The following is a 249,968-nucleotide window of genomic DNA, read 5'->3' as shown; positions in this document are numbered from 1 at the left end:
AACATCCAGTATCTTACCACTCACCTCATTATCATGAATTACTGTACTCAAAAGTAGCTGTCAACAGAATCTACATGCATTGGTAATGTAGTGGCAGTTCATCTGCTTAGCACGCAGAAGGCCTAAGTTGGATCCCTAGCACTAGAGTTAAAAACCACCTTAGTAGGAAAAACAGTGGGCTAGTGATAGCTTGAGCAGCTGGGGACTGTCATAGGAGCAGTCCTCTCACAATAGCTGTGGGAGGACCTGAGCTACATCTAGACCCGAACTGTTGACTAGAGTGTTGACATTTTACAGATGGCGGCTTCTCTCCTATTGGACCTCTCACAGCGTTTTGGCTGATTCTGAGAGTGGACATACCAAAATGGGAAGAAACTGCACTCAGAAGCTGTGCAGCACTACTTATTTTTTTGGTTCTAAATGAGTCACTAAATCTATATCGGATAGGTGGATACACATTGAGGAATGTTTACATAAGGTCTACATTTGTAACTGTAAAATGAGTTTGTCCTGTGTCACATTGTCTTGTAGAATGCATGCCTTCACCAGGCCCAAATATGAATGTCTTGTAGAAATAGTAATACAGTGCAATGAGCATGCGCTGGGCCCTGCTGCTAGTCACTGTCAGCCTGAGTTGTAACAACAAAACAAATATTGATCTTAATCAAGCAATCAGGTTATCAACTCCGACTGAGTCTTAGCTAGTAGGCAAAAACATAACAATATCTTAGTAGGCTGGGTTTGTCACGTGATGGAGAATGTATACTTTGGGAGGACCATAGAGTTTATCTGCAAGAGGTTGCTAAAGTTTAAAATCAGACAGTCTTTTGGTAATTCTGTAAGTATTCCACTGAATCTTACCTGCAAGGAGGACAGATGAGTGTAGTTTTTTTTTTTTTTTTCCCATATTAAAAAGAAAAGGTTTTGTCATTTAATGAGAGGAGGGTGTTTGTTAGGTAAAATCCTGTTGACGGCTGAAAGTCAGCTCACACAAAAGTCAATTTCCTAACAGGTCCTGAGAGCAGACACACAGAGCTAGCTGCAAACTTACAGAACATGTTTTTAATCCAAAGTCTTAGAGCAGCTCTAAGATTCCATTGTGGTACTTACCTTGTGGAACCACTGATGTCTTACCAGCAGCTCTGCCCAGGCATTGCTTTTGTTCATCTGTTACTGGGTCAAACTCTGCTTCTTACATAGCTTCAGAAACAACATCTCCCCAGAACTGGTTCCCCTTCCCTTAGGACGTCCTCAGAGTCTTCCATCAGGAACTCAAAGTTTAGTAAAGATGCCACTCATTCCCTTTCGGGGGATAGATACCCTTCCTCTCTTGCCAACTAACAGGCTTGAGCCTGGTGGTCTTTGACTAGACTTTAGCAGATGGAAATAATTTAAGCTTGTGTATGCTGTTGCCCTGTTGTGTTGATTTAGCAAAACTGAACCCTATGAATGCAGCACAGCTGCATCTGTGTGGCCGGAAGTCTTAGGTTTGGTTCTGGTAGATGCATGCTATTGTACATTCAGAATCCGCGCTGCCGCTTAGGCTGTCTGTACTGCTGGTGATCATCGTGCTCCCTCTGTCCATTTTTAATTGGTTCTTACCTCCTTTAATCTTTTCATTACCTCATTTGTTTTAAGGGAAAGACATTAGAAGTCAAATGAACACAAATGCATCTATCTATTTACTTTATCTTCTCTACAGGAAGCATCCTGAGTAGATTTTCCTGCCTCCTCTTTCATAAATTGTTGGGGTCCACGTTAGGGCGGCCAAAAACGTCGCAGCCCAGGCAAAATGTTGAGGCCCGGGCTAACCCACGTTTGGGTGGCCACTGTATCCCGGCCCAAGCTGCCGCTCCTGTCTGCGGGTCTGGGTTCAGCAAGAGCGAGGGTGAGGGCAGACTCTACCTAATGTCTGATGTGTCTGATTCGTCTATATAGTCTGATTCTGATCTGTTCTGTCTCTGCCTTTTATATGTCTTACTTCTAAGCCACGCCTCTAAGTTACACCTTTAATCATGCCCTTAGGTCTTGTCTCTAACTCTGATCTCTATACTTCTAAGTCATACTCTTAAGTCACACACCTTTAATCTCAAGGTATCTAAACACATCGGAGTGTGCTCAGCTGTTGTAGGCTATTGTAATCCAAGTCTCATGTCAGGGTATATGGCTCAAGATGGCTGCAAAGCTATAGCCTCTTTCTGCTAAAAGTTGGCCCCCAACAATAAATTCCATTATTTAAGGCTTGCTGGAGTTTCTTTTTGTTGTTTGTCTAATCTGGCTGGGTTTTTTTGTTTTTGTTTTGTTTTGTTTTGTTTTGTTTTTTCACGAGCTGTTTCCCGTGCCATTCTTACCAGATAAAAATCTGGCTTTCTAATTTTCTTTGTTCCAGAGTCCTATGGTCAGCCATTGCAAATAGCCCATACTTATCCATTTCCTTGTCTCTTAATTGGTCTTCAGAGTCATTGTTTTTTCCCCACTATATGCAGTCTCACTAAAGTGGCCCTGGCCCCTGCCTCACTAAAGCTAATAAATCTGTTATCAGCTTGCCTTCTTTATACTGACATCAAATTTTTAAAAGCATCTAGGCATCTAAGACAATAATTTGCTTTCTCTTTATGCTCTTCTGCAAATGCTTTTCTGGACATCTCTTCCTTTACCTGCTTCTTTTATTTTTTTTTTAATTGTTTTATTATGTGTGGGCATTTTGCCTATATGTGTGTCTGCACCAGTGTGTGCCTGGTACTCAGGGAGGCCAGATTAGAGTGTCCTCCCCCCTGGAGAAACAGAAGGTATTGAGCTGCTATGTGGGTGCTGGAAATTGAACTCAGGTTCTCCGGAAGAGCAGCCAGTGTTCTTAGCCACTCCGTCTCTCCAGCCCTTCTTAATGTTCTAATGTCACATTTCTTTGTTCATTCTTTTAAATCTTCAATTAGCACATAATGGCCATTGATCTCCAGATGGGCATCTCCTAATTTCAACCAAATCTTACTTAACAGTTTTCACTAAATGAGCTTAGAAGATTTAAATCTAGCTCAAACTTTTCCTAAATTTATTTTTTATAACCTCTTCCACCTTTCCCTTTGCCCAAACCAGAAAATTGGGTTGTTTTAGTCTTACTTTCTCATAAGTCCCAAGTCCAGTAATTCCCAAGAATATAATTAAATCTCCTGCTGGAGCTATTGTCTTCTTAGTGCTGAGAACCTACATTCTAGGAGTTCTCTCCTGTTATTTTTCCTTGCTGCCCACAATCCATTCCCCATCAGCAGTTCCAGTAACCTTTCAAAACATGAAATCCCGAGTCACAGAAATTCCATTCGGGTTCCCAAACATTAGAGGGGAAAGGGAGAAGATAGAAAACAACTATGCAATGTACAGTGCGTGCTGTCACACGTCATTAAGAAATAAGACTGTTGTCTGTCCAAAGATGTCTTTTGTTTTACTTAAGATTGAGATCAGTCTGTATATCGGTATTTTTTTCAAATGGTTAATTGAAGAGTTAGACATCTGTTTTCCAGTCCCTCAATGCTGCTAGCTTTACTCTTTTTTTGTTTTGTTTTTTGTTTGTTTGGTTTTTTTTTTTTTTTTTTTTTTTTTTTTTTTTTTTTTTTTTTTTTTTGGCCTGGAATCGCCTTTAATAATGCCATGCTTCCCCAGTTCCTTTCAGAACTCATGGAACAGGAATGGAGAAGTTATCACGACCTGCAAGCAAGGTGGACCCCTTAAAGATGGAAGACAGAACTTCACATCAGGCCCCCAACTCTCCCTGAGCCATATTGTGCTTCAAGTTCTCCTTTCTGGGAAGTGTTGCCTCTGGCAGACCCTACCTAGGAGCTAGAGAGAGCTTGCCAGCCCTCACTGTGGCCTTTCACGGGGGTAGGGACCCTCAGAGCATGACATCCATGTCTCCCAGCACTGCCAGTTATATCTTGCTGCTAGCTTTACTTAAAGTTCTAGTACTTAAACAAGTATTCCCAATAAAGCTTTTTTTTTTTTTTTTTTTTTTTTTTTATAAAAGGTTGCCTGGAGATTTTTAAATTTAGAATCAGAAAGTTTCTTCAAGTCTGGCTCCATCCATAATGACCTGGCCATACTACCTCAGGCCTCCTTCCTCCCTGGTCATGCTTCATCCTTCCCTTGGACTGCTTGGAGTTGTAACACAGAGCCTTGACCTTTGCTTGTACTTAGCAAGTACCTATTTAAAACTCCAGATTTGGAGCTATGGTCATAGGATAATATCCTTGTGGAGAGATGTGCCCACCCCTGCTCTGAGCTCATGGTCATACTGAGAGCAATATGGCAGCACAAGGAGGGATGCTTTACTACCAAGAGTGTCTTGTGGACACTGTCTATATTCTGGACGCCGTATTATTTTTGTTGGCAGTAAATGAGAAGTGGCTTACTGTTGGGCTCTGAGCCGGGCAAAGCCAGGAAGGTGGTGGAACATGTCTTTAATCCCAGCACTAGGGAAGTAGAGGCAGGCAGATCTCTGAGTTTGAGGCCAGCCTGGTCTACAGAGCTCCAGGACAGCCAGGTTTACACAGACCGTTTCCAAAACAAAAACCCCAAAACTGTAAATCTTCAGATTTTAGTGGAAATATTTTCTCAGACTATATTCTCTCATAGGTCGCTGTAATTTTAGCTTAGGAACACCCATAACTAATCGAATGATTATTTTGTCTTTCCAGTCATTTTCCAATCTCCATCCTGACCCCCCCGCCCCCCCATGAATCGGGCTAATCCGCAGAGTACATTGCTGACGTAGTAAGCATGTCTAACGACAATAAATTAAGAATTAGAAGACGTTTTCTGTCTTCGATTACTTTTAAAGAATTTAACTAACTAATTTAACTAACACCTATCCTTGTGTTAGTGTTGCCTGGTAGGGCAGAGGGCTGGCCTACAATCCTAATTCCCACCGAATCTCCGCGCTTCCGCACGGAGACTGAACACCCAATAGGTGGAGATCGCCCGGAAACCCCATCTTTTTCCGGTACTGCTCTTCGTAAAAGGCGGGACTTCCGGCTTCACTTTTCCGGAGCCAGCCCCTTCCTCTTGGTGCGGGAGGTTCAAACTGTTGCCTGGCTTTGTTGTTTTGCTTGTTTTGTTTTGGTTCTCCGGTCGCCGATGCTCCCCCAGAGGATTGGACTGGTGTTTCAATCGAAACACTTCTTGCGTCCATGTTTTTCCGTAGATATGATTCTTTTTCTTCATCAAGAAATATCTCTCGGTAGTTAATACATTACTGAGGGAACCGTGGAGAAGCAGTCGCCACCAGCACAGTTCCTGCCACTTGAGCAGAATAGAGATCGGTCAGAGGCCGTGGTTACCCTCCTTTCGAGGTGGAAAACAACTTGGCAGCCCGCAACGGCCAGCCGGTGAGTGTCAGAAGTTTGGCGGTGGTCTTATACAGTTTGTTTTGAAAACAGAGCCTTCAACATGCAGAACAGGTGAGGTTTTTCGTTACTCCCCCAGACCTAATGTATTGAATGGTGAGAGTGTAAACATGAAACAATGCAAAGCACCAGTTTGCTCTTAAAATACCAGGTAGAGCTATGCGTGTGTGCACATACATCTCTCCCTCTGTTAACGTGGTATTTGCTTATTGACATTGCAAGGATGTAAACAAAGCAGTTACTGTGGTCTTACTTGTGGGAAGTTACCTGTGACAGCAGTATAGAGATGCACTGAAGAGAGAAGAGATGGGAGAAAGATTAGCTTAGGACTGGCAAAGGGCCAAATTCAAGCGAGATTTAAAAAAAAAAAAAAAAAGCTAGTTACAGGAAGAGAGCGTCATGATGACAGGTGTCATTAACACATATTGTAAACCCAAGGGGAAGAATTTAAACATTTATTCTTCACATATTTGATGAAAGTGTATTTGCCTAACAGCTTTCTTCGCCTAATTCTATTTTAGGTTCCAGTGATTCATTTGTAAATAAGACAGGAGAGGTCCATTTTGTCTGAGTTTCTATCCTGGTGGGAGTTATTGATAGATATTGATAATGTCTATGAGGACAAAGGGTACGCTAGGCTAAGAATTATAGAGTAGCCGGGCAGTGGTGGTGCACGCCTTTAATCCCAGCACTTGGGAGGCAGAGGCAGGCAGATTTCTGAGTTCGAGGACAGCCTGGTCTACAGAGTGAGTGCCAGGACAGCCAGGACTGTACAGAGAAACCCTTGTCTCGAAAAACAAAACAAAACAAGACAAAACAAACAAACAAAAAAAAAGAATTATGGAGTAGTTTAATGTAGGTGATAAAGTTGTGCCTTTGTGAAAGCAGTTTTTGTGTTGAGACGTGAGTTCTGACAGAGTTTGTGGTATGATAAGCTAGACAGAGGGACCAGTTCGAAGATTCTGAGATGGAAAACACCTTCTTTCAAGAACAGTTTTTTTCCAGGACAGCCAAGGCTATACAGAGAAACTCTGTCTCAAAAAACCAACCCCCCCCCCCCCAAAAAAAAAAGAACAGTTTTTACAAAGCCAGTGTGATTAAAGTGATCTGAACAAGGGAATTAGGAATTTGGAGAGAGTGGCAGGCTAGCCTGTGTGGTCTCTGCAGGCGTGAGTGTGGGATTATTGATAGCATTCTATGTGCAAATGGCTACGGTTGATGGCTTCCAGCTAAAGAATGGATTTAGGGGATGCTGCAGAAGTCTGCTTTTGTTGGGAGTGCTTTTGTTGTAGTTTAATCAAATTACATCTCTCTATGGAACAAAGATGTAGAAGTCTATGCTGTTATCAGTAGCCTGAATTGTGGGTACCTTAGTTTGCATTTAAAAACCAAAAAAGGTGAGGATGAAGGTAACCATGTTTATTAAGGTAAGGTCTTGGAGAATCTGAAGACGTTAAGTGCACAACGACATTGATGTCCGTTGTGAATGGATGCCAGTGAATGGCAGAGGAGAAAGCCAGGTCGTAGCAGGATGAAGATTAGTAAGAGATGCTAGCAAGGAGGGGTTTACTGTGCTTTATGGATAGGAAATTGACATGAAGTTGAGAACAGTGTTTCGCTGTTGCTTTGGACAGATAAGACTGACTGGAAGGAGGGGATAATATAGAAGGAGATAGGGTTTGTGTTAGGAAAAATGTATTAACATTTCACAAGATTGACTGGGACCTTACGAGGTGGCTTTCAAAGTGCCTGCCACTGCCATGGGTATCTTCTCACTTAAACCTACGGCAGTCCTGTAACTTGCTCATTTTACAGACATCCCTAGGCATCTGCCTAGCAAATAGTGGAGTATTTGAAACTGTTACGCTTAAGGGAAAAGACCATGAAAAAATACAAATGCCAGAATACATCACTCCCCAGTCTGGCACTAAGGAAGTAGTTAATCCAGTCTCTTCAATTTATTCTCACTTCTTCAATTCAGTTTCTTACCCCCAAAACAACTGCTTTTACTATGCTTCCCATACCTACGTTTTGTGTGTATTAAAACTGATTTGCTATGTTTTTATTTATTTTATTTTTATTTATTATTATTATTGTATGTCTGTATGTATAATGTTTGAGTGCAGGCATGCACATGCTTTCTACAACTTTGTTCTCTTTTCCACAGTGAATCCCAGGGATACAATTCAGTTCATCAGGCCTGTATAGCAAGCATCTTCATGCGCTGAACCACCATGCCTGCCCAAATTGCTATGTTTTTCTTACCAAGTAATATTGGTTTATCTGCAATGAGATGCCGAGCATATCAGATACAAAATTAAACTTGAGGAACAGTAAACCACAAAACGTTTGTGATTTTGTGAACTGCCTGCGCCTTCCAGCTTATGTTTTGACTGTGTTTGAGTAAAGACCTAGAAGTTACTCAAGGCAATTTGTTAAGGAAGTTTATTTTAGATTCCAGAGATAAGAGGATCCACAGTTGCCTGTGTGTGTTGCCCTGTGTTCTTAGAAAATACATGTGTTTAGCTTGACGGAAACTCCTGGGCCTTAAGGAAGCTGCCTGTGCTGCTATGTCCCCATTTCCTGCAGTCCGTGCTGTGACTTGGGGTACACCCAGGCGTGGGAATGGCAGCTGAGGTGCGAATGGTACTCTATGAGGATGATTCGGTCCAAGTGAACTACGCTGATGGTTCCACACTGCAGCTCTCTCCTTGTGGCTCTGAATTTCTCTTTGAAAAGGCACCTCCTCCCTCAACACATCCTTTAGAACAACCGGAGAGAATTCGCCAACGAACACACTTTGTTATTAGCAATTATCGAGTAAGTAATATCACAAAAGTACACTTTTGTCTGTATCTATCTATCTGTCTATTTATTTCGAGACACAGTTTTTCTGTGTACCCCTGGTTGTTCTGGAACTCACTCTGTAGACCAGGCTGGCCTGGAACTCACAGAGATCCACCTGCCTCTGCCTCCCAAGTGCTTCAACTAAAGGCGTGCGCCCCCACCACCCGGCTAAAAGTGTTCTTTTTAATACTGAGCAGTGGCTGGAGCTGCTCGGATGTGAAGGGAGCTAAGGCACTGGACTTTTGTCATTCTGAACTGATTTTCAAATATTCTACATTTCTTTTTGTAGGAGCAACTACAGCGAGCCCTCGATTTTCGAAACTCTTCAGCTACGTGCCCTTTTTTATCTGAAAGCATCATACCTTCTGAAAGGAAAAAGGTGATTTTTGTCTAAAACCACATTTTTATGAGTAATGTTTGAGTACAGGTTAATTAAACAGATGGTTTAGCACTTAGAAATAAGCACATGCAATAGGGTGTACAGGCCTCTGTGTTCACCAGACTAAGGAGTGTAGACGTTACATGTTTCAGCTCCTCGATATTTATAGTCAAGGATTATAGCATTTCAGATTTGTGACTTTTTTTATCCTCATGTCTCAATACAAGCATCATACAAACTTTAGTAAACTGTGTGCTTGCTATGTGTAATAAGATATGACCCTAGTGTGCTGGTGCTGGTGCTGGTGCTGAGAACTCGTGAGTGCATTAGTCCTTTGTGGACCTTAGTGTCTTCGTGATCCAATTTCCTCTCAGCAGCGCCACCAGCTGAAGGCCACACCCTTAACACTACACCTTTGTGGAGGACCCCTCATATCCACACCTTAGCAGGCAGAGGAGCCATAAGATATTCGAAGCTATCACGTACTCCACAGGGCTTTTTCCCAGTGTCTCTTGAAGAACTTCATTCATTGAAATGGTGTGATTTGCCACTGATGCTGTAGTGTGGCCACGGGACTGTGACTCGAGTTTCCCTGACTCTCCTTACACAGGTTAACCATTAGTCACTGCCCCTAAGATGAGTAATCTGACATGGATGGATCTGTAAAGAGGCTCTCTTGACAACAGCTTTAGTAAAGTTAAAGTTAATAAAAATAGGAGTTGTAGTATTGAACTATATACAATAATTGATCACAATACTGTGGTGTACACTAAGGTTGATTTCTTGTATGAAAAAGCATATAGAGACAGTTAACTATTTTAAGTGTGCTGTAAGGTCAGCTTACTTTTGAGTATTTGAATTGTTTGAAATGACTTTTAAAGCCACCTAGAATGTATTTTAGGTCACGGTATGCTGGCTGCCTTCTAGGGCAGGTGCTTCATGTGACTTTTTAGTTCATCTGGTAATTCTAAAGCCACTCTCAGCAATAATTCTCACCTTTCTCTGATCTCTCATGACAGTTTAAAAATGCTGCATTTATTTTGGTGTTCTCTGTGTTGTCGTCTCCGTGACTTTGACAATAGTTTCATAGCGTGTACGTTCCAACTGCTTTTATATAACAGCCCAGGCTCTCCTTCACCCCCTCAGGGCTGCTCTTTTCCAGATTAGGTTTTTGTGATGAGTAGTCTGCAAATCCATCTCTCCTTAACTCATTGAACATTTTAAATCAAAGTAAGTTTAGCACTAATCTTCTTTCCGCACGCGCTCGTGAGTGTGTGTGTGTTTCTAAAAGAAATACTGTTAGCATCCAATATTGTCTGTGAAACCATACATTGACTCCAGTCCTCATTTTCTAGGTAGTAAACACACAAGTATGAAAACTCTTCCTTACTCTCTTACATAATACTTTTAATATCAAAAGTATGGAAAAATTTGAACATTGACAGAAAATATTATAGTTTTTTTTTCTTCTCAATTCAGCATATCTTCATTGATTTCTCGGAAGTAGAATGGCCCAGCTTTGACAGAGATGACTGCACCACGTCCTCAGAGAGTGGCGTAGTAAAGATATCATCCGTGGATGGACGCGCATACCTTTGCCTGCCCAGATCTCAGCATGAATTTACAGTCCATTTTTTGTGTAAAGTGAGCCAGAGGCCAGATTTATCTGGAATACTACCCGAAACAAAGAATCACGTCCCAAAAGATAAACTAGTTGGAAAGACCAGCAGAGTCTACAGGTGTGGAAGTTTATCAGGACAAAGATTGAGGAATAAAGAAAACGAACCTCATTACCAGATCTTGAAATCTAAAAATGTTTCGACAAACATAGGTCTTGTGAATGAAACTGAGGAGGGGGAGGAGCTGCCTTCCCCGGGCACAAAGCACCGATGTGTACACGCGTGGGTAAAGCAGGCTTGGTCTGTTGCCTCCTGTCCAGAGCAGTGGAGGTACCCTCTGTCTTTAGCACTTCGATTTTATAACAAAGTTCCTGTTGCATCTAAAGTTGACGCAGACTTTCCTGTGAGTAGCACTGTGACTTCTGACAATCCTGAAGAAAGAGGACAAGAGGTTTCTGTCCTTCCCAGGGCCCTGTCACTCAGCTGCCCTGCCCCGCACACGCACAGGTAAAACAAGAATGGTTTGCTACAGAGAGCGAGGCTTAGGAGAACTTGTCTTTACCCTAAGCATCATTTGGCTTTGGTTTTGATTTTGGTTTTCTGAGACAAGGTCTCACTAAGTAACCTTGACCGCTAATTCAGAGACCCTCCTGCCTCTGCCTCCCAGAAAGTGCTGGGGTAAAGGCGTGCGCCACCACACCCAGCCACGTCCGCTGCTCTTCTTACGCTCGTTTACTTAACTGAAATCTTTAATTGTAAAGGATATTAAATCATTTCTCTAGCAAAGATGCTGACATTTTCTACTCTCTGTGTGGGAGAAGTGTTTGGGGAAGGTTAACTTCATCAAGTGCGATACAGGGCAAACCAAACCTGAATCGCTCCTTAGTGTGGAGTAGCTCATGAAGGTCACTGTCCCTAGAAGGCTCATTGAAGTATGGAGGAGCAGGAGCCTGCTCAGAGCCCTCTGGGAGAAAGCCAAGACGGGGGTCTATGTCTGGTCACTGGAGCCCACGACCCCGGCTAGAGCATGCACCTACAGAGGTTTGATTATGGCTTCTTCCTTTGATATCCGCCCCAAGGCTATCCATTTTTTAGTTAACTGACTAAAGGTTTGTCTTTTTTCAAAAGGGTTCAGTATATAGAGACCTCTTCATGGCTAGGTCAAGAACTTACTTTCATTCAACGATGAATGATCTAATACTTAAAAATTTGCAACATGAACTTCATATAAATAATTCAGTAACTTTTTTTGTAAAGTAGCTTACTGTGAGATACTGGTGTGCTTATATATTGGGTGTAGGAACCCTGTTAAAAAAATTACTGTGATCTTTTGTAGAGGAACTTGAGATCCAGAAATGATAAAGAATTCAAGCAACTCACATCACTAGCACTTGTAGAATTGAAATTTGATCCTAGGTTGTCTCTGTGTACACAGTTTTACTTAAAATATTGGACTAGTTTTTGAGTTTGCCATAAATATGTAGTTAAAACTGGAAATTCCAGGATTATAAATATGTGACAGAAGAGATTTTATGCTCCTAAATTATGTGTTTCTTTGACTGGATTTAGGTTGAAGTCCATGTTCCTTAACGGTTCATCAGGTTTTCCATGATGTGGTTGCCTCCTTCTCAATAGTTCTCATCCCTGCTATCTTTCCTGTCTTCGACTTCCCCTGTGCTTACTGGACTTGTGCTCTCTCGAGCTCTCCTTCCCTTCTGCTCGCCCTTGTTCTTTGCTACATTGGGAGCATCACACACACACACACACACACACACACACACACACATTGTAATTATTATTTAAAAATGGCCACCGATCAAGCCGACTGTCTAGGCTGCAGTGTCTCTGCCTAGATCAGAAGCCATGTTCCGAGGCCATGAGGCCACGTGCACGCTGCAGCTAGAAATGGCCAGCCACAAACACCAGCCCTGCCACCCACGAGATGCCAGCATGGGAGATTGGCAGAGCCATCCCCCACGCTGTCTCTACAAGGCTGGGTTGGGCATTGCCCAGACCATCCTGCCACATCCATGCTGGCCCAGTAGGAAGATGAGACTCTAATGCTTAAATTATCCAAAGGCTTTATATATTTGTTAATGATCAATAACAAGATGCCCATACAATCAGAGGTGTAACCCAATACCCAACCTAGATATACCAACTACCTTTGACTGCTACAGACAAGGGAACATCAGCCTCCATGTCACCCTCTCTCGTTCTCCTCTCCTCCCAGCTCCGCTTCTTCTCCTCCTTTACTCCTCCCACCTTAGCTCCTCCCACCTTAGCTCCTCCCACCTTAGCTCCTCCTACACACACACTCTCCTTCCCTTGTCTCAGTTTAAGCCTTCCTCTATGGGGTGCTCGGCTCACTGACTGTTGATAAGTTAGGTCTCATTCATGTCCCTGGCACTCACTGGCTCCCTCTCTTTAGACTTGGTGATTACTGTTTTACTACACTGTCACATGGAAGTCTCCAGTGGGGACAGAAAACATACCTGCTTTGGGGGAAATTAACTTCTCAGTGTATAGAGCATAATGCTGGTGTACTGTAGATATCTCAGTGGGGATTTGTTGTTTGAATTTGGGTTCAGTTTTAAAGATTAGGAAAAATTTAATTGTATAGCGTGCAGAGATCCATTAATTAGATTACCGAGAACTACTGTAAAGATACGTGGCGAAGCAGGACTTGCTCTGAAGTGTCTCTAGCGTTCATTGCATTGTGTGTTCTTTGGTCTGGTGAGTGAGGCAGGGAGCGGCACCATGACGGCACTGTTTTGTTGACTTTTAGCGGCAGTTATTTTGAACAAGCAGAGTTAGTTCTCATAGTTTACTTTTCACAGGTGGAACTTCTGTGACTCACTTTTACAGAGACAGTCTGATGCAGAAGAGTATTCCTATCCTGAGCTTGTGAAGGTGGTGTGGCACAGGGGTGTTACATACAGGTAAAGCTCCTCCCCATGTTACACCAGGAGGTTTGTTTGTTTCTTTTTTTTTTTTTTTTAGTTTTACGATTAATTTATGTATATGAGTACACAGTAGCTGTCTTCAGAAACACCAGAAGAGGGCATCAGATCCCATTACAGCATTACAGATGATTGTGAGCCATGTGGTTGTTGGGAATTGAACTCAGGACCTCTGGAAGAGCAGTCAGAGCTCTTAACCGCTGAGCCATCTCTCCAGCCCATTTGTTTCTTAACTCACAGTGGGAATGGGACTATCCTTGCAAACCGACTCTTATAAACAGATAATTTTGCTGGGTCAACTGGACCGCTGTGTTTGTCTTTACTTTTATAGGTCACAAAACTAATTTTATTAGTATGCACAGAGGTCTTATGGGCTAGTGTTAGCCAACTTTACAAGACTACATGGCAGCTACAAAGCCACTGAGATTCAGTCTCGCTATGAATGGAATGTACCAGAGGCTTAGGGTATCCTCTGGACCTGAGAAGGTCTAGTTGTGTTACCTAGTGAGCATCTTATCAGCCTAAGGGTGATTCGTTCAAAGAAAGTCATTCCTTTCCTGGCTGTTCAGGGGCCTGCTCTACTCCACTGCATTCTCCCTTCCCCACAGCAGAGTTACTGTCCAGTGTCAGGATAGTGTTGGCCAGATATAGTCTTCTTCCCATGACTAATGCTGAAAAGCATACCTGATGGGTTTTGGTTGCCAGAGGCTTTCTCCTGTCTTGTATGAAGGCCCACACGCTCTGACAGCATGTTTTCCTAAGCTGCATTTATTTTTTATTGGGGGTGGCAACACATGGTGCTATAGCATGCATGTGGAGGTCAGAGGACAACCTCTCCTTCCACTCTGTGGGTCCCAGGGATTGAACCAGGTCCTCAGGCTTGCCAGCAAGTGCTTTTAACTGCTGAGCCATCTCAACAGCCCCGACAGGATATGAAAGACATATCTTGTATATCTGTTCCAATAAAAGTAATTTCCAATAAAAAATAATTCTCAGTAATTATATAAGGAATGCTTTGTTTATACCTGGCTGCCACATGTGTCACGTCTTACGTGGAGAGTTAATCTCATCCATCAGGTACTAATTACACCAGTTATATTTATTGAAGAATAATCTTATTTTCAGAACTTAGAAGTGTGGTATTTAACTTCTATGTATCAACATTGCTTTGGTGACTCTTTATGTACTAGTCGCTCTGGTTGGCACTGGGATATAAAGACAAGATTTTGAATTCTAGAAGCTCTGAGCTTAGTTGTTGATATAAACACGTAAGGCACTTCGTTTGTTCTGTTTCTCTTTGGTTCAGAGTTACCCATATCTCTGGTTTTGTTTGATTTGTTTGGGGTTTTATTGTCTTAATGGTTGCTTTCTTGTATGCATTAGTCTTAATTAGAACAACAAAACAATTATTTCTCTACCTTAGGCTTACCCATAAAAATGTAAACTCAATAGAGATTTTTCCTGGAGATGGATCAGTTTTAAAGTCAGAAGGGGCTCATTTTGGTAACTATTTTACTTATTATCCAAGTCAAGAAGACTCAGAAAAGGTAAGCTAACTATGGAAATTCAAGGTTTTTGATACAAAGCTCTTCTTATAGTCTGGGAAATTTGCTGTCTATATAACTTACTCCCCCCTGCTCCAGGGAGTAGGCGGCAGGGAACTGGACAAAAGGCAGTGCTTACATAGGACTTCTTGAGGGGTGGAGCTTTTGAGGGCAGACATTTGCAATTTGAGGATTGGTAGGATTTTAAGTCCTGAGCATGTGGAACTCAGGGATTGGTGGAGCTTTCTGCTCAGAGATTGTTGGTTTTTTTTTTTTTTTTTTTTTTTTTTTTTTTTTTTTTTTTTTTTTCCAACCCTTTTTCCCTGCATCTGGCCCATGGATTATGGTAGGAAGTCCTTCCTGACTACAGCCTGGTTTTGCTGAGGCACTATCTCTGTGGGGCTGCTGGGAGCTGAGGGGATGGGGCTGGAGGTGCTGCCACTTTGGGACAGCCCCTGCAGTGGTGTTTCATGATGGCAGTGGGCTGAGGCAGAAAAGGTGTCACCACCTTGGACAGCTTGTAAGGGCAGCTCCTACTGAGGCAGGAAATGAGATGGACCACAATAGACAGCACCTGCAGTGAAGGCCGAAGGCTGAGGAGATGTTGTGCTGTATTTACCACATCCTATGACAGCTGTGGGCTAGGGCAGGAAGAAGGGGCCAGCCTCAGCTTCTGCAGCCACTTAGGGACTACAGTCCTTACTGGGAGATAGGAGCAGGACAGGAGAGTCGGTCCCTCACCTGGCATCCTTAAAGTCACATCTCTGTCTGCCCTGCTCAGCCATTGGCTGCCGGCAACTTTATTGTCCAATCAGAAGCAACTGGGGGCAGGGTCCCTCAGTGTCAGAATCTTATGTAAACAATTTTGGGGACCCAAATTGACATAATACAAACAGCCATGGTATATATATGCATACCTCAAGGAAAACATAGTTAAGTAATAAGGGTCAGATTTATTGAGCTTTTCTGTTTGTTTGTTTGCTTGTTTTAAACTTTCAGAGAGAAGAGAAAACTTATTCCGTAAATAACCTTCCTCCAGACAGACCAGGAAATCTCTTCTCTGTACGGTCTCTGATTAAACAGGCTACCAGGTGAGTTATGACATTCATCTGACCAAAAAAATCATACATCTGGATACCTCGATGTGTTTCCTCTGGTTAAGGGTAAGATTCAGACTCTGTGGTACAATGGAAATATGTGTCGTCGCTACAAATCTGACAAGTTTTCTGGTCTCATCATTTAAAAACAATGATCTATGCATTTCTGGCTTTGAAATTTAAGTATGGAGAAACTTCCATATAGGAAGTAAGCAGGTCCTGAGAAGGACTGGAATGTGTTCTCTGGGTCAGTAGAGTGTCCCTTATGGTCGCTACAATCAAGGTGAAGATTTGAAGATACATTTGAAATTTTGCTGCTTTCTTATTTCAGAGTAATGAAGCTTTATGAGAGTGTGCTACAGATAAAGAGTGGGTTGGTTCTTTATCTCACCTCTTTTTAAATCCTTTTGATTAAGAAAGCACAATAATGAATTCAATAATTTGTTTTTATGAAGTTATCTGTAAACAATTTCCAAATCGATTAGCAGGCTCAGAAATGACTGTTTCATTTCCTACATATGGTTGACCACTTCATTTGCCATCTTTAGACTACACTAAGTCTTCAGGCATGTGACTGTCACCTCATTAGAACATCTGAGAAGCAAGAAGGCTCGGCTGTGGAAGGCACTTGTTGTGTAAGCCGAGTAGTCTGAGTTTGACCTGTTAAAGCCACATGAAGGTGGAAAGAGAATGAAATCCACAGTTTCCTCGGACCTTTACACACACGCCATGATACACGTGCCTGCGCACTCACACACGGCAGTGCACACACACACAACTAACTAACTAATGTAAACAATTTTCCTATAGAGTTTCTTTGTTGCTAAAAGGCTAAGGAGTAGCCTTAGCTGGCTATGTTTAGGGCAGAAGGCAGTGATGGTGAGTTCCTATTCAGGAACTTAATACTTTCTGGGAAAGTGAGATACCGTAGTCATCTAAACTGTAACAAGGCATTCAGGATGTTGCTAAAACATTGTACCACAGAACCGGGTGTTTGGAAATACTGGAAAATGTCAATACAAACATTTAGGGAATATTTTTTCATGTTCACAGAATTCTTCAACATTGTGCCAAGATAAGACTTTCACTAAGCCACAACTACCGTGTATGCTGCTGGGAAACGGTATGTTAAAAGCAAGACTGTTAGTTGTTTTCTTGTTTAGATTAATACTCGCACATTCAAACTGCTTTCATGTAAGTCATGTGAGAAATTCTTTGTAAATTTGTTTTTTCAAGAAAATACCTACCTTGAGCCAGGTAGAGTGGTGCACACCTTTTGTTCCTATACTTGGAAAACAGAGGAAGACAGATCTCTTGAGTTCAAGGCCAGCCTGGTCTACAAATGAGTTCCAGGATAGCCTGGGCTACACAGAGGAACCCTGGCTTAGTTGGGGTTTCTATTGCTTCGATGAAACACAATGACCAAACACAACCTGGGAAGGACAGGGTTTATTCCATTCACAGTTCCATATAACATTCATCATCAAAGGCAGTGAGGACAGGAACTCAAGCAGGGCAGGGAGCAGAAGGCCATGGAAAAGCCCTGCTTACTGGATTGCTCATCATGGTTTGCCCAGCCTGCTTTCTTATAGAACCCAGGGCTGCCTGCCCAGGGATGGCCTCACCCACAGTGGGCTGGGCCCTCCCACATCTTTCACTAATTAAGAAAAAGTACATTTTCTCCATTGAGGTTCCCTTCTCTCCGATCAGTCTAGCTTGTGTCAAGTTAACATAAAACCAGCTAGCATAAACCCTCTCAGAAAACTTAGAAACAAAGAAAGAAGAAAGGGAAGGGGGTAGAGAGGGAGGGAAGGAAGAATACCTACCTCGTAGACAGATTGAGAAATCCGGCTTCTACTGTGTGCATTTTTCAAGTCCCAGGCATGGCAGATGTAGGCCAATACTCTCACTCAGGCACACCCTTTGCCCCTGTGCTGTCCTTTCAGTGTCATAGATACTTTATCTACATAAGCTCTCACCCCCACCATGTAGGGATTTGAACCTGGCTTAGAACACGACAGTCATACACTCTTATCACAGAGCTGTACGAGCTCCTCCCACTCCTCCCTCTTTGGCTTTTTTGATACAGAATATTGATATGTAGCCCTGGCTGGCCTTGAGCTCACTACATAGCCCAGGCTGGCTTCAAACTTTAAGATCCTCCTGCCTTAGCCTGCCAAGTGCTGGGATTACAGTTGTACGCCACCGTGCTCATCTGATTGCTTCTTTGTTTTCATGAGGAGGGAGAGATGGGAATTGATTGAATTTGAGTTTGTGTAAAAGCATTGTCAGTTCAAACCATAATAGTATATTTTACGTTTTTATAAATGTAGAAGTAAATTCATTAATCCTGCCTTAGAGGAAATGATTCTCAGACATTGATTTCTAAATCCATACTAATTTGATTATACACCTTTATGCTATTATAGTTCATAATTTTTGCCTGTGTAAAGTTCATAGCAGAATGGTAGCTTACAGAGATATAAGAACTTAATCTTATTAGGTAGACAGTTTGGATGTGCAATTGTTGAAAAAATAAAATATGGGTAAGAGTTTTGTAGTACTCAACTTCTGAATAAGACTCTTGAGTTGCTTCAGAGTTCATTAATAATTGCCGAAAACCTTTTCATGGAAAACTCTGTCTTATGCTACCTTTGTTGACTTGGTTTTAGGCACCTGGAGTAAACGTTAGCAATATCCTGCCTGTGCTTCTGAAGGAATCGCTCATCCCAAGCGTGGGGAGATTCCTTGCCTACTCTGATGACAAAGTTCATGCTGTCTTTTTGGATGGTGTCACACTAACACTGAATTGGGATCTCAGCTCCCTTGCTGGAAAGAGACAACAAGTGAGTCTGCCTGGATCCCCAGCCTTCCTAACACTGCGGTCCTTTAGTGCAGTTCCTCACGGTGTGCGGACCCCTAACCATAACATTACTTTTGTTGCTGCTTCATAACTATAATTATGAATTATTCATATAAGCTCTGACTCGAATCATAATGTAGATACCTGATATGCAGGATGTCTGATAGGCGACCCCTGTCACAACGCACAGGTGGAGAACTGTCGCCTAAGACTGAAATCCAGTTGTTTCACTCAGCAAAATTTGTTATACAGCATTTGCAATTGTCACCTATAAGACACCATGTTGGTATTAAATAATTGCATGCATTATATATCATTAATATCAAGATAAGCATCTCCTCATATTATTTCTTTGTTACAAAAACACACAAGAGCCTATAGTCTAGATTTTTTTCGAGCATAATGCATTATTCTTAGCTATGGTGTATCATTTACAGCCTAAGTATATCGTGATTGGTGACTTATCTACAGTCAACAGAACACAAACAGTACTACATTGTCTCAAATTATCATATCTTTAGTTCTTTTCTGTGTATTTATGTGTACCTGTGTGAGTTTATGTGCAGTGTGCATGGGTGAGCGCTTGGGCTCAAAAGAGGGGATGGAATCACTAGAACTGGGGCACAGGCAAGCGTGAGCCACTGTTTGAGTGCTAGGGGGTCAAACTTTTTAAATTTAAAATCTTGCCAAAATGTTTTAGGAAGCTCAGTGAATTCCCTAGCAAAAACTAGACAAGTATAACAAATAAAAAATATGACAAATTTTGTGTCTGTGTCTGTGTATACACATTGTAACAAGAAAGATCGGCATTCTTATTTTCTGATAACTATCTGCGTGGGTGATGACTTAAACATACCACAAGCCATTTAAAGTACAGTCTTTAAATTCTCAAAATAAAATTTGAATGATTCATCTACTCCTTTATTTTTTAATAGGTTACTAATGCTTTAGTTTTTACTTTTAGAATGATAAAACTTGCCTCTTCTTTTTGCTTCTTAAGGGGGATCAAGGTCTCAGCTTAGGTTGGTGCAGATTAACTTTTCCAGACGGAGAGGATCAATTACTTCAAACTGAGCATCCTGGAGTGTATGAGAGGTATGGAAGAGCAGTTTTATCTTCATGTTTTAACTATTGGAGTGTAAATAAAATTTAAATCTTATATGCAGTTTTAGTTTTTCTAGATTTCATAGTGTTCAGGTATACTGAAATTTAACATAATGAAGTAAATCAAATCAGCTTTAAACATTTGTTTGCACGCAAGTGATTTTTTCAAAATAGTATGTGTCTAACATGACTTGCCATGGAGAGTAGAATGTGATCAGTTGTGTTGGCCAGTTATTCTAAGTCCTTAACGAAACTGAAAGAAAGGTAGTTTACAAATGACCACAAGTGAAGTTGCATCTTTTCTGTGATGGTTAAAAACTAGCTGATGGTTATTCTTGAATGAGATGAAGCTTAAACTGAGTTTTTAGGAATATAACCCTTCAGTTAACGTAGCTCACGGTTAGTCGCAGGGCCTGTATCTGTAGGAGTCCTGACATGACAGCAGCCTGACCTGTCAGTGCCCACACACTGCTTGTTTAACATCTTGAATTTGTTTTTCTGTTGGATGGCCTTATTTGGTCCAAATCTTCCAGCATTTAGTTGCTGTTTTAAACAATTTCTCTCAAGAAGATAGCATGTCTAGCAAATGTTTTAATGATTGTTCTGTTCTGTCACTTGAGATCATTCCATTTTTAAACTTGTTTCATTAAGTTACATTTCATCATATGCGTGTGTGTGTGTGTGTGTGTGTGTGTGTGTGTGTGTGTGTGTAGATATGTGTGTACTTGTATATACGTCTATATGCTCTAATGGGCATTTCCAAGTTTAAATTTAGTAAGCAAATCCTTCTATAGACTATGTAAATATATTTTCATAATAAGCTTAAGGAATTTCACTTTACTTTGAAAAACTAAAAGGAAAAAGTTAAGACGTTTGCTTACATTTGAGTTTTAAATGAAGTGCAATTATTCCTTTTGTGTTTTAATTTAGAGGTTTTCTTTATAATATAAATAATAAGTAAAATTATTTTGCTCTTTATGAATAATGTAAAAAAGATTGCCTCATCTGAGTCTAGTGAATACAATTAAAGAAATTTTACTGCCTCATTTAAAACTTTTATCTTTTTTTTCCTAAACTGTCGTATTGATTTCTTCATTCCTTATGTACTCGTAGAGAATATACAACTTTAGGCTAGGAGTTTAGCTGGATAGTTAGGAGTTTAGATAGAGCATTTCCTCAGCATAGACCAGATCTGGTTCCATCCCCAGCATACACGGTTGGAGAAAAATTAATAATAAAAACAATTAAAACCAGGTGTGGTGACACACCCTGTAATTCCAACACATGTCATTCAACACAGAAGTTTAAGGTCATTTTTGACTACGTAGTAAGTTAGAACCCAAGTATTGTTTTATGATAATTCATTTTTATTACCATACATATTAATTATATAAATTAACAGGCTTTCCTATCAAATGTTTGTAATATGTTCTTTCCAGATATGTGGCATCAGTAATATCGTGGTGCAGAAGACTAACGCAAACTCGTCCAAGACAGGGGTCCACACATGTCTCACCTGCTCTCAAAGAAAACTGGTATTTATATTTCCTGTGAACTTCACCTGTGAATTCGAGCCAATACTTAAAAATTAGCATGGTCGTTTGAATAAGAAATGCCCACATAGGTTCATATATTGACTGCTCAGTTACCAGGGAGTAGCACTGTTTGAAAGGATCAGAAGGATTGACGTGTGGCCTTGTTGGAGGAAGTGTGTCACTAGGGCATAGATGTTGAGGTTTCAATCTGTCTATGGATCAGTGTCATGTTCCCTGCCATGATGACAATGGATTGAGCCTCTGAAACTATAAGGAAGCCCCCAGTTAAATGCTTTGTTTCTTGAGACTTCCCTTGGCCATGGTGTCTCTTCACAGCAACAGAACAGTGACCAAGACACAAGGGCTGCAAAGATGGTTCAGTAGGTAAAGGTTTGCTGCTTAGGCTCAGGGCCCAAGTTCAGTCCTTAGAACCCCGTGTAAAGCCAGAGTTATCCTCTGACTACACATGCACGCTGGCATGCACGGGCGCATACACAGTGAGTAAATGTAAAAACAGTATTTTTAAAGTAGCAAATGGGAAAACCTGGAGCTTTTTTTTAACCCAAAAAGCCTTGTGGCTTTAAACATATTCAACTCGTAAAATGTTTGTAGTAATAGAAGCTTGACAATAACTTGCTTCTAAAAAATGGTTTTTTATCTGATGTACACACCTTTAGTCCCAGCACTTGGAAGGCAGAGGCAGACAAGTCTCTATGAGTTTGAGGCTAGCCTGGTCTATATAAAGGGTTCCAGGTCAGCCTCAGTAAGACCTGTCTCAAACAAAAGTGGCAGTGCAGCTGATGACAGCAACCAGGTGAAGGTTGTGAGGGACAGCTTCACCCCCAGGCTTCTCCCCCATCCTCTGTCTCATCCAAGAGCTCCCATTGAGTGTGCTTTGAAGGGAAAAGTGAGATCACACAGAAAGTAGCTCTCTAAATTGTATTTCAGTATTTTTTCTACCTTACCATCATTAGCCCATTGATACAACGTCTTAGTAACTTAAATAATGAATTGTTTTTAGACAATGCCCTTACTAATTTTTCAGAGGTAGCCAAGTTGTGGTATTTGTATAGTGTTCTGACTTGGGGAAGACAAGGTATGACATTCACATTAGGGGCTCTGCTGCAGGTTTCTCTTCAGTCCTCTTGCCTGTTGATCTGCTGCCTCTTTCTGCATCTGTGGTAAGAGCTTATATTCCCTTGTCGTCCTTTACGTTCCATAGGTCTGTTGCTTCTGAGCTTGAGAAAATACAGAAATTTAACTGTATCCTTTTACAACAGTGTATTATCCTTCAGAAATATCCCGATCCGGTCAGGGCTGAGTAAGGACTGAGCTCTGTGACTGTGGTCCATACGTATGTGTTGCTGAGTTCATTGTCAGATGATATCTAAGATATGTTCTTGTCAGGTTAACATTTATACTTTTATGTTTGAATTGGGTAAGGATTGGTGAGCTAGGGTTAAAGTCTCTTTTGGAGACATTTTCTCTTCTATGTAATTATAATTTAAATTATAGCTGTTGGAAATATATCTGTAACTTTATTATGAACCCTTTCATCTGAATTTATTTTGTCATTTTATTTTCTGTAATTTCACTGTTGTGTGACTTTTCCTGGGGAGATATTATCCTACATTTATTCACCCCATATAGAGGACCAACAATAGACCAAAGAGACAATTCTGCCCAAGTCGAGCATAGTGAACTAATGAATTTCCTAGGATTACTTAAAGGAGTATGGTTGAGGGGATCTTTACAGAAGCATGATGACTCAATGGCAGCTATCCCCTAAAAGCTGAGGATATCTGACACCTCATAAAACTACATCTCAGGAGTTCTCTGAACAACCTACAAGTAGTTCACCTACTCAAAGTCATCTCTCGCCACCAACTGTTAGTGTTTATATGGCCTTGGCAAGGGACCTTATAAATTTTGTAACTTTTAGGAGCTTACTGAGCCTTGTAAGATTCATATACTTCCTGGGCAGTGTGTGTTTTACCTACTTCTGAGTCTTGTAAGTACCCTCTTCCCCTCTAGGAAGGACTGTTTCAATTGGGGAAAAATAGTTATATAACCTTACCCAAATAATAAATTAGCTCTGTAAGAAAAGTCAAATTTTCTTTTATTCTAGATCTTTAATTTAAAAATGCATTACATTCATTGTTTATAACTCTATCATCCCCTTTCCCTTTTTATTTTCTTAACAAACGTAGGTTAAGAAATATTACCGAGGTTTTCTTTCCTTTCCTACTAAACTGCCATCCAGACACACATAGTTTCCCACTTTGCCTGCACTATGACTGGTTTCCTCATCTGTAAGGGTTAGACTCCATAAACTCTGAAATCCCAATGCTATCATGAATTCAATAGATATCTTTTGCAACTGAGAAATATTATTTTCATACCAAAGCCAAGCTTTCTAAAACTCAAATCATGTAATGAAAAATGTGGGGGAAAGCACCTTAACTAAGTCATTCAGGGCTGCTGGAAAACAGTGGTGTCCTTGACCCGACGTCTAGCAAGAAGAGTGAACAGTGTTCTTCTGATCACTATAAATCAGGATCTTCAGAAACCTTGCTAGAAGCAACTAATGAAGAGAGTGTATCAGTAGCATTGAAAAGAACTTCTGAAATCCTTCAAGATATTGACTATCTTCTGTCACTCTCTAGAAAGTGAAAAATGGAAGTATTACAAAGTCTTAAGGATGTTTCAAATTACTAATATGGAATTGCTACAAACCGAAGAAATTGCAAATGTTACTTGTACAGAACTGATTTCACTTTGATTATATCTTGCTCAGATTGTAAATTTTAGTGTTTCTGTGTCTATATATTTTTAAAATAAAGAACAGTTTTGAAATTTTGACTAGTCCATTTCTTACATCAAATGTATAAGAAGAAAGTTATATGTTTTTTTATCTTGTGAAGTTAATTTCCAGTTTTCTCTATTAATGTGCAGAATTGTCCCTTGGGCCATTTACTATTTAATCTCTCCAGTAGAGCTAGCATAGCAGACTTTCTTCCTTCTCTTCCCAGCTCTGGTCTCACCACTGTCAAGAACGGAGTGCATAGACAATGGGGATGGTGATTCAAACAAAGAGTCAATTCCAGGGAGAGTTATAAAAGTAACTTTTATTCACTTGGAAGGCTCAGTGCTGAGTATGCTCACCCTTTCTAGTTCTTTCTGAACTCTGGCTGGCTGGTTCAACTCAGCGTTCTGGCTCAAACTCCTCTCTAAGCTGACTGACTCAATCTGGCTTTTCTCTCAGCCTCTTACTGAATTGCTCTGCTTGGCCTCAAACTAATCTGTTCTAATCTTCTGGCTCCTCATTCTCTAGCTCATTCTGTCTTCACCTGTGTCTAGCTTGTTCTCTCTGCAACCTGTCCTAGTAAAGACTGCCTCTGAAGTCTACGAAAACGGAACTCCACTGCACTCACTACCTCTCAGCAACTCACTGACTCAATCCAACTGACAGACTGGAACGCAGAGATCTGCACACCTCTCTCTCCTGAATACTGGGATTAAAGGTATGTGCCACTGTGCCAGGACCTAAGCTTTCCTTTACCTGAAACTTGCTCTATTCCAGCCTGGCCTTGAAATGTTTGCCTCGGTCTCCTGGGACTAAAGGTGTGTCTGTATTTCAGCTGGATCACACAGACCTGGGATGTAGTCTTTGGATGTGAGCCCTTCCCATTCCTCTACAAAGAGTAACAGTTCAGATTTAATAGTGAAAGCTCTCAGCAGCCACAGGCAGCCATGAAGAGCAGATGAGGGCTGAGGGCGAGCCTGCTGAGGTAGAGCAGAAGCGAGTTTGCAGAGTGGGGAAATGGCCAACAAAAAGGTAGGTGACCCAGGAATTTGCTTGAAACTGAAGATTCCAATTATGAATCCTGCTGGCTTTGTTTTCCATGATACTTGTTTTGAGGACATAAGAAGGGTATAGAATGTCCCTCTTGGACATCTTTGGGCTGTTTCACACCAGATGTTTCCTTGTACTAAGATAGCAGCTGCCTCACCAAGGCAGTAAGGCATATATATAGCCAGTTTCAGAATTGTGATCCGAGTCCAGTTAGTATTGCTCTTTTGTTCCCAACATGATTAGTATGTAGTCTTGATCTTGCTATGCCCTTGATGTCCTAAGACCAGCCGCCGCCCAACCACCGCGGCGCCCCCGCTGGTGTGTAGCAAAGACTTGAGAAATCCCCAAGGGGGCGGTGAAGCACTACGGTGTGTCAGGTCTGACAAGTCGCGCAATCCCGCATCGCCTGCTCTGTGGCATCCCCAGACCTGTGGCATCCACTGAAGGAAGTTAGAAACTTCTGAGCCATCCAGCCCCAGACCCACGGTGTGCCCTGCAACCGGTGAGGGAACTTCTCTATCCTGGCTTCCTGCCCTCACATGGGTGCATCGTGGAGAGGTGGGTGATTCGATATGCACTAAGCAAAGAAACCGACGGGACGTTTTCAACTTTTCTGTCCGGCTTTGGAGACGTGTAGAACTCACGGCAGTCATCGACTCATCTTGTGAGCGACCAGCGCCGCTCCGATAGGAGCCGGCGTCCCAGCCTCCGCGGGGACCCGGAGGACTCGGCCGCTCTGGCTGTCCGGCGCACGCCTCTCTATGGTGCGGCCGAGGGGCGGAGCGCTGTTGGCTCGCCCTCCGACCGCGAAGCGTGCTGGGTAGGGCTGAGCTGCGGCTTACCGGTCATGGAGGGACTGATGGGCCGCGCTGCGTCTAGAGGGAGGCTGGAGCAGGGCGCGCCAAAGGACCAAGTCCCGGGTCGGGGCTGCGGGCTCCGGGGTAGACAGGCTCACGGTCGACCAGAAGCCTCCCAGAGCCGCACACCTACCTACCCCCTCCTCCCTCTCTCGTCTTCCGGACCCCGTAGACGCTGCTCTCCCAGGCTCCGCGCTTTTCCCAACCCGAGCAGGGAGCTGGTGGGTGTGTGTGTGTGTGAGCAGAAGAACCCGTTGCCACCCTTACTTGAGAAGAGCCCTAAGCGCCCCGAGTTAGCTAAGTACTAAGACTTCCTGTCCAGTTTGACGGTCTAAAAAGAAATCTTAAATTTATTTTTTTCTAGACTCTAAAACTTAACTAGATCACACGGACCTCAGAAAAGCATGATTTGAGGACTTTGCTTAGATTAGAAACATGTTGATATGCTTAATTGTATATTTTATTTGTAGTAGTCACAAGTGCCGAATATTTTACATGCGGAGAGAGATCTGATGGCCTTAGAGATATGGTGAAATGAACAAGATCTGTGTTTATTCCTTTTATTAGTTACCAGCATTAGATCTGGTATCAGCTTTTGATATTTTGGCACCCTACTTAAATGTGTTAACAGGCACAGCAACTATAGGACTGGTTTGTAAAGCCCAATAAAGGCAGTTTGGGGCAGGGGATGTTTTTGCTTGTTTGTTGAGTTAATGTTTGACATGGTCTCTCTGTGCTCTTCATGTTGATCTGAGAATGTCTGTCGGAGCTCATGATTTTTCAGCTTCTGCCTCCTGAGTGCTGGGACAATAGACCTACATCCAGCCAGCACTTTGTACTCTCCAGTGCCCCACACATACAATCAACCACTGACCTGCACTAGAGTCTTCTTTAAAACGTTTCTAAGTGAAAATGTCAAACATATAGAAAAGTAGAGAATAATGTGAAGGACTGTAGTCTATTTGTCCATACAAGGGACTGGCTGCTCTTGTGGGGACCCGGGTTTAGTTTTAAGCACCTACACGGCAGCTCACAAATCTGTGACTCCAGTGCCAAGGGATCCCATCCCCTCTCCTGACCTCTGCAAGCACTACAAGATGCAAGCAAATATCCAACAAATAAAATAAAAATGTTAAAACTCAGACGTGGCATAGCACTGAAACGTTTGACAAATGGACAGATTACTTCAGTAGGCTGTGACAGGTTAGAACTCCGCACAGAATTATGCTTGCCTTTAAAAAGAAAAAAAAAAAAAAAAAAAAAGGATTTATTTTATGTATATGAGTGCTCTATTTGTATGTATACTTGCCTGCCAGAAGAGGGCATCAGATCCCATTACAGATGGTTGTGAGCCACCATGTGGTTGCTGGGCATTGAACTTAGGACCTCTGGAAGAGCAGTCAGTGCTCTTAACTGCTGAGCCATCTCTCCAGCCCCCTTGCCTTTTCATATAAGCTTAAGTTTCAGGGTTTGTTGTTCTGGGCAATAGACAAAGGGGGTGTTTGTTGGGGAGATATAGAGTAGCTCTTAGAAGTGAAGGGTGAACTATAGAAACTAGGCCATGCTTGAAAACCTTGGACACTGGAGCCAAGGTTTGATGTCTCCATTATTAGCTTTTTGTCTTTGTATTGCTTTGAGATATTTTTTAAGACAGGGCCTCTCTAGACCCAGAACTCAAAGGGATCCACCTGCCCCTTGCCTGCAAAATGCTGGAATTAAGAACTTCTCTAGGGCTTTCTTGTCCCCAGCTGTTTTGTATCTTGAAGCCTGTGGCCTCCAAGGGAAGATGGACCATTCCACATAAGGTTTACTTAGGAAAAGGAGGCTGGCAGGCTTAGCTTGGGTGACCCTTATCACTACAGTAGACACTGCTGCTAGGAGGGCAGGCACTGGAGTTTAGGTATTGGGACAAGCACTTTTCCCAAAAAGAAGAGACTTTTTTTTTTTTAGGCATAGGTATTTATTTGTATATGTATATGCAGCATGTGTGTGCAGTTGTCCATAGAAGCCGGAAGAAAGTATCAGGTCCCGTAGAGCAGAAATTACAGGCAGTTGTGAGCAGTCCATTGTAGGTGTTTCAGGTCCTCTGAAAGAGCAGCAAAGGTGTCTTAGCACAGTGTTTAGCACTGTGGCATCTCTCCAGACTTAAAAGGAGACATTTGTTTTTCAAAACTATGGAAGCAGTTGTTGGGTGCACTGCCCCTTCTTGGGGGGCCTTCCCTGGTCTAGGGTCTTAGGGTCTTTGCTGACAGGGCGGCCTGGAGAGGAGATGAGGAGTAGGTGAGGGAAGAGAGGGAATCAGTTGATGGTCGGGGATTTCACAGCTCTGACTGGCTAGCAATCAGGCTGCCTCTGTGGCTCTGACTTACTAGGAATCAGGCCATTTCTGCTGCTCTGACTGACTGGCAACCAGGTGCTTCTTTAGTTATACAAGTTTCACAGAACAAAGTCAAACTAATGGTTATCCAAGTGGAACAGATTATGTGTTTGACTTTTCATTACCTGTCCAGGGTTACAAGTTCAGTCACAATTAGAAAATACAAACAGAACATATCAGCCCTATAGCTCCAATTTAAAGAATCTAAAGAGTATCTCCCCCAAATCAAACACGTTTATTATATAACAGCCTTCTTTTAGGCTGGCAGTGTTGTAACCACTCCAGACAAACAGAAAATATCTAAACTGGTCTTTTTATGAATAGCAAACACTAATACCTAACTTCTTTTACTATATGTTTCATTATCTACACTATAAAGTAAGAAACCTTTATTTTAGTCAATCTATCTTGCTGAGTTTGATTCCTCCAGGGATGTAGACCCCCCTATCTTTAAACTACATTTCCAGAGAGCTCTACACCTATAATAAAAAGTGGCCTTGAATCTGTGACCTTTTCTCCTGGCCAGTCAGGGTTTGTCAATTGTCTCTGTCTACCCTGCACCAATTGTAGTGTTAGAGTTTGCTCAGGGCAGGTACCCCAAGAAGATTCCTGGAGTAATGGTCTCATCTAGCTATGTGTGTATCTGTGCTTAATGACCTCCAGGGCATAAGGAAGACTTCCAAATAGTGGCCAGACAAAGTTAACTTAAGGATTTTCCTAAGAAGACCAAGATAAAATTTTTTACCTCAGGAGAAGACATAAAATGTATCATAGCACAGATACAACAGTGTGATCCTGCAACACACAGAGACCAAAACCCAAAAGTGAGAGATAGAAGGACAGCGATTGCAGCAAGCCTCCTGGCTTTGCTGGAGCTGAGTCAAGCAACTGTGTCAAGCAACTGTGCTGGTATCATGACTCTCCCCATTTCTAGTGGTTATGGCTGTACCAGTGCACAGATACAACTGATGCCCACGGTCACATCGTATACATCCTGATGGAGTTCTTCAAATGCCTAGCAGGAATAAATCACATTCAATGGGCTTTCTGAAATTCTACATGCAAAGTTGAAATTTTCCTGCAAAACTGACTTACTTTTGACCAAATAACATATTGCATGCCATACAAGGGACGCTATTTTTCTCTGCTGATATTGGTTGTTTAAATACTATGTTGTGATCCGTAACTTTCACTCATATTTTTCTTTGGTTTCTATTTTAGGATACAGGGGGGGATGAAAACAAGAATTACCTGTTAGTTCCTGATGGCTTTTACTGTACTGACACAGTTGGTGATGGCTTCCAAAGTTGAGAAGACTCGTGCTTTACTTCCATGCTGTAGCATAGAATCCCTCATTTGCAGCGTTGGTCTGGGGATCTTCTGCCTAGTAGCCGACAGACTTCTTCGGTTCTCCATAATTCAGCAAAATAACTGGCTCCGTGCCCTCTCGGATAACATAGTACATGGAGTGATTGGCTTGTGGTCGTGGGCGGTAGTCATTGGAATCAGGAAGAAGTCTGACTTCGGAGAAGTTCTTTTAGCTGGATTTTTAGCATCTGTTATCGATATCGACCATTTTGTTCAAGCTAGATCCCTATCCTTACAGGTAAGACAGACATCGATGTAGTTAACTTGTCTGGCTTTAATGTCTTTGATACTGCCATGCTGATCTTTATAGCCATCATAAACTAGAGAGAGTGTGTTACTTTAAATAGGAAAGCTAACTTTTTTGGGGTGTCTAAACGTCCCTAAAGATGCACAGAGATACATTGCTAGTCAAATTTGCTGTCACAAAGGCCCGTGTAGACATAAGTAAGAGCTGTTAACTGTGCTGAGAGGTCCAGTGCTAGCTCATCGAGCAACTGGTGAACGTGAGTGGCTGTCGTTCCTCGTCTTCCCGGGTCAGTGTTCTGTCTTCACGACCACAATTACACTCTCCTCTTACTCTTTATGTCTTCCAGTTAGTGCGCGTCTCCTATGTGTGCCATTAATGAATAGTTTTATGATTATTCTCATTCCTGGGGAATGACTTAAGTGTTAAACTTCTCCAGTCTCACTTGAGGCCAAAAATATGCATTTCAACAGACTGGCTACCACCGGAGTCTCTGGTGGAGAAATCGAAAATCATATTGAGGCCTTCAAGTGTTTAGTTTTATAATGACAAGCCTTGCAAAGTGAAACTGAACTTAAAATGGTATCTCGGTTAATATTTTCTACGTATTATATTTTCTAAATATCAAAAGATTTTCCTGCCTTTTACATGTATATGATTTACAAACATTTCAGAAAAGAAATGTAGATTCAAAGCAAAGATTTTTGCCTTGTTAGCCACTGGCCTGATCCACCTAGTAGGTGTTTAGTAAATATCTGCTGGTTGGTGGATAAAGTATAACTTCTTTGTTTTTTCGGATACAAAGTATGTATCAGAGTTGTTGATCCTGAAGCCCAGTCAGGAAGGAGGAATAATTGCTGAGAGTGGAAAGAGGAGCCATTGATTTGGAAACCATGAGTTAGGCCTGTCCGCGGTGTTGTGTTTTTCTTGCACTGTAGTTGATGCTGGGTATGTTAAAATACTAAGAGACAGCAGCGAGATTTGACAAAGAAGGAAATGATACTAGCAGCTCCTTCTCCCCTCAGGCAGCTTTGACTCTTCCGAGAAGACCTTTCCTTCACTGTTCCACTGTGATACCCATCACGGTTGTGAGTGTGAAGCTCGCCATGCACTTGTTCAAGCTCAGGGACTCATGGCGCTTTCTTCCGTGGATGATATTCATTTCCTGGACCTCACACCATATCCGCGATGGAATCCGTCACGGCCTGTGGATATGCCCATTTGGAAAAACTCCTCCTTTGCCCTTCTGGTTTTACGTAATAAGCACATTGTCCCTGCCACACATGTGTTCATTCCTTATGTATTTAACAGGGACCAGACAAACAATGTCTTCAAAACATGGAATGCGTATTGATGTCTGAGATGGCTCTAAAGGAAGGAACTAGCTCAGGTGATGGTAAATGAAAGAGAGCTAATCTTCAAGTAAAATTTACAAAACATAGACACTTTATTTACTTTTTATAGTTCATGCGCCCTCTTCTCCGGGAGCATGGTCAGTACTTATGCTTCCCTCTTACATGTGTATCTAGTGCAGTATTGGATTTGCCCTAATTTCATGCTGGGTCCAGTGTTGCTGTTGTTTTGTCTGACATTACTGGTTTTGTCTCATTAATATTTAATGCATTGTCTAGACATCTGTCTTTATAACCAGTCCATCTCCTGATCAAAAAGCTCAAAATTCTGGATCACTAACTTATTTGGACTCATATTTTCCTGAGACACCACAACAGTAAAGAGGACACAATAAATAAGATGATGACTAAACGTAAATCGAGGGCTAGCAGTTAGTTCATATGTGTTGTTGGCCCTGACTGAAGAAATGATGATAAAATGTTTCGTGGATAGTAATTATTGGCAATATCTAAAATAACAGCATTAAATCTAAGTTACGATTTCAGAAGTCCATTTAGGAAGTGATTATTATCACATTATCTATAATTACATTCATTGAAATTCATGGGGGATGCTTAATGTCTTTGCCCAAGAATCTCATACTTTTCACTGATTTGGAAAACATTACTGGATGTTGAAAAATATTTGTTGACAGAGCATTAGTAAAATAACTGGATCATCACTGAACGCAAACACTAAAGCAGTAATGAACAATGGTGTCATTTCAGATGCAGACTGTTGACGGCCACTAAAACTGTGGTAGTGCTGAGATTCATGTTACATACTAGCCTGAAAAATGTATGAAATTATTTTTTTAAATCATCTCTGTACTGAGGACTAAAAGACTTCAAAATAAACTTGGTTTTGGAAATTTTTGTTGTTTCTTTCATTCTTTCAGATTAGAGTGTAAAACTATAACTGGCCTTTCCTACAGAAGAAAGTGCATTATAAAGTAATTTATAATTTGTAAGTTTGACTTTCCATATGAATATCATATTAATATCTTGTCCCAGAGATCCTGCCTTTCTTTGCGGCGTATATGATTCCCATTTTCTTAGGATTCTCACCCCCAACCCCCCCACCCCGATTTTTTTAACTTATAATTTGTAAGGCTAGGAGTTGTGTGCCTTGTTCTCCAAGGAAAAGTTGAAAACTCAGAACATGATGTCATAGCCAGGTCAGGCTTCCAGCTTTACAAAGAGTTCTGTATATTGTTGGAAAGGTTCGTGATCTTTAGAGCGTTTTTTCTTATTGTTTAATTAAATAGGTTGCAATCTGTGATTTTATTCAGCCTGTTAGATCTTATAACCTATTATCTTTCAAAGGCAACTTTCAATTTGGGTGGTATGATAGTAAGTACATAAAGAATAAATTTAATTAGATTTACTTTTAAACAGATGGTTTAGCAGGGCTACGGTGGCACACTCCTTTAATCCCAGTACCCAGGAGGCAGAGGCAGGTGGATCTCCAAGTTTAAGGCCAACTTGATCTACAGAGCAAGTTCCAGGACAGCAGGGCTATGCAGAGAGAAACCTTTTTGAAAAACCCTGTGCTAGAGGGGAAAACATCTGGCTTAACTCCATGAAAATAAAGTCTATATCTTACGTGAATTTTTCTGAGTTGTAAAACCCTATGTTCTCTCTGTCTCTGTCTCTGTCTCTGTGTCTGTCTCTCTCTGTCTCTCTCTTTTTTCTCTCTCTCCATATAAAGCATAAGAACATCATTAAGATAGAAGCCTTTAGTACAGCCTGGACTACATAGACAGACCTTGTCTCAAAACAACAAAAACAGAGACCTTGCTTAAGAATGTCACCTTGGCACTTTGGTCACTTATCTTTCCTTAGAGTGAAAATTTATGCAGACCTTCGTCCTCCCTTAAATAATGACTAAAGTTTTGGGGTGGTTTATCATAGTTGCTACCCTCACCCTCATAAATGTCCCTTCTTTACATGAATGTTGTGGCGTGACCCTCCAGGACACCAACAACAGCAGCCACCTTTCCATGCAACCATTCTGTTCTTGGTCCCACCAACAAAAGAGATGTATCGACTCACCATTGCATTTGAAGGTTGAATCCCATCTTGTTGGCCTGTGTGTCTTCTCCATCCTCTTCATATGGTCCTTTCTCATCACTGATCCATTCTCCCAGGCTGCTCTGGGGCTCCTTAAGAGTGCTATTCACACAGCTTATTCCTGCTGGCTTCAGGCTGTCCTCTCAACCCCTCATTGTGCCAACTAGTACCAGGTTAGTTTTCAGAGAGTACCTAGTGAAATCTCTGACCCACAACATGACTAGAGAAGAAAGCAGGTGGCACAGGACACAGAGATGCTCAAATGTTAATGATTTGTATTCTCTGGTTCCAAAAGCTCACAGCATTTTTATCTAGGACCATATGCATTTGTGAGAGGATATATTAAACACACAGAGAGACATACACACAGAGACACACACACACACACACACACACCTACCTCAAAGATAGGATCTCTATGAGCCCAGCCCAGACTGGACTTTAATAGCAATTACTCCTACTTTGGCCTCTGAGTACTGGAATAATAGGCAAACCCATGCCTGGCTTAGATATATTTTTTATACTAGAAGATTCAGTTTGCGGACTTTGTCTCCTAAAGCTACAAAACAATGACTGAGGTCATTCAGTCCTGTGCCCTCCCTTCAAATCAGACAAGCCCAGTGATGGTTGATCACACTTTTATACAAGTTTAAAGGATAATCTTAGTACTCTATGCTTTTTAAACCCTATTATAAATAAAATAATATTTTATTTCATATTATTCATATATATAAAGTCTGAATATACAAAGTCTCATTTATGATATAACAGAGCTATAAGATTCAGTGGCACCTTGCACAGTTTTATGGCAACTAGGCAAACAGTGGGATGATAAGTGGGTGATACTCAAACCTCTGGGTATGCAGTTCTGTAAAAGCCTTTAGATACGACTATGTTGTACTTGAGTGTGCTGGTCTTGTACGTGTAAATAGTGATGTATGTCATGGTGCATAGTAAATTCCCCCTCAAAGGTGAATTTGTCAGCCTACCCACATTTAATATAATGACAGCTATAATAAGATGATAAAATGCAAATACTATAAGAAGTCTGTTCACCAATTAGAAATCAGCAGCATCTTCCAACTTGATGCTCTCACTGATGACTGGTTTAAGGACCTTGCTGTGGGATCAGCAAGCAAACACTTGAGAACTGTGCTGGTTTCTTCCCTGTGGGTCTCGCTGGAAAAGTACAGAACCAAAAGCCACTGTGTGTGCTCCGTTGGCAGGCAGTGACCATTGCTTTGTATGTTTTGTGGCTTTTATAGATGTCAAGGTACGGGAATGGAGGGCAGACAGAATTTGTTAACTAGTACTTCCCTGTGTGTGATGTGTTTCATAACTAAACGCACGCTGAACTTAATTCTGACGGAGTCTACAAACGTGGGAAGAGGTGGGTATGAATGTAGTTTTGAAGTAAATTTAGAAACACTGTATGACTGCGACACTTTTTACTTCTCATTTAAACCAAGAATTGTCAAATATTACATTATGTTACAGACATAATCATTTAAAGGGAAATCCCAAGTGATTCGATTTAGTTAGTTAAAAATACAAAATTAAAAGGTAGTTTTTGAATCCTTCCTAGCAGGCTTCTAAGAGATTAGTGATTCTCACTATTGGTGAGAGGTTTGTAGAGACCTCCATGCCATTGCCAAAGGAAACCTGCTACCGTATTTAAAAGTACAAGCCACTTTACCCAGAAATTCCAATTCTAGGAAGTTACTGTAAAGAGCTAACCACGTAAGCACAGAGGAAAGGGATGGTAGCTGGTGACTTGAGAAGGCAAAACCCAAACAGGAACTCACCAGTTGTTGACTAAATGAGCACTAACAAATTAGTGTGCAAACCTTGAGATGAATGTCTAAAGATTTAAATAGGTAACCTGATCCATATGAGGTATGCAAAAATGTCCCGTCTTAAGTGTGTAAAAATTAAAACAATCATTAGAACAGTATGATATCATTTTTTTTGCAGAGGTGGTATGTGTGTGTGTGTGTCTGTGTGTGTCTGTGTGTGTCTGTGTGTGTCTGTGTGTGTGTAGAGTAGAAAATTATTACTGAACAAATGAAGTAAATGATGGTGGTCCTCTCTAGTGTTGGAAAGCCGTCGGGTCATGAGGAATGTCTACCTATATCATGTGTTACAATCAGCAAGGATGCTGTATATTCAGTATATTCAGAGAGGGCATTTTCTACTATAAGTAAAATTTTAGGCTATGAAAGTTGGGCCTGACACCCCAAACTCAGACGCTAGTACTATTTGTCTTAGTGGGCAGAAATCATTGATCAGCTGTTGCTTCCCCATTGCATTTAATGCCTCAGTTGTGCACAGACAACTATGTTGAATAGCTATCTCTGTTATCCAACATACAATCAGACATTTATCAGACCCTAGCAATATACAAGGTATCCCAAGTCAGAAAGTCCATGTCAATTTCATTAACCTGAGACGTTCTTTAATTATTTTGATTTATTTTCATATACAAAAAAATGAACCTTGAAGACCGGGCATGGTAGCATGTGTCTTTAACCCTAGCTCTTGGTAGACAGAGATAGTGAGTTCAAGGCCAGCTTCATCTACATAGGTCCCAGCCAAATTTCAAGATAAAACTTGAAATAGTTAGTTTTTCATTCTATTCTGTTGGAGGCATGGCTTTTTCTTCACACAAAAGGAAAAACTGCACATGGATTTATTTGAGGCCCCAGCAGAGTTCGGGCAACAGAACCCCAGCTTAGCAGATCTAATTTCAAACTTGATACCTGTTTCTAAGATCACCACTGAAAAAAGGAGCAAAGGCCCACTGTAAGTGAGCAGACTGTGACAGTGGTCTTCTAAAAGAGAAATTCCTCTTAATGAGAAAATTAACTCTTAATGAGAGTTAATTTGTACTTTGAATAATTCCAAGATATTGTCATCATTATCTCCTGGTCTGTCTGTCTGTCTGTCTGTCTGTCTGTCTGTCTGTCTTTTTGTCTGTCTTCCTTTCTTCCTTCTTCTTTTTCCCCCAAGACAGGGTTTCTCTGTCTATTCTGACTGCTGTGGAACTCCCTCTATAGACCAGTCTGGCCTCGGATTCACAGAGATCCACCTGCTTCTGCCTCCCAAGTGCTAAGACTTTACAGGGTGTGTCACTGCCATCTGTTTTCCCTGGTGTGTCTTTACTCCTCAGGAGTAATGATGATGACGGAAAGGACTAGGAAGCATCCTACGCTTCACTTTGCAAGACACTAAATTATATGCCTCGTAGCACTGTTGACGCTGGCAGCACAGCCTTTACAACCCCAGAGTTGCCTGACCAGGAGGAGGATGTCAGATGGAGCCCTGCACCACCATAAAGTGGCCCTCCTTGGATCTCTGCAGAAGCATTTAAAGAAGGCCCTCCTCTGAGGTCACAAAACTTTATTCATATTCATTGAGTTGATCTGAGGCCTGCTTGTGTTCCAGAGTCAAAAATGGTGACATCATGGACAGAAAGGAAAGAAAGTCCACTTGGTTGATGCTAAATGAAGCCTAAAGAGTTGAATAATTGCTATATAACAAACTCTGTGTGTGTGTGTGTGTGTGTGTGTGTGTGTGTGTGTGTGTGTGTGTGTGCATGTGTATGTCCCTCCAAAACAGTGGGAAAGTACTTACTCTTCACTTTAAAAAAGATACATTTTACTCTTGTGAGACTGTAAAAGGCCTCCGGCCTTCTCCCTCACCCGCCCCCCCCCCCCCCATTCCCGTTTGTGCAGAGGTTCTGTTTGTGCTGACTCCTCTGTAAACACTACGGTTCACAGCTAATTTGACAGGGTTTTGGTTTGGGTTTTGGTTTGTTTTTCTCACAATTGTCTCAGTGTTGAGCCTGGTTCCCCTTCAAACAGCAGGCTCTGGTGTTTCCTTAACTTCTAACCTGACAGGCATAGGCTGCCTTCACAGAAGGGGGTTGAGGTGCAGGCCACCTCTTCTGAAAAGAGTCCTGCCCTGCCTAGGTTGTGACATTCAGAATAAGTCACTGGGCAAGCTCCCAGCTTCCTTCTTACCATGTCCGTTCTAGCGAGCCTGAGTAGATTTAACCCTGAGATCCTTGAAAGGATCAAATGACAACAGGGGAAGGAGAAACCATGTCTCCTTGGTCTTCTGGAGTTATAGGGCTGTGACATATTTGTGCTGCCTGTGTTACTTTCTCTTGGCTTCTATAATAATGACACATGAAGATGAGCATGCCTGTAATTCCACTACTCAAGAAACTGAGGCAGGAAGATTACTACAAGCATGAGGCCAGCGTGGGCTACATAATCTTTGTCTCTAAATAATTGTTGGCTTGACTGGTGGTTCTTAAAAAGACAGATATATTATTCTATAGTTCTACCACCATTCTCACTGGACTAAAATCAGCAGGAATAGTCTTCTATCTGGATGCCCTAGGATAGAGGGGTGTGTGTGTGAGTGATTGCATGTATACGTATGTGTGTATAATATATATGTATATGATTGTGTATGTATATGTATGTATGTGTAGGTCTGTGTCTGTGTATGTCTGTGACTGTGTGTCTGTGACTCTGTCTGTGTCTGTGTGTGTTCTCAAGGATTATAAGCACTCACCACTATGCTTGGCTCAAAAGTATTCATAAGGACTGGAGAGATGGCTCAGTGGTTAAGAGCACTGACTATTCTTAAGGAGGTCCTGAGTTCAATTCCCAGCAACCACATGGTGGCTCACAACCATCTGTAATGGGATCAGATGCCCTCCTCTGATATGTCTGAAGACAGTGACAGGGTACTCATACATAAAATAAATTTAAAAAATCTTTTTAAAAAAGTATTCATAAGTCCTTTATCTCAGGGTTTCTATTGCTGTGATAAAAACACCATGACCAAAAAGCAAGGGTTTATTTGACTCACACTTCTACATCACTGTTCATCACTGAAGGAAGTCAGGACAGAAACTCAGACAGGGCAGGAACCTGGAGGCAGGAGCTGATGCAGAGGCCATGGAGGGATGCTGCTTACTGCCTTGCTTCACTTGGCTTGTTCAGCCTGCATTTTATAGAACCCAGGACCACCAGCCCAGGGGTGGCACCACTCACAATGGGCTGGGCCCTCCCACATGGATCACTAATTGAGAAAATGCCTTACAGTTAGATCTAATGGAAGCATTTCCTCAACCGAGGCTCCTTCCTCTCTGATGACTCTAGCTTGTGTCAAGTTGAACAAAACCAGTCAGTACACCCTGATTTTTTTTTTTTTTTTTTTTGGTTTTTTGAGCCTGATTATTTTTTAATTACCTGTTTATATGTATAGTCATTTTCCTTTTGAGTCATTCACTTCTTTCATGCGGACGTACGAGACGTCCTTACATACCTGCACCCTTTCCCTTTTACCTAAGTTTTTCCCTTCATGGTATAGGAATGGAAAGGGATGTGAGCAACTCCTGCTCAGCAGAGTCTAGGCCAGCCCTCCACTGTAAGAGACAGGACAACAAGACAAACACGTCAATCATTGGACAGTTTCGGATGCAGAAGGATGCCCACACTGAAGACACTGGACACTGAGTAAACAAATCATTTCTGTGCCTAGGTTCAAAACAGCACAGCCATGAAGAAGTATAATTATGCCAAAGGAGTAAGGTGTAATGCTAACTGTCCCACAGAGTCTGCCAAGGACAATGCTCAGGTTCTTCTTGACTTCTGTGTGATGGAGACCGTGGGGCAGGACTATTCTGGCAGAATCTAATGGGAAGGAGAGAAAGGCAGGAATTTCATGTATCATGGCTGGCTTTGGGAAAGGGCCTAGTTTCTGAGACCTGCCTCAGAGAAGAGCAATTCTGGATTCCAAAGAGTGTTTTACTGGAGAATGAGACAGACAGCAGGGCAGCAGAAGCAGCTACCGAGTTGGCTTGGAGGTCTCCCTTCACTTTGGGGTAATGGAGCCCCAACAATGGGATTTGGTATTTTGGAATGGTCATTTTTAAAATTTAATGTGTATGGGTGTTTGCCTGCATGTATATGCACCACATGGGTGTCTGGTTCCTGAGGAGGCAAGAAGATGGTATCGAATCCCCTGAGCCTAGGTGTTGACTGGGCGCTAGCATGTGGATTCTGGGAACCAACACCAGGTTCTTTGCAAGAACAGCAATAGCTCTTAACCATGGAGCCATCTAGACCCTTGAATGCTAAAATACTGTGTGTCCTCCATGGCTTCTGAATCTTGTTTTATGTGAAAGAGTTTCCCTGGTCTATAACTTTAAAACAAGTCACACTTCTTTAAATATGTAGTGCATTAGATTTTAATGCTTCAATTTTGTCCTTTCACATGCAGGCAACCAGCTGTTTCAAAGTCGGTCAATGAAGGATCCAGTTTTCCCCAATGTCAAACACTGACTGCACACAGTGTACCCCAGGCTAGCTGTATAAAGTTCGTACAAGCACTGCACAGTCTGGATTATGCATCAGTCATTTACTGTTTTTGGACACATTAACAACTAGTCCCTCCTAATCTGCTTTTCTTTCTAGTAGCTGATAGTACCAATGTGCACTCTGCTTCCCGGCTTGTTGACTCCCGAGCCCCCGTAATAAGATAGAACATGGTGACATTGGGATGAAGTCAGATTATTCATAAATCTGGAAAACAGAAATGCTAAGAACAGCAACAATATAAAGTGTTCCTGCCCATCAGGCAGCTGGAGTGTTAACCAGGAATTTCTATGAGGGAAACTCCCTTCTTACTGCTCCAGGCTCAGACTTTGTCCCTGTGATTAGTCCTGTTTGCTTTGGCATTTTATGTGGCCATTCCCATCACATATTTCATTAGAGCATAAACCATGAAACATGACTCTAAAGCTGCCTTAGCTGGAAAAGGCCAGATAGTATATCTAGAGAATACCGTTTTCTGAAATATCACACACAGCACCGCACCCTTGGCCGCTTGCCCCTGATTCAATCTATAAATCCTTAATCCTCCTCTAATATACTCACATTCTGTTTTTACCATAATATAGAAAATAATCCCTGAGGAGAAATGAATTTTAAAGCATTATTGACAGTAAAATGGCAAATAGAGGAGGCCAAAAGTGCCGATTGAAAATCATTCAGATTCAGCCCCACCTGCTGTGGTTTTCCTCATGCAGGAAAACCTGCTCATTTCCGTTATCCAGCTTATTATCCATTCACCAAACACAAAGCATCCATTATTTGTTGAGCACTGGTCAAGGCATTGGAGATATATATATGGATGGAGAAACATGGTAACTCATCCTGCCCCTCCTGAGCTCAGACTATTGGAAGAGAGAGGTTGAGTGGGGACTTATACAGGATTTTAAGATAAGATCGCAATTTATATTAAAAGTGATTCATATAGGCATACATTTTTAGAATTTTGACGTCCTTTCTCTTTAAAATAAAATGTTTACATGTATGCGTGTACTTCTGTGTGTGTTTGTGTATATGGTACATGAATGGAGTCAAAGGTCTACCTTGGATATTGCTCGTCCACATGGTCTGTGACAGATCTGTTGTTCGCTCCTGTGTACACTAGGCTAGCCAGTCTCTTGAGTAGTTTCTACTCTCTCTTCTGGCAGTCGAAGTGCCCCAGGATGTGATCGTCGATGCCCACTGCACATGGGCTCTGAGATCCAAACCCAAGTCCTCGCACTTGTGTGAAAAGCACTTTGACCCACTGAGCCATTTCCCTAGCCCCAGAGAATTCCCATGTCTAAGACATTAAAGAAAATGCTGAAATGAGCAGACACAAGTTGCAAGACTGGCTACCACCTCATTTCTATAATTATAATACGCATTATGGGAGCTGGGAGCAAAACTCAGGAGAATTTGGTTTGTAGCAACATTTTTTTTTTTAATTTTTGTTTTTTAAGTCAAGATTTCTCCATACACCTCTGGCTGTCCTGAAACTCCCTCTGTAGACCAGGCTGGCTTTGAACTCACAGAGCTCTGCCTGCCTCTGCCTCTGAGTACTGAGATTAAAAGCATATGCCACCATGTCCAGCTAAAAATTATTTCGATAATAATCCACACCAGATAAAGAACACAACCAAGCTGTCTATTCATTAGTTAAAGCAATCAAGAAAATAACACAAAAGTATGTATTTTGGTTGGGTGTGGTGCATACCTGCAATCCCAGTACTTTGGAGATGAGCCCAGATGATCAGGAGCTCAAGAACATCCTTAGCCAGTTCAAGACTAGCCTGGGTTACGTGAGCCATGGCTCAGTGGTTAAGAATATGCACTGCTTTTGCAGATGTCTGGAGTTCCATTTCCAGGCACCTGCATTTACACATGCACACACCACACACACAATTTTAAAAAATCTTTAAAAAACAAAATTCTCAAGAACCAAAAACAACAGACAGGCCTGCGACTTAATTCTGTAAAACCATTGAAAGGTAAAAAGCTACAGAAAGAGACATGGAGACTTACTCCTGACCTATTAACAGAAAGAAAAAGAAATCACAAAACAAGAAGCACTCTCTTTATGTAAAAATAAAATATGTTTAAAACACACACAAAAAGTCCGAAGGATATACAAACCAAACACTAAAGAGGAATTATAACCGATTGTTTTTTGTTTAAATGCAACGATATCATATAAATGGTTATAAGTTGGGTATCTGGTTAGTAGATTTTTGCATATCTTCCTAAAATGCAAATCTTGATGTGAATACATATTTACAACTTACAAAGAATGTATTTTCTCTGTGTAATACTACACAGAGAAACCCTGTCTCGAAAAACAAAACAAAAAAGAAATAGTGCATCTGTATATACATTTTCAAGACAAGAAGTAAAGTAAGTTCCACTGTCGTCTTGTTTTGTGAAATGTGATGTTTAGAAACCTTTTATAAGGCCAGAGTGCACATGGCAGGAAGATTATTATTTACCTTCTGTCTTTAAATACATGTGTGTGTATATTGTGGTGGTTTGAATACACTTGGCCTAGGGAGTGGCACTATTAGGAGGTGTGACCTTATAGGACGAAGTACTGTGGGGGCGGGCTTTGAGAGAGCTTCCTGCTAGCAGCTTAATGATGCAATCCTCTCTCCTGACTGCAGTTGGATCAAGATGTAGAACTCTTAGCTTCTTCTCCAGGACAATGCCTGCCTGGATGCTGCCATACTTCCACCTTGATATTAATAGACTGAACCTCTGAACCTGTAAACCATCCCCAATTAAATGTTGTCCTTATAAGAGTTGCCTTGGTCATGGTGCATCTTCCCAGCACAATGAAAACCCTAACTAAGACATGTGTATATATTTAACTAACATAAAATTATGTTGTTGGGTACAGTGTGAGATTTCAATCCTTGTGTGCTTAGGGTCAGACCTTGAATAGCTGGGACCATCTTTACCCTTTCCTTGTGTGGGGACATTCAAATCTTCTCTTCTGGCTTCTTTGAAATATGCAGTTAATTTTTGTTAGCCATCGTTACTCTTCGTGCTGCAGCGCATCAAACATGGTTCCTCCTCTTCAGCCGCATCCTCATGCCTGTCAACCCTCCTTCTCCATCCCGTTCCTCACCCCTCCCTCCCTGAGCCTTTCCGCAAATCCAACTGCACACCGAGCCCACGTGATCCTTCTCTTATGTTTCTATGCAGATAATCTTTATGACTTATCACCCTTGTCACCCAAAACTCTCTGTTTCAAACCCTTAAAAAAAAATTTTTTTTAGCAATGATTCTCAACAGACACACTCATCACAGTCATCCATGAAGCTACGATGAAATTCAGAAGATGCTGCTAACCTAGCCTAGAACTCCGGAGTGGAGACAGAGGTTGGCAGATGTGTTCATAAAGACTACTAGATTTTTAACGGTTTCCAAATGGTTCTGATGACTACTACCTACTCGTAAGGACCTCATCAGCTGGCATATGGCCACAGATGCTGTCCAGTCTCTGGCAGTGCGAGCACACAGCAGGCTGGGCATTAACTGCCAGCCCGGAACCTGGCATTAAGAAAGAAAGGTGAGAACCTTCCAGGGTGGGGCTACCTGGCCTACTTAAGCTGTTTCTCGGCACCCAAGGACACCTTTAGATTTACTTCCTGATCCCACAGCCTCACCTGAGAGTCATTGCCAGACTCAGCTGGCCAAGTGGGAATGCAGCAAGCTGGGCTTGCCCTCATGGCTGCGGCGGTGTGTGTGGCTTTTCGGACCTCAGAAGGTGAGTTGGGGGCACCAGTCACCTGTGGCTCCAGTGGAAGAGGGGATACCTCCTAAGCTGGGGCTGGAAGGAGCGAACTGGAAGGAATTCCTACCTTTCTTGGGTAAGACTTTTCCATTGCTCTCTGATCATCTGGCGAACAGCCCAGGTTCAAGATTACGAGTTTCTCGGCGGGAAACCCAGTACCCCTGGAATATTAATCGGCTGTCTGGTGATGAGCCCTTCCATACAGGTGCAACTTTCTGCTACCAGAATACTAGCTTTTTCCCAGCTAGAAGCTGGGACAAAGCCCCTGTTCTCCATTTAAACTCCTTAAACAGCTAAACTTTCTTAACAGGCGCGTGTGCGTGTGCGTGTGCGTGTGCGTGTGCGTGCGTGCGTGCGTGCGTGTGTGTGTGTGTGTGTGTGTACATGTATCTACATGCACATGTGTATGCACATATGGTCTGTGTGTGTGTTTGTGTTGTGCCCGCGTGGGCGCGTGGGCGCGCTCTCTCACACACACATTTTTTCCCTTAGAGGGAAAAGAAAGTGTTAGCCGGTAAGCTGTCACAAGGCAGTCAGCCTTGTGGGTACCAAACTTCAGTCTAGCTCTTAAAAGGGGAAGCATGATCAGAAAGATAGAGCCATACAAGGTGTACTGAAGAGAATTTAGCCTGTGCATTTGTAGTGAATATGTGGAGATCATAACTGCATTTTGGGGTGAAAGCAACCTACGCCTGTAGCATTCACTACTGCATTTACGGAACCCCTCTCTACCACTGAACTACAGAATCTCACGTGGCAGCCCTGGATGGCCTAGAACATACTATGTATCCTGGACTAGTCTCAAACTCATGACAATTCTTCTGCTTCAGGCTAAATGCATGGGTTATAGGCATGAGCCACCACACCCTGCTAGCACTTAACTAAGGAATGGAATATGTATGTTGATGAACTATGACACGAACACTGGCCATAGAAAGTTTAAGGAGAATGACCTCCTGAAGATAGATTATAGACTATTAATTCTCTAAAGGATAAAAAAAAAAAGAAAGAAAGATACCCTCAGCATATGGAAAGTTATGGATGATGTCTTTTCTTAAATTGCACCTTAGTCCAACTCTGAGTCCAGAAAACAGGTGGGATATAAAGTCTGTCTGGTCTGCTTTTTAAATACATATGCCAACCTTTCTTTTTTTCTTAGTTTTCTTTTTTAAGATTTATTTTATGTATGTGAGTACATTATAGCTGTCAGACACACCAGGAGAGGGCATCATTTCAGATGGTTGTGAGCCATCATGTGGTTGCTGGGAACTGAACTCAGGACCTCTGGAAGAGCAGTCAGTGCTCTTAACCGCTGAGCCATCTCTCTAGCTTTTTTTTTTTTTTTTTTTTTGCCAACCTTTCAGAATAAATTTCACAATCACTCCGTTCACACACTCACTGGACTGACAGCTTCCCTTTGAAGTAAGAGTTAATGGCTAACAGTGTAGCTCGGAGAGCTCACTCACATGACCCAGAGTTCAGGCCCCTTCACAGAAAAACCTCAGAGCTGGCCACAGTGGTTCTTTACCCTGGCTACAACTGGTGGCAGTAGATGAAGGAGCTTCTGTCCCTCCCCTGCAGTTGCCTGCATCTTATTAAGTGTGTGCCTTCTTTCAGCATTTGCTTAAGGGTTTCAATACAGTCCACCAAGGTGCTGGGCCTAAGTAATCAGAAGAGGAAACACTCTGGCCCTCCCCATTGCTACCAATCTATTTTAACAAGATAAAGAAGGAAGATTTTCATCTTATTTTGTAATATCTCTTCAGAGAAATTCACCATTGTGCCTGCAGGACTTTCAAAGCCTCTCGAATTTACTGGCTCAGGTTTGACACCCAGTGTCTACAACTCTACAAATACGTTTTTCATACAGTGCTTTGAAATGAAGGAGAGGCTTTTCTTCCCGCTTCCTGACCTGTTTCCAGCTATCCTTCCTACTGAGATGGAAAGGGTGGGTTGAGGGGGAGAGAATGAGGGAGGCTCTGGTTTGCAGCACCAGCCTTCACAGGGGCAGAGTCCTGGTAGAGAGCAGGAAGAGGCAAACATCCAAACATCTAAGGTGGTTGAGAAGCACATGTAATAAGGATAACTAGAGAGCTAAGACTGCCAGCCTGTGGTTCAGGGCCTTCTGCTATTTAAAATAAGTGACACTGTGTGTGTGTGTGTGTGTGTGTGTGTGTGTGTGTCTGTGTGTCTGTGTGTGTGTGTGTGTCTGTGTGTGTGTGTGTGTCTGTGTGTGTGTCTGTGTGTCTGTGTGTGTGTGTGTGTCTGTGTGTGTGTGTGTGTGTGTCTGTATGTGTGTCTGTGTGTGTGTCTGTGTGTGTGTGTCTGTGTGTGAACTGGATTCCATTTCTGGCATCTACATGGCAGCTTACAATTGTCTGTAACTCCAGTTGCAGGGAATCCACTCCCCTCTTCTGGCCTCTTCAGGCACTGTATACATACACATAGGTCTCTCTCACACACACAACACAAGCAAACACACATACACTAAGTTTTTAAAAATCTAAATCTAGCCCGGTGGCAGGGGTGCATGCCTTTAATCCCAGTACTCAGGAGGTACAGGCAGAGGCAGGTGGATCTCTGTGAGTTTGAGGCCAGTGTGGTCTACAGAGCTAGTTTCAGGACAGCCAGAACTACACAAGAAAACCCTGTCTTGGAAAAACCAAAATAGTAATTATCATAGTCATAATAAAAATCTAATAATAACCTAAGTGATACTGAGTTAAAATTCTGTGGAGGTTGAGCTGAGGAACAGTTATGGAGCTAAGAGGGTCCAATGCCAATTCCTCTTCAGTAAGTTTCCATTGCAGGAGGGTGCCCTGTGCTAGTACTAAGTGATTCTGGATCCAAACTTGGGAGGAAGAGGGAGGAGGGAGGAGGAAGGAGGGAGGAGGGAGGAGGGAGGAGGGAGGAGGGCAGGGTAGAGGCAGGGGTGGGTAAGCCAAATTGAGCGAGGAAGACATGGCAGTGCAAAGTGACAGGTGGCCTTGGCAATTGCAGTAGACTGGAGGAAGGGACAAGGAAATGGCCTGTGCCAGTTTGAGACTAGAAAACACATTTTGTTCTTTCAGGGACAATGCTGTTCCATTATCTTGACGGCATCTCGGATTATTATCTCGGCATGATGCTTCAATAATTGGCATTCCTAAAGTGTTCCAAATCAATCAGGAAGCAGGTGACTTTATCCATAGCCAAAGCCTCGGACTCTGTCCAGAGGCAGAGCACGCCCTATGTCTGCTGAGGTGGCTGCTGGCTCCAGGAACTCGTTACAGAGCCCATGAGTATGTCTGCATCTGTGACTTTGAGCCTGATTATTTAATCCCACAGTCTAGGGTTCGGTTTGCTTAACTGTTTTTTTTTTAAATATTTATTACGTTTGGATCTATGTTTAACAGAGGTCACCATGGAACATGTGGAGGTCAGAGGAAAGTTTGTAAGACTCAGTTCTCTCCATCACCCATGTGAGTCCTAGGGCTCAAACTAAGGTCAACCTTGGCAGCAAGTGCCTTTTCCCACTGAACCATCTCAATGGCTCTGGGCTGCTCTAACTGTGCTTTGACTCAGGTTGCATTTATAGGCAAAAGATACAGGTTATGAAATGTAGCTTCATACATGGGTGAAGCCTGCTTTCCTGCAGCTGTCAGGATGGCTCCTGAATCACACAAATACTTGTCATATACTTGATGCCAAAACCAAAACAAAACAAAATGCCAAACTTACCAAATCACTTTTAGGAGGAATTACCAAAATATGTTTGTATTTGGAAAGTTCTTCCATCTCATCAGCAGTGTCCCGACAGCTCTGACATAATGGGCCCGGTGACCTGCTCCCCTTCAAGGTCTTTTTGGATGTGCCCTGGAGTTAAAACATGTTTGTGTATTCCGAGATCATCAATTAAGTGTTGTATTTTGGTTCCTAAAAGTTGCATCTGTTTAATGTATCTACAGGTATGTTTTAAAACATCCTTTTCCATGTTAAGGACACAGTATGACTCCTTTGAAGGGAAGCCCCTCTTTGTTGTCAGCATTGAGTTTCAAATTATCTTACTGTTAGTTCATATATAAACAAAACCAGATATAATTGTGTTCTCTTTAAACCACTTCTATTACAATGCCAAAATGTTCAAAATTTAAAGACAACTACAAAGCCAAGATGATTTCAATATGTTGACCATTTAATAGCGTTTGGCTGGAAGTCAAATCTCTACTGTGAATAGCCCGATCCTTCCCCTGGCAGAGGTGGCTTGAGTATGGGTCTGATGCACATCCTGCCAGGCAGAATGTGACTAGTGCTTCCACCTCACCTATTCCTGATTGAACCATGGTGATATAACTTGTCTCCCCTTAGTGTCAGCGATGTTCAGTCACCTCTTTTCTGATTGGACTGGGACAATGACGATAGTTGTGCACCTGCTAACCTCACTGGCATTACCATGAAGCCAGCCAGATCCATATGTCCTCAAAGTGCTCTCCTAAGATGGTCTTCTGGAAGACCAGAGCATGTTGGTTAAAAGGACACTGAAGTGACATATTGAATCTCTGGAGAGTTCACAGATCCTGGGAAAGCATCTGTTGGGCTTTTCCAGAGATCTATGAAACCCAGTTGGAGAAGCGCTGACATACTGAGATGTATGTATGAGCTTTGCTTTCCAAGACTAAGAACTAGGAAAACTGCTTAACTTCTCCAAGCTCATTTCTTTTCTATAAACCACTACTTCCCTTAGTCTCATGATTAAATGAGATCACATATATGGTGTTAGGCACAGAGTCAGCAGTCAGCCACCTGTGCCATGTGGTGTGCATGTGGTCAGAGGGTAACTCTGTAGATTTTTTTCCTTCCACCTTAATGTGGGTTCTGGGGATTGAACTCAGGTTGCCAGGCTTGTGTGGCAAGCTCTTCACTCACTGAGCCATCTCACTGGCCCCTCTTTAAGACACAAAATAATTCAAGCCCCTTCCACTCTCCTGGAATTTATTCTCTAAGTACCACATCTTGACACTGGGCAAAGGAAACCTCCCAAGCCCTTTCGTCTCCCAAATATTTCACGGTTCCACAGGTATGCGGGAGGGGATTTGGGCATTGCAACCCTGTGCATCACAAACTGATGAGTCTTTCTGCCTACTTGGTAACAGTAGTGGGCATCCTGTGTGATATGGTCCCACTACTATGAGGTCCGCTAGATGGGCATGTTTCTAACTTACTGTCCTAGGCTGATTCTTTTGGTGTGATAAAACACTCTGACCAAAAGCTGCTTGGTGGAGGAAAGGATTTGCTTCCTCCTATATTCCAAGTCCCTGCCTCCTGTTGAGGGAGGTCAGGCAGGCATTCAAGGCAGGGATTTGGAAACAGAAACTATGGAGAAATACTGTTTTACTGGATCATTCATTGACTCAGGTTGAGCTAGTTTGTTTGGTTTTCTTTGTTTGTTTTTTTGTTTGTTTTTTTAATACAGCACAGGGCCACAAGCTTACAGTGGCCTGTCCCCTCTCATCAATCATCTTTCGAGACAGTCTCTCACAGATAGGGCTCCAGGTCAGTCTGATGTAGGCAACCCCTCATTTGAGATTTCCTCTTCCCAGGTGACTGCAGGTTGTTTCAGGGTGACACTAAATTGTTAATAAATTATTCTAAAAAAAAAAAAAAAAAAAAAGAGCAGGGCAGTGGTGGCACACTCCTTTAATCCCAGCGCTTGGGAGGCAGAGGCAGGTGGATTTCTGAGTTTGAGGCCAGCCTGGTCTACAGAGTGAGTTCCAGAACAGCCAGGGCTACACAGAGAAACCCTGTCTTGAAAAACAAAACAACAACAAAAAAAATTTTTTAAGATTTATTTAATAATTTTATTTATTTATTTATTTATTTAATATGAGTACACTGTAGCTGTCTTCAGACACACTAGAAGAGGGCATTGGACCCCATTACAGATGGTTGTGAGCCACCATGTGGTTGCTGGGAATTGAACTCAGGACCTCTGGAAGAGCAGTCAGTGCTCTTAACTGTTGAGCCATCTCTCCAGCCCTGAATTATTCTTAATATAAATATAAACAGTGAATTAATCCAACAGCTGTATTTCTTTACCGTATGTTAGTCCCCAATAACTGCACAGAGAATCCAGGATTTATTTAACACTGCACCTCAATAGCTGAGCAATTCAGTGATCTCTCCTTACCTTCTATGCTAATCTGCCTACCTCCCCGCCCTATCCCATGGTACTTGCATGTTATTATTGATCTGGCTCTTCGGACTCCCTTTTCAGGGCTCCAATCCCTCCATCCTCTCTGCACATCTAGTCTCCTTCTCCCTCTCACCAGCAGACATCCCAACCCATTCTCTATTCTGCCCAGCCATTGGGTGATCAGCATTTATTGACAAGGCAGAGAATAACTGGTAAGAACAGTTTACACAAGCTTGAGACAGGAGATTCTTGGTATAAGCATCAAAATCCCCTGTCCAGATTGAAACAAGATATGAGGGCAGAGAAATCAGCATTTGAATAACCCCAGGGTAAACTTTACATGTACAAACATTCTGCCTACACTAAATATTAACCAGCATGCCAACCACATTCTAAGCACTGTTTATTTACTGATAATTAACTTGGGTCAGTGAAGCAACTTAGTACATTTTTCATATTCTTTGTTGATGCTGTGATTGCTTTTTCTGACAGTGACAGAAACATTTTTATTTTATTTTTTACTGTTTCCTGTGATGTGTTTTTTACACTGTTTGGGTTTTTTTTCTTTTCTTTTCTCCCCCCAACTCCCTGCTTTTTCAGAGAGGGTCTCAAGTAGCACAGTCCAGCCTTGTCTCTCTATACAGTCGAGGATGACTTTGAACTCCCCATTCTCCTCTTGCCTCCACCTCCCAAGTGCTGGGATTACATGTGTAGACCATTTTTATTTATTGAGTTAGAGTTTCATTGTGTACTTCAGGCTAGCCTCAAGCTCACACCCTCCTGTTTCAGCCTCCAGGGCTGAGATTATAGGTGTGTAGCATACACCCAGATCACACTGCATTTTTCTTTTACCAAAAAAATATATATATATATATTTTTATTTATAAGAAAGTTGAAATTATATGAAAATTTAAATAATTTAATTGCACAGTATTTGATAATCTATTTTAATCTTGTTAAAAGATGAAGCTCCTCAAATCAGGCTGACTTCTACTTGTTTTGCTTTGTTTTTTTAGGTCTCTTGTAGCACAAAGTAGCCTCAAACTTAGTACCCAGTTGAAGCTGGATTTCTTTTTTTTTTTTTTCCTTATTGAAAAGATTTTTTCCATACAATATATTTTGAGCATGGTTTTCCCCTTCTCCAATTCCTGCAAGATCCTCCCCATATCCATACACCCAACTTTATGTTTTTTTTTTCTTCTCTCATTCTTCAAAGAAAACAACACACACACACACACACACACACACACACACACACACACACACACACACTGGAAAGCAACTGAGTTCATTTTGAGTTGGTCAGCTACTCCTGGGCTGGGGCTTACCCTGAAGTGTGGCTAATATACCCATCAAAACTTCACTGGAGAGAACTAGTTTTTCCTTTGGAAGTGTGTATCAGTTGAAGACAGCTCTTGGGCAGAAGTAGTAGATTATGACCACTTCCCGGCCTCAGCCCTGGGACTCCATCTGGCTAGAACCTGTGCAGGCCTGGTTCCTGCTGCTGCAGTCTCTCTGATTTCATATGTGCACCAGTCCTGTTGTCCACATGACACTGTGTCCTTGGAGCCATTCATAGTCTCTGGCTCTTACAGTCTTTCTACCTCCTCTCCTGCACAGATGCCTAAGCCTTGAGGAGTTTGACGAAGGCATCCCATTTAGGACTGGGTGTTCTAAAATCTGTCTGCACCCTGTCCAGTTGTGGATCTCTGTGCTAGTGCCCATCCACGGCAAGAAAAAGGAAGCTGACTTTTAACTCCCAATCCCATCTTTACTTTCTGTGTTGGTTAGGGTTTTGTCCACTTAACATAAGCCAGGCCCAACTAGGAAGAGGGAACTTCCATTGAGAAAATGACTCCATCATACTGTATATGGGCAGGCCTGTAGGATGTTTCTTTAATGATGGATGTGCAGGGGTTCTGCCCACTGTGGGCGGTGTCACCCCCAAGCAGGTAATCCTGAGTGAGCTGAGGGAACAAGTCAATAAGCACTGCTCCTCCATGGCCTCTGCTACAGTTCCTTCCCTGACTTCCTTCAGTGATGGAATGTGACCCGAGAGTTGTAGGCTAAAATAAACCCTTTCCTCCCCGAGTTACTTTTGGTCATAACATTTCATTGCAGCAATCGGAGCCCTGACTATACACTTTGCAAACGCTGGAATTACAGGCATCAAACTGAATTTCAATCATGCTCCCAGGTGCTGTGTTGCTGCAGCTCCAGGGACAACAAAGAAAATGTAAAAAATGTACCAACCCAACCACCTAATAGGGGTCTCGGCACCGACCCAGGGAATGGGAAGATACTCAGGAGAGGAAATGGATTCAGTGCGACAGACAACAGAACACACGAAGGGTTTCGATGCTGTTGCAAACTTTACTAGTTTCAGGCAAGAATTTATACAATCAAATCAGGAACTGAAAGGCTTGATATTGCGCCAAGTCAAAGCATCAGCAATTTCTCTACAAAATGCATTGCACAAAAAATCATAACATCAGGAACAACAAAAATACATTGCCCTGTCAACATGCCAGACAGTGGTCAGCCTATGCAGACAGCCTCAAAGCCTATTCATAGTTTGTGGGTACTTGTGGGCACAGGGTCCCATGGCCAGTCTGTCTGTACCCTCTCTAACAATTGCACCACTTCTGCAATGGTTGTGCACGTTATTTTTGGACTAGGTGGCCATGTTCTGCACCACCTGCTCCCTGCATGCTTGCTGGTGGCATCAACAATATCGCTCAGGACTTCCTCCTTTTCTTGGGGTTCCAACATACACCAAAGTGGCCTAAATCTTTTTATTCTTTCTCACTGGCTTAGGGAATAAAATCGAACTATCTTTCTCCTGTATATTACCCATCTCTGCATATCTCTATCATATCTTCCTATAAAAATTTTAGGGGTGGCACTATAATAAGGAAAACTCTATAAGGCCCTTTATCCTAAAAAGCAAAGAGGAAAACAAAACAAAACAAAACAAAACAAAAAAACAAAAAAAAAACAAAAAGAAGAATTATAGATAATACTCTTAGCATTAAGATATATTCCCCAATCTTCCCCGGAACCTGAGGCACGCATCTCTACAAATATCCAGGCTTCTGCTCAACACTCATGCCTAAACATGGGTGTAAGTTCAGTGCTTTTGTAACACTGGCACTCCCCGGTAGCCTCTGCGTGTGCACTTTTTGTCACACTGATGCCGTAGTCAGCGTGGATGGCAAGGCAGGTGTGGCAAGAAGGGAAATGTATAAAGCACAGAAAAGGATGACTTTTAAATGTAACGTAAGTGGGTGTGGAAATGTATGCCTTTAATCCCAGCATCCAAGATGCAGAGGCAAGCTGGTCTCACAAGTTAAGAGGCCAGCCTAGAACAAATAGTTCCACGCCAGGTGTGGCTACACTGTGAGACCCTGACTTTAAAAACCTAAAAGTGAAAGTTAGGACAGAAGGCTGGGTTTAGTTCCCAAGCACAGTGTGCTTAGCATGGACAGGTGGGTACATTCAATCCCCAGCACCCTTTCCTTAAATGAAACTGAGGTTTAAAAAAAAAAAAAAAAAGAACAAATATCGAACAAAAGAAGGTTAGTGTAGCAATGTTAACATAAAAGAGGTAGGACTTCACAAGCTGGGATGGAGATAGGGCACATACCTGATGAGGCAGGTGAGCGCAGTGTTGGCAGGAAAAGGTTAGATTCTGTTTTTACTTAAATGTGTATTTTACTAGTCACACTTTAAAAAAAAATCCCGCTTAAAAAAAAAAAAAAAGTACTTAAATATGACCGTAGACCTGACCAGGGTATCTCTGGCACACCTTAAATTTTTGCACCAGGCTCCCGACTTTGCACCAGAGTGTACCTGTACATTTGAAAATACTACACAATTCCCAGTGATTTAGTCCACAAGTGAACAAAACTGCGAGAGGAAAACACGACAAGCCCCACGCAGAGATTGACGATGGGCGAGGCAACCTGCTTGGGTCCTGCAGGACAGAGAGAAGGCAGAGTGGGTGTGCGCGTGCGCACCTCCACCCACCTTCCAGCCCCTGGGTAGCTCTGGGGCCCCCTTGAGCTGGTTCCCCCGCTAGGAAGCACGAGCTAGTGGCGCCTGGAGGGTCCGCAGGAGCGCAGGGTGTTCCCACAGTAACGAGCCACACCGTTTCTAGTTGCTGACACCCGACTGGCCTCTCCTCTGGTTTCCGGCTCGGAGTCTGGCTACTGCCCTTGGCATCTTTCGCCAGCCTCTTCAGCTCCGGGATGCCCAGCTACGGAGCAGAGCAGCACGACTGAGGTGAAGCCAGCACGACAGGCGTAAAGCGTCGCCAAGTCGTGCTTTCTGGTTCCCTCCAACTTAATTGTTCCGGGTTAATGAGCCCTCCACTTATGTTCTCTCTGTGTGTATTTTAAATAAAATTACCATGAGTTTAATGTATCTTTTAGTGTCTAACAAATCAAGGTTATAAATGTATATTATTTTGGATAGGGATTGTGTCTTCAAAGGCATGCAGTCATAAAACAATTTATTAGTTATACATTATGATACAACCAGTAAGGTGACTATGAAACTTTGTAATAACAAATTTTAAATTGTGGATAAAAGAGCACAATTTCTCTGCAAATATCAGTAAGTTGTTGTTGTTGTTGTTGTTGTTGTTGTTGTTGTTGTTGTGGAAACAGTACTAGAGAATGAACCTAGAACTTTGCACACATAGGTAAGGGATCTGAGCTACAGACCTTCAGTAAATAATTTAAAATAATTAAAAAGTATATAAGTATCCAATAATTTTAAAATAAGTCGGAGTTAAACATCTTTCCTTCAGACACAAGCCCCAATGTTTTTGGAGATTTTTCTAAAAATTGAAGAAACAAATAATCCTTACACAAACTTTTCTAAAGAATTAAAAAGGAAGCCGGGCAGTGGTGGTCCACACCTTTAATCCCAGCACTTGGGAGGCAGAGGCAGGCGGATTTCTGAGTTTGAGGCCATCCTGATCTACAGAGTGAGTTCCAAGACAGCCAGGGCTACACAGACAAACCCAGTCTCGAAAAACCAAAAAAAAGAAAGAAAAGAAAAGAAAAAAGAAAAGAAAAGAAGAAAAGAAAAGAGAAAGGAAAGAAAGGAAAGAAAGAAAAGAATTAAAATGAAAAAATCAGAGAAAGCTGTCCAGTGCATCACTGACATGAATATAACCTTACTACTCAAGTGTCCCAAGGATAACATTAGTCAATAAAGGTATTAACTAATTTATGAACACAGATGCAATTTTAAACAACAAAACACAAAAGAGTGATTAAAGGGATAAATTATGACCAAGTATAATTATCCCAGTTGCGCAAGGGGGAAAATAAATCATAGTAACTTAAAGAATGTGTATTAATCTTACAGGGTTCAAGTACTGTTCTAGGCAGCTAACAGAGTAGCAGGTTAAAGAGGAAAAGTGTGTGTGTGTGTGTTACAGCATAACTCAGACTGGCAATGAGTTTGAGATCACCCTGCCTCTGGTTCCCAGTAGCTCAGATATTGCCTTCTTATATGTAAAAATAATTATTTTTACATGTATATTTTCAAGCCCTATTCAACCAGAGGTTGTTACACATGCCTGTAATCTTGGAACTTAGGAGACTGAGGCAAGAGGATTGAAAAGTTCGCGATCAGGGCTACATAATAAGACCCTATCTCTAAAGCAGGATCATTCAGACTAGAATAAAGCCTATTAGATACCTATCAACAGACCCAAGACAGGATATGCCTAAAATTTATATAAAGAATAAAATACCAAGGACAGTAAGTAGTGAAGAATAAAGTTCATGGAGAGATTACTGTATCAGGAATCAAGATTTAGTTTAAAAAAAAATCTTAGATGAGAATGTGGAATTGATGGATGTCTCAGTTATGGTCACTACTGCTGTGATGAACACCATGACCAAAAGCAACTTGGAGAGAAAAGGGTTTGTCTCACTCACTGTTCCATATAACAAACAGTTCATCATCAAAAGCAATGGGAGCAGAAACTCACATATGACAGGAACCTGGAAGTAGGAGCTAATGCAAACGCCACTGAGAGGTGCTGCCAACTGATCTGTTCATCAGGGCTTGCTCCGCCTGCTTTTTTATAGAACCCAGGATCACCAGCCCAGGGACGGCACCACCCACAATGGGCTGGGCTCTCCCACATTAATCACTAATTAAGAAAATACCTCATAGCTGTATCATATGGAGGCATTTTCTCAACTGAATTCCCCTCTGTGGTGGTTTGAATAGGTTTGCACACACACCCCCTCACCCTGCATAGATTCTTGTGTTTGAATGCTTGGCCCATAGGGAGTGGCACTATTAGGAGGTATGGCCTGGTTGGAATAGGTGTGGTCATGTTGAAGGAAGTGTGTCACTGTGGGGAAAGGGTCTTGAGGTCTCCTATACTCAAGGTCTTTCCAGTGTGGAACACAGTCTCGTACTATCTGCCTTTGGATCAAGATGTAGAACTCTCAGCTTCTCCATCACCATGTCTGCCAGCCCACTGCCCTGCTTCCTGCCATGATGATAATGGAGTAAACCTCTTGAAACTGTAAGCCAGCCCCAATTAAATGTTTGCCTTTATAAGAGTTGCTTTGATCATGATGTCTCTTCACAGCAATAAAACCCTAACTTCTTTAACTTCTTCAAAAGTTGGTACCAGAGACTGGGGTATTTCTGTGATAGGCCTGGCCATGTTTTTGTTTGGAGGAATGTGGATTTGGGGACTTTGGACTAGGGAAGCAGAAGATTGCTTTAAGAGATGCCTAATGGGCCATAATAGCAGGAACATGGAAGACAGTGGTTTCAAGGGTGATTTGAAGAATTTTAGTATGTTACCTAGAGATTGCTCTTGTGATATTTTTTTTTTTTGAAGAATGTAGCTACTTTTGCCGTATTCTGAAGAGTCTGCCTGAAGCTAAAGTGAAGAGATTTAGGCTGATTGCATCAACAACAAGAACAACAACAACTCTCAAAGCAGCCTAGCATAAACTCTGGCCTGTGGTTCACTCCTATGAAGAACATTTTGATCAAATATAGCAAGCTGAGAAAGAAAAAAACATACAAAATATATGGTTCAAGAGTTAAAGGGACACCAGGAAGTGGAATGGAGCTAAATCTTGTGTTCAAAGAGATAAACAGATTGAAGATATTTAAATTAGAGGAGTGGTGACCTCACGGCAAGATCCCATCTTGTGAAAAGGATGTTGAATATGGGACATTGGTACATATTCTAAATCTACTGTGTGTTCTTGGTTGTATGACAGTTATATCATGTTAGGTGTCATTATGACTTGCTTCTTGTTTTCATTTAGACATAAGGAGATATGATAGTGTATCAAGTAGACAAGGAGTGGATTGTAAGGGCTATCCTTGGTCGTCAAATTAATTATATCTGGAATGAACTGCAATCCAGAAATGGAGAGCACACCTATAATTCAGATCTTGAGGCAGGAAAACAATATGCCTTTGATACAGATCCTAAGACTGGAAGACACAGGCTTTTGATCTGGATCTTGAGGTGTAGTAACAAGTTTTTTATCTGAATCAACAGATGCCTTTAATCCATATCTTGAGGCATAGTAGCCATGCTTTTAATGATCTTGTGATGAGCAATTGAAGAAAAGCTTTTGTTCAGGCATGGTGGTGCATGCCTTTAATCCCAGCACTCAGGAGACAGAGGCATATAGGTTAGCCTGGTCTATAGAGCAAGTTCCAGGACAACCAGGCTTAGGTAGTGAAGTAAACCATAGAAAACAGAAAGCTGGTGAAGACGTAATTGAACAAGGAGGCCATGCTCCAGCCTCAGCAAGCAGCAGAACATGACAGCTTCAGCCATGTAGTTTTGACTCTAGAATCAGGGATGGAATTTCCCTCTATGACTAAGGAAAGCCATTAGGGCCAGGAATATGTCAGGGGTATCCTTGCATGGAGGTTCAGAGTGGCCATTGTGTGAAAGGGGTTATGGAATCTCCCTCCACAACTAAGGAAAGTTGCTGAGGCCACGCATGTGGAAGGGGTGTCTCTGTATGGAGGCCCAGAGAGGCCAGTGTGTGAGGCTGCGAAGGTGGAGCCTATATTGCTTTGGAGACTCCAAGAGGATAGAGATGCCAAAGCCATGGGAAATCTGCTGAAGAAAGCTGGTAACAGGGAGGGGAACCAGCCCAAGTAAAAGAAATGTGTTGCACCCAACATAGCTGAAAGGAGTCAGAGATCTGAAGAGATGCAGAGTTTGGAGTTTACACAGCCGGTTTTTCAGAAATTTAAGCCAACCTGGCCCTGTCCCTCTAAAAGAAAAGAACACACATCAGCATCATGTCATTATAGTGCTCTAAATGTAAAGACACAAATTCGCTCACTATGTCTACAAAAAAAAAAAAAAAAAAAAAAAAAACTCTCAGGAAAAGGAAAATGGTTTCTTAGCTCTTTGTAAACTAATTACAGACAAAAATTAATTTATTGACAGCTCTGAGACAATAAGTAGCCATATTTTTTTTTTAAAAAAGAATACTGACTTATAATACACATATAATACATGCTGGCTGTAAAGAAAAGTATTTTTTGATTGTTACAGGATCTTCAAAGTAATACACAAATAGCAAACAATAAAGGAAAACTTATAACGCTATCATGAGGAAAATATTTTTAATTACTGACAAAAGATCAGTATCTATCCTGGTTTGCTTTCTCTGTTACTGTGATAGATTACTCTGACCAAAAGCAGGCTCGGAGAGAAAAGAGTTTACATGGCTCACAGTTCCAGGTTTCAGTTCATCATTGATGGAAATCAAAGCAGGAACTAAAACTAACTAAAAAAACTCAAGGAAGAGCTAAAGCAAAGCCCAGGGGATCCCTACTCACTGGCTCACTCACTGAATTCTGCTCAGCTGGTTCTTATATTCCCCAGAACAGCCTGCCTAGGGACAGTGCCACCCACAGTGGTCTGGGCACTCCTTCACCAAATGGCAGTCAAGAAAATGTCCCACCGTCATGCCAAAAGGCCAATCTGATCGAGGTCATTTTTTCAGTTGAAGTTCAAGTTGCCAATAAAAACTAACCAGGGCAGTATTCAAAAATAGTTCAAGTTCCTATAAATAAATTGTATTTTTTTTTTAATTTAAAATCTTGTTAAATTAGTACTTGGCAATTCAAAAGACAAATCAGAATGCTTAGAACTTATCTATATGGAAATATAAATTAAGTCACATTTTTAAAATTGCCAAGGATTGAATCCAGGGTGTCCTTCTAGCTAAGGCTGTGCTTTACCGCTGACTTATACCCCAGTTCCAGCGAAGTTTCAAGGCAACATTATGAAATGTTGAAGGTGTCAAAAGTGTAGCTCTCGTCTAGTTCACATGTGTAAGTAAACATAATCACTACAGAGCTATTTGCATGGTCAAGTATAGGCAAAAATGCACACACCCTACAACCCAACAATTCAACACACATCTTTGTTCTGTGGTCCCCCAAGTGTATTTTGGGAGCAATAGTATTAGCCTCCCCAGGGAAGTTGTTGGGGCTGCACATGCTCAGGTCTCACCCTACTTAACAGTAGCCTCCAGCTTAAGATAACTCCAAATGATTCTGATGCAGGTTACAGTTTGAGTACTGACCTAGAGAAATTCTGATGCAGCCCAAAGGAGACATACGGAAGAGCAAGCCAAGTACATCCCACGGGTCTTTCTAAGTCCTGGATGGTCTGGATCCAAATCCCAATGCCATAATTTCCTGGTCCTTTGATTCAGGAAATACTATGTAATTTTTCTGCACATTAGTTACACATTTGCTACCTGGGGATGAGTATAGTTCCTTCCGCTCATAGTTTCTGTGAAGATTAATTAAAGTGGTGTCCAGTGCACAGCGGATCATCAGTGCTGCTTTGTTCTCAGGCGTGTTCGTTGCAGCCTTGTGTGCAATAAGGGAGTACTGGAAGCGGCTGCTTCCAAACAAGACTGAAAGTGGATATGGAAATGGATTATAATTGATACAATTCGGTTGTGGCTATGTGACTCTGTGTGTGTGTGTGTGTGTGTGTGTGTGTGTGCTGTGTTTATCCCTCTCCACTTCTTTACATGTGATGGCAACAAAGTAGGGTAAGCCTAAAAGCTTCAACCATCCACTTCGTGAAATACCCTTCCTTTGGGGTAGCCTACTGCTATTCTTTCCCAGTCTTACCTGAGACTTCTCCATCCCCACAATAGCCTACTGTTCTTCCTCAGTGTAAAAAGCCTCGAGTGTCTTTTGCTTTAGAGGTAGTCCATATTTGATTTCTGCCCCATACAGTATACTCTGTTTGGCCAGTAGATGAATCATTTACTGTCTGCTGGTTGTTAACTTTCTTTCCCAGGACTGACCACAGTGTCTGCTTCTCGTGTCAGCAGGAAGGTCTCACAAATCCCTTTCAAAAGCGCATTCTGACCTGGATCTGTTATGCCATGTCCTTCGCAAAGTGAACTGGCACCTGTAAGATTGGTTGTGGGTGAAGCTGGAGCAGATCAGCTGGAGCAGGGTGGCAGTTCACAGCCTCTGGCTAGCTCACACTTTAGTGTGCTTTAGACTACATGCGTGTACTACTTTACAAGCCCACGCCGCCACACTTCTCTCGAATTTACATTTTTCGTCTATTTCCCTTCAGAGGAATCCTAATTCCATTAGACAGATCTGTGTTTGTGTAATCTATGATTGGAAATGTTTGTCCCATGACATTCTAGGCCTCATACAATGGTTGCATCAGTATAGTCTTTAGGGGAAGATATAGCCTTCCTAATCTATCATCAGCTCTCCCTACAAAGTAAGTAACAGTGTCATCTAAATAAAAACAATGTAACTATGGAATAATTGACGTGTAATTCTTTTATTAGCATGGATTAATTGTACAAAAATCATGGATTTTGTTACATTTTCACACAGGTATATACTGTGCTTCCATTGATCCAACCCCTCCATTAGCATCTTTACTTTCTCCTCACCTCCCCACCCACATTCCTAGTAGATTCCCTTTACCGTCTTTTTAAATCTTATTACATTTATCTCTTTGTATGGGGAAGATGGGTGGGGAGTGCACATGTGCCATGGGACACGTATGTGGAGGTTGGAAACCAACTCTCAGGAGGTAGTTCTCTCCTGCTACCATGTAGTTCCCAGAGACCAGGTCATCAGGATGCCAGCCACTTCCCCCACTGAGCAATCTTGTCAGATTTTTATGACCTTTTATGACCATAACATTTTCCTCCTAATCCGATCACCGGCCGATGTGCACTGTATTAGTTACCTTTTGTTGCTGTGACCAAGAGCAACTGATAGAAGAAAGAGAGGTCTGTTATGGAAAGGGAACCATGGAGGCGTGCAGTCAGAGTGGGAAGCTGAGGACACACACACAGAGTGGGAAGGGAGAGACAGAGGGACAGAGACAGAGAGACAGAGAAAGGGACAGAGAGACAGAAAGACAGAGACAGGGAGAGAAAGAGAGATCTCTTCTCAAAGCCCTCCCTCAGTGATACCTCCTCCACAGCAAGGCTCTGCCTCCTAAAGGTTCTACAACCTCCACTAAACAGCGCCACCCACTGGGTGCCAAGTGTCCAAATGCCTGAGCCAGTAGGAGACATTTCCATTCATAACAAGGCTGATCCCATAACCTAGGTATTGCAAATTGTTCCACAGCAAATATGGGTGTGTTGAGTATTTCTGTGGTGTGCTGACTTCGGTTCCTTTAGGCATATGCCCAGGAATGGTGTAGCTGGATCACATGGTGGTTCCATTTTTATTTTTGAGAAACCTGCATACCTATTTTTACAGTGGTTGTACTAACCTGGAGTCTCAAGAACAATGAACATATCAGGGTCCCCTTTCCTCTCTCTCTCTCTCTCTCTCTCTCTCTCTCTCTCTCTCTCTCTCTCTTTCTCTCTCTCCTTCTTTCTTTTTGGCTTAGTTATGGTTTTTCTTTTTGATGATGCTCACTCTGACTTCCATAAGACATAGTCTGATTGTATCTTTAACTCATATTTCCTCAGTAGCTAAAGATGATGAAAATTGTTCCCGTTTATTTATAAATTTGTTTTTTTTTTCAAATCTAGAAAGTGTCTATTGAGTTCTTTTGCCCATTTGCTAATGGGGTTATTTATTTATTTTTTGAAGTGTTTGTTTTCTTTCATTTCTGTATACATTCTGGATATTCTATGAATCACTGGCAAAGAGCTGTTCTGAATCTGAGGTCTGTCTCTCCATTATTTTTCTTTGGCTAGTTTGATGCAATCTCTCAATCCTTGCTATTATTCCTTGAGCCGCTGAAGCAATATTCAGAAACTCATTGCCTTCATGTTTTCCCTCTATATTTTCCACTAGAAGTTTCAAACATAATTCTCTTCATAAGCCTACTTGATACCTCTAAATCTCTCTTACATAAAATTCTGGAGTCGTGACTAAAATCAAAGTAAGCAGTGGAGTGGCTTTTTTTTATGCTGGCAGGACGCTGCATAAGAGAACCTCTAGGGGGCAGTGTCATCCAACAGAATCTTGACACTGCCCTCATCCACTCATCCTGTTCATTTTTCACTACCCAACTTCCCATGTGCCTCTTCAGAGTTCTTTCTGGTCTTTTGTATTTTGAACCACATCAAGACATCACTGGTCATAACTACCAACATATACCAAATGCTTAGCTGCTTATGACTTTTAATTAGTTAATCTCACAGATCAAGTAGTCTCCAGATGAACTTAACTCTTCATTTTTCATGAGTAGTGCATCTCAGTTTTATGAAACACATATCGGTCCCTGATGCCTTTCTGATTTAAGACTATTCCTTGAGTTGTTTATTCCCCTCTCTTAAAATTTCCATCACCTCCCAAAATAGTGCCATTGTCTGGCATTCAATACATGAATGTGTGAGGGATACTCCAGTTGAACCATAGCACATATAGTGAGACAGATAAGTGTATGGATGGATATGCGAGAAAACGCAGTATTGTAATTTGGGATAGCAAGGGTCAGACCTGGAGAATAAGCAGTTAGAAGGACACATGGTTTTAGGAAACCAGTGTATTAATAAACATAACTACAATTAGTGTCTACACACCAACATTCATCATTTTAAAATGTGATTCAGGGATTTTTGATATAATCATACTTGTGAATCTTTCATCGCTCTAATTATAGCATGTTTTTTATAATACAGAAAGGATATCCTGTTCCTGTCAGCAACCGTTCCCATTTCCTCCTCCCAGCCTCTGGCAACCACGAATCCACATTTCATCTCATAGGTTTGCCTGTTCTGGGCATTCCACATAAACTGGGTTATGCAGGGTGTACATGGTTTCTTTCAGCTACGATTCCATAGCATTTTCAATATATCTCACTGAGTACTTACTTTGTTTTGTTTTTTGTTTTTGCTTTTTGGCTAGGGATTGAAGCCAGCATTTTCTAATACCAGGCAAGCTTTGTACCAGTGAGCTAGGCCCCCTACCCAAAGCTCAGTCAGTAGGTTGTAGTAACTTTATCATCTGTTATCCTCACGTTGGACTATTGGGCATCATAAGGTCAGATATTTAAAACTGAAAGTCTGTCACATAGAAAAATTATTTCTGGACAAATTTTTTTTTTTTTAATTTTTCTACTTCTAGAGCATCTGGTTGACTCTGTGCACACCCATGTGCACAGCAAAATGAAAACATTCAGATCTTCTCTTCTCCCCAAGGCGGCTACTTCTATTGCTTGGGGAGACACTGTAGAGAGGTCTGCATGTTCCAGCTGACTGTTGATTCATTCAGAAGCTCACTCTCGTTCTGGGGCTGTCACCTGCAGCCCTGTTGACTGTGATTTCTAACACTGTTTTGTGTTCACTATCCAGTTGGTGAGATGAATTATGTGTGTGTGGCAAGAATTTGCAGCTATTTCGATATGAAGAATGCATTTTTTTTATTTGTGCTGTGTCAAATGCCTCATATCTTGACAGTATGAGCTCATATATTAAAAGCATAAGTCACCTCCCACCAATTAATACATCTTCATTTTGCTACAAGATGGATTTTCTCAATCTTTATCAAATCATGATGTCCTTTTCACAAAAGCTCAGCCTCCTTAGACGGTCATTTGAGGATTTAGTGATGCTGGTTCCTGAATCACATTTGCCAACACTGACCATGCTTGCCTAGCTACTCAGTTCAGAGAAGGCACCCCAAACTGTGTCATGTGTTTTTGTCTCAGAATTATTTTTTAATCCGTTTTGGTTTTTTAGCCAGAATCTCACTATGTAGCCCAGGCTGATCTGGTTCCCAAATGCTGGGATTACAGCTGTGTACCATTATGCTTGTTTTGATGGTGCTGGAGACCGAATCAGTGAGTTCATGTATGCTGGGCAAGCCAAGTCCTTCTAACAGAAAATGTCAAGCCTTCACTGGAGGCCCACGAAGCCTCCCTTTTTCAAAATGAACTGTATGGGACACCACTGACCACACCCTTTCCGTAGTGTGCATCCCAGTCAGAATCACTGGCCCCGCCCTTTCCATCTTCCACGTGCAGCTCTGTCAGTATCACTGGTACAGTCTTTTTTGTCTCTCACCTCTTTTGTCATTTTGCCCAGATTCTCCTTTTCTCTCTCATAATACAGCTTAAGTTCTAGAAGGTAGAGACACGTCCTGTCCTTATCTACACCCACGAAAGCCCGAGAAGTACTTGCTTGCGTATTTTTACCCTCTGTTTCCCCGAAACCTTGAAGCTGAGGACGAGCTGGTATTCCGCGGACGGTAATGGAAGCTCTCCGTTTTCTTGTAGCCATACTTCCCATAGCCTCCAGCTGTTGCACTGAAGTTTCTCATCATATTTCCAGAAGACTTCTGGAAAGAGTGAATTCATGCAGCATCCAGAGAGCTGACGGGGACTGTGACCTGGCTGCTGTCATGTGAGTGCCCCTCAGCAAGGACATGGGAAACCGAATGCCGCTTATCCCCCTTGGCTAACAAGCAATGGTCTGAATGCTTTATCTGACACTCATGCTACACATCATTCAAACAAGTGCAGGAAGAGTAACTCTAGCCGGGCAGTGGTGGCGCACGCCTTTAATCCCAGCACTTGGGAGGCAGAGGCAGGCGGATTTCTGAGTTGGAGGCCAGCCTAGTCTACAGAGTGAGTTCCAGGACAGCCAAGGCTACACAGAGAAACCCTGTCTCGAAACAAACAAACAAACAAACAAACAAACAAACAAAGTGCAGGAAGAGTAACTCTTCTGTCCTTTGAGCACCAGGCTACCTGGAGTAAACACCTAATCTCTCTGCAGGGATGTCCTGAGTCCTACAGTCACCCCGCAGACATGCAACAATACTGTTTTGGGGTGACATGTCCTCAGTCACCAGCAATCACTGGTAACTTTACTACAAAAGAGCAATCGGAGATGACAATATCTGCGTCACAGTAGTGTTAAACTGTAACTTTCCTCAGGCAGCAGACAGCTGCTGCACACTTTTGCTCTCTGAAGTCAAAAGGAATTTACAAGATCTGAAACGTACTTGTCACAAGACAGCATGCAGTCTGCTTGCCGTTGCTCTCAGCTGCTGCTGAACCTCCAGGTCTTCCTAGCCCTTCCATTCCCCACCCCACCCTCCCAACCCCTACACCCTCCCCCTGGGAACTGGAGGCTAACACCGAGAACGTGAGAGGAAAGCAGAACTTGTTTTCCTGTCATGCAGAAAAGCCAGTGGGTAAGATTACATAGCTCAGCAGGGCGGTGGTGGCGCGGGCCTTTAATCCCAGTGGGAGGTAGAGGCAGAAAGATCTCTGAGTTCAAGGCCAGCCTGGTCTACAGAGTTAGTTCCAGGGGACACTTAAAGAAACCCTATCTCACAAAACAAAACAAAAAAGCTCACACAGATCACACAGTTCATTTGCTATGTTCCGGGATTGCTAGCGAAGGCAGAATGGGATTCCATGCAGCTCGCTTGCTTAATAACACCATATATCTTCCATGGTCATAGAAAAGAAAGATTTTCTGTAACATGATTTTCCAAGGTCAGGTATGGTGACATATGCCTGAAAGCCTAGTATTCAGGAGGGTAAGGCAGGCAGATAGATCACCAGTTCGAGGTCAGTCTGGGTCACAAAGTGATAGTTTATCTCAACAAAGACAAATCTTATCCTCTTAAACTCTGTTATATTAGATGTGAGTTGTCTTCCTGGTGTGCTGAGTTTAACACTGCTTACACACCTGAGCGGTGCTAGTGAGCTGTTTGACATTCTTTCCTTTGGAATATAAAATATTGGAATATAAAACACACTACTGCTTATTCCAGAGCTCTTGAGACAGAACCTTTGTTCTAGTAACAAATTTGACAAGAAACCATGAACTGAGGCTTCAGCAGAGACTCAATGGTCTCTGGTCTTCTGCAGTCTCTAAGAGAGTTTTATCCTATTGTGTTCTCTTGGCCTGTAGAATAGATTTCTATAATCTGGCCATTTAAATCACTTCTACAATCACATTCTCCCTCTCCCTCTCCCCCCTCCCCCCTCCCCCTCTCCCTCCCTCTCTCCCTCTCTCCCTTCTCCCTCTCTCCCTCCCTTCCTCCCTCTCCCCCCTCCCCTCTCCCCCCTCCCCTCCCCTCCCCCTCCCTCTCTCCCTCTCTCTCTCTTGCACATGAGCACACACACACACACACACACACACACACACTTGTTTTCTAGAGAAAGGGGAAATATAGTGCTTAGGGTGTGTCATGTGCCTAGTTATTGCTATTTTATTATTAGAAGAATGAGATAATGAATTGAGGATTTTTCTGCATCTTTTCAGAGACACCCACTCACTATAGAGGTTGAGAAACCCTTATCTAAGTCAAAGGATTCTTAAAATGACAGAGCAAGAGTGTATACACTATTCATTGACAGACAACCTTCAGATTAGGGAGGCATCAATTCCTTACATTTCTATGTGTAAACCTGTTCCCTGGGAGAAGGTCTGCTCCATGTATTTTATAAGATTCCCAAAGGGGTCAGAGGTCTACATTAAGTTTTAAAACTACACTTGGGGTCAAATGCTGAGGAGAAAACAATAATTTGTCCAAGATCAAGTAATCTTGAGTGTCTATAGTGGGAAGCAGAGGGTGGAGAGGTGGAGAACTCTCTCAGTATCTTCTCAGCATCAGTGTGGATGGTTTGGTCATTGGGAACCAGCGTAATCTGTGGCTGGAAGTCCAGGGCACACACTATAAGGCAGCTTCTTCTAAGGGGTATGTCAAGTTCCTAGCATTTGGACAATCTCTGCGCCATAGTTCCATATAATAGGTCTCCTACAGGCCTGTTATGGAACGACTAATCCGCAGCTAGTTTTGCTACTATTCTGGGAGGTTTGATAAACTCTAGAAGGTGGGGTCCACTGGAGATAGGGCCTGGTGGGAGGAAGTCTGTCACTAGATCCTCCTTCCTGTCCATCACAATGTGAAGAACCCCGTCCACCATATAATCCTACTGTCATGACATTGTCACCAAATGCTTAGAGCCAATCAATCATGGACTGAACCCTCTGAGACCATGACCCTTCCCTAAATCTCTCCTTTAAATAGTCCTCTAAGACTGGATGTTTGCATTGCATCTATACTACTGAACTAAATTGACCAAGCCTGTTTTGGCTGCTCTGAGAAACACTAAACTTCCCACTGTTCATCTCAAGCCCTTCCACATCAGTGACATGCATATCTGTCATTTCAGCCTATCAGAGGCTAAGAACATTGACAAGGAAGTCTCAGGTAGAATTAGAAAAATACAAAAGGCATCCATGGGTATTTAAGAGACAGCTTGTTGGAATTATCAGAGAATGTTATAGGTAATAGGATTTCAGTTTGGGGGAAGGGGTGGTTAATGGATGTCGGAGATCTAGAAGGCATAAAAGAAAAATGGCATAAGCCCTCTGTGTCACTTTCGTACTTCTCTGACTAAAACACCTAACAGAAACAGCGTGATGAAGGGAAGGTTTATTCCGTTGGTAGTTTCTAAGTGTTCCAGTCCATGGTGGTAGTCAAGACATGGTGGGGTTCATGGTGGGAGGCTGCATGTGGCAGAGGTTCTTCACACCATGGTGGATCAAGAAGCAGAGAGTGAGGCTAGAACCAGTTGCTGGACTATGAATTTCCAAGTGAGGTGGAAGATGAATGCTTAAAACAGCGAGGTCCCATCTCCCAAATGTCCTACAGCATCCCTAGACAGGACCACAGTCAGGGTGCAGACATTTCAAACATTAGCTTGTGAGGAACATTTCAGAGTCAAACCATAACACTCTCACTTTGATAATGAAACATATGATTAAAGGCTTAGCCTTTAGTTTTTAAAAGTACCAGCTTTTAGTTAAAGAGAAATCATGGAGCCAGTCACTGTTTTTTTGTTTGTTTGTTTGTTTGTTTTTTGGGTTTTTTTGTTTTGTTTTTTTGTTTTTGTTTTTCAAGACAGGGTTTCTCTGTGTAGCCCTGCTGTCCTGGAACTCACTCTGTACACCAGGCTGGCCTCGAACTCAGAAATCCACCTGCCTCTGCCTCCCAAGTGCTGGTGTTAAAGGTGTGGGCCACCACCGCCTGGCACCAGTCACTGGTTTTAAGCATATTTAATTTAAGTCAAATTTGTAAATTGAACTCTGTGCTGATAAGAAAGTTGAAAAATTGGGCAGCTGTGATTTGGTTTCAAAATCAGATTTTGTATCTCTTAGTGATAAATCACAGACCCTGTCTGTTATGTTTTCTAAGACCTAATATAAGAAGTATTATTTTCGAATCATTTCACTGCATAGCATATCTGCACCTCCAAATGTTGTATTTTACCATGACAGTATATAAAGGCTCTACAATTTGAGACCAGTGTTTAAGATACAGAAAACATTACAAATATAACTTACAAGCATCATATAAGCCACAGTTGATATTAATTAATTAATTAATTAAAACCAAATAACCATGAGCTTACTAGACTTTTCCTTTCCACTTTCTCCCTGGAAATAAATCCGTTGTTTCTGACCCTATGAATGATCCTTGTGCTTTTTTGATCTCTGAGACAGCTGTTTGCTTGTTTACACCCCTCTACAGTGACTTCCTTAAGGAGCTTCCAGAAATACAATAGAAAGCTGTTCTCCTTGGCCTTGGGGGTGGTGGTGGTGGTGGTGGTGAGGTTTCCTGCACTTCAGGGAGATTCTCTCTTGGATAGAAAAATCTGTTGTTTTCCTCAATGAACTCATTCAGGAGGTTAGACATTCTTAGTAATAAATTTGAAACGCTGCTTTGAGGAAAGGAGGGAGAAATAAACTTTAGGGAATGAGCCCAGGTATAGTCTCCACAGCAGAAGAGCAGGGTCAGGGCCTCTCTACACAGCCCTGGCTGTTCTGGACCACACTTGGCCACACTGACTCCAAACTCAGAGATCCCCCTGCCTTTGCCTCCTAAATGCTGGGATTAAAGGCATGTGCCTCCATGCACTGCCCTTGGGGCAATTTGTAAGTACCCTGGGTAAGAATCAGGACGTTTCCCTGGTTTCTGATCTAGAAATTCAGTGAGATACGCTTGTGCCCGTTACGTATGATAAAACTGGGGGTGTCTGAGAGAGTATGGGAGAAGCTACCTTCTTCCTCAGTGTTGCCTCATCTTTTAATCACAAATCAAGGATGCAGCTGAGGTTGAGCCTGTTCTACACCCGAGGATTCTAAGTACCATCATAGAGTGGCAATCAAAGCTGTGGCCTTACCAGGCTGGCCATAAGACAGGCTTCCACATGGTTGCCTGTTCCGTTAGCTCCCACACAGTTACTGCCATCTGTGGCTTCTTTGCGCATGCGTGTTTCTCTCTTTCGGGCATGTAGGAAGGTTGCAATTTTTTCCCCAGCTCAGCACTGCTAACAGCCAGGTTTTATCCCACAAGAACAAAGCAATTGGTGGCTGGGAATCAGCACTGGTTCCGAAGCCGTCTCCATGTACAGCACTTAAGAGAATATGCTGTCTTCTGGCATGAAGTCCATTCTTTTCAAATCGATTTTCCTCCACAGACTGGATGCTAAAGCCCACCCCATACCCTTCTACATTCTCCTCCCCTGTTGATTCCACACATTATCTTATAATGATTTCTCTTAGGAGAAATGTAGCCTATTTCCTGCCTCTTCCACCATCTTCCATCATCTCCCTGTGAATATCAAACTTGAGGGTTTCAATTTATCAGGACACAGCTACATTATACATGTAGATACAGCCAGATTTGCAGTATTTCATCAGGTTTGCCTGGCACCTCATGGAAAGTTAAAAGTCACTATATATATATATATATATATATATATATATATATATATATATATTGAAAATCAATATATATACATATATTTATATCAGGAGAGTCTTCTAGTTAACCAAAATTGTGAATGCTACCCCATAGAAAAATTGGAAGAAATTCTGAATTGTAACTTAGAGCTATGTTATATTAAGTTTTATTGGACACCAAGATATTTTAGTAGATTTTTCTATTGGCTAAATTTGACTTCATATCTGTAATAAGTTAGTTCCTGCTATGCATATGGTCTTTTCAAAAATTATATCTAGATTATTGCTGCAGCAAGATGTAATGTAATGAAGAAATAAATCAATTGCTAGAACAAAAGACATGGGAAATTAAGGACCAGCAGAGGCATAACCTGAGTGCAGGCTCACGGGGAAGAAAAAGGGTCTGTAGCTGGTCCAGACAAGGATGCCAGGATGGGCAGTGAGGATGAACTGGTTTTATTGGATGAAGTTTAAACATGGAAGCGAATTACTTTACCTGGGACTGTTATTATTGGCTTTCTTTACTTCCTTTGTTTCTCTTTTTTCCCCTTCTCTTTCCCTTTCTCTTCCTCTTCATCCAGTTTCCCCTTCCTTCATCCTCAGTTTAATACTTTCTGCAGACATCTGAAGACAATGGGAACAATGTCTGTAAAGTGAGGATTTATCTTCTTTGTGTTCAATTTGAAGTCACTATGAATGCAATGTCCAAAAGGTGGTGGGCTACCCATGAGTCACTAGTTCTTTTGTGTATTTGTAATTCCTTTTATTTTTTGTTGTCTAAAGCAGGATTTCTCTATGTAGCCCTGGCTGTCCTGGAAGTCACTATAGACCAGTCTGGCCTGGATTTAGAGATCCACCTGCCTCTGCCTCCCCAGTACTGGGATTAAAGGTATATGTCACCACGCCTGGCTTTTATTTGTAATTTCTGTGAAGATTTTTTTTTTCCATTTTCTTGGCAGCCTTCATGTTAAACGTAGAAGAATCTGTGTCAGCCCGCACAACCGTACTCTGAAGCAGTGGATGAAAGCCTCAAAGGTAAAGAAGAATGGCAAAGAAAACCTCTGCCCCGGAAAGAAACAACCCAGCAGGAAGGACAAAAAAGGGCACATCCCGAGAAAGCACGGGACACACGGGACACGCAGCCACGAAACCCCTCGCTAGAACAGACATGTGAACCTACACTGAACTCCTCGAGTGACTGGCCCATAGGTGGTTATAAATTTCTCAGCTGAATTGGCCTTATTGACACCTATGGTGCTTGGTTTTGTTTCGTTTTGTTAATGAATAATTGCAGCTAAGGATGTAAGCACTTGGGTAGTAAATGTAGGCTCAAGCCCAGCACCAAAAGAAAAAAAAAAAAAAAAAACTGTGCACAAGAAACCAATGCAGTTGACTTTAAAACTATATAAAAATCCATCTTTATACATAAATTTTAACTATATAGAATTCCTCCAACTTTTTTTTAGTTCAAGTTTTCCAGTTCTACAGAGGAGTTGAAAGAATGCAACAAGGGTTATGTACATACTTGTCACCTACATTAGTCACTGTTTCTCTCTCTCTCTCTCTCTCTCTCTCTCTCTCTCTCTCTCTCTCTCTCTCTCTCTCTCTCGTGTGTGTGTGTGTGTGTGTGTTGAGAAAATAACTCATGTAGCTCTGAGTGGCCCAGAATCAGTTAAGCAAGCAGACCAGGCTGGTCTTGAACTCACAGAGATCCTCCTGTTTCTGCTTCCTGAATGCTAGGATCAAAGGCATGCACCAACACACTTGACTCTAGAAGCCAATTTTTAAAAACTTCTAATCCATCTCCTCCATGTTTTCTGAGTGGATTCACTTCAGAGGAGTTTAGACACATGGTAAAAATCTCATTTGCCATGACAACCAATTTTTCAGGGTGTCAGGTGCCCTTCCTGCCTTGGGCAGTTGTATTATAGGATTACTTGGAGGTACAAATGGGACACAAAGAACTGTCCCATTCCTGGACTCTTACAGGTTCTCCTTACAGCCCCAACAGTGGGCTGGGTTATGTGGACATGGAGATGGAAAGGGAACTCTGTCACTGGTGTTCCCAAAGGGTGAGAGAACACATGCTGGTTTATAGCATGAAAACATCTGCCACCAGCATTGTGGGTGATGATTATTGGCAAAAGCCACATTCATAGACCAAAATGGGCCTCAACCTGATCCGATGCACTTTTTTCTACCCTTAAAGTGGAGGAAACTGCAAAATGCTTCAGTCTTGGGTTTGTGAAATCTTTTTTATCGGGTCTGTCTTTGAAGCTATCATCAGATTTTGTCCAGAAGCATAGCATTCTTCTGTTCAATTCTGGCATGCCTTTGAAAGGCAATCCTTGCTCTACCCAGCATCCTCAAAGTACAGACCTAAATGCTGAAGAACGCAACACTGAATTTAAAATTGTAGTAAAATACAATAATATAAAATCAAAGCAAGTCACAAATTTTAAATTAGTTCTGATGGCCATGCTGAAAAGTTAAAATGGAAACCAAAACATTGATCTTTGAGCATTTCAACTGATCATTTGAATTATATTAATGTTTTTGTTTTATTTCTGCTTGTGACTCACATCATCCATAATTTGATACAATTTGGAGTTGATATAAATGACAGTATTTTGTATGCTATATTTTTAAAAATTGGTTGTTATGGATTGGGTAAGTGTCCTCAAAGGCCTGTGTATTGAAGGCTTGCTTGTTCTTCATCCTGAGGGGCTCCTGGGATGCAGGGGAAATTGTGGAATGTGGAGGCTAGTGAAAAGAACTTAGGTCCCTGGGGTGGGGGTGGGGGTGTCCTGACTTTGTTTCACACCACCAAGAACTAAGCAGCTTCCTTAGTCTCATGTTTCCACCACAAAATATTCTATCTGCCACAGGCCCAGTGGTAATGGATCATGGGCTGAAGCTTCTAAAACCAAGAGCCAAAATAAACCTTTCTGCTTTTTGAGTTGATCTGTCTCAAGTACTTGTTACAGAAACAGAGAGTGGATACAAAAGTTTTATTGTAATGTAGATAGCTAATGAGATTATCAAACTAAAAAAAAGCTCTTAGAGACTACCATGTGTGTTTAGTAAAATGTACAATATTGTATTAAGTACTGTTACTATACCACAAGTTACTTAAAGTACTAAGTCACCCAGGCTAACCTGTAAACCTTTTTAAAAAATGTATTCTTCTTATTCTTTATTAAAAACTATACAATTTATTAAAAATTGTTTTCATTGTTTTTTTTTTAAACAAAGGAGCAGCTCAATTTATTGTACACTCCTCTGCCTATTCTGAGACGTAATTCCTTGATTAATGTCTTTGAGGCCTCTTAAAACGTTTTAGTTCTTTTAGGGGATTAGTACCATAATTTCAAGTGAGAACTATAAGTGTCATTTGGTTGTGCATTTTAGCCACTGTCTACTGCCTCCTATTGTCCCCACGCCCGCTTCTCCCTTCCCTTCCTGGTTTAAGTGTTTTATCGCTATTATTTGTAAGCCTCACCAGTTATAGCTAGCTCCCACTCCTTAGTGCACTGACCCTGCCTCTTCTTTTCCTACCTTCCTTCCATATTCTGCCAGCTTTGCCTTCACGTTGATTTATACGCATGAGGTTGGATACTATAATTTCATAGTATACTGCTAATTGTCTTTATGCTTTTCTCCTCGAAAAGGTTTCCCAACCCTGACAATTCTGACAACTTGGGCTGGATCATTCTTTGTTCAGGGAGTTCTCCTATAGATCCTGTCTTTTCTTGTTCTGGTGAGTCATTTGCTTGAGGTCTCAGGGCTACTCAAAATTACTGCAGAGAATTCTCCATTTGTACATGGGAAGCTGCTCGTAGTTCTGAGAGTGTAGCTAACTGGGTTCCTAGCCACTGTAGGGAGGTTGTGTCCTTCCATTCAAGTAGCACCTCTGGCTACTAAGTACTAAGTATCACTAAATGTCTCTGGATGTTACCAGATGGGTCTTGGGCAGACCAGGCAAAATTATCCTTTTTCCAATTATAAACTACCAGCCTTAAATCTGAAGTGGATTTTAAACTAGAAGGCCAGTTTAACTGAAGAACATGTAAGATGACCACAATATTTCTTATCCTGGCAGACACATACCAGTCTATCAAACATATCAAGCACAATCCAGGTGCTGTAATGAAGGTATTTTGCATTGATAACTAAGGTCACAGATCAGTGACCTTAAGATGGAGAAATTATCTAGACAGAAATGACTAAATCACTGGATATCTTTATAGGAGTGAGAGAGGGAAAACAGAGATATTCAAAGCATAAGGTATTCAATGCTCCTGTATTCATCCTATTGCTTTTGAACTGGGTAAGACCAAATTCCTAGACAGCTTTGGTGACCCAGAATCCCCAGAGGGTTTCTGTCTGGCTCTTTGTCAGAATTCACACAGTAAATTCACACTTTCTTTACCACCATCAGACAGGCATGGTTGGTGTTTCAGGTAAAGATAGCTACTGTCTGGTTCTGAATGTCCTCTAAATGTACAATGAGTGAACAGTGTTGGTTGGAAATGAACCATCAGAGGGAAGCCAATCCATCCAGTGGGACATACTACTGGTCTTGGTTAGAAGTTTCCTACATGGAAGCTACTGGTAAGGGATCATCTCCCAGTGTGGTATGTCTTCAGTCAAGACATCTTTGTTGTAGAAATTCAGATACTGTTGCCAAAAGGCAGAGGAATCAGCTCCTGGGGATGTCAGAGCACAGGTTGGCCCAGGAAGTGCTTCATCATAGTCCTAGCCTTGGTGCAGCTTTTGAACTTCAGAGCATTGGAAGGATGTGGCTCAGAAAGCTCACAGTTCACTCATCACTGCTTCCGAGTCATCACTACCACAAGAAAGTGTACATAGCCTTATGTCATCTGTTCTTTCTCTGTGTCAGCTTTTGTGACCAAACGTCCCCTTTTCTGTGGAGACAATGGCCAGCAGCCATTCTGGGTTAGGGTCCTCCACACCGGTTTCATTTTGCAATGACCCCATTTCCAAATAAAGTCTCACCTTGAGGAACTGGGGATTAGAATTTCGTCTTGAGAACTTGGTGGAGTACAGAGAATTAAGCCTATCATGGCGAGGTAGAGGGACATGAGGAGGAATTTAACTTCTAAGTTCCTGATCAGGTAGATGGTTGGACATAGCGCTTCCCTGAATATGTCACTGGCTAGTAACAATCTGCATCATTCCACTGCTGAGATAAGGACATCACGAGTCTTAGTGTGCAGCTGATGTTCTGTCTTTCGGAGAGAGCAAATGGATGACCAGGAAATGTATATTTAGATACATCACTGTTTGTTTTTTTTTTTAAATACTATAAAACAGAAAATTAACTCCTTTTAAATGGCAGTAATTACTCTTTTGTTTTGAATACATGGAACAAACTAGAAATGTCAGAAGTGTTATAATTGTCCGTAGGATAATCCCAGAGTCATCTTCCCCCTAGATATTATGAAAGGGAAAAACCAAGGACAGAGAGATTAAACAATTTACTCAGAGGCAAACCTGTTAAGTGGTAGAACCTGGGATTCAACCGTGGATTTTGTCAGCGCTAAACCCTGACCCATTTCTCTGTATATCACGTATATCACTGTCAAGTGGTTGCTAGCAGGTTTAGTCATTCTGGTTAAAGACTTGAGAAAGTACCTCATTGCTGCCAGGGTGGTTACAGTATTGAAAAGTGGGACCTTTAAGACAAGACTAGCTTAGTAAAACTGCAGAGATAGCTCAGGAGTCAAGAACACTGGCTGCTCTTCCAGGGAACGCAAACTCGACTCCCAGAACCTACATGGTGGCTCGAAGTCATCTGTAACTCCAGCTTCAGGGGAGCTGACATCTCTTCTGGCCTCTGTGGTCACTAGCCATACATGGTACATAGACATACATACAGGTAAAATAACCATCTGTATAAAAAAAAATTAAAAAGTGACTAGATTAAAGCTATTCTATAATAGCTCTATAGGTAGGTAGTCAGTTATCACGGGAGTGGTCTCCTGCTAACAGTGGCTCTAACCTGATTTTTCTCTGTCTCATGTGCACTTCCTTTGCTCTGTGATACCCTCAAACCACATTCTAACAGGCAAGGACCAGATGTCAGCACTTTATTTCTTGAACTTTTAAGCCTCTATGACAGTAAGAAATGAAGCGTTACCCAGTTAATTGTTACCCAGTAAATTGTTAGTTTTGTTAACTGACACAATCTAATTTCAAATTGTGTGTGTGTGTGTGTGTGTGTATACTTGGGCTTGCTTTTTGCGGGTGCCACAGCATGCGGCAGTCAAAGGTCAACTTTGAAGAGTCAGTTCTCTCCTGTCAACTTGTGTGATCCAGTGATCTCAGGTTGCTAAGCTTACCTATAAGAACCCCTACCCACAGAGCAATCCCACTGGTGCAACTTTGACTCAGTATAAAATCACCTGGGAAAAAGACTCTCAAGGAGGGATTGTCCAGATTATAGTATCCTATGGGCATGCATGTTTGTATGTTGAACTTCTTCTTCCTCCTCCTCTTCCTCTTCCTCCTCCTCCTCCTCTTCTTTCCCCTCCTCCTCCTCCTCCTCCTCCTCTTCTTCTTCTCCTTCTCTACTCTCCTTCTCACCCTCTTCTTCCTCCTCCTCTTCTTTCTTCTTCTTCCTCCTCCTCTCCCTCCCCCTTTCCCTCCTCCTCTTCATCTTCTACCTCCTTCTCTTCCTCCTCCTCCTTTTCCTCATCTTTTTTCTTTTTAGACAGGGTCTTATATGTTGCCTTGGCTGACCTGGAATTTTCTATGTAGATCCTCCTGCCTCTGATTTCCAGAGCCTGGGATTACAGGTGAACACTACTGCACCAGGCTAAGGAGGTTGTCTTGATTAAGCGAATTGAGGTAGTAAGATATGCCAACTGTGGGTAGTACCATTCCCTAGGCAGGGGATCCTGAACTGTGTCAGAGTAGAGAAAGTAACTGGGTATAAGCATGATTGCATTTATTCTGTCTCTGCTCTTAACCATGAGCATGACCAGCTGCTTCAAGTCCCTGCTGCCTTGACTCTCCCACAGTAATAAAACTATAACCTAAAATTGTGAGCCAAATACAACGTATCTTCTTTACATTGCTTTTCTGAGGGTATGTTATCACAGAAAGAGGAAATAAAGCTAGAATGCCCAGTCGCCTAGTCTCAGATATTATGCTAGGGCAACCAAAAAGAGACTAAGACAATGACCTACATAATGCATAGCCCCTGCCACAATTTTGCTTTTATAGAAAATTGTTATTCATTTCTCCCTGGCTAAGAGTATTACTTTATCATTATTCCAGTTACAAAAAATATATTTATTAGAAAATAGAGTCTATAAGATTTTTCTGAAACTACTTTTTATTACCTTTTACTCTTCAGCTGAGACAGCAAAGGATTACTTATTGTAGACAAAGTTACACTTGGCCACAAGTGAGGATGTATAAGAATGAACAAGTGAGAACTGTCCAGAATGCCACAGGCCAGGGCTGAGGGCCAACTGGGCCTGTCTGCCATGAAAGCACAGCAATCTCATAGAGGCATTTTTGGCAATCTGAGGAAGTTCCAGATCCAGTGAAACATATTACCAGGAGAAGCACACAGTCTAACAGATTGTACCAGCATCTTAGCCTCCAGCATCTTTGGCCTCCAGCAACCCTGGTCTCCAGCATCCCTGGCCCATACACTTGCACAGGCTAACCCATGTGGACCACTGCCTCATCTGTCTCTCACACACTTCAGCCTGGGCATTAGCTTCTCCCCCCACTTCACTCCTCATGGTACCAGTGTTTCAAGGCCAAGAACTGAAATTAAGAACTGTTTGTTTGTTTGTTTGTTTGTATTTTTGGTTTTCTGAGACAGGGTTTCTCTGTGTAGCCCTGGCCATCCTAGAACTCGCTCTGCAGACCAGGTAGGCTTTGAGCTCACAGAGATTTGCCTGCCTCTGCCTCCAGCGCGCTGGGATAAAAGGCGTGCACAGCCACCACCTGCTCAGAAATTATTTTTTAATTTTTTTTCTTCCCAGAGATGAAAGGTTAATCTCTTACTGACATGTCTTCCCTCCTTTCTTCCCTTGACCCCTCTCTCTTTCTTTCCCTGTTTGGAAAATATAAGTGTCTTGCTTTGGACTAAACTCAAACTATTTAGGCAGGGAACACAGACTTTGCCATATGCTAGTGCTTATGAATAAAAGAAAACTTGTTGACAAAGGGCTGACTGGATATGTTTTTTTTTTTTAATTACTGTATTTATACCCTACACAGTTAGAGCAAGTCTTACTGGTTGCACAGATATCTAAACAACATGGCTCATAGGCGACGGTTTTGAGGTTCTGGTTCTCTGTAAGGACAAGAAGGAGCAAGTCTTATCTAAGTATAAAGTGGCTCGCTTGGATCAACATAACAATCTTTAATGTGAGAAACAGCCTCTCACTACAAAATTTTCAGTTTTCAGCTATAAAAGGAGATTTCTTTTTTTAAAAAAAAGGAGAAACATCCTTCCCCTTAATTAAGTCTCCAAAGGAGGACTATGACTCCCTATTTCTGACTGAGAAAGCAGAGGCAGTGAAGACATAGTAGATGGCATACACTAACTGAAGCCAAAATAGTAGCAATGACTTACGTAGAAATAAAATATCTGAGTTCGAGGCCAGCCTGGTCTACAGAGTGAGTTCCAGGACAGCCAGGGCTACACAGAGAAACCCTGTCTTGAAAAAAACCAAAAAAAAAAAAAAAAAAAAAAAAAAGAAAGAAAGAAAGAAAGACAATATCGACGTACTTGAGCTTAGTGGAGTTAGCAATTATTACTTTAAATACACATAACTTAAAATTTTTTACGTGGATTTGTTTTTTATGTTACAAATATGAACTCAAATGTTTCAAAATGTACTCAAATTACAAGTAAAATAAGAAATGTGATGAGATAAAGTGTGTGTGTGTGTGTGTGTGTGTGTGTGTGTGCACCATGTTAGAGGATAACATCAGGTGTCTTTCACAATCGATCTCCATTTCACTTACTGAGGCAGACTCTCTTGCAGAACCCAGAGCTCACTGGTCCAGCCAGCTAGCTTGCTCCTGGAGTCCTCTAGCTCCACCTTCTCAGAACTGGGATTCCTCTTGCCTGGCTGTTCCATGGGTGCCGAGAATCTGAACTCTGACCCTCATGCTTGCACACAAGCACGTTATCTACGGGGCCATTTCCTCAGCACCATGCATTCAATTTAAAGATCACTTTGATATCTGAGTTTTTATCTATGCAGCATGGTCAGACAGAAAAAAATACTGTTGTGGTCAAACAGGCCTTGACTGGAATCCCTGCAGCGACCTTTGATTTGTTTATCTGCAAATAAGAGTGAAAAAAAAAAAAAACCCTAAAAGTTGTGCAGATTTAACATGTATTTAAAACAACCTGTGCTCCATACAAGAGTCAACAAAGGACCTGAGTTCCCAGGACTTGAATACCTGTTAAATACTACAGCATGGCTTCAGAGTCAGTTTGGGACAATTGAAGATTCCATGTTTTGTACACCTATGGGTGTACAACACCTATGGGAGGAGTTGTATACTCACAAAGCCAGAATAGTGACATCAGGGACTATCACCAGTAGGAACAGAGGGGGTATGAACAGCACTTCACGTAGGCCTTGAGCAGATAAGATAACCAGAGGCCAGAAACAGGCCTTGTTTGGTGAGCACAGTTGGGATACCACCCTTAGGCCCCTAGAGGTCACACTGAATAAAGATAATTTCTGATCACTAGGTTGGTGATACCTCAACTGAGTAACAGGATAATGTGTTCATATCGTTCAGGCAGGGATACTGTTATAGCATGACATTAACTTTGTTTCACTGATTTGGATGCAACTGTAAAGAAGTTTGAAGCAATGTTAAAACTTCCTTTTTCTTCTTGTCCTTTCCACCCATGGAAGTATGTGAGCTTTAGATGGGCGTGAGCAAGGGGGAGAGAGAGAGAAAAAAAAAACACAAAGAGTTGTCTGTGGGGATGGGGGCTAAAGTGGAACAATCATCACAGCCAGAAAGACCACTAGATAGGTAAGATGAGAAGAACAGGATGTGCAACAGGTGACACCACCATCAGAGACCCCGTAGAGAGTGTAAAACCAGAGAGGCCGAGAGATAACTGGAACACTCATAGAGCACAGGGAGGGAGAGCTAAGAGATCAAGGAGATTCTACAAAAGGTTCATTGCTTTCCCACAGCAAGAATCAGGGTGGTATGCATGGAAATGAAATGAGTTTCTAAGGTAAACCCCAGAGTTAAGATGTTTCCCCTTTTCAAAAGAAAGGACTGGTTCCAGCAATTCTAAGAACACCTAACCCCCAAGAGAAGTTTAATGGTGAGTTTTATGTATCATTAGGAGGACATTACAGTCCCTGGTTATTCAAACACTAATGTGGGTATTGCTGAGAGTTTTATTTTTAGCTATAACTAAGGAGTACAGTCCGAGAACATTAGAGAAGATTGTAGGGTAAGATACTACATAAACCAGTTCCTTGAGGTAAATCTCTTATTGTTTACCTGGTGTGTTGGTTCTCTTTTGCTGGCTGATCCCCGAGAGGGGGGTGTGGTTCAGAGATAACTGAGTGAGGAGGACTCCCTCCCCCTGCCAGACGAGGTAGGGCCTCAATAGGCCCAGTGATGGTTGACATGTCTGAAGTCAAAGCTACCAGTGAGTTGCCTACAGCAGAGCGTAGATGCTGAGCAGCTAGGATAGGACAGCCTCAGTGCATTAACTCTTCGTTTTAATGAAGGACCAAGATGGGAACTGGACAGCAATTGCTCTTGTAACTATCTCCCTGTTCCTTCCTTCCTTCCTTCCCTCCTTCCTTTCTCTCTCTCTCTCTCTCTCTCTCTCTCTCTCTCTCTCTCTCTCTCTCTCTCTCTGAGCCACCACCTGATCCAAGTTACATCTCCCATCTAGATTAAGTCCCAGTAAAAGCTTTGCCTGACCAATCTCATTTCTACCATTTTTGGGCCTGGGCACTAGGTCCCAGTACCATAAAGACATCTGCTCCCTTATGAAAATCAACTGTAATGCTACTCCATGTGTTTTCTACAAACATAAGTCTGTAAGAATTGTAAAGTGGTAAAAACCTAACGGATCACACCAGCATCATTTGGTGTATCACACGCTATCTGAGAGAATGTTTCTCAGTGTTTCTATGAGGACAGCAGAGAATGTAAAAGTTTACCTCCAGCTCTTCAGCAACCTTCAGGTAAAACCAGAAATCTGCTGCTATAATATCTGGAATTTTCAAAAGCAGCTGGTAGTACCGGAGAATACACACGGTGGCTATCCTCCTCTGACACATTCGAAACGACATCTAGGTGTGCTGCTTAGGAATTTGTTGCCTACAGTTTGGGAAACTTCTAGAAGTCTCCCCCCCCCACCCCCTTTGTGAGCTGTCCTTAAAAAATATACACAAAACTCAGCATAGGATAGATTAGTTCAGCTAAGGAAGAGGATAAAGTTACATGAAGATGACTGTGTGGTTTGAATGTGACCTATCCCCCAGAGCTTCACGTGTTTGAACAATTAGTCCCTAACTGGGGATACTGTTTTAGAAGACTGTGGAACCTTTAAGACGTGCAGTCTGTGGGCAGAAGAGAGCCACTAATCGAGGCTTGAGATTCCATAGCCTGAACTCACTTCCTGTCTGTTCCCAGCTTCCCAACTGCAGCTGTGATACGACTGCTCCTGTACCTGCTGCCATGCTTTCCCTGCCATGATGGGATGTAGCCCCTTGGATTGACGCCATTATAGATAATCTCTTCTTCCCCAAAGTTGATTCTTGTATTTTGTTCATGGCAACAGGGAGCATGATCCAGTGGTAAAGAAAACATCTGTTTCCTGCAGCAGCTGAGCTGAGTTACAGACACATCAGTCATCTGAGCTCCGGGAGCTCTAGAAAGAACAGCAGGTGCAGAACCTGGAGGCAGACACAAATGATAACAAACATGAGAAAAGGTTAAAGAACTAGAGTTATCCGACTTGGTGTTCAGCTAAACTCTGGAGTTAACCAGACTACAAGAAGGCTGAGATTAACCTAAAAATAATAGGAAAGGCTATACATTCCATCTCCGACACCAAAAAGCAATGGTAAGTCATAAGAATGGGCAAAATGGGAAGCTGACAGATAAAATTTGACCCATATACTAGTTTCTCACTCTATTTCAGTCTGGGCAACCGAAGTGACTTCATCAGAATGCCCATCCTTTTCTAGGCCTCTAGCTCAGCTAATCACTTGTTAACATTTCAGTAACAGTCCTTCCGGTCTGGGCCAGAGCACTGAGCAGATCTTGGGTGTCAGCTCTGTCCCCAACCTCCAAGAACCCAGAGGAAGCAGGGATCCCAGGCGCTCGAACTCAGGCAGTATCTTAGAATTGTATATTGCAGAATACACAGCCTTGGTGTATCTTCTCATCAAGCATACTGAGCAGACCTGCCCAAACCTCTGATGTCCTGGAATTCCATCTGGATTCAGTGAAGACACAGCATCAGAGGCTTATCAACTTACTCTTCCCCCCACCCCTCTTCTAAAATCTCAACGCCCTTAATCAGCTTGAAGAAGTTAAAGAAGAGTCAGCGCCCCTATTCCCTGAGCTTGGGGACTAATGTGGTTAATAACGGTCTGTCTTTCTAGGGACAAGTAGTGGTTCTGTTGGAACAGGGGGGATTAGCTAGGACTTATTGCATAGCCATAACCTATTGGTAGAAATCTGTATAATTATTATCAAGATGAAGTTATAATTTCTTAAATGGTACAAAATTTACTTTGATCTCAAATTTAAGGTTTTCATTGGTACGAGCCTCTTATTAATATAAAAATGAGATGAATATTGATACGCTCATGGACATTGTGCCTGTATAACACATTTAGGAATACAATGCCTAGACCCAGCCCTTTTTTAACCTTTTTAACTGATTTGGGACGGTTAACCTATGAGTTAAGGGACTATAGCAAATTCATATTTTTGAGTTTATTGTTAGGGTGTTTTCCATATTTTATTTAGAAATAGCTGAGAGGAGTGAACAGACAACAGGTTACCTTACATGGATAGTTGGTTTTCAAAACATCAGAAGTCCATAGAACTGACGCTACAAATATTTATATATTAATGTTCATATTGATTAGAGACCTGTCTGCTCCTGACAGCTTCCTGTCGTGGATTCTAAGAAGAAATTGAGCATCCTTGGAGTCACTCCAGTTGTGTGGTAACAGCCACTAGGCAAGAATTGCCTCTCTCCATCTACAGACAAATTATTGTCCAGAAAAGGACACACATGCAGAATAGTCGACTGATTATATCTGCCTAGACAGAGTAATCAGTCCTTAATAATCTTGCATCACCAAGGTCTGTCAGATGATTCTGGGCCAGAAGGCTGAAGATTTGATGCTCCAACGTTCGGTAGTATAGGGGCTTTTCAGGTGTTCAAAGGTCTCTATAAATTGGCTAAGTTTTGGAAGCTATGCTTTGTGCTTCCCACAATTAGAGTTAACTCAGTCATTCTGGATTTCTGACGGGGTTGAAAACTTATAGCTATTTACCGTAAGAGAAAAGATTTGAGTGGATGGTCGTCAGCTGACATTCATCCTAAAGCCAGGTTCAGAACTAAATGTTTTAGTTAGGATAGATGACAGAGGTGCTGGTTAGTCAACAAAAGGATGGACGGGGTATTAGGACTATCTTGTACCTCACTGGTACAAATTGGCATAATTATGCTCTAATTGTATTTTGAGAGAAAAGTTTCATTTTAACAGGAAGGGTGATGTGTAGGAGGAGCTAAGGTAGGAGGAGTACTGAGAGGAAGAGAAGGAGTAAGAAGAGGAGGAGAAGAAGGAGAGGAGAAGCTAGGTGATGAAAGAGAGAAAGAGGGGGGAGACAGGGAGGCAGATATTCATGTATCTCCACCAGTCAAAGATAGTTGTTATATCTAGGTTGGTCAGTGGGTTACACCTCTGACTGAACAATTCCAAACTTATAACGCTTATGATTAACATTATTTTAAAAAAATGTATAAATGCAAAAAGGAAAAGGGGGCATGGGATAGGGGTTTTCTAAGGGGGGGGGATGGGGAAAGGGGATGGCATCTGAAGTGTAAATAAAATATCTAATAAAAAAAAAAGAAAAAAAACCATTTCAGTAACAGCTACCTGATGCTTCAGAAACCGTCTATTGAACACCTTCTAATTTCTAGTCATAGTGATAGGTATCTTAGGTACAATACAGTACCCACTAACCTCCAAATAGATACCATTCTCAATTCACTGCTGAAGAACCAAACCTCAAAAACTCCAAGTCATTCGCCCACATAAACGACAAAGCTCAGATTTAAGGACAGTTCCTCTGGGCTCTTTCCATTATTCTGTTACACCCTATAGAAAACAACACAGTTGTGTCAAAGGGAGGGGTGTGTGTTAGATTCTGAAAGAGATAGATGGGCACCTTGCCCTTTGAAGCCTTGCCCAACAGACTTTGTTTTTCTGAGAAAGTGATCATGGGTGAAGATGTGGTACTTTGCCTGTGGGCTTAGTAGCCAGCTTTTACTAAACAGGCTCAGAAGTAAATGGTCATCAGTCAGGGTTATGATCCTCATCATGATGCAATCAGGATGTTGGTTTCAAATATGACTGCTTGGGAAACTACAGACTGACAACATACAAAACTAAGAATATGGACCATCACAAACACCTTTCAAAACTTCCTTTTTAATATTTTCTCTATTTTAATTTAATACATGAAGATGAAATGATGGTTATCACACAAAATATTAATGAACAAGACAAACACTGACAAGCACTTATTGAAGATATCTTGTACAAGCAAGTATGTTTTGTCAGGATTTAGAATGTGCTGCCCTTAAAGGGGGGAAAAAAAAAAAGAAGTGGATATTGTGCTTCCATGGTTCCAGCCTAACACACTGGCATATGCAGTGATAGATAACCTTTTGAAGCTTATTTTAAAATAGTAACTTTTTATATCCCAGCATAAATTCACTCCCAAAATGACTACCATATAACAGTAAAGGTTAAGACAAAGAATAGTTACGAGTTGGCATGCTCAACTAGTTATCAATATATAGTTAATAAAATTGAAGACTTAACAAGAAAGGAAGGGGAAAGTGAACGGTTAGCTGCTATCTTTCAGTGCTGGCCTGAGGTTCAGTGTCAGCTGAGGAGACATTCCAAATCACTGCATCTATATACTAAACAGTTCTAGCTTTCAAAAGTAGTGAAAATGTAGGAAACAGGAAGTGTGGGGACCTTAATATATTTAGGTTTAATTTTGTTATGTGATTCACGTAGTTAGAATGAAACAAAAATTGGTTTATTAACTTCTTGATAATTATTTAAAACAGAAGCCAAGACCTATTTTATTCATGAAACACTGTGCTAATTGCAGGTGAGCCAGATATAGTTTGTGATTATCCCTATTCCGTACATTTAGAGAATTTCCTGAGAATGTTGGTGGGTTTTGTTTTTTTTCTCGAGACAGGGTTTCTCTGTGTAGCCCTGGCTGTCCTGGAACTCACTCTGTAGACCAGGCTGGCCTTGAACTCAGAAATCCGCCTGCCTCTGCCTCCCAAGTGCTGGGATTAAAGGCATGCGCCACCACCGCCCGGCTTGTTTTTTTTTTTTTTTTTTTTTTTAATCTGTTTTTTTTTTTTTTTTAATTTTTCTCTCTGTGTCTCTGTGTGTCTGTCTGTCTCCTCCCACCTCGTGTGTGTGTGTGTGTGTGTGTGTGTGTGTGTGTGTGTGTGTGTGTGCGATTTCAAGCATACTTTATGCATACACTTGGAGGTCACAAGACAAATCATGCCCTTGCCTCCCACCTTGGTTGGGGCAGGGTCTCTGGTTATTCATCACTGCATACCATGCTATCGGGCCTGAAACTTCTGGGGAGTCTCCTGCTTCTGCATCTCATGTCACTCAGTACTCTGGAAGTACTGGGCTTACAGACCTGGACCTGACTCTTGCTTCCAGCTTTGGTGGAACCCAAGGATCTGAACTCGGGTCCTCACACTTGCACTTTAACTCCTCCCCCCAGTCCAGACTGGTTTTTGGTCTCTTCTTCCCACAAACAGAAGATCAGAACAGCAAATAATCTCTCTTTCATGTCACTCCACAGGCTGAGCAAAAGCTTCAGTGGTCAGATGCTGCCGCCTCAGCTTCTGTGGCAAAGAAGCAAGGCAGTCTGGGAACATTTTCTCACAGTGGCTGGAAGATCTAGAACTGGTGACACAATCCACAACCTCAGTGTCCTGGAAAGGCAGCCGATCCCTCTGCTGGCTGACCAGACACGCTGTCACTCTCCGTGTCTCTCCGGCCTTTCCCAAATTTTCTGAGATACTCAGCATTACTTCAATAAATCCCTTTTCTGTTTGAATTGGCCAGAGTTAAGAGTCAGCTACAGTGAGAACTCTATGGTTACATTTAGCATGGTCTCTGTGCTTAGTTCCATGTTAAATCAAAACAACCCCTGATGTTATTTTATCCCATACACTGCCACTGGGGCGTTATGAACATGGCATTTTAAGTAACGTGTGTTAGGGTCCAACTGTGAGCCAGCAGTGGCGACACATGTTTATAATCTCAGCACTTAGGAGGCTGTGGCAGGAGAACTGTGGCTCTGAGGCCGACTGCAGGTTGAGAATACATTGGAGATAGCCTGTATTAGGGATGGGGAGATGGCTCAGCTGGTAAGAATGCTTGCTACACAAGCAGAAGGACCCGAGTGCAAATCCCTATCACCTGTATAAAAAGCCAGGCATCAAGGCCACATCCTCCTGTGGCACATCCCCAGCACTGAGGGAGTAGGAGGGAGGCAGGAGGATTGCTGGGGCTTGCAGTCTAGCTGTGGGTTCAGTGAGAGACCCTGTCTCAAAAGAATAAGGGAGAGAGTAACAGCTTGTTCATCTGTGCAACCACCACATACTATATGTATAAATAATAAAGTAAACAAAAATTAAACAGTAGTCTACCTTAAAAAAATAAAAACAAAACAGAAAAGGCTTAGAGGGTAAAGGTGTTTGCCAACGAGCCTGACAATCAAAGTCTGATCCCCAGGTTCCACACAGTAAAAGATGTCTTCTAACCTCTACGTATGTACACATTCACACACGTATAGACACATGTCCACACTAACTAATAACTAAATGTGGTTTTTAAAAATTAAAACAAAAAGTTACACCTATGCTTTGTTTTATTTGGTCTTTGTGAAATCCAGAAGTAATGTGGAAAGGGCATAAACTTTGTTGAAGGGAAGCCAATATAGCATTATCGTATGCTACCTGGCTATTCCACCCCATCCCTACTAGACACCCAGAGGCTTCTTTCCCTGGGAAGAAGGACTGACTCAGCTAATTAGATGGATGGAAGAACTCAGGTAGGTAGTTGTGACCCAGCCCCTCCTCCTTGTGAGCGCCTTTCCACTTGGCAAGCTGCCAGCATCAGACTTCCCCCATCTGAAAGATGCCTGATCTGGTCTATCTTCGTCTAAAGGACGAGTCTGGCACTCTGACACTTGGCACCAGGAAGACTGTGGTTTTTATCCTGACTCTTAGCAGCAATAAAGTCAATAATTTAGTCCCATTACAAGTTGTTTCAGAATTTGACAGGACTGTTCCTTTAAGGCTTAAATTCTAATAGATTCATGGAAATTGTTCCGTGCATATTTTTGAAATACTCTAAAAGCTTAATGTTTTCTTTATTTAGCATATTTTTCTTCTGTCTAGACTCAATCAAAGCAGAAAACACACAGCCATTTGTTGGTATCCAGAGCCAGCTTGACAAACTAGCTCCAAACTCAAGAATGTTACACACAGGTAACAGCTGTTGCCACGACAACCCTCTTAGAGCCCACTCCTCACACTCACCTGTGAACAGCCTACATCACAGCCTAGATAAAAGGCAAATGTTTCCCCACCTTCGATCCTTTTTTTTTTTTTTTTTTTCTGACTTTTCTCTCTCTCTCTGTCCCGTTCTTTCCGAATAAAACCTCTGCCATGTGAAACTACTTTGGCCTGGTGTGGTCTGTCAGACGTGAGCTGCTATTCCAACACAATACTGGTGCAGAAACCTGGGAGCTCAGCAGCACACACCAGCAGCTGCCACTCAGCTTCCTTGTAGCCTGGAGCGGGGAGGTGGGGGTGTGGGGGTGTGTGTGGGGGGGACTGTGGCTGATCAAGGCCACTGGTGGAACTCCAAGTAGACCCTTGTGGTGGCACTCCCACACTATAGCTGCAACCAGCACCCTGCAGAACTTCTTCCCCGGGGCCTGCTGCAGAACCATCACCATGGCTGGCTGCTGCAAGATTCATAGCCTTCCACCCCAGGCTGCTGCTGCTGCAGCTGCTGCCCTCATGGAACATATGAACTTCTACCACGTGAGTTGCGCCATCCCAGTCCACCCTGTGGGGCTAGCTTCTGCCACGTGGGTTACTCACCTTCAGGCCTACGCCAGCCACACAGTTCCATGTTTTTCCAGCTACTAGATCGCTAAATCCTCACAGAGACACTGACTTATTGGAAGGTCAGCCGACGGGGAGAACCCTAATTTCCCAGATATGGCCTGGCCAGCCATTTTTTTTGGGGGGGGGGGAGGGGATAAGGGGTTGGCATTTCACAGCCACGGTCCTTATGACTAGCCTCCCAGCTGACATACAGGATAGGACATCGACCCTTAGGTGACCACACCCCTCAAATGCATCTCTCGCACCTCTCCCCCTCCGGGGCTCTTGCAGCTGTTTAAGAAATCTCTAGGCCTAGGGTGGACTTTCTAATAAGTCCCAGATTACTGTGTATAACCTCTAGGTGGCCTTAGTGACTACTTAGGCCTTTAGCCTGGCTGGAATTTTGGGTTATTGAATTATTCTTGCGATGCCGGTATGAATAATCCAATAACTCCCCAGTGGGTGCTTCGATGTCTTCGACCCTATCTCCAGACACCCCAGTGAGATGTCTCCTAGGAAATCTCAAACCTCTGAAGTTAACGCCTGACTTGAAGGCATCAAAGTTAGTTCACCTCTGCAGTAAGGTCTGGATTCAGTACCCGTTAGATAGTGGCTCCAAATGTCAACACAATGGCACACTAGACCCAATCATTTTAAGGGATCTTCATACATACTGCCTGCGCTCTGGTAAATGGAAAGAGGTTCCAGATATTCAAGCATCCGTCTACCTTCCCTCTAATCCCTCTGTGTGCTCCTCTTGTTCCCCAACCCAATTTCTCTTAGCCATGAAACCTACACAACTTCCACTAGATGATGCTACAACCCTGGATCCAGCTGACGAACCGCCTCCCTTCTGTCACAGATCTGTTTCCATGGCGCTGAAAACCCAAACTGCTGCCTCAGTTTTTCCTTCTCACAGGGATACCCCAGGGCCTACTAGCTCGACCTCTTCAGACCTCTCCCCTACTTCTGTGCCAGCAGCAGGTGGCTCCAATTGCCCTGCGTTGGCACTGACCTTTACCCCTCCTATCAGGCGTTCTAAGGCCACAGCCAAACCCCCAAGTCCTTCTCCTCCGGGGACACCTGACCCAGCACTGGTCCTTCCTTTAAGGGAAGTTGCTGGGGTAGATGGCCTTGTCAGAGTACACGTTCCTTTCTTGCTGAGTGAACGTTCTCAAATAGAGAGCAGACTGGGTTCCTATACCTCTAACTCCTCCGCCTTTATTAAAGAGTTCCAGTACATTACTCAGTCTTATAGCTTGACTTTCCATGATGTTCATATGATTCTAACTAACAATTTACTTCCTGAGGAACGCAGGCGAGTTTGGGAGAAGGCAAGAACACATGCAGACAAAATTCATCAAACAGAACATATCCAATCGGATCTGAGGCAGTTCCTGACCAGGATCCTTGACGGAATTATAATTCTGCAGGTGGTATTTTAGATAGAGACAGATTTATAACTTGCCTCCTGGCTGGCCTAAGAAAGGCAGCCTTAAAGCCAGTAAATTTTGAAAAACTCCAAGAGGTTGTTCAGGACAAACAAGAAAATCCATCTCAGTTTTTAGAACGCCTCGCAAAGGCTTTATTGCAGTATACTAATCTGGACCCTGAAAACCCAGAAGGTAAGCAACTTCTAATGACCTATTTCTCTTCCCAGAGCTACCCCGACATAGAAGCCAAACTTAGAAAGCTGGAGAGGGGACCCCTAACTCCACAGGCAGAAGTCTTGAAGCGCTGGCCTTCAAGGTGTACCATGAGAGAGATGAGAAAGCCTGCAAACAAAAATACCATATGCTGGCAAAGGCTGTCCAACCAGCCTCAGCCACTGCCCTGCACTCCTGGTTTTCTAAGACTCAGAGACCAACAGGCTCCTGCTACAAATGTGGTCAACAAGGTCACTGGGCGAGGACTTGCCCTAACTTCTATAAGCCAAGGGGGCCATGCCCTAGGCATCATCAAGGGGGACACTAGGCTGTCAATTACCTTCATGTTGCCCAGAACAGAGGAACATCACTCCCAGATAACCCTCCAGCTGATCTCCTAGGCTTGGCTATGGCTGACTGAGGAGGCCTGAGCTCTCTTGACCCAACCACTGCCATCACTAGCAGGGAGCCCCAGGTAGCCATCATGGTATGTGGGCAGCCCATCTCCTTCCTCTTGGACACTGGGGCCACTTATCGTTACCTTCCTCACCAGACCCCACCACTTAATTGCATTTTTAGAGGTGTACCTCCCACCCATTCCTATTTAGTAGTGCCAACATGTCCTGTCACCTTATTGGGAAGGGATCATCTAGCTAGGTTGGGAGGCTCTATTTCCTTTGCTCCCCCTATTCTCCTAAATCCAAGCTTGCCAGCAGTTTCTCTGCTCCTTCTAGCCAGTCAACCTACTAACACTAACATGCTGTTTCCTTTACCCGCTTCTCAGGTAGATTACCAGGTCTGGGATGTCTAGAACCCCTCTGTTGCTAAACACTATTCTCCTGTTGTCATCCAATTACTGGACTCTACCAGGTACATCACCCAAGCTCAATACCCCCTCTCTCTCTCCAGAGCCTCAGGGGACTTAAGCTTATCATTTCTGACCTCTTGAGGAAAAAACTCCTTTGTGCCACCTCTCCCTTCTTTTAACACCCCTATATTAGCAGCTAAGAAACCTAATGGTACCTATCGCCTGGTTCAAGACCTCAGATGCATTAATTCTGCAATAGTCCCTCTCCACCCTGTGGTGGCTAACCCTGACACACTTCTTTCTACTATCCCCTCAGGGACTTCCCATTTCTCAGACCTATATCTCAAGGATGCATTTTTTCTCTAGCCCTTTAAACGACAAGCCACAAAACATATTTGCCTTTACCTGGGCAGACCCTGACATCCACTTTTCTACCCAACTTACCTGGACTGTTCTACCCCAGGGATTCCCGGACGGCCCACACCTATTTGGCCAGGCCCTGGCTTCTGACTTACAATCTCTGTCTCTCCCTAAATCTAAGATGGTACTTTATGTGGATGGTGTCCTTCTCTGTAGCCCTTCTCTAGAGATTAGCCAAGCTGACACTTCTGCTCTTCTAAATTTCCTTTCCAGTGGAGGCTACAGGGTCTCACCTTCTAAAGTCCAACTGTCCAACTCCTCAGGTCACCTATTTGGAACTAACAATATCCCAACCCACAAGGCTATTACCTTAGATAAAAAGAATCTGATCCAATCTTTAACTGTTCCTTCTACAAAGGCAGAGATTTTATCATTCCTAGGAATGGCTAGTTTTTTACATTCCTGGGTTCCTTCCTTTTTCCCTCCTTTCTCCCTTACATGAAGCAGCATTAGGCCCCACCCACGAACCTCTTCTCAAACCTTTTACCAAGCCCTTTCAAAGGCTCCAACAGACTCTTCTTAAGGCACCAGCCTTACATCTTCCTGACCTGACTCATCCATTTTCCCTCTATGTAACTGAAAAGGAGGGATTTGCCCTTGGAGTCTTAGGTCACCAACTTGGACCTTCTTTTGCACCTTTTGCACCTGTAGGTTCTTGTCACACACACACACACACACACACACACACACACACACACACACACACAAACACTAGATCTAACCATCCAGGGATAGGCACCAGGGATAGGCATTCTGTTTTTTGTACCTTAGCAGCCACTGAACTCCTTATTCTTTTTTTTTTTTTTTTTTTTTTTTTTTTTTTTTGGTTTTTCGAGACAGGGTTTCTCTGTGTAGTCCTGTGAACTCCTTATTCAAGAGTTAAAAAAAACTAACCTTTGGGTCACCTATAACTGTTCTCTTTTCTCATAACCTGTCACAGCTCCTAACTTACAAAAGCTTACATAGACTCTACCTCCCTCCAGGGTTTTTTCTCTTCAGGTAACACTAATAGAAGACCCCACACTCACCTTCCAATCATGCTCACCTCTTAATATTTCCAATCTTCTTCCTTGACCAAATACTAACCACTCCCTATCTCACTCCTGCACTGAAACTTTAGAGGAACTATTACCTCATCCTGCACACATACAGGAGGGCACATTGCCTAAGGTCATCTAGAGCTGGTATACAGATGGCGGCTCCTTTCTACATGAAGGGGCCAGAAGAGCTGCCTATATCATAGTGTCAGACACAGAGGTAGTGGAGGCACAGGCCCTTCCTGCTCATACCACCAATCAACAGGCTGAACTAATAGCCCTTACCAGTGCCTTTCAACTGGCACAGGCACAACCCCTTAATATCTACACAGATTCCAAATATGCTTTCCATAACCTCCTGTCCCACACTGCTATCTGGAAGGAGCATGGGTTACTTACCACAAAAGGATCAGTAACTAATGCAAACCAAATTATGGCCATGCTAAAGGCCTCCCATCTCCCCACAGCTATTGGGATTGTCCACTGCAGATCCCAGAAGACGGATGACTCTATTGTCTCCAACTGAAACAACTGAGCTGATGAGCCAGCTAGAGCTACAGCCCTTAGGGGCCTAGACTTGTCTCACCCTCCTAAGGACATCCTTACACTGCAACCTACATCCCCACCTTCACACCCTGATACTCGTCAAACTCTGTTGCATCTTCACCAACCCTTTCATCCTAACAACCAAGTGTTGCCTTATTTTGTTAAGAACCACCTATAGCCTACTCCTGAAGATGTAAGTTTCTTAAAATCTATCACTGCGTCTTGCAAAATCTATCAGACGTCAGACTCCAAATCAAGATATCGTAGCACCCCTTTTTCTACCTATCAGGCTAAAGGTTCCCGTCCTGGAACTGACTGGCAACCTGACTTTACCCACATGTCCACTGTCAAATCTGCCAAGTACCTTCTGGTCTTGGTGGACACGGGTGGAGTGGGTGGGTGGAGGCATTTCCCACAACTAACAAAAGGGCTCAGACAGTCTCTGATCTCCTCTGAGAAATCATCTGCCAGTTTGGTGTCCCAGCCTCCCTCCAGTCAGATAATGGTCCTGAATATACTTCCCAGGTTTCTCAAATTCTATCTAAGGCCCTAGACATCCCCTGGCATTTTTATATTCCCTACCACCTCAATCTTCAGGTATGGTAGAAAGAACTAACCGCACTTTAAAAACCACTCTTGTCAAGCTGTCACAGGAACTTCATCTTGACTGGGTAAAACTACCTCCTCTGGCTCTTTTCAGGCTATGAACTCTCCCCAAGCGACCTCTCCTTATCTCACCCTTTGAACACATGTATGGATATCTGGTCCTAACCCCTGGTCTTTCACCTAAATGCTCTCCCGTCCCAGACCATCTACTCACCCTATTACTTTGCCACCTCCGTTCTCTCTTGTGGAACTTTGCTGACTACCATCTACCATGACCACACACTGTCTCCTGTCCACTGCCTGTCACGATTGGAGACCAGGTCCTTCTATCCCCTCCATTAGCCCTCACCCCTCTCTCCTAAAGGGCAGGGCCCTTTAAAAGTAATTCTTGCGACCCCTACAGCTGCTAAACTCGAGGGACTCTCTCATTGGGTCTACCTGTCTCATCTCAAACCTTGCAGTCCTCCACCTAAAAATGACTCTTCTTCATACAGGTCAACCCTAACAGGACCATGCTCTGTTAAGCTCCAGAAGACATCGAGACCACCTACCTTGTCTCCAATCCTAGAGAATCAGACTCCACTCTGGCAGCTGTGCTTGACCTCACTGGATTAGACATGGGTTTCTTGTCCTCCCCCTGCCATTTGTTTCCATCCAGGATAGCCCTTACATCTGGAGATTCGAGGTTCAAGAAGCACACACAGATAACAGTCTTTCTAAATAGGTTCAGGAAACTGCTCCATAGCCAGATGCCAGGAACAGATCCAAATTGCTATTATCCCTGTATATGGTATCCCATCTAAATATTATGATCTCTATACTTTCTTTCTCTTTGACCAAACAAAGAGCATTGTAAAAAATGGCCAAAAAAAAAAAAAAATATGGGGGCTGCCTATATTGGTCTTGTTAGATACATATGCTAGGATCACAGACCACTCACTTTTTCTTTCAACCCCGTGAGACACTCTTTTTCTACATACAAGACCCATGGAATCCCAGGTAGTAGACAGTTGTTGGCAAGCTCTACTGCAAAAATCAACTCGGGTCCCCATTAAGTACTATCTGCATCCAGAGAAAATATGTCTCAATTGCCCAACCTCTAGATATTGGGAAAGTAGAGAAGTAAGCAAACACTCCTCCAAGGTCCTTTCTTCTTTGACATCACCCCTCATAAATGGCATTAACTTGTCATTTCGCCTTTTGCTTCAGACCTTGACCTCAGTGTACCAACTCCTTAATGTCATCAGACCTGGTCGCTTGAAACATTGCTGGCTATGCGTATCCCCTGGAACTACTCACAAGTGCCATTTACAGCTTCTCCGGTGATACTGCCAAGTAACCTTACCTCACCTTTTGTCAGCTGCCCTGACTCCAATGTTGCCATAACTCCATACCTTTCCTCAATCCCTCTCTTTGGCACGGCAAACTGTTTTAAGACCTCTGGGACATGTTCTGTAAGGAACGCTAAGCTCCCTAGACTGCAATAGAACCACAACCCTTGATATATCATCTCTGCCGCAATACCCTGCACTCCAAAACACGTCAATTCTTTGTGGCACTCAGGTATATCATTGCCTACACGCCAGTGGTCAGGAATTTGCATGTTAGCACTCCTTTTCCCTGAACTAGGAGTAATGCAGGGGCTCGTTTCCCCTGTAGATATGATAGCTGCCCAACATAAGAGGGCAGTTCAGGTAGTGCCACTCTTGGTTGCTGCAGGGATAACAACTTCCATGACCCAATATGATAAATTCACTTTCGAGTTTAAAAGTGATTTTCAAAAATGTCTGAAACAGTGCTTACTATCCAGAAACAGATCGATTCTATGGCAGCTGTGGTGCTTCAGAATAGACGGGGACTAGATGTCCTGGCAGCTAAAGAAGGTGGCCTTTGCCTGTTCCTTCAAGAAGAATGCTGTTTCTATGTCAACCAATCCGGGATAGTGAAAAATAAAATCCAGGAGCTACAATTAGACATTCAGAATTTCAGGGAACATGAGTGAGGCCTACAGTTCTGAGATTTTCGAAAGCCCTATATGGAAGTGGATACTCCCTTTTGCAATGCCTTTCTTAGTCATCTTCCTGGTGTTATTATTTGCTCTCTGCCTTATTAATCTTGTTTCTACATTCTTTCAACAACAAATACAAAAAAATTTCTAATCAAACTATTAGTCAGTTCCTTATACAGGATTACCAGCTGCTGTCCACAGGGGAGCCTGATGTGAACATCTACCAAGTGGACCTGAGGGTGAAAGTCAGCTATACCCCAAAATTGACAACACCCCTAGACAGCAGGAAGCAGTCTAAGAGACAGGACATTGGCTTCCCCCTCCCCTATTTCCCTTCTCTATGATAAAAGGGAGGTATACTGGTATCCAGAGCCAGCTTGGGAAACCAGCTCCAAACTCAGGAATGTCACACATAGATGACATCTGTTGCCATGACAACTCTGCATGCCTTCTTAGAGCCCACTCCTCACACTCACCTGTGAACAGCCTACATCACAGCCTAGATAAAAGGCAAACTTTTCCTCACTTTCCATCCTTTTTTTCCTTGTCTTTCTCTCTCTCTCCTCTTTGTCCCCTTTCTTTCCGAATAAAACCTCTGCCACGTGAAACTGCTTTGGCCTGGTATGGTCTACAGATGCAAGCCGCCTTTCCAACACAACACCATTTAAACAGAAAAGTTAGTTCACTATAAAGAATGAACTAAATAAGAGGCTTAACTAATTGAAGGGATAGGCCAAGAAGTAAAGAGAACTTTAGAGGATGTAGAAATAGCAAATCCGAGAAGCAGTTGCTATCCCTGAATGAGGCGAGCAAGGGAAGAGAAGTTCTCTACCACAGGCAAAGGCGGGCTCAGGGTGCAGGAGAGCAGAGCTGGGGCTCACTGAGAGACACAGACATCACTGTGGTGTCCTGTCCTCTGGAAACACATTCGCTGGGTTGCCAGGGAAAGTGGCTGGGACTCATCAGTTGCAGAAGGGTATGACATTGCTGAAGACTGGGGAAGCAGTGCAAGGAAAGGTGGCTACCTGCCACAGGTGCCACCATCCCTGCCAGCCTGCTCTGAGCCCCTGGGAAGATGTTTCCTCTTGCAATGTCTTTCTAACTTGTCACTACTGACCTAAAGTGTAAAACTGTGACTCCTCTGAAAGAAAAACACCTTTTAAGGTTCCAGAATTCTTTTTTATTTTTAAGCTAACAATGTCACAGTAAATCTAGAGCCATGAGGCAATAAGTCCGCAATAATATTTGCTTGATAGCATTGTTATCAGGGAACATTACAAATTGGGAATCAAATTATTCATATGTTTTACTTTATTTTATTTCTTTTTCTGATCCTTCCCACCCCACTTGAAACTAACCCCTGTGGGAACAGGGATTTTTCTCTTATATTTAAGTGCTATGTGTGTATGGATGGGGGTAGGGGGTTTAAGCAAGGATGGACTTTCCTTTAGAAAAAAACCAAACCAAACCAAAACAAAAAACAAATTACCAGAGGGAAACATTCTGGAAACAGGAAATAGTACATGTGTGTGGTTACATCTTAAATGTCCCCCCCATCCCCTCCCAGGGCCTTGTGTTAAAGCCTTGGTTCTCAGCGAATGCTCTGACTTTCCAGAGGTGGGTGCCAGTGGGAGGTGTTCAGGTCAATAGAGAAATACCCTGGAAGGACACAGTAGTACTCAAGCCCCTTACTCTTTCCCTCCTTCAGTTCCTAATCAAAGGATGATCACTGTTGCTCCAGCACACTCATGACTCATGTACCCATCATGCAAGTTAACCTCAACACTGCAGCCAAGCCTAAGACCTGAGTCCAGTCCCTGAAGCACGAATGGTGCAAGGAAAGAACTGAAGCCCAGAGGTTGTCCTGTCTCCCACATGTCCACCATAGCATGTGCACCCACACATGAATAAATTAATGTTTAAAAAAATTAGTTTCTAGCCAAAAGAGTACTGACCAATATACCAGTAAACAGGATCACCAAGTCAAGTTAACCAGCAGCCAACTGGCTTTCAGAGGGGCTGTAATAAAGCCCCACTCCTAGCAGAGACTCCTTTGATTGTTCGACCTCCATGGAGCCTCCAGACATAGACTTCCACACACAGGAAGCAGGCTTCGAAAGTGAATTGGTAAGAGGAACTCCATTACTGGGGAACCATCCACACAACACAGTAAATGCCGTTATCATTCAGCCATTTATATCTTCTCCGTGAACAAAGTTTTGAATGTGTTTAGGGAAAGCTGAAACTGGTCATGATTGTGGTATATTCAGGAAAGGGCACGTGATCACTTTTGCCCATTGTGATGTCTGCAAAAGTCAATGAGACATCTCTTTGTTCTCCCAGATAGACTTAGAGGAGGACGTTTTGACCCTTCTTCTAGCCTTTGGGTATAACCGTTGAAAAGATGGTGTTTTAGTGTTTCTATTGCTGTGATGAAACACTATGAACAAAAAGCAAGTTGGGGAGGAAAGGGTTTATTCGGTGTATACTTCCAAAGCACTGTTCATTACTGAAGGTGAAGCTGTCAGCTCAGGAACTTTGGAAAGGTCATGGGACACTTGCCCCTCCTCCAGAGGCAAGGGAGAGGCTAATTAACATTCCTCAGACCACAGGGGTTGGGAGGAACCGACCTTTGGGTGGGGACACATTCCACAGGACCTACTGGTTGGCCACCCACAGACAAGGAAGTCCTTGTCCCTTCATTCCCTAAAGACCAATCAGTTTAAAAGTCACACTGTTCTGCCAATCATATTGTGCCTAGTTGCTGTTTCTCTATTCTGCCCCCTGGAAACTGTATAAAGGTCCATCAAACGAGCTGCCCTGGGTTGCCTCTCCTTTTGGATGCAGGATGACCCCAGCATGCTGGAACAATAAAATTCCTCTTGCTTTTGCATCAATCTCTGGCTCCACATTGTTCACTCAGGGGGTCCTCGTCAGAGTCTTACAAAGGAAATCAGGACAGGAACTTACACAGGGCAGGAACTTGGAGGCAGGAGTTAATGCAGAGGCCATGGCGGGTGCTACTTACTGGCTTTGCTTCACATGATTTTCTCAGCTTGTTTTCTTATAAAACCCAGGACCACCAGCCCAGGGAGGCACCACTCACAATGGGCTGGGCCCTCCCCCATTGATAACTGATTAAGAAAATGCCTTACAGCTTGATCTTATGGAGGCGTTTTCTCAACGGAAACTCCTTTCTCTCTGATGACTCTAACTTGTGTCAAGTTGACACAAAACCAGCCAGTACAGATGGCTTTTTCAAGGACCATTGAAAACAGCTACAAATGCCAAGGATGGTGAAGTCAACTGAAGCACTAGCTCCCGACCTTTAGATGGTACCTGTGGAAACCACTAGGGCTCTCATTTATCCTGGCTTAACATTGTAGTAGTCTACTAGTGAGATCCCCTGTTTTTTTCCCAGGCATTGAAAGAATGCATTACAGGATACTTCTCTCTCTTTTTTTTTTCCAACAAATTTTTCTCTCAGAAAACTGTAGACCCAGAGCAGGAACAAATTTCTGTTTATGTGTACCTTAATGGATATATCAACAAGACCTTCCTAGAACTGGCAAAACAACAACAACAAAAAAACCCACCACCACCAAAAAACACTTATTTTTTTATTAGTTCTTCGAGAAGTTATACAGTGAGTTTTGGTCATATTCATTTTTCTCCCCTAACTCTTCCTAGGTCCACCTGCTTTCCCCCCTAACTTTGTATCTCCACCCACCATGTAGGCCAGCTTATGTTGTACATATATATCCTTATGTACAACATATATGCCCTTTCCCTAGATCATGGTCAATTTATCAGGGGCTATGCTCTTAGAGAAAACCCTTCCTTCTCAGCAGCTAACAACTGCCAATAGCTCCTCAGGTAGGGTAGGATTGTACATCCAGTCAGTGCAGGAGAAAAATGTCAACCTCCCCTTATCTCCAAACTTTGACTTGACCTGCTGGGTATTGAGGGAGGAATCCCACCTTCTTCCAAAGAGTGAGAGGAAAATGCCCTTTCTTGGGAGTACGGGACTCCCCCCACGGCTAGTGACTCTTCTCCTTCATCCCGTCTTTTAGATTGTGGAGGGAAATAAACGATTGTTTAATTATAAAAAGGATTCCTTTACTAGATCAGAAACCTTCTGAAGGTGTTTTGGGAGAACATAGTGTACCAGAATTGGCAGCCAAATGGGGACGGCGTAGAGAGACTGTAAGAAGAGGCAGCCAAAGCCAATTATTTGTGCTCTGTGGACAGCAGCATGGCAGGAAGACACCTATGTCCAAGGCAAGAGGAAGGGTTTATATCTTAGTTACTTTCATACTGCTGAGAAGAGATGCCATATCAAGAAAACACTTAATGAGGGGCTTGCTTACAGTTTCAGAGGGTGAGTTCATACCCGTCACGGCAGGGAACAAGGCAGCAGGCAGTTAGGCATGATGCTGAGCAGCAGCTGAGGGGTTATATTTGGTCCATAGGCAGCAGGCAGAGAGGGGAAAAGAGGAGGAAAAAGGAAGAGAGGAAAGGAGGGAAGGAGAAGGTGGAGAGAAAGAGAGAGTAAAAGATTTTGGCTTGGCATAGGCTTTTGAAGCCTCAAAGCCAACTCCCATTAATAAATCTCAAACAAGGCCAAGCCTTCCTAAACAGTCTAACGGACTGGGATTTAAAAAAAAAAAAAAAAAAAAAAAAAAAAAAAACCTGTAAAAGCTATTCTCATTCAAATCACCACAATTTACATGCTACACTAGGCCAAGGTGGGTCACAGCTTCCTGTAATGTACCTTGGATTTTTCAAAAACAATGTAAATATCAAATCTCTCTTAAGAAATAGTCCTAGGTGGTATTGGCCAGTCAATATTGAAAGGCTTGTTGGTATACGAGGCTTTGCTTAATCCATAGGATTTAAATGAGTATGGACTCACCTGGTGGATACAGTGCCTTTCTGAACAAGGTAGCTATAGTCAGGTCAGCTGGATCTCTACAGAAAGTATCCAGCCTTACATCTGTTCTTTTACAGTATGTGATGTCTTATTTCTCAGACTTTAACATTCATGTATGTTTGTGTTCTGTGACTAATCTAGGTAGAACTCACCTGAAATCACACTTCATCAGTGGAGCTACTCAGGGCTGGCTACTGTCCTAATGTATTCCTTCCATAGACCATAAGTGAGGGATAATACTGTGGTTTAAACACTTTCTTCCTTCCAAGCTGAGTGCTGCTGTAGATGTTCTGATGACTTTAGTAGGTAGAGCCTCACTGGAGGAAAGGGTCCTAGGGACACACTTTGAGATTTTGTAACCTGGTTTCATGGTCTGTCTGTTCTCTGCCTCCTGACTGCACACACAGTGTGATGAGTCACCCCCCCCCCCCCTTCACCCTTCCCCTCTCCACCATGATGGACTTGTCACTTAGACGTGATCAAAACACAAACCCTTTCTTCCTTAAGTTGTAGAAAACAACTTAAGGAATTTTCTCATGGCAATAAGGAAAAAAAAATGACACAGGAAGTGAGAGTAGTGTATGGTTTTTAGAACATAAAATCTACAGTGAGGTGCCTCTGAAGGACTTGAACTTGATTATCATAAAGACTAAGTTGACACCTACTAGAGTAGTGCCAGAAGGAAGTCACCCAGGCATTAAGATTAGACTTTAACATGACTGATAGTGAGAACTGATATCAAGAATGAGGTTAGATGTGTATACTGATGGCTGGTCATGAACTGATTATCTTTTAAGGATATCATAGCTATAGATGCTGACCGTGGCCAGTTAAATATGGTCCATAGAAGAAAGGTAATTAGCAGTGAACTTCAAATGTTCTCCTAACTCACTGTAAAACTAGCCTTAAAGTGTATTGGTTAATTTGGTAGCCTTATGGCTCTGGAATAGTTCTATTCCATTGAGAAGATGATAGTGTTGAAAAATGAATGTATTTTGTTATCTCAACAAAAAAGCTTAAATGATCTCTAACTCCCTTTTCAATCTGATGTCTAGCCAATATTTTGATAATTACTTGGCTTTCTTTGTAGGTGAGCCTAGAAAGTGAGTCAAGTAGGCTTTGGTGGTTGAGTCTCTTTTTGTACTCTAAACAGTAAACTGGCATTCTGATTTTATAAATCATTACCTTGGCTAATATGGCATGTCCCTCTAAGATGGACATATGGCAAATGAAGACTTCCAAGCCCAGGACACAAGCTCTATCCTTCTACATGAGAAGATTCTCCAGGATAAGGAATACTGTCCTCGGAGGCCTGTCACGAGAAACTACCCACCATCCCTTATTCTCTAAGCTACTATTCCCACTTACACTCCACAATTATAATTTTGTTTTTAAAAAAGGTGTAAGGGACATGAGTTTGGGTGTCACTGGGGTTAAATGGGAGAACCAAGTTATGTAAGGCACTTGTTAATAATCTCTGGGAAATAGCAGGCACTAGCAAACACTAGTGCTAACAACACAGAGCACTGTCAAGAATATAGTATAGGGAGGACCCACCACTGAACTCCTTTTCTTCTCAACAATATACAGGGGAAAACTGTACCTGGTCCTATCAACCCTGCCAATACAACAACAAACCCAATACAACAAAGCATTCATTGTTATTCATTGCAACTTTGATCCACTTTACCTTGGTTTAAATGTCAGTTCCTACATTCTGCCATTTATGAATCCCTTTCTCTGAAATGACCACCCTCTCTGTCCTATCCTCTACCCTAGCAACTGTGTGTGAAATTTGTTAGTTTTTCAAAACGCAGTTTACACACGGGCCTCAGTTTGATGCTGTACACACACACACACACACACACACACACACACACACACACACACAGAGTTCAGGGCCTCAGCCTGTGCTGAGTCCTCTCCTGCCATCTCTCTGTCCCTAGGGCTTTCTAGAGTCTGGCAATTTCTCCTCCCTCACGACTCACCTTAAATGTCACCACTTCGGAGATCTTTCCTAACCATCTCCTGTATGTCCTCACTTTACAGTCATCTTTTGTGTTAGTGCTGTGAATTATCTTCCTCCGAGTATCACTGAAAGACAAACAGCTCAGCACACTTACTCTGTTTCTTGAGTAATGTTCTGTCTTCCGTCACTAACCTGGATAAAGTCAGAAACTGCATCTTTCTTGTTTCCCCACACAAAACTGAACTTGACACACAACAGACCTCTGTAAAGATTTATGAATGTGATAAATAATGAGTACCAACTGTTCCGGAAACAAGATTTACCCAGCTGGGTTAAATATTCTTCCTTTGAACTTCTACTGTCTTTTGTGCATGCTTCTTTGTGCAGCAGTTGAGCTATACGGTCATTGATAATTGCACGATTTGAAAAATACCTTTCATGCACACTTCCGTGGACAGCATAAGGAAGGAGGAAAGACAAGTTGTAACACTCTAGAGAGAAGTAGTGTTAGAGACAAGACAAAGATGTTGGTGGGCATGCACAGGGCATTAAGTTTTCAGCTCACTTCCCATTAAGAATTCTCCAAGGGCCTGTGGAAGGAAGATTATCTCCCTAGGAACCTTGTGCCTACTTTGGAGCTTAGCAATAAGCCTGAAAAACTATTGGGCCATCAGGCAGTAAGAAGGCCTACAGCTCCGTCAGGTTGGGTAATGTAGAAGGATTGACCCTAGAAGCTCTTTAGGAAACCCTGAGCTGAAATTCTAGTTGGCCAGATTGAGGAGTTTTGTTGCAAAACCAAAACAAAATAAATCAACTGAGAGAAAGTGTGGTTGAGTGCCATTGTGGGACTGCTGAGGATAGATTTGCTGAGGGCAGCAAACCATAGGTAGAGTGAATCTATAAAACACAAACCCATAACTGAGACTTGAATCCCTCTACTGATGAAATATCAACAGAAAGCTCCATAGGTGCCATTTTACCAAGTAGAGGGAAGAAGGAGGAGGAGGAAGAAGAGGAGGAAGAAGAGGAGGAGGAGGAGGAGGAGGAGGAGGAGGAGGAGGAGGAGGAGGAGGAGGAGGAGGAGGAGAAGCCCCAGCCCAAACACAATATTAAACATTTAACTGACTACACTCTTAAAGCAGACAAGACAGAAATACCTTTCATTGGTGAACCTGAGGGTTCCGACTTCACTCTTTCCTACACATTAACCTAAGGTAGAAACCAGAAAGCTCAGATTTCTTATGCAAAAAGTCATTGTTTACCTTTTGCCTTTGTGTTGTAGAACGAAACCCAGACCTTTGCCTTGTTTTCTCTTTCCCTAACTTCTACCCCTGATTACATACTCTTTGGGGACAGAGTCTGTATTTTCTCATTCTTTTTCCTGTGTTTAGAACATGTGAAAGTCACAAATAGAAACTACAGGCATATTTTATAGTTTGTGGTAACCACACTAAAAAAAAAAAATCAATAATGTATTTATTTAACCCAAGGTGACCAAAATGTTATCATTACAATATATAAACAATTTTAAGTGATTGAGATATTTAACCATCACATCCTACTCTTGCTCTGTGTGTGTGTGTGTGTGTGTATGCATGTGTGTGTGTTTATCAAGTTTTCAAGATCAGGTTAGCATCTGGAATGACTTTTGCAGCATATCTCGTGTAATTAATGCTTGCCCTATTAACAGCATAGGTCTTATGATGCAGTTTCTGCCACAGAACGAAGGGTAAACTCCAAGGCTGAATTAATAATACTCAACTTTATTATTCTATCTCCTGGATCCTTAGTAAGTTTCATTTTCCTTTCAGAATAGGACACTACAACAGATTATAGTTTGACAAATGCCATCTAAAGTACTTAGCCAACAATGTTTACCACTGAGTTTTAGAACATTTTAATAGAACATATATGCTAAGAAGTTATAATCAGGGTATTGGCCTTTATGCTTTGTCAAAAACTGTGGCTCAGAAAATGTCAAGTCTTAACTGAATAAAAGGTGTTTTCAGAACTTTGTTTTTTTTGACAGCTGATTACCAAACAGTTCTGAACTTCCATTTTTTATCCTTGGACTTTAAACTGTGACATAGCCTGTAAATGTGTAGAACACAGTGAAGGACTTCTGTTGAAGTATCCGCTTTTTTTTTTTTTTTTTTTAGTTAGAATTTTTTATGTTTTATTTATATTTGTAAAAACAAAAAAGAAAAAGAAAGAAAAGAAAAAAATGACAAAATCCTCCCCCCCCCCCCACCTCACAAGAAAACAATCTCCCAAAACAAAACCAAGCATAACTTTGCCTTCACTTTATCTTGATTCTGGTTCTGGCTATGAAGAAAAGTCATAGTCTACATTTGTTTTCAGATTCAGAGTACACGGGGGACTGCAGAACTCTCATTGTTCATGTGTACGTATACATGTCATGTTACGGTTGTTCAGCATTATCTGAAAATCATGCCTCAGACCTGGAATGCTTTTGAGAAAGGTGCTTCTGCAAGGCTCTGACCTCAGTGGGTCTGTTTGTGCCACATTCTGTTCTGCTGTCTATCTGTGTCCCTGATGGAGTCCATAAAAAAGATCTGGTTGAATATCAGACTTGGCTAATGTGTTTGCTCCAGTGTCTGCATTTTTTTCCCTCCAAATCATAGCAATATGGTAAATTTTCTATTTTGTTCCAGTTCCCATTTACTGATGAACATGCAGTAGGTATTTCTTAGAAAAGGCCAACTTTTATTAAAATATTTCTGGAAGAAACCAAAAAAAAAAAAAAAAAAAAAAAAAGAAAAAGAAAAAGTCTTTTGGATAATATATGTATATCTTGCCATCATTTGTATGATAATAGTTGGTAATTTTTTAGTCTACTGTAATATTTTATAAAATCTTAGAGTCTTTTTTTTAGTTCAATTAAGATGTTAATTACTAGCCGGGTGGTGGTGGCATGCCTTTAATCCCAGCACTTGGGAGGCAGAGGCAGGTGGATTTCTGAGTTCGAGGCCAGCCTGGTCTACAGAGTGAGTTCCAGGACAGCCAGGACTACACAGAGAAACCCTGTCTCGAAAAAACAAAAAAAACAAAACAAAACAAAACAAAAAAAAGATGTTAATTACTAATCTATTTGGTTGTCTATTGCTCAACTTTGCTAAACTGAAAATTACTTAGATCAAAAAGGCACTGTGTGCCTGGTGGGAATTTTAGCTTCTGTAAGATATTCGCCCTCATGACGATCTGGCTAATCATTTCTCACTATACACTTAGAATTATCTGCAATCCCTTTTCAAGATCAAAGCTCTGCTTTCTTGTGTTTCTCCTTCCTGCCTTTCAAAACATTCCAATAAGCCAGGAAATTTAGCTCCCCGGCCCCACTCAAAATGCTGTTTACCACAGCCAAGCAATGCCTTTCTCTTTACCATCTAGTAGTTTGAAGCTGTTATATTCTAGGATCAGATGGGTATCAAGAGCAATCTGACAGAGGAATAGCACTGCATTGAATGGCCCCTGCTCTCTAAGTAACTTAGGTCATCTCTTCACAGGGGTTCCATAGTCAACATATCTTGATACTTTACTGTTGACACTGTGTTACTGGGTCATGTGAACCAATGTTTGAAAAGACCTACGGGTGAAGGTCTTGTAGTCCAGCTGCCTAGACTTTGTGTTTATGAGGACTTGGAATGCTGATGACCCAAGGCCAAACAACCTTAAGATAACTTAGTCCCCCTTATAGACCCTCACCACACTCCTCTGTATCTCTGACCTGCCCTCCTTTTGACTATCAGGTAACAGCTTCGGTATGTATTAACAAAGCAGGTAACTACTTTTCGCCAACCCAAATGAAAAATGTCATCCCATACATATGAAGCCTCAGCAGACTTTTCTCCTGAATGCTGTAACTACATACTTGCCATAACCATCGTGTATTTTGTTCCCTGTTTTTGCCCCAAAGCTGTAACAGTTCATATGGTTTCTTCTGTAGTGGAGCATGTCTTTCTAGCAAACACATAACCATGTTTCCAGCCATGGTTACTCATATTTAGCTTACATAAAACAAACACAAAGAACACCTCTTATTCTCTTTGGTGGCAAGGCCTGTTTTGCTTAGCAAGTTAGCATCAGTAGTGTACAATAAACTTCACATAGCAGTAGTGGTATGAAACACCGAATTACCAATAGCCCTTATCGACAGTTCTTAGATGGGTAATGGAATTTAGATAAGAAGAATTACTAATACAGTTCTGAACCTCCCTCATTCAATGTCACCAAAGCTAAGTAGTACAGTTTCTCTGTTTGGACGAAGTGCCTAGCCAAAAAAAAAAAAAAAAAAAAAACAACCACCCAAAACCAAAGTAACAACAAACTAAACAAAATACTGATTTGTATCGACTTCCCTTCTCAGACAAGACCTGCAACATTCTCATTGACTCCTAAACCCTAAAACATCGTATCTTAGGTTTACTTATTGTCTCAGTCGCAGTTTCTATAAAAGCCAAGGTTGTTTTAAATTGGACACTTAGAATACTTACAAATTTGGAAATTCTGGGTGAAGTATTATGTTATAACTTATGATGCAGACGCACTTTGCTGCTCTGGAAACTTAGAAAGAGTCAAGATTGAATTCAAATCAAGTGTTTCAAATATTTTACAGGTGAAGCCTAGCTGTGGTTGCTAGGCAACCTGACAGCCTCCCAAGCAGGGACCAACTCACCTCCCACACTTGACCATCTCTCCCCAGTAGTGGGACGCGGAGTCGCCATTGGTCCCTGCGTCCTCTCACTGACCTTCAATTGGTCGGAGAACCTCTCACTCCGCTCCCGTTGGCTCTCGCCGTCTCTCGCCGTCCCGTCATTGGCAGCCTTGTTCTCGGGCCACTCTACGTCACCGTCTCACCCCACTTCCCAGGTCCTCCGACTTTGTTCCCACCCCTTACCCCGCCCTTCCAGCGGCGAAGGGAAACCCTAGCGAGTCACCGCCTCTCATTTTCCTCCCATTGGCAGAAAGCGGATCGAGGGGCGGGCGCTCCGGGGCGACTCTGAGTCTCGTGATTGGCTGAGGTAGCCGCTGTCCCGCCCTCTGTCCCCTCCCGGCACTGCCGGAGTCGGGTGGGCCGGTGGCTATAAAGCTGCTGAGGGCGGGAGGCAGTCTACTGTCCTCTTTGCTTTACTCCCTCCGTTCTACTCCTAGGGTCCGATCGCCTTTGGGTGAGTGTCCGGCGCGGGGCGGCCGAGGCCGGGGGCAGCGTGTGCGGGGAGGAGGCAGTGTCCTTGACTAGGCCGGAAGGCACTGCGCTCTGGTCAGGGCTAAGGCGTGAGCCGGTCCGGAGGATGGGGCGCTGGGAGCAGGCTTGTGTGGTAGCTTGGGGTTGAGGACCCCGGGCCGCTGAGAGGCGGAGGAGAGGACCCAGACTCCACTGTGGGCAGGCGGGACGCGGAGAGAAGGCAAAGGGCGTTGAGGGCCCGGTGTTCTGATGACATAGTCAGAAGTCGGAGTCGCCTTAGAGGTGCCTGTGACCACCGAAGTGGGGGCGTCAGCAGGGGATGAGAAGGGAGCTGGGCTGTCAGAGCGATCCTCGGGTTAATGGTGGACCCCAAAGGGATGGGGAAGAAGCTCAGGCTCAGAGGGAGGGTTGTAGGTTGTCAGGGGGTGTGTCCTGCCTCCACTTACAGCATTGATGAGAGGAAGTGGGCAGTGTTACTTTTCCCCAATTCAGGTGCAAGAAATCACAATTGTGATTTAGACCTAGCCAAGGATTGATGCTCTGGACATCTTTGGTACGTGGCTTGCTTAAAATCTTAAGATTAGTGAGCTCAGCACCTCCCCCCTTACCCCCCCCTTTTTCCTCTCTTCCCCCCTCCCTTCCTGCTAATATATTCACGGTCTACTACTGTTAATAACAAGCAACTTTAAGTGTTATAAAGATGTGATGGCTCTACCGGCGCACAGACTTTGGGTTCCAAGTCATGGAAGTTTCAAAGCTAGGTGTATGGAAATCTTTGGAAACATGACCTTCTTTGACTAGTGGTAGAGAAAGCATTGCTTTACAACATTCTGGAGGAGGGAATTGGAGAGTAGGTGGCAGGAGGCTGTCCTTCTTGCCAAGCTTGCCCCTGTGGCCTTGGCCTCGGGCCATCTCTGGCTGCTTTCTCTACCCTCCTCTGCTGCAACCCCTCCCTCCTGCTGGTGATGAGGCGAAACACCAGGAGTGTTAGGGGCCGCTAACATTTGCTGTGTTTTAGGGTTGAATCACGAGAAGCAAGGGCATGCTAAACAGCAAATCAGACTACTCATAGTTACAGATTTTTTTTTCCTTCCATGCTGTGGTTTAAATTTTTATTGTACAGATTCCATCAGACTGGAGACAGACTGAAAGTCCTCGGTGGATATCTACAAGTGATTCTTTGCAGGTTGAGTCTTTTAAACAGTGCATGTTCTTTGATCAGACTTTTAAGTTTCAGTTATTTTTGCATGGAGATGGAGTGTAAGGATAGCCTGTCTCATGAAAAGGAGGAGAGGCTGTCTTTTTGCGGATGTTTGTCTCCTAAATTAGCAAAATTTCCCTTTAATGTAATGTTCTCCAGTTTGTCTGACACTGGGGAAAAGAGGGTATAAAGATTATGTTTGAAGTCATCTGGGTCTTGCTTTTAATGTCTGTTCTTCATAAACATCCCTCCGGATTGCTTATTCATATTATTTAGCTGATGGACTTATTTCTGAGGGTTTTTTTTTTTTTTAAAGTGAGATTTTAGATATGTTGTTTTTAAAGAAATGGAAAAATCCCAAGGCAGGGGTGAAACATGGGTTTTCTCAGTCTTCTAGAATGATTTAGTACCTGGCTGGGCTTTTCATTACCCAGAAGAACTGAATTTGTGATTGAAGGAGATAATAAACTCTGTATCAGAATCTATTTATACATTCAAGTAAGCAGAGAGGTCAGAAGTGATGATTGTTTCATTTAGAATAAAACATAGCCTCAGCACTTGATGGCAGGTCTGAGAGAGTCCTATGGCAGCCAGCTGTGTCACTCTTAGGTTTAAAAGGTTGAGAAACATGTTACCTAGTGAATGGCCACGTAATAGCACCAGAGTCTTAATCTGTTTGTCCTAATGCTTACCACTTGTTGATGTTCCCTTAATGTCTGTCAACCTTTTAAAGTTCATCCTTTGTAGGGTTTATGGTTACGTGTGGGTTCCTGTGAGAGTGCAGGGAAGACTGGCAGATGTTCTGGTTCCATTTGGGCTCCTTACAATGTTCAGATTAGGATCTGGGCATGATTCAAACCTACCCTTTGCTTTGAACAGTAGTGGTAGGAAACCAACTCTTTAAAACTCCAAGACATTGTTTGGCCCCTTACACTTAGCTTATCTCAAATGTGATAGCAAAACTCACTGATAATAGGTATTTGAGTCTAAAAAGAAGCCCTGCAATTGTTCTAATTCCAAATTTGCCCAATCTTTAAGTGTTCTTTACTCTTATGTCTCTACAACTGCTCAAAAGGATAGTTCAGAAGAATCAGGTAATCTGGACGTGGTGCACACTTTAATCTCAGTACTCAGTGAGGCAGATCCAAGATCCTTGGATTTTTGCAAATTCAAGGCCAGCCTAGTCTACATAGTAAATTCCAGGGCAGCCAGAGCTACACGGGGACCCTGTCTCAAGAAACAAACAAACAAAAAGAATCAAAATATTCTGTCCAATGCAGATGGAAAGACTCCTCATAACTAGTATTTCAATGGTGCAGGCTGTGCTGACCTTAGTGTGAATGACATGTTTATATAAGAATACACGTCCTTGATTAGAAAACTGATTTATCTAGGAAAGTTTTGTAGAAAAGATGACTTAGAAGAGAGCTGTACGCCGGGCGGTGGTGGCGCATGCCTTTAATCCCAGCACTTGGGAGGCAGAGGCAGGCGGATTTCTGAGTTCGAGGCCAGTCTGGTCTACAGAGTGAGCTCCAGGACAGCCAGGGCTACACAGAGAAACCCTGTCTCAAAAAACCAAAAAGAGAGAGAGAGAGAGAGAGAGAGAGAGAGAGAGAGAGAGAGAGAGAGAGAGAGAGAGAGACACTTTCTAACAATTTTTGTTTATGTGCTCCTAAAGAAAGATGAATATCCTGGTTTTTCTCAAGTAACAATGGAAGTAGTTCAACCAAGCAGTTCAGCAAGTAACTGCTTACACTTATCAAGTACCAGGGCGTGATACATTATCTTCCTACGTGTTTGAACCAAGGCTGGGAAGCGAGCTAAAAGGAGAAATCCCGTCGAGTCAATTTTGGCAAAGAAAGTAGTGTCAACTCTAGACAGTCTTCATTAGCCTTGACCAAATTCAGGATGCTTGTATTGGGATTCGAGGGTCTCCAAACCTTTGTTGTGGTGTGTGTGTGGCTGCTTACAGTTCTTTACCTCCTGATCCAAGACCATTCCTTTTAACACTTGCTCTGAAAAGACGTCACAGTCTTTCTTTAGACTTTATCAGAATTGCTTGGGTCTGGAATAAGTGTTTCATGTTTTAAAACATTTGCAGATGATTGATAGGTAGGTAGGTAGGTAGGTAGGTAGATAGATAGATAGATTGATTGATTTTGTAGTCACGATCCAAGTCTAAAGGTGAAATTTATGTTTCACGTACACCTTACACATGAAATCTGAAGATAGAATATTTATAGTGTTGCATGCATTTTGACTGACATGTCACGTGAGTTCAGGTGAGTTTTCTACCCTCAGCATTGGACTTTGCTGTGCTTAGGTTTCACGCTTCTCATATTAAAGATGGAGAGCTACACCTTCCCAGCAACTGTAGAATCGGACCAAAAGCTTAAACCTCTCTGATAGGTTTTCCTCCAAAGTGCCATTCACTGCCTCTTTTCTCTCTTTCAGATCATATGGATATGGTGTATTGCCTGTAGTTAACCCTGCAGCCCTCTCTCGTTCCTTCTTGCACTAGTGTGCTCGGGTTCTCTGTCTTTGTGTGTCTTTTTCCTCCCCCCACCTACATTTTCTCCCTAGTTTGATCAAAATAGAAAGGACTGAGGGTGTGGCCAGTGTTTGACTAGCTTAAGGGAGGCCCTAGATTTGATCCCAGCACTGCAAAAATAAACAAGGAGAAAAGGCGTATAGTAACATTTCAGAGGAAATGCCTTTGGTAGAAATTACAGTCATGGCTTCAAGACCTTAGTAAGTTACTTTATCTCAACTTGGGGAAGGAATGGTATTTTCTACTCTACTAAGAAATGATCTTGACTTGGCCTGCTTAATTTACAGAGAAATTATTAATTAATTAATAATTAGAAATGCTTAATTAATACAGCATAATTTCGAGACAAAGAATAAACAGTAAGCTATTTCCTGAAAGTGTATGTGTAATGCTGTAATCAGAGCCCCCCGCCCCCCATGTAGTAATCTCTTTTCTTAAAAAATTAGCGTTTACTTATTCCAGGACTATAGATGTCGCTCAGAGGTTTAGAGTATTTGCCCTCCATGGGGCAATAGTGGTGTCATCTCTTAAAGCAGTTTCTACATGTTTTGTCTTCTCAGCAGACCTTTAGAGTAAACTGGGAAGAGAAGGAAGGATATTTCCTTTATTTTACAGGTGAGGAAGTTGAGATTCTAAGAGACACAAATTACTGCTAAAACTCCTTAGTGTAGAGTTAACTCTGGAAACCATGGGTCCCTTGATTCTAGAAACTTACTTGTGTTTCTTCATCCTGATTCTGGGTGACCCATGTTTATAGAAAAGACTGTCCCTCTCCCAGATCCATTCGAAGTCTGAATGGTGATGTGATGCTCCTCCGCAGAGGCTAACCTGCCACCATAAGGATTGATCAAGGGCAAGCGGTCCATACTTTAAGTGTCATACTGGTTGAATTGTTTTTTTTTTGTTGTTGTTGTTGTTGTTGTTGTTGTTTTTTTTAATAATATAAATAAGGAAGTCCCTGTTTTAACTCTTTGAAGTCATTGATTTGTGTAGTGCCTTATGACTTTAAAAGAAGTTCTCATTTGAAACTCCTAGTGCCTGAAGGAGGAAACAGTGACAGACCTGGAGACTACAGTTCTCTGTCCTTCACACAGGTATGGCACCCGTCATGCTTCTTAAGGAAGGTGTTTCCTCTAAGGGGTGTGGCTTTGATCCTAGCTAATAACAGTTAGTATGTACCACATGGGCTTTTCTGTTCCCTCCCCCTCCTCCTTTCTTCACCCTGTCACCCTGGCTGGAAGGGTGCACCTGCTTCTCCCTGCCAAATGCTGCGATTTACGGCATGTCTCACCATGCTTAGAGCCATATTTTCTTAAAACTATATGTTAACTTTTAAAAAAAATTAGTTAATGCTATAAACGTGTCTGGAGACTTTCTAATTTTATGTTTAAAAGTTAGTGTTTACTTGTAACATGAAAAATATAGGTAATAAAATGTAACCATATAGCTTAATCTGAAATAGTCACAGGCATAGCAGCCAATAGGGCGGGCTAGCTGGCTTGTGTATTTATTTACTTACTTACTTATTTCCTTATTTGCTGTTTGCTGGTTTGATGGAGGATCTTATTTGGTAATTGTGACTCAGTTCTTCTGCCTCAGCCTCCCTAAGGCTGAGATTTTAGTCATTTGACATCACACTCTGCATCAATAATGCTGTGTAAATTACAGTTTCAAAAGACACTTCTCTGTCTCTGGGTGAGTCCATGGATACATGAGAGCATGCAGGAGCTGCAGTGTGTAGATCAGCATCCTAATTATATGCAGGATCTTAGTACCATTTCTCATGAGAAACAGATGCTGACTCCAAAAAGCAAAGGAAAAGTTTGAGAATTTGCAGTAGCTAAAAAGTGTCAGTGGAGTGCAGAACTCTGCTTGGGGACTGTCACAATAGCCCATTGGGGAAAGTAATAACAAGATTTCCTCCCTGACTTTGTTAGGACTCGTAGTGGGGGGTGTGATCTCTTTAGAGAGTGGAGGAGGACAACCTGAGGGTGCTGGCTGGCTGGAAGACTTGTGGAGTTCACCAGAGCTTTGTGGGCGAAAGTACACCAGTGCCTCAGAATATACAGTACTCACCTCTGGGACCCAGATGAACCACTTGTGGGAAAACTGCACTGTGCATGCACCTTTAATAAAGTTGAGACCGAAAGGAGAAACCTTTGTATTTTTATTGCAAATACAGAATTTTCATTTTACTACTCTCTTTTTTTTAAACAATTGCAAGTTCAATACTGTGAAAGATAATCCACCATATTACCAACAATTTAAGCTATGTGTTTGTAACTTTTAGATTTTAAAATTCTATTTAGAAAAGTATGGTTTTTTTTTTAATAGATAATTAAACAGAATATCTCATTCTCTGACTAGATAAGGAGCCAACATCTCAATCCAAGGTTTCTGACCCCCCCCCTCCCCGGCCCCCTTGACCATTTAGTTTCTGGATAAAAGACACATACAACCTTTAATTTATAACAAGCCTTAATCTGCACAAGAGCTGGGCAGATATCTATCCTCCATGTTATTATATCTCTTTTCCAGCCAATAATTGCATTATATAATTTGTCATGTTTTGTATGGGCTGCTTTTAGCTCCAGTTAGCCAACCAACATGGCCATTATTTTAAAAGTTTTACCCCATGTCAGCTCCTCTATCTTCTCTTCCCCCTCATGATGCTCCTCTGACCCCAAGCCCAGAACCCTAAACCCTGCCTTTGTCTCTTCTGCCCAGCTATTGGCTGTCAGCATCTTTATTTACCAATCAAGAATAACTTGGGGGACAAGGTCACATAACATCGCCTGGGTCTCTGGAAGCAACCAGTATCTAGCACAGCAAAAGACACTATAATCTAAGTGCTTTGGCTTTTGTCTAGGTTTTGGTTATTTGGTTAGCCCCTCCTGCCACCAGTTCATATCTGTTCTGTTGTAGCATTTGGGAGGATATAAGAGTACATGGTTAATAGGAGATCCAACAGTAACGTGTTAGGTGGAAAGTTATATCAACTTTCTGTTCTTCTAAATACCACCAACTGACGGCTTCATTTTCTTCTCTCCTGTGTCATACTCTTCATCCTGCTTGGCTGGGTGTCGTTTGGTTGCTTGGTTGGTTTATTTTTGCTTTGTTTTCTCATCCCTCCCCCCCACCCCCCCATAAGTTAACATCTGCTGTATTTCAAATTGGATATCTGTTTACCAGGAACATATTGAAAACATCTTATCTACTGGAAATTCTCTGAGAATGAATAATATTGACCAAATTAGACCGCATACACACATAGTCAGAGTCATAAACTTGGTGTCTTGTGGGCTGTTTGAGTGAACCTACATGTTTGTGAAGGACCGGTTACCTTCACGCGATCCATAAGTGTGTGGGCTAGCTTCCTTCTCTGGTTACTTTTTCTTTGAAGTTCTGGAGATTGAATTCAGTTGTATGTTGGTCTTTTGTCATTTAATGAACTAATTGATTAATTAATTAATTTAGAGTTTTTTTTTGTATAGCAGCCCTAGCCATTCTGGAACTTACTCTGTAGGCCAGGCTGGCCTCAAACTCAAGAGATCCACCTGTCTCTGCCTGCTAAATGCTAAGATTGAAGGCGTGCCCTAATGCTAGTTTTCGACCTTTGTGCTCTGGGTTATGCCAGGGACGTAATTTAGAATCTGTGCCTAGTAATGAAGTTCCTTTATGTCTTCATTTCGCCCTCAGTGAAGTGGATACCAACTTTAGGTAGTCACAGAATTGATAAAGAGCTTCTGTAGGTAGCACTTGGTCCTTTTGATTTGAGACACAGTGAAGGAGCTGAAGATTTAGCAGGGAGGGAGGCAGACACTTCTTTACTCTCTTACTATGCTATCACTAGAACGAACCCCTTGTATTGTAATGTGTGCTTCTGGGTCTAAGCGTTGGTGATGGCAGGTTTTGTTTTGTTTTTTTTTAATGTATTGAGCACTGAACCAGAGTCAGTAATTTAAGGCTTAAAGGGTATAATTGACAAATTATTTATTACATTGAATGCTTGGCAAAATGGGGTATCCAGAAGTCTAAAAGATATTCAGAATTACAAAGCATTTGGACTTAGTTGAGGTCACCCGGGTCTTTTAATCACCTTGGACACCATAACAAGTTAGTACCATATGAAAATAATGCCGTAGTCTGTATAGTCTGGAAGGACTAAACAACAAACAACAGATTTTTTTTTTTTTTTTTTTTAAGTTCTAGAGTACAGCTCAAGGTACATGGTCCCTTCTTTAAGGCTCTTTTGTAGATTGGAAATGGCTACCTTCTTGTCATTGCCTTACATGGCCCAGACAGAATGCCCGCATGCAGACTTGAACCAGCTCTCTGATGTCTTCTTGAAAGACTGCCAATGCTGGAGCCTATGCTCAAACCAGAAATCCTAACCCATCTTCATGACTTTGAATTTCAGACTAAATTAGGTTAGAGAGTAAGAGCCTATCAAAAAACGCAGTCTTTTGACTTAGCTGTGAGGTGCTTATTTTTATGATTTAATATATCCTTAGTGACTTTTGTGCTATAAAAATATTTCATGTTCTAAGGACCATGCATTTCTGTTTTAGATATTCCCCCAGAATCTCAATAATTAACTCACTGTAGCAATAGCCTGTAGTTTTATTCTGTTTCACTATTGACCAGAGGTCTTAGAGCGGCAGAGGACAGGTCATATGGGTTTGACTTTTCACTCTTAGCAGTAGGGTGACAAATGGTGTGGAAGACAGCAAAGCAGTTTGACTGGGTAGCTGCAGCCTGTGTGGTAGAGGGATGGAGGGCTTAAAGTCCTTCTCTTGAGCAGTATCGCCCGGTTCTTGCGTGCCTAACCTGGGAACTGGGTTGTGGTTCAGTTTCATGGGGTTTGAAGAACAGCTTTTCCCCTTTGATGCCAGAGCCAAGCCAGGAGGCTTGTAACCACTTCCTGTACTAACAAGCCCCTCCACACACACCCTGCTGGAAACATCCAGATTGATTTTTCATTTCTTGATGAATAAAGCTCTTAAAGGCCTTGCGACCCCCTGGGTTAAATGGCTAGTCCCAGGGCAGACAACAGCGGTATGAAGAATTAGTGATTTTTGTTCCTTTCGGTAAGGAAATCTAGACAGTGGGTGATATGTTTAATACTTTTTGATGGTGTCAAAATAAAGTCTTTTTGATTGGTTGGTCATTTATTTTTAAAAAGATTTTGTTTGTTAGGATGTCTGTCTGTCTGTCTGTCTGTCCTATGTAAGGTTTTGTGCACCACTGGAGTGCGGGTCCCAGTGAAAGCCAGCAGGTGGAGAGTCCCTGGAATTGGAGCCACCTGAGGTGGTGAGCCAGCTGGTGTGGGTACTAGGAGTGAAACACAGATATTCTAGAAGAGCATTTAATGCTCTTAACCACTAAACCATCACTCCAGCCCCTGTCAGTCACACTTTTGAGTCATCATTTTATTTCATTGTTCTTTAAGGAAAATCTTACGGCAAGGTTGCGTGCATGCGTGTGTTGCTAGGGTCATACATGTTAGGCAGGTCCTCTGCCACTGAACTATATCCTAGCCTTAAAATCATGTTTTGACTCTTGAGATAAGTTTCTAGTAAGGTGGAAAGTCTTTCTTAATGGTTATAATTCAAACAAACAGTGTATTCCTTTCATGGAATTGCTGCTTTACATATTTATAGCTGACGGCCCCCAGTACAGCGCACTAGACTTAGAGAAACCGCAGTCGTCCAGGTGACTTGACTTCTTACCATCTGTTTTGTAGCTTTGAACTTGATGAGTCAGCAACTTAAAATCTAAATCCACGTTTCTGATTTTCTTCGTACAGCTCCTTCACCATGCCCGGGTCACTTCCTTTGAATGCGGAAGCTTGCTGGCCGAAAGATGTGGGGATCGTTGCCCTTGAAATCTACTTTCCTTCTCAGTATGTTGATCAAGCTGAGTTGGAAAAATACGATGGTGTAGATGCTGGAAAGTATACCATCGGCCTGGGCCAGGCCAGGATGGGCTTCTGCACGGATCGCGAAGACATCAACTCTCTTTGCCTGACTGTGGTTCAGAAACTGATGGAGAGAAATAACCTTTCCTATGATTGCATTGGGCGGCTAGAAGTCGGGACAGAGACAATCATCGACAAATCTAAATCAGTGAAGTCTAATTTGATGCAGCTGTTTGAGGAGTCTGGGAATACAGATATAGAAGGAATAGATACAACCAATGCATGCTATGGGGGCACAGCTGCAGTCTTCAATGCTGTGAACTGGATCGAATCCAGCTCTTGGGATGGTATGTTCAGTGTCTGTGTTCTGAATCATAAAAGCAAGCGAGCAAACAGAATGTGCACGCATACGTGCTCACGCATAAAGCCCTCCTTGATGGTAGAATCAGGGTCTCTGGTAATGAATAGAATCCCAACCCTCCAATGGCTGTTTAGTCTGTGCTCTGTGCAAGCTAGTACTAGTTACACCAGTCCAAATACATTTAAAAGATAACTGACTTTCAGTGTATGTAAATTGGAAAAAATGATCTGGTCAAAATTTAGACAGAATGCTTTTTTTTTTTTTTTTTCTTTTTCTTTTACTAATATGTAGAAAGCATCTTCTGGAGAAAATATAATGGACTTGAGTTGACGGGTGTGGCTTTGTGATTGTAATCACTTTTGAATTACATTTTTTTAGGACGGTACGCTCTGGTGGTTGCTGGAGACATTGCTATATATGCCACAGGAAATGCCAGGCCTACAGGCGGAGTTGGGGCTGTGGCCCTGCTAATTGGGCCAAATGCTCCTTTAATTTTTGACCGAGGTGAGTAATTGAGAAGACATTTATTATTTTTTGTGGTGCCGAGCTTGATCCTCGGGCCTTGTGCACTTGAGGCAAGCATTCTATGTCTGAGCTTTATCCCCAGCCCACACAATGTACTGAGAAATTTGAATACAGTAGTAGAAGCTACTACTTGCTGAATGTTTATTGGTTGCCAAGTGCCTTCTGTGTATCGCTTTGCTGAAAGGTAGGGTCGTCCTCCCTTTACAAAGAAGTAAAATGGGCTGAAGTAAAGTTGAAGAAGTAAGAGTAGCAGCATGCTTTCAGTTGTCGGTAAGTTCATTTATTTTTCAGGGTACCAGCAGCATTTCCTAGTTGGAGTCAGGAAGCTTGGGGAGTCTCAGTGCCCATGATGCTGCTAGGTTTTATTTAAGTTACATTGGCTTCACCTTGCACTTCCTGTATTGAGATGCTAAGGGGTCACCGGTAGGCTACTCAGTGGCGAAGCAGGGCTGTATCATCTTCTGTTTCGGTTCTAATAGGGCTTCGTGGGACACATATGCAGCATGCTTACGACTTTTACAAGCCTGATATGCTGTCTGAATACCCTGTGGTAGATGGGAAACTCTCCATACAGTGCTACCTCAGCGCCCTGGACCGCTGCTATTCTGTCTACCGAAAAAAGATCCGTGCCCAGTGGCAGAAAGGTGGGTTTTCCTCCAACCAGTTCTCTTATATGAGACTCTGGCATCTGGAGGGCAGTGTCATAATACGCTGGGTGACTGGAGTGAGAATCTTCTTTGTGAACAACCTTCAATATCTTTTCTACCACTTCTTCAAGAGCTAAATACCATTTTCTCATATGGTCTCTGGGCATGTGTAATTTAGGTAAAGACAAAAATATTTCCACTGAGCACTTCTTAAAACTTAAGTTGATTTTTCAATGATATTACAAAAACATTTGAACTTTGTTAATTTTTTGAGAAAAGTATTTAAATGAGGTTTTAGTTTTCAGCCATTTTTCAGAGGTAACTGTTTTAGGGATGAAAAGGTTAAAAATAATATTCATAAAAAATATTAAGGAATATAGTAGCCATTAAAAAGGAAACATTCTACTGCTGTATGAAATGCTCTGTTTTAGAGTTTTAAAATACGTAACACTACAATGCTATTTGTGCTTACTTAGCAGTATATTTTAAACGTCATTATTTAACAATAGTGTTTCTTGAGATAGCGTCTGGCTTTATAACCTAGACTGACTGGCCTTAGACTCTCAGGATTCTCCTGCCTCAGGCTCCCCAGTGCTGGAATCACAGGCATGCCCACATCAGGCTCAGCAGTGTGTTTTTAAGAGGCCAGTGATATTTCAGCCCTTTGGTTAGAACCCCACAGTGAGTATATTTTATATGTGTCTATACTGAACAGAAACAGAACTGCTGTGAAGTTACCCACACTGCAAATTAATTCAGTTTACTATTTTTTTCTATGATTTTTAAAAAAGAAAAACAGAAGTGCTGATCCAACTGCTCTGCTAATATGTTGACTCATATTTGAAAATGAGCAGTACAGTCATGTATAGCTGAGTATCTAAAACCACATTTTAAACTATTGGGAGATTTCATTAGACAGGAGTCTGGGCTGCTGTTTAAGGACTCAGGGCAGGTGGCTCTTCTGTTGCCATCCCCTCTGTTCTCTCTGTAGCACATAAACTTGTTTTAGTTCTCAAAATTAGTAAGTAAATAAAGATACAAAATCCTAGCCTATTCCAAAGTCAAGGTAAAGTTTCCTGGCTTCTATGGATGTCATTGTTTCTTGGTCTTCTCTTGCAGAGGGAAAGGATAAAGATTTTACCCTGAATGATTTTGGCTTCATGATCTTTCACTCACCATACTGTAAACTGGTACAGAAATCTCTAGCCCGGATGTTCCTGAATGACTTTCTTAATGATCAAAACAGAGATAAAAACAGTATTTACAGTGGGCTGGAAGCCTTTGGGTAAGAGAGCTGTTATGATGTGCTTATTTCTGTATTATAAGTATTTATATGTATAGACCTAAAAATACAGTCAAAAAATACTCAGTTCTAGCTGAGTGGTGGTGGTACATGTCTTTACTCCCAGCCTTGGGGAGACAGGCAGACAGATCTCTGAATTTGAGGACAGCCAGGGCTACACAGAGAAACTCTATCTCAAAACAAACAAACAAACAAAAACCAAAAAACTTTATTTAATGAAAAACAGTTCTAGAGAGGTAGCAGCTGGCTTACCTACCCAAATTAAATTTCCAATGTCTGTTTGTAGCTGCAGTCTCACCGTTATCACAGTAATGTGATCACAGACACCAGTGTGCACCACAGCTGCGTTCACTCTCCTCTCTGTGGTCCTCTTGCCCTGGGTCAGCCTAGCAGGAGTGAGCCGTCCTCAGGGTTTTGACTCGTCGTGTGCCGCACACATTGAGCTCACTCTTGTCCTTTCTGTTTGATGAGCTACTGTTCCTGTGTCACGACTTTTTAAACTAGATGGATAGACGTGACTGGATCTGAAAGGCTCGTATGCTACGTGTAGTGGCTCGAAAGCGAGTCTGTTAGTGTATCCGCCTATCAGAATCAAGTTGTCTTTACTTGACCAGAGCAATGTTAGGCAAAGAACTGTACAGCTGGCTAACATCATTTATACAATTGCAGTGTTGCTCCCTGACTTTTAAAAATGGCAAAGCAAAGCCCTATATATTCACAAATTTGAGTATTAGAACAATTGCTAATAAAATAAAAGCATGGTGTTTAAATACTATATAATTGTCTCCTAATGTACTCTTTCAGGGATGTTAAATTAGAAGATACGTACTTTGACAGAGATGTGGAAAAGGCATTTATGAAGGCTAGTTCTGAGCTATTCAACCAGAAAACAAAGGCATCTTTGCTTGTATCTAATCAAAATGGAAATATGTACACATCCTCTGTATATGGATCCCTTGCTTCTGTTCTGGCACAGTAAGTATGAATCTCTTGTTCTCTGACACCTCTTCTCTATAAATGATGATTTGTCTTCAGGTCGGGTCTGTTGCCATCTGCTGATTTGGAGGACAGGGAAAGATGCAGCTCTTCGCTGAGTGTTTGTTAGTATCTTGTAGACTTTTCTGGCTTTTGTTTTATTATTCTTTACTTATAATTGAACCACAGGTCTCTGATGACGAGGCTTTATGGGTGGTTTAATAGTTGATCGAGTGCCATCATTTCCTACAAGATGTAAGCTGAGGATGCAATCCAGTACTAAAACCTCAGTCAGACTGCTTACTGTAGCATTAAAACTCTTAGGTGTTCAAGAACATTAAATTAAGCAGGCAGTGATAGCACCCACCTATAAACCCAACATGCAGGAGGTTGAGCCAGGAAGATTGTAAGTGCAAGTCCAGCCTGGGCTGTGTAGGCAGACCATGTCTCAGAGTAAACAGAGCTTCAGGTTAGATCCTGTGTTGCTGTAGGCTGCTTCTGTGGCTCCCGATACTTTGCAGTTTGGGTCTGTAAACTGTTCCTCTTTCCTTCCACAGGTACTCACCTCAGCAGTTGGCAGGGAAGAGGATTGGAGTGTTCTCTTACGGTTCTGGCTTGGCTGCCACTCTGTACTCCCTTAAAGTCACACAAGACGCCACACCAGGTAAGGGCTGGCTCCATCAGAAGAGCACGTTGCAGTGAGGTTGCTTCAGCCCCTTCTCAGATGAGCGCCTCAGTCAGCTGGTAGATCATTCCATTCTCAGTTTCATTACTTCTTTCCACAGAATTTTTACTCTCTACCATGCAAAGCTGCCTCAATAGATAGCAGATTGCATTTTCCCCCTGTGGTTTTGGCTGTACTGAATCAAACATTTGTGCTTTCCTTGAGAAAGAAGAAACAAAAATATTGAGGGGAAACTTGGCGTCATTGAAAATTATACTGAGGACTGGCCATAGAAAAGTTGTTTATAGTTTCAAATCCCACATGTTTCTTTGCTTGTGGGCTAGCTGGTACTAAATAATATCAGTCAGAGGTGGTAGGAAGCTACCTCAAGAAGGTACATCTATATTTTAGCTAAATAATAGCCAGTAGTTTTTAAAAGAGATAAGTTACTTGCATTTGGCAGCATTTTAAGTTTCTTTGAGAGGTGCTATTCTTGGTCTTTTCATGTTGAATTTATTTGCTCTTTTAGGATCTGCCCTTGATAAAATAACAAGAAGTTTATGTGACCTTAAATCAAGGCTTGACGCAAGAACTTGTGTGGCGCCGGATGTCTTTGCTGAAAACATGAAGCTCAGAGAGGACACACATCACTTAGGTAAAATACTGTTAGAGACTTACAGTCATGTTAAACCAACAGCATATAAGGCAAGGATATCAAGGCTTTGTCTAGTACCGGTGTGATGTCAGTGAAAATCCTCTGTTTAGTTTGATTGCCAGATGGGCCATATCTGAGTATCTTGTAATGTTCTGCCTTTTCTTTCAGCCAACTATATTCCCCAGTCTTCAATAGATTCACTCTTTGAAGGAACTTGGTATCTAGTCAGAGTGGATGAAAAGCACAGAAGAACCTATGCCCGCCGCCCCTCCACAAATGACCACAGTTTGGATGAAGGAGTGGGACTTGTGCATTCAAACACAGCTACAGAGGTAGTGAAGCCCATTGTGTTAATCCTCTTTGGCAGGATCTCAGAAGTTTTCATTGCCATATGGCTGGGGTTCGGGAGCCTGAACAGATACAGCAACTTAAAGAAATGTCCGGGAAACAGATTGAGTCAGAGCAGGGGCTCTGTGACTCGCTTTGCTCTGGACCTGGGCTTAGAGTCCAGCTGTGCTCTTTCCAGTTACAGGAGGCACATGCTAAGTACTAGATTTATTAAGGACCGGAATGAGAGGAAGTTCGGTTTAGAGAGAAGGCTCGTTTATGTCTTAGGGGCTGGTGAACACTATGGAGGAGGAGGATGCTGAGTCCCTCATACTTCTCTGAGACTTCTCAGAAGCGACAATAGAACGAACCCTGTTATATGCTAGGCACTTTAGTTACATGTTTTAGTTTAGTTATACTTTTATAATTTTTATAAACCTTCTAATAACCTCTTTGAGGTTTACAAATGGACTGACTCCAGAGTGAGGCCCCAGGCAGTCTTGTCACTCGGGGTTTGGGTAGCCATGTATATACCTATATATAGGTAAGTGAGAAAGTCGGGTTCAAACCAAGAACTTTATCCTTGGAGTTCCTCAGTTTTCCGTTTAGTATAGCCCTGATGTCTGCACTCTGGAGCACGTAGAGGTCGTATGTGAGTTATGACTGGAAGATGTCATGACAAGCCAAATTTTGGGAGGCCCTCCTCACTGCATGAGTAATTGCACAATCATTTCACTGTAAGGTCAAGCCCAGAAACTTAGCTCTCTCGTTGGAAACATTTATAATGTACGTTAGGGTCAGTTTCTCTGAATTTGTCCTGTATTAGCTTCTCTGTGTACTTTAATTAGTCCTATGATTCTTAAAGAAAAAAAAAAAAGATTGTAAAAGCCAATGTCTGTTTTCTTTTTGTTTTAGCATATTCCAAGCCCTGCTAAGAAAGTGCCAAGGCTCCCTGCAACCTCAGCCGAACCTGAATCAGCTGTCATCAGCAACGGGGAGCACTGAGAGCTCTGTGGCCTTCCGAGGCTGGGGCTGGGATGGGGAGTGGAAACGGTCGGAGGAATGGATGTCTTGGGACAATTTTACAGATTACGTGTTGCTTAAAATGTAATGTAACTGACACAGAGCCCAGAAAGCGATTGTGTTTTTGGAAAAGTCTCTGCTGAACTTGCTGCCATGCTTCCCGTTACGGTCTGGCCAGTGATGTGCTGCAGTGACGAACAAGGGCTCTGCGGGACTTTACACCTCTCTGGATGCTCACACGCATGCGGTTTAGTTTTCAAACATGGTATGAACTGACTGCTTCTGACAGCAAAAGGCGGAGGTACTAGTGTCCAATGTAGAAACTTTTTTTCTTTTTCCTTTTTTTTTTTTTTATGTGTGTAAGACTTTTATACTTAAATAAAAAAAAGTACCTGTAGCTTTTGGGAAAAAAAAAAAACTTTTCTAGGTTGGGGATTGTGGAATTTAAATGTTACACACAAAACCCTGCTTGACAATGGCAAGGCAAACATTTATCTTTTTCGAAGATTTGTAAATCCTGAAGAGAAAAAAAGAGGGTATGGTTCTAGGGTCTGGATGAGCCATCAGTGAGAAAGGTTAGCCGTAATCACGTGAGCAGAAGGATGCTGGGCATTGAGTAGGTCTCCGTCACAACAAGCAGGGCAAACCCGGGCGCTGTGGACACGGCTGTGGGAAGAGCTATGGCTGGCACTCGCAGCACTAGGATAGAAGCATTGGAGCCGGTGTGCGGAAGCTCCCTGCCGTCCTGAGCATCTTACCTGTGGGATAAAGTGTAAAGTAGGAAGGATGGGGCGGGGCATTATTAGGTTACAGTGTTACAGATCCAGTTCATAGACTGACAGCTTAAATTCATGGGACACCTTTCTTCCTTTTGTGGTTTGTGTATTTTTTGTGTTTTGTTTGTTTTTGTATCTGTTCAATAATAAGAAAAGTCTAACCCACATTTTCACATAGTGAAAATTTCACATAGCCTGATTAGCCAAAAGGAATATTCACTTCAAGATCTAGAATTAGAACTCACAACACTTTTTCCTAAACTTTGACTTTTAAAACAAAAACTACCATATGAGATGAATAAGAAAATTCATTAGAAAGTTCTCTGGGTGATTTTTGGTGCTGAAAAATGACATGAGCCTCATAGACTGTAACATAGAGGTAGCTGGAACTAATGTACAGAACTAAGTTTTTTTAACTTTATTTGCGTTTAATTCTGTGAAGTTTCAGTTATCTGAACACCCAAGTGTGTAATGTTTCAGACTGCAAGGTGATATGTAATGTAGCATTTGTAAGATACTCTTGTCAATATTAACTAGTAGGATTTTGATTTGTACAGTTTTAATTGGTTAAAATGATCTCATTTTAACATCCACTGCTATAGATGAATAATGTAAGTTCAGATTTAATGAATGGTGGGGAAATGGTGCATGTAATTTTTTTTTTTTTCTTTTTTGCAAGTATTGAGAGTTCTGTATGTTTTGAAAAGAGTAATTTAACGTTTGGGTGCCAAGAAGTGGGTTTTCTCAGAGTCCATTGCCGGCAGTGGGCAAGCCTGGCGATACTGGCACAGAGCGTTAACCACACCTTACTTCTGCAAGGCGAATAACTTTGAAATAAAGTTTTAGACAAATATCTCAGCTATTTGAGTGTTCTTTTCTGAGCGAACAGTTTGTTCATGGAGTCAGCAAATAGCTCTTTTAAATGTGAGCCTTCAGTTCGTTACCCGTGTGCTCATTCAAACATTTCCAAACCCAATGTAAGCAACACACTCTCTTTATACCAGAAATAACGTGTCTTACCTTTTGTACGATTCTACAGATTAGGAAACAACAGCAGACTATTCTCTCACATAGCACATCTCATGTTCATCATTTTGGGCCTAGATTCAGTTTGTTTTATTGTCTGGGCCAGTGGCCTATCAAACAGTGTTAGTCTAGTTTTTTTTTTTTTTTTTTTTTTTTGGGGGGGGGGGTGTTGGGTTTGGGTTTTTTTTGTTTGTTTCTGCATACTCTGGGATCCTATACGTTTCCTGTGGGGAATCTGCTTTATTGTCTTTTCTCACACTAAATACGGAAACAGTTCCTTGTCATCTTCCTGTGACATAACTGAAAGTTCATCTTTTGTCTGCTACTTGGAGTCTCCCGAAAACACTGAACCAAAAGTCGGTAAAGCAAAGGTTGCAGCAGGCTCATTTTAAATGACAAGATTTTTACTTTCTTTGAGACAGTCTCATAGAGGCTAGCCTACATGACTGATTCCCTTCTCCCCACCTCCTCAGTGCTGGGTTCACAGGCGTATGCTACCAGGAATCACTTGATCTTAATGTCAAAGGAGTTCTTTAAACTTTTTAAAAGAGTTGTTCTTAGGTTAAAGGTTCCTCTATGGTTTTGGTTTGTCCTTGATTGATTGTAGGGAAAGGTAGCCAACCTGAGATTCATAGTGCAAATTTTATTTCTCTTGAGGCAGTAATTTGATGCATAGTCCTCCCTCCCCACCGCAACCCCCAAAAGCAGAACACTAGTTCAGTTATTGGAACAAGCTCTTTCCAGCAGTGTTGGCATGTGAATTCCTGTGGAATCTTGTCCCCACATGCTTTTCTGTGAGAAGTAAGAAGGTGGCTAGAATCCCTCAGGCAAAGGGATTGTTTCAACCCTGAGAACACTCATGATGTTGGCAAGCAGGGTTATGAAAACATGTGACATGTAGGATCAACTGTCACTACTAAGACTTGTCATCTGTAGATATAAGAGGAAGACAAAGCATTGGATTCCATAGTTAACTGATCATTATGAGGGACCCAGGATAAAGACTGAGTCTGGTCAGCTTTTACTACCTACTTATGAAACCTGGGAAATAACATGATAGCCCCAAGTCAGTCAACCACCAATTAAAGGCATACTGAAAGTCAGAGAGTCTTTAAAACAAGGTGTCAGCAAAACCTCATCTCTTGCTACAGAGAGGAACTATGCTGAGGCCTTAAGAGTTTATCTGAAGGTTAGAGAATGAGTTCCCACCCTTTTTTAAATGAGAGTTAGGGCTTGACCAGAAGAGAGAGAGTGAAACCTTCAAGTGAAGTTAGCACAGTGGGCAAGGGTGGAAAGGTTGCAAAACACTTCTTCTGGTGGGAAGGACAGCTTGTCAAAAAGCTGCCAGGGCATCCAAGACATGGCCAGTGTAATTTGGCCTTCAGATTCCTGCTCTGGTGTTTCCACTGTTCTCCAAACCAAGAGCTAAAGTGAAGTCTCAACACAGCCCAAGTGGAGACACACACACACCCCTGTCTGTGGAAATAGTAGACACTGAAGGAATTGCAGAAGCTGGTTAATAAATTTGGTCAATCTGGACAAAAGTGCAAGTGGATCTTAAGTGTGTCAGAAAAGGTGGAGCGGAGATTGTAAGACTGGCTGTGGGAGAGTTTATCATGAGACCCTTAACGGGGCATCTAAGCAGGCCTTGGGATACTACTAGGTGGCTGTGTGGTTTGGACTGCAGCTGTGACAAACATTACATGAGGTGGCCCCGGTAGAACCACCCTAGCACAGAATTGACATGCTTAGTTACTCAGGAGATATAAATGTTTGGATTCATTATGCAAGACTGAAGAGACATTCCAAGGATAGTGCCTTCATTCACTAGGGCCATCTCAAATGCACTGGATGACAAGCATACAGAACCACAACGCTGTGAACTGGGTGTTACCAGAGTATTAGCATCATCAACTCACATGAGCACAACAGCAATTCATCCTCATTGGAATCGATACCTACTCAGGCCATGGCTGTGCATTTCCTGTCCACAGTGTGTCCTCCCAACAGTCAGCCTAGAATAACTGATTCTTTGTCACTGTACCTCATAACATCGTGTCGAAATCCCCTTGCATTAGCATAGACCTCGATGCTGCGAGCAACTAGTACAGATAGAACAGGAATGGCCTAAGGCACCAGATGTATTAGTAACCTGCAGGGTTGGTATGCTGTTCATTGCTGGTATGCGCCAGCAATCAGCATGCACGCTGCAACAATGGCGGATATGTTTCTTGGTGTTTAAGTTCACAGGTGTAGGGACCAGAAGCTGGAAGTAAGATAGACTCATTGCACAATCGGTGACTTGAAGGTTTTGTAATTCCTTCCAACCACCTAGGCTGAAGTAGATGAGCAGTTTGGGTTTCCAGGAGGCAAGGGGGATGTTTCCACTAGGAACCCCAATAAGAATTCTCGTTAGTCTAAGACTAACATGGCTGTGTAGGCTGCCCATGCCAGTGGGCAAACGGGGTAGGAATGAAGATACAGCAGATACTGATGAAGATAATTGACCCTGAGTATAATAAGGAGCTAAAAAAAAGGTCTCAGGAACCCAAGAGATGCTGGTGTATTACTCTTGGAACGTGTGATGATAGTGAGCAGTGACAGCAATTACAGTCTACCAAGGATAAGGCAATTGACTAGGATCCTTACGTGATGACAGTTTGGGCCACGCTACTCAGTGGAAACCCTTTAAAATGCTGGTCTAAGGTAAGGAAAAGTTAGGGTAGCTGATGGAAGGAAGTCCAGTTACAGCCTCCGGACCAGCTACAGTCATGACTGTAGCTCAGCCTCAAAGCCTGGCCCCTAACTAACAGCATCAGCACCACCTGCAAAGTTGTTTAAACTGTACCCGCTCTTGCCCATCCATGGATTCACTGGATCTCAAGACCTGTACATGGAACCTCCTGGTCTGGTAAAACAAATGTAATGCTGGTGGCTAGAACTTACAGTTTATTGTTACAGCTCTGATAACCTGCTGTGCTGAGTCCTTCCGGGTCTCCACCCCTCTCCAAGAAGTATATTTAACAGAGGGATTTAAATGGAGCAGGGGGTCCGGATAGACTCTTAGCTTCTGTGCACTGCTTCCGGTCCTCCATGCCATATTGCTTCCTCTAGTCACTGATGCTGTAACCATTTCCACGCAAATTTGAAAGGTCCGTGCAGGGTCCTATTTGGCAGTACACTGCCCCAAGCCAGCGACCTTTTCCTTCTTGCTCTAAGGCTTTGTTTTGATACAAAGCCTTGAGAAATACAGAGAAGCCACTTGGTACTCACCCAGCATTATCTGGAAATGCAGAAGGCAGGGTGACAGAGGCTCTGTTGTAGGGATCACTTCCCAAATACACTATGTGAAAGCTGATTGTCGTTGGCACTCTTTGGAGGAATCTGTTTTCTGACCTTGGGTGTTGGGCATGATATTTACTTTCTCTAGCTCCACTGTTGCTGCTCCGTCCTCCCTCCCAGCATACTGCCATCACTCAAAGTGGCCAGCCTTAAAGATCTAATCCAACAGTAGCAAGCCTCTAACATCAGATAACCCTGTGGGGAAGTCGAATGGCACCCCCTCCCCCACTATTTGCCGTCTTCCTTTCAAAACCAAAAATAGTTGCTAGCAAGGGTCGACATTGTGTATTAGAATATTCTACACACAAGGGGACTGACTGGTTCAGCTGCTTCTTCAGTGCTTTAACAATGCCTGGCACATAGCCCTAAACCCATGTATTTCTCCATTAAGTAGATAAAGGCTGAAATGTGACAGAAAGATAAAAAACTGCAAGACATGCCAGCCTCTAGGCTAAGAGACTTTGTAGGGGGATCGTATGCATATCTCAAATTTATTTAAAAATTACAAAAAAAATGTTTCCATTCAAATAGTGTATGAGAAAAGTTAAAAGCAGAAACTGTGCTCATGGTTAGCTCCCAGCTGCCAAATATAATTTATAAAATCGAACAAAATTTAGATGTGTGTCTTATGCCTCTGTAGACACGGGACCCTTTCTTCAGGTCCCTTTCCTTATGTTCTGGAAGTACCATTATTGGCACACTTTCCAATGCTTTTCTTCTTTGTACTCGATGTAAAATGATTCTATAGACCCCCGTGATAGAGCTTCGAGCGTCTCTCCCTTGGTTATTCCGGATATGTTCGTCTGTAATCCCCAAGTGTTCTAAAGTGCTTTTCACCTCGTTTTCTTCTTCTTTGAGAGTGCCGGTTTCTGACAAATGCTTAGGATCCAGCTGGAAAGGTTCCAAAGGGGTGGGGTACGGCACCCCTCGCATCCATTCGTTGCTCATGATGTAGTTGATCCCATACCTCTCTGTGGGCGTGGGCTGAAGGACTCCTCGGATGAGCCGGTGGCAAGGCTCTGACACATGCTGGGGTATGGTGTAGGCACCCTCAAGGATGCTCTTCTTGAGTTTGGCCACGGTTTCTGCTCGAAATGGCATCGTGCCAGTCACCATGAAGTACAAAAGGACACCCAAGGCCCAGATATCCACATAAACGCCAACGTAGTGCTCGTCTCGGAAGAGTTCTGGTGCAGCATAGGGCGGAGACCCACAGAAAGTGTTCAGCATCTCGCCTTTTTTACTTATGGTGCTGAATCCAAAATCTCCCACCTTCACACAAGTGCTACTGGTATAAAAGACGTTTTCTGCTTTCAGATCTCTGTGAATAATTTGGTTTTCATGCTGTGAAGAAACACGGGAGAAGGGTCACTTTTGAGATGAATGACAAAGTCGAAAATGTGTCTGTTTCTCTACAAACAGAGAGGCAAGTGAGAATGGACAACCTTAGAAATTCAATAGAAAACAAGTTAAATCATATTAGTAAACTCTGCCATAACCTTTAACCCAGTGTGATGCTTGCACCCCCACAAATAGACTGGAAGTTTGGGTCTTCTATGGGGTTGAAGACTGGAATTTGTGCCACACAGACTCTGGACTTCATGCCAGAGGAAAAAAAGACCCAGATCTTATGCAACTGCACAATTTTGAAATGCAATCAAATAATAAGCCTTGCTTTTTGAGGTCTTATCTGATTTTTCTGAGTGTCCCCTTGACTGAGAACAAGAGTAGGAAGTCTTAGGGCCTGTTCCCATCACCTGGCTATACGCCTTTGGGTGGGCTCACGTAATTTAGCAGAAAAGAAGAGGTTGAGTTTGAAAGGTTTCTTGCAACAGAGTCTGCAATATGTCTCGAGTACGTGTCCCTTCCTGCCCTTACGTCCTAAACTCAGGCAATAGTCTGGAGAACTTTGACCGATTTAGTTTTAAAGGCTTGGGTAAAGGCTTAATGCCATTTGTCCTAATGAACCCTTGGGGTTCAAAACGCAGGCTTCGTAAGCTAGTACTGGTCAACTCTACATTCAGTTCTGTGAGGTGTAACGTGAATGAGACTTCTGCATTAACTGAGATGCTGGCATTTGTTTCCTACGGCTGCTGTGGGAACTGCATAAGACACTGTGTGGGTGGTGCTCAGCGTGGTCCTTTGCACAAGACTGCAGTTCAGCCTTTCTCTTTTCAGAGACCAGAGTGTAGGGAGAAATGGCAGGCCACAGGGCTTCTGCAGACCCACAGCTGTGCTCCCTGCTGGAGACTCTGCTGCTGCTTCTCCTTGCTCTCTGGCTGTTAGACCCACAAGTCAAGTTCCTTTCGTGTGTCCAGCCCTAGTGTGGCTTGTCCTAGCGAGCGCACAAAAGACTGGATCTTGGAAGAGTTAGGCAGTGTGCTTCGCAAAAGCCAGCTTTATATAAAGAAATAACCGGGGAACTAAAGAATGACTTGACTGAGCGTTAATATGTGGGGTACAGAGGAAGTAAGAGCTGGGGTGGCCACTGAAGACAACAAAGTTTGGTATCAACAGGCCTGAGACTGAAGCAAATCCCAGAGAGGGAGAGGGAAACTGGGGTGGCCATGGACTGTGGATGGGGCTAAAATATAAGTCATGGGATGAGGGATAAAGGTATCTGGTACAGGAAAGAAGAGCCAAGGAGCAATGACAAGCCGTCTAAGAGGTGCAATATGAGTCTGGAGAAATGAGTGTGGCCAACAAGAGAAGGATGCTCATCTGGCTTCTTTGGGTGGCTTCTATCCATTTCTGGAGAAGCTGCAGGCCTGCTGTGTACCTAGATCCTGGATGCTGCTTTGGAGGCAGGGACCATGGTCGCAACCAGACTTCTGACACTGAGTGACAGAAGGGGCTGTGCTATTGGAGAGCCAACACTCTCTTTGATGATGATGTGAAAATGAGCCACGGCCCCACATTTCCCAAAGCAGGCGGAGTGGGAGCACCTGCTTACCATGTGCTTCACTGCGGACACGATCTGGGAGAAGATGAGCTTGCTTTCCGGTTCAGAAAGCTTCCCCTCCGTGCTGATTTTCCCAAAGAGCTCTCCACCCCCTGCATACTCCATCACAAGGTGGAGCTTGGACAGGGTCTCCACGACTTCGTAAAGACGGATGATGTTGGGATGGTGCAACTTTTCCATGCTGGAAATCTCTCTGGATAACAGCCTTTGGGTTTTCTGGTCTAACTTGGTTTTGTCCAGAATCTTAATGGCCACCTTTTCTGGAAAGAAAGAGGAGATAAAGGCTTTTTGTTGTTGTTGATTTGTTTTGTTTTAATGGGAAAGTAAGTATAAAGCGGGAATGGTCCTGGGTGTTCTCCTTCATTCTATTAGACATAGGTTCAGAGGTTCCCAAATCAATGGAAATGAAAAATAATCTTCAAGTCCACTATCAATATCTACACACAGGTCTGGACAGCAACTCCTGCCTTCCAAAGGAGATTTCACTTGGAATCTTCACTGGGCTAAACTCCTTTGCTTTGCCTAGAGAGCACTCCTGGTCAGAACTTGCTTGTCTGCGTCTCTTCAGTGTCAATGTCTGTGGTTCCTGTCCAGCTTCCCCTCTAACTTCCCCCTTTAGTCTGGTGTTCTTGAGACAACAAAAATAGGTGGGACCATTTCTTTATCCATTGTTGTCCCAATCATTCTGTCCCCAGTTCAACCCTTGCAGTCCTGCAAGTCTAGCCTTATAATTAACCTATCCCAGGAGGTCTCCCATGATACCACTTGAGACCATCACGACACCCAGACACTGGGTGTTCAGAGCACACAATCTCAGCTCACTAGCTTATACATATTCCCTTCATTCTCACCCTACCTACAGGGACTGTGTTTTATTTTACACTACCTATATGCCTGGCATATAAAGTCCAGGAGGACATAGGCACACTCTGTTTATGTTGTATTGGTGAAGGCTTGAAGAAATAGGCCCATCATTGTGTAGCGGGAGGGAGGACTGTACTGCTGGAGGGAGGACTGCCTGGTGCAATAGTTCTGGACAGGAGTTTGGTATAATGTGTTGAAATCTTAATGATGAATTACATCCTTTAATACAGCCATTTCACTTTTTGCAATTAATCTTAAAGGTACGACCTGATATGTACAAGGGTGCACGTGTTACAGAGAACAGCAAGAAGCCAGCAAAAGATGGTTAAAGTGTGGGTCATCTTTGTTTATAATGATGCCCCAAAATGATGTTAATCTGCACTGATCTCTACTTACATTAAATATATAGGACGTAAGAAAAATACAAATATTCACTTGTATAGAAAAATATGATGAGACATTTCATTAACATGTCTCTACTTTTTGTTTTGTTTTGTTTTTTTTTTTTTTGGTTTTTCGAGACAGGGTTTCTCTGTGTAGCTCTGGCTGTCCTGGAACTCACTCAGTAGACCAGGCTGGCCTCGAACTCAGAAATCCGCCTGCCTCTGCCTCAATATGTCTCTACTTTTAAAAAAGAAAGAAAAAAGGAAGAAAGGAAGAAATAAAGGAAGGAAGGAAGGAAGGAAGGAAGGAAGGAAGGAAGGAAGGAAGGAAGGAAGGGTGGGTCTCCTGCATTCCAGGATGGCCTTGAAGTCACTACATAGTCAAAGATAACCTTGAATTTCTTATCCTCTTACCTTCATCTCCCAAGTGTTAAGATTGCAGGCGTATGCTAACACCTACTTTTTGCAGGACTGAGATTTAAGGTGGAGTTTGTATGCTGTCTGAACACTCAGCCTACTCTCCCAACCCCAGAACTTATCTCCTATTGGAGAATCACAGATAGTTTATCTATACATTTTGTATTGATTACTATTATTTGTAATTTTTCCTATGTAACGAAAATGGTTATCATTAAAAATAAATGAGTCTTGAGCTCATAATAAAACAACATTTTTTTTATTGTTAAGATTTGGCCACGCCAGGCAGTGGTGGCGCACGCCTTTAATCCCAGCACTTTGGAGGAAAGGCAGGTAGATTTCTGAGTTCGAGGCCAGCCTGGTCTACAGAGTGAGTTCCAGGGCAGCCAAGACTACACAGAAAAACCCTGTCTCGAAAAACAAAAAAAAAAAAAAATTTGGCCAGACTATCCAGAAAGAGGTTAGCAGACAAGTTAGAAGACACAAAGACACAATGACAGACTGGCTGTTTGACCTACTTGCAACATACCTGCTTCAGAAAACTTTGGAACTTTGGTCCAGTGTTATTGGCATGAAATAGATGCCGCTTACTCAAAGCACAAGTGTTATTATAGTGTGTTAAAGGTAAATTCAGCTTTCTGAGATGGACAGCGGTAGTAATGTCTAATGTGTGGGGTGCTTCTTCTGTTGGAAGCAATATTAAGCAGCAAAGAGGCAAACCATAAATAATTAAGTCCCAGTTTTGCTATCTCACCAGGCGATCTGTCCAGCAAATGGGCTTCCTCGCCCATCTTCTGGACATCCTTCTTTCTTGGTCACAACTTTTCTACCTTTCAGTGATTCGTGCCAAGTGCCTCATGCTGTTTCCCTGAACCAACATTTTGTAACAGTCTATTGGATGAGTCGTTAACGCAAGAGCTAACACGCTACCCTTCAGATTCAGTCTCTACAGAAGACTTTCCGTCTTTCTCTCCCTCTGTGTCTCAGTACCAATCTCTGTAGGCTCTTTACCTCCACGCACTCTGAGTGTCCAACAACAGGAGGTGATAGGGACCTCAGTCTCCCTTCGACAGAAGCCCCCTGTTGCCCTCCAGGCAAAACACAGATCCCATGTGAGTTAGCATGAAATGACACTGGACTAGTGTAGGGAAGGGTAAGTGCTGTGGGGGTGAGTACCTCTTTAGATTGCTCTTGGGTGCCTTGATTCATCATCTCACATTAAAGCACATGGGCTCTGCACTTTGCCTCACAACACAAATGTAGAATGAAGTAAGTCATTATTAAAGCCAGGTGTGGTGGGACATATTTACTCCCAGCACTTGGAAGTCTGAGCCAGGCAGATCTCTGTGAGTTCAAGGCTAGCCTGATCTACATAGAGAGTTCCAGGATAGACAGGACTACATAGAGAGAGCCTGTCTCAAAAATAAATGGATAAATACAATTTTAAATAATTTAACCCCTGTTATTCCAAATTGTTGCTCACTGGTAGAAACATCTGTCTCCCGAAGGAACTCAAGTCTTCGAATGTACCCTTGTATTCACAGACGGTGCCATGTCCAAGTCACAGGACAACCTTAAATGTCATTTCTTAGGCTCCTTTCACCTTCTCTCGTTGTACCTTTGCCACGTAGGCTAGGCCAGCTGGATCTTCCTTCCGAGGACCTTCAAATCTCTGCCTTTCACCTCTCACCCCAGTCATTTACACAGGCACTTGGATGGCTGGTGTTTTGTGTGGGTTCTGGGAATCTGAATTCAGTTGCTCACCCAGAAGAGGCAAATGCTTTACCAGATGAGCCAGGTCCCCATGCCCCATCTCCTCTTTAAACACATATTCAGAGAGTACATACTATGCATTAAGCATGGAGAAGACAAGCACTACTCTTACGACCCAGTGAGAGAGAAGGACTTTGCAAACAGCCCTTAGGATATGTATGGTTAATATTAGGAGCAGGTCAGAATAAAAAATGGCATGGCCCCTCTGAGTGAGAGGCTAGGAGGTGAGGGAGAAGACCAGGGGATGGTGCATGTGTTGGCCTACAGGAGATGCAACGTTTGTGCTAGAAAGGCTGAGGGGACCCCCTCTGTGATAGAGATGGAGAGTGATGAATAGTGATCCCCAAATTATCCAGGAGGACTAGTAGGGTGAGGTAACTCACAGTCTCAGAGCCTGTTTTAGGGAAGACGGCCTTGGGAAACCCAAGGCTTCATACAGTGTGTCATGACCCTGATTCTATCTGTAGAAAGAGTGGTCTGACTTCAGTGTAGGAAGAGCAGAGGAGCAGCTGGCTCCTCTTGGTGCTGGGAGATTTGGGAGAAACTGCTCTTTCTCCATATCTGATACAAACTCTGGCATGGGCTGGGCAGTGCTGTCACAAGCCTTTAATTCCAGAACTTGGGTGGGCGGGGCAGAGATAGGCAGATTGCTGTAAGTTCAAGGCCAACCTGGGCTACAGAGTAAGTTCCAGGACAGCCAGGGCTATACATAGAAAGCCTGTCTTGAAAAGCCAAACCAAACCAAACCAACAAAGAAAAACCTCTAACTCGGGTCCCTCCTAGTGGTTAGCACATCCTTTCAACCCAGATTTACAAGCTGGGGTGTCTTTAGATGTCTCTAGACAGATGGTGGTAAGGGGAAACAGTGAGTCACCGAGGCAGCAGGGCTGCAGGGTCCTCAGGTGTCCCTGAAATAGAAGGGTGGCCGTTGCTACTCATCTCCAAATAAGGATTGCTATTTCCATCACGGATCTGATGCTGTTGGATGTCACTGCTTTTTAGTTTTCAAGAGAAGCCAGAAATCTACACATTTATGGAAAGGCTTCAGATTATTAAGTAGCCATAACTAATACCTCTAAAATTTATTTCTCCTGTATCATCTTTTCCCCCTTTAAAGGAGTTATTACTCTCTTAAAAGCCAATGAGCTTTCTTTACAAAGGTTTATCCATGAGTTAGTCCCTAGTGCCATCCTCCTGGGGACGACGGCACAGAGAGCCTTTCATCTGCCAGCTCTTCATCACCATTCCTGTGCTGCCAGGAGACGTTAGGATGCTGACTTAATTCACTATTTGCCTAATGTTTAATATTTATAATAAAGATGAGGGAAACTAAAAGTTATAACATGATACAGTATCTGATGCCAAGGAAGCTCTGAACTAAAGCCCTGTGATGGTTTGAATGAGAATGGCTCCCATAGGCTTGTATCTGAATGTTTGTTTGGTCTCCAGTTGGTACAACCATTTGGGAAAGATTAGGAGTCGTGTTTTTGTTGGAGGTGTGTTACTGGAGGGGTGAGCTATAAGGTTTCAAAAGCCCAGGCCATTCCCAGTTAGCTCTCTCTTGCCTCATGTTTATGGATAGGGATATAAGCTCTTAGCTAATGCTCCAGCACCATGCCTGCCTGCCTGCAGCCATGCTCCCAGACATGATGGTCACGGACTCATTCCCTCAAACTGTAAGCTCCAATAAACTCTTCCAGAAGTCATCTTAGTCATGGAGCAGCGCCACAGCAACTGAAAAGTGACTAAGACAAAACCTGAGGGTTTCCCCTGAGTCTTTGATTTTTTGCTAAGCCTCAAATCTTTCCTTCTCAACCATCGCCCCCCAGGAACCTTCATGTCACTGTTTCAAACCTTTACTAGCATTTTGTTCCTTCTCATGCAAGGTACTATTTTCTGTTAAGTCATTACTTCTGAAAACATAGTCAACTCCATGTATCCCACTCACTTTCCTTCGCTGGTCTTGCCTATCCAAGGGCCCAGAGATTTTAAATATTCTTGTTTGAATTTCTACTTTAAATTTTGATGTGTGTATGGTATTGTACATGTATGTATGTTCACTCTCATGCATGGGCATGGATGCTGTGTGTGTGTGTTGGGGGGGGTGTTGGAGGACAGATTGGGTTGAGTCAAGTGTCTTCCTCAATCTGTCTCTATTTTGTTGAGGTATCGTCTCTCTTGCTAAACCAAGCTCACAATTTCAGCTCGTCTAACTAGCCCCCTTGCTCTGTGGATTTCTGTCTTTGCCTCTTGACATTACAGACCTGGCTTGTATGTGAGTCCTGAATATCTGATCTGGTCCTCACACTTGCAATGCAAACACTTTATCCACTGAACCACCACACCAGCCTGGTTTTTCAACCGCATCCTTCCTCTCCATCCTGGTTGCCATTCCCTTAGTCTCAGTGTGCATCGTTGTTCATTCGTCTGGATCATTGCACTGCTCACAGAAGTTGCACCCTATCAATCACTACTTCACAGTCTTCAGTGGTGCTCTGAGTCCTGAATGACAGAACTCAGTCTTTGTGGGCCGGCCAATGCTTACATCATCATCGTCCACGCTCTTCCCTGACACTTGCAGGTGTCCCTCCCCAGCTCTGTTGAACCACCTTATACTTCCCGTATGGTTTCCCACCTGCAGGTACTTTACAGGTCTTTTTTCCCATTGTGTCCTGTGATACAGATCTCAGGACCCACTGCAGGCCTTTCTAGATTCTCTGCCTTGGCCCAGTCAGCCCACTCTCGTAGCCTGCCTCTGGGACAACACGTATTAACTGTTTCCAGTTAGTCTCCTCTGAACAGCTATTATTACCCACGAGACAAGAGATGCACCATTTCTGTAGACTGCGGAACAAAGCATGCACTCAGGAGACATTTAGTATATGTTGTTTGTTTGTTTGTCTTTAATGGTAATTGGGGAAATGGTTCAGTTGGTTAAGCACTTGCTGTGGACACTTGAGGACCTGAGTTTGTATCCCCAGCACTCAAGTGAAAGCTATAAGCACTTGTGCTACAGGGAGGGGAGACAGGTGAACCCTCCTGGGCTTATTGGGAAGCCAGTCTCGCCAAAACAGTGAGCTCCAAGTCTATTGACAGAATGAACAATGTAAACAAAATTAACGTGGGCTCTTATGATCAGCAAGAATTGGGTTCATGATTTGTAAAAGAAAAAAGAGGAGATGAAGTTAGCAAAGGGATGGAGGGTTTGAAGAGAACAGGAGGAGGAATCAATGTATTTATGGATACAATCAATAAATTGTATTCATGTATGAAATTGTCAAAGAACATTTTAAAATGCTCTTAAAGGTGAAGAGAGAGAAAGGAAGAGATTCCAGTGTCAACCTCCAGCCCCAGCACAAAAGTACAGGTTAGTGCACCACACACACACACACACACACACACACACACACACGCACATGACACACACAAATAAAGATAAACGAGTAGATTAATGAGTAAACACACTGAAGGAGAAAAAGTAAAGCCGAGGGAAAGAGGAAAGAAGAGGTCATGAAGGACCGTGACCAAGAAAGGCTCAAGCACCTGCTGTTTCTTTTATCTTTGTTGCCAACAACAGATGGGACATGAAACATTCAGAAGCTCCGGGCATCATTGCTTTTGAGAAATTTCTAATCAGCCTAAAAGGGGACTCATGATGGCTCTTAGCCTAACATATCTCCCTCCAGATCCCAAGGGAAGCTACACTGTCAGCTATGAAAATAAACCTTCAGAAGAGAGGTCATTTTCTTTCTGGAGACCCAGAGCAGCTGGTGTCTTTATTGTTGTTATCGTTACTGTTATTACTTTATCCTTAGTCACTGTCCCGGGAACTTACAGAGCATTGAAATGCTCTGTTTTCTCTTACCCAGGTGGTGCGTGTTTCCTAGAAAACCTCAGGACAATTCTGGCAAAGCTGGCTTTGTACAGGGGCCACATCTTTGCAAACAACTATTCATTTCCCGGGCCTCTTTTGCACGTGCCATCCCATAACCAGAGGTGACACTGTACCTTTGATAACAGAGTTAGGCTGTGGTGATCGGGCACAAGAAGGGAATGTAAGCCTCACAAAGCACCACCTGCACACCAGGGAATTGTTCTCTGCAACCGAGGCAGATGGGTGTGAAGTTAACTTTATAGTGTATCAGGCAGGAAGCCATGCAATTCATATAAACACTGATTATCATTTTTTTTCTCAACTAACAGCCTGTCTACCAAATGTCTACACCATTGTCTCATGGGTTTCTCACTGCTTAGCTGGTTATTCTATAGGTGGTAGATACACTTGCCAACCATGGTACCTTCTTTATTCTCCTTAGAGATACTTTGGCCTATAGTTCTGCTGAGAAAGGAATGGGCATATGGCCCTAAGGACTGTAGCAGCCTTCACTCCAAGGAAGCCATCACAGCTGGCCAGTGAGTAAACATATTTTCTTTTCAGAATTGGCACTGAAATAGACTGGGACTAGTGGAACGAGGGCGGGCAATATAAGGAAGGTTGTAGAACTTGAGCTAGCCACCCCAGTTCCTGGCCAAGATGCACCATGGATCATAAACATTAAATGTCATTCTGTTTAAAGAGGTAGAGAGATATTTATCATGACGACAAATACCATGATGCTAGTGATAGAATGTTATCATGGGAAGGCCATGGAATCCCAGGAAGATTTCGAATCCCGTGAGTGACAAGGCTGAGATTCTGCTGCAGGTTCTCACACCTTTTTTCTGTTTGAGCGAGTTTGAACAGATCTATGTTCTTAGAACTGCATGATAAATGACGCAGGCCTGAAGGATCCACACTGCTTTGAAAGAAGTCTAATGTTATCATTTAGTGAATATGTCCCATGTGCTCTGTCTAGTGCATGGTATGTAGCATTTTTTTTTTCTGGTTAGTTTGTTGTTGTTGTTGTTAACTTTACACAGGCTAGAGTCTTCTGGGAAGAGAGAACCTCAGGTGAGATCAACTGTGACAATGCCCCCATCATATTGGCCTGTGGGCAAGCATTTTCTTAATTAATGGTTGATGTAGGAAGGCTGAGGCCACCGTACACATACTGTGAGTGGGACTACCCTCGGGCAGATAATCCTGGGTTGTATAAGAAAGCAGACTGAGCAAGCTATGGAGAGCAGGCCAGTAAGCAGCACCCTTCTGTGGCCTCTGCTTCAGGTATCCTGCCTTGAATTCCTGCCTTGGCTTCCATCAGTGATGATCTTTGACTGGGATGTGAAAACCAAACAAAACCTTCTTCCCCAAGTTGCTTTTGGTCAGAATGATCTTTTTTTTTTTTTTAGAATTATTTATTATGTTTTATGTATATGAGTACACTGTGGCTGTCTTCAGACAGACCAGAAGAGAGCATCAGACCCTATTACAGATGGTTGTGAGCCACCACGTGGTTGCTGGGAATTGAACTCAGGACCTCTGGAAGAGCAGTCAGTGCTCTTAACCACTGAGCCATCTCTCCAGCCCCTGGTCAGAATGTTTTATCACAACAATAGAAAGCAGACTATAATAATATTATATATTTTTAAATCTGCTCTACACAACAATATCCTATGCAACTAATGCAAGCTAATCCTCGTCTCACTTTACACATTGGGAAAACACACAGAACAGAGACAGGGCTTTTTTTTTTTTATAGCCTCACATATAGGAAAACAAAGAATCACAATTCCACACAATTCTAACTAACTCCAAAGTCCGTGTGTCCCTCAGGATTGCCCTGCCTTTCCCCGTGTGAGTCATGATAACTCTTTTCTCCTGGACATTGTCTGACGGGAGAAGGACAGACAGGAAGTCAGCTGTAAGAAGACTCCATGCTGCTTTGGTGAGATTTGGTTACTGTTACAGTTTGGCTATGACACATCCCCCAAGGTCCATGTACTAGAGACTTGGTCCTTGGTCCATGATGCTTCTTGGAGGTGGCAGAAGCTTAAGAGGTGGGGCCTACTGGATGATGTTAGGCATTAAGGGTGTCCTCTTGAAGGGGACGCTGGGACCCTGGTCTCTCAACATGTCTCCCCTTTTTGCTTCTAGGCTACATTTGAGGAGCAGCTTCATCCAGTATAGCTCCCACTGAGCTGTAATGCCTCACCACAGGACCAAAGGCAATGGGGTCAAATAAACATGAACCGAAACTTCTTAAAGTTAAAACGAAATAAACCTTTCCTGCCTCAAAGCTTTATTATCTCAGGCATTCTGTCATAGTACCGCGAAGCTGACTGACATGGTTACAGACTTGTATCATTCCTGACTGTTTCCTGTTTCTTCCACAAAATCACTTATTGGGAGTATTATGAAAGTGGAGAGAGTATCCAGAGTCTAAAAGCACCGCCAGTAGCAGCTAACTTCAGCTAGCTCGTCAGAGTCATGGTAGGAGACACATGCCTCTTCAACACTATCCCAGAATTCCGAGGAAGCCCTGTGAAGTAAGATGGAAACCCAGTCGCATACCCAGCTTTGTTGCAATGTGGGACCAGCCAGTTCTGGACCTTTGTTTCCTCATCTATAAGGCCAAAGAGACTGGATAACATCACAGTTTCCTAATATGAAGCCCTTAAGATTCACAAGGCACAAAATAATTGTCATGCACAGGCAAGCCTTAAGTAGCCTTCAACCACATAAAATGTTATTACAGAATTAAAAACGTTATTCTAGCCAATTCTCCTAATCAATGCAAAAAGAAAGTTTTGTATTGGTCGTTTTACTCAATTACTTTTGGTTAGCTCGTAATTTCTCCCTAAAACTTTAAAATCTGTTCACATTTATTTTACCATTATATTATTACATCCAGATTTTTACCATTACCTTCCGCACACCTGATGTTTTTTCCCATTATTGTAACATGAATTTCCTTTTAAAATAAGTCGATTTAAATACAAAATAAACTTGTGGGTCTTTTTGAGAGCCACTGTTTATTGAGTAGCTACTATAGACCCTAAACTTCACACATGTTATCTAACAGATTTAAGAATCATGGTCTGTAATTTATTAACAATACGACAGAAAACAAAGCAGTTTGCATGAAGTCAGATGCCTACTTGAGTTTGTGAAACCAGTCTTCCTGATCCTCTAGTCAAAGCTCTGCCTACAATGTGTACTCGTCCCCATCCCCCATTTCCTCTGCCAAGTTCTAATACCTGAGTTATACTCACATGCAACCAAACAGAGCTGGCCACATCAGGGAACTTGCTCAGCCTTCACCTTTATAGCTTTCAGGCTTCTGTAGCACGGGTGTGGCCTGTCACCTTCTCTCTGGGTGTGGCTTTATCCAGAGTCTCATCTACTCTCCCTAACCATAACGTCTGTCTCAACTTCTGGCCCCTCACCTCCTTGTCTTTTTCTTTCATTCTGCTCTAGATGAAAAGTCACATCCGTTGGGTTAGTTCTGCTTTACTGGTCTAGATGTAGTTTAAAGCCAGGCAGTGGTGCTCCCGTGCTTTGGAGGCAGAGGCAGGAGGATCTCTGAGTTGGATCAAAAAGCACCAAAACCAAGCTGGCTCAAATCACTGGCTGCTCTTCCAGAGGTCCCAGGTTTCTTTCCCAGCACCAACGTGGCAGCTATCGACCATCTGTAACTGCAGTTCCAAGGAACCCAACACTCTTTTCTGGCCTCTGTGAAGCTCAGGAGTACACTGACATACATGTAAGTAAATACTGATACATGTAAAATAAAAATAATATTTTTTTTTTCAAGACAGGGTTTCTTTATGTAGTCCTGGCAGAACTGGAACTCTCTCTGTAGACCAGGCTTGTCTCAAACTCAAGAGATCTTGCCTGCTTTTGGCTACCCAGTGCTGGAATTAAAGGAATGTACCACCATTCCTCTCTAAAAATAAATCTTTTAAAAAACTAAAATAAGAAAGAGTCTGGGTGTTCACAAAGAAAATGAGTATATTTAAAACCACTCCAGGGCTGAGGTGTAGCTCAGTGGTAGAGGGTTCAGTTACAATGTACTTGACCCTGGGTTTGGTTCTCAGCACCACATGTGCACACATACAAGCCACTCTGCACATATGAGCTCATATAAACATGAAATGCTAACTATTAGACCTGGTGGCCCGGGCCTGTAATCCCATGGACTTAGGAGACCAGGGCCAGCTCATGGTATATCTGGGCTACAGAATGAGTTCAATACTGGCTTTGCTATGTAAGGAGACTCTGACTCAACAGAAGAAAATGGTGACATTAGCAATCCTAACAAGTCTGGGAATGAGAATTCTCTGGAGCATCACAAATAACAGTGGAGTTGGAAATCACAGGCCATAGGGAGTACAGGTTTATATGAGGAATGAAATTCTGTTGAAAAGGAGGCTTCAGTTTTTCTTGGATTGCACAAAGGCAAGATAGATGTACCTGAAAAATCTCATCAAAAACTAGCATTGATTGATCATTTACTCATTCTTTCTGACACCCAAAGAAGCAAGCACTGTTCCTGGGTGTATTTTGCCAATGCAAACTGTGACACTGGGAGAGAGGGACTTTAATTTAACAGAGATGACTAAGGTAGCTGAGATGCAAAAGTGTGAACCCAGACACTCAGGAGGCTTCAGAGTGGGGTGGAAGATTTGATGCTCCAATGACTTCTGAGTGTATGTACCAATGTACACACGAGTTAGGGGTGTGCACACGTATGGTGCTTTTGATTTGGCTGTGCTGGGGATTGAACTCAGGATCTTGCAAATACTGGACAAGTCCCATACCACTGTGCTATTAGGCCTGTAGCTTTTCCTGCAGAGGTAAAACAGATGAAAAGGTCACGGGACTAGGGTTGAGCTAACCAGAAATCGAAAGATATCTCTGATAGAAGAAAAGCAGGACCTTGGGCAGTGGTAACAGGTGAAGGAGACAACATCAGGAAGGGTCTCTCAGGAGCTTCAGGTGGTGGTTTCGGCATGCCGACTGGCCAATTCCTAGCTTTAACTGAGCTGGGCTAACTCTGGGAAAGGGTCCAATTAGGGTAAGCTAGCAAAAGCACCCTGTGCTCTCTCTCCACACCATTACTCCCTTAGGCGAAATCGGTGAGCACTGTTGATCCAGTCCCAGGGCAGCCAGTAGCTGCCAAGTGTGAAGTGAAGATTCAAGCGTCACTGGGAACATCTACAAAGAACACTAAGGCAGAAAAGGCCCTGAGACTAAGCCCTCCGTGTCCCAAAAGAACAGGACTAGTCTGTCTGGTTGGTTAGGGGGAACCTACCATTTACAGACCTAGTGGTCTAGGTCTTCTGTAACATTCCAGGCCATTGTTTATGACACACCAGTACAAACCGAAGCTACAAACACGGCCTTAAGTAGCCTTCTAACCCCACCCTCAATACCTCACAGGTAATCTTTGGGAAGTCCCATCCTACCTTTGGTTAGGGAGTGAATCCCCAGCTTGACCTGGGAAAAGTTTCCGCTTCCGATCTCCCCTCGAATTCGATAGAAGCCTATGCGTTTCCCCAGCGTGACCTCCCTCACCACCTTCTCATCTTGACACATGTCCTGAGTCAGTTTCTCGAAGGGTGTCAGCTGGCGCGGCTGGTCCTCCTCACTGTCCTTGCCACACTCGGTCTGACAGCTGCTTTCCACGCTGTCCCTCCGGTCCCAACTGTCACAGTGTGTGTTCACCAGGCCGCCTCCATTCACAAACACTGCAGTCATCGTCTATGCAGGCTCATGGCTCCATCTCAGCCCAGAGCCACTGTCAGGGCAGCTTGCAGGACAGGCAGGGGTGGCAAGTGAGGCGAACTTGAGTTGAGGTCTCCAGGAGCACAGTGTCCATGAGATTGGGGAGAGCTGAGCAAAAAGTCCTTGTGGAGACCCAGTGACAAGATAGAGCCCACACAGCCCAGCGGGGCCTCACTCCAGGCCCTTCCCGCTTTCCCTCACCTCAGATTTCCAAGCTCTAGCTGTACAACCAGATGCACATTCAGTTACCATAATTCCTCCCGAGGTGGAGCCCCGATGCTCTGTGGTAGAAGGCTGCGACAGAGGACAAAGTGAGGACAAAGGCTCCACTCTATTAATTCCCTGTGTAACCAGACAGTCTTGAGCTCCAGAGTGTAAAAGCCCCTTGGTGACCCCCGAGTCCCTGCAGTGGGGGCTCATCGCTGACCTTCATTTCGTTTTTGTTTTTGATTTTTTTCCCCCTTGCTTTCAAGTCGAAAGACCCGGGGGAGTTAAGAATCTGGACTCCAGAAAGGAAGAGTCTTGTAAATCAGCCTTTGGTCACACAGGCAGTCAGAGAAGGATTAAGTCTCCACAAAGTCACTTTAGCCGGCCTTTATTTAGATGAGCCTTCTTCTAAGCCCTGAGCTGTCCTGAACATTTGGCAGATGACAGCTCCTCCTAAGGACAGAGAGTAAAGTAATTATTAGCCCATTCTAATGTAATGCACAGGAGAATGTGACACTGTTTTATGAATACTTTTATAAAAGAACTCTACAAATGCCATATTAATAGTCGATGCTAAATTACATATTATTGAACAAAAAGAAAAGTTAACATGTATCCATGCCCACAGTACACGTTTTAGGAACGCATTTATAGGTCCATGTATCCTTCAAGCAAGGCAATTGTATTACTTGGAGTTTAGGACAAGATTTGTATTGTATTAGCTTAGTTCAAAAATATTTTTTTTTTAAAGATGCAACAGCGATAATGACAAAGGTTATCAATTTTCAAACTGCCTTGCGTTTTTGTGGATGTGTTTTATCTCCTTTAATGCCTTTGTATTCCAGGACAGCTCCTCCTTCACTACTTGCTTTCATTGTTTCTGCGTCTCAAAGGACAAAGAAACCTCTCCACTACGCTTATTCTTTCTTTATATTTTTGAATGGGCTGTCAGCCTCCAAGCCTAGCCTCTTATTGGGAGACAGAGATGGAGGGCACATGGGCTACAGCATGCACAGTGATGATGCGAAGTGGTGTGGACACAGGCCTGTAGACTCTCCAGGTCTCTACCCTCTATGCTGTCAATTGTCACAAGTTCATGGAGTCCTTTGAGATGTTAACAAAACACCACCAAGTGCCTTCTCTCTGAATCCCCTTGGTGGCCATTTGAATATTTTCTGAACCATCATTTCTCTATGAGGGTGGAAAGCACATTCCATCCCCACTTCCCCTCTCAGAGCATGGAATGCCAGCTCTGTGTGTTGAGCATTCGCTAAATGTATATTGAACTTGAACATTTTTCAAACTAAAAATTTGGCAAACAAACAAACAACCCAAAAATCCAACCTAACAGATTGCCTTAGAAATACAGATTTCCAGTCTGTTTGAAAATATTGTATTCTTGTTATGAATAGGACTGCCTTATGGTTGTTATAGGTTAAGTATGCAGTTGCTATAGGAATGGTTAGGACACCCATGCCCAGCACTCTTCCTCTTTCTGGATATGAGGATATGAAGGTGTAAGAACATAGGGTTAAAAGGGGCCACATAGCAGTCACTGACATACCTCTAAGGTAGAATGATTTAGTTGTTTTTAAAAAAAGTTAAGGCTGTTGAGTATCCAAAGATAGGAAAGGGAGGCTGGAGTCATTTGTTCCAACCTAAGACAGGCACGGTTTCTGTAAGTTTTCCCAACCTTCCCTTTTGAAAAAAAATTTAAAAGGGGGGACCTGTGGGGAGCCAACCGAGGTGGCTATCATCCTTGCAGCCATCTTGAGCCATATACCCTGGCAAGAGACTTGATTACATCAGCCTACAACAGCTGAGCACACTTTGATAACATATTGCTTTAGATATCCAGGATTTTCCCTTGGGTGTGTGAGACTTAAAGGTGTGTGACTTAAGGGCGTGACTTAGAGATCAGATTTAGAGACAAGGCCTAAGGGCATGATTTAAAGGCATGACTTAGAGGCGTGGCTTAAAAGTGAGACATATAAAAGGCAAGAGGCAGACAGAAGAGTTCAGTACAACTTGGAACTAGGAATTAGGTTAGAGAGTACAACTTAGAGTACAACTTGGAGTAGGAATTAGGCACTTGAGTCTTGGCACTTGGAGGAAGACCTTGGAATGAGACATTAGGCACTTAGCACTTGGAAGAAGAAACTTGGAACTTGGAAGCACTAGGGACTAGGAACTAGGGACTAGGAACTCAAGACTTGGGACTTGGAGAGAAGAAGAGAGACTGAAGAATAAACAGGATTGAATCACACTCTATCTGGTCTCCATTCTTCAAGTCTGTCCTCACTCTCTCTCTCTCTTGCTGAACCCCAACCAGAGGACCTGAGCAGTTTGCGGCAGTGCAGGCTCTAACAGTTTAGCCCCCAAGGCTTTGGCAGTGCGGGTCCAACATTGACAGAATGGTCCGAGACATTTTGTCCCCCAAGCATGGGGAAGCTCGGGCCGCAACATAAGGCAACAGTTCCTTTATTGGATTGGGGAAATTTAAGACATTAATTAGTAATTATCCTGGGCTCACAGGCTCCTTTGAGACGATAACAAAGTCTATGACCAGGAAAAAGCACAGTCACACAATTCGAATCCAATGTTAGAGACTTCACAGGCACTCAGAATCCTATCTCTGTATGTCTGGCTAAGGGAAGGTCAAGTGACACTAGGCACCATCAGATTTGCAACACGGAGCTCCAGGGAGACAGGAGTAATGTTAATTATAACTCTGAAAGAAACTTTAGCTTAACCTATGCAAAAGAGAGGGCTAGCTGGGGTGTGGTGAGTCACAGTTCGGCAGGCACTATGAAGAACCTTGGCTGTGCCCTCTTGGACTGCCACCTCATCCAGCTGCCCTTGACAGTGGCCTATTTTACCAGAGCTAAATAAATAACGAAGGTGTGCTTTGTTCTGTCTGCACCCCAGGGTTCTTTACAGTGCCTGGCACTCATTTAGTAAGTTTGTTGAAGAAGAAATGAACTAAGCGCCAAGTTATCCAATGTTAGACTTTGGTACGATTTAGCAGAGGTAATTTTTTTTTTTAAATTTATACACTAATAACAGTAGCCCAACATTTACTTTTAATTATCTCCAGTGCTTTCTTTCCAAAGCCTGGGCTATGCTGTACCAGCTGCTAGGACTCTGGACCCCACCCACCAGTGTAGATGGAAATCTTAGCTGCAGTTCTTTCACCCAATCAGGAAGTGTTGCAGGACTCCTTATAAATTCATCTTCTTGTCTTTGTTCATTCCAAGGGCTCCACTCTTCCCAAGCCCTCAGGACTCCAGGCCCCTGCTTCTCTCAGCCCCTACACAATTGCTGGCCATGCCTTTACTCATTCTCTGTTTTCTGGGCTCCGCAAAGCTCTCGGTTTGGACTCTGTGTCTTGAGCTCCACTCGGGCCCTAAAAATTACAACAGAATTTTAACACCACTAACCTAACTAACATTTGGAGCCTCCTAGGAACAGCACTCCACACGGAGGAGAGGTCAGATGTGACTGCAGACGGTGGTCAAGCTGAATAGTGTTCTCGGAGTTGTATACCCTCAAGTTAGAGTTCTTGTGATGTGGTCTTGAACGGATTCTCTAAATAGCCAGGAAAACTGTTACTCTTCTTACTTAACTTAGATAAAGAAGCTTTCTACAACTTTACAAGAATGAGGTTTGTATTGAAGATGAACTGAAACTTGATGATGCTAATAACCCAATGGGGGAGGGGGGGACTGAACCTTTGCTATTTCAAAATAAATGATGTAAATAAATATAAACAAACACATAAAACATGGGGTGCATATCACAATGGTTAGGTTGAAGGTTGCAGAGCCCAAGTCATGGGAACTACTTGAGTGTGAAAGAGAGCAAGAACCAAGCCTTTGTTTTTCCAAAGCTAGGCTGGAATGTCCTCTGGCCTCCTATGGCAGCATAGGACATAGAGAAAACACTAGGTAAAAAGGTTGTTTATGCAATCCTTTCATCTTCCCATACTTGCAGTTTCTCAAAAGGAGGGGAGCAACCATTTATACCTCCAGGCAGGGGATTTTCTTTGGTTGGACTAGCTCAGGAGAAAATAGCATCCCAAAAGCTACATTTGGAGATTGTGAAATGCAAAAGCTCTCTGACTGCCTGCTGCACAATCCTTGGATGCCAGTGACACACACACACACACACACACACACACACACACACACACATACATACACACACACACAAACAGAGAGAGGGGGGAGAAAAAGGGGGAGAGGAAGAGAGAGAGAGAGACTGAGACAGAAAGAGATAGGGACAGAGACAGAGAGAGTTCCTGTTAAAAGAAAATTTTATGGGTCCCATGAATTATAGATTCTTTTTCCCTAGCCTGAGTAGCTAAAGTTGCCCCTCTGGTTTGCCAACCAGAGGCCAGTTAATCCGTAAACAAAGAATGTAGAGTTACAGGACAGTGGGCTACCGAGGCATCCCAGGAATGAAGATAAGAGATAAACATCTGCCTGCAGGAACTGCTCCCCGCCCCCATGGACCGGTTTGGCCAGATGTTCAAAAATTGGAAAACAACCAATCGTGTGCACCCGCGCGAAAGTTTCTCCTTTTCCCCACCCCGAGCTTATATAAACCCTAAACCCTGGAGCCACGAGGTCGATGCCCCTGTCTCCCACATTGAGACACGTGTCGGCCCGGAACGTTCCGCCATTAAACTACCTCGTGTTCTTGCAGCAAGTTGGTCTTCCGTGTGTCCTTTGGGTGCGCGCCATCCTGTGACTCGAGTGGGGTCCCCTTTGGGGGCTTCCCGAGCCTTACACTGTCAACTCTTAGTGTCTTCCTACTGGAGTAAATGGCCATCCAAGGCTCACCAAAGGAAGGGCTCCAAAATGGAAGAAACCGTACCCACCCAAATCACCACAACAGCCAAAATGGACTTGAAGGACATAGAATAAGAAAGAAGCAGAAAACATCCATAAAACCAAACCAACACACACCACCACCACCACCACCACCATCCAAACCAACACACACACCACCACCACCACCACCACCATCCAAACCAACACACACACCACCACCACCACCATCCAAACCAACACACACACCACCACCACCACCACCATCCAAACCAACACACACACACCACCACCACCATCACCATCCAAACCAACACACACACCACCACCACCACCATCCAAACCAACACACACACCACCACCACCACCATCCAAACCAACACACACACCACCACCACCACCATCCAAACCAACACACACACCACCACCACCACCACCACCACCATCCAAACCAACACACACACCACCACCACCACCACCATCCAAACCAACACACACACCACCACCACCACCACCACCATCCAAACCAACACACACACCACCACCACCACCACCATCCAAACCAACACACACACCACCACCACCACCACCACCATCCAAACCAACACACACACCACCACCACCACCACCACCATCCAAACCAACACACACACCACCACCACCACCACCAAGAACAACACCAAAATACACTCAGCAAAAAGAGCTCTTTGGGGAATTAAACTATTTATTTGAGGATTTTTTTTTTTTTTTTTTAATCTAGAAGAGATGAACAATAGAGTAGAAAAGAGAAGACTCTGGATAATCAGAAGTCCCAACATCTGGTTATCAGAATTTCCAGTCACACTGTTCCAGTCTCAACAGTGACAAACATACATCTCTGATCACAGTTGAACTGCCAATAAATTTTGGACTTTTCTAAAATATTTATGAATGAGGAGAGGCTCCACACACTTTCAAGCTCCACTTGAATGAAAATATGAATGAAAGAATGCATACGAATGGTAAGTCTGCATAGCTGTAAATGTCCATAGGTGAATATATATTAATTTTGCAAAGTTTTCTTCCCCCCACCCACCCCACCGGGAGACTTATATGGGGTCTCTGTCAACAGAATTTAAAGAACTGCTACCAATAGTAATATCCTGACTGCCTTTTTACTAGTATCCCCAGATATCAAACTAGATCATGTTGAAAATTAGACCGAATAATGGAGTTAAGACATGATTAATTTCGGACTAAGTCTCCCATTTTTCAGATGCAGGTAGTTTCCGCTGTTGTTCTTGCCTTTTGCCCCTTTGATTTGGGCCAGTTTTTATGGACACTAATAAGAGCTTAGAAACTCAACCACACAAATATATGGAGTCAGTCATCACAGATCAAAGTATCCAAGGAGGAGGCAGAATGCCCCTTAATTATTAGCTTACTGCTGCCACACAGCTATGCATTAAGTAAGATGAAAGAAAACAGAGCTTCCTTGGTAATTTAGTTTCTTGACTTGCAACCCGCTGTGAAAATAATATCAAAGGAAACCATCTTGCCTTTGTTCTCTTTGTCTCCATTTCAAAACTTCTGGGCAAAGCTTTCAGACAATCCCTTCCTTGGTTGGCAGGGCCAGGCTTGCTTAGAGGAAAATCTGGGCGTTTTATTATTTATTTATTTATTTATTTATTTATTTATTTATTTATTTATTTTCTATATGTGGCAAAGAGATTGGGTGATAATCAGACTGTGGTTGTAAACCTTCTCAGACACATTACACCCTCACCGGGATCGTTAACAAATACAGTCCATTTGGAAGTTTATGTCAGCATTTAGAAATCATTTGCACCATCCTTACTTTTGGCCTTAGCTCCTATTTCCCAACATATGTACTCAGATGCCCATGGGGGAGCAATGAGGAGGTTCTGAAGCAAATGCAAAATCAAGGTAAACTGTTTCTGCACGAGTGCAGTGCTGCCACTCTGTAACACCGCTGTTTCTTGAGTTGGTATCACAGGATGCTTCGCTCTGTTGCTCATCCCAGGTCTTCCGGGATCCACCCATCCTTAAAATCCATGGCTAGCCCGATCATTCTGCTGGGCCTACATCAGCTCTTTTCCATATTGAGTTCTGCCACAGTAGAGAGTTACATGACTTTCGAGATCACAGACTGAAATGTCTGTGAGGGTGGTACAGGAAGGACTTCTATCTAGATGACCCTTCTAGAGGCCCGTGCCCAGCACGCTAAGGCAGCCCTTGCTCCCTTCCAGCTGGGTAGCCAGGCTGAAATCCAAGTGTATGTTGGTCAAGTCTTGTAATCCCCCAGAGAAACTGTGAATTGCCGAGTTTTTTGATGAACTCTCTAAATCTTTAAATGTTGGATTAAATATTTTTAGAACATGAGTGAATGAAACTAAACTGTTGGACCAGTTTTGTGTGTGTGTGTGTGTGTGTGTGTGTGTGTGTGTGATTCAACAGGGCATTGTCTGATGTAAGATGTCTAGCATGTTAAAGCCACAATTATTCTATTCTTTGATGGAGCAAAATTTAGTGACTATTTAAAAATCATATTGTATAGGCACTAGAAAGATGAATCAGTGGGTAAAGTGCTTCTTATACGAGCATGAGGACATGAATTTGGACTACCAGTCTCTGGGCAAAAGCTGGATGCAGTCCTGAGCATCCATATCCATAGATATGCCCCTAGTGTTGGGGATGCAGAGAAACAGAGACCCTATGGGCCTACTGGTCAGCCAGTCTAACCAAAACAGAAAGCTCCAAGTTTAGTGAGAGACATTGTCTTGGAAAAACATGAGATGGAGAGAGCTAGAGGAAGACCTCTTACCTCAGCCTCTGACCCCTCACCTCAGCCTCTGACCCCTCACCTCAGTCTCTGACCCCTCACCTCAACCTCTGACCCCTCACCTCAGCCTCTCACTCCTCACCTCAGTCTCTGACCCCTCACCTCAACCTCTGACCCCTCACCTCAGCCTCTCACTCCTCACCTCAGTCTCTGACCCCTCACCTCAGCCTCTGACATTTCACCTCAGCCTCTGACCCCTCACCTCAACCTCTGACCCCTCACCTCAGCCTCTCACTCCTCACCTCAGTCTCTGACCCCTCACCTCAGCCTCTGACATTTCACCTCAGCCTCTGACATTTCACCTCAGCCTCTGACATTTCACCTCAGCCTCTGACCCCTCACCTCAGTCTCTGACATTTCACCTCAGCCTCTGACCTCTCACCTCAGCCTCTGACCCCTCACCTCAGCCTCTGACCTCTCACCTCAGCCTCTGAAACATCCCCCAAGAATGGATACCCTGACAACACTGTGAAATGAGCACTCTTCAATCCCCTCCCATGGATTAAACAAATAAAATCTAAGGGCAACTGAAGTTAACAAAGTTGCCTTTGAGTTTTCAACTGTTGGCTTCTTGAAGGTTGAGAACTGGGTGTCTAGGTCGCCTATCAACCACGAGTCGCAAACAAACAAGAATAGAAGAGGCCATGATCCAATAGAAGTATTTCAGGCTCCTGGATGCTGAATCTAAATTTTAATTCCATCTCCAAACATAAACCCTCCTGGCACCTTTACAAGAGAGTGCTTGCCTTCAGACAAACGGGGGATGACATGGAGATAAGTCATGAACCTGAATCTGCCATGCACTGAACCACAAGCAGGTAGCCCCCGAGCAGAAAACCAAGCACATTCTCCATGTCCCCAGAAAGGGCTAATTTAGAAAGCAGTGTGGGAGCACTCATAGTTATTTTCAACTCAAGGTTTATTTTTAGGGGTTTAAAATGTTTGCACATCAAAGCCCAAACTGCTCTCTTTTACTAGTCTGTAACTTCACTTGGTCCTAGTGGGATATATTCTGGAAGGCAGGGAGAATAACAGGGGTGCTGGGATTAGGGAATTTAGCTTTATTTGAGCTAAACTAAGGGGAGTCTATGGTTCACAAACAGTAGGATTACCGCTCTGGGTGAGGGGAGAGTACTGCCGAGAAAACACTCCTATTATCAGAAAGTTCAGGTACATTTGAAACTCTGATGAGTCTCCCCTATCTGTTGTGGATCCCTGCACACAGAACTTGAGGTCAGTGCTTGAGATCAAATCCAGGGCCTCGTGCGTGATAGGCAAGTTGCTCCTCCAGTCTTTCTTTTTAAGGTTTCCTGGTGACTCGATGTGCAGCCAGTTTTGAAAACCACTGTCTTATAACGTAGACACTTTGGGTGGGCACGCTGCTATACAACGGAAGGCTGCTCTTTCCAGTTGCCGCTGTAGCTGGGTTTGACTGTGTGCCCGAGTTTTAATCTGGACTCTGAGCAGAAGTAATAAATCCAGTTGTTAGGCTACTGCCCTAAGGAGAGAGAGGTGTACTGTGGGGTGCCACAGGCCTAAAGCAACATGGATAAGCGATCATGAATTGATTTTTTTTTTGTTTTTGTTTGTTTGTTTGTTTGTTTTTGGTTTTGTTGTTGTTGTTGTTTTGAGACAGGGTTTCTCAGTGTAGTCCTAGCTGTCCTGGAGCTCACTCTGTAGACCAGGCTGGCCTCCAACTCAGAAATCCACCTGCCTCTGCCTCCCAAGTGCTGGGATTAAAGGCGCGATCATGAATTGAAACTCCCAAAACTGTGAACCAAAATAATGTTTTCTCTTATTAATTTACTTACCACAAGTATTTGATCGCAGCAAGAGAAAGCAGACAGATGGGGCGTGGTGCTGCACACCTACAATCCCGGCATTCAAGAGGTTGAGGCAAGGGCACTGTAAGTTTGTCCGTTGTATCACAGTCTGGTCTACATAAAAAGCCTCTATCTCAAAAAACATGCACATATTCCCTCCTCCCCAAACATGGCGGGCAGGAAGCTGTCTGGTTCAGATTCTGTATTCTTTAAGCAACCTGATGGTTATACAAGCCTTGATTTTTGACTTCAGATCCCATATTGTCTGATCATTTCACAACACGTATAACTACTTCTATAATTAAAAATTTGTATCTGTCGTTTGTTTAGAAGTGAAAAAAGAAAAAAAAATTGTATCTGTCTACATCTATGTATCTGTTTATACAGAGAAAGAGACGGGGGCTGGATAGAGACAGACAATAGACAGAGGTTAGTGGGCCAAGGACAGACAACCTCTCAGGTCTAGATATGCAGAGACTTCAGAATTCAATTATCTGGGACTGCAGAATAGTTTAGATATTTATGCTTCTGTGCAACCAAGTCCCACAAATCTTAACTATATCTAATTCTGTGGAAGAAAGAGCAGTGATCATAAATAAATAAATAAATAAATAAATAAATAAATAAGAAAAAAGGAATGCCATTATAACTTCTGAGTAAAAAAGCTAGTTTCAACAAAAACAATATAATCGATTTATTTATTTAAATGGTTTTTTTATTTTTTTTTTTTTTGTTTTTTGTTTTTTGTTTTTTGTTTTTTTTTTTTTTTTTTTTTTTTGTTTTTGTTTTTCAAGACAGGGTTTCTCTGTGTAGCCCTGGCTGTCCTGGAACTCACTCTGTAGACCAGGCTGACCTCGAACTCAGACATCCACCTGCCTCTGCCTCCCAAGTGCTGGGATTAAAGGCGTGCGCCACCACCACCCGGCTTAAATGTTTTTGTTACAATTTTATTTATCACGGCATTTGTATGTGTGGACATGTGTGGAGGGCAGAGAATAATTTTGTGAATTCAGACTTCTCCTACATGGATTTTGGGGGTTGAATTCAAGTCACAGCAAGTGTTACCCACTGAGCCATCTTGCCAGGCCAGCCATCTTACTTTTCCTATAAGACTGTATATTTTGTAACAATGTAAATTTCACTGGCTTTAAATTTTGCCGGTACTTGGTCAGGTGAGTGTTTGCTTTATAGTAAAGAAGCTTTAGGGAAAAGGAATTTAAAGCTTTGTATTTTCTCTTTCTCTCTCTTTTTTTCAGTATCTTTAATACAAAATTACTATTTTTATTCACTTATAAAAAATACCCTAGGTCTTAAAGAGAGAATTGTAAATGTGTCCTTTCATTAAACATTGTCAGTGGATGATGCAAGCTGAGGAACTCTACTTTGAAGGCAGTTCTTCCAAATCAAACCACTGAAGAGGGACATGTGATGTTGGTTTAGGGTCAGAATTAGAGTAGGTCTCAGCTTCTGTTCTGGACCAGGCCCTTTCTCTCTCAGGGTTTTTACTGGCAAGTGAGAACACTGGACCCATGACGTCTCCCGCTAATTCTAGCCCAGACCTTCTGGGATTCTGCATTTAGCAATGTTAGATAAAGTCCAAACCATCGGTGAAAGATAAAAGGCCCAAAGTCCTAATGTCACATTGCCCCCTTCTGGGCCTTTGAAGCATCCACATGGATCATTAGGAAAAAGCCGAGAACCCACACTGGGCAGGCCTGATTACTATAGCCCAGTCCTCCATTAATGTCATAAACAATCAGAAGACAGGCTTGAAAGCATTCTGATCGAGGTATTAGGAGGCAATTCAAGAGAAGGCTCTCAAGCTGTGAGAGACAGTACTTCTCACTTCATAACGAGGATGCAAAGACTCAGAGTATGGACAGCAAAGCCTTTGTTTGTGACCTTGCAAAGTCAGGTGTCAGCCTAGAGAAAAGGCAAGCAAGCAAACACAACGTATTTGTGATTGATCACAAATGCTGATTTGGTACACAGCATTGGTTTTTATACTTTTGATGGCATTTCTGCTCTCTGAATTCCTCATTGGCTGGATTCTTCTGTCCCATCTTCAAAGTCCCCATCCTATTGATTCAGGGTTTTAAGTCTTTCCTAATGTATATCCTGGGATTTGAGATTCCCTCCTTTTCTGGTTTATGGGTCTAGTCACATAGCAGATTGCTGGTAACTTTTCAGCCCTAGGATGACCTGATAGGGTCTAGATATGTTGAGAGCTAGTGAAGACAGGGGCCCAGAGCCTCCTGACTAACTGTGATTGTCTAGTGTGCTCTAAAGGCACCTCACACTAGAAATAAGCCATAGTGATTTTTTTTTTCTTATACATGGAGCTGGAGCAATGTTGCATTGGCAAGGTGGTTCCACCAATAAAAGTACTTGTCCCTAAACCTGATGACCCAAGTTTCATTCCTAAGACCCACTAGGTAGAAGGAGAGAACCAACTTCCACAATTTCTCCTCCACACCTGCACACCTGCACCATGGCATGCAAGTACTTGCTCCAACACACAATCAATCAATAAAAGTATAATTAAAACAATTTTATAGAGGTAGGTTATTAACAGAGAAGTTGAGGCCAGGCTATGGAGAGTTTACCATTTTACCTCCATTTGTTTTACCAAAATAAGACAGATTATCACCCAGCTCATAGCTAATACATGGTATGTGTTGGGAACACTACCCTGACCCCCATCCCTGGCACAGTCTCTCCTTTCTATTTCCTTTTTTACATCATGTCAGCAAGTCTTCTGCCAGCTGTGGAAGACCCATGACCTCAGTGGCTCATCCTGCCCTCCCCGGGTCTCCCTGATGCTGCGGACGGCTCATCTCCTCCACTCTGGCTCATCCTCACGTTTCCATTGCTACTACTTGATGGCACTTGAGATCTATCTACCAGCATCTGATCTTTGCTTTTTCATTTCTTCCTGTTGTTCCAGTGGGTCAAGCCCCCTCTCAAGTCCTTAAAAACAGACCCATTCACCGGGTGACAGCCCATCCCCATAGTGCTTCTGGCTCCATCCTGAGAGCATCCTACCGACAACTCAGATGACATGTCCACCTTTATTCACATCATACACTAGGTCTTCCTTAGGAGAACTTGCCTGGACGTCAGGGAGTAAGATCTATATTTGGATTACAGTAGGAGAATGAAACATCTGTTTTGTTTTGTTTTTTCTCCAGACTTGTTCCTCTCCCGGCTCTCCAGATTTGGTGAATGGCAGCGCATCCTTCTACTGAACCACAGACATCGACTCTTCTGTTCCCTCACATTTCATATCTAGTCTGTCGGCTAGTCCTGCCGACTTTCTGTCAGAGAACGCCCAGAACACAGCTACTTGCCACCAAGCCTTAGCCGCCACTTTGGTTGGTTCTTTTACCCACCGGTGAGATGACTCAGTGGCTAAAGTCATTTGTCACCAAACTTAACAGTTCCCACATTCATAACACACAAAATAAAGAAATTTAAATGTAGAAATTGTACAGAAACATAGGTCTCTTTCTGTCCCTGCGTGCTCATGATCCTCCAGAAACGTCAAAGTATCCAGAAAGATCCTTCTAGAAGACATCAAACCAGGTCACTTCTTAAAATGCTTCCAGAGCTTTCCATCTTCCTCAGGTAAAAGCTTAAAATGTCCTCCAAGACTCTTCCCCACGTGTCCCCTCTGAAGTCACCTTCTCTAATACCCCTTTACTCACCTGCACCCCAACACTGCTCTCCTTGCTTTTAAACGCACTGAGCGAGTGCTGTCACCTCCCTCTGCCAGCATCTGTGGCTCTGTGGTTACTGCTTTCAGGAGCTTTCACCCTCATCACAAACCAAATGGAGTTCTCTTTTGTACTTCCAACACCTGATGCCAGGAGTGTGGCTTCCTTCACTGCTTATAAAGTTATGACTCATAACGCCAGGCCATCTCTCCAATCAGATTGTACGCTTCTTAAGGATTGCGACCATGTTTCCCTTATTTAGACTTCCTGCCCAAGAACTACTGTAATTTAGATAGTGTGTCTTAGTGGGGTTTTAATTGCTGTAATAAAACACCAGGACCAAAAGCATCTTAGGGAAGAGAGGGTTTATTTGATCTTATGGCTTAAGAGTCTATTATCCAGAGGAAGTCAGAGCAGAAAGTCAAGGGAGGGACCTGGAGGCAGGAACTATAGCAGAGACCATTGGCAGAATGGTGCTTCCTGGCCTTGCTCCTTCAGCTTGCTTTTTTTTTTTTTTAATGCCACCCAGGGGTGACACCTCCCCTTGTAGGATAGACCCTCCGATATAAATCAGTAATCAAAAAAAAAAAAAAAAAATCCCCACAGGCCAATCTGGTGGGGGCATTTTTAAAATCGAGGTTCCCATCTCTCTGATGCCTCTAGTCTGTCCAGTTGACACAAGACCTAGCCAGCACACAGTTTTAAGGATAGACAAGAGGATAAATAGATCAATATAGAAGACAGAAACTGACTCACACATTGTCTTTTCTACCAAGGTACCAAGTTAATTTGATGAGGAAAGATAAGCCTTTAAAAGCATCTTTTATGAGCTGGGTGGTGATGGCGCAGGCCTTTAATTTCAGCATGGGAGAGGTGGAAGTGGGTGGATCTCTGTGAGTTCAAGGCTAGCTCGGCCTATAGAGTGAGTTCAGGGAAAGCCAGGGCTATATAGTAAAACCTTGTCTGGAAGGAAAAAAACAAACAAACAAACAAACAAACTAATCATTATGAAGCAGAGTTGGGTTTTTTGTTTGTTTTTGGGTTTTGTTGGTTTTGTTTTGTTGTTTGGTGTTGTGGATAACTCATTTTTTTTAACTATAAATTTCTAGTTTTTTTTTTTTAATGTTGCTCAGGAGCTTAAAACTTAACTTACCAGCAGTTGCTTTAAATTTCTGCTAACTCTGGTGATACCTATGATTTTTCCCTCCTTTGTAGCTCCATCCTCTCCATCTATTTGTATGTTATTATATGTGTTATGTCTAGGTTCAAATATAGTAACTCATTGTTTTAATTACTTTTTTTCTATAAGTTTGTGATTTGGTTGTTATTACATGGGGTCTCCGGTATCCATGCAGGCCTGGACCTTGCCAAGTGGCCTAGAACAACCTTGAAACTCTGATCCTTTCACCTGTACCTCAGAGTGCTGACGTAACAGAGGACCGCCGCCTTGCTCAGTCTGTGGTGCTGGGTACTGAGCCAGGGCCTCACATATGTTAGGGAAGCAGTCTATCCACTGAGCTACATCCCTGGCAATTTTGTGCCTTTTAAAGAGGCAGAAATTAGGTTTATTTGTACAGGCCTGTAATCCTAGCTACTCAGGGGGCTGACACAGGACTGCACACAAGCTCAAGGCCTGACTAGGCAACTCAGTAAGGCTTTATCAAAAGAAAGGAGAAGAAGAGAGGGCAAGGGAGGGGAGGAAAGAAGAAAGAGGGGGGATAATGAAAGTCTTTGAATAAACGACACATCCTGTGGTTGGTACAGCTCTTGGAGGATGAAGCACGAGATTTTCGGTCTTGAAAATCCCTGTGCTCCCCATACAAAGGCTCTGTCTGTCTATTCTTGGTGTGCATAGCGCAGTTCCTTCTTAGAAAAGGCCATGAGCAAACATAGGGACCCCCTTCCCCATTTCCATACAGGACCTTCTCTCGATTCATCTCACAGAAAAGTATTCCTGATGTCTGCAGAAAAAAACAAACAAACAAACACAAGCTGTTTTGCTCATATAAACCAAAGAATCTATAGTTTTTAAAACACTGCTCAACTAAGGAAATGAGGAAAGAATATTCATCTTTCTTCACAGGTTTATACCTGTGAGTATACCGAAAAACCAAGGATACAGGACACCCAGAACTCACAGAGGTAGTCACGCTGAACTCCACACAAAGAGGAAGGATGTCAAAACCAGGCTGCCCTTACAACTTCAAGAAGGCTGTAAATGATGCAAGGCCGCCGAACATGAATCATGGCGTCAAGGAGCATATGTGCCCCTCCTACCTACACCTCCTCCCAGGTGCTACCATGCCTAAGTGATGTGGTCAGTGCCGGGGATTGAACCCTGGGTCATGCAATGTTAGGCAGACTCTCTACTTACTGAGCTACGTCCAGACATACTTCACTTGCAAAAAGCTCTTTGGAAGGATTCTGAAGGGGCTAGAGAGAGGGTTCAGTGGTTAAGTAAGAGTCCTTGCTACTCTTGCAGCGGACTGGGACATAGATCCTAGGACCTGTGTCAGGTGGCTCATGAACCCCTGTAACTCCAGTTAGCTCCAGAAGATCTGACATCATCTTCTGGTTTCCTAGGGCACGGGCACACACACACACACACACACACACACACACACACACACACACACGAGAGAGACACAGAGAGAGAGAGAGAGAGAGAGATGAGAGAGACAAGCGAGAGAGATGAGAGAGATGAGAGAGAGACAAGCGAGAGAGATGAGAGAGAGACGAGAGAGAGAGAGATGAGAGAGAGATGAGAGAGAGAGACAAGCGAGAGAGATGAGAGAGAGAGAGAGACGAGAGAGAGAGAGAGAGAGAGAGAGAGAGAGAGAGAGAGAGAGAGATTTAAAATAAAATAATTCATTTAAAAGAAAAAAAGACCTTGAAGCACAGGCAGGAAGACTAAGTTCCAGGCCAGCCTGAGCAACAAAGTCAGACCTCATCTCAGAAAACAAACCAAGCCACGTCAAACAAACAAACAACAACAACAACAACAACAAAAAACAATAACAAAAACTGGAGGGGAAAGAGCCATGTCTGGCTATGCCTTTATTTCTCCAACTTCTTTGCATAGGCAGCTCTGCTGAGGCTTTGGTGACTGTAAAGAGAAGGCAAATGAAATCAGAGAAGCGGTCCCTAGCCCGCGCTGACTGAAGTAGCGATTACACGCTGTTGGAGAGACAGTTTAGGAGCGGCCTGGCAGGGAGCCAGCTGGCTTTCCCGCAAGCTCTTAGATTTACACTGTTCTGCGGAACTTGCTAATTGACCTGTATTTCTGAATGCAAAAATTTCTCCAAGGAGGCAACTGAAAGTAGAGAATGAGGATCTCTCCTCTCACAGGGTAGCACAGGAGCAGAGCTCAGAGCCCGGGAGACTGATCATTATTTAAATGCAAAAGCTTTTTCCAGAAAGGTCTGGCAAGCCGCGGGAGCAGGCTCGGGGTGGGGGGTAAGTTTCTGATGGGAATCTTGGGTCACTGCCTCCCTCCTGCCCCCCACCTCCCACCCCACGTTGCTTCAGCTTGCTATTTTGGAATTAGAATTGTAAAGCTAAGGAGTGCTCTGTGAGAACCAAGCAGTTATCCATTTGCGTGCGTATCTGTGCATATGCAAGAAAAGGCCGCCTGTCTGGGGTATGCAGAAAAAGTTCAGCCTGTGAGAGGTGAGTACTTAACTGCTGTCAGGAGGCAGGGAAAGGAGACGGGTGGAAGTAGGGTCCAGTTGTTACACATTAAAAAAAAAAAGATTAATTCATTTTATGTATATGAATACACTGTAGCTGTCTTGGGAATCGAACTCGGGACTTCTGGAAGAGTAGTCAGTGCTCTTAACTGCTAAGCCATCTCTCCAGCCCCACATTTTTTTTTGTAAGTTTTTGTTTTTATTATAATTAGCCCATGACTTAGGGGCAAAAACCTTGTATACATTTATCTCTATTGTTATCTGAGAATGTTTCCTGTCTCTGAAGACCACACATATAAAAGTAACTTAGCTCTAATGTTAATAACCTGCCCCACCTGCCGGAGATGATAGAATCCAACACTCAGAAAAGGGAGAGTCTAGAAATAGATGACCAAGAAAGGCAGAGCAGCAAGCATGGCGTAAGTCAAGTGGCATAATTACCGATCAATTACCAGTATTCAAATATTGATGGTAAAAGAAAGAAAGAAATGAAACCAGGAGTAGTGGAGCATACTTCTAATCCCAGCTGTTGGAGGCAGAGGAAGGCGGAGCTCTGTGATATCAAGGACAGCCTGGTCTACATAGTGAGTTCTAAGATAGCTATGGCTACCTAGTGAAAAAACCCTATCTCAATAAATAGATAAATATATGGATAGATAGACAGATAGACAGACAGAGTAGTGGTTTGAATACGCTTAGCCGAGGAAGTGGCACTATTTGGAGGTGTGGCTTTGTTTGAGGAAGTGTGTCACTGTGGGGGTAGACAATGAGACTCTCCTAACCACATGGGAGCCAGTCGTCTCCTAGCAGCCTTCAGATGAAGATGTAGAACTCTCAACTCTTCCTGCACCATGTCTGCCTGGATGCTGCCATTCTCCCGCCTTTTTGTTGTTGTTGTTTTTGTTTTTCGAGACAGAGTTTCTCTGTATAGCCCTGGCTGTCCTGGAACTTACTCTGTAGACCAGGGTGGCCTCGAACTCAGAAATCCGCCTGCCTCTGCCTCCTAAGTGCTGGGATTAAAGGTGTGCTCCACCACTGCCCAGCCCTTTTTTTTTTTTTTAATTTCTTTCTTTTCTTTTTTTTTTTTTTTTAAAGAATTATTTATTTTACATATATGAGTACACTGTGGCTGTCTTCAGACATACCAGAAGAGGGCATCAGATCCCATTACAGATGGTTGTGAGCCACCATATGGTTGCTGGGAATTGAACTCAGGACCATCTGGAAGAGCAGTCAGTGCTCTTAACCACTGAGCCATCTCTCCAGCCCGCATTCTCCTACTTTGATGATAATGGACTGAACCTCTGAACCTGTAAGCCAGCCACAATTAAATGTTGTCCTTTTAAAGGTTGCCTTGGTCATGGTATCTGTTCACAGCAGTAAAACTCTAAGACAGACAGACAGACAGACAGACAGACGGCATTTGTGGGCTCCTGTGCTCTCCACTGGGCCTACAGGAGCAACAAGGGAGAGGCAAAACTATAGTTAGGAATACATCTGGTAGGCTTTCTAAATTAGTTTTCTCTTGAAGTTAGAACTTGGAGATCCCAACACAGCGAACCCTAGACTCAGAATCATGGCAGTATGATACACAAGGAATCCTTGGTGCTCCCAAATAGTCAGAAGCAAACTCAGAACCGTTTTTAGCCTCTGTTTGGAGACTGTTCCCAGATGTTAGCCCGAGGGGTAGCAAGCGGCTCAATTACTTTTCTCATTGGAGCAAAGCTTGTCTTTCCCCTCACCCAGTCCTGCAGATCCCAAAGCTGCGCCAGCCCTTATCCTGTTACATAGCCATATTTCATCCTCAGTTCCATGGGCAGAACTGGATTCCACAACAGGTGGGGACTCACTCCCATGAACATATCAGTAGATCCCAGAGACGTTAAACAGAGAGATAAAAGTCTTAAGATATTCTGCAACTTGGTGGATATTTTCAATGCTTCTAAATTATCACAGAAATATCGAGTCCAGGGTTTATTAGACTCGTTTTATGGCCAGTGATACAATCTGTGGTGGGCTCCAGAGGGGACTGCAAAATGTCAGCCCTTTTCTCTTCCTCTGTTCCTGTTCAACAGTAAGAGGTTTTGTTTCACTGTGCCTGTCTCCCCATAATGTGTGACTCACCACAAGCCCTAAATCACTGACACCAAAAGACTGTGACTATCAGAACCACCCAAACTGTGTGCTCCAGTGAACCTTCCATGCCATGGCTCTTTGTCATAGTAACAGAAAGCAGTATAGCACATTTAGTTTGACTTGAATTTTTAATTGCATGTGTGGCATGACAAGGACGGACAGGCACCTATGGGCTTTTTTCTTTTTGTGAGTTACCAGGGACAGAGGGGTGCCACAGCTTCATGCACAGTGGACATACATCCTCCCACCGAGCTATTTCCCTGGAGGAGAACACGAAAGCCTGTCAGGCTCAAACCTACCTGTGTCTAGTTGGTCAAATCCGCCCGCTAACAGGCCCCCCATCTTTCTCAATTTAAGGTTATTCCCCAGATCCACCTATATGATCATCCCAAAAGGCAGATTAAAAAGAATCTTTTTATGTATTCTCTGTGTATGTGTGGAGGATGCACACATGTTGCGGGTGCATGCTGAATGAAGTCACATGTTGTGTGTGCATGCGGAAGTCAGAAGATAACACGTGGGACTCAGGGATTGAACTCGGGTGGGTCTTCAGGCTTGGTGGCAAGCGTCCTTATACAGCAAACCACTTCACCAGACCCCAAAATGCAGACTTTTATATGTTATTTACTTCTTAGACTCCCATAAGTCTGTGTGATCTGTGTGCCTCTTCTTAGTAATTGTCTGTGGTGTGATTTCTCTACAAACATTTCTGTACTCATTCACATAAGAATGCGAGCAAGAGGGATGGAGAGATAGCTCAGTGGTTAAGAGCATTGACTGTTCTTCCAGAGGTCCTGAGTTCAATTCTCAGCAACCACATGGTGTCTCACAACCATCTGTAATGGAATCTGATGCCCTCTACTGGTGCTGTCTGAATACAGCTACAGTGTACTCACATACCTAAACTAAATAAATCTTAAAAAAAAAAAAAAAAAAAAAAAGAATGCAAGCAAGAATGACATTTCATCATTTACCTAAACATGTCCGCCCTGTGAGAGGGGCTTGAAACATGTTTCAGGAACTGGCAGGTTATTAAGTGACTTCTTATACGTTAAGCACACATATTTTTTTTTTTTGTGTGTGGTAAATTCTAGTTTATTTTCTTGCTTAACCGTCTAGTGGTTGACTGATCTACGAGTGTTTTCATGGGCTTCAATATTGTCTTTTTTTCCCCTTTCCTCTGTTCCTTCCCCATAGCTCTTCTGAATTCTCCAAGTAGAAGTCAAGGCTGCCTCTGCTGTCTTCAGGATGCTGTTTGCTTTCCACCCTTCCTGGTGCAGACGTTCTTTCTGCCTGTTCTCACACGGGTGTCTGCCCAGCTGATCTTACTCTTTCAGACCTCCGAGTACCCAGGATACTGGAAGGGTCCCTAGGTGCTAGATGAATTGACTTGAATTGCACAGATTTTTTTTTTTAAGTTGGCATGACTTCTCAGAAGGTAGGAAAATAGACATTTCTCTCATAAGAATATTTTTAGTATCTAAAAAGTTGAACACTATAAATAACGGTTTTACAACAAATTAAAAAAAAAAAAAGGTAAAACATGTTTTAAAATGCTTTGATGCCTGTCTCTGAAACAAGGGCAGGTTTGCTAGAAGTGCCCCTGGGCAGCTCATGTCTGGTGGAAAGTTTCTGAGACGCTGTGGGTTTGATGAAATGTCCCTCTGCTTTCCTAAGACAGGCTACCGTTCCCTGAGGAGCACAAGCAGGTGGGTAGACATTCCTAAGGGATCATCATCTGAGTTAGGGGCATCAGAATGTTTGCAAAACAATGTTTGTGCCAGCCCCTAGACAACCCAGATAACCCGAGTTTGGAAGGCTGCCAAGGCTAACGGGATCACACAGTGTAGAAAAGCCTTATTTCTTCCTAGGCTTTATTTTTAGGATGTGCAATGTTAGCTGCTTCCAGCAGATTTAACTTTATTTTTAAAGCACAAAAAATAATCTCCACTCTGTCCTTAAGACTTTCTCTACACTTCTTAGCTTCTCCAAAGAACTCTTTAAACATACACACCCCACGCCCTTGCCTGGGCCCTTCTTCCTGCTCCTCTGAGTTTTATATCGCCTCAACCGAGCCAAAAGCAACACAAAGTAGCAGTAAGTTAAATCCCGCCTCTAAGGCCCAAGCAGCTCAGTGTCTGCCCAGGATCCCAAGGAATCCCCAGTCTCTTTTCCCCCAAAGAATATAGACTCACAGTTCAACGCCTGGCCTGAAAGAATGGTCTGAGATCTGCTTCAACCGTGGAAACTATTCCTTCAGGTCTCATGCCAGGTGCCTTTACAAATCCAGCTTCCCCAAATGGAACACATTTGCTTTTTTTTTTTTTTTTTTCTTAGCCCTTAAATCTCAATCTCTCTCAATCTCCCTCCCTCCCTCCCTCTCCTTTCCTCTATTCCCCCCCACCCCCCGCCCTCGATCTCTTTCAAAGCCTCTGTCCGATTTGTGTTGACTAAATATTCTTGGGGATGGGGTCTGCCCTAGAGTGTGGCTGACCTAGTAGGAGTTATTCTTAAAGGAAACCAGCTGACTCTTCCTCTCTCAGCAGCTATGAAACGCCAGTTACTCTTTAGCAACTGGCAGGACTTTGTGCCCACCTCCCCACCCCCTTGCTGGGATTTAGTCTGGCTTGAGCTTGCACAGGTCTTGTGCCTGATGTCACAATCACCGTGTGTTCAGCCACTGTACTGCCGTGTCTCCCCTGGCTCTTACCATCTTTTTGCCACCTCTTCCAGGAAGCTCCCTGAACCCTAGGGGCAGGGATGTAATCTAGACCTCCCTTTTAGAAGTGAGCATTCTGGGGCTGGTGAGATGGCTCAGTGGTTAAGAGCATTGACTGCTTTTCCAAAGGTCATGAGTTCAAATCCCAGCTGATGCCCTCATATGGGTGTCTGAAGACAGCTACAGTGTACTTATATTAAATAAATAAATAAATAAATAAATAAATTCTAGAAGCGAGCATTCCACGGACTCTTACTCTCTGCATGTTACCCAGTTGTGGGCACGTATGCTCATCACCATCTACTGCAGGAAGAAACCTCTTTGATGAGGGTCGAGAGAGGCATGAATTTATGGGCATAGCAATAAAGAGTTATTTAGTCTTATATTCATTTAGCAGAATAATATCAGGCTTTCCCTTAGGACATATGAGCCATCTAGCCACAGATTCTGGGCCCTGATGACAGTGCCAGGTGTGGGTTCTGTCTCATGGCGAGGGCCTTAAATCCAATCAGAGAGTAGTCAGTTACTCTCAGAATGTTCTTGCCACTCTTGCTCCAATGGGTGTCCCTTGCCGGGGCAGTTGTTACTGTGGCTCTGGTGTTTGCATTGGGATTCGACTGATGGTTACCTTCCTCCTCTCGGAGTCTGCATAGCATCTTCCAGCACTGTGAAAGCTTGCCAGTGTAAGGATGAAGCTTCCAGGTCAGTACCCACTTGCTGACTCCACGTTTTATAACTCGAGTACATGGTACCTTCAGCCAACAGAGTTTTACCTACAAGTTCCGGAGAGTTACAGAATTCAGTGGCAAATTGCTTGTAATATTTGGGGGGTAGGGTGGGGTGTCTGTGGAGACCCCACTGGCCAACAAAAAAAAGATGTCTCAAAAAGAGATACCCTGTTCCTCGTATTGGAGTTTTCATTTCCTGGTTATTGTGAATCAAACAGGAATAAGCACACATGTGCAAGTTTCTCTGTCGCAGGACGTGGAGTCCAAGAACGATGCAGTTGAGTCTTGTGGCAGATCGGTTTCTAGTTCTCTGAGGAAACTCCACACCGATTTCCACAGTGGCTACACTAGCTTGCACTCCCATCAGTAGTGAATAAACATTCCCATTCCCCTACATCCACTCCAGCGTTTGTTTTATGACTATTACGTCTGCCTGAGGGGAGCGGGGAGATAAAATCTCAAAGTGGTTTTAATTTGCATTTCTCCAGTGACTAAGGATGTTAGCAGTGTTTCTCTGCCATTTCTTACTTCATCTGTTGAGAACTCTGTTTATTTCCATGCCCTGTTTTACAACTAGGTTGTTTTATTCATGTTTAGTTTTCTTTTTAACTTTTAAAATATATTTTAGATACTAACCCTCTGTCAGATATATAAGATTCCACCCCCTCCCATTCTGTAGGCTATCTCTTTATCAGAATGAGGTGTCCTTTTGCTATTCGGAAGCATTTTAGTATCATGTGGTCCTGTTTGTCAGTTGTTGGTCTTAATGCCTGTGCTATTGGGTTCGATATATAAATTCAAGTATATTCCCTACTTTCTCCTCTGTCAGATTCAGGGTATCAGCTCTTATGTTGAGGTTCTAGACTCATAACAACCAATGAAATAGAAGCAGTAATTAAATATCCCTAACTTAAAAAAAAAAAAAAAGCCCAGGACCAGATGGATATAGCACAGAGTTCTACCAGGCCTAAAAAACAAACAAACAAACAAACAAACAAACAAACCCTAGCAACCAATACTCCTTAAATATGCCTTGAAATAGAAAAGGAAGGAAATTTTCCAAACTATTCTTATGAAGCCAGTATCCAGTATTACTGTGACACAAAAGCCAGATAAAGCTCCAACAAAAAAGAAAGTTATAAACCAACCTCACTAATGAACGTCTATGCCAAGACTGTCAATAAAATACTTGCAAACTAAATTTAGGAGTTTATCAAAGAGATTACCTACCAGGATCAGATCAGCTTCATTCCAAAGTTGTAGTTCAACATATGTACATTAGTAAATTAATAGAGAAACCACATGGCCATCTTGTTAGATGCAGAAAATAAGCCTTTTATACAGTTCAATAGCCATCCATTCAGGATAAAAGTCCTGTGGAGGCTAGAGATATGGAGACATCTCAGAGTAATAAAGACAATTTACAAGAATAAATATCCCCGCGAAATACAGAGAAACCAAAAGCATTTCCACTAAAATTAGGGACAAGACAAGGATTCCTTTCTTCATTTCTGTTCAGTATAGCGCTTGAAATCTTAGCTGGAGCAGAAAGACAAGTGAAAGAAAACAAGGAATACAAAGAGAAAAGGAAGGAGTCCAAGTATCCTTATTTGCAGATTAGGTATGATTTTAAATACAAAAAAAAAAAAAAAAAAAAAAAAAAAACTATTCAAAATGCTCAGGGGAACAAGAAAGAAAGAAAAAGAGAGAAGAAAAAAGACAAAAACAAAAAGAAAAAAAAGAAAAGAAAAAGAAAAATGCTCAGGGGAAGTATTTTCTTATGATTTTGTCCTCTCTACCACCTGACGTTAATTGCTAGGTTATCTATACTCCCACTGAACACATTCATATATGAATTATATTCAGCTTGTCTAAAACTAGCCTTTTGTTTCATAGCTTCAATATATCCTGTCATTTAATGGAAGCAAGGGTATGGGAGGTTCCAAGCAAATATTGGTTAAAAACTAACAGAAAGGTAATTAAAGCATATTATATGAGGTTCTATGAAAGAATATACATTACTATGTATGCATGTTCAGACAGATATTTTAAGGTAGTTATTCTTTTAGTTGGGTTTAAGTCTGTAATGACTGATTTTATTACAACAGTGAGAAATATTGAAAGCTATTTTTTATTAATCGCTATATACCAAACTCTGTGCCAAATATTCTTATACCATTGATTCAGTCATTGTAACAATTTCTGTAAGATAGAGACTAAGTTACTCTCCTATCGCTGCAAAGAGATACCATGACCAAGATGACTTATAAGAGAAAGCATCTAGTTGGGGGCTTGCTTACAGTTTCAAAGGGTGAGTCCAAGAACATCACAGCAGGGAGTATGGCAGCAGGCAGGCACGATGCCGGTGTAGTAGCTGAAAGCTCACAGCTTATCCACAAGTTGGAGTCAGAGAGAGAATAGTGGGAGAGGAGACAGGGGAGGAGAGGAGAGGAGAGGAGAGGGAGAGGGAGAGGGAAAGGGAGAGAGGGAGAGAGGGAGAGAGGGAGAGAGGGAGAGAGGGAGAGAGGGAGAGAGGGAGAGAGGGAGAGAGGGAGAGAGGGAGAGAGGGAGAGAGGGAGAGAGAGAAGAGAGGGAGAGAGGGAGAGAGGGAGAAGAGAGGGAGAGAGGGAGAGAGGGAGAAGAGAGGGAGAGAGGGAGAGAGAGGGAGAGAGGGAGAGAGGGAGAGGGAAAGAGGGAGAGAGGGAGAAAGAAAGAGAGAGAAAGAGAGAAAGAGAGAGAGACTGGGTTTGAAGTAGACTTTTGAAACCTCAAAGACCATCCCCAATGACATTCTTTCTCCAACGAGGCCGAGGCCACACCTCTTAATCCTTCCTAAAACAGTTCCACCAACCAGCGACCAAGCACTCACATATGTGAGCTTATGGGGACCACTCTCATTCAAACCACCACAGAGAATACATTGCCCATTCTGATGATGAAATAAGCAGTTTAGAAATGTTAACTCTGTCCAACCCCAGAGAACTAGTGAGTTAGCACCAGTCCCCTTGAATGCCTTGACTATGCCCTTCTGGTAAGCAGAGAATCAGGAAGAGAAAGGGGGAAGGGAATGAGTTAAAGCAAGTGTGTGTGTGTGCGTGTGTGTGTACATACATATATATGTGTATATATATACATATGTGTATATACATAGATATATATTAATTTTTTTAAAAAAATCATTAAAATTCTTAAGAACAGGATAGAACAGCCATAATCAGTAAAGAGACTCTCAGGATGCAACCTAACAACAAGTGACCTAACTTAACCTTTTTTTTTTTTTTCTTTTTTTTTATTAGATATTTTATTTACACTTCAGATGCCATCCCCTTTCCCCATTCCCCCCACCCCCCTTAGAAATCCCCTATCACATGCCCCCTTTTCCTTTTTGCATTTATACATTTTTTTTAAAAATAATGTTAATCATAAGCGTTATAAGTTTGGAATTGTTCAATCAGAGGTGTAACCCACTGACCGACCTAGCTATAACAACTATCTTTGACTGGTGGAGATACATGAATATCTGCCTCCCTGTCTCCCCCCTCTTTCTCCTAACTTAACCTTTTTAACCTTTGTTTCTCTGAAGAGGGCACAACCAGTCCTTGGCTCCTTGGAGATTGCAGCTCTGACCTTTAGGTCAGTCATGATGTTGTGTCACTGAACACTGCAAAAGAGCTTGGAATCTGCCCTACGTCATTTTTAGTTCTACCTAGGCTGACCTTGAACTGCTGGGTTCAAGATCTCTTGTACATTAGCCTCCTGAGTAGCTCGGACCACAGACACCTGCCACTGCAGCAACTAAAACAGACTGGTTTCCTTCCTTGTCAGTCTTTCTTCCCACCAGTCTCCATGTAGCACACTTGGTGATTTGGCTTTGTTTTGGTGGTGGTGGTGCTCTGCGTGTGTGAGAGTGTCTGTCTGTCTGTCTGTCTGTCTGTCTAGGGACCAAATCCAAAGCTTTGTAGACACCAGGCAGACACTTTCAACCATGGAGGGCATCCCTAGGCCACGTTCTTCGAAGTGACTTTCCTTCCTCACTACTGAGGAAATGTCTCCCTTCTGCAGAAAGCAAAAGGCCAATGTCTCTACATAAAATTGATCTGAGGGAGGGCTTGAGCAGACTAACTGAATAATAATTTCTCATAACCTGAGCATATACAGAACTTTTGGAAGTTGAAAAGAGAATAATTTATTTCTTTTTCTTTTTTTTTGTATTTGAGTAGACAGATCTGTAAGAAAAATAAATCCTGAAGAAGAAAAAAAAGAGGAGGAAGAGGAAGAAAAGAAAGGAGAGGAAGAGAAGGAAAAAGAGAAGGAGAAAGAAGAGGAGGAGGAAGAAGAAGAGGAGGAGGAGCAAGAGGAGGAGGAGGAGGAGGCAGCACAATCAACAGAGGACTGGAGAGATGGGTCAGAATTAAGAACATCATCTGCTCTTGCAGAGGCCCTGGGTTTGGTTCCCAGCACCCACATAGTGACTCTGAACATCCTTAAGCCAATTTCTAGGGATCTGATGACCTCTTCTGACCTCCGCAGGCATCAGGCACAAACACAGTACAGACATACATTCGGGAAAACACCTCTACACATAAAAAGTTTTTCTTGTCTTTTTTTCCCCCCACCCCAGACAGGGTTTCTCCGTGTAGTCCTGGCTGTCCTGGAAGTCACTCTGTAAACAAAGCTGGCCTCAAACTCAGGAATCCGACTACCTCTGCCTCCTGGGTGCAGTGCTGGGATTAAAGGCGTGCACTGCCACCACCCAGCTTTAAAAAAAAAAAGTAATTTTAGCTACTAGAACAAGTGCTTCATTAAAGGGGACAGTAAACTAAGGATGGGGGGGGGGAGGCGGGGAATGACAGGACAGGGGATCAGAACACCCGTGTGCATCGGAACTGTATATAACCGGATGGGATTGGAGAACTGACAGCCAGCCCTGTGTTGCGTGGCTTAGAGGAGGCCAGGAAAGGACTATCACTTACCAGCTGACTTTGAATGTGAGAACACACCGAGAAGGGTGTTTTCACAACCGTTAGAATAGTTGGCAAGAAATAGCAAAGGGTTCCTAAAAGCTGAAGTAAATATATATTTCTTCCAAAAATCATATAAAATAGAGAGGGAAAGGCTGAAAGGAAGACAATCACAGTTCACAACTTGCCCAGGCTGTGGACAGTGATTGCAGTCTTAACAATGTAAACTCAATGTGGATTTAACTTAATTGTGATATATATAATTTTTTTGTTGTTTTTTTTTTTTTGTTTTTTTTTTTGTTTTTTGTTTTTAGGTTTTTCAAGACAGGGTTTCTCTGTGTAGCCCTGGCTGTCCTGGAACTCACTCTGTAGACCAGGCTGGCCTCGAACTCAGAAATCCGCCTGCCTCTGCCTCCCAAGTGCTGGGATCAAAGGCGTGCGCCACCACTGCCTGGCTAATTGTGATATAATTTGTGGGAGATGTTGAAGGACAGAACCCTTGCTCCCTGCAGCTATTCCTACTCACCATCCTAGAACATAACTTTAGCCCCTAATTCTTTCTCTTCACCAGCCTCCCCTCCTCCCACCCCCTGTGTAAAATCCCATAGGTTACTCAAACAATGCCTGGTAAGTTTAGAGAACAATTCCTATCTTCTAAGAGCCATCCTTGAGCTATATCCGAAGACTACAGAGGTGCTTCAGCTACTTTAGCTAATGTTCTATAAAATATTTAGCTATCTTACATAAGACTAGATGCTGATACAAGCTTTTATGCTGAGGGAGGGGGAGGAAGGGAAGGGGGCAGAGAGGTAGGGAGAAGAAGGGAGGGAGAGAAGGGAGAGAGAGAGGGATGGAGGGAGAGAGTGAAAGAATATGCTACAGAGCATTTGTGGTGGTCGGAGGACAGCCCAAGGAGCGGTTCTCTTGCTTCCTGTCTTGTTTGACACAGCTTCTCTTGGTTTGCCATTGTGCTGTGCATTACAGACTAGCTGATCCTAGAGCTTTCTAGAAATTCTTCCATCTCTGCCTTCCACATCATTAGGATTGCTGGAGTTACAGCCATGAGCACCACCGATTCCGGCCTGTATGTGGGTTCTGAGGGTTGGAACTAAAGTGCCCAGGCTTACATGTCAGGAGGTGTTCTACCCACTGAGCAATCTCCCAGGCTGTTATGAAGATGCAGTTGACTTTCATCTACAAACTATATTGGAAAAAAAAAATGGAGTAAGCAAGTTGAAAGGAGTGGATCAAGAGAGTTAAATCCATACCTAGGAGAAGAGCAACTCAGTAGGCGATGTCTAAAACTGATAAATCCAAACAGGACAAACTTAAGACAAAAATCCTTATATGGATAGGAAGGTAAATGGTTAAACTGCAGTACTAAAGAGCAACGGTGGTGCACGCCTTTAATCCCAGCCCTTGGGAAGCAGAGGCAGGTGGATTTCTGAGTTTAAGGCCAGCCTGGTCTACAGAGTTCCAGGACAGCCAGGGCTACACAGAGAAACCCTGTCTCAAAAAACAAAACAAAACAAAACAAAACAACAAAACAAAAAAACCAACCAAACAAAACAACAACAACAAAAACAAAACTGCAGTACTAAAGCTAACAGTGACTGTATTTGGGGAGTGGAAGCCTTATTTGTCAGTGGTGGTGCACACCTTAAATCCTAGCATTCAGAGGCAGAGGCAGGTTGGATCTCTGAGTTCAAGGGTCAGCCTGGTCTTCGGAGTGAATTCCAGAACAGCCAGGGCTACACAGAGTGAGCTTCATCTTAGAAAACAAAACCAAGGGCTGGAGAGATGGCTCAGCAGTTAAGAACACTGACTGCTCTTCTAGAGTTCTGAGTTCAATTCCCAGCAACCACATGGTGGCTCACAACCATCTGTAATGGGATCCGATGCCCTCTTCTGGTGTGTCAGAAGACAGCTACAGTGTACTCGAATACATTAAATAAATAAATAAATAAATCTTAAGAAAAGAAAACCAAAACCAACCAACCAACCAACCAAACAAACAAACAAAAAAACCAGGAAAACAAATACTAGTGGAGACAAGTATTGGTTTTCGAGGCCAGCCTGGTCTACAGGGTGAGTAGAAGTCTTTTTAGAGTCTGGTTATGCAATTTGGCTTTCTTTCTCTGTAAGCCCTTGTATCTTCAGTGTTCTCTTCCATTCACTTGGTCTTCATCTGCTTTCTCCATTTTACTCTTCCTCTGTCCTAAACTCTTTTACCTTCCACCTGCTTTATCTTTTTTTCTCATCCTGTTTCTCTAAGTCTTGACTGATACCCACCTTCATAAACATTCCAAGTGACTTAGATTTTTGTTTTAAATTTCTAGGTGCTTAGCTGAAATCATTTGTCTTTGGGCTGCACCTTACCCACCTGTGCAATGGGTCAATATTCTATATTACAGTGGCTGAGCTAATCTCGAAGCTGTTCAAAGTAATTTAAAAACTATAATAGGGTTCATTCTAGCTGGGTACTATTACCATCATAAGTGAATTTGGGTGTTTTCTTCTGAGGTTTATAGCAAATTCTAGAAAATCAGCCAACGAGTAAAGGCTCTTTAATCCTAGAAAAATACAAATTGAAGTTTGAAATGTAGTAAGTCTATTTTAATTTTTAAGATCCCCAAAATGAGGTTCTGTGTGGTGCTGAAAGCATGACTCTACTCAGACAAAATCTTCAGGTTTCCCCCTTTGATACTACTGTCTAGAAGCTTTTGAAATTTCCATTCATACACCATCTATCTGCGAGGTTAACGTCTAGAAATAAAAGAAATGGCGGCTGTTGAAGAATTATATCTTTAAAGGCACCAACACTTGTTGAGAAAAATGCTTAAAGTGTGGAACCACTGCTACTCCCAAATTAAGCTTTTTAAACGAAACCCTAAAGCCAAATGAGAGTGTAGCGTTCTGTAACCTACTTGTAGTTGTAACTGGGAAATTTGGACTCTTACAGACCTGTCTTTATTTGAAATGCAGCTTAAATAAGGAAAAGCACACACTTCAACCCAAAATATCAGCCACATTGCTCCGTAACAGAAAAAGGTCTTTCTTGAAGGTTTTTCCAGGCTTACCACCTAGTAGTGGTTAGTCTAAAAATAAATGCTTGAGGGCCGTACTAAGCACGTTCAACAGCCCAGCAAGCATCAACCTGTGGAGAACTGGGCTCAGCTTTCCCTCAGTAGCCTCTGCCAGGCCCCCCACCTACATTCTCCAGCTCCTAATTAGAAAGCTAATTAGAATTCCAAATTTAACCGCTAAATAGAGAGGGCAGTCTAGTCCCAGGCCAGGATTCCTTGAACATCAAACAACTCCTCTGTCCTCTGTTGGTTCAGAGAGTCTGGGAAGAGAGCTGGGCCCTCAGGATGATGGCCATTTGACTTGCTGGAGGGCAGTGGTGTTTTATTCTCATTTGTTGAAGAGGAAAGGTCTGAAGAACAGACTGCAAATTTGGGGGGGGGACTTTAAAAAACCCCCACCAAAACATGAGTTAGAGTTTAATTACTTTAAGGAAAAGAAACATATCTTTTTATGAATTCTGTTATTGCCGTGGTGATGGGAGGGGACATGAGGAGTTCCCTTCAGGAACAGTTCTCTGTTTCAGCCAGTCAGCCTCTTTAAGAGCAGGGCGCCTTCTTCAGTTACCATGGCAACCAAAATTAGAAGGGCTTTTGCAACACTAACAAAAAACATCTCCTGAAGTGCTTCTGTGAATCACACTGAATACCGATGATGCAAACTGTGTATACAGATTTTCAAACATTTTTTAAAAATCCCTATTCCAATGAACAAATACCTGTTTCACATTCCGGTTTGAAATCGTAACGTGGAACATATTTTTGTTCTCTGGTTTTGCTTGTTTCCCTTCTGGATACCCCAGGCCCCAGAGTGCAAACGTGATTTGTTTAGTTTCCAAACTTGTCTGAATTACATGGCGAGCAACACTTAGAATGTGATTCATTTGTCCTTATTTTGAAATGGAGTGAGTGTGTGTGTGTGTGTGTGTGTGTGTGTGTGTGTGTGTGTTGGCAGGGGAGGGGGTGTTTAACACAGAGCACTCTTGTCTACTATACTCGGGAAGGGGGAAACTGGAAAGGGAAAGGAGAGAGAGTAAGGGTGAAGGAGAGGGAAAGAAGAGGAAGAGAGGGAAAGAGGAAAGTCGATCTCTTGGCCTCTCCATCGGAACCAATGGCTTCTGCTTGCAGAAGGCGTTTTAAAGACCCTGTTGATGTCTCTTCCTGGTTGTGTCTTCAAGTCCCCTATCCCCATTATAACAATCCTAGAGAGGTGCCTGGGAAGAGAAATGAGGTTCCTCTTTACTTTGTTGGGTCTTCCCAAAGAAGCACCTTTTTCTAGGGAGGACTCTGGTGTATGGTGTCCTTGAGGGTTCATGCCACCACCACCCCTGCCCTGGGCCACATCTGTGAGAAGTCCCCTCCTAATTCAAGTTACACAGGTGCTCAATCCTAGTCACAAACTAACAGATTTGGGCCGGCGCCTCTCTCTTGTAGTCCAGAGAACCCGTATGGGCATGCGAGACGCTAGGCTGCCCTTTGGCTCACGTGTGGGAGCACAGATAGACACGAGTTACAGCACAGTGCACACCGATGGGGAGCACACACGCGCCCAGACTAAGGCACCGCATACAGGGATGGAAGCCTGCGCCTTGGTGTCAATGTCCCCTTCTGCAGAATGTTGATTGACCCGGTGGACGTCCCCAAGAGCACTTAACCTCCTCTTAACCCCACTTCACCGCCACCGCTGACCAGAATTCGTATCTCCCTGTCTCCCTTGAGATCCTGGAGAAGTGCCTCTTTCTAGTCACGCACATCTGCAGCCGGGAGCCGGCGAGGCTAGGGTGACCCAGGCGCTGGCAACGAGCCCCCGCTTACCTCGGTCCGGAGGCCGCCTGGGGAGCTCAGAGTGGCAGGCGCTGGCTCAGACTCGTGAGTGTCCCGGGGCACAGACGTCTGGGTCGCTCCTAAGGCGCTGCGAACTGTGATGGGCAGCAGATCTGACCCACAGGGCCGTGGCAAACCCGCTGCCTGTCTGCGCCTGGCTCTGCCACCAGAGCAGCGTCCTGAACAGGACCAATCCCGAGCGGGGGGCTGGCTCTGGGGAGCAGAGAAAGAAGACTGTATGGTCACTGCGCCGCGAAGCCGGCCTGGACCTGGCAGGCTGGTTACTATGGCAGCCAGGAGGGAGGAGCGGAAGAGGGGAGTGTGTGGTTGTGTGGCAAGGGGGACACCCACTGCAGACTTTCCGGGAGGGGGTTTGGGCCTAGAGCGACGATGGGGAGCAGAGACACCGCAGAAAGCGAGTCAACTTAGCAAACACCTTGCTGGAACAGCCCCTACACGCTCTCCCATTCCTTCCCCCTAAGTGACCGCGACACTACCCTGTAATCCTTTCAACAGAGCTGAGACTTCCAGCAAAGCACAGCGACAGTTCCTCTGGGTGAGTAGCAGGGCTTAAGCTCTGCAGAAAGAAGTGCTTTTCTCTCCCTCTGTCCGGATCCCTTGCACGCTGCATCAGGCCTAGTTCTCAGGGTGCCACCTAGTCGTGGCCCCCTCGTTGCTTGTCTACTCCCTGCTGTGATATCCTGGCTGGTGCCAAATACTCTTTTTCTAGTTTACGAACTAGGAGTTAAATCATTGGATTGAGGGTAGGGCTGGGAATTTGATTCAGATGCCACGAAACATAGAAGATAATTCCTGGAGTTAACGTGCGTGCGTGCGTGCGTTAGAGGAGGAAGCGGAGTTCAGGGTGTCACAGATGGTTTAATGGCCGAGTCAGATCTAGGAGTCTAAGTTCAGCTCTGTGATCAGATTGTCCATTTTCTTGACTACTCCTCACCCCGTGTATCCCTGAATGCCACGGCGAAATTACAAGAATCAAGATAATCACATCTAAAATTCTTATGAGGCAGAAATTGGGGGTCTAGAAGAATCTGTTTTATTTTATTTTTTTCTCTATTTGCCAGACAGTGTATTAAATAATTTTACAAAGACTAACTCCTTACGGCAATCTGAGTAGGTTCTGTTATTACCATCCCTGTTTTAGCAGATAAGGAAAGACAGACATATGCTCCAGTTAAGGTCCCCAAGCTGCGAACGCTGGGGCTGGGATTGGAACCCAAGAAGTGGGACTTCAGACATACTCAGACCCTTCTTTGTTGCTGCCTCCCGAGTGTGCCTTAAAGGAGTCTGGAACAGTAAGGGCAAGACCGAAAACCTTGGACAGCTCCATGCACTGGGCGGAGGGACACTGAAAAGACTGCTTCCCCAACCCAGTCAGTCGATGAAAAGGATTCCCCATCTTAAAATAAATAAGTAATGAATAAATAAATAAATAAATAAATAATCTTGAAGGAGTGCATGCCACCAGCCTATTTTCTTTCTATAACAATAAAATGAAAGCAAAAACATCACATTAAAAAAAATTAAAAGGCCCTTTGAATCTTGAAACATGACAGTACATGGGATAAAATTTTATAGAAAAATTATATAGAAATCTAGACCCTCAAATCCCAGGCCAGACACACGGCTACAGTGGCAAAACTCAGGCACCATGCCCACACAGAGTGAGAAAATCGTAGGTCAGCAATTGCTTTGCAGGCATGCTTACTGGGCTCCACTCCACCAGACCCTTGTATTTTCAATTTTCTTTATGTCATCATGTTACAGCATTGGTTTTTCACCTTACTAATGCTGCCACCCTTTAATACAGTTCCTCATATTGTGATGACCCCCAACCAGAAAGCTATTTCATTGACACGTCATGATTGTAATTTTGCTACTGCCATGAATCACGATGTAAATATCTGTGTTTTCCAATGGTCTTAGGCCACCCAGGTTGAGAACCACTGGGATAGGTTCTCTTTCCAAGTCAGACCCGTTTCTTCCCTTGGCACTCTGGGACTCCTCAGCCATAAAAGAGTGGAATACATTTGATTTCCTCCACTTGAAAAACAATTTTTTCTCCTACAAAAGTCCATTCAATAGTAGATTACAGTACAACACTATGCAAGGCTCCGACTTAAAAAAAAAAAAACTATCTTGATGTGTAATACAGGCTGGACTTGAACTTCAGGGAATGCTCTAGCCTCAGTCTCCCAAAAATTTGGAATTATAGGTATGTGTCAATCACACCCACCCAGCCTTTAAGAAAACTCATGGGTATAAGGAAACATTTTGTACATGTTGAGTGAGCAAAAGCTGGAAAAAGAAAATACAAGTCTGTGATTCATGTCTGGAAATGCACCCCACTGCGGATGCAGTTGCCTCAAAGTTCTCAAAGTGACCTCCAAGTTCTTCTTAATCCCTCCCAGGATTTTCTATAAGGGTATGCATATACTACATAAAAGTATTTTCTAGAAAATATATTTCAAAAGAATATATGAATCTAAGGCCCTGTCATCTGTGTAGTCAGGCCCATGATTCTTGGGAAGCTCAATGAAATATGGTTTCTAACCCTTCCTTCCCTCTGTCAGCTTGAACATGTTAATGCATGAGACACTTGGGCCCGTCTTTAAGAAATACTAATGGCTAAAAGGCCATCTTAGCTCCAAATCTTTACTAGCTGGTGACACCTGTGACATCAAACATTTCTTAGCTTCAGTTCTGTAATCTTGGAGTTGTTGGGAGAACTGAGATGTTTCTGGCAATCTGGCCAGAAAGCCTGGGAAGTTAGGGGATGGGGTCAATGGCTAAGTGGGCTACTTTCACCATTGTCTAAGGAGTTGGGATTCAGGTATGTTCAGAATTCCCTCTACTTGTTCGCGCACTTGCTACTCAGGTTCAAACAGGCTATTCTACTCGCATTTTCCAGTTATTAAGTTACCCAGGATGCAGCCATATTGCATGTGAACCTGGCCACTCAACTGGACATTTCCACCCCTAGTCTTTCTCATCCTCTCTGGTGACAGTAGCACTACAGTCAGAATCTGAGCTAAGGGTGTCAACATAGCTAGGTTCTGGAAATGTCCATTTAATGGGTGCAGACTACCAAATTCTCATTGACCGTGGCAGAGGGAGGACCAGAGAGCCTTCTCAAGTGTCTTATATGACTACTCACATATGCAATTAGCTCTACTCTAATGACCTAATTATTTCCTAGTACTGCTGTAGTAATGAAGCATTTATCTGAAGCTTATCATAACGAATCTTAGAAGAGAATCTTACAATCTCTAAGAGTGTAAACTATTATTACACAGTTGAATATGCAACTTAAAATCATTACTGTTTCAGATCTGTGTACAACCCAAATCTGAGAACTCATGTCTTTACAAAAATTCAAGGATTTCCTGACAATACCTTTGAATGGAAAAGACACTCTTGGTTTGGGCTGGATAATCTTACTTCAGTCATTTTCTTATCAGTAGCTCTCCAGTCAGAAGTCTGAGCTACCGGTGTCAACATGGTTAAGTTCCGGAAATGGTGGCTTAATGGGCTGCAGATTACCAACTTACTAAACCCTCACCTCACATGGCAGAAGGAGGACCAGAGAGTGTTCTGGAGTGTCTTATATGACTTTAGTCTCACACAAAATTTAAACTGAATGAATGAAAACAATTGCAGTAATCCTGTTTTTACAAAGTTCTCCCTTTGTCTCTTCCTTCTCCCTTATTCTTCCTCCCCAGCCCAGAGATATCTGGAATGCTTTTCATTTAATGTTAAATTATTTCTGATTGATGGATTGGGGTAGTTTTATTTTATTTTTTTTCTCGTTCCGAATCATGTGATTTTTACTTTAGCAAGTGTTAATTCAACAGAAAGAGGCCGCCAGTGACTAAGGACCGGCCACTAGCCCCCGTTGAATTCTGATATTGTATTCTTTTATTTCAAAAGTGATTTGTGAGGGGGTGAATGTACATACACATGCCTATGAGGAGGCATGGATCAATGTTGGGTGTTCTCAATCATTCTTCACCTTATTGAGTCAGGGTTTCTCACTGAATCTGGAGCGCTGGTCTTTCCACTAGAATGGCTGGCTAGCTACGCCCCTAGGATCCTCCTGTCTGTCTTCCAATGAGGATGAAAGGGATCATCACTTGTTGATGTAATAAACACTTCACTTGTTGAGTAATCTCCAGCCCCCAGGTGTTTACTTTAGCTGTCCTGATATTTAGCTTTGATTTATGTAATATTTAACAATAAAATTTCTTACAAAACATTGGGAAAACTGATACTGAGAAAGGGCATGCTAATTCTCATGGTGAAATCCAAGTTTGCTTCTATCCTCACTGCAGTATCCTTCAAATGTCTGCACTTCAGGGCTGGGGGACTGAACTCAGGATCCTTCAACATAGCAGGCAAGCACCCCATCACCAGTTGGTTGTATTTCTAGCCTCTCAAAAACTTTTCTTCAATAAGAAGCCAAGTATAACCGATCAGCGTTGCAGGGAGATCAAGCTTGCTTTTTGAGTTCTTAGCAAGCTCAAACTCTAGGCAGCTATGGAAGAGAGATGGAAAAGAGAAAGAGAAGTGGTGTCTTTGGAGTTTAGGCCTTGGGAATCTGGCATGGTTAGCAATGGAGGCTGGCAAGCAGCTCCACAGTAAAGGAGAGAAAGCACAGAATGTCAGGAAGAGCATACTTAGGCTTCTGGGCAGTGCCCAAGAGAGAAAGATAAAAAGGAGAGCAGCCTCATCAAGGGAGGGTCTGCTGGGAAGGAAAATACATTGTATCACTAAGAGGAAAGTGGGATAATTATTCCCCCCACATCTTTAGAGAGATTTTAGGTGTGTCGCCTCTTCTTGGGTTGGGCTTTTGGACATGTGACTGACAGGTCCACCCTGATTAACACATAAGGGAGGAAACAACAATCTCCTTTAGAGAAAGGTCATGTTTCCTAACAGGTCCAGGGGTCCTCCACTTTCCAGGAAGCCTAAGAAGGGGTAATTATGTTTTCCTTCCAATTGTTTGCAGGGAGGTGACTGAGGGGGAGGTCTATCCTCAACGGCCTCTTGCTACCTGACATTCTGTCAAAAGCTGAGACCTTAAAAATCCTTTAAGGGACAGGCAGAAACTGAGAAGCAGTATAATCATTTTTCACCACAAAATCCAGAGATCCAGTTCCAAAGCTGTTCACCAGAGGGGCTTAAGTGTCTGGACTGGGGTTTCAGTCACACTCCTAGTATGGCTCCCAGGAGCTCACTTAAGAAAGTGAGACAACAAGAAACAAGAGTTCCTCGGTATTCTGGCCTCTGGTCAGGACAGACTCATAGAACATTTCAGTCTTCTGGCCAACAAGAATTAGAACTGTTAGCTTTTCCCTAAACCTGCCCAACCCGTTTATCACCTGTGTGATACTTTCTTATAGATGACATTGGCTATTATTTACAACTGAACACTGAAGAGCAGGAAGAGGCTCTGGATTAGACCCAATGAAACTTAGCAAAAGTACTTATGTAGTTAACTTTGCTTGATTTTATTCTCAATAAGCACTGCTTCATTTGAACGATGGCTCTAAGTTAATTACTCCATCCATAGCACTCCTTAATCACAGCTTCACACAAGTTACCTGTCTAATACAGATAGTCACCAGGCACACACCAGAGGTAACGATCAGCTATACTTTTAAGAAAGTCCATACACTGACATTTAGTTCTTGACAGGTCTGAGTTAACATTTTGTGTCTACTGCATGCATGTGAATTACCTAGCACCAAGAGTGTTACTAGTCAACTAGTCTAATCTTTTGAGTTTTTAATGTCTTAATTGCTCTCTAACATTTCCAATCTTTGTGGGCATTTGCATTTCAAGAACACAAAAACAGCTGAGACAACATATAACCTTCTTGCTTGGTCTGAATGTTTGGTCACTACAATACAGAACTACCATGAACAATCTACAGTAGCATGTAGGTTTTTCTATATAACAATCTATACAGAGTTCTATATAAGAGTCTCTTATATGGGTCTATATAAGAGTCTCTCAGTCATTCATTCCAGGGCTGAAGATACAGCTCAGTTAGTACAACACTTCTGTAGCATAGTCATTGGGTTTGATTCCCTGGTATTGAAAAAAATCCCCAAAACACTCTCTCTCTCTCTCTCTCTCTCTGCATTCCATTGGCTAACCTAGAAGTCCTTTGTCACTTTATGTCAGTTGTTCACCAAGTGACCCAAGACCCAACAGCCAGTGATATCCAATATCCAGGAACTCCCAGGCACTAATCCAGACCAACAGAATACTCAAGTCAGGATATGAAGTCTAGCAAGACTCTAGTAACGGCTAGGCTACTGTCTGCATGTTACTGAACTCATCTGCCTGCTCAGCATTCAAGGGTCAGTGCTTCAGAGATAATTGCTGAGAAGAAAACCAGGCTTACTCTAGAGCCCTGACAAGATGGGAGGAGTTCTCTTCCCCCTCAAAGGCCACCTTAAGAACTTAAGGTATGGGATTGGAGAGATGGCTCAGTGGTTAAGAGCACTGACTGCTCTTCCAGAGGTCCTGAGTTCAATTCCTGTTTCCCTTTATTCCTTGTCAGTAACAAGCAAACAGACCCATAAACTTGTTTAGACAGATGAATTACTTTTCTCCAATAAAAGTATCATCTTACACATCCAAAATAATCTAACTGCCAGATATTCTGGGTTATATAAATTAAAAAAAAAAAATCTTTGGGAGTGACGTGTGATAAATTGCAGTTTTCTTATAATCTGGAATGCCAGTAAGAGGGAGATTCACAAATGGGACAGCTGCCACTACACAGATAGCACAGCCTCAGGACAAGGAAACGGGGTCTGTGACAGCTTAACTGATCTATCTCCTCCACTCCCAGCCCCATTAAAAGCTGGAGTGGATTCCAGCAAGAAAATGAGTATTTACTCTGTGCTTTGTACAATCTGAAGGAAAGAGGTCTCTTAGAGGTAACTACTTGGATGCTGTAACCAGCCCCATTCATTCTCTCACCCGGTCACTGAGACACAAGTCAGTGGGTGTATACATAGGTGATACATGACTGACAGCTATTACTACAATAAAACTTTTCTTTCCCAGGTCACATTTTGGTAGAGGTATCAAGTTAGAGGTTATTTCAGCTAAGTCACATCATACTAACATCAAGAGGAAATATTGCTGCCTTTGCACTTACCATGAAGGAGGGACTGTTTAAAGTACACAGAACAAGGTTAGACATCCTTTATGTTCTGACTAGGTGAGAATGGCCTCTTCATTTTTGTTTTTAGAGCAAAACACACTTCTAGGCCTCTAAGAGGTTTAGTCTGGCGCTGATTCTCATTTGAATCCTTTATGACAAACTTTGTTAAGAGTTACGGCACACTTCAGCACATGAAATTACACATCAAGTACATTTTGCCTAGGTCTCCTCCTCCAGATGTAACAACACAGGGACTTCAGACTCTCCCTCATTTTTCCACATGAGTTGTAAGACTACTTTCAAGTGAGCTCCTTAATGACCACATTCTCTCTTTAGACAACATGTGCTATAAACTGCAGACAGAAATTAAAACCCGCTTTTATCAGTTAGGTCTCATTTGTTGTTGGCTTACTCAACATATAAAATGTGGTCTAGTGATACAGGCTTTGTAAGCCTCATCTTAACATCAACAAACTGAGTGACATAAAACACCTCTCCAGCAAACTTTGTGATTGATACCATTTAACACCACAATTACCAAAAGTATTATTTGAGTTGATCTCTTTAAAAACAAGTGGAGAAATATGTTTAAAATAAATAGGCACTACTAAAAAAAACACCACTTGTGTGCCAGTAAGATCTACAAATATACAAGTACCTTGTGTCTTGGCCTTTTCAGCTAACTCTTGGGTTATGGAGGATGTATTCACAATCTTGTTAGTTAATGAGCCCTGTTACGACAGTCACAAAAACACAGCAAGTATCTCCAAATTGATAATTAAAAAAATAAGGCTAGAGATGGCTCAGCAGTTAAGAGCACTGCTGTTCTTTCTGGGGAGCCAGGTTTGATTCCCAGCACCCATATGGCAGCTCACAACCAACTCTATCTTCTGGGTTTTGGGGGAGCATCGAGCACGCACACGGCACACAGACATACATACAAGCAAAACACCCACACACATAAAATAATAACTTTAAAAAGTCATAAACATATAATTTTAAAGTTTACTTTAAAATGTAAATTATCTCCCAGTATTTAACAGGTAAAGAAAATAGCAATATTGATTTTATGTGGTTGTTATATTTTTATTTTCCAAGTAATACTGATTAAAAATATTTACACAACTACTTTTAAGTCCACAGTTTAGCACTCTTATTTGTATGGCTTTAAAAGTTATAGCACAAAATCTTTACATTAAGGATTGGGGAAAAAGATTCCACTCAAAACAAAGCCTGATATAGTATATACATACTTTTCTTCTGTACTTTATTTTAAATACATTAATTTTTAAATGATGCTCATCTAATTTTTTTTCCATCTGGTGGTAAAATACTAGTGCAACTTCTCATCAAAATAAAGTTTACCACAGATGGGAGTGAACTTTTCTAATTGAAAATGGCCCTTCAGCTGCCGTTAAATGAAAATTCTCAATGTAACTTAAAGAAAAAAAAATTGGTAGTTGTCATTTTAAGAAAAAAAAAAATACCAAGTACCAGACAGAGCACCTTACACTGCTCTTTAAAACAAACTTTGAAAGAACCAGAGATGTTTTTCTGAAGTTTTGTTGGTTTTGAAAAGGCACAGGGTGGTTGTTTTTTTTTTTTTTTTGTTTTTGTCTTTTTTTAAAACATTCTAGAAATTCTGCCACCACCGTTTCTGCTGTGGGGACAGCATTTGTAGCCACTGGATAGACAAGAATGTTGTTCAAAATAAAGCCAGCCCCCAACTATTAACTGCACAGTAACAATGCACTTCTTTCCCTCATGCAGCCTTGTGTTGCCTACATACTCAATTTTTTAACATGCATTAGAATACAAGTGTACGTATTCTAATGGTTTTAAGTATGATTTTATAATATGCAAAAAATTTAAGGAAAGACATGACCTGGGGAAGAGGATACAGAGACCCTTACCACAATGAAAATAGATGCATTCGTACCCAACTATATAATAAGAATATAATTCATTTAAGTTACCAGAAATATACTTCTCAATGCTCCCACTCATTATGAGGAATATTCCCATTCTGTGGCATTAACTGGAAGGACATCAGCCTGTTTCCATAGAAACAGTTCAGCACAACAGAAATAGTTTAACTTTGGTCCACTTATTTGATAGCTTAAGGTCACACTGCCCATCAATTTACCCCAAATGTAAATTTAAAAATATAATTGCTATTTCATTCTAAAACCGGCATGTCCTGTCATTCTCTGCTTTTTTAGCTTGGGAATACTCATTTGGTTTGGTCTCTAACCCCTCAGCATCTTCATGTTCTTCCATGGCAGCATCTGCATGGCTAGGCTCTCTCTCCTCTTGGCTCATGATTTCGGGGGTCATGTGATCCAAGTCAGCTTCTAGAAGCTCAGTCTGTACTTCAACTGGCATCTGATTTACCCGTTCAACGTGAAGCTCTTCAACATGTACTTCAGTGCCTTCTTCAGTCTGAATTCGGCCCACTTCCAGATAACTCACTTGGACCTGCTCTGGAAGCTCACTCATTTGTGAATCATGCACTTGGCTGTCCTGGAGCAGATCTGGATGAACTTGTTCCACAGTTACTTGTGCGGAATCCACTTGGACCTGAAGCAGTGGTAACACATGCACTTTCCCAACTTGTTCTATAATAGTCATTGATGTCACTGGTTCAGTTTGTAAATGTGTTTCTACTGAAAGGACTTCTTCAGTTACTATACGCTCTGAAATGTTGTGAGCATCACTGAGATGCCTCCTTAATTCATTTCCTTGCATAAACCACAAGTCACACAGAGTACAATGGTTGGGTTTATCTCCAGTGTGTATTACCAAGTGGTCTTTGAACTGGTCCCAGCTGTTAAATACACTGTTACAGACCTGAAATCACCAAATACAGTATGTTAATAATTATAATCATACTGAAGTAAATGTGGATATACTTATGCTCCATTAAATATACTCATGGGTTGAGGTTAGCTCAGTAGTATCTGCCCAGCACTCACAAGGCAACTATACTGGTTCTAATCCTAAGCGTCAACAAGTACAACAAAATAAAACAAAGAACACTAATAAAGAAATCCCCACAAAGAGCACATTAATATGGATTGAATGTATAACTTAGTGGTAAGAGTATTTGCCTAGCATATGGGAGGCCCTGTGTTTAATCCCCAGTACTAGAAAACAACCAAGCCAACCAACCACAGAATACTACCACCCATACTGCTAAGTTATTACAAAACCATTTTAAACATAGCTTCCAGGGGGGTTGCAAAGCTATTTCACACACTTGGTTTCATTTGATACCTAACAACTGACTAAATTCTAGGAACATAGCTTCCAGGGGGGTTGCAAAGCTATTTCACACACTTGGTTTCATTTGATACCTAACAACTGACTAAATTCTAGGAACACTCCAGAATTGCTCCTGTTAAATATCAAATATAAAGTAACAATATCATAGTTTATCCCACAGTTCCAAGATTTAGACTCATTATACTATTTGGGACAAAAAAAAATGCTAATCATGGAAAACACAGTTCTACCTTTTCTGCTTTCCCTGGCCCTCTCCCTGAAGCCAGTGACTGTTGCTGTGGTTAGAAACAATTAGCTGTGTTCGGGTGAGGCGGCTAACAGGTAAAAGCGGCACTTGCCACCAAGCCCGGGCACAATCCCTGAAAAGCCACATAGTGAAAAAAGAACAAACTCCTACAAAGTGTCCTCTGATGCATGTACACGCAACCATTAGTAAATACATATAAACGATCACCCAAATCTATTATTTCCCCAAACCAGGTGTGGCCGTATACACCTCAGCATTTGGGAGACAGAGACAGAAAATCATAATTCTAGGTCATCTTTAGCTACAAAGGCAGTTCAAGGGCCAGTCTGGGATATGGCAGACTGCCTTAAGGAAAAAAAAAGAAAGAAAGAAAACAAAGGAAAACCACCTAATAAACCTGCACTTCTGTTTAGACTATTACTTAAGACAACTGTATCACTCTAGGGCTGCTAATAACCCACATAAGACATTTACTTCCAGGTCTTTCTGAGGCTCTAGCTTGAGATGCTGATACACCACTGCAATGCTGTGTAAAGGGCATTTACTGCACCTAGCCCACCCACACTATAGGAACTAAAGGCATGTCCAACCCGCTGACACTGCAACAGGGCATTGTCATCTCCAAGTTCACATTCAAGAGCTGTAAAAGTTAAAGAAAATAAAAGAAAGCCCTCAATGTTTAAGGAATTCACAATTCTGTTTTGGCCCATATCCATGGCTGTTCTGGGGCCACATACTGGGAGTATTGGTTTTGTTTAGTATTGGGAGTGCATGATTATCGAGGAGCTGAGGCTGCTGCTGCCCAGTCACAAGAGAAGATCCTACTGGATTTCACTAATTCAGGAAAAGATCAGATTTCAAAGTTCCAGAAATTGTTTCTACCGAACACATAATGCTTTTTACAGTAATGTCACATCAGAAACTTCTTAGTCAACCCCATGGGTCAAGGAACAGTTTACTCTGCACTTCTAATGACTGCAGTAAGTTCCTCTTGTGAAAACAAAACATACCCACACCTACCTGGCATTCATAAAGCTTCTTCCTTCCCTTTTTTGCCCCTACTCCAGTTTGGCATGCTGTGAGGTGGCATTTGAGAGTGCTATTTCTAGCAAACCGCTCGTGACAATTTGAACATTCAAAAGGCTTTTCACCTATTGTAAGAAAAAAAATACATTGATAAATTGAGAACATTAGCAAAAGCAAATATGAGCTCACCTTTTTAATTTTTCTTTTGCAGCGCTAAGGATTGAAGCTCAGGCTTCGTATATGCCAGGAAGACGACTTACCACTGAGGCTTACTTCTGGACAACTTTAACATCATTCCTTTTTCCTTCTTGTTTTTTTTAGTCTCTATTATGTAGCTCTGGCTGCCTGTAACTTGGTATGAGACCAAGCTGGCCTCCAATTCAGAGATCCTCCTGCCTCCGAGTACTAGGATTAAAGGTCAGAGTACCCCCCACCCAGATCATATTCATTTTTCTTTGAGCGTGAGTGTATGTGTCTGTAGGGGGCAGGGCAGGACTTGTCATGTATACTAAGCTGGCTACAAACTCTTATGGTCATTCTTCTGAGTGTGTCTCTGCCTCTCCAGTGCTGAGACTGTGGGCAAGTGCTACAACATAAGGCTTCCCTTTTTCTTTTTTTGAACCACATGCCTGACTTAATCGACACATCCTTAAGAAGGGGAACACTCATGCTAGTCAGATCTGGAGGTAATATGGAAATACAGAACTAGCCTTTCCCTAAGTGTTTCCTCCCTCTTACCATGTATGTATCAGGCCACATTTTAAGTGATGACAGTAAAAAGATAAAGACACAGAGGGAGCCATACATCCATAATCTCAGGATTAGGAGAAGCTGAGTCAGGCAGATTCTAAATCCTAGACCAGAGAGGCTGAAATGGTAAGTTTGAGGCCAATCAGTACCACTCAGTGAGATGATCTCTAACAAAACGAACACAAAAAAGCAAATAAACTGTTTTGAACATTTTCATGAAAGTAAGTGCGAAGCAATGAAAACCTGTGTTTAAAAAAGTGCCACGGGACAAATTGTATAGCAGTGCACTTCAGTCAGAGTCGCAGAAGTATAGCACTACACAGAAATGAGGAAAGACAAATAGCTAACTACGACCCCCAAATCTCTGGCTTAGCATGCCATCTTGTATCAAGAGTCCAAGAGTTCAAATGAAGTCTGGATTGGGTTTGCTGGGAAAGACTATGAATTTAGGGTTTTGTTTTTGGTTTGCAAGGTAGCACAAAGTCCTGGGTTTAACCTTTAGCACCATATAAGTTCAGTGTGGTGGTGCACAGCCGCAACTCAGTACTTGGGAGGTGGAAGCATGTCAAGGTCACCCTGGACAATTTATTTATTAAATTCAAGGCCACCTGGGTAACATGAAACTGTCTCAAAAAAATAAATGAGAGGCTAGATTGATGGCTGAGTTGCTGCTCTTCCAGAGGACCCAAGTTTGATTCTCAGCACACACATGTCAGCTCACAACCACCTTTTATTTCTAGTTCCAGGGGATCTGCTGCACTCTAGCCTCTGTGTGCATAGACTACATGCAGGCAAAACACCTATACATATAAAATTATACAATTAAAAAAGAATCCAAGAGGTTAAGAGAAATTCAAAGTGGAGCAGAGGTGCCCAAGGGAGAATTGTATGAACAATTCTGGACCCAAATACAATGGATTGATATGTAGATAAAGGGGTTGTTTCTAGTGGCAATGAATACTTTCAAGATGGAACAAAATTCCCAGCGTGTTATAGAATTACAAAACCCTGAGTACACACTAGTGAGAAAACACCAAGTAGATGGTAACAGTAGAAACAGAAATGTGACTGACACACGATACCAAGGAAAATTAGAACAGTCAGAGGCACAGTGAGATTAGGAGCCAGGTTGACAGTGAATGGAGAAGTTAGTAAGAAGCACAACAGTATGAATGGTACAGAATTCTTTCACTAAGGCCTGCAAGTGGGGTTGTGGATGAGGCTCAATGGCAGAATGCTTCTCTGGCATGTACAAGGACCCCAAGTTCAGTTTTCAGAAACACAGATACATGCACTCACTTTTCTTTTTAATTTTTACAATGTTTATTTTTATTTCATGTGCACTGGTGTTTGGCCTGCACATGACTGTGTGAAGGCGCTGGATGCCCTGGAACGGGAGCGAGCTGCCACGTGGGTGCTGGGGACTGAACCAGGATCTCAGTAAGAGCAACCAGTACTCTTAACCACTGAGCCACCTCTCCAGCCCACAAACTCTCTCTTTAAAAAAGGGTGTGTGGGGACTCGACTAGATCCCTAACCAACAAGAAATCACCATTTGTTTACTTCCTGCAGGGGAAGAGGACAGGATGAGTTAATAAAGACAGACATGGTTCTGGTAGATGTATGAAGTTACAAGATTCAGGACTGGTCTCTGAAGAAAAGCAAGGTGCTGGAGATGAAGGCAACAGAGTGATGCTAGTGCTAAAGTGGGGTGTGAGGGTCTTGAATACGACAGCGAGAATCTGGAAAACTAGAAAGAGATACACCGGACAAGAAGCTTACTCAATTAAGGTTTGAGACCATTTTCTCCAGCACTGTTCACCAGAAGAGCTAAAATAATTCCAAGATGAAGGCTGTTCTTAAATACAAGTAGGACCCCACTATGCAAGGAGACATAACAAGGCTAAGGTTAGGATGGGTATCAGAACTATGATAATACACTGGAGGTGGAGGGACGAGAACTGTCGAGGGCTGGGGATTCAAAGACAGCATAGTGTTTGCAGAGAATGGGACCAAGACTTCAGTGTCACTGCTCCCGTGAGGAGGCTCTGGACAATGCCAAAATAGAAGTAGACTGACACAAGTTACCAAGTCACATGTTCTTCTCTCAATGAAGCACAGCTGTGTACAGTTGCCACATGAGGGAAAAAATAGTTAACACCTACATCTAGAATTAACATTGATAAGGGCACTTTTTAATTCAAGAAACTTTGAGAAATATGCTCAACAAAATGGTTGTGTTTTATTAGTATGTGATTTTCATTACCAATGAAACTCATAAGCACAAATCGTTACAGCCTTTTGGAAAGACAATGTGGAAGGCTTCAACATGACTCAGTATAGTGCTAGCCGTTGTGGTAGCACTGCAACTGCAGCCCTGACGTAATGTGGTAGTAGGGTGAACAGAGGAAGCTCCCTGGAGCCAGCCGGCCAGTGGGTGAGCTTCAGGGTCAATGAGAGACTCTTGTCTCAAAAATAAGGTGGAGAAAGCCACCTGAAGTTGATCTCTGGCCTCCACAAGCAGGCACACACATACAAAGCAAGAGAGGTAGGTAGGTAGGTAGGAAGGGAATAAAAAAAAAAAAAAAAAATCAACCTGATATTTGCCAAGATTTCTTATAACTTGGCAATTATTTTCTTAACAACTGAATATCACAGGCCAGAAGATGGCTCAGCACTGGCTGCTAAGACTGATGGAGTTGATTTCAACTCCTGGAACCCAGACAGTGGATGGAACTAACTCCTGCAAGTTGTTCTCTCACTTGCACAGTCATGGTGGCAAGTGCACACACACCTATATGCAGCAAGCCTTTAAAAAGTATATCACAGGAGCCTGTGTAAAAAGATAAATGTAGGAGGGTGCTTACAATGTCACACTTGGCAATCTCTAGCAAAAACTTTGTTTAGAGCTACAATCACATACCCATGCTAATAGTGGTTTAGTGTCACTGTTAAGTAGCTGCAGTAGAAGAAAACAACCCCCCCCCCCCCGTAAGTGGTTCGTTGAAAAGACTGTAAGCAGAGTATCATTGCACACGTGCCTGTAATTCCAGCACTCGGGAGGCTGAAGCAAAAGGATCAGCTGGGCTACTTCATGAGAATTTGCCTCAAAAACAAAACAAAACAAAACAAACAAACAAACAAAAGCAAAAAACTCTAATATTAGACAGGCATGGTAGCACATGTCTTTTAATCACAGCACCCAGGAAGCAGAAGCAGGAGGATCTCTGAATTTGAGGCTAACCTGATCTACAAAGAGAATTCTAAGACAGCCAAGGGCTACTTTATCAAAAAACCCTGTCTCAAAAAAACCAACCAACCAGAGTCGAAAATTAAATGATACAAATCTGTGCACTGCTTGCTCATGTTTCCCTAGAATTGTGTGTGTGCTTATGATGGATCATTTGATAGTGCACAGAAGACACCTAAAGGCTGGAGGCAAATACTCTACCCTTGACCTGCTGGCCCTGCCCCAACCCTGGTGCTCTGCATGCCAAAGCAATGCCCCCCCCCCCCCCCTTATCCCCTTAGCCAGTAGCTGCTTAAGAGATCTGCTGAAGTAGGAAGGGCTCACTTTCCACTTCATGCCACTTGAACTGTGTCTATTAAACAATTAGCTTAGTAAGCCTGGTGACATCTAGAAATAGCCAGGTGCCTTTCTTTCCTTAAAGGCATGTGGACTGTTGGTTGTTCCAGTGCTTTCACTCTTTGTCTTATCCGTGGGACAGCTGCCATTATCCTCAAAACAAAACAACAACAACAACAACAAAAGCCTCAATATAAAGTGACCCACCATGTTTGTCAAATTGGCAGGAAGGGAGCCAATAAATAAGTCAATGGTGACTTATTTTCTGCACCTTTAGTGAGCAATTATTTTAAAACATGTTGAATTCACCTCAAGAGTCTCATTTTCAAATACAGATATCGAATGGACAGGGTATTCTTATTCTCCTTAACCCCTTGCTGGGTTTTGCTTGATGTTTTTTTTTTTTTTTTTTTTCCTTTTTTGTTTTTTGTTTTTCGAGACAGGGTTTCTCTGTGTAGCCCTGGCTGTCCTGGAACTCACTCTGTAGACCAGGCTGGCCTCGAACTCAGAAATCCGCCTGCCTCTGCCTCCCAAGTGCTGGGATTAAAGGCGTGCGCCACCACTGCCTGTCGCTTGATGTTTTCTTAATAAACTCCAGAGTCACCCTAACACAAGTCCTGTGGACCTGCCCTACCACACCTGCTGCCACGACCTTTAGATTACTGTGAAGGATTTCCTCCTCAGAGCCAGCAGCTTTTATTCCACACTCCTCTATTCTGCCAGTCACCTCTCTAAAACAAATCTGACCGTCTTGCTTCTACATTTAAGCCTACAAGGCCATGCTCAGTTTGCTTTGGTACTCAATGGACCCTACACCGGGCATATGGCTCTATAATCTATACGCAGCAAAGCTAACTAAGTTACTTCAGTTATCTCACATCATCTCGAGTAAGAGACAGACTACATAAAGTGCGCCAGCCCTCGCTCTGCGAAATGAAAAGCACAGGATGGAAAGGCTTCCTTCCTCTCTCGCTGCCCCGACCTATGTCGCCCACAAACCACTTGCAGACCCCTTGTGCTGCCCAGGGAGTCTGCTCTTGGTATTCCTCTACTCTGACCCAACTCTGTAGTCACCCATCCTTCTACTAGCGATGAAAATAACTTACTCTCACGCTTTCCTGACTGTGTGTCTTATTTCTTGCTTAAAAACCTGTTTCCAGGCTAACTTCTTTTCCTGTGAGTCATATAAGCAGAGCTGGAATAACAGTTTCTGAATCTATCTGATTCTTCAAGTTAAATTAGTGTACAAACAACTCGGAAGTGAGACAGCTAATTAGAAACAAAACAAAACAAAACACTAGTAGCTGTCCAAATTCCAGCAAAGAAAAATATTCTACATGGTGTATGTACCTATGTTCTCTTTCTAGTATCAACACTCCAAAAAGCCTTCATCATTGTAAGTAACAAGCCTCAAGCACAACTGTCCAGAAATCTAACACTTAGCAGCTCATGGTAAGTGATTTCTCCACACTATTATAGAGAGTTTAGAGCCTAGCAAAAAATGAAGTCACTGGTATCACTGGTAGTAGGTCCTGTACTTGACTTAGGAAACCTAAGGAAACCTAGTGGATTCCTAGCAAGAAAAGGAATCCACTGTGAATGTAGGGTGGGGGTGGAGGGATGGGGGAGAACAACACAGAACTATGTTGGCCAAAGACAGGCTTCCTGAGACCTCTTCCCAGTGAGATAACTCTTAGAAGAAAGAGTACTCCTCACCTCTCTTGGCTGTCCACTAGTCCTGACACATTAGCCATGGAGAGAGGTGGAGAGAGACAGACATAGACGACTATATTTCTCTGGGTCAAAAATATATTACTACTACTGGAAGTGTCTGCTGCACAAACAGGATATGAGATTTAACTCCAAACACCATGTAAAAAGCTAGGAAGGCAGTGTGGTGTGTAACTTCAGCATCTGGCTAGGGGGGAGGAGTGGGGAGGAGTGGGGACGTATCCCTGAAGCTCCCTGACCAGACAGTTTCGTTGAATTGACTAACTTCAGGTTCAGTGAGATTCTGCTTCCAAAAATAAAGATGAAAAGAAATACTGGAGAAAGACCTGTCATCTCTGGCTTTCACACACACAGGCCCACAGAGTGTACATATACCCACATGCAAATTCAATACCCACATACTCCTAAAGAGGATTATAAATGTATGCACCCTTAAATAAGAAAAAAAATATAAAAATGTTAGATTGCTTATAAATGTTTAGTTATGTAACATGTTAACATGGAAAACAAAAGAATAAATTCACATAATTAAAATTTAATAATTCATAGTACTTAGCAAAGAAACTATAATCTATTTTACATATTTCTTTAAAAAATATAAAATAGGGCAAGACATAAAAACAACAATCATTTTTAAGGTTGACACTGATTTGCATTTAAAGCATCAAGAAATGAGTATGTACCATGCTCATCAGAAAATAGAGGGAAAAACAGGATTTAGATTTCAAGTGAATGAAGAAAAAAAGTAATACTCAAAACAAAGTATTTGCTAATTACCTGTATGTTTTCGAAGGTGTTCTTTAAAGTGTCCAAAGTGGTCAAACTGTTTCTCACAGTACTGGCATATGTGAATTTTTTTCCCAGTTCTTTGCTTCTTACTTACTCCACCTTCTTCAAGGTGGTAACAGTTTAGGTGTTGTTTCCATGCACTCTCTCGAAGATACCTTTTATTGCATATTTCACACTTGAAACTCTCAGTGGAGTGTGATTTCATGTGTTCCTTAAAATGGTAAAACAATTTAAAGGAACGGTTACATTTCTCACAATGGAACAAGTCCTTCACATGTGACAGCTGAAGTTCCACAATTTCAATACCTTCTACCTGTTTGCTTATGGGGTCAGATGCACAGTCATCTTCGCTAATCTGCCCTTTGCTTTCACCCTGACGATACTTGCTGGTGATGTCTGCCAATAACGCGAGAGCGGACTCATCGGAGGAGCCTGTGCTCTGTATGTACTTTATAGACTGCTTGGCAGCAGCCATCTCCTCCAAAGCTTCCATGCCTTCGTCTTCCACTTCAATTGTGCCTTCAGCAATCTCCACCTCAATTTCCACAGGTTCTGATCCTGCAGACGGCAATGACTCGGTGATAACATTTGAAGTTTCTGCTATCTTTCTTTTTTTTGCCTCATTTTTTCCTGTAGTGTTTTCCTCTAATGGAGCTGAGTTTTCTTTGTTCCTGAAATATATAAAGTATAGGTTTAAAAAAAAAAATCTATAAAATCAGACTTCTTTGAAAAAAAAAAAATCAATAAACTAAATTTATATGGAAGTCAGAAAACAAAATAGGACAGCCTGAACTGATCAATTTTAAGACTTCCCTAAAAGCTGTAACCATCAAGACAATAACATTTATCCAAGTGTAGCTATATGAAGATTGATGAACAGTCAACAACAGACCAGTACTTATAAAATAAACTTCTGAAAAATCATCTGCATTTTCTCAATGGAGAGAAGCCATTCTTTTAAAAGTGGTGGTGTTGGAATATCTGGTAAGTATATTAGAGAATAGGCTTCTGCCTTGAAACTCATACCATTTATAAATAATAACTCTAAGTGGATCACAGACTAAAATGTGAGAACTAAAATCCTTAACTTTTTAGAAAACAGAGGAAGAAGTCTTACCACAGGCCCACTAACCTCTGCCTCCCACTGCCACCTTTTGTTAACATTACACAAAAGCATAAGAGACAGTATTGTGACAAGGGCATCAAACATCCAGGGTGTGCTCTGCAAAAAGTAAGCACTGCAACCCAAACCTAAGTCAAGCCAAAGGGCATCTATCTGCCATCCTCATCTAGAAAACATGGAGAAAGATGCTAAGTCAAGAAGGCCCACAACCTAAAACAGACCATTTCAGAAGTTTTCACCCTGCTGCTGAGGTGCTGGGTGGGCTGAAAACACAATATGGCAAGAAACATGCAGCTTCTAGGCTGCTTGAAACCGACAGAAAATGTGCCTTGCTTCCTGGCAGTGTGTCACCTTCCACATCTGTCTATCTTCTCTCTTCCCCTCTACCTTGATTTAAGCTGTTTTTAAGGAAAAACAAAATTCATGGTGGAGCAAAAAATCTCCTTACACACACACAATGGGGACTAAGAACAATCCAATAATGTTGGAAGCAACTCAGGCAAAGGGAAGCAGTCTCTACTCAAAGGCTTTGGGTTTTAGACTTGACCCTAGTCATGGCTACAAGGTACAATTTCTCTGAAAACAATTAGCATGCTGCTGGTCACTTATTGAAGTTGATACCCAACCTGTGGAAAGCTGAAGTCTTCCAGCCTGAAAGTCTCATTTTGTATGAGTCAACCAGACTTTGTGACTAATACGGTAAGAGGTGTCCAGCAAGTCTCTTTCTTTGGTCAGAAGAAATGCTTAGTTTGAAAAGTGGTTGGCCTGTTGTTGCATGTGTTTAGCCTCAACAGCATCTGTGAAGTCAAACTAGACATGGCAGCAATGCTTTGTAGACAGAAGTTTACACTGTCACCATAAATCTGACCAACACTCCTTATGATTTATCTTGCCATTTACTGACACATGGGCTGTTGCCAGTGGCTTAACTATTTGGTGAGCTAACTTGAAAGGCATGGCACACTGAAGACAGCTACTTTGAAAGCCACAATCATTAGGAAAAAAGAGTGGTTTTGGAAACTTCCTGAGTCACTCATTATATGTCCATGACGAATAGCCATTCTCTAAGAAGACTAATCAATTGGTGGAAGCAACCTATTAAATAAGCAAGCCTGCTCTGCCGACTGTCATTGTTAATGCCAAGAGCCAACATTGTGAATGTGTTAACACATTCACCATCACAAACTGGTCTTGAAAAAGGCTGCCGGTCTGGCAGTGAGGCAGCAGCACCTCATAGGATGCTGTTACTTACAAACTGACACTCATCTGGGACCTTACTCCTGTGCTGCTCCAGTCTGAACAGCTAGCTGCTTCAGGCCTCAGGACTATGATCCATAACACCATGTCATGTTTGCCTTCCGAGATTATCTAGTCTGAAAATGGTGCTTCTCTATCACAAAAGCACTATGGTAACTGGATAAGAGGAAGGTGTTAGGCTCGCATGCTTCCTACCTCCAACAGATACTGCTATTTGAGTTCTTACAATAACCTCCTCAAACACTGACTCAAAATGATTTCGTACTCCACTTCCCTCAGCTCCTCCTTGTCCAAAAATCTGAGTAAGGCAGGTTGGTCATCAAGTTCAGCTGTCCCCACAAAGGGATCATCTCTTCTCAGCTGCTTCCTGAGTAATGATGAAGACAAAAAGGAGGGGAGGCTTATATAAACCTAATTAGAAAATAAGGATTCTGCCCTGAATATTCTTTGACAATTTTTTCCCCCAATAGCAACTATGGGGCAATAAAGTTGGCGTCTCTTTCAGATAGGGGTTTATAGGATTCAAACTTAATTCTACTTTAATCATCTGGATTCTCTTATTAGAATCTTTTATCATAGGAATAAAAATCACTGGACCAAGCAGCACATTTATAACGGCATGTATGAAGCCAAGTGGGAAACATAACAGGTCTCTAAATTATGTAAAAGTGCGCTAATATTTTCTATGCAAGTTCTGGGCAGGAGTGAATGACTAGAAAGGAGTAAGTTACAGTTGCTCAACTAGGACATTAATTTTGTGGGGTGGAGGGAAAGCAGCAACTGCAGGAGGTATGTGAGAGGGAGAAACATTACATCTTTCAGAACCCAGGCCTATAACATGGGCAATTGCCACCGAACAGATAGTAAGGTGTCTTGTGATAAATAAGAAAACTTGAACTGACTACCTTTAGACAGCCCTCCAAAAAATACAATTAGCATTCTCTCTGAACTGCAGGCAATGCCAACCTGTTTCCCTAGTGAAGTGGGCCTTAAATTTGTAGGTGCAAGGTAGGCAGATGATGTTTACTCAAATTCTGTTGATAGTAGTCTTAAATAAGCCTAGTGAGAAAAACTGAATGGATTAGGTCACAGTCCCCACTGATAGATTTACCACTGACTAATGAAAGGCAATGATGAGGAAAATCCTCAGAAGCCAAGAAAACACAGAAACAAGAATATTGCTGGGAAACTTTTTTTTTTTTTTGTTTTTTTTTTTTGTTTTTTTCGAGACAGGGTTTCTCTGTGTAGCCCTGGCTGTCCTGGAACTCACTCTGTAGACCAGGCTGGCCTTGAACTCAGAAATCCACCTGCCTCTGCTTCCCAAGTGCTGGGATTAATGGTGTGCACCACCAGCGCCAGCTGGGAAACTCTTCATGGATCTCTCATGACGTTGCATAATTTATAACAAATACAAAGACGTTTTACTTTGGATCTGTTTTCAAAGTAGTTTCTATACACAACAGCTTAAAAACATAAAGTCTGCCTGTTTCAAAGTGGAAAGCAGATAATGTCCACAACAATGATATCAATAAATTTCAAAACAATGATGAAATTAGGTAAGACCTACTCTATTCGCATAATAATAAAGACTGAAAAAGGAGGACTGGATTGTCATACTCATTAAGTTGATAATGTTTTTATGGGTATGTTAAAACTGCATCTTTTTAAATCTTAAATTTTTTTTTACAAGACATATTCATTTTATGTGAGTATTTTACCTACATGTATGGTTACCACATAGGTAGGTAGTACCTGCAGAGATCAGAAAGGGGAACAGATTTCCTGGAACTGGAGTAAGGGATGGTTGTGAACCACCATGTGGGTGCTGGGAAATGAACCCAGATCCTCTGCGAGAACAAGTGCTCTTAATCGCTGAGCCATGCTTCCAGCCCCTTAGTCTGTACTTTTATATTTTATGTGCTGCCTACTATTCATATCTATGAACCATATACCTGCCTTGTGTCCACCAAAGCCAGAAGAGGCCATCAGATCTTCTGGAACTAGATTTACAAATGAGCAAGAGTCACCATGCGGGTAGCGAGGATCAAATCTGGGTCCTCTGGAAAAGCAAGCAATGCTCTTGACCACTTAGCCACCTCTCCAGCCCCTCAAACCACACACTTGAAATAAGGCTTAGCAGCACATGTTTACCACATTAAGCCTTATTAAACTCTGAAAACAGGGCTGCAGAGATGGCTCAACTGAGTTTGATCTCTAGTACCTGCATAATGCACAGACCAACTACTTGAATATGTCCTTTGACTTCTGGCATTCGTGCTGTGGTACATACACAACATACATATATTCATTCATATTCATATTCTCTCTCTCTCTTTTTCTCTCTCTCTCTCTCTATATATATATACATATATATATATATATATATATATATATTCAAGACACAATGACTCACATATATACATCCATAGATGGAAGAGATGCTAAGAAGCTTACATTTGATTCTGGGGACCCAAGTGACAGCATGTATGCTGCCCCTCCCCCTCCCCCACAAATGAATAAATACTTAAAAATATTTGCAAGGTTTTAAAAAATAATCCTTAGCAATACTCAGTGTACTGGCGAGGATTCAATAAAACTGCAGTCCCTGTGTACCAGCAAAGCCACTGTGTCTAAAGGCTTGCACACTGAACTTTAAATGTTCACTGAACATTATCATGCCCACTAACTTATATACAGCAGCATCTAACAGTGAAACACTGGGAAAATAACCCAAATGTCATTCATACTATCATTTATGAACTACTACTATGCAATAAAAATGAATGCAGTAACAGCACATTATAGACAGACCTCTAAAATACAATACTAAATGGAAAACAGCAAAGACTTTAGAAGGTACTGAAATTAAACCACAGACCGGAAACTGCCATCTACACGCAAGCCTCAGCACACATCTTTCCTTTGCTAATCAATCCCAGGCGTCTGTCAGGGAAGACTAGGCTGGTTTGGACTGGCATATATCCACAAATGCCAACATGCTATGTACCAGGTGTTGGGGATCAGAAAGGATACACACCAAGTTCTTTTCAAAGAAGTATAATTTTGAACTGTCAAATCAACTAAAAGAAACGTTATTGGGGTCTGCAAAGATGGCTGAGAAGAGCACTACTTGCTCTTCCAGAGGACCTGGGTTCAATTCCCAGCACCTCCATGGCAGCTTACATTAAATTAAACTCCAGTTAAAATTCTTCTAGTCTCCAGAACACCTCATGTATGAGGTATAGAAACAAACATGAAGGCAAAACACCAATACACATAAAATAAAAATTAAAATTTAAAAATGTTATTTATGGACAATTACAATTCAATTTATCTCTTGGATTTATTCCCAATTTCATCTCTCGACTAAACCATACCAGTGAGTTGGATTGAATCATTATGTTCCCTAAATGAATGATCTCCAAAACTGTGCTGTTGGAATGCTAACGGCCTATATTAAATCATTATTAAAAAAAAAGAGAAGGAGGAATGAGAAACCAAATAATACCAAGAGGTAACAATAAAGTAATAATTCATACATCTGGAATACAATATGACAGACTCCATTACAGCATTTTACAGGTGTTAATTTAGCCTCAAACAATTCTATGTAAAAAGTCAAATTATTACGCCACCTGACAGGAGCTGAGCACTTCACTAAATCCAGTGACAGAATGGGGGTAACCCAGAGCAATGCTGAGCACTCAGTGCATTGCTCTATATGTGCAGATGCTCAGTGTCTTGTTTACTGTATCCTTTAATATTTTCTGAATGCTTCTTATAAGAAATTCTGGGAGTTTTTTGTTGTTGTTTTTTTCAAGACATGGTTTCTCCTTGCGTAGGCCTGGCTGTCCTGGAACTCACTCTGTAGACTAGGCTGGCCTCAAACCCACAGACCTCTGCCTCTTGAGTGCTGGGACTAAAAGCATGTGTCACCAAGTAGGAACTCCTTAGCGATGGAGCTTTCCCCACTGAATACTATGTATTCCCCTTTGCAGCTGGTACTTGAGAACTGAGATGAAGATTTACACCACTTAGTGCGTATGCAGAGTGCATAACAAGCTTTAATATAAATACATTTAGATTGTAACAGTTATAATAGTTTGGCCACTGTGGTGGTTTGAACAGAACTGGCCCCCACAGGCTCACAGATCTGAATGCTTGGTCATTAGGGAGCAGCACTACTTGACAGGGATTAGGAGGTGTGGCCATGTTGGAGGAACTCTTGTCACTGGGGTGGGCTTTGGAGTCTCAAATACTGCTGCCTACAGATCCAGATGTACACCTCTCAGCTACTCTCCAGCACCATAGCTACCTGTGTGCTGCCACGCTTCCAGCTATGACAAAGAACTAAGCCCCTCAAACTGTAAGCCGGCCCCAATTAAATGCATCCCTTTGCTGTGGTCATGGTGTGTCTGCTGCAAGAGAACTTTGACTAAAACAGCCATTTATTGCCTTACTCTCATCTGGCCTATTTATTTTTATTAACATTCTTAGTATAATTCTCATCCAAATTCAGCAAAGGAATTTCTAGAACCCAGAGGCTACCCTGAAGAGCTGCCTAGACTCTCTTATTACATACCAGAGATGCTACTTTAATCTTAGGAGCTCTTACTTAGGAAACCAATGCCAATGGAAAACCAAATCACTATCCAGATGTTAGTTTTAGGATGTCACTACTTAATGATACGACATATACTCTATAGTATTAACTAACAGTGTCATTAGCATTCCTGAAGAAATAAACAATTACCTGACTTCAAGTGCTTTAATAGCTTCCAGCATTTGGAGAAACTCTGCTGCTTTCCACACGTCATTGGCTTCTTCTTCCCCTTGTATCATTAATTTTGCTGTGTATGTGAACTCAATTAAGTGACGAAAAGCCATTTTACTAACACCTGTAAAAAAGATGCACAGTACCATTAGTTCACATTAATTCAAACTTCACACTGCATAGTACAGAAACTACTCGGGATTTGACTGTTTCTTTTCTTTCTGAAAATCTTCAGAATTCTAATCACAATATCCTAGTCACATTCTGGTACTACTTATCAAGCTAAGATCTCATGCTCTTCTTTGCAGCCTGACAAGCCCACTCCAGCCCCGAACCCCTTAAGGTTTAACTTATTTCAAATTATGCATATGTCTGTATAAGCTAGAAGCCCTGGACCTCCTGGAGCTGCCTGGTATAGGAGCTGGGATTTGAACCAGGTCCTCTGGAAAAGCAATATTCTCTTAACTGCTGAGCCACTTCTCCAAATACCACCCCTTGCCTATGAATTTGACAATTTCAGATGGTTATATAAGAGGATAGTTTATCATTTATTTTTTTTAAACTGGCTTAACATTTTCAAGGTTTATATACATTGTTGCATATGGCAGAACTTTTAAAGGCTAGTATTCTATTTTGTATTAGCATAAATTTCCTTTATTCATTAGCCTGCTGATGAACACTTAGGTCATTTCTACATGTTGGTTACCATGAATGGTGCTGAAAAGAATCTGGACGTGCAATAAAGAAAATCTTTAGTGTGTTACTGTGAGTGTGCATGATACATGAATATATGTGTCAGTGTGCTGTAGAGGTCAACTGTGGGTTCCAGGAACTGAACTCAGGTTGTTAAGCTTGCACTGACTGCTGTTGTTCACTGAGGCATCTTGCTGGCCAAGGAAGACAATTCTTTTACATGGATGCTCAGATATGGAATTACTAGATTCTGTGTGTAACCAAAGATGAAATATCCCTCCTAAAGGCTCAGGTGTTAACAGCTTGGACCCCAGCAGGTGATGTTACTCAGACTGGATCCTGAGAATGCTTCTTCAAAGCCGGATGGGATATTAAAGAGATGGGGCTTAAGTTATTCTGTCTTGCAGTCTTTGTGCAGCTTTTGTCTGTATACAGATGACACCTGACTGTTCTTCACTGTACACTGTTTTCCATGGTGCACTTCTATGAAAATATTATAAACTCATTCATGGACAGGAAGCATTTATATACTAAAATGGCTTAAGTTACAGAGTAAGGGCTCAATATATGTTGAATCAGTTTTAAAGGGCTGGTAAGAGGAAGGTCCTTCTTGCTTACGCCACAGGCCTCTGCTTTAGCACCTACTCTTGGTGCCAGGATTCTCTGTCCTACCACAACCTCTAACTCTGAGCCAGAGCAAACCTCCCTGGGAAAGCTGCTCAATACATATGCTGTCTCTACTTTTAAGTTTTTGGAATAATTCTTGTTTTCCAAAGCAGCCTCTCTCATTTCCAACTTCTCTTCCTGTCTTCTGCTTTGATAGCTGTCTTCACAAATGTATGTGATACTTTCTAGATTTGACTCAATTAATGAAGTGGAACATGCTTTATATCCTTAATGACCATCTGTATTTCTTTTCTGGAGAAGTTTCTACTTAAATTCTTACTCTGTTTTTAAGTTTGTAACTTTTAACTTTGAGTTGTCTGGGTTCCTTCTCAGATAGATCCTCCGTGTCTAAGCATCTCCTCCATTCTGCCTTGTGTTCTCTCCAATCCTGTGTCTATGCTCTGGTTGCCTGTGATCGTAAGTGTCCTATTCATGGAATGCTCTGCCTAAGTCTTGCTGTATTGAGAGATAATTAGTCAACATGGTATACCACACCGAGTTTTGCACAAGAGTATCCTTGAATCATAGGAACAAATCTTAGTTGGTTGTGGCAAATGACCTTTTTAATTAATATGCTACTGAATTTGGTTTTCTATTATGTGCCTGTGTATGTGTATAGGGTGAGAGTGTTCAAGTACAGAAGACAGGACAATGTTTACGGTGTTTTCCTTCCATCTTAATTTGAAGCAGACATTCTTTTGTTTCTATTACTGTGCTGTTGAACTTTAGGATAGCTGGCCAACTCTCCAGCTTTCAGCCAATTCTCCACTCCATCACCCTTTGGAGTACAGAGATTACAGATGCTTGCTTGCTACTCTATCTGTAGGTTCTAGGAATCAAATTCAGAAAGGCTTTCTTTGCAAGCTGTTTCCTTGCTGAGCCATCTCCCTAGACTTCTTTTTTTTTAAGCCTTAAACATGTTATAACCCCCCTGTTTCAACCTCCAAGTAATGGGGTGACAGTTCACAGACAATGCTTGGTACCAGAGTCATACTGGTCTCAACTGAATCTGGAAGTGTTCAATTGTTTTTAAACACATGTTATTTATATGTGTACACACACAGGTGTCTGCAGAGACCTAAAGAAGTGAACAGATCCCCTAGAACTGGAGGTATAGACAGTTATGAGCCATTTGACATAGGTGCTGGGAATAAGACTCAGATTCACTGAAAGAGCAGTTACGTACTCATAACTGCTGAGCTATCTCTCCAGCCCCTTTCTCAATTTTTTGAAAGATGGCACAAATTCTTTAAATGCTTGACTGATTTTACTAATAAAGCCATCTGACTCTAGACTTTTGTTAGGAGGGTTTCTGATAGCTAATTCAATCTCCACAGGAGGTCCTTCATCATTTAATAACAAAACCTTTAGTATTTTCCACAGGCTTAATTCTGCAACTGTTTTGGTAAGTTACTTTACAGAACTCTTTTCATTGCAACCCACTTTGGAGAAATAAATTTTGATCTGTACACTGACCTCTTGAGTGTCTAACAGGGCTTCCAAACACAATTAAGTTATCTGGTCCAGGTATGGTGGCACACACCCTTGATTTCAGCACCCACCAGTCAGGAGGGCCTCTCAGTGAGTTAGAGGCCAACCCAGTCTAACAAAGTGAGTTCCAGGCCAGCAAGGACTACATGATATAGTGAAGCCTGTCTCAAAACAAAATCTTTCAAGTTTTGTGTTTAAATCTAAATAACAAAATGACATTACTTCTGTCTTCCCTTAAAGCTAGGTAGCTAGTATTACTGTCAGTCTAGCTAAAGAAACAATTTAAAAAAGGCTACTTAAAACTGCAAAGAAAAAAACTTAACAGATTTTAATAATTTCCAGAACAAATGCCTAAGTTTAAACTGCAAACAATATACAACTATTAATCACAAACTTTTTTGTTTCATTTACATTGTATATCTAAATGTGGCCTATAGTCCATAGTTATAGAGTCACAAGCTACTAAGTAAGCAAACTAAAAGTAACTGGATTGCTCAAAGGCCAACACTCTTTGGTTCCCTAAATTAATTCTCATCTGTCATTGCCTTGATTTTGCTTTGCTGAGGGATAAATGCAGGTGGCTTCTTTGACACATGCCAGGTTACCAAGTCAAAAACAATCTTGTATCTCAGACCTTTCTCATCCTGGAGCTCAGACTGACCTCCAACTCACAGCAATATTCTTGCTGTAGTTTCCTGATGAGATTACAATCAAAAGCACTAGATGTCTAAGACTTACAGTAACAGAATGTCAAAATTAGGTCTGTTTTGTCTCCATCCCTGAACCAACATTGAGTGGTAGATGTCCTTGAAACACTATAAAGCTATTTGGCCACTTTATACTAGAGGTAAACACAGAAGTCTTTTAGGAATTTTGACTAAAAGTTTCAAACTACAAAAGTCCCTTCTAAATATAATGTTTAAATAGTTCTATAATAAAATTAGATATTTTTAATCAAACACATAGACAACACTTATCTTACATCAGGCATGGTATCAAATTATTCACAGAATCTTTATAACATGACTATGATATACTGATTAAATGATTAAAAGTTAGGTGCAAACCTAAGTAGTATGACTCCTAGGTCTATGAACAAAAGACAAACTTTTCCTGTTCCTTGAAGTCTGAACATCCCTGGTCTTATTCACCACAGATCTACATAATTAAGACCAATTATTCTTCTGCTATTAAACAAAAGCTCTAGCCATCTATTTGTAGAAAACACTACATGCTATGCTGTTTAAAGCTGTCAAAAGGGCTGGAGAAATGCGTCCACTGTTTCCAGACCACCTGGCCTGACTCAATTTCTAGCACCCACTGCCTTCTCAAAACTTTTTTTCTCAAAACAGGGTTTCTCTGTATAGCCCTGGCTGTCCTGAAATTCAGATATCCACCTACCTGTGCCTCCCAAGTGCTGGGATTAAAGTTGGGTGCCACCACGGTCCCGCTAGCTCAAAACTTTTAAATTTCTGTTTCAGAGGACCTGACACCCCTTTTTGGCTCTGGTGGGCATCACACACATGTAGCTAACAGACATACATACACCAAAATATTCATATACACCAAGTAAAAATGTAAGTCTTTTTAGAAAAAGAAGCTATAAGAGCCGCATCATAGCTTGGAGCTTGCCCTCTTAAACTGGGCTTACAGATATTTTCTCACAAAACACACACAATTAACATTCAGAAAAAAAAGGTTAGAAAACATTGTTGAAGTGAAACTTACAAGAAAAATTTGAAGGTTTCTAGAGCTTTGCGTTTTTATTGCTCTTGCAGAGTCCTGTCTCTAGCCATTTCCCATCTGGATTAATCAGAATCACCTGTCCTATGGGCTTCAAGCAGGGTTCCCTGATCTTCTGACTCAAACCTAGGAATGTTATTTGTTTAGCTTAAAATAAGCACTTACAGTTTTGTTGCTTATTTTCTGTGATCAGCTCAGACTGTCCTAGAACAAAGCACCCACCTCACTGATTAGTTAATATAAATCAACCCTGTCGAGGGAGGAGGTGAAAGATAGTATGGCTGTGAGAAATGTAACCTCGTCTTTTAGGATTAGACGACTCTCATCAATCCTTTATTCTTAGAAGAACTATTCAGGGTGGGAAGAGCAACTTTTCTTAAGAGATTACCTAAGGAAAATGCTAAAAAGCACTTAACCTCAGTCATCTCATAGGGGCACTATTTAACATTCCTCTAGATGGGATTTAAAAAAAAAAATCATACTCAAAACAACTTTTAGCTGGGTGTGATAGCACATGTCTAGCAATCGGGAGGCCAGTCTGGTCTATTCAGTGAGTTCAGGACAGCAGAGGCTATGTAGAGATCCCGTCTTCAAACAAGCCCAACAATTCCTTTGCTGGCTTGCCCTTGACAATTAGGGATGAAGTTTTCTGGACATGATAGAATTGCCAAAAGAGAAATTTTAGAACTATAGTTTCAAAAGCAGAAAAAGAGTGAACTTAGAAAATTAAGTTTTCTTTCTGAATAGGGACTAGATGTCTCCTGAAGATAGTATGTGGATAAAATCCCAGTCACAAAGCTGAACATGTATGTAACTGGCTTCAGGAGCAACAATTTTTATTCAAAGCCAAAGAGAGGATGGGACTGTATTTCTACTCAAACATATTTTCATCAAGAAACTACAAGTCACTGTTCACATTTTACAGATGGGGATTCTAGTTCCAGCTGAAATAGAGAAAGAGAAAGCACAAGTACAACCCAGCCCATCTTGTCCACTGATTAAACGTGCAGCTCATGAAGAGAAAACACAGCAAACACACAAGGACTCTAAAAAGAGCTGACCAGAAAGGGAAATTAGACTCAAATAGCAGAGTCTTAGGGCTTTTATTTTCCCTCCCAAATATCCTGGCTTAGACATAAGGAAAGCCCAAATCTCACAGCTGAGCAATGGGTATAAACAGAAAAAAAACCTACGAGAGAAATTCTAAAGAATCAAGCAACGTAATAAAAGGTGTGGGTAGGAGGTACTTGGTATTATTTTTCTCTCAGCAACATTCAAAATATGCTGTAATTCTAAGTCCTGTACTCTGAAAGCAGTACAACAATGTTCATGTGTTTGAGATCTTGTAGCCCAAGATGGCCTCAAATTTCCCACCTCTTGTCCATCTCCCTAGAGATGGGATTACAACTGGGATTGGCACTTTGCCAGAATTATAAAGATTTTGAAACTAAATTCAAATTGGATGCAGAGCCAAGAGGGTGTCTGAACCCAGACAGGTTGACTGCGTGCTGGAGCAAACAATTAAAAACAAAAATAGTCTCTAAAGGAGAAGAGCACCTACTCTTACACCAAATGCCCATGACATAATCTAAAACTTTATAGTCTTTAAAAAAAAAAAAAAGCCATATCATTCAAGGTCTTTTAATAAACAGTAAATCTAAGACCCAAACTCAAGTGTTCTAATACATGCCCAGAACTTTACAGCAGGTGACCTACGGAGAAAACAGCAATTTCAGAGTTAAGGGTTAAATGATAATAACCATTTTTTCTTTTAAACATGAACCCAGCCAAATAACAAGAAAAAGTATTTCCCACTGTATTTTGCAATTTAGTTATTGAAAGTGAATGTACACTACTCTCTAATAGATGTAGGTCAGGGGTACTGAGAGAGAGAAGAAAAAACCCTTTCCAAGGCTGCTTTCCCAATTAGCAATAAGTACTCTAGCCTGAGCCAGGGTTCCGAAGGTTAGGTGTGGGGAGGGGCCTCAGTGTGCCCACTGTACAGGTGTGAGGACTGGAGTTCAGAGCCCCAGAGCCTATGCAAACAGCGGGGAGATACAGCAATCTGCCTGTAAGAACTCTGAGAAGATAGTGGCAGGGCTAGCTCAACTAGCCAGCTCTGGGAGCAACTGTGAGACCCTGCCTCAAGGAACAAGGTGGGCAGCCATCAATAAAGCCAATGATGTTGGCCTTTGGCCCGGACTATGCACAGGCTCAGGAATACCCACCATTACCCCCCCCCACACACACACACATACTTTGATAACCTTCATCTAGTATAGCTGACTCCACTCTGAAATGGACAAACCCCATTCTCCTCATCACAATACACCACCCATACTAACGATCTCTTTAATGTTTTTTGCACTTCTTTTAGATTGTTGCTGTATTTTCAAGCACTTTCAAGGAATGCTATATTCATAAATTTTTCAGCTCTTGGATCTAGCACACTACATAACACTACAGGTAATCAATCAATATGATGAATAACTAGCTCCCACCTATGAAGCTTTGGCAATACACCAAGTCCGCCAGGTGACAGATTTTCTATTTGCATTACTTCAACTAATTGCCATAAGCTAACCTACTTTTAGATGAGAAGACAAACACACAACTGAGATGAAGTTACTTTTTAGCTACTTAACTTCAAGCCTCCAGCTGACTGACTTGGCAGGCAGCAAAAACAGTACTATCTAGACAGCTAAAGTCTCACTGGCAATTCCTATGGATGTCCAGTAAGCCTGTGCTGTCTCTCATACATAATCAAAAAGCAATTTACCTGCTGATACAATAACCTAATTATATCAAAATGAAAGTTGTAACTCTTTTCTTTATTCCCCTAGGTATCATTTCTCCCCAAGAAAAGTTTCTAAGCAACCCACCCAGAATAAATAATATGTACTAAGTAAAAAAGACAAAAACAAAAAACAAAAAACAAAAAACAAAACAACAACAACAAAAAAAACCCTAGAACTCTGAAAGAAGATTCTGTTTTACATATATATTTATTTCTAACTGCTTTTAGAATATGATGAGATATTGGGGTTAGTACTGTAGTAGCAAAAGATAAAGGATGATAATTAATAGTACAAACTAAATGTCTAGCTAGGCAACCTTTGTTTCTTTTTTTTGAAAACTTTGTAAACTGCAGGATCCCCATAAGCAAAATACCACCACTTACTTTTCCAAAGAGTAACATGAGCCCCATGCAAGACACAAACTACACAGCACAATGCCTGCCATTTGGCCTGCTATTTGAGAAAAAGTCAATCATTTGCTTTCTTTCTTTCTTTCTTTCTTTTTTTCTTTTTTTTTTTGTTGTTTTTCAAGACAGGATTTCTCTGTGTAGTCCTGACTGTCCTGGAACTCACTCTGTAGACCAGGCTGGCCTCGAACTCAGAAATTCGCCTGCCTCTGCCTCCCAAGTGCTGGGATTAAAGGTGTGCACCACCACTGTCCTGCTATTTGCTTTCAAAGTAATACCTAATAACTGATGGCCCCCTCTCTCCTAAACATTATACAACCTAAGTTTCATCTTCTTTAGTCTTCCCCATATAATAAATGATAGCCTGTCATTTGTACCCATTAGTACACCACTACTTCTGATAGTCAGAAGTCTCTCCCGTAACTTAAAATATCTCTACCATCTCTAACATCCCTAAAGCATAAGGTCACTAAAACAGAGATGGTAGTTTCCATTTATGCATGCTTTGAAAACGACAGTGGATCCTGGTTTCAGCAATGGGCCAGACTTGTTAGAAACCAGTATTCCAAATACTTTCTTAAAAGAATTCTCAAGTAATAAAAAACCACGTATCTAGCTGTCTACTAGCAACTACTGGTATTTATTTCCCAAGAAGTATTGTTAAATCAACCAGTTACTTTTGCTAAGTACTATGTGGGAAATGCCACTTACCTTCAATTTCAACCAAAGGTTCTTGAGTAAACTCCTGAAAGAATTTGTAGAAGAACTTACTGCAGGCAGCCAAAACAGCCTTGTGGGCCTTAAAATGATGTCCTGAATAAGGGGGTGGGGTGGAGTGAAGAGATGGAGAGAAAAAAAAAATCATACACTGGCACCAAAATCAAAGTTAAAATTATGAAATGTATAAAGAAAACCTTTCTTCATAAAATACACATCCACATAAATTATTAGAAAAAAGCCAAACTATTCCTGCCAATTATCTTGGGAATATTTAATTTTAATTAGACATGAATCTAAACCTTTACTTCAAAGACTTGGTCAGTTGTTAAGTAACACATCTCTTCTAGCACTTTCTGTTCCATTCAATTAAGCAGCAAGGTATATTTAATCCCACTGAAACTGCTAAATACGGGCTGGAGAATTGGTTTAGTGGTTAAGAGCAACAGCTGCTCTCCTGAGAAGCCAGGTTCAGTTCCCAGCACCCACAAGGGCAGCTCACAACTGTTTGCAATTCCAAGGGACTGAGACACTCTTCTGACCTCCTCAAACACCAGTCAGGCACATGGTGCACTTATGATGTATGTGTGCAGGCAAAACACTCATACACAGAAAATAAAATGAAATAAAGTGCTCAATATGACAATGCAAAAGTTCACAAATCATTTAGAAAGATGAGGGGAAAAAAGCACAAAGCCAATGTGCTTGGTACAGGAAATGTTTCAACGTGCCTAATTATGTTTTAGTCACTTATAGGGGGTTGTGAGTGTGTAGCCATGGTTTCTCTTCCACTTTCCTTTCCACACCATTTTGGAAAACTAGAATGAAAACTTCCCAAATGATTCTTGGGCTGGACTCCTCAAAGCAGCTTGCTAAGAACAAGCTTATTAACAAAACATTGGAGACTGCCTCCCTGTCTGACCAAGCATTTGGAGGTATCTTCTCTCTCCTCGGGGCATTTATCTTAACACTTCAGTGTGCAATTATACAACTCGAGCAGGCTGTAAGAAGTTAAACTGTGATGCACATCAGACTAGACTAAAATCGAGACTAGCCAACCAGCTTTCTGCAGCATGGTCTACGTGAGCAACACTGACAGGCGCCCTCCCGGTTCCGATGCAAACCCTCCACAGACTTTGGAAGAGAGCCCGGAGAGGGTGGGTACAAAAAGGCGGGCAGTGAGAGAGAACTGAAGCTTCAATTTTTTTCTCCTCTGCCCACTACCCTACCCACCGTCGACAATCAGGGTGATGTCTGTAAACCGGTCCTGCTCCCGCTGTTCATTCAATCGGTCCAAGATCATTTTATGATGTTCGGGAAACTCCTGAAGGCATTCCATCGTTTCTTCAGCCTCCATGGCCGTCGGGGTGCTCTACAAAAGAGGAGCATGATAATGTACACCCATGAGCTCGGGTTGACACAAAAAACCCCTACAGCAGAAACAAAACAAAACCCAGGAACCGGGGAAGAAGGGGGAGGGGGAGGCCGAGAGCAAGGCTGGGGAAGAAGAAAGGCGAGCCGAGCCGCCGCCGCGCGTCGCGGGCCGGAGTCGCGGCCGCGGGACTCCGAGCCTGACCTAATTGGAGTCTGGAGACGCGAGCTGGAGCGGGGTGGGCACAGTGCCGGAGGCTCAGGGCGCCCGGGAGCGCAAGTCCAGCCGGGGAGGACCCCGAACAGCCTCGCCGGCCTCCCAACGGCCCGCCAAGACTTCCGCCCGGCCCAGGCGGCCGCAGCCCCAGCCCCGGTCCGGCCCGCGGCCCACAACGACTCCCCGGGTCGCCTCTCCCTCCGGCGCCCTCCCTCCTCTCCCCCCCGCCCCGACCCGGCCGGCACTCACTCAGGGAAGGAGGAGCGGCCCGGGCCTGCGCGTCACTTACGTCGACGTGCTGCGTCACCACGCCGGACGCACCCGGAGCGCCAATCCCCGCAACGCCTGGCCACGCCCCTGCGGGCCCTGTGGGGAGGGGGGAGGGAGCCCCCGGGGGGATTCGGGGCTCCCGCGCGGCGCCCGCGTGCGAAGGCTCCGTGGGCTGCTGCGGCTTCTCCCGGTAGAGCAGGGCAGTCTCAGCGCCGGAAAGACTGAGACCCTCGGGCGCCGCGTTCTCGTAGCCCGTCCGCCCCCACCGGGCCCTTAGCTGCACTTCCGACCGCGAACTCCTAGAAAACTGGCTCGGCGGCCCGGGACGCTTATATTCCGCGGCCCCGCCCAGCTCCGCCCCCTTTCCGGAGCCGAGGTGGGCCCGTGTCCTTACCTAGCTGGCGCCGGGTCCGCGTGCCTCTCTTTCCACGCTCTCCCCTCCCGTGACGCAGCTGCTCGGGTGCCCAGGCAGCTCCTCGCCCTCCATTTTCACCTCCACCGCAGGGATGCTCTGTCCGCAAACCGGTCCTGCCGACGCACTCGCGCCCTGGGCTCGGCGGCCGCGGGGGCGAGCACGCTCGGGCGCCGGGGATCTCTCTCTCTCCCCAAGGTTCCGCCCTGCGGTGGCAGCACGTGTCTGCAGACTCACAGACCGGGTCAGCCTGCAGAGAGATCCAGTTGTGATTCCTTCATCACAACTCTCCGCACCCGCCCCTAAAGCGGCTGGAGGCTGCCAGTTAGTTTCACGTGGCCGGCTCACTCATTCATCCCAAGAAAGGCACGGCTGAGGGTAATGCTCTGATAGTTAACGTGTAGTAACCGTTAAACTCGATGAGTTGGAGAATAAAAGTCTAATGGAAATCATCAACTAGTGTGCGAGAGTGGATGTAATCACTTCAACGGCTACGATTTGAAGCGATGCCGTGGTAGTCACTGTTTTAAGATTAAGAAAACCGCTGAGTTGGGCGAGCACACGTGCTTTCTACATTGTAACTTTAGTCTGAACAGAGGTTCGGGTCTAAACAGCAGAACATAGGTTCGGTGTTCCGAACGAGGTAATCTGGAGAGTCCAGGAAAGCCAGCAAAGCGGTGTGAGTTCGAGCCAAACATATATAGCACATGCAGCCTTGAAGGTCAGAGTGTTCCTTTTGCTGGGACAGGCACGCGACAGCCTTAAGGGTCCAAGATATCCGAGCTTCTTACCATTTTAGGAGTGGAATCCTTGAAAGTCCAGCAGGAAGAGAATGGAGATGAGAGGAGTTGTTATGAGGGGGACAACTAAGTAGACATGATGATGTCAAAGAAATATTTAGTTAGCTATATGAACCTCTTTAGGGGAAAGTGCTAAAACATTAAAGTGTGTGGATAATTTATGAAGAATCTTCAAGAGTGACTGATTAGCGCCTTGTAGATGGAACTGGTCAGCTGTATGTTTTTAATATTAGGATCGTTATTACACGCACTTTAAAAACCATTTAGATTAATGTATATGGTTGTTTTGTCTGCATGGACATATGTGGACCATGTGTGTGCGTCTTGCCAGAACTGGAGTTACAGATGAATTACCACACAGATTCTGGGAATGGAAATGTAAAAGCAGCAAGTTCTCTTAATCTCCAAGCCATCTCTCCATCCCCTATTCACACTGTTTCGTAGGACAAGAAATTACGTGTAAAAATAAGCCTTGGGGGACACTCCAGTATGTAGGTCTGCTTCCCTGTATGTTTGAGTTGGTTAAATGGAAAACATTTCTGTCTGTCTTAGAATTTGAGCTCCCCAACACCACGCCTTCTAACATCTTTGACTCTGCTAACATTTATTTATTCATGTATTCATTTAGAGAAAGGGTCTCACTATGTAGCCCTGACTGGCCTGGAATTTGATATGTATTAGGATGGTCTCAGCCTCCTTAGTGTTGGAATCAAAGGTGTGCACCATTGTGTCTGGTCATGACATTCATTTTTTGGATACTTGCCTAGTCAGAAGTTTGAAGCTCCTGTTCTTAAAGCATCCTTTAAGCAGGTGGAAGCAGGAAACAATGTTTGTCCCTTGGAAAGTATCTGTTTATATACTTGAGGAAAAAAATGTTGAAAGGGCTGAGAAGTGCAGCAAGAGAAAGGTGGGAAACCAGATAAGAGGGCCCTGAGAGAAGAGTGTTTCTAAATCGGAAGGCTGGAGATGGCTCAATCGACAGAAACCCACATAAATGCCAAGAGATGTGGTGTGCCTCCTATAATCCCAGACTTGCAAAGCGAAGATGGGATTTCCAGAGTGAGCTGGTTAGCAAGCCTGGCCTTATCAGCAAGCCTTGAACTTGATTAAGAGATCCTGTCTCAATGAATAAGGTGGGAGACGGATGGAATATGATTCCTCACATGAGCTGTGGTGCCCACACATGTGCAAAGAAAAATACTCACAGTGGGCCGGGCAGTGGTGGTGCACGCCTTTAATCCCAGCACTTGGGAGGCAGAGGCAGGCGGATTTCTGAGTTCGAGGCCAGCCTGGTCTACAGAGTGAGTTCCAGGACAGCCAGGACTACACAGAGAAACCAACCAAACAAACACCTCACAGTGGGGTCAGGGCACACAGGAGCTGTTCAACTGTGCCAAATGGCCATGCTGGACAACTGGGGATTGTTTGGGAATGCACTTTGTGTCTTGGGGATCCTTGTGAAGGACCTTAGTAATAGATTTAGTGGAGTTACTGGTGGAGGGAGACACTAAGATATCCACATTCAAGTAGGTTAAGTAGTCTTTTACTAGTTGTAATGGCAGTTGTACACCTATTAAATAATAGGAAGTAGGTGGCACAGGCCTTTAATCCCATCACTTGGGAGGCCGAGGCTGGCAGAGCTCTTGAGTTCAAGGCCAGCCTGTTCTACGCAGTTCTGGGATAGCTAGGACTCTATAGAGAAGCTGTGTCTCAAATTATTAACTAATTAAAAATCTCAAAAATATTTGATAGTTTCTGTGAATCAGAAAACTGGCTGGGTTTTCCATCATCTCTCACTGGCTTTAGTCAAGATATCAGCTAGAGCTGCTGTTGCCTGTTACCGTTCTTGATCACTGTGTTTCTTTCACCTAGAATCAACAGAAAAGGTAAGGAATGGGAGGTTTACTTTAGCTTACAGGTTTCAGGGGTGGGGCAGCTAGGACTGGACCCTTTCCAAAGCAGCAGGAGCCTAAGGTCAAGTCGTAGCAGCAGAGAGGGAGCTGAGGGCTTATGCTGGAAGCTGGTGGCTGTAATCCTGTGGCCCACCTACAAAAGCATGCCTCTCAACCCCCAAGTCTCCAGATTCCCCAGACAGGACCCAGTGTTCAGACATACAAGCTTTGGAGGGCTGTTGACATCCAAACCATGCCACCATCTCAGGGTCAGCTGGGACAGCTCCAAGGTCACATAAGAGATTCTTGATAGAATTCAGTTTCCCCCATCTTCATTTTTTTTTTTTTTTTTCACATAGCTTCCCTTTAGTCCAGGCTCTCTGAAAGACACGGCAGCTAGGTTCCAGCAGAGAAAGGAAATGAGAAAATGAGAAGGAACAAGACAGATGTCAAAATCTTTTCTTACAAGCTGCTTTAGTGAGCTGTCTGTTACTGTAAAGAAATAGCTGCCATGGAGTGGTTGCGCACGCCTTTAATCCCAGCACTTGGGAGGCAGAGGCAGGCAGATTTCTGAGTTTGAGGCCAGCCTGGCCTACAGAGTGAGTTCCAGGACAGCCAGGGCTACACAGAGAAACCCTGTCTCCAAAAACCAAAAAAAAAAAAAAAAAAAAAAAAAAGAAAAAGAAAAAGAAAAAAAAAAACCCTGCCTCCACCTCCCAAAAGGCTTTGAAAGGCATGAATTATCATGGCCAGTTTTATGAGGCACTGGCCATTGAACTCTGGGCCTCTAAGCAAATGCTCTACCAACTGAGGAACCATCTGAATGACTTGGCACTTTTGCTGTCTTCCATACATCAGGAAGTCCCAGGGACATTCTAATTCCTGTCCCCTCCTCCCCTCCATGTCTTTCACTTTTGAATCTCAATATTGTAAATATCATTTTATTGTTTCATGTGTATCCACTCAGATTTCAGATTGAAAGCAGGCTCATAATTTGCCTTTTTTGTTATCCTTCATTCAATCTCGATTTTTTTTAATTTAAAACTTGTATGGCTTTCCTTCTATCTGCAAATTCTTCTTAGCACTTCCTTTGAGATAGGTTTAAGATGGTAACACACATTTTTAATTTCAGCACTTCGGAACGGGTGCAGACAAGATTTCTGCGGGTTCCAGGTCAGCCAGGGATCCACAATGAGACACTGGCAAAAGAAAAGAAAGAAGAAAGAAGAAAGAAATTAACAATGACAAAGTTTTACTTCTTTTTACTGGGAACTTTTTGTAAAAAAAAAAATACTGGGAACTTTTTATAAAAAATATTTATGATAGTAACCTCAAATATGTCTTCTTTTTTTTTTATAGATTTTTTTTAAAAAGATTTATTTATTTATTTTATGTGAAGAAGGCATTGAATCCAGTTACAGATGGTTGTGAGCCACCATGTGGTTGCTGGGAATTGAACTCATGACCTCTGGAAGAGCAGCCAGTGCTCTTAACCCCTGAGCCATCTCACCAGCCCTCAAATATGTCTTCTAAACATTGCCTTTAGATGAGGCCTTCACCTGGTTTGCTAAAATTCAAGAATACAAGTGCGGTGCTTTTTATTTTTAAAATTTTATTGCTCTTTTATGTGCATGTATGCTCTGTGTGTGTGTGTGTGTGTGTGTGTGTGTGTGTGTGTGTCCACAAATGCCAGAAGAGGGAAGCTGGAGTTATAAGTCACCTAATGTAGGTGCTGGGAGCTGAACTTGGATTCTCTGGAAGAGCAGCAAGCACTCTTAACCACTGAGCCATCTCTCCAGCCCCTATTGAATTGTTTTTTAAAAAGCAAAATGAATATAAATCTCTCACTTCTAGAAAGTTGAAATGATTCCCCACCTCATGAAAAATAACTGAAAACCCAGACTGTTATATGAAAGAACAAACATAAAGAGAGTCTGGCAGACACAGAAGAAACTGACCCTGGGAACCTCAGAACCTGAGGGTGGGTTTCTGACTTACTTGTTTGCTTCCTGTATTCAGACTTTCGACCAGTGAATCTAGGAATGAACCAGTGAACACAGCCAAAAAAAGCAAAACAAAGAAAACTAATAAAAATCTGCCCTATCTGGCCAAAAGAACAGGAAAGGAGGATTGAAATCTTTTAGAAAACAGATTTACTGCTTAGGCCAAGCATCCCAGAAACAAAGACTTGGTTCCATCTGTGCCTGAGTGCAAACCAAAGTTTCTGCCATCTCTGGGTTGTGATGCAGGCTCCCAACTGTCTTCTGGGAGTTACATCAGCAGTAGCCCAGTGGACAATCCAGATATTCTTTACCCAACAAGAATGAGAACACCTTCCCTGTGGGTTCAGGGCAGACACGGGAGCATTCAGAGCTCTTACTATTGCCCCAGGTTCATTAAAGCCCTCTCCGTGGTGTCCATGGAGACTAAGAGGAGAACCTGGGCTTCTGCATCCATCTAGCAGTGACAAGGCACTGCCTCCTTTGCAAAACCCATGTCCTAAAAAGCCTGTAAAATGTGGGGTTTAAATAAAACTAGATTTTATAACAAGAAACAGAAGTTACGGGGATGGAAAAATGGCTCAACAATTAAGAGCACCTGTTCTTGCAGAAGACCTGGGTTCAATTCCTAGGCTCTACATGGCAGCTCACACCATCTATAACTAGAGTTGCAGGAAACTCAATGCCATCTGATGACTTCTGAGAGCACCAGACATGCACACGATACACATACATACAAGCAGGTAAAATACTCATACATAAAAAAGTTTTAAAAAATCTTTTTAATTTTTTTAGAAAAGAAGTCCTCAAACTAATTGTGGAAGAAAATAAACACATGTCCACAACAAAGTGAAAAAGATGTTAGAATTAGCTCAAAAACCAACCTGTCAGCCATGGTAAAAGTGACCCCAAGAAGCAACCAGGAACATGTGTGAAATTTAAAAATAAAATAGAAAGCTTTGATAAAGAAAAGATTAAAATGTAATTCCCATGGTGGGGTTGTAGCTCGTGCCTTTAATCCCAGCACTTTGGAGGCAGAGGCATGCAAATCTCTCTGAGTTTGAGGCCAGCCTGGTGTACAGAGTGAGTTCCAGGACTGGCAGGGCTACACAGAGAAACTTGTCTTGGGTGGGGGTGGGGTGGGGGGGAGGGGGGTGGGGAAAGAAAAAAAAAATGTAATTCCCAACTTTGAGTTTTAGAATGACAGAAATTTTAAAAATAGAACCAGCAAGAGAGTCTGCACTCACTACACAAGCTTGGCATCTGATTCCCAGAAAAACACACTTTTTAAATAATATGCTTTTAAAATTAATAGTGAATGGATTCAACATTTGATAAATATTTACATTTAATGTCTGTTTCCCCACAAGTCAGAATGCAGTTTTCATAGCTAAACCTGAATATTTCTAAAACGTGTGAAGTAATAGTACCCTATGAAGAGCGAGTTTTGAAGATACAGGATTGCTACCTTCCCCTGCTGCCAGTGTAACGCTGTGATCGATGTCATCCACTGAGTATGGTACCTTGAGTCAAAGGTATCTCCTGCTACTTGGTTTGATCTTACTCATCTTTGTCATGTGGCCCCTAAATAATGACCGGGTCATACCAGACATTCAGTTTGTTCACATTTGTTTTTACTAAACTCTTTTTGGAATGATTTATTTGACTTCTGAGAGTCAAAAATATCCCCCAAATTAGTTTGCTGTTCAGTTGCTAGGACTCCTGGAGCTCAGAATATTCTGCACATGATTTTGAGACTTTATAGTTCTGTTATTAAACATCCAGTACATGTTTCTAGTACATGTTTTTCTTTCACGAGTATGTAAGATGATTCAAACTTTTTATATGGAAACAATTCTAAACTAAATACAAGGGATGCGTACATGTTGGAGCAGTGGAATAAGTAAACACAGGAAGTCTATCTCAACTTTGATGCCATGAACTTCTGTACAAGGTGTACAAGAAGTAAAAATAAGCCGGGCGGTGGTGGTGCACGCCTTTAATCCCAGCGCTTGAGAGGCAGAGGCAGGCGGATTTCTGAGTTCGAGGCCAGCCTGGTCTACAAAGTGAGTTCCAGAACAGCCAGGACTACACAGAGAAACCCTGTCTCGAAAAAACAAAACAAAACAAAACAAAAAAAAAAAAAAAAAAAAAAAAAAGAAGAAGAAGTAAAAATAATAATTCAGCTTACTCTACCAAGGGTTCTCCAGTCATCACAGATATATGCTAAACCAAATGAAAGCTCTAGAAATGATCTAGAAACATTTTAGTCATCTGAAGCTTCCCCAGGACAGAAAGTGAAAGGCCAGGTCTTTGGGATGGGGAAATTTCTCTGGAACTCAGCTGTCTTCTCCTCTTTGCTGCTTCAATGTAATCTCCACTTATTCTTAATCGGTGTACAGTATAGACCTTGTGTTCTTCAGCTTTCCAGTATAATAAATACCTATGGTAACTAACACAACGTGGAAAGGATTGTTTTGGTTCACAGCTTTGTAGGTCCCATTGCTTTGGGGTGTGGTATGTGATAAAGCATATATTATGAGGACAGGCCAGAACAAAATCATTCTCTTTGTGGCCATGAAGAGGAAGAAGAAGCCAGGATCTCATGGTCTTCTTTAAAGGCTCATTCCCATTGCCTCCTATGGGCAATCTCTTAACAACTGCTCCCACCAACAGCCTCCATGGTCCTTTGGCAAATGGGCTTTGGGGGACATTTAAAATAGAAACTTTATCAAGCACTCTCACTCCAGTTCAGACATTGATGTCCTGACCTGTTACTTGCTTGGATACCTCAGCCACCTGAACGCCACATTGTGCGAATATATCATTTGGCTTCTTTTACCCAAATCATACATTTGGTTGTTGAAACTCATGCTTTCCCCTTTGTAGAACTCTCCTCCCACCCCACCTCTCTCTCTAACATACACATCCAGCCAGCATATACTCATTCCCCACATACTGACGTCAGCCGGGGTAGCCACATTCACAAGCAGTTATCCGATAATGCAGCTGAAAAGTCCCCATGAATGAGACCTGTCATAGCTTTCTGAACATTTTAGAGCACTACATAACTCATGCGTTTGTGGTGACGCTGGTGTAAACAAATCTGCAATTCTACTCGTGTCAAGGTACAGCGTGTTATTGTGTGATGCCTGACAATAAGCAACTGGTTCTGGTTTGTGCTCCTACTTACATATTTAAATATAGTAAAATTTCATTATAAAATGGTATGAGATAGGCTCATGTATCTCATGGCCATCTTATTCACCAATTACACAATTTTCTCTTGTGCTGAAACCAACCTGGTATCTTGTTGAGATCCTAACAACAATGGATTTTATGCCATAGATGTGTGATACATATACACAGACATATCATATATCTTTGTATATGAGTAGTATATCACCTAGATTTGTACAAGTATATTTCATGGTGTTTATGTAATTGCAGAATCACCTTTTTGCCAATTGTTAGGCGATACATGCCTGTATTGCCAAGTCTTGTTGTTTTGGAATTTTTAATGACTTCAAAATGCTCCCACTAACAGTCTTCCGTAAATCTGTTTGACAGTTCCAACAATTACCCGAAACAAATTGCATTAATCTGTATGAGACAGGGTGCTATAAAACCTCAGACATGTATGTCTGAGTACAGGCAGAGCAAAGATGGGCAGGAATGAAAACAATATGGGAAGTCCTGGTGGTATAATTCTGTAATCCCAACTCCAAGAGTGGCAGATGTAGGGGGCTCCAAACTTCAAGGCCTGAACTGAGCAACCTATCGCATGCCTGCCTAAGAATAAAGACTTGAAGTTAAGTTATAGCTTAGTGCCAGGAGGGTGCTTGCCTGGCATGCAGAAGGTCTTAGGTTCAATCGTCAATATCACAAGGAAGAAACTTAGCAAACAGCAAACTATCAAAGTCTTAATAACTTCATCCCTCTTTTCTTTGTTTCTGTCCTTTTTTGAGAATAGAGTCCTGCTGTGGAATCAGGCTGGCCTTGAACTCCTGACAGTTCTTGTGTCTTCAGTTCCCCAGTGTTGGAATTACTGTGCCTGGCTAACACTAGCTGTCTTAGGGTGGTTAGATAATAGGTTTCACTTTCCTTCACTAAAAGCTTTTGTGTTTTCCATCTGTTGTATATGCTGTCACTAAACCCAAGCTCTATAAAGGGATCGTGATTGTCCAGAACATAATTGTACTTGCTCAGTAAATACTTGCTGATGGAATCAATCTCTAGAACATAAAAATAAAATGGAGGTAAAATGTGTATTATTAAAATTACATTTCTGAGCCAGGCAGTGGTGGTGCACAGCCTGGTCTACAGAGTGAGTTCCAGGACAGCCAGGACTACACAGAGAAACCCTGTCTTGAAAAAAAAAAAAAAAAAGGCCGGGCAGTGGTGGCACACGCCTTTAATCCCAGCACTTGGGAGGCAGAGGCAGGTGGATTTCTGAGTTCGAGGCCAGCCTGGTCTACTGAGTGAGTTCCAGGACAGCCAGGGCTACACAGAGAAACCCTGTCTCTAAAAACAAACAAACAAACAAAAAAAAAAAAAAAAAAAAGAAAAAAAACCCAAACAAACAAAAAACCAAAAACAACAACCAAAAAACCCCCCAAACCTCCCAAAATTACATTTCTGTCTCTTTCTGGATATGTTATGTCAATGTATTCTTTTATTATTCTTTTATTATTAAATTGTTTAGGTGCCTTTTTATTTTTTTTGTGATTTATTTATTTATTTTCATTGTGTGTGCCTGTATTGTATGTCTGTGTGAGTGTCAGATACCCTAGAACTGGAGTTACAGTTCTGAGTTGCTATTGTGAGTGCCGGGAATAGAATCTGGGTACTCTGGAAGAGGAGCCAGTGCTCCTAACTTCTGCGCCATCTCTCCACCTTTAACATACTCCTATTCTTCTCTTTGGCCTGCCTATGAGTTTCAACAATCACGGCAGACACACTACTGTCTAACTGTTGGTATCTAACTGTTGGTGTTTTCCTACCAGACCTTAAAAAACTTTGTGCTCTGGACTTTCCTTTCGCTCTGCCCAATGGGACATTCCTGGGTCTGTCTATCCTAAATGAATTTTCTCTTCTTAACTTCTGTTGTGGAAAGCAGCACTAACACTATCTACTGAATTTAGAGCAATATCTGTCTTCACAGGACCTTCAGAACCCTGGCGCCTTGCTCACTGCTGCCCTCTCGTGGTCTATTGTTCAGTGCGGCGAAACGTCGCCTTTCTTCCACCAGCAGGTGTCAGCAAACCTTCCGGCCAAGAGGTTGTCACACTGAAATTTCCAGGACTGCTGAAGCCATCCAAGTCCCCTGTCCTTTCCGAAAGGCTCTGAGAAAGCAGACATGTGAAGGCGGATTATTAGGCCCTTATCAGACTGTGGTCCCTCACCTGAGGTGCAAATATAGTTCTATGTTTTTCTCATTAACATCTTAGTTAGTAGTCCCAGCCATGAACGAGTCAGTGAATAAGGAAAAATTTAACTTTTCTTGCCTCAAGGTGCCTTTAAGATAGTCGCTAAGAGCTAGACGATGATAGCAAATGCCTTTAATCCTAGCACTTGGGAGGCAGAGGCAGGCAGATCTCTGTGAGTTTGAGACCAGCCAGGTCTACAGTGTGAGTTCCAGGACAATCAAGGCTACACAGAGTAAACCCAGTCTCAAAAAGCCAAACCTGCCCCCAAATATGTGTACACACACACACACACACACACACACACACACACACACACACACAGTGGTTCCTAAGGACTCCTACCTCCTGGGATTTGATGGTGTCTTATAATCTCCCTGATTTTGGGCTGGTTCTGGTCTTTAGCTTCGAAATACAGAAAGCAAACAAAACAAAACAGTCTTCATTCTCTGCCCTCCATCTCTGCATAGCATGGGGTTACTGTGTCCAAAGACTTAGGCTGAGGAGTTTAATGCCCTGGAGAGTTGTTTTGTGTGAGTTGCCTAAAAATCCCTTGGGCAGAAGCCATGTTTGTATGTGTGTATGTTATATATGGAGAAGAAACGGAGGTTGGAAAAGAAAATTAATTTGAACTTTGGAGGATCTTTCATACCCTGAGGTGGTTGTTTCCTGAAGGTTTGATTGTTTTTGTTTTTGTTTTTTTTTTTTTAATTTTTAAATTTTTTTTCCCGAGACAGGGTTTCTCTGTGTAGCCCTGGCTGTCCTGGAACTCTGTAGACCAGGCTGGCCTTGAACTCAGAAACCTGCCTGCCTCTGCCTTCCAAGTGCTGGGATTAAAGGCATGTGCCACCACCGCCTTTAATCCACCGGCGAAGGTTTGATTGTTAATTTTAATCAAGTTAACTGGATAAAAAAAGGTCAGAAGGGCATAGTGGTTAACACGTTTTCCCAGGAGCAGAGGCAGGTGGATCTCTGTGCGTTCAAGGCCAGCCTGAGTATACAGAGCTAGTTTCAGGACAGCCAGGGCTACAGAGGGAAAACCCAAAAACCAAAAAGAAAAGAAAAGAAGAGAAAAGAAAAGAAAAGAAAAGAAAAAAGAAAAAGACCTGGAGGTCGGTGAAACTAATGTCAATGGTAGTATTTCCAGAGACAATTAGATCTTGACAGCTCTGGCCTAAAAGATTCACAGTATGGTGGTACTACAGAGAGAAACAAAAAGGTTTCGGGGTGACATTGCCAAGTATGTCACAGGGAACAAGTCCTTGAGAACTATACCTTCCCCTAATCCTTTCTGTATTTCCTCTCCTTGGATGCCCAACAACATGATTTTTATTAAAAATGGTATTTTAGAAAGAGCCTGTAAGTTGGGAGAGAGATGCTGACGTCTCCTTACTTTCACAAGATGATTCTCTTCCTCCTCCTCCCCCTCTTTCTCCTCCTCTTCTTTCTCTTCCTCTTCCTCCTCCTCCTCCTCCTCCTCCTCCTCCTCCTCCTCCTCCTCCTCCTCCTCCTCCTCCTCTTCTCCTTCTCCTTCTCCTTCTCCTTCTCCTTCTCCTTCTCCTTCTCCTCCTCCTCCTCCTCCTCCTCCTCCTCCTCCTCCTCCTCCTCCTCCTTCTCCTTCTCCTTCTGCAGAAACCAATTTCTAGGAAAACTGTCTGGGAATTGGTGAAACTGATGTGGCAAATGTCAGTGAACATTATCTTTCTCTTTATTATAAACTGACTCTTCTATACCCTGCTTGGTATATTGGAACCAGAGCTTTGCAGACCCCATTCTTATTTTTACCAACTGATTTTATATTGGGCTTCCTCTTGGCAGACATTAGAGGAAACTTTCCAAGCTGCAATAAAAACACACAGTTACTCCTTCCTGTTTCTTGTCGGTGCATCCTGAAGGAACATTTTTACTTTGGGAAGGTATATCAGTCAGTTAGTTATTCTTCATTTTGAGGCACCACAAGCATCTAGTTCACAGTTTTTGGAGGCCAGAAGGCCAAGCAGCATGTCACAGGATCGGTCAAGAAACAGCACCTCCCCCAGCCCTCATTTTGCTGCATTACATCTTGGCTAGAGTTTCTGTGTGCATGTCTACCTCTACAACATCTTTCACCAAGATTTTAAAAGCCACCAGGACTCACTCATGGAATCTCCACTCCAATGGCCATGTCTGACCTAATCATTTTCCCAAGCCCCCACCTCTGAGCCCCACACTGGGATTAAGTTTCTACCTGCTTAATACCATTAACGTAAAACTTTTTAAATGCATCCAAGGGTGGGAGAGAGAGAACCAATATTCAAAGCATAGCATGTGTCCCCTAGATGATTCTAAGCTAAGTTGGCAATATAAAGATTAACCACCATACATGGCATAGAAGATTGATCCTGTACCGAGCATGGCAGGTTGGCTCTTGTCCACATAGCAGCTTTCTTTCCCTAACGTGTAGAAACAGCCTCCTGTCCATCTTCTGAATTCTGCAGTCACTGATACGAATGTGGAACAGGCAAACAGCCATACACATAAAAATAAATAAAATATTCAAAAAGCAAAACTAAGAAATTATTTATTGTAGGCTTAGATTTATCAAAACCCAGGGTTCATAAATGCTTCAACCTCCCTTCTAGCCCATCTACCAGAGGCAGGGGAGAGAAATGGTTAATAGGATGGGGGTGTGTGTGTGTGTGTGTGTGTGTGTGTGTGTGTGTGTGTGTGTACCTGTTTAGAAGTAGTTCTTAGGGGCGATTCCAGTCTTCATTGTCAGGATATCAGCAGTCCAGTCCAAAACATCAAACACAAATCAGTAGCAGTGGCTTGATCCAGAAGAAACCGCATAACTCCATGGAATCGGCCAGAAGCAGCTGGAATACCATGAGAAGCTCCCTGGTGTCTTTCTCTCAATGAAGTCGTGACAAATGAAGATCAGCAAAGACCAGCAAAGCACTGTAAGGCGTTCCGTTATTGTCTGTGAGGTTATATTTATATTTTTGTCTAAACATCACATGCCCTTGCAAGTGTTTATTTCAGCAAAATATAACATACTCTCTCATAGCAGTTTCCAGAAAAACATCACATGACACAACTGAGTCTCCAAAGAAACCAGAAATTTCCACTTCAATTTATTTTCAAAGTTCTACTGTTCTACACTTTCTAACTTCCCAGTTATTTTTCTCTTCTTTTCTGTTTTTTTGTTTTTGTTTGTGTTGTTGTTTGTTTTTTCAAGGCTGTTTTTCTCTTTATAGCCCTGACTCTCCTGGAACTCGATCTGTAGATGAAGCTGTCCTCTAACTCATAGAGATCTGCCTGCCTCTGCCTCCCAAGTCCTGGAATTATGGCCACCACCCACAGGCTCCTAGTTCTTGTTTTTTTTTTTTTTTTAATTTTTTTTTTAAATTTTTACCATGGTGAATTCCTGGTGCCTCCCACCTTTGCCTACCTCCCTTCTCGTCCCTCTGTCTGTAATCCCAACACTTGGAAGGCTGAAGAATTTTAGTGAGCTTGAGGTCAACCTAAGCTCACTGTCTCAAAAAATAAAGAGAGTGGGTTGGGCAGTGCACACCTTTAATGTCAGGATTTAGGAGGTAGGTTTCAGAGTTTCAGTTTCAGGCCATCCAAGGCCACAGAGTGAGACCTTGTCTCAAAATGAATAAATTAGACAAATAAAAATAGAGATCAGATATCAGGCAGTGGCGGTGTATGCCTTTAGTCCCAGCACTTGGGAGGCAGAGACAGGCAGATCTCTGAGTTCAAGGCTGGCCTGGTTTACAGAGAGAGTTGTAAGACAGCCAGGGCTATACAGAGAAACCTTGTCTCAAAACAAACAAACAAAAACCCCAACAAAAAACAAAACAAACAAACAAACAAACAAAAAACTATTAAAAAAAAAAAACCAGAACAGTTGAGCAGTTTAAGTAGAAAGGAATTTACTAGAATATAAATGACTGGATTTTTATGAGAAAATGAAGACTTTTGCCCGAACTTAGGAAAGATGCTCCTGACCACAGTGCAAACCAAAGAAGACACAGTCAGAAAAGAGAAAGCCCTGAGCCAGCACACCTGGCTTTTTTAAATACAATTTTTAGTCTCTAGCTCAACTGTGCTAGTTTCACATTACTTGACATAATAGATTTAAGTAACTTTAAGCTCACTTGATGATAGGACTTTGTGTGTGTCTTTTAGGGGCTTTGGTAGTTGTCCAAGCATTATAATATTATAGACCAATTCCAGATGATACAGGTCAGTTACTCCAAGTTGCTTCTTAATACAGTCAAGAGAAGAGGAAAGCCTGGCACTAAGGTTTCTCCTTGTGTAACATGGTATCTGCTTGTGTAACATGGTGTCCTGGGTACTGTAACCAGCTGATGCTTTTGTCAAAGCACTGTTTCATACTCGTGAACTTGTGTTACATAGATATGATATAGAAAGAGAAATGCAATCTACTTGCAGAAAAACATAAATCCCTGTTTTATGTTGCTCTCATTAGGTTATGCATCTGCTATGGTAGATTAACAATAAGATAATAGGAGATGCAATCCAGTAAATTACATAGAAAATTGGAAGCTAGCCTGGGCTGCGAGAGACACTGATTCAAAACAAAACACATGATCAGCTGGGTGTGGTGGTGCACACCCTCGACCCCAGCACTCAGGAAGAGACAGGTAGATAGCTGTGGATTGGCTGATCTACATACCATGTTCCAGGTTATATATTGAGACATTGTCTCAAACTTCCCCCACCAAAAACCCCAAACCAACCAACCAAACAGAACCAGAATAACAAGATACGAGCAACACTGTGGTGAATTACCGATGGCTGATCTGGACAACTAAGGGCTCAACTAAGCATCTGGGACCAACTTGCTCTTAAGCTCCTTAACACTCCAGTGACAGATTTTTTTTTAAATCAGATTATTTGAAACAGAATATCTATTGAGAATCTGGGCTATAATTTCTGGTGGAAGACCAGATAAAAGGACAGGGAAATAGGGTGTGGTGGCACACAACTTTAAACCCATCACTCCAAAGGTAGAGGTAGATTTTTATGACATTTCTTCACTGGTATTAGAACTTATTTCTTCAGGTTTCCAACACAGAGTGAAGACCAGGAATTCTCTGAACCTTCAGCACCGATTGGGGCTACCAAGAGGCTCCAACCTCCTGGACTGAACATCTGCAAGATTCTCAGTCTGTTCAGTGGGAGACAGCTATTGCTGAATTAACTACCCAGATTACATCCTGTAAGTCAACCTAATATTTATTTTATCAGGTTTTTTTTTTGAGAGCTAACTAACATTAGAGCTATCTTCTGTGAGCACTGCCTAAACATTAACACATACTACAGAATGTTTACATAAAAGCTACCTTGTAAAATTAAATCTGATATTGGCTTCCATTACAAAGATAATTTAAAAATTACAAAGATATTTAAAAAAATACAGCACCTAGAGAAATCATACATGTTGGGGGTCACTCCACTGGAAAGGTATAAAAGAGATTTTTTACCTCCAACTATCGACTGGCACCTATACCTTTTCCTCTTGTTTGGGGGTGTTAATTCTTTTTTTAAAAAAAGATTTATTTATTTATTTATTTATTTATTTATTTATTTATTTATTGAGACAGGGTTTCTCTTTGTAGCCCTGGCTGTCCTGGAACTCACTCTGTAGACCAGACTGGCCTTGAACTCAGAAATCCGCCTGCCTCTGCCTCCCAAGGGCTAGGATTAAAGGCGTGCTCATTTATTTATTTTATGTATATGAGTACATATACAGACACACCAGAAGGGCATCAGACCCCATTACAGATGGTCATGAGCCGCCATGTGGTTGCTAGGAATTAAACTCAGGACCTCTGGAAGAACAGTCAGTGCTCTTAACCACTGAGCCATCTCTCCAGCCCTGGGGTGTTAATTTTTTTTAAATTAATTTTTTAAATTAACTTTTTAAATTAAAATGATGAGTCAGGTGATGGTGGCATATGCTTTTAATTTAACCCTCACGGCAGAGGCAGGTGAGTCTATGAGTTCAAGGCCAGCCTAGTCTACAGAGTGAGTTTCAGGACAGCCAGGGCTACTCAGAGAAACTCTGTCTGGTGGCAAGGATGGGTGGTGGTGGGGGTTGAGGGTAGGGAGACAAAAACCAACAACCACAAAATAATTATATCATTTCCCTCCAGTCCTCCAACTCCTTGTTTCCTGTCAAACTCCTGGTCTCCTCTTCTTCAGCTGGTATATGTATATGTATATGATGTATATGATGTATATGATGTATATGATGTATATGTACAAATATACAGATACAATGGCTGAGTCCATTCAGTATAGGGTGTACATGATTTTTCAGGGGTGACCACCCTGAGTTGGATGACCAATTAGGGATCTCCTCCATGGGGGAAGATTACTTTTCCCTGTCTCAGGATCCCTTAATTGCAGGTAATCTTTTGTCTAGAGCTAGGGCCTGAGGGTTTTCTCCTGTCTATAGTCTATATTAGACTGTCTATTATGTTGTCCTGAACATACTCCATCTTGGAACTAGCCTTCATCTTGAAAGGAAAAAAAAAAAAAAAAGCCTGAGAACTTGTCTCACAGCTGAATCCAAGCTGCACCCAAATACCAGAAAGGACCCCATGGCTCGTCCTTGACCTATACCCCAGAGTTACTCCCTGGCTACTTCCTAGCCACAAACCCTTTGTGATTGTTTATGGTCTTGTTTCAGAGCACCCACCTGGTGGCGCACAATAGTCATTCTATTAGATGCTTGCCAGGCTGGACCCCTCCCCTCCTCACTCCCATTCCCTATAAGACCTTGTCCGGCTGTGGGTTTGAGGCTGCTCTGCCTTCCCGTCCTGCTGTGTCAGGGTTGGGTTGGAGGAGAGTCCAAGCATGAGTTTGTAATAGAGACCCTAATGTGACTCCATTAGAAACGGCTCCTTGCCGGGCGGTGGTGGCGCACGCCTTTAATCCCAGCACTTGGGAGGCAGAGGCAGGCGGATTTCTGAGTTCGAGGCCAGCCTGGTCTACAGAGTGAGTTCCAGGACAGCCAGGACTAAACAGAGAAACCCTGTCTCAAAAAACAAAAAACAAAAAAACAAACAAACAAACAAAAAGAAACGGCTCCTTGATGGTCTCCCGGGGTTCATGAATGCTTCCTGGCACAATGGTCTTTGTTCAGGTCTTACTAGACAGCTGCATTATTAAGGTATGGTGGGTGAAGCACCCCTGTAATTTCTAGGAGATACAATTACATAGTAGATTTTCTGATCCTCTGGCTGTTACAATCTTTTCATTCCCGCTTCCTCAAAAATTACCTGAGCCTTAGGTTCAGGAGTTTGTCTTGTGGATGCATCTGTTGAAGCTGGGCTCTCCACAATCAGTTGTTCTTTGCATTTTAAAAACTTATTTTCAGCGAACCGCCGGTGGCTCGGCCTTTAAGGCTCCCGCCTGCAGAGGGCGCCCCGTTTCTTGGTGCGCGGGAGTCCCGCCGTCGCCTTATCCCGTTTCCCACGTCTTATGGGAAAAAAAAAAAAAAAAACAACTTATTTTCATTTTATGTACATTGATGTTATGCCTGCATTTGTGTCTGTGTGAAGGTGCAGAACTCCTGGAGTTACAGACAGTGAGCTCCCATGTGGGTGCAGGGAATTGGACCTTGGTCGTCTGAAGGACAGCCAGTGCTCTTAACCCCGGAGCCATCTCTTCAGCCCCATGTCTTTAGCGTCATCTCTCCAGGTGTTTTGTTCTCTGCATTTTGACCAGTTGTATTTTTTTGTACTGGTTTCTGCTTGTTGCAAAGAGAAGTTTCTCTGGTGAGTGTTAGCAGCTATACTTACCTGTGGATGTAAGGATAAATACTTGGAACGCAGTTAGGAGTCATGTTGGTTTACTAGAGTGAAGATAATACGTTTTCCTCTGAGATCCGTAGGCCCCCCCCCCAAAAAAAAAAAAAAAAAACCCAGGTAGTTGGCTTGGTTCCCAGTACCTGGCAGGCCGTAAGCCCAATCAGATATCTGTTGGTTACTGCCAAGATAAGAATGGCGCTGTCCCACCTTTAGGGATATCTTGCCATGCTGGTTGTTGTATCTCATATGCTCTACAGCTGTACACTGGTTGCTTTTTCAGGTTCTAGGAAAGCCAGTCTTCAGAGAGGGGGGTTCAGTCAGAACCAATGCATGCTGACTTCAGGAATCCTCTGGGAGGTAGCCACGGGCAATTGCCTATGTTCTGGAGTCCCTTGGACAACCCTGACCAATTAGAAAGAGGGCATCTCATGCTTGGTGTTGGACTTTTATTAGTTGTCAGCCCAAGTGACTTAACATCATTTAATACACACACACACACACACACACACACACACACACACACACACACACACGTATTGTATGAGGTTGTGGCTTTCTCAAACACTCTTAGTGTAATTTGCCCCTCTTGCTCCTCTCTCTTTATGTCTTGACCTCCCTCTCCCTCCCCAGTTTCCCCCCTTCCTTATATCCTGCTATTGCCCTCTGTAGCAACTCCCTACCCTTTGGGACTGTTTCACTTCCTGGTTTCCAAGATTACTCCATATTATACACATCTGAAGATTTGAATGAAAGTTTCACTACATAGACCAGGCTGGCTTCAGACTCACATACCTCTTGCCACTGAGTGCTGGGATTTGAGGCAAGTACCATGAGTGATGCAAGGCTACCTTCTTGCTGGAGTCCTTTGAATTGAGAGGTTTGGCAGCTGAAAAGCAAGATATATAGATGAAATATCTATAGAGATGATATATAGCGAAATTCTACTAAGGTGGTGTCAGTCTTGGTGGTGTAAAGCCCAGCTACTTGGGAGACTGAGGTGGCAGGAGCGTCACAAGGCCTGCCTGGTACAAACAATTCATGACTATCCTTGGCGACTTAAGGAAACCCTGTGTGTCTTAGAATAAAGCTCAAAGGTAGAACGATTACCACACTGCCCTGGGTTCCATTCTGAGACCTGGGAAGGGGTTTGGTAACAAGACTTCAACACTGGTAAATCCGCATTCAGGCACCAGGTCCTTCCACACCAGGCCTCACCCCGAACAAGCCTAGCTTGGAGCCTGGGGTTTCAGCGTCTGTATTAATAGTCATTTATTTTCTGGGGAAAAAAAAAAAAAAAAAAAAAAAAAAAAAAAAAAAAAAAAAAAAAAAAAGGAGCTGCCCCTCCCCCATGCTTGACATCCGAACTTTCTTCTTCCAGGCTTGCTTACTTCTACTTTGGATACCCAACACAGCTGCTAATCCAATTTGTCTTCAGTTACTCTTGGTTTTGGATAACTTCATCCTGAGATGACCCTGAGTTGAAAGTTGCAGGAGCGCAGGATCATCTCATCCCAGTTTCCCCATCGCCGCTCAGTGGTCCTAGGACCACCTTCTCAGGAAGAGTATAAAGAACGCCAGTGCTGGAGGGTTTTGGCCACTCACTTGCTGTCATCTCTCTGAGATGGACACCATGGAGCAGCACCACCAGATCTGTGTGAGGGAGGCTTGGGATTCTGTAGATCAAGCACCAGAGCCAAGAAACCTAAATCCAGAACATTCTGCTAATCCCTTTCTATCCAAAGCTGGGACAGCTCTCTGGGGACACCTGGAATTTCACTAGGCAGCTGCCTGCTGAGTCCTGTGGTTCTCTAAACTGGCCTGTCCGCAGCACAAACCCAGAGAGCAGAGCACGTCGAAGTGGGAGAGAGAACAGCCTAGCTGGGCTCCCACATCTGCAACGTGTAAGGAGACACAGAACTTTCTAGAAAAGCTGGATCCTGCCATCAAGCCTACCCAGAATCCATCTGTGGGTCCGCGTCTGCTCAGACACAGGACATGGCGTCTCCAGGCGCAGCTAGTGCCCCAGAGCTGTAGGGAACGCCAAGGCATCCCTCCAGGGTGGGAAAGCAAAGTCTGAGACGTGGGAAAGCTGGAGTTGGTTCGGAGGTCCCCAGGCCTGTGACGAGTCTGGGGCTGTGGGGTTCTCAGACTCTTAGACATCCAGGCACCGCTGGGAGTCTCGGAAGAGCAGAGAATGGAGTTGGGGGCCCCAGGCTGGGGACAGTGTCTAGCTGGGGACCAGGGGAAAGGAAAGCTCTGACTTTTCTCAGGTGAGGGAGTTGTCCTTAGCTTGGCGGAGGCAGGCTTGGTGGCAGTTGTGGCTAGGAGCGCTGAGAGGCCTTCTACAGGAGAACTAAGCTGAAACTCTGTGGGTAAAGCCTTCTCCTTGACTCCTCACAGAGTTTTGTATCTTGATGAAAGAGACTGAACAGTTTATTGTTTGTTCATGGTGGAAAATGGATGCATAACTTAATGTACCCACTTCTCAGGGTGGACCTGAGATTAAATACCTTTTACAGGGAGAAATGTCTGGGAAGGGAAGGTTATTGGCTAAGCCCTCTGGGCCTCTAGGTACCTCATTAGCATGGAGAACTGTGTTTTGGGCCTACATGATCATAGAACACATTTCTTTCATGTGACATGTGTTCACATGTCAGAAATCTGGCAGGGAGTGGGGAGTTGCCTAAGTCTCGGGTGTGTGCCCACCAAGTCCAACACCATCCTCAAAGCTTTCCTCTCCCACATCTCCATGCTCCAGGGAAAGACCACTGGAGCCTGAGAAGCCCAATGTTGGTAATTGACAGCGATGCCCTTTGCCTATTCTGGGTCAGCTACCACCTGATGTAGCAAGTCTTGCTGGTGGTCAACTCTGCTCCCAGTAGCAGTGATCCCCAAGCTTCCTTCTCCATGTTCCTTTGGTGACCAGGATCCAAGAAATTTCTTCAACCTAGATGCCTCATTGGATGGCCCTCTGGGGACAGATACCTTTCCTAAGCCCTCTGCTTCTTCACATATCATACCAGTCTTTCTGCCTAGCCATAGGCTGTATGGAAATTCTTTATTATCAGTGGAAGCCAGCTGGGGGGCAGGGATCCTCAGGTCTGGAAGTGGCTTTTGGGAGCTGAAATAAGACAAAGCATTATAACCAATCTCTATCAACCTAAGCTCTGTGATTCAAATTACCTGAGTGTAAACTTGATTCCTAACCTTTACTGTTTGTGTCAATATCATCTCTAAAACCTTATGTTTAACCCGTAACCAGGACAGTGTAAATGTACCTGCTCAGAGAGGTTGGTGGGACAACAGATGAGGTGACTACTGCCAAGAAGACCCTCAATAACAGTCTAATTATGTTAGGGGAAAATTTATTATCAATGAAGAATAAATGATAAAGAATGGCTGTTGCTAAGGTTTCCAGTTCTTGCCGTGCAAGACTCACATTTTATTCCTTAAGTCAAATATACAGTCAGATCCATTTGGAATTGGCTGAGCCTTCTCCTGGATGAAGCTCAGAGGCACGGTAAAGTCTTCCTCTGGTCCAAGTACAATAAATGATTGATCAGTGAGTACAAAACTAGTAAGAGAAGGTGACCTCCCAGAAGACCTCAATCTGTGACTGCTCCCCTACAGAGGCACCCTGCAGTGAGATTTCAGTTTCTTTAAAAACTCAGTTTTGTTATGTAAATATGCTTTTTTATTTTAATTCCAGGTGTGGGATAAGAGGCTACTTCACAGCAGGTGATTGAGATTTGCCTACTGCTCTAGCAAGGGTGTGATTTTTGCCAGCTGCAGATCATTTAATCCTGGGAACTCTGGAGAAGAAGTCAATGTAAGGGTCCCATAGGGGCCCTTCTGCCCCTGGTTACTATTGTTGCAGTTTGATGAGGAGAAATTGGAGATATCCTGACTACATAGATTGGACTTGCCCCCAAGGAACCTAATATCCCTAATCAGCAGGAAGTAGTCTATTTTGTTGGTTGAAAGAGATCTATAGCCCTTTTCCCCTCTAACCTTCTTTCTCTCCTACCTATTTTTGGGGAGTTGAAAGGGGTTAGAGTAGAATAAGGGTTGGAAAGATGAAAGACATAAGAACCCAATAGAATAGTTCAAAACAAATACACCAATAACCTCCTCCCAAGCTGACTTCTCCCTCTTCTCCTGTACTTAGTGAAAATACTAGAGTTCCAGGATGTGGATCAGTTGGGCCCTCCATGAGAAGAAGTGCAGTCCTTCCCCCCCCCCCCCCCCCCCCCAGTCCTGGCTATTTTATATCTGTGTCTGTCCTTTCTTTTTTCTCCTGTCACCCAAGACAGGCTTTCTAGGACCAAACCATTAAGGACTTTATGTCAGTGAATTTAGTTAATAGACTTGTAGTCAAGGCTTCCTGCTCTTATGTTGGAACTGCCCTCCCTGCATACCCAGGGCCTGCTCTGAGATCCCGGACTCCTACTGCAACCCACTCTGAGAGTCTCTAGTAAATCACTCCTCAGGCAGTGGAATGCCCCACTGGCTTTCCTCATGCCAGTCTGGTCCCTACTATACTTACCAAGCCACGCTTGGAGTCTGTAGAAGACTTCCATTGTGAGAAAGCGCTGTGAGACTCATCCTAGATCCTGAACGTAGTACCTGCACCTCCCAGCACGCCTCCATTTAGCTGCTCTGGTGCCAGGAGGCAGCAGTGAGCTGGGCTGACCTGGACTGGTTTTGGGTGCACGAGCAATTAAAGTACAATATGCCATGAAAATGAACTCTTGGAGAGGATCTGCTGTTGATCATATTATACCTATGTGTAATTAGGTGTGCCTATGTTTAAAAGTCAGGGGTATTATGGGAAAAGAATATTAGCAGAAAACAAGGGCTTATACAATCACAACCTGCAGTAAAAACAGAGAATCACACAAATGAAGCCCCAGAACCAGACTCTACTCCCCTGAACGCCATGAAAGGAATGAAGGAGGCTTTGAGCACCTTCTTTCATAGGTTCCACCGCTGACTGTATTCTCTCGAACCTGTTAGCCTTTTTGGATGTGAATAAAGTTTCCTGGCTACTCTAAAACCTATCAAGGTTTTTTATTTACTGTTGAATAGGAGTTTAGGAACTCTAAAACATCCAATCTATATCCCACCCACTGACAACAAAGCCAGAGTGCAGCCAGAGTGGAGACCTGTGTGCTGCCTTTAATCCTGGCTCTTAGAAAATGGGAGAACCTGGAGCTTCAGGTCATCCTCAGCTACATCAAGTCTAGCCTGAACTAAGAGAGATACTGTGTCAAAAATAAAAACAAAGAACAGAAGGGAAAAACTACCCTCCAATCTGGCTCTTGAGGAGAAATAGAAATTATAAAACCCTTAGGGACCCAGGTGTGGTATCACACGCCTTTAATTCCAATACTCCCAGGAGGCAGGTTGATCTCCATGAGTTTGAGGCCAGCCTGATCTACATAGTGAATTCCAGGTCAGCCAGAACTATGTACTGAGATACTGTTTCAAAAACTAAGAGGAGACAGAGAAGGAAACAAGGACAGTATCTGTTGTGTTAGCTTCTACCAGGACTGCTCTGTTCAGAGGCACAAAGCCCCTTGCACGCAGCTGGCTTCTGCAGCATTCACTGCGTTTGTGATATCCAGTCTTGCCAGTGCTCAGGAAAACCAGACATCGTCAGTGAGTTTGTTAGTTACTCTTGTGCTTCTACGAATAAACACCTGAACAAAATAAGAGAGGAAAGATGTAGTTTGCTCCATGGTTTCAGTCAGACAGCAGAGACAGCCATATCTCTAAATTCAAGGTCCACGTGGTCTACATAATGAATTCCAGCCAAGACTAAGAACACATAGACCTGTTTAAAAAACAAAACAAAACAAAACAAGGTGATGGGGTAGAGAAGCAGGCTGCAAAAACAGGCTAGAATAGGAAAGGACCTGAAGAATTCATATATTCACTGCCACCTACTTCCTTCACTAGGCCCCACTTCCAAATAATACCATCTTACTGAGACTCTATCGGGGACTAATTCATCCATTGGATCAGAGTTCCCAGAATCTAACTGTCTAAGGGAATGGCACCATTGACCACTCAGAGTCGGGCTTTACTTTTTTTTTTTTTTTTTTTTTTTTTTGAGACAGGGTTTCTCTGTGTAGCCCTGGCTGTCCTGGAACTCACTCTGTAGACCAGGCTGGCCTCGAACACAGAAATCCCCCTGCCTCTGCCTCCCAAGTGCTGGGATTAAAGGCGTGCGCCACCACCGCCCGGCTTGATGTCTTTTATTACACCTCTTATGTGAATTAAAAATATCAACAGGCATGGAAGCACACATCTTTAATACCAGCACACAGGAGGCAGAGACAGGACGAGCTCTGTGAGTTCAAGGCCAGCTCAGTGCATTCCAGGACAACCATGGCTACATAAAGAAACCTCATGCCATACACACATACATACACACATACATACATACATACATACATACATGAATATACGTAATATGAACATACATACATGCACACATGCATGCATTCATGCAAACATGGGCTGGAGAGATGGTTTAACAGTTAAGAGTACTGACTGAGCTTCCAGAGAACCTGGATTCAGTTGCCAGCACTCACATGACAGTTCACAATCTGTAATTCCAGTCCCAGGGAGTCTGAAGTCCACTTTTGGCCTCCTCAGGCACCAGGCATGCATGTGGTACAGACTTTCATGGAGAGAAACCATCTATCCACAAAAAAATTAATAAAATAAAAACTACATTAAAAAATCAGTCACATAACACCAACTGATATTAAAAAATGCACCTTTAAAAAAAAATACGAAGATGCTGGAGAAATGGCTGAGCAGTTAAGAGCACTGGCTGCTTTTCTAGAGGACCTGAGTTCAAGTCCCAGAAACCACATGGTAACTCACAACCATCTATAATGGGATCCAATTCCTGCTTCTGGCATTTAGACATACATGCAGATGGAGCACTCATATACATGAAATACCTAAATCTTAAGAGGAGAAGGAGGAGGAGGAGGAGAAAGAAGAGGAGAAGGGGGAGGAAGAGAAGGAGCTTCTCTGATCAAGGTTGAGAGCAGCACAGTGAAGGCCTCAACACTGTTCTTATCACCATAATTATTGCCGGGCAATGGTAACCCACACTATGAATCCAACCACTCTGGGGTCAGAGGCAGGCAAATCTCTGAGTTGAAGGCCAGCCTGGTTTACAGATGAAGTTCTAGGACAGCCAGGATTACACAGAGAAACCCTGTGTCAAAGGAAGTGGGGGCAGGTGCCAAGATGGTGCAAAAACCACTATAGGTAATATTGTAATTGCTAATCTAATTAGTTTTTAAATATATAAATCATAGGGCCTGGAGAGATGGCTCAGTGGTTAAGAGCGCCGGCTGCTCTTCTAGAGGTCCTGAGTTCAATTCCCAGCAACCACATGGTGTGGCTCACAACAATCTCTAATGGGATCTGATGCCCTCTTCTGGTGTGTCTGAAGATGGCTACAGTGTACTCATATACGTAAAATGAATAATTCTTTAAATATACAAATCATAGCAAATTTGAATGCTTCTTTAGTGTAAGGGATCCAGATCTAGAGTCCAAACGCTACAGTTCAGGGTGGGCAGAGGGCTCTTCTCCACCAACCTAATCACTGCTCTGTGTGTTTCCTGAAGAAATTCATTTCAAGAAATTTGGGCAGTGCCTTCCCATAGCATTCCATTTTCATCTTGACAAGATTAGGCTCTGGAACCATTTGCTATGTGAAGGGATGTTAATCCTCACACAGTTGGACTTTGGAATCTGCCCTGACCTCCAGCAGAACACTATATAAAAGCAGGTATGGGTCTGGAGAGCATCAGCCACTAAAGTCTGTTGCTTGGTTGGGAAGCTGAAGCCATGGTTTTCATTGCATCAGCCTTGGAAGAGCTGCCTGGAAGAAAGTACCACCCAGAGCCCCACATGCCTCCAGACATGAACGGAGAACAGGCATGGGCCTGGGCAATGGATAATTTCGATTCCCTGAACCATCACTTCGGCCAGTACCCCTGGTGCTGTGGACCTGGGAACCCCAGCATAGCCACACTGCTGGATGGAGCTGCATTTGGAGATGAGAGGACAGAAACGCTGTAGAGAGCCACATGTTGAGGAGCCAACGACTGAAACTGCACAGAGACATTGGGATCCTCAAGAAGTAGGAGCCATATCCAGGAGAAGGGTTCAATGGGCTCTGAACCAGCCAGATGATGACAGCACCCACAGCGGTGGACAGATGTTTGCCCCAAGGGAATCCTGGAGCCAAGGGGTCTCCCAGAAATGACTAAAAACAAAGACTTCCATGAGAGAGGAACTTGGAGAGGAAAGACATGCAAGCCTTGTGAATAGCATTCAAATTGAAATCCTTCAATTTACTCCCTGGGGGGAGCCAGAGAGTCAAAGGGGGTGGGTAGGCAGGGAATTCAGTTCTTACTTTCCTTGCCTTCTCTTTGTTCCCACAATCCCACTAGAATTCCACAAGGACAATGTAGCAGGCCCAGTTTTAGCATGCCAATGGCTCAGTATCCAGGCTGGAAGAGTCCTGAGCTTAGCTGCCTTGGATCCAACCAGTCAGCCATGGTCAATGGGAGGTTGTCCTTCTAACTTGAGATACTCAAGCAATATCTAAGCCCAAAACTCCCAAACCCAACTCTAACACAACATTTTTACACGTCATGTATTCACAGTGATAAAGCAAAGCAAAATAGCCCAGGTTTGTTTATCATCTATCCTACCTCCACAGAATCCAAACTGAGAAGTTACTTGTTTAAATTTCTACTGAACCAAATATTGCAATGTCCAGAAATCAATCAAGGCTGGTATGGAGAAAGTGCTGAACTATGAGTTTCAAGATAATTCCAATTTGACCTTACTACTTCATTATTTTTGTCATTTTTTTGTACTAGAAACAGAAGTTCTGCAAGAATGTCTTATATTTTCTATTGTTGATGAAATATTAAAGAACTCTACTCTTAGGACTGTTCTTTACAGAAGAAATTATTGAGGGCTATCATTCAGTGAATCCAAGATATAGTAGGTGAGTCTTCCCATCTTTATTGAAAAATTCAGGTGATTAATGAAAATATTAAAAACCTCAAAGAAAAAGGATGCCGGGCCTATATTTCTTTACAGTGTTATACTGGCTGGTTCTGTGTGTCAACTTGACACAGCTGAAATTATCCCAGAGAAAGGAGCCTTCCTTGAGGAAATGCCTCCATGAGACCAGCTGTAAGGCATTTTCTCAATTAGTGATCTCGAGGGGAGGGCCCAGCCCATTGTGGGTGGTGCCATCCCTGGGCTGGTGGTCCTGGGTTCTATAAGGGGACATGCTAAGCAAGCTAGAGGAAGCAATCCAGTAATCAGTACCCTCCATGGTCTCTGCAACTCCTGCCTCCAGGTTCCTACCTTGTGTGAGTTCCAGTCCTGACTTCCTTTGGGGGATGAACAGCAATGTGGAAGTGTAAGCTGAATAAACTCTTTCCTGCCCACCTTGCTTCTTGGTCATGGTGGTTCATCACAGCAATAGAAATCCTGACTAAGACAAGTGCTTATTTTATTTTCTACATAGACTCCTTGAAAAAATGAAGTTTGAGGAACAAACTTGAAGACTGTAATCGATGATACTTAACTGTTCTCTTCACACTGACATCTATGTGACACTAGTCATAACTTACCTTACAGGTTAGGTCTTACAGGGAGTGGGGGGAAGATCACTTAGAATTCCTGGGAATACTGAAAAGGTAACACTGCAACCCATAGTCCAAGAAAGTATAAAAGTAGCATATTGTAATCACACCAGATGTTGTAATCATGCCAGATGTTGATAATTCGTGAGCACTAGTACCTACATCCTCAGCATGCTGTAGAGAACACAGTTGGTACTGGAGGGGAAGAGTGGGCTGCACAATGAGAGCTACTAACTCCCCAGGCATTGTCTTACACAGGTGAAATTCCAGGAGAAAGATCAGAGCTGACTCTCCCAGTTCCTGAGCACTGTTTTACAGAGCTGCTTCCTTTTATTCTCCACAAATGCAGCATGATTTGTCATTCAGACCCATCCATCACTCAGTCCTTCCTTCCTCCCTCTCTCCCTCCCTTCCTTTATTTATTTCTTCTTCTCACTATATAACCCTGTTTGTCCTAGAATTCTCTGTGTAAATCAGGCTGGCCTGGAACTCACAGGGATCTACCTGCCTGAGTGAACATGCCTACCTTAGATCCATTTCCTACGGAGAGGTTAAACTTTCAGGAAGACCAACAGCTGAACTAAGGCTTATAAAATTCAAACTCTTCCAAGACTGGAAGCACATAAAAGACACCCTCTCAAGGCCAAGTGGCTGGGTTTTCTGTGTCAGGGCCAGCACTGCCATGACCTTCCAACTTAGGCAGTCCTGTTTCTGCAGGTGAGGTCACATGTGATGCAGAAATTTGTTCTGGAAATTGCTAAAAATTAGAAAGACTCTCCTGTACAGAAGTGGTTGCACAGGCCTCAAATCCATATAATAGAGAGCCAAGGCGAAGTGAATCTGAGTCCAGGACTAGTCTAGTGTACTGTACATAGAGAGTCCAGAACAGCTATGTTACTGAGAACCAGTGACTTAAAGAAAAAACAAACAAACAAACGAACAAACAAATACCCCTGGGATATTGTATGCACCTGAAGGACCCAGGGCATCCGAGTTTCCCTTGAGACAAAGGTAGATGTGTTTGGAGGGCTGCACATGAGCTAGCCAGGCACTCCTGACACCAGGAGAATCGTAGGGGTAAGTGGAAGTTGCAGGTGGTCCCTAGATTAATTGGGCGGGGGGTGGAGGAGCAGCTTGGTAGAGCAGTTGTTTCCCAAAGTGCTCAAGATTGCTCCCTGTGTGCTGATTACCTTATGGCCCAGCACACAGGAGAACCAGGATGCCTAAGGTCCCTTGAGGACTTCCTTTAATGCAAACCACCAGTTATTCCTGTAACCAACAATAAGAAACAAGAATGTATCCTTTTCTGTGTCCACTCCACCCTTTATCTTTTCCCTTGGGCCATTTCGAGAAGAACACAAATTTAATTTGCTTTTTAACATTTTTATTTTAAAAGCTGTAAACCAACCAAGCAACCAACAAACAAAAATCAGATGGCTGCAGATACAGCTGCCTTTGTGTATGTCTTTGCTTTAGTAGCAGGAGCTGACTGAAGATCCCCTAATTGCAAGTTTTAGCAGGCATCAGGGCTCATGGGCTCCAAACAGAGTTCTAGGTGGCCTTTTCACTTCTTCTAGCCAAAAGTCCTTTGAAGCCATGCCCAGCACCCTTGGCATCTGGGACTGTCAGATGCAGGATCCTGGTCAGGGCAGTCTCCACCAACACAGGTCTCAAGGTCCAGCCCTTTCTCCCCGAGCAAGCTTGGTGAGGGTTGGTCTGGCTCTTCTGCATCTTTGTCTTTGTTCACGTCTCCTGGGGACACCTGTGGCTCCACATGACTCTCACTCTGGAAGACTTCTGTGCCCCTCTTCATGGCATACTTCAATCTGGGACGGTATCTTAGGCAGTCCCAGCTCTCCAATACACAGGGTAGGTAGTATGGTTCCCAATCAACGATCCAGTCATCTTCGTAGCATTGGCTTGGCTCTCCACAGAAACAATGTGGCTCAGACATGGAACATTGTGGACTCAGTGCTGGCAACACTTGTGCACTCTGCACTATGTGCTCTTCAGAATCTGATGGATCCTTGACAAAACTGGTACAGAACTGCATCATCTTCTTGGCTTTATCCATGGAAGGCTGAGGGCAAGTCCTTGACCTTCTGATTCAGAGAAGTCTCCAGTTAGTTAATTATACTCTATATATACTTCTTGGCCCCTCTCAACTGTTACTCTGGGGGGACATGGGTTTTAAACCCACAATCCTAGCATCTATTGGCATTGCCTAAGGAGGCAAGGTTCTGCCTAGTCTGGTGGCACAAGCCTTTAATCCCAGCACCTAAGGGAAAGAAGCAGGTCTGGGAACAGAGGCAGAAGCAGCTGGATCTCTGAGCTCAAGGCCAGCCTGGTTGTCAGAACTAGTTTCAAGACAGCTAGGTCTACACAGGAAAACCTAGTCTCAAAAATCAAAACGAGCAAACAAAGAAGGAGTGAAGCTTCTCAAAGTAGATGCTATCACTCTGGATGCAATTGTCTAGACTTAAACATTATAGGGGACTGATTAGACAGGCAATGGGGAAAGTGCTAATGGGCCAGGAAATCTATCTGGGGTGCCTGATTTAGAGATAAAAGATCAAATATAATAATCTCTCACTCTCTTTCCTGGAAGAGGATTTATTAGAATGACTTACAGTCTGCAGTCAGCTTATTCTACAATAGCTGGATAGGAAGCAATGTGTAAAAATCCAGAAGTTCTCAGTCCCCAAAGCTGGATATCTCTGCTGGTTTTCAGTAGAAGATGAAATCACAGACAAGTAGGCTATAGTGCCAGCAAAGTAATAGACTTGCTAGCGAGGAGAGAGCAAGCAGGCAAACTGAAAACTTTCTTCCTTTGTGTTTTGATATAGGCCTCCAGACAAAGGTGTGGCCCAAACTAAGGGTGTGTATTTCAGATTCAATGTCTGGATTAAAGATGAGTGTCTTCAATTGGGTGTGTTGACTAACACCTTTAATCCAAGCAGGATAGTAGTGAATCAGGCAGATAAACCTCTGTGAGTTTGAAGCTAGCCTTGTCTACAATGTGAGTCCCAGGACAGCCAGTGATATTATATACAAACCTTGGCTCAGAACAACAAGAACAACAACAATAATAACAACAACACAGATATGTTTCTTTCTTGCTCTAAATCCAGATTAAGGGCCTGTGTCTTTCAAACTCAAAAAGATCTGCATTAAAGGCAAGTTTTCCTACCTCATAGACAGGGATTACTGTTTACAAATTTAGCCAAAGTCCCTTGCAGGTGTGTCCTCCATTTTTGAATTTTGCTAGTTCAATATTTAATCAACATACTTGAGAGCAAACAATAGTCATTACCGAGGGTGTTTCTCTCTGTAAACTTGGCTGCTGTAAAATCCTCTTTGTAGACTAAGCTGTCCACCAAGTCAAAGATTTCCCTGCCTCTGTCTCCCTTGTGCAAAGATAAAAGTCATGTGTCACCAAGTCCTGCTTGGAAATCCTGTTGATAGTCCTTTGGTCAGCTGGTCCTGAGCAGATGCTAATCCTGTATTCTCAGCAGAGAAATGGTTAGGAGAAAACAGCTAAGTGTAGAGATGAAGCTTCAGGACAGGGAGTCTCCTCTCCACCTGCCCACTCTCCCAGCCCCTCTTTTGATCTTCTATGAGATTTAGTGCACCCAGTTTTATATTGAGGTCCTTGCTTCACTTGGACTTTAGTTTTGTGCAGGGTGATAAGTATGGATCTATTGTCATTCTTCTATATGTAGATCTCATTAGTTGAGCACCATTTGAAGAAGCTTTCATTTTCCCATTGTATGGTTTTGGTTCTTTATCAAATATCAAGTGTCCACAGATGTGTGGTTTTATTTCTGGGTCTTTATTTTGATTCCATTGATCAATGTGTCTGTTTCTGTACCAATACCTGCAGTGTTTTATTACAATTACTCTGTAGCACAGATTGAGGTCAGGGAGAGTGGTTTCTCCCAATGTTCTTTTATTTTTCAGGACTGTTTTGGCTCTCCTGAGTATTTTGTTTTTTCATATGAAGTTGAGAATTGATCTTTGAAGTTCTGTAAAATAAAATTGTGTTGGAATTTCGATGGAGATTACACTAAATCTGTAGATTGCTTTTGGTAAGATTTTCACTATGTTAATCCTATATGTCTATGGGCCTGGCAGATCTTTCCATCTTCTGATATCTTCTTCAACTTCTTTTTCCAGGGACTTGAACTTCTTGTGATGCAGATATTTTACTTGCTTGGTGAGCATTACACCAAGATATTTCTTTCTAGACCCATGCATCAGAAGGGCTACTGTCTTCTTTGAGTAAATTTTGTATCCAGACACTCTGCTGAATGTGTTATCAGCTGTAGGAGTTCTCTTTTCAAATTTTTGGGGTAGCTTAGGTATACTATTATATCCTGCAAAAAATAGCAATACTTTGATTTCTTGTTTTCCAGTTTGTATCCTCTTGATCATCTTTTCTAGTCTTAATGCTCTGGCTCAACCTCAAGTCCTACACTGACTAGATAGGAACAGGGTTGTCAGCATTGTCTTGTCCCTGATTTCATTGGAAATGCTTTAAGTTTCTCTCCATTTAGTTTGATTTTGGCTACTGTCTTGCTGTATATTGCTTTGATTGTGTTATGTATGAGCCTTGTATCCCTGATTTCTGTAATATCTTTAAAATCAAGGAATACCAGATAGTATCAATTTTTTTCAGTATCTAAAGAGATAATGATGTAATGTTTTCTTTCTGTTTGTTTATAACGTCAGTTAATTTGATAGATTTTCTTATATTGAATCATCCCAACATTCCTGAAAAGAAGCCTACTTGATCTTGATGGCTGATTTCTTAGATGTGTTCCTGGATTCTGTTTCTGAGTATTTTATTGAGTATTTTTGTATCAACGTTCATAAGAGAAATCAGTCTGACACTCTCATTCTTTGTGAAGTCTTTCTCATTCTTTGTGAAGTAGTTCAGGTATCTGGGTCACTGTGCCTTCTTAGAATGAATTTGACAGTGTTCCACCTGTTTTTATTTTGTGGAATAGTTTGAGAAGTATTTGAATTAGCTCATCTTGGAAAGTCTGGTAGGACTGTACACCAAAACCATATGGTCCTGGGCTTCTCCTTCTCCTTCTTTTTGTTGTTGTTGTTGTTGTGAGACTTTTAATGACTGCTTCTGTTTCTTTAAGGGTTGTGGGCAGTTTAAATAATTTACCTGACTTTGATTTCACTTTGGTAAGTGGCAACTGTCTAGAACATTGTCTAGTCACTAAGATTATCCAGTTTTGTGGATTACAAGTTAAGAAGTAGGACCTAATGATTCTTCAACCTTCCTTACTGTCAGTTGCTAGGCCTCCCTTTTCATTACTGAGTTTGTTAATTTGGATGCTATCTCTCTATCTCTAGGTTAGTCTGCCTAAGGATTTGTCTATCCTGTTGATTGTCTCAAAGAACCATCTCTAGGTTTGTTGATACTTTGTATTGATCCTTTGCTTCTAACTGATTGCTTTCAGCCCTGGTTCTGATTATTTCCAACCTTCTACTCTTTGCCTTGCTTGCTTGCTTCTTCTTCTTCTTCTTCTTCTTCTTCTTCTTTTTTTTTTAGAGCTTTCTAGAGCTTTTTTCTAGAGCTTTCAGGTATACTTTTGTGATGGCTATTCCTGGTTGACTACATCTGGAATGAAGTATAATCCAGAAATTGAGGGCACACCTGTGATCCAGATCTTGAAGCTGGAAGACACAGACTTCTGATCCGGATTTTGGCATGGAGATCTTGAAGCAGAGTGGCCAGGAAAAGCTTAGCCCCAGGCAAAGTAGTGTATGCTTTTAATCCTAGGAGACAGATGCAATCAGATCTCTGAGTTCAAGGTCAGCATGGGTGACAGAAAGCAAGTTCTGGTGGGACACACCTTTACTGTGAGCCACTGAAGGCCTATATAAGGATAGTGGCAGAAGGAAGAATCACTCTTTGCCTGCTTGCACTTACTTGCCAGCACATCTGTTGGAATCTACCTCTTCAGGATTCCAGGTTCTAGAGACGACCAGCTGAAACTACTAGACTTTTGGACTTCCAATTCTGCAGACTGTAAGTCATTACAATTGATTCTGTTAATATATAGAGATATTTCATAAGTTCTGTTCCTCTAGAGAACCTTACCTAATATGACTTTTACTGTGGATATGAGAAGTTTCTAATTTAGTTATGGAAGCATTTTACTGTGAACTTTGCTCTTAAGACTGCTTTCATTGTGTCTCATAAATGTGCCTTCATTTTCATTGAATTAAGAAAGTCTTTAATTTCTTTCTTGATTTCTTTTCTGACCTAGAGATCATTGGGTAGAGAGCTGTGTAGAGTTTCTGGTGTTTCTGTTGTTGTTGAAGTGCAGCTTTCATCCATGGTTGTCTGACAAGATACAAGGTGTTATTTTGTAAGGCCCCACGAATGGAGGACCTCACCCAAGCCTCGGGAATTTTCGGCCACCCATTAACTGCAAAACACTGAACTTGATGTAATTAGCAAGTGGCATATTTTAATCAGTATACTGAGGTTAAGACTCATGACCCATGCAGGGGCAGTAGGGTCTGACCCTGGGGCTTTGGAGACAGAGAGAATTTAAAGCCCAAAACCACAACTCATGGGGGTGGGTGGAACCACAACCCAGGGGGAGTAAGGGAGGGCTATTGGAGAGCACCTGTGGAAAGTCCCAGCCCATTATTCAGTTTGTGACAGGGTACAAGGAACAGGCTATTCTCTAAGAACTTATACGTAATCAGCCATCTATCTTGTGGTCAGCCAAGTTCCTGGTATCCAGGGTGCACAGGCCGGTTAACTTGAACTCCCAGCTCAAACTCTATTCACTATATCTTATGGTCAGTTTTAAGTTCCTGGTACCCATAGTGCTTGGTCACGCTGTCCTGAACTCCCAGCTCTGAACTCTTATCTTAATTATTTTGTCTTGTGGATAGCTAGTTTCCTAGGACCCAGGGCACAGAACAAGCTGATCTGCACTCTTGACTCCATCTGTGGAAGGTTTAAAATTTTTTAACTCTTTCAATTTCAATTTTATTGTATCTGTTGAGGCTTGCTTTGGGACCAAGAAAATAGTCAATTTTGGAAAGGGATTCATGAGTTGATGAGAAGAAGGTATATTCCTTTGAGTTTGCCATTGAGCTACATTCACAGTCACTAAAACGGTATTATGTCTTTGGATATATTCAAAATACAGAAATCAGCTATCATAAAATAGAGATCAATTGAAAGCATTTGACAAATTTATTTAGCAGCTGTACCTGTTTTTTGTTTGTTTGTTTGTTTGTTTGTTTTCGAGACAGTGTTTCTCTGTATAGTCCTGGCTGTCCTGGAACTCACTCTGTAGACCAGGCTAGCCTCAAACTCAGAAATCCGCCTGTCTCTGCCTCCCAAGTGCTGGGATTAAAGGCATGTGCCACCACCGCCTGTTGGAGCTGTACTTGTTTATACAAGTAATACATGAGCTAAATCTGCCACCATCCTGAAGTAAATATATTAAATACATGTAACAAACAGAAATATATAATATATAAAATAACAGATAAATTTATATTAATTATCTTTTCAATTTTTTCAGATTATAATATAAACTGGAGGACATTACCTGCTAAACTCTTCTCCTTAGTCAGGAAAAAGAAGTCATGGCTTCAGTTGCATCAGCCTTGGAAGAGCTGCCTGGTAGGAAGTACCACCCAGAGCCCAACATCCCTCCAGATATGAATCAAGAACAGGCATGGGCCTGGGCAATGGATAATTTTGAGGCCCTGAGCCATCCCTCCTGCCAGCACCCCTGGTGCTATGGACCTGGGAAACCCAACATAGCCATAGTGATGGATAAAGCTGCATTTGGAGAAGAGAGGGGACAGAAATGCTATAGAGAGTCACATATTGAAGATCCAATGGCTGAAATTTCAGAGAGCCTTTGGGGTCCTCAAGAAGTAGGAGCCACTCCCAGGAGAAGGGTTCAATGGGCTCTGAACCAGCCAAAGGATGACAAGGCCCTCAATGGTAGAGACATGCTTGCCCCAAGTGAATTCTGGAGCCAAGGAAGCTCCCAGAAAT

General features: G+C 42.6%; 6 protein-coding genes and 1 long non-coding RNA gene across 29 annotated transcripts; 4 read left to right on the top strand and 3 right to left on the bottom strand.

Moving 5' to 3' along the window:
• The first annotated feature begins 4,774 nt into the window (after positions 1-4,774).
• On the top strand, positions 4,775-24,204 carry C19H5orf34 (chromosome 19 C5orf34 homolog). Of its 4 annotated transcripts, none has more exons than XM_034523529.2 (13): positions 4,775-5,375; positions 7,561-8,213; positions 8,530-8,619; positions 10,099-10,745; positions 13,079-13,180; positions 14,625-14,748; positions 15,745-15,836; positions 16,896-16,965; positions 18,515-18,688; positions 19,706-19,800; positions 21,249-21,344; positions 22,567-22,607; positions 23,821-24,204. In XM_034523529.2, the coding sequence occupies exons 2-13, from the start codon at positions 8,019-8,021 to the stop codon at positions 24,015-24,017; spliced, it is 1,923 nt and encodes a 640-aa protein (XP_034379420.1). In that variant the 5' UTR covers positions 4,775-5,375; positions 7,561-8,018; the 3' UTR covers positions 24,018-24,204. The 4 variants fall into 4 exon arrangements, with proteins under 4 accessions (XP_034379420.1, XP_076772303.1, XP_076772302.1 ...); XM_076916188.1 differs by having other exon boundaries at positions 5,013-5,375; positions 7,983-8,213; XM_076916187.1 differs by having other exon boundaries at positions 5,013-5,447; positions 7,983-8,213.
• Positions 24,205-25,583: 1,379 nt separating this feature from the next.
• Positions 25,584-32,309, top strand: Tmem267 (transmembrane protein 267). Of its 3 annotated transcripts, none has more exons than XM_076916189.1 (3): positions 25,584-25,758; positions 29,656-30,040; positions 31,072-32,309. In XM_076916189.1, exons 2-3 carry the CDS (start codon positions 29,699-29,701, stop codon positions 31,405-31,407), a joined length of 678 nt encoding a protein of 225 aa, XP_076772304.1. In that variant the 5' UTR covers positions 25,584-25,758; positions 29,656-29,698; the 3' UTR covers positions 31,408-32,309. The 3 variants fall into 3 exon arrangements, with proteins under 3 accessions (XP_076772304.1, XP_076772305.1, XP_034379422.1); XM_076916190.1 differs by lacking the exon at positions 25,584-25,758 and adding an exon at positions 25,997-26,358; XM_034523531.2 differs by lacking the exon at positions 25,584-25,758 and adding an exon at positions 25,999-26,278.
• Positions 32,310-43,518: 11,209 nt separating this feature from the next.
• Positions 43,519-73,356, top strand: Ccl28 (C-C motif chemokine ligand 28). Its single transcript, XM_034523527.2, has 3 exons — positions 43,519-43,665; positions 64,638-64,764; positions 71,091-73,356. The coding sequence occupies exons 1-3, from the start codon at positions 43,602-43,604 to the stop codon at positions 71,290-71,292; spliced, it is 393 nt and encodes a 130-aa protein (XP_034379418.1). The 5' UTR covers positions 43,519-43,601; the 3' UTR covers positions 71,293-73,356.
• LOC143435073 (uncharacterized) lies at positions 73,129-107,476 on the bottom strand. 6 transcript variants are annotated; one of them, XR_013105041.1, is made up of 4 exons: positions 107,276-107,476; positions 81,857-82,082; positions 79,150-79,471; positions 73,129-75,585 (listed from the first exon to the last, which is right to left on the bottom strand). It is a non-coding gene; the product is annotated as an uncharacterized LOC143435073 (long non-coding RNA). The 6 variants fall into 6 exon arrangements; XR_013105044.1 differs by lacking the exons at positions 79,150-79,471; positions 107,276-107,476 and adding exons at positions 94,221-94,341; positions 107,094-107,267 and having other exon boundaries at positions 80,671-82,082; XR_013105046.1 differs by lacking the exons at positions 79,150-79,471; positions 107,276-107,476 and adding exons at positions 94,221-94,341; positions 107,094-107,267.
• A 149-nt stretch (positions 107,477-107,625) lies between these two features.
• Hmgcs1 (3-hydroxy-3-methylglutaryl-CoA synthase 1) lies at positions 107,626-125,571 on the top strand. Of its 7 annotated transcripts, XM_076916184.1 has the most exons (13): positions 107,653-107,768; positions 108,909-108,971; positions 112,101-112,152; positions 112,573-112,631; positions 117,347-117,804; positions 118,197-118,322; positions 118,823-118,987; positions 120,110-120,275; positions 121,098-121,268; positions 121,826-121,932; positions 122,462-122,587; positions 122,756-122,919; positions 123,830-125,571. In XM_076916184.1, exons 5-13 carry the CDS (start codon positions 117,357-117,359, stop codon positions 123,917-123,919), a joined length of 1,563 nt encoding a protein of 520 aa, XP_076772299.1. In that variant the 5' UTR covers positions 107,653-107,768; positions 108,909-108,971; positions 112,101-112,152; positions 112,573-112,631; positions 117,347-117,356; the 3' UTR covers positions 123,920-125,571. The 7 variants fall into 7 exon arrangements, with proteins under 7 accessions (XP_034379287.1, XP_034379288.1, XP_076772299.1 ...); XM_034523399.1 differs by lacking the exon at positions 112,101-112,152; XM_034523398.2 differs by lacking the exon at positions 108,909-108,971 and having other exon boundaries at positions 107,654-107,768; positions 112,098-112,152.
• Positions 125,572-129,553: 3,982 nt separating this feature from the next.
• Nim1k (NIM1 serine/threonine protein kinase) lies at positions 129,554-178,052 on the bottom strand. Of its 2 annotated transcripts, none has more exons than XM_034523670.2 (4): positions 177,699-178,052; positions 144,829-145,807; positions 132,035-132,303; positions 129,554-130,425 (listed from the first exon to the last, which is right to left on the bottom strand). In XM_034523670.2, exons 2-4 carry the CDS (start codon positions 145,118-145,120, stop codon positions 129,676-129,678), a joined length of 1,311 nt encoding a protein of 436 aa, XP_034379561.1. In that variant the 5' UTR covers positions 145,121-145,807; positions 177,699-178,052; the 3' UTR covers positions 129,554-129,675. The 2 variants fall into 2 exon arrangements, with proteins under 2 accessions (XP_034379561.1, XP_076772296.1); XM_076916181.1 differs by lacking the exon at positions 177,699-178,052 and adding an exon at positions 170,140-170,265.
• A 7,838-nt stretch (positions 178,053-185,890) lies between these two features.
• On the bottom strand, positions 185,891-214,564 carry Znf131 (zinc finger protein 131). 6 transcript variants are annotated; one of them, XM_034523415.2, is made up of 8 exons: positions 214,244-214,408; positions 213,225-213,363; positions 211,986-212,087; positions 203,456-203,600; positions 196,636-196,993; positions 196,311-196,533; positions 189,461-189,591; positions 185,891-187,758 (listed from the first exon to the last, which is right to left on the bottom strand). In XM_034523415.2, exons 2-8 carry the CDS (start codon positions 213,346-213,348, stop codon positions 187,093-187,095), a joined length of 1,749 nt encoding a protein of 582 aa, XP_034379306.1. In that variant the 5' UTR covers positions 213,349-213,363; positions 214,244-214,408; the 3' UTR covers positions 185,891-187,092. The 6 variants fall into 6 exon arrangements, with proteins under 6 accessions (XP_034379306.1, XP_034379304.1, XP_034379305.1 ...); XM_034523413.2 differs by having other exon boundaries at positions 196,311-196,993; positions 214,244-214,564; XM_034523414.2 differs by lacking the exon at positions 214,244-214,408 and adding an exon at positions 213,869-214,018 and having other exon boundaries at positions 196,311-196,993.
• Between the last annotated feature and the right edge of the window lie 35,404 nt (positions 214,565-249,968).

Source organism: Arvicanthis niloticus, chromosome 19 (genome assembly GCF_011762505.2).
Source record: "Arvicanthis niloticus isolate mArvNil1 chromosome 19, mArvNil1.pat.X, whole genome shotgun sequence".
Classification (NCBI taxonomy): Eukaryota; Metazoa; Chordata; class Mammalia; order Rodentia; family Muridae; genus Arvicanthis; species Arvicanthis niloticus.
The sequence above is the reverse complement of the archived record's forward strand: the minus strand, read 5'-3'. Positions and strand labels throughout refer to the sequence as shown.

Coding starts and splice junctions, on each gene's coding strand:
- Ccl28 (XM_034523527.2), top strand. CDS start 43,602: ATGCAGCAAGCTGGGCTTGCCCTCATGGCTGCGGCGGTGTGTGTGGCT. Junction 43,666..64,637: donor GGCTTTTCGGACCTCAGAAG/GTGAGTTGGGGG, acceptor GTTTTCTTGTAG/CCATACTTCCCATAGCCTCC. Junction 64,765..71,090: donor TGTGACCTGGCTGCTGTCAT/GTGAGTGCCCCT, acceptor TTTTCTTGGCAG/CCTTCATGTTAAACGTAGAA.
- C19H5orf34 (XM_034523529.2), top strand. CDS start 8,019: ATGGCAGCTGAGGTGCGAATGGTACTCTATGAGGATGATTCGGTCCAA. Junction 8,214..8,529: donor TTGTTATTAGCAATTATCGA/GTAAGTAATATC, acceptor TTCTTTTTGTAG/GAGCAACTACAGCGAGCCCT. Junction 8,620..10,098: donor TACCTTCTGAAAGGAAAAAG/GTGATTTTTGTC, acceptor TTCTCAATTCAG/CATATCTTCATTGATTTCTC.
- Znf131 (XM_034523413.2), bottom strand. CDS start 213,348: ATGGAGGCTGAAGAAACGATGGAATGCCTTCAGGAGTTTCCCGAACAT. Junction 203,601..211,985: donor ACCTTTGGTTGAAATTGAAG/GTAAGTGGCATT, acceptor TCTTTTTTACAG/GTGTTAGTAAAATGGCTTTT. Junction 196,994..203,455: donor ATTAAAGCACTTGAAGTCAG/GTAATTGTTTAT, acceptor TATATATTTCAG/GAACAAAGAAAACTCAGCTC.
- Tmem267 (XM_076916189.1), top strand. CDS start 29,699: ATGGCTTTTACTGTACTGACACAGTTGGTGATGGCTTCCAAAGTTGAG. Junction 30,041..31,071: donor CTAGATCCCTATCCTTACAG/GTAAGACAGACA, acceptor TTCTCCCCTCAG/GCAGCTTTGACTCTTCCGAG.
- Hmgcs1 (XM_076916183.1), top strand. Junction 118,988..120,109: donor CCGTGCCCAGTGGCAGAAAG/GTGGGTTTTCCT, acceptor CTTCTCTTGCAG/AGGGAAAGGATAAAGATTTT. Junction 122,920..123,829: donor ATTCAAACACAGCTACAGAG/GTAGTGAAGCCC, acceptor TTTTTGTTTTAG/CATATTCCAAGCCCTGCTAA.
- Nim1k (XM_034523670.2), bottom strand. CDS start 145,120: ATGACTGCAGTGTTTGTGAATGGAGGCGGCCTGGTGAACACACACTGT. Junction 132,304..144,828: donor GATTCACTCCCTAACCAAAG/GTAGGATGGGAC, acceptor CTTTCTTTCCAG/AAAAGGTGGCCATTAAGATT. Junction 130,426..132,034: donor TGTCCGCAGTGAAGCACATG/GTAAGCAGGTGC, acceptor GTTTCTTCACAG/CATGAAAACCAAATTATTCA.